Below are 225,742 nucleotides of genomic sequence, written 5' to 3'. Positions count from 1 at the left end.
AACACGTTGCAGAGACGAGTCCTTCGGGGCATGGGTTGTCCCAGGGTCAACACCTGTCTAAACAGATGGTGATGAAATACAAAACAATCACTCACTCCTAGATTATCGTGAAACTCTGTCTTATCAGATCCGTCAAGAGCATATTCATGTTTACATTGATGGACCATGACCCCCCACCCCCCTCATCATCAAGCATTGGAATAAGTGGGTATAGAAAATGGGTGGATGGATGGATGGATGGATGGATGGAGCTTAAAGTGGGGAACACATCTGGGAAACAATGTAGGATGCAACATGCATCCTGTTTAATAATAAGCTGTTTACTGGCCCTTCAGTCTGTTTCAGTCTTACAGTACCTTACAATCATTGTTGACAAACCCTTTTCTTTGGGGTCTGTATGTGCAAAATACAGCGTAATGCATCGGAATCAACTGGTGCTACTCATCTGTTGTGATCAGAGAGCAAATTCTGCTGTTTTTTTTTTAAACTTACAACCAGACTGTGGTCAGTTTGGATGTTTCCAACTCAGTTTCGTTTTCTGTTGATGAAACAGAGCACCAAACAGAAGTTCATAAACCAAATGGTGACATCACAAGGGATTCAAGTGAGAAAATACTACAAAAGCAATTTCCCCAAGATTTTTAAACAATTATAAAAAAATCATAAGTAAATAAACACATTTATAAATATATGAATAACTAAATATTTTCTAAAGCAACTTTCATTTGCACCAATAACACTAGTTTCCTGGAGTATGTCTCCATCTCTGTGAGCTTGGCATATGTAGCTAAGGTTTTTGCACATTCTTCAAAACAAAACTGACTTGTTTCTAGTTGGATGGGTTCTACTTGTGTACAGCAGTCTTTAAATCCTGCCACAGATTCCTAGGTGGATCAAAGCCTGGGCTATGACTTTGTTATTTTAAATTCTGATAGCGGAGCTACTGCAAACTGGTGTGTATATATATATATATATATATATATATATATATACATAAATATATATAAATTAATTAATATATATAAATTTCCCTGAGGACTCTCCAAAGGGATTAATAAAGTATTTTCTATTCTATTATATACATATATATATATATATATATATATATCCCTCTTTGTGTGTATGTGCTTGTCAAAAACAAATAAGTATTATAAAAAAAGAAATTTGTCATTGATTTAGGAAGTTTGATATTGTATGTTTTAAAATGTGTTCGCCGATATCTAAAACGATTAAAATAGTAATAACAAAATTGAAGCTTGGCGTTTAATACAGTGTGATGAATAGATCTAATAGGTTAAATAATTACATTAGTCTATTTTACAGAAAAACAATAATACGCGTACTCTAAGTGGCGGTGATTTAAAGGCTGTGATCGCAAGTTTTAAACTCGAAAACAAGAAACCACTACGACGTTCAGCCCTGCGGAACTATCTATCCGCAACCATGTCTACACGGACAACAACAAGGAAAGGCATTACCCGCACTTCCGTTGCCCATGACACCGGAGCGAAGTTCTGACAGCTGATTCCAAAATCAGTTCCCATCCACTTTCGGCGTCAACTTCCAAATTCTTCGGGTTGTTTAGAGCCGGGTCTACCTGTGAAGATCCCGGGCTGGACTTACCGACGGCACTTTGAACGGAGGACAGCTGATTATGATTATAGCAGGAAGCGCTAGCTCTGAGACAGCAGGTAATAACGTACAGATAACAAGAAAGCTAATACCAGCTAGCACTGGCACTTCACACAACTTAAACTTAAATTTTCGCCCGTTAAAACAAGGCCTTTCAGTCAAGTGTAAAAAGAGTAACGGCAAGCTGAGAGGGAGGTTAAGTTTGTCTGTTGTATCAAGCTAGCTGTAATTAGCAATGTTAGCGAGTTATTACGAAAACTTAATGAAGCAGTTCAGTGACGAGGCGGTCAGTTCTTGTTTATTTATATATAAGTTTTTACATTATCCTTAAATCTGCTGCTTTCAACCCCCTTTAAAGGAATGTCTTCTGTGCAGTTTTATTTACCTTTGAATAAAGGAACTTATCATTTAGTTTAGACCAACTGGCATTCACGGAAATCAAAGTAGCAGACAGGCCACACGAATCGGATAACAAAGTTTATGATATTTATTGTAGTAATTAGGCTCAAGTTAAAAATGTAGCATACAGTAGGTTAAATTAATTTAATATCTGTACTGATTTTCATGCCAACTGTGACGTTCAATGACAGTGTTGTTGCATGAACTCCTTGGTTCCCCTACCGACATTTGACCAATAAACCAGCTACTCTTCATGAGTCAATGAACCCGGGGCTCAGTGACTGACAGTTGAGGCAGCTGGACGTTCAGTGACACACACTCCATGGGCCTCGGTGATAGCTGATACCCTCACTTTGCTGGATACGGTACCCTTATGGGGGGTGACTCTGCTGCACTGCCTGTGAAACTGTACCACTGTCACATGGAAATAGTTAAATTGCATTCACTAAATCGCACAAAGGGGGTCAGCAAAGACTTATTTTGCTAAACGAATGCTTGAAGCAGTGTATTAAGGCTTTATTACCAACACTGGCATGACTTGCTGAAACAATTGAAACAACTCCTACAATATCTTTGTCATAGCTATAATCACAGCAAACTGTACAGAGGTTTAGGGGAGTCAGACGTATTGTATTACACACTGGTCTGTAACATGTCTTTTTTTTATACATGGGTGAAGCTGTGATGGTGGCATTTTTGGCCAATACCAGTGTTAAAGATGATATTGTGGTTGATAAAACAATACTGTTTATTTTCCCTTTTATGTAGCACAATGTATCTCTCGTAACTTAAAAATATGTGTTTCTATGTTATGGCTAAGTTCATCCTTCGTACATGCCAGCAACTGGATATCAACACACTGGCCAGTTTGAATGTGCGCTGTGTCTGAGTCATGAAAGAATTGCTAGAGGACATTATTGGAGGAAGAGAGAAAGGAACAGAGCAAGAGATAAGACAAGAGTCAACATCGGACTGACTTACTGACTGGAGAGAGTTCAGAGTACATGCAGGATGCAAATTAGCTGTTGCTGTAGTCCAGGAGTGCTTCTTTAATATCAGTGTAACAATAAAATGAATTATCTAAAAAATTTATTTCAGTTTTGGAAGTGTTTCAAACCTCCATCACATTGTCTTTGAATGAGCACAAATGCCCTGTGTATTATCTCATAGAAAATTTGCCTAAATAAATACTTTTCAGTGCTTACATGACCCCAGCAATTTTGGTTTAGTGTCCAAGAAAGTGAAATATACGTCGGTTGTGCCAGTTTTAAAACAGTACGACCAGGATACACCAGATAAATATCAGTCACAGCCTTTGGCTGATCTCATCCTTTTTGCCAAGAGGCGGTTAAGCCAATAACTGAACGGATATACACTACTCACACAAAGCTTTTTTGTGTGATGTCAGAATGTATCCAAACACATTATAACCTATGCAGATGAACTTTATTAGACTTTCTCTAAACTTTTGAATGCAACTGTTCAGTGTTTAAGTACTTATTTCACCACATGCTATTTTCTAACAAGGTGAAAAAAAACGAAGTGTTTGAATGCTGAATTGACCACTAAATGTCCTGGTTCAATTACAACGTGTATTTTAACAGTCTTTTTCATCATACTGTTTGTATTTTGACATCACCAGACCAAGATGACAGCTTCCACATGACAAGTTATTGAGATATTTTATGTTGTGGTTTACCCTTAGTGTATCATTAATTTTCGATGAATTTGCTCCTTGAATATCCCTAACTTTTATGAGCATTGTACATCTGCATTAATGTTTTCTTCCTGAAAAGCCATTATTGCTATAGTTGTTTGTGGAATTTGTAGTTGTGGAAGTGGATTCATGGACCACGTTTTTCTGATGGTATAATCATGTAAAAATGGCAAAATATGAATGGTATGTTGTGTCTCCTCCAAGTTAGAGAAAGAATGTATGACTTTATTTAGAATTTAGGCCTTTCAGGACCTGAAATTCAGCTCAAGATTGTGGGTATTGCATGCAGTTTCACTGAATCCCATAAATTCAGCACTTGTGAGAAATTCCAGTACAATTCAAAGTACATCCAGAAACACAGTAAAGCTATTGTGTTGTAAAAAAAAAAAAAAGTCTGGAGGACTGTAGGCTAAGTCTAAGTGTTCACTATGTTTTGGAAACACGGTTTTATGGTGCATTTAAAGTTACACTTTGTAAATTTTTAAATCTACATCGTTTTGTGCATGCAAAGCCACTGAGACTTAATGGTGCATTCAAGTACAACTTTTGCTTTAAAAAAAAAAAAAAACAAATTTAATTTAATGCCAGATTGTGTGCTGCTGTTAATTGTATTTTCCAGTTAAAAGTCAGCAAAGGGAATTCTGTGTCCAGTTTGTAAAGAGCTGCATCTTTAGACTCCATACTTGTCTGATACATCTAGTCAGATAAAGAGCTCGACAGGGCTGCTTCTTGTAAAATCTGGTTTTCATCAAATTTCTCTAAAATGGAAAGTGAGGTCCAACACACCTCCCCATTGCTTTTGTCCTTTCACTCGTTCATCGGACATTTCTGAATTGATTGTAAGGTTTTGTTGTTGCCTTATAAATCACTTAATAGGTCAGTCCCTTTGTATCTTTCTGACCTTGTGTAATCTCATGCACTTTAAATGTCATCGGGGTCTGTTGATATTTAGTTTTCTTTGTGGAGAGGTCGAGGCTGAAGCAGAGAAGAAAGCTTGGCTTTGCAGTTGTAGTCACTAAATGTAGGAAGCAACTGTGTGTATGTTAGGAAGACTGCAAAAATCTTCTTTTTAAGTCTCAAAACACATTTGATAATTTTTTTTCCTTTAAACTTACTGCATTCTTTTTGGTTTTTGAATCTCACACACCTTAGTCATGAATGCGTGGGATATTTATCACCTCTCAAATTCATTAAATTGTGACGATTGAGTTTTTCAGCTGCCTTTGTCTTGTCATTCATGTGTGGGATATGTTGATGCATTTTCATTGTCATTATTGTGTATGCTGTCTTTTTCTCAGGGTTATAGTTTCATCAAGAACATAATTTTCTTTGCTATTACCTTGGAAGGCAACTTTCCCTCCAGTTTCATAAGTTCACAGTTCCAAGAGCATTCATCTTGCCAGATTATAAACTACGTTGCTAAAGCAGATTTTGAGTCTTCTGCTGGCAGCTTTTTGATGTGATGACTGTAAACAGTGGCATCTCTTATAGAGTTTAGAGTACATGTTGCTATAATTAATCCGAACTGGAGAGCATTTCCTCATTGAAAGATGGGCCACGAATTCTGATGGATGTTCTATGAGAAAAGTCACGTGTCAGAGCTTTGAAGCACCGGCTGGGTGTGATCATCATGAATAGAAATGTTTTCTTTTTGTTGTCATGGCAATATGACTTGATAGATAAATGTCTCTGACCTGATCTGGTAATCTTTGCAGTAGGGATATGCGCTATTAATTGATTAGTGGTGCTTGTATCTGAGTTATGTTTCACCACAGAGAGATGTGGAACTGATACTTTTACAGCACTGTTTCTAACAGAGTTTGCACCTATAGCAGAGTGAACAGACTGGAGCAACACTGCAGTATTTTACTCAACTGGACAACTAAGTTAGATGCACATGATGTGGGATGAAGCTAGCTTACCATGGTTCTCCCAGCATGATAAAGACTCACTTACTAGACTGTGACAAAAATGTTGCATTTCAGGAGCCAAAAGAAAAAGAGAAGCCAATGAAAAATGACTGGTTTAGTTGTAGCTAAATGATGGTGTGTAGGTGGTGTTTACCTACTAGACGGAGGCTGTTTTTAATGCAGCTGAGGTTTGAATCCCAGCCTGGAGCCCTTAGCTCCATGTCAGCCCTTCTCTCTCTGACCCTCTTGTCTTGATACTAACGGATTAGATTTCTATAGCACTTTACGACTAATCAACAAGTTGATTTCAAAAGGCTTGACTACTCTTCTTCAGAAATCCTTTCCTAATGTTAATAGTTCTCGCTGACTAACAGCATGTGCTGTTTTCTTCACCTAAACAACTGTGGAAATGTTTCATTGATTAATTTTTTAAATAACTGACTCTGCTGGTAATTGTTAATCTGACTGGTTGAAGGAAGCCTGTGATACCTGTTGATTAAGGGAGTAAATTAGGATTCACGATATATTAGCATCAATATCGGTATCGGATGATGTTAGTCATTTTTTAACATATCTGTATAGGTCCGATGAGCAAAACTGGGCTGATATTAACAGCCAGTATTTATTTCTGTCTAATTGCTGTTTTTGTACGTGTGTCAGGAGGAGGAGGGGGGTTTGGCCATGCGGCCATGTTTGGACATGTGGCAGCGATGCAGCACTACATTGTGGGATGTAACTGAAGCTAGAAGCAGTGTCAGCTGTGTAGTAATTTTTCACGGTGTCATAGGAAGATACTGGAAAAGCAGTATGCAATCGAGGTGATGCGAGGAGGATGCCGTTTCAAATCATTTAACACCACAAATTTGATATGTCATCTGAAAAACTACCATCCAGAAGTCTGGCTTAATTCAAGTCTGTTGGCAATAGATCCTGCTCACAATAACAGTGAGATTTCTGTGTGAATGTATAGCCAACAACCATGTTCTGGGTATATAAAAATTCCATCAGGGCTCTTCATTGAAAACCTTCTCAGTCTCACAAATTCAACATCATACAATCTAAAAGTAGCAATTTATTATTTATCTTCTTGAATTTGTATTTGCCAATTTTATTTAAATTTGACTTTTTTCTTTTTTCTTTTATCTTCAGCTTTAAATGTCACACTGACATTGTCAGAACACTGCATTTGTTATGAGTTTAAAAATGTTCAGTTTCTTCTGTTATTTCATCATGATGAACATTAACGCTGCTGTTGGATGTGTGTGATCGGCAGACATTTGAGCAGCAGTGCAGCGTGGGGCAGACAGAGGCGTATCACAGCGGCGTAGCCATGCTAACACTGGCCAGCAAGTTGAAGAAGGATGATGGAGGAAAGACAGGCCGTGCCTCTGGAGCCTCAGACTCCACCCACAGGGTCTCCATCAGGGACCGCCTCCTTACCAAAGGTACCTGGATCTCTTCATTTTGAAGTAACAAAGATATTACAGGAGCATATCAAGCCATGAGTGTGTCAGCACGGCAGGAATTGTTTCCTTTTCTTTTGTTTATTCGTGTACTTTCACACTCCCAAATTACTAAGGGATATTAGTTTGTTTTACTGGGACAAAACTAAACCAAAATATTTATTCTTCTAATTTGTAAAATCTCCATAAAGCAGGAGTAAATAACTTTATTAGAGCAGGTGATCATGGTAGGAATCAATGCTGACCACAGTTCACTAACCGAAGGAGGAAGCATGCTTGACCACTTCGACTTAGATTCTGGTTTCGCTGACACATTTCTACATACATAGTGTAGTTTTCCTTTTCTTTTTTATGCCACTGTCAACATTGCTGCTGCCTTCTCTGTGTCTCCATGCTGATTGAAGCTGGCATGGATAAGTGTCTTTGTTTGAACATTGTGTTTGCAATCATTTTGCTGCATGTATTTGTGTGGTGAAACCTAAAGTTGAAGTTTCTCTGGTCAAAAGCAGCTTTAGTTGTAAACAAATAAGAACCCCTAGAATAATTTGTCAATGCATCTTAGGTGAAGTCTGACATTTGACCAAATATTAATGTCAGGAGTCAAGCTGAAAACCCAGAGAGGGACGGGGGATTTAGAAAAACAAAAAGACATAAATTTTCATGATGATAACTTTGGGCCTGTAAAAGAGGTCAACAAAACCAAACATCGACTCCAAAACAGGAAACTGAAGCACCAACTGACACAAGAGAAAGGTAGATACTGGCTGATTAGGCCATATGGACACAAAATGAACAGAATAAAATATCTACTCCAACAAACTACAACAAAGTCAAACTAATGAGTACAGTGCTAAGTTTTAACCTACAAGGAAAAAAGGAAATAAATACAAAAAAAAAAAAAAAAGAACAAATGAAAACATCAGACAAACCTCAGCCCTTCCCAGTCCAATTAGGCTTCAACCATATTTAAGGAGATGCAAGGCAGTCGGGGCTCTCCAACACGGTCACCTCCCAGGAACTGGTAACTGACAGGATAATACATAAATATATTGTAGATGCACTGATACCACAGTTTTTCAAACCAAGTACAAGTACTTGCATTTGAGTACTTGCTGATACAGAGTACCGATACAAGTACTAATGAATCCCATTACAGTTCACTGTAGGGCTGCACGATTATGACCAAAATAATAATCATAAATATTTTGATCAATATTGCAATCATGATTATTAATCACGATCATTCACCGTGTTTGGAAAAACATGTACTTTTATTGCACCAATTATAAATGAACTATGTATACAAACAATAATTTTTAGTGAAAAATTAAACTTTAAATTAGGATAGATTATAAATAATGCAAAAAAAAAAATACAGTTACCATTAATTTTTGAGAAGTTAATGTAAATTATGGGGCTACAAATGAGCTGAAAGGAGCCGAACATCCCATCACTAGTATAAATAGTTGTAATGGATGCTTCCATGGAGAGGGATGCCGTGAGAAAGGCAAAAATGGATGAAAAGACAACATAAAAATGTTTAGAACAGCAAAAAATAATAAAATTAAATTCTTCAGTCAATATGTTTTTTAAGTTTAATTTTATTAAGTGCAACATGTCACAACACTTAACTTTTTAAATATTTATGTCCACACACTTCATTAATAAACATTAATATCTGACGGTAAGCCAGTGCAGGAACAGCCAGCAGCAGTTATGTACGTTTCATTTTCAGCTTGGTCATGAAACAGAGACGATCATCTCCTGCTCTGAATGCAGCTCTGCCGCATGAAGAAGCCTCTTCTGTGTGCTTTGGACGGGGAAGGGGTCGGTGCAGCACCCAGTCCTCATTGAAGAGTAAACTATACGCTCTTTCATGTCAGTCTCCAAAAGTCTCCAATATCACCAGAAAAAGTTGCTAGATTTGTCGCTAGTCGCTCTTTTGAAAATAGGTCGTTAGAGGCGATTGAAAACTCGCTAAATATTTGTTGCTAAGTTGGCAACACAACTAGCTGCCGACTGTAAAAGGGGTGCACCCTTGTTCTTTAGGCAGCTTAACGAAGCCTTGGCCTTGCATTTGCCCCCTGATGGTTGGCAGACTACTGGTTGAAAATGTGTGTGATCAGAGATGCATGCTGCAGAGCCGCATTTTGAATGTAAATATCGTTGACGATCAGGTTCATTTAATTGTGGCCACCAAAATCGTGATCACGATCAAAATCCGATTAATTGTGCAGCCCTAGTTCACTGGTAAGGAGTTTGGACCAGATGCAACGACTGAGTGGAGAGTACTAATAAAGATTGTGATTACCACTTAAATTTAAAGTAGTTATAAATATGCATAATAAACACGAATCCTCTCCAGGTCCGATTTTTTTTTTGAACCCAGAACTAATCAAGTAAACAATCATAGAGTTTACTAAATGCTTGGATGAACTGCTCTGCCTCAGTTACGGATAAAGGACTTGTCCTGCAAAGTGATGCGAAGTCTGGCAGGTACAGGTGAGATGGCTTCAATACCATTTTGTTAAGGGAGGACATCACTTTCTTAAATTCCTTCCTCCTCTGAGGTAAAGTCTTCATAAACTCTGAATGAATGACCCTGGTTAAGCGGCATACCCATCCTCCGAGCCTCCAGGACCAGCCATTCCCTTCTCTTGAAGTGGTGGAGGTAAGAAGATAACAAGTCGGGTTTGGTTTGAGGGTTGCGCTGCGTTGAGCCCGGTCAAGCTTGGGTGCGGAAAACAAGATTTCCTCACGGCCTCTTGGAGAAGTTTCGAAAAGAACTACAAAGGTTGTGGACCTTCATTACTCTGAGGGAGCCCACTCAGCTGACCGTTGCAACGTCTGCTTCTCCCCTCCAGGTCGGTTAGCTTAGCCTTTAGCTTCCTTTGAAGCTGAGTGCATAAAGTTTCTACCTCCTCCAGCCGCTGGTAAACAGTGTCAGCATTTTCTTCTAGTGCTGACAGTGTCTAATTTCTTGTTAAGTTCTTGGAAGGACACCTTGAGCTTGATGACATGTTTGCATAGACGTCAGCCTCAGATATTAGTGGCTTTTAGTGGTTTATGTGTTAACACATTTAAAAAAAGTGCATTAATTTCACAGATCAATCTCTTTGCATCAGTGTGTTAAGTTTGACAGCACTAGTTTTTTCACATTGGTATTGGTTTTGTAGTATCGGAGCACTTTAATGAATATGAGTATGAGTACACACACACGATATTGAACTGATACACGATACTGGTATCGGTATTGGTGTAGCCCTAATATATTGGAAACAAAGGTGACTGCAAAAAGGTGACAAAATAAACTTACAAAATGCGTGTAACCAACCAGTCAACCTTTTTGTCTAATGTTGCTAATAAACATGTGAAATGTTAAGACAAATAGTCACACCTCTATGTATTTAAAGTGTATTTAACTATAAAACAGAACAAAATATGGTTACCAGTCCTCAGTTCAGTGTGTGGCTCATGCTGCCATCTCAGGTACAGTAGAGAGGAGTACCTCTTCTTACAAAAGCCTGTTATTTGCCTAATTCAGCAAAGCTATTACTTAATTTATGGAGCTGGTAAATACCTGAAATTATGGACAAATCTCTGTGGGGAGGGAAAAGTGAAAAAAAAGCCTGCTCTGAGGATCCTTTGGGTTCCAAATTTTGTTGATAAAATGAAAATGTTTTCATTTGAATAACAATAGAAAGTCCCCAGTTAGTCACATTAGAACAAGAGCAGAGGCTGCCCAGAGAAAGCAGGCATTTTTTCTACATTTTATTTATGAGGAAAAGGTGTTGGACAAGTGAGAAATAAAAACAGTTCCTAAATGCTGGTGACAACATCAGCAAAACAACTCTCTACTTCTTATTTTCATCCTCTGTTACTTTTACCACTCCTTTCATCTCACGTCTCACTGCGCCAACATTTTCCTACTTTCTTCTATATGCAAAATATTTCATTTTATTATTCCCTATTAGACGTTATGCTGAGGAACTTTTCCTGACAGAACAGCTGCCATTACTTTTGCCTTATTTTAAAAGTAGAAGTGTGGGAGTGTTGGCCCTTGTGCTTGGAGCTTAGTTTGCATATAAGCTCTGCAGAGATATTTCCAGGTAGAGGTTTTAAAAAACTGTCTTTTCAGCCCTCATCTGACTCATTCCTCTTATTTTCTCTCGACAGAAGTTGCAGATTTAGAAGCCAATCTACCTAGTAAGTATGACATATACTTCCATACATACAGAATATATATTTTTCATTCTCAGTGTCCTTTAAATTCTTCAGTTACCACAACTAAGGAATACACTGGGGCAGGGCGAAGATAAGCTCACAGATGTGTGTGTTCAACCAGAAATAATTTTTTAAGAGTTAATTTAATCAGATTGACCAGAAATGATGTTTTTGTTAAATAATAAAAAATATTTGTTTAGTAACTGCATTACTTAACTGACTAATGCTTTCATTTGTAGAAAGGTCCTGTAAAATCAGTTCATCAAAGCTTGTCATTTGTTAGATGTGACACTAAAGTACCCGGCTCTGGAAACCAGTTCTGGTACAAAATACAAGCACATGTGCTGTTGGTCTACAGGGGTTAGATGCTTGTTTTATTTCTGGCCCCTGGAGGTCTTTGTTCAAACAGAATCTAGCCCAGCTATTAAAGAGCACAGGATTTTATATGAGAATTTCCCCAAGTGTACCAGATCTTTATTAGGGAGTTTGGTGGTTATTAGCGTGTGCAGCGGCAGAGTTCATTATGATTGCCTTTGGTGAACTCTGCATTCTCACCTTTTTTGTGTATAGTCTGATGAGTTTGTCCTCGCAGTCAAGGACCATGAAAGGCTGATAAAGGCCAACCTGTGTAGGACACAGTGGTAACAAGAAAGTAACAAAGAGGGCAAACGGTTTTTGTGTCCTTCATGTTGAAAATGAAGATGAAACAGTTAAGTGATAATTCAGCAGCAGGAATACAAGTCAACACAAAGTCTTGGTGTTTAGGTGTTGTGGGGAATATGCACTGGGATATTGTTAGTGGGGGGACGAATTTCTACTGGCTGGATGCAAAGTGTAAGATATGCACTCGACGGGGGATTGAGGGACTATGATGGTTGTTGGAACATAGATGGGTTGGTCTGAGTATTTCAGAAGCTGCTGATCTATATATATATATATAGTATATATATATATATATATATAGATATGTAAATGTGTATATATATGGCTGGTGAGTGTACCTCTGGCTGGGTAATTTGCTAAAATTCTTGTAGAATATTTGTGAACACTTAGATGAGCTTAAATCAATAGTTACATGATCTCCTGTGTACAGTATTCCTTTGGATGTCATAAAACATCCGTTTTTTTTGCTGTTAATCCTGACTTTCCATATCAGTCTATTGAAGATCATGATTGTGTGTAGACAGAAATGAGAGTTCATGTAAAAGACAAAGAGAGGATTTATGCTTTTATGTTGTAAATGAGTCATGCTGTTGAAGAAACACCATTACAGACTCTGATCTTTTGCTACAATTATGAGACAAACGTATACATCCAGTGTTGGCACAGCTAGAACCACCTGATTCCAAGTTTTTTGCTGTTAATGGAGGGTGACTGGATACAACGCCTCAGCAGCCACAGTGTGTAAAAACCATTGTGTCATTTAAAATTTATTCTGTTTGCTTAGCTTACATGATGAGGAAGGCAGTACTGTCAAAAGGGATGATGTAATTTAACATGAGAGCCAAATGAAGGCAAATCCTCTTCATTAACCTCAGGATTCATTCAAAACAGCAAGTCCTACAGTGTTTGTTGTGCAAGCAAAAGTGTTGACACATAACACACAGCTAGTTGTTTTAGCTGTCAGCTTGTACTTTTATATAACATTTTTTTCCCTTTTTATAGTTCAAAATTTGAGCATATAAAGACATGCTTCTCAGTTTCTATGACTGGTGTTTAAGTTTTAAAAAGAAGAATTCATCAGCTATCTAAGTCCTGAGCTTACCATGTAGTATGTGCTCTGATTCTGAAGGAAATGTTGACTTTCCTGGATGACAGGTTACCTGAAACTCTGGCTCAGTTACCAGGGTTACTAAATAAATGAAATTGTGCTGTCCACATTTTAGCAAATACAGTTTAGAGTGGTAGTATTGATGTAGGGACTTGACTTTATGAGCATTTACATTCTTGTGTATGATTCTACTACATTACAACAGGCGCTGTGCTCTGTATTTACCTGTTGCCATGGTGAATCATAGTTGCTGAACCCTGACAACAGCGTCAACTCAGATAAAGGACACTGAGTTAATTGAATTATCTCTTATCTAGTGTGCCTAAACCAAAGACTCAAGAGTTTCCCTTCCTCAGGTCCCATAAACTCAAGAGTTAAATAAAGCTTGTAGTTTAAAGAGATTACTGCAGCACTGTTTAATTAGATTAAAAACTTAATACTCATGAATATGATTAAAGAAAAAAAAGGGGAAAAGATATTTTTTTTTCATGCAGTACCTCTCCTTGAACACCAGGGGGGAATATGTTGCCATGGGGACAGCTAAAGACAAAGCATAAACCCCAACATACTGCGAGAGAAAACACTTTGAACAAACTGTGTCTTAATAGGGATAAATTGAAAATATAGAATGTGATTGATTTTGATAAAACAAAGTCAAATAGTAAAGTTTAAAACAACTTCTTCTGGCTTAAATTTACTGTTGTTCTCTCTCCCATCACAACTTGTTTTTGTGTGCAGGTACATGCAAAGCCAGTTTCCCAGATGAGAATAAGCTGCATCATTTTCAGCTGGCAGTGTCTCCTGGTAAGAGAAAGAAAGCTCCTACTTGCACCTCCATTCCCTACATGTTTTAATAGTGTCTCCATATTTTTTTTGGTTCCTTATGTTTCTCTTCTTTTATATGATGTTAAACTCTTTTTTTACAATGTGGAAGTTTAAAGTCGAATGAACAAGATGAAAATGATCCTGCACAGGATTCTGTTTTAAGGTTTCTTTTGTCAGAACGGAGGTAATTTTTCTGTGACGGAGAGCGAGGCTGAAAGTGTTAGAATCGAAGTTTTAGTTTCTTTGTATGTTACTGCTGGAATTTCATTAATCCCAAAGTTTGTGCTGCTTGCTCAGCAGTGTTCCAAACAAAGAGGTTTCCTCTCAAGTATTGTAGAATAGAAAATATTGATGTGGAATTACACAAGTGGAGGAGGTTCTCATATGTTTCACTTCCTGTTTTCTACCTGTCATACACCTGCTTCCACCCATGCACTAAGCTAGACTTGAAATCAAAGCTTTTGTTTGTGTATGCTTACTACTGATAGAAAAATAGGGGAAAAATTCTTATTTGAATAATAATAACACATGTAGAATATTTTTACATCTTTATTAAATTGAACCAGTTATAGACTGAGATACCAGACAGCAAATATATATACATATATATATATATATATATATATATATATATATATATATATATATATGTATATATTTGAATCAAAATGTGATTTCTTCTCTTCCAGCTGCGTTTAACAGGGTTTTTGGATATGTTACTGTTGCTGTTTGTTGAGAATATTTTACTCAAAGTAATTACTGAGTTCTAAAATGTATTAAAATGGTTTCAGGCAGGGCAAGACATGCAAGTGCTCAAATGATTTAGAAGGTCTAAACAAACAGTTTAGTCAGATTATCTGGATCATTTAATAACATGGTAACCTTGTTATTAATCCGCTCTATCACAGACCACTACAGGCACAAACAACCAGGTCACAGCTGGCCTGTGAAGTCTTTGAAATGTGATAGTTCATACAAGGACGGATGTAATGGAGGTTCTCTTCAGATTTGATCATGTGTCAGAATTTTTTTTCTTTTTGAATAATTTAGTTTCCCAGTGAACTTATTATGTCATTCAAACATTAAAAGGAGCCATGAATGATTAGGTATAGAGGCCTTAATATAATTAACCTCTTATACTAAATGACATAAACACATGGAGTACACTGGTTCCCTCAGGTTTACAGCTTTGAGGGGGCGGGCTGTTGGATGGGGTATGGGACTACCAGGAAGATATCCCCCTCATTGTGCTGAAGTGCTGACACTGTAAAACTGTGTTCTCTGTATAATAATTATTACTATACCACTAAATGTTACTTTTGTTTCTGCTCCACTGCTTGGCTTGGCAAATGTAGACCAGCAGGTTAAGTATTTATGTAAGCTATAGTATTCATACATTACTAGTATTAGTATTACAAACGCATTTTGAAAATTTGTGGGCTTACTTTTCCTCATGTTTTGGCAATAAAGTTTCCACGAATCTCGTTAAAGAAAACATTTATTTACAACAGCAGTTAAAGTTCCTCTCTACTTGAAGTTAAATAAAAGCCTTGTTAATGTGACCATGAGATCATGTGTTACCTGACATATTTGCTAAATAAGCTATTAATGCCTTGCATGAGGATTTGAGCTTTGAATCTGCAGAGCTGCACCTAAAGTCTCAGAAAGGTGGCATCAGTGCATTGCATGCAGAAGACTGGAGGAAATCATGCTTACTTGTAGAGTGGGACTGTACAGTTTTGTGAGAAAGCGATGAAATGAGAATGTAGTACAAGCTCTGAGGAGAAGTAATTTAGTAATTTAAAGACCTCTCCCCTAGTTGACTGAGTTAAGTGCTACATACTAGTACCTGGGACTAGTTCCAGTCTGTTCAGGGAAAACTAACTTAATCTCCATAAACCCATAAGGGGTCCAGCTCAAGATAAGAGGGTTTGGTGCAGTAAACCCTACTCTAGTGTTTCCACAACTCTTGCCTGATTGGCGGCATGTATATTTATATATATAAATGTATATATATATTTATATATATATACTTCAGCTACGTAGCAGCATGGGATCATAGCAGCATGACAGCTCCCTTAAATTATAATAAAGAAGAACTCAACGTAGAAACACGGTGAACATCCAGCAGTTTGTGTTCTTTTCTTCTTGGCATGTGGCTTCAAACAACAAAAATGCACAGTATATTTGATGTTTTATTATGTTAGTGTTTTATTTACCTTTACTAAATAAATAAATTAAAAAAAAATATTTTAATAATATATTTTAACTGTTTTGAACATTGATCCAAATAATTTTTATAATAATAATTTTGCCAATAATTTGTATAGCCAATATTTTGGCCCTGTTTTTGACTGTGATATGTACAGTTATTTGGAGGTTTGGTGGACTATATGTTAAAGTGTCCTTGGCTGAGATGCTGCACCCTATGTTGCCTCCAGCATATGAATGTATATGATAGAGAAAGTACAACATAGGTTCAAATTGTATTCCTGTAAGTGTAAGTGTGTGAGCAAACTGGTGAAGGTGGCTTGTGGTTTAAAAACACTTTGGTGGTCAATAAAAGTGGAAAAGCACCAAATAAATGCAGTTCATTTAATATTTACTTGACTCTTGGAGCAACCACTAGCCCTTGCTAGCTTCTGGCTAATATCTTGTGCTAACTTTTCATTTCATGGTGGATTAGGATGCAGGCTGATGCCAAATTAGCATATTCATAAGCCACTGTTCAATGAAGGAGGTTAAAGGTCCATGAGTAATATCCAAGCCATTTTTAAGACTACTCATTTTTTAAAAAGAAAACATCTTCAAAATTTTGAGGATCACAGATTAGTTTTATGACACTCATAACTGTTGAAATTAGACATTAAATCAGATGTTATTTATATTAGTTAAAAAAATTATATTTTATTTGTTTGCTTTTTATTTAATTTTAAAAAAATTAATTTGAACCTAGTCAATATTTCTGCTCTATCATACTGAGCTACTTTTACGATTAAGTAATGAATTCATTTGACCCGTGTAAGCTGTTCTCAGCTTTGTGTATCAAAAATTAATGACTCTTTCTTTGCAATGCATTCGTCTCCCTGCCACCCAAACAGCCACCGTAACTCCAGATTAGCTTTCACAAAGGGCTTTGTAAACAACATCTGCAGAGAAAAGCAAAGACCTGCTATTAGAGAAAAGGATTGGTGTCATGTTCTTTTAGGAGGAGTTGTTATGGAGATTGAGTTCTCAGAGAAAGACTTGCTCAATTATTCAAAACGTCTGTCTCTCCTGACACACCCCTGTCACCTCTAGCACACACACCCATCTCAGGCTCTCTTTTTTTTCCATTTCTTTTTTCTTTGTTACTTATGTAAGCCCTCACCCTTCTCTCCCATTATCTATCCACATAGTCTTAATTTTTTTTTAATCGGTATTTGTTTTTATCTTTTAACATTGTTGAATTGATGATATTTATTAGTTTAGTCTACATGTTAGGGCTCTCACAAACAATTATTTTGATAATCGACCAGTCATTAATTATTTTGGCAAATAGCCAACTAATTGGATTATATAATTATATAAATTGGCAACAAAGTCGTCCATTGAAGAGGAAAACATTATTTTATCACTATAACATACCATTATAAAAAAACAAAACATTAGCGTTGTTACATTTCCTATTGAAAATTAACATAGATGCTATAACGTTACTACAAACACATAACATATGTGTGCTATCGCCATCAGACTTCCATGGAAAGGAAGTTCTACCTTTCAGTCGTCTTGAATTTTTCAAAAAATGCTCCCAAACTCTCGAGCTCCGTTGCCGACATAACTTTTCCGTCACAGCTGACCCCGACTGCCTCTGCTGCGCGTGTGCGTCAGGGACAGAAAGGCAGACAAGACAGCGGAAGGTACAGCAGCTGTTTTGAGAAAAAAATGACATCGATTATTAAATTAATCGCCCACTATTTTATAGTCGACATATTCATAACGAATCGACTAATCTTGGCAGCCCTATTATTTATAGTCTGACAGCTGATGCAAATGTATTTTGTTTCGAGCATCCATTCTTTTGACTTGCACACTGAACAGGGGGTCTTGGTCATGAGGAAAATTTTATACCATGCTGAATAATACCTGTCATGTTCTACTGTTGCAATTTACCTATTTGAATGTCAGTTTTGTCTTGTTTTATCTGCAAAATGTGAGAGTATTGCCTCAGAGTCCAGGCTGCCTAATATGGCTTTTGCAGTGTAAGGTAAAATCATGTCGACTTGTGTGGAGAATTTATAGCTCAGAGCTATGTGAGTTCTTTTCATCTGCTTCCTCTTTCCCTTTTGTTCTGTTTTGTTTTCTTCTGTTCTTATCATTTGCATAGCTGATGAAATGATGAGTTGTTTATCTTAGATCAGCATTATTCATGCAACAAGCAGAGCAGACATTGTATAACTGCCTGATGGCATTTATTTATCCCTGTTACAGTCAATGTTTGCATGGATGAAACTAAAACACACAGACAACAGGACAAATTTGTGTCAGGAGAAAAAAAAAACTGTTATGTTAGAACTATTCACTCCAGTGGAACTTTTTCAGCCTTCAGATCATCTGTTTCTTTCTGCCGTCACAGCTGTTATACATGTCTTCCAGAGCTCCCTCAGAAATAAAATCTTTCAGTACCAATCATCCTCTGGATGCATCACTCAGCTTCAGTTTCGCTTCTCAAAGGGAAAATTCACAACTGTGTGCCAATGAATTAAGTTAATTGATGTTTATCTGAGCAGGAGTTGTCTGTGCTGCAGGTATCAGAACCTATGATGAATATGTGGGGCATCAATTTAAACCTCAATTTATTCATTAAACTGCTTTTAACATGTGAAATGTCAAGAAGGCAACATTTTTATTCTTGTAAATAAATAATTTAATAACTATGACAACAAAAACAAAGGACTAAGCTGTACATATTTGTGGGGGGGTCATTTTATTTATTTTGAGTATTTGGAATGAAATTGTAGGAATGTGTCTGAGCACGAGTGTGTGTGCAAGACTGACTGCTGATTGAAGACGGTTGGGAATTATTTATGACTTCTGACTGCAGTATTTATACAGTAAATGCTCCTGATGTCTGTCTGTCTTCTGCTTCTCCTTTCTATTGCCCTCTTTGCAACCATCCATCCATTCATCCATCTTTTGGCTTTGATGCTGTCTCTTTATCTTTCTGCAATGTTCTATGCAACATATGCTGGTTTTTATCCCACACACAGTTTCTTTCCCCTGTGTCTCGTCCCATTTCTGCTACATCAGAGTCTGTGCAATCTCATTCAATTGTACCTTTGTATTCATTATAGTAAAAAGATTGGAGTGATGTTTCTGTACTCTTTCTTATGAAGTCTTTTTTTAATCAATTACACAACATAAAGAAAGTGTCATTCATAACTTTTATTTTTTCAAATGTGTAATTGAAGTCAGATGTACTTGTGATTTGTGCCAAGATTCAAACAACAGAACCAGTATTTTGCTTATTTTAACTTTAGTGTCACACATCCTAAGTCTACGTATAGTCTGACAGCTGAACAAGCATTTTGACACTGAAGGTGCAAAGCTGATTGATTCTGACTGCTCGGGCAGCAGAGCATATATTCATGAGCCCAAACTCTGTAAGGTCATTACATGGCCAATTACCAAGTTCTTTTCCCTGCTCCTAGTCTCCCAAACTGCTCAGGTTCACTCTGAAGTTGTCAGAGTGACAGTCTACCTGCTAGAGTTCAAACAAGCTGAGCAGGCATTTCATCTCTTTCTGTCCAGATCCCCCCCACCAACTTCACCTCCTCTGATCCCTGACAGTGCTAGAGCTTTTTAATGCCTTTTCAATCCATAAGATGTCCTCATAAGATGACAGAAGCACTTTAAATGACATCCGTCTCATTAAAGACACTTTTCAAACAGATCACGTGTCCTTAAGAAAGCCTTTCAATGGCTTTCAGGGCTACATGTAAGAAAAAAGGGCTGCTGTAAATGCTTGTGCGAAAGGACAGCTGGACCAAAACAAGTCACCACGGGGTGCTGCAAATAATTTGCAGCCCTGCTACATGTCTGTTGGACTCCCCACCATCCTCCTTCAGGCCATTTATTCTATCATTTTGCCAGCATTCAAACACTTTACTGGATTTAGGCCCATTTCTAACTGCATTCAAAGAGATTTGGAGCAATTTCCCCACTTCATTTCCTAGCAAAAGTCATATGAAGGGCACAATTCAAACAAGTCTTACACAAAACAACCTCCTTGATCCAGATCAGTCAGGTTTTAGAGGGACCTCGCCTCTGAGGCAGCTCTGCTGTCTCTGACAGAGGCTCTAGAGAAAATGAAAGCTGCAGCACAGTCCTCGGTTCTCATCTCATTAGACCTCTCCCAATCTTTTGAAATGGTAAATCATGGGGTATCCTCTTTCTGTCAAACTTCGGGTTGTAACTGTACCACACTGTACCCTGTGTAGGTACTGGTACCACTTCTTGATAATATACACTAATTAATACACTTTAATGATTATGTTTTTTTTGTAGAAACAAAACACACACACCCACAAACTACAGCAACATTGCAATTTCCCTCTGGGATTAAATTAATAAAGTATTTTTTATTTAATTTTATTATCATCTTTATTTATCCAAATAGAAAGAGTTGATTCAACAGGACATAAAAGTCACATTTCTGTCTTTTGAGTGACTGAGTCTTCATCCAACTATCTAAACTCAGTCATACAGGTTGATGTACCTATTAATGTGGTCCCCTCAGAAATATTATCTGTTAGTCTCAACCCAGACTGTTTACATTTGTTTAGCCTCTTTCTGTCTCTCTCTCTCTCTGTCTCTCTGTCTCTGTCTCTTTCTCCGTCTCTTTTTGTCTCTCTGTGTCTCTGTTGAATGCTTTCAGAGTTATAGTAAAAGGGAACATGTTTGAGATTTGTTAAGATGTGTAAATATAACTAAAAATGTTACTGGTGAAGAATTGATAAAGATGGCACATACCACATATAAAAACAAGTTTCCACTTGCCTAAAATCCCCAAAGCCGTGAGTCTTAGAGGGGGCCATCTAAGTGGCCTCGTTGGCTACACCCTGTGGCACCCCTCAGTTTTAATTACACTGAGACATCAAAACACAATAAACACAACACACTCTTGGGGCTTAGGGCACTTTGCTCTGACTGCCCTGGATGGCCAGGGCCCAGTGGGGTCTGCTGAGGCCTGTGCCCTTTGACTGCAGGGAGCTCTGGCTGGGGCCTTCCTCTGGGTTGGTCCGGGGTCGTCTTTGTGGTGGGGTGGTTTGGGTTCGTGCTCTGGGATTGCTGCGTATTGTTGGGGTTTCTGGGCCGCCCTAGTCTGCCTCTAGCCTCCACAGAGGCATGGCCGCATTTGCACAATCACTCTCCTTTTTGCTCGCTCCTCATTGCTCATGCTCTGCACGCTGACACAGTCACCGAGTTGTCCAGTGGGCTTACACACAAGCTACATTTGTTAAGGTTGTTAAGGTTTTTGTTTTGTTTGTTTGTTTTTATGTGTGTGTGTTTCTGGTACTTTGATTGGTGTTGTGATACATGTAGTTGTTTATACTTGTTGTCTTTGTTATGGTTCTTTAAGGAACTCCTGATGATTGTCAGCTTAGTTTACCTGTAAAAGTTGTAGGAAACTCTCTGTTATGTTTCTGTACAGGTGTAGTAGTTGGTTGTCTGTTGTTAGGCTGGATTGAAGGGTCGTTCTATCTACTGTTTCTGTGTCTCCTCTTTCTTTTTTTCTACTTTCCTTTTTACTTCGCTTCATTATTCCCCTTTTTCTGTTCCCTCCAATCAGGCCCAGTAAGATTATATAAATTCCATAATTCAAAATAAATACATAAGATAATAAGAAAATAAATTAAAAAAAAGGCAGATAAAAAAATATTGTACAAAAAATATCATAATATTTGTATCAGGTATGTCAGGTAAGGATTGTTGAGTTAAATGTGCTTAATTAGACAGATTTAAATAAATATACCACTTGATGAGGCCAAGGTTTCTTATTGTACTGAATTTAGTTCGCTGTTCTAAATTTTTAAAATGTTATTTTCAGTCTGGGAGCTAAAATTTAATTTTTTATATGTGCATATGACACTCTAATGTGCTGGTTTTGCATGTGCATTGATTGTAAGTAAGAAAGTTGATTTTACAATACTAATATAGTAGTACCCCCAAGTCTGAGCTCCTGCAGCTTGGTATTGTTGTAGACTGATATGTTGTATGTAATATGGCTACTAATGAGTAGGAAGGAACATCTGCCTTCTCACCACAGTTTCTGCACTACTCAGATTCTTATAGAAAAACGGATAATGGTTTCTCTGTGATTTTCTTTTCTTTGTTAAAATCAGTTATGAGAACTTTGAAGAAATAAAAAAGAAAAAAGCTTGCACACAAAGCACACACTTTTGTTGTAACTTTTGTAATTGTTGTTATTGTTTTGACAGTCTCAGTTTAGTTTGCATAAAACAAAAAATTTCCGGGCTCCTGGTGCTCATGATACATTTTTAATCTCTGATCATTGATGGTGACCATGATAATGCTGATTAGCATGGCTGAAGGCTCTCTCTTCACAAGAAACGTTTTATTGTTGTTTATCCTGAAGCACATATTCCTAACTATCTTCTTTTTATCACTCTTGTCTCCTCAGATGAGGGCTACTACCAAAGTGGAAGGTTTCAGTTTGAAATAGATGTCCCTGAAGCTTACAACATGGTGGTGAGTAGTTCAGTTATCTATAAAGAGTTGGCCTCAAAAGTCAGTTCATGTCTGCTTTTATGTATGTGTATGTGGGACTTTCTCCCCATGCCATTGCAATTCCTATGACACAATAATAATGCTCTTAGTCAGATTAAAATAATTTACGGTGAGGGAAAAGGTGAAGCTTTAGCCAACCCTTTTAGAGATGAAACTTGAATTTTAACCTCTTCGACGATACTAACGTGCCTGAGATGGATTTCCAATCAGTAGCCCTGCTTTATAGATTTAATGAGGGTTGGCTGCTCACTCTATCGGTGTGACCATGAAAAGGCTTGTTTGGTTCCACTTTCCTTTTTTTTAATTTACCTCAGATCGGGTGTGGAAGTGCTTTTAGTTATGAAGGATGTTATTTAGGGAAATTGCTGCACCTTGGATTCTACTTGCCGATCGACCTGTCAACATGATTACCTTCTGTAATGGTAGTAACTCAGAGGCTAATTCTGTGAATATTCTCCAGTTTCCATGAAGAAGTAGCTTATATGTTCTTAAATCTACCATCTATTTACAACATGATGCTAACTGGAGACTTGGCAGATCCGACATATGCCTGCTGGATTCTGCTGTAGCTGATCCCACTGAGGATCCTACATAAAACCAGTTCGGGCACCCTGTTCACATGTATCTGTTGCCTGTCATGATAAACATTAGTGAGAGTTGTAGTGATACAGTTGTATTCTGGGAGGAAAGGCACGTCCTTTACCTGGAGCTGCTATCCATCTGTTATTACTATTTTGGTCCATTTTGTGAGATGTTGCAGATGCATAACCAGATGCAGCAATTGGAGTAGTACCACTGTAAACCGTGGGGGTAATGTTGCAATGTAGCACAGTGCAGCTGATGTGCGATCAGCGAAAGGAACAAAGAAGGAGCTGCGATGTACTTAATAGCCACTCAGATTCCCCCAAATCTTTTGCTCTGTCTCTTTTTATGTCTCTTTCTGAGGATGTACATTATCATGATCTCATAACAAACGGACAGAACCAGACAATACATAAATACAGTTATTTTATTTTGTTTTAACGTTTTATATTAAGTATCATGGATCTCTTTGATGAACAGAAAATGGTGGGTCATCTTTTTATGATTTCCAGAGATCCTGATGATCTTTTAATATTCACTCTTCATTTGAAGCCTTAATGGATGCAGAAGAACTTAGACAGGGAGCTGGTTTGATTTCTTATTTCTAAACTTATCTAAACTTATTTGAGACGTAACAGCAATGCAGACAAAAAGAAAATAAAAAGTAATGACATCATATAAATATTTGTGAATATTTTAAGTGATCTTTTTGAATTAGCTTTGAGCACCGAGGCTTTAGTGAAGCAGAGAAACAGAAAATTCACGTTTGCTACAAAGCGAAAATTTAGGTGTAGAAGTAGGTGTAGAAAGGGGGAAAAAAAGAGGTGGTTGTTGGTAGGGATGGGCATTTGATTAAATTGTCTTATCTGATCATTGTGAGAATTAACGATCGATTAATCATTAATATTTATATTAAAATTCAGTATTTATGGGGTATATTAAAATGCAGTGAAAATTGAAAAAAAATTGTGCATTTCCACATTGAGATCTTTATTACAAGATGAACAACTCTTGTGGCAGTTAAACGGGATTAATTTAATGGTTACACTTGAAAATATGCGTTCTTAAGCAGCAGAGCCTACAGCTAGCAGCCGGTTCTCATAAACACAACTGACCCTCTTTTTGGCCAAAATAATAATATATGAAAAACCATCATGTTAATCAATAACCAAAAAACATAAGAGTTAGGTCTGACAGGTTTTGCCAAATGTAACACAAAACTTAAAAAACAGGCACAGAGTTGAGAAAGAGGGTGAGCGAGAGCTTAGCGTACCTAACAATGAAATAGGCTCATTAATAAATTTAATAGAAAAATAACCAGTAACTCACATATAACTTCAGCACCAGTCTACTGATTTTTGTTGAGAAAGATGAGCATGTTAACATGCTCTGGGGTCAGATGCGAACGCAACCTGGTGACCGTCAGTCCAGCCATCGAAAACACCCGCTCTAAGGGGACTGGCAGCGCTGTGATACACAGGTACCTTTGTGCTAACTTGGCAAGCCTGGGGAACCTTATTTAATTCATTTTCCACCAGTCTGTAGGGTGCAATCCAGGGGTGGGGGAGCCTCCCTCAGGAAGTTCTGAAATTCTGCTTCAATGCCAAACTCACATTGAGTGGTATAGTACTCCCCAAGGAGTTGTGTCATAGCAGAGACCTGGGACTGGCAGGCCGTGACTCCAGTGTTTGCGCTCTCCTCGTCTGTGATAGACAAGCCAGGGTCCTTGTGTCCACCAGGCTCTGGGACAGCTGCCCTACCGATCTTCACTTCCTTTCCCAGTTCAACAAGTTTCACATTAGCAGCCATTTTCTGTACTGGTGTAAGAAAGCCCAGGTGCTTGTGACAAGGGTCCAGCATTGAGGCGATCATGGGGGTGGATAACACAAACTCATCAGACTGAACCTGTAAATGATGGGGGAAATCAATAAGAAAGATCTAAATAGGCAACACAACGCAGATAAGAGACGAGTATGCATATAATCAGGCCTCCTCCAATTAGCTATTTATTGTGGAAATAATTTAAATGAACATAAAAAGTTTAACTTACATTCATTCGCTTGATGAGGGAGGACCGTACTTCAGCTTTGAACTCGATTACTCTGGGCCCGTCTTCTTCACGGCGCAGGAGGTGGATATTGATGAGACCAAAGGTGACGGGATAACAGTTCGAGATGGAGACGTCTTTCTCAGCAGTCATAACCGTGGTGGCACATTTAAGTGCTGACAGCACAGGCTGTGTCTCCTCCATCATCTGCCAGTACTCATCCTTCAACTCCAGAATCCTGGCATCTTGAATTTTGGTCACAGTTTGGTCCGACAGCATGGCACCAACAGCCCACCACTGCTCCACCAGCTGATCAAACATCTCACACATGGAGTTCCATCCTTGCACGATAAGCCATGAACCAGGAGCCCCATTTGCTCCTGTTTCCTTTGTAGTTCTTTGGTTGCTGCAGTGCTGTGATTGAAGTGGCTAACAAGTTTACTAGCCGCTGATATTACCCCATGTAGATACAGTGAAAATCCGTCATTTATAGCCAACTGGAGTGTACGCAAAGCAGGCAACTGAAGTCCAGTTAACTCTGCTGGGATTGTTGGCAGCGACAATATTGGCTGCGATGTCATGAACGCATGCAATAACTCGGTCTTCAAGTCTTCATTGCTCTACAGCTGCATGCATTTTCTCAGCGAGGTGATCAGCTGTATGTCGGCCTGGCAGGCTTTCTGTGAGGAGGACTGCTGAGTTCATTTGCCAGTCATCACTGATGTAGTGGCAGGTGATAGTGACGTAGCTCTCAGCTGTTAAAGCGGTCCAGCAGTCGGTGGTTAGAGCAACTCTCTCAGCGGTGCTCAATTCTTCTAACAGCTTGTGCTTACGTTCTTCGTAGTGCGTTTCTACCAGTCTGGTGATGGGACGTCGTGACAGAATGTGATATGCCGGTTCCAATAAGTTTATCAGTTGACAAAAACCTTCGCCCTCAACAATACTTAAGGGTAGCATATCCATCTCAATGAACTTGCAGATGCCTTGGGTAATTTTCTCTGCCCGTTGTACATCGCAGCTCCTCCGTGTTAACACAGAGTTAATGCTAGGTTGAGACCGAGAGCAGGATGCACCGCCACTATCCAGAGTTGTACTTAAACATAGCTTTGCAGTGTTGGCAGTGAACTGAGTCATTTTTTAATTTAAAGTTGTCCCATGCCACACTTTGCCAGGACGTCTGCATTATTAGACTACTTTTGAGATACACGGAAACTCGCAGGTAACTGAGTAGGCTTTTGGATTTTTTTTTTTTAAAAACATTGCCCTCATGTGGTAAAGTGTTGAATTACTGCCACATAACAAAATTCATTGCGTTCCATCAAGACTTGCATCACGCAACAGGACTTGCATTAGTTTGACTGATTTTAAAAAATGTCATCGATGAACATATTAATGATCTATGAATCGATCATCAATTAATTATGCCCATCCCTAGTTGTTGGACAGTGTGAAGAACAAGGCAGGGTTTCAGAAAGGAAAGGAGGTGGGTGAGAATGTCGACAATTAGGGGTGAGACAAGTAATGTGGTAAAAAATATACTAAGCTAAAATATAAAGTAGATCATTTCAATTGTGTAAAGTTTGTTCCTTGCTTGAAAAGAGGTTGAGGGGATGTTGCGGTTTGCTATTGTCATGAAAAAATATCAATAAAAACTATTTAAAGAAGTGTGTATGATTAAATGCATTCAGTTGTCATTTTAATCTGGCCCTTCCCCCCAGTGCAGATTTATTATCCACATTGGCTGGTGATCAGAAAGGTTAACTTAGAGACCTGGTTTTGTAACTTCACTCAATGAAAGTTGATGTAATGAAGATGTCCTAACTCCGTATTTCCCAAAGTCAAAACAAGTTATTGTATTCCTTAGAACAGTGACTAGAATAGATATTACTTGTCAAAGGTCAGCGATTAATGGAGCAGCACCAATTCAGTTTGTCACCAGAATAACTTCATTTATTTATTTATTTTCATAAACCATCCAATAAATGGTTGGCTTAGACTTTTAGCTGTAAACTTTATTTGAAATAACAAACCGACATTTCCAGTTCACATGGGATCTTTTAGAGGGTAAAATTAAATTTTCACTGTGGAAAAAAATCATGTGATCTTTTGAACTCACTTAATATTTAACTTTTTATTCTGTTTTAGCACATTGATTTATTTTATTCTATTAAATTAAGCAAAAGTCAAACTTTGTATTTAGACTTTGTAGTTTTAAAATATGAAAAAAAGAACTGTAGTATGCTCTGTCACACTTTAAAATAGATAAGTTGGTAAAGAGAAAACACTTTTACAAATCTTAAATTAAAATGTCCTCTGCATGCTTTAAGCACCATTAGGTCAGATGTTTAGTCTAAACTATGTCATTTAAAATGCATCTGAGAGTGTGTAGAGAAGATGTTTTGCCCATCAGTTGTTTTTCTTCCTTCTCAGTAGCACATTATTTAAGTGCTGACCTTCCTTGCAGGCAAGAAAATAAAGATGAGCTGGGCAAGTTAAAGATGTGACACAATTTCTAAAATGCTCAGCATTTCACTTTTGAATAAATAACCAATTGTGTTAATACCTTTGGGAAGGGTCTCGGTTTATATTCCAAAGGTCTATGTCCAATTATAATGTTCATGTCATGCTGCAGGGGAGTGCTGAGGTTCCAGTTTAGATTTTCAGCTTTAGCAATTTTCTTATTTCTTACATCTCCATTTTTTTTTTTTTTTTCTGTGGGATACTTAAATAGCTCTGCCACACATTCTAGACTAATTTTATTAATCATTCACACAATGCTTGATTTCAAAATACAAAGACAAATGCACAGTCTTTTAGTTACAGTTAAACACATCAGCTGGATAGCATAATCTGACTGGCATGAGCGAGGATGTAGAGGAGCTTTGTAGCTGGCAGGAATGTCAAGGGCAGTTCTTTCCCTTGTGGTAATGTCAGCATCCTGCTGGTAGTTAAACATTTCTTAGATGTGTTTGTTCAAAAACACAAGCTAAAATAAAAATGTCATCTGGTTACTTTATCTTTTGGCTTCAAACAATGTCACACAACACTGGAAAGAAGATGTTGACACCTGTCCATCACTAGGGTTGTGCTTTGTTTTTTGTTTTTTTTTTTTGTTTTTAGTTTTTTCCCCCAAAACTGGAGCTGAAACAACACTGACACACTTAAACTCCTCTTTCAATCTTGTTACATTTTTGGGGGACTATAATCTGATATAGAAATAAAAACATATTTAGCTCACTTGGTCTGTATAGACTGATGGAGGTCTGGACAGAGCAATAATTAGCTGAATTTGTTCTTCAGTAGGTTCAGTTCAGCACAACTGACGGATAGCTAAGCTCCCTGAAAATGGGCCGAATTGCAGAAGATGAACGGCGATGTCTTCTGCATTGAGTATAAATTGGACTGTAGTCTGTTGTGGAAAGTGCAAACAGCTTTGGCAGCCATCTGCTGGGACAGCAGCATGAGATCCTGCAATTACCAGGATTTGCAGCTTGCTTCTAGAATCACCCTTCCCTCAACCATAATAGGTCAGGTAGTGGTAACCCTCCACTAACTGACCTATTGTTTTTCAAATCAAAAATGTTTGTAACTCTGGGAACTGTAGGGACTAAACAAACTGATGAAGAAGGCAGATTCTGTGCTGGAGCTGCACAAACTGATGAAAATAATGGACAGATCTTCTACACAACACAGTGAAGAAATAACAGTGTGTTCAGTCAGGGGCTTTGACAAGTTCATTGCAATACGGCAGCCATCACCTTCAGAACAAGAACCTATATGTTAATTATCATTATTTACTTAGAGAGAAAAAAAATCTTACTATACCATCATAATTTCCCCCTGTTGTAAATATTTCCCCCTGGAGTAAATAATGTATTTTTTTTATTCATCATTTTTTATAAATCCTACACTGCTTCTGACTAATTGCATGTTTTGCTCTGGAGAAAATCTCTGCAGATTATTTCAGTGAAGCCCGTAAATATATATTTGTTTGAAACGTGGATTATAATCATCAACCATGCATCACTAACCTGAGGGAAAGGCTACTGTCCTCATCCTTGGACCCAGGAGGCATCTCTACACATTTCAATGTCCGTTGCTCTTCACTGTGTTGTAATCTTTTCTAGAGGAATACCACCTGGACTTTGAAAACTTGGCACTGGACTTTTTTTTTTTAATACCGTTTTTTCAGTGATATTTGTCTTCACCCTAAAGGGAAAAAGTGACAGTCTAATTACTCTCAGAATTGCCACTTGGTTATAAAAGAGTTCATTTTTTTTTCTTTTCTGTTTTTTAATATGTTTCTAGTGGTTAGCACCTGAGATCTCTGGTGTAGGAACCAGTGCCATGTTCACACACAGTCTCATTAACCGTCCCTAATTATCTGACTGCACCTGAGCAGCAAGCAGCTCCAATGACGCACACACATTTGTCTTTCCTTTGTCTTGCCTGAGGTGCAGACCATTAACATTCATGAGGGGGGTAAAATATTAAGAGGAATCCTAAATATACTGCAGTGAAGCACTACAGCATCCAGTGCTTTTCTGGATCTTGTTTCTACAGTACCAGGGAAGCTTGAACATAACTACTCCATTCATTTTGATTGAGGAGTTTTAATTTTTATTCTTTGCAGGATAGTCTTATAAGTCACACAAATCATGCTCAGCGACTGTTCTAGAGCCCAAGGATTTTCACTAAGCGCTGTCTGTTTTTAATGCAGTCCTCTGTGAGGCCATTACATATTGGATTTAAGCCTTTTCCCCTGAAGTGCGGATTGAAACCCACACTTCACTTTCCCCCTGTTAGATGTAACAGCTGTGGTAGTACTGCTAATACTTATAAGCCTTTGTTCTGGTTTCTCAGAAATCTCAATTTTCTAACTGTATAATCACTGATTGTCATGAATGCAGGTATATGCTCAACAGGAGTCATAATTTTTTGGGAGTAACTGGATCATTTATTTTTCTTTCCATCACTGGCAAAAGCATGAAACTCAAAATCTGTCAGAACTCGGAGGTCGGCTTAGTGCACATTTGACTCATTTCTTTGTTCCTCTCTGTGTATGCATTTAGCTAAAAGGCCATTTAAACCTTGCAAAAAGAGAATTTCTAATTAAGAATTTAGTTTTAAGTTCTTAAAAGTTCTTAAAATGAATTAAAATGAGGACATATGTAACTGTGCAGCAAGATACTGAAATGAAGGTTTTTAAACTTCCTTAATTTGTTGCCAACAGTGGCCATACTTGATGGAGAGTATAAAGTGATCAAGTTATACTTCAAGTCTTGTTAAACAAACATGTACATCAATGAAATCTGCTTATGGAACTCTTTTAATGTTTTCATTATTCATTTATTACTTTCTTTTTACTTACGTTTTGTTCTTATGAAATTATTTGTTTGCATGCTTAGTATTTGATACCTTTTAGATTCATGAAATATTTTGTCATTTAATATAAATTACACCTTCAACACAGATTGTCTGGCTACAACTAATTACTTATTTAACCTTGTATTTACTAAATGCCTAATACATTTTCCCTTTTTTTGCTTTTTCTGCATCCATTTCCAGCCTCCGAAAGTCAGGTGTATGACCAGAATATGGCATCCTAATATCACAGAGAATGGAGAGATCTGTTTGAGGTACTTTGGTCTACTTATTCCATGACTTGTCCTGTCTGTGTCTCAGTGTGTTATTTGGTTGTTCATCCCGCCAAGACACTGACAGAACTGCTCCAGTTGTGTTTATGTAACTGCTCTGTTTATTGTAGCTGATCATGAGCTAAAAAGAAGCAGGCTATGTTACATAAATGACCCTAACCACATTTCCTTATTTTCTACAGCTTATTGCGGGAACATTCAATTGATGGCACAGGATGGGCCCCGACCAGAACGTTAAAGGTAATTCAGTTAGTTTTACTAGATAAAATGGGCTTTTATGTAAGTGGTTGTAATTCTTCAGAACAGCCTCACACGTACTGATACTCCCCTACATGCTTTGAAAGCAAAGCAGGGGATCCCTTCTATTTAGACCATGATGTGTCTGACTGGTAAGGACCATTTATACTCCCTTATGTCGCTGTCCTCATACTTCCATGTGTCTTTAACATTGCCATGGTTGTTAAGTCAACTCCTTCACTAGCGGACGGTGCTGAGTTCAGACTTCCGGTGGTATTGCTCCGTCTTCTGCATCAAGTGACGGATAGCTAAGCTTCCTGAAAACGGACCAAATTAGGCGTATAACCAGTGCAGAAGAAAAAACTCTCCGTCCAACTGCGTATCCGTCTTCCTCGTTGAGCATAAATGGTTCTTTAGACTGCATCTTATCTGCAGGAACAGAAACATTTGAGATAATTCTGAGAGCCCAATCTGGCTACATTGTGCTATAAAACTTTAAAGAGTTGATGGTTATTGTAATTATGTTTTGATGATTTTGATGACTCTTAAATATTAAAGACATAAGTGTAATTCCCCATGACTGGAGATTTCTTTCAACTCCAGACTTTTTTTTTAACTGAACTTACAAAATGAAGGTCCACAAAACACAGCTGCAGGTGTTTGAAAACACAGGATTTCGTCAGGATAAAATAAGGTAACCCTAAAGGTGTTAGGTAACCCTAAAAGAATTACTTTCTATAGTCGTACATACAAGTGCATTGACTCATGCCTTAAGATGCACTCTACGGTCTTTTACTAGCTGTTCAGGAATTGCAACCAAAGTCTTAAAGAAGACGCTCTCGACTGTCCTCATTGAAGATTTGACCAGAAATATTTCTGATAGAATCTGTGGTGTTGAACATAATGTTGTCACAGAATGGGGGTCTGCCCTCGTTAAAGCAGACTGTTCTTCCTTGTAGAGACCCAAAACTACATTAGCATTCTTTAGTAACAGCTCTGTTGTGATTATATATAAAAACATATTTTTATAAACTTGTATAATGAATAAGAAATATTTTAATACTTTTTAAGTTATGCAACCTTGTTGCTTTGAATGATTGTCTTTGGCCTTGATTCTAAGGGGACACTGCAAGAAATGCAGCTTTGCAGACAATACGAGGGAATGTGTTTCCAGGGGTCAGCTGTTGTCATAGATACACATAGATGCGCTGTTCAGTGTGAAGTGAGGCTTAAGGAACACATTCTCTGATTGGGAACTTCTTAATGGATTTGTATGAATGTATTTACAAAACCTTTAAATGAGCAGATGAATAAAAAATGCAATGCAAATGTCTTTTCATGGGTCAGTGGTCTCCATAGTTACCTCACAATAACATTTATCAAGCACGTTTGTTTAAGCGATCAGAAATGGGTGAACTAAATTCTTCAGCTGCTGTGGAGATTTTACATTTTCCTCCAGTTTTCAGGTATCTGAAGTTTACCAGCACTCATTTGGAGGACCTCTTGTTGAAGATTGGTGGCAGCTATGGAAACCAGCTGCTAATGTACTGTGTTTGTCTGTCTTAAATGAGCTCAAAGGTTGTTAAATACTGTCAGCTAGTTAGGGATTTCAGCATAATCTCAATGCTGAAAGGCTGTCACAAAAGCGTGTCATAGACTTCCAACTCACGAGTTGGCATCCATTCACTTTGCCTGATGCGAAAACGTCATCTACTTTCATCTTTCAGCTGATTATATGGTAATTGAGCTCCCTCAATTTGCTTTTGGTGTGAAAGCAGTATAAAGGTAGCTGCTTAGGATAAAATTGTCTCCATATTTGATAGGAAATCAGTGTAAATCTGAGGCTAAAGTTGTCCTTTGTGTCTTTTAAGGCATTTTTATACACTCATAGTGCAGCTAGAGCACCCATGATGGTTAAAAATGTAGAAAAATATGAACCTTTTTTAATCATAAGGCCAGTTTTATCTCTTTCCTGTTGGAAACGACATACCCAAAACAATAATTATGAGACTACATTTATAAACTTGTTCTCTAGAACATGTGAGATTACTACAAAAGTATCATATCATAACATTTAATGCAAACGCATCTACCAATTAGTAAAGTAACATTAGATAGGTGTGCAAAAGTAGAAGCTAAAAATGTGAACCTGAGCAGTTTTGAAGATGTTTTAACAGATATATCCACCTAAACGTGTACAAATGTGACATTTGACCTTCACCATAGAAACATCAATTATGTTCCAGAGAGAAGTAAACCCAAAGCTTGTATATTTGAAACCCCCTTTGCTCCCACCCCCCACCCCCCCACCACCAAACAATACCTTTATGATTAATTTCATTTAATGCAGAGTCATAGGAGAACACATGTGTAGCGTTTTATTCAAACTGGAATATAACGTTTGACTACAAAACAGCAGCGGTAAGACATACCTTATTCTTTTGTGCCACTTTTGAGCTGCTAGCTCACTGAGATTTTATTGCACAGTGAAAGGACAGATGTCAATTTTTGTAATCAGCAGTCTCTCCTTTCACATGATGCCTTGTTTATTCAAGTGAAGAAATTAGCAGAAGCATAAAGTGAACGTGGGCTGTTTTAATGTTTTTGTTACACACCCATATAATTGCTTGAGGTTTGAATTGTGTTTTCTTTGGATGGCAATGGTTGGTAGAGTCTTTTATCTGAATTTCTCTGGGACATTCTGCATGTTAGGATTGGTGCTTCCTAGCATGTGCAAAAATCATTTGTGCTGCATGGATCTCACTCACCCCCCTGTAGAGGTGGTACTCATGAGGAAAAGTGCTTGTGATCTTTTGTTTCTACAAGGAGTCTATACATACCATGATACGAAACTTACAAGTCAATACAGCTCTAATGTTGGTAGTTGATAACATCAAGTTTAACATAGCAGCTGCATGAAGCTGAGGTCTGGGGGGAATCTGAAGATTTTGTCGCATTCAGCCTGTTTTCTGTCTGATAGTTGTCTCTGTCTGTGTCTAATTTAAAATGCTTTTTGTTTACATACAGGTAGGTGTGGATATGGTCTTTTGCGTAAGAGTGGCGGAACTCAGGGTCATGTGCGTCACCAAGTGTCGCTGTGAGTGCACAGAAATATGTTAGAAAAACAAAGTGCAAACGCCGCAAATCGCAAAGGACTGTGTTGAGTGGGTGATGCTGTCACTGGTCACCACTTTTATCTGCTTCATTCCAACCCACACATGAAATACCTTTACAGTTACCACTTACATTAGAAACCTGGAGCTCCTCTAGCAGAATTGTTGTGATTATGCAATTTAACCTTGACTAATTCAGTGTTTGTTTAAGCAGCTCTTTTACAGTCTTTAAACAGGCAAGGCCAGACCTTGTTTACAACATAATAGACTGTAATTATAGCAAGTGCATTCTTTGGATTTTTTGGGTGTCGTTCCTTGGTATTATTTGAAAAGTTGACAGAAATAGGAGGGAATTGGATTATTGATATAAATAAAGCATGTTATGGACAGTGGCTAAAAGTGTAGAGAGGAAATGTGGCTGGAATTAAATGGGGAATTAAAATGATGATTAGGCTACCAGGGAGCTCGTGTGATACAATCAGGATGTGTTCACACTGCAGGTCTTGAAGATCAATTTAGAATTTTTGGTTGATTACATATAAGTTAAATGCAACCACCATCAGACTCCACTATGAACAGTCTACGGCCCTGAAGTGATCCGCTTAGGCAAAGAAAGGTGTGACATCACCCACAGCATGCTATAATTACGGAGGTAACATTTATTTTGATGCATCGCCTCTCTGGCACAGAATTGTGATTTCTGTCTCACTTCAGTGCTGTAAAAATTGGATGAAACGCAATGTGACTGTTCAGACTTTTGATTCAGATTTTTGATATTTTTTTTTTTCAAGGTTTCAAGAACAATAACATGTTCTTGATAATGTCATAATTCTCAAGAAACGTTGTCTATGGTGGGACAGGGGTTTCTGGAGGAGTGTGTGTCTATATATGCCTTATATGTGTTGTATAGAGTTTCTTTTACTTCCTCCGTGCCTCCGCCAACTATGGCCTCATAACTATGCATTTAACCTTGTTGAGTGTTTTGCATTTGTGGAAAAGCAGAAATTACAACTTTTTCTTTCTGCTTGCCTACATTAACCACACCTACTTCATATTTCTGATTAAGCACACAAAAGCTGTCAGACACCACACAAGAAAGTGTCGAGAACAAGCTGCAAGAACTCCCAAGCTGGGACTGCGAGAAAAAAATTACACCATTTTTTCTTCGTAACAATTTATTTTCTTGCAGCTCTGGGAGAGCAAACAGATTTTTCTTTCTTTGCCAATTACGTTTAAGTCCTAGTACCAGATAAGGAAAATGTGCATTTCAGTCAGATATTGGTCAGATTGTCATGGGTGGCAGAGGTGAGGACCCAAAATGCAGGCAGATCAGGCAGGAGGCAGAGTGATGCAGGCAGGTAAAAGATTTATTTCCAAAAAAACCCAGGAACAGAAAAATCCACACATAACAGGGAGTTAACCATAAGGATCCAACAAGGAATAACTGAAAACCCAGGACTTAAATACACAGACTGACAAATTAACCACAGGTGGCATGAATGGGCAATCAGACATGGTGCACTAACGAACAGAAACCGAAGAAACACAAATATAAGCCCAGAGCACAAAATTCCAAAAACAAAACTGGAAACATGACCAAACTAAACATGAAATCAGAACAGAACAAAATGAGACAAAACCAAAACCATGATCTTAAACTATGAACTATAAACTGAAATAATAAATGATAAGCATGATTATGACAGAACTACAAAACAGAAACACAGTCGATCATGACACACATATTGGCAAAAGGTCAGATTTTAGCCCACTTTTGCCTTTAGTGTTAATTTATCTTCAATTTTCAATGTCTTTGATTGTTTCCCGCACATTTGTGATCAATGGACTACTTTTTTGAGTCCATTTGAAACTTGGCAAGAACAAGTTTTCCCAGCTAAATGAAGCGACTCCCCCTGGGTTAGGTTATATCTGTCATCCTCTGTCACTGGCCGCGGGGGTGGTCTGATGATGATCTATCACGAAAATTGGAAAGTCTCCTGGTGTCAGTGTCTGCATACCAGTCATTTGAGTTTATAGCCATTAAACTGAGTGGGCCGACTGAATTTTCTGCTTTCCATACTCACATTTCCTCCCTCTCACTTCTCTTAGGTGATTTCCATGTTCGCATTGACAATACTCATATATTCATAGTTATCTTTGAAAAGACTTCATCCTGCCTAGAGTGCTTCGCGTTGCAGCAGTTTATTTAACTTAAAGCCAAAGGTTATCAGCGCGAACGCCTTTCCAGGAAAACTGGTCCCACTGTTCAGAAGGACATGTTCATGAATCAAATTCAACTTTATAAAGAATCAATCCACTGCCAAATCCAATTACTAGGCAGATTTAATCAGACTTGGTCCTAATTCAAGACCATTTTCTGTGGTTAACAAAACATTGTGCGCAATTGACTGTTTTCAACTTGCCCCTCATTTTCAGCTACTTCATCCCTCCAAAGGTTCCATAGCTTTTTCTCCCATCCATTACCTAGATTCAAACTTCCCTGTGTTCCTGATATACCTAAACTCATCCAAAATGTAAGCTAAATGGTAAAATGGTAAATGAACTATACTTAAATTGGACTTTTCTAGTTACATTGACCATTTAAAACCTTGTACAATGCATGTCACATTCACCCAATCACACACACATTTCTATTGTTATGAACTAAGTGTTTTCTCCCGTCACACACATTCATACCGTGATAGACACATAGGAAGGCAACATAGGGTTCAGTGTCTTGCACAAGGACACTTTGGCAAGCCTGGAATTGATCCACCGACTTTACATCCCAAGTTCATGATCACCTTTCTCTTGAAATTCTTTATCTTGTACAAAGAGTTCCAGACTGGCTTTTTTGACAGATTAGCTGCCTTTGGACTATCTAACACACCCCTGGACTGGTTAATATGTCAAATTATTTACAAGTCCAACTATCCCCCCCTCCTCTCTGGTTTACCCCAAGTTTCAGTGCTTGGACCTCTCCTATTTATTATACACCTCACCCCCCTTGGCAATATTTTCCATAGATACAACATTTAATTTCATTGCAATGTGGATGAGCAGTCCCTCTATTTCCCCCTTCCTCCAGGTTAAGAGTCTGTGTATTATCTTTAACAGCACTCTGCCTTTCCAGTCCTGTATAAATAATGTCACATCACATCACATTTACATCACATCTTACATCTGTGTCCATCTCTCACACCAAGCGGTGTTGCTTTTCTGATCCACGCCCTGACCAGTCAATACTGTCTTGATTACTGCAACTATTTTCTTTTTGGTTTACCTGACAAGTCCCTCTATAAACTGCAACTGGTTCAAATTCTGCTGCCCATATTATTTCCAGAGCCCCACCACTTAAGTCATATTACACCTGTTGAGCAGCAACTCCACTGGCTTCCTATCAAATACCATATAATTTGCATAAATCTTACCAATACCCTTTAGTTCTATTTCTGGAATTACCTCACTGTTACATTTTATGACCGTGAATACTCATACCTGTTTTTCCTTTTGTTTCCCATTTAAATGAAATTTTCTGCAACAATAGATCAATACCGGTTTTAGATATTATTCTTTTTAATCATAGGTATTCTATTTTAATGCAGGTCGTATTTGTATACACCTGTTTATCAGAACGGTAAACATTTGAAAATATTTCTCCATTTGCTGTTTATCGGCCATGACACAGACATGCAGGGCACAAGGAAAAAAAAAAGCAAGCTGCACAAATAAATATCCAGGTCACTGCGTCCAGCTTGACTAGTCCTCTTCATAGAACTGATTGGCTTATTGTTCATGCTCCTGTAACTGCAATGATTAGTTTTTCGACCAGGAATCTGCCGTTTAATCTCATAGCGCCACAATAATCAGTGAAGTAAATCTGATGGTTGGATCCACAAGACTGTACCAAAGCAAAGCTTTTCACCATGTTTGTTGTGAATGTTATCATAATAAATATTTTTGTATATATTGTTTTTATCTTTAGCTTCAGCATAGCTGAAAAAGTATGTGAAAACCTAAATTATGCACAATGTATTTTAACCTTTAGAAATGTTTAATAACTACAAACCCACCTATAAACGAAAATAGAAATAATCATTTGTTCTAGCTGGAAAATAATTAAAAAAAAAATCATAGTTTTGGGGGATCACTATACATTTCATGTGTAACTAGAAGCACTCAGAGTGCAGACCTCCGTCAAGCCTTAGGGTTACTCACCTGAGAAAAACCCCAAAAGGCCAGAATCCAGAATATCAACATGATCCGGCTCTAACAATTTCAGTTTATAACATCTAGTATGATGTCATCTTGTAAACTTTATTTTATTTATTTATTTATTTATTTTTTTTGCCTATGATTCTGGGCATTATCTGATGGGTTAGAAGATGTAATGACAAAATTACCCCTATATCCCAATAGTAAATAAAAGTATTGTAAACATATTCTCAAATCCAGAATATGATCCGGATCACCCCGAAAATGAATTCGCCTGTTGCTTTATTCTACTGCTGATATTTCCTGAAAATTGTATCAAAATCCATCCATAACCTTTGAGTTATGTCGCTAACAGACAGACATAGTAATGCTGCAGAAAACATAAAATAAAAAAAGATGAACAGAAGAGGAAGAATGAATGCAGAACAAACTTTGGCTCTGCTCCAACAAATAAAGACTCAGATGAGGGAGAAAACTCCTAACTTGGTTCTTACTACAATAGGACCAAGTTAGGAGTAGCGATCCTTGACAAGCTATTGAGTCAGTATTCATCTGGAGCTGCAACTAGAAGACGGCCCGTTGTGGTGTTTTATAACGTTTTGGACATCGTTGCAGTGAATGCATGGGTCCTCTAGCGGAGCTGCATTGATGCCAGAATGACACAGCGTGCGTTCATTGTTGAGTTGCCTGTATGATACAATAAATCGATATTCAGTGCTCTGTTGTGTTACTTTAGCATTATATGATGTTTTTTAAAAAAATATTCCCAATCAAATAACTGATAAAAAAAAAAAAATCAACTTATAAATAATTATATTTTGTTATGTTAGCTGGTAAGTGAATGTTGTAAGCTATTAAGCATGTGACATTTTAATTTAAAATACAAGCCCAAAGTAATCCCACATGCTAATCAATTAATTATTTTAGTAATTATTTATTTTATTGATTATTTATAGACGCAATGTCTACTTGTTAATGATAGAAATGAATCAAATGGGGAAAAAATAGTCAAAATGACCCCCTCTGACAGTTCTAGCAGGTATTGGCAGTTCTAGTATTAAAAAGGCGGTGATCACCCTCAAAATATATTCAGGTGTTCCTTTTTCTATTTCGTGTGTTTTCCTGAAAATTTTATCAAAATTTATCCATTACTGTTTGAGTTATATTACTAATAGACTGACAAACAGACAAACGTATGCCACCAAGAACATAACCTCCATGTTGGCGAAGGTAATAAATTCTTTTCTTTAGAAATGGGATTTTCAGGATATCTCAGTGTGTGATGGTCACATGGGAAACTTTTATTCTTCCTTTATTTCAGCAATACATTTTCTGCTGTGCAACTTTTGTTGGCTTTTGTCTCATCACACATGCCACATTTGCAGCGTTTCAAAACATTGTCATTGTATAGCATCATCTAATTATGTAAATTAAATTGGTACATGTGGAGTGTATAAAAGATAACTGAATAAAGCCCTCAAAGTATTAATTTGCAGTTCTCAATCAGCAGTCCTGCTGCGCACTGGAACAAAGTTTTTTCAACCTTTCATGATGTCATACTTTATTTTTCTATTTGGTGGTTTTGTTTTTAAACTGGATCTCAACTGACTGAACCATTCCTCTAGGTTGCTATCGGAAGACAATAAAGCCAAACGCAGCTGAAATAGAACATACTTACAATGCAACATGTATTGTTCTCTATGTACACTCACTGGCCGCTTTATTAGATATACCCTTCTTGCACCTAGTTGGACCCCTTTTTCCTTTAGAATTACCTTAAGTGTTCATGCTATAGATTATTATCGTGATCTATGGCAGTGTATCATTAGAAGACAGTACACTGTGGTCATAAATGGATGGACATTGTCAGCAACTATACTCAGACAGGCTGTGTTGTTTAATTGATCATTTGGTATTAAGGGACCCAAAGTGTGACAAAGGAAAAAAAAAAAATCCCACAACACCATTACACCAGCTGCAGCCTGAACTGTTGATACAAGGCAGGATGGATGCATGTTTTCATGTTGTTTCTGACAAATTCTGACTCTACCATCTGAATGTTGCTGCTGAAACGGAGTCTCGTTACACCAGACAATGTGGTGGTTATTCAAGTTCCTGTTGTCCTTCTATCATCTCCAACCAGTCTGCCCATTCTCCACTGACATTTGACATCAGCAATACATTGTGGTCCAGACAACTGCTGCTCACTGGATATTTTCTCTTTTTCAGACCATTCTTTGTAAACCCTGGAGATGGTTGTGTGTGAAAATCCCTGTTGATCAGCAGTTTCTGAAATTCTCACAGCACCATGTCACATTCAGTCTCTTACATCCCCTTTCTTCTTAGTTCTGAATTAACTGAGTTGCTGCCATGTGTTTGGCTGGTTAGTTAAATGATTGTACAGGTGTACCTAATAAGGTGATCAACTACTGTAAAATCCTAAAGCTTGATCTGCTACCCAGCCAAAAAAAATCACCTTAAAGAACTGTGATTAATTTAAGAAGAGATAGTAGGGAAAACCTCAGAGATTTGATGTGTAGATGTTTATATTGCACTTCTGTGCTCTTGTTATGTTTAGGGAATTATAGCCATATTCATGACAGATATTGTATAAATTAGAGCAACACCATAAGGAAGATTATCTTTTTAAAACCAGGTATTTTTATGGAAACTTCCTACCTGTCTAAAACGGTCTCAGCCAGTTTTGACCACTCTTCTTTGCAAAGACTACTTATTTTAAGCCTAGATTTTAATCTGGGCTTTGGCTAATCCATTCCACCTCCATTCTTCTCTCTGAGTTACTACAAAGTGAATTGGCAAGTAAACTGAGAATTATCCTGTCTAAAGAAGGTACATTTCAACTTTTGGACAGATGGTTTCATATCTAATGACATAGGGTCAACTAGCGTTACTAGTTTTAATCAGTGACTGAAAACTCTTCTGTCCCCCAGATAATACATAGCCACTGTCATTCTTCACTTCTAGCATGAGGTTATTCTCTTGATGAGATGTTTCTGGAAATTAATCATTTCTAGTTTTCTTTAATGATTGAGATCTTTAGGTCACAGGACAGTCTGTTTCTTTCAATAAAAAACAACCATTAAAAGGGTTATCGGAAAATGAAAATAGTATGGCATCACAGGATATTTGCCAAGATGCAAACTGCTAAAAAAATCAAATCTCATTACCTAGACAAAACAAACATTGAACAGAGTGGTAACACAGAGGGTAATAGTAACCCTAAAGGAACTTCGGAGCTTCCTCAGCAGACTGAAGTCTTTCCAAGCAACCACTTGAGTTGTTGCATAATTGGGCCTCATGGAGGAAGAAAGGAAATAAAGACATTGCTTTAATGGCCGGAAATGAACCAAGAAACGGAACAGTACAAAACAAAGACAGCACAGTTGGAGTTTACAAAAAGACATCTGGGAGAAGAACCTAAGATGAGACCAAAATTAAAGTTATTTTTAAACCATTGAACTAAATGCTACATGCACCCAACACCTCTCATCCTCCTGAGAAGACCATGTCCACAGTGAAGCATGGTGGTGGCAGCATTATGCTGTGGGGATGGTTTTCCTCAGTGACTGAAACTGATCAGAATTGAAGGAATGAAGCAAAACATTATGTGTGTGTGTTGAATATGATGAAAACTCACATTTATTACTATTTTGTCTCATTTCTTGTTTGACAAATGCAGACATTTAGCAACAAAATGGGGAAGGATGCCAAACGGGACAAATGCTTTCGAAAGGCACTATGTGTTGTTTGTCATTGGTTCCCTGGTGTCCTGGTCATGTTCTTGTATGAATGACTGATTGGACGGAGCTAAATCAAGTTGATGTAACAGGAAGGGGAATAAAATGTTCTTTCTCCTTTGCACAAACAAATATTAATACACTCCAGCTAATTTATGTCATAATAGTTTATAGTTCTAGTAACATGTGGACTCTGTCATTAATATTTTCTATGTTTTTTTTTCTAGGATGTCGTTTGGGGATTAAACTCTTTGTTTACTGTAAGTTTAACTTTCTTTTACTTGACATACAGAGGTTATTTTTTACACATATAATTAACACTTTAACCATCAATACCCAACCCCTGCCATTGCCTTCATGCTACCTTCAACAGGCCTTCGAAGGAGTGTGGTAAATGTTCCTAAATCTCCAAAGTGTAATTAATCCATGGTATGAAACTCTATAGGGGTGTAACAATATATAAACCTACATTCTTGCATTAATTTCACGACCAATGATCCAACTGAAAATGTTAATCAAACATCATAAGATGTGCTTAAGAAAGAAAATGTGGAATTATTTACATTATGATAAAGTTAGACTGCCTTTGTTATAACCAAGTTCTAAAATATTTTGTTTTAGACTCTAAATATGAGTAAAGTTTACACTATCATTAAGATGGCCATGTTGTATACCACAGCCTCACAAATATCTCCCACTCTTAAAGAATTTAAACAAACAGCATTCCTCTAAACACAGTTCAGATTAAACAAGGTCTTTGTTTATCCCTTTTCATGGCTGTAATTACACCCTAATATCTGTCTAGGGAAAGTGTCTTCCCCATTACGAAGAACACTTTGAGGTAATGGAAAGATTAAAGCAAGAAAATTAGGCTACACATCACATTAGAGCACTGCAAGGTTGATTCTCTGGATATCTACTCTCATAGCGATAGATAGGCAGGTAGTCATTTAATACTTCAAAAAATTAATGAGTAGTTGGATTTAGGTTGAAAATAGTGAAGAAAATACTAATTTACTCCTAAGTAGATGTATTGGACAATCAAGAAAGATGTCCTCAATGAATTTCAATGCAAATATAAAAGAAATCCATATAAAATTAGGCAAATACTTCATTTCTAATGGCTAAAGCAAGCATCAAGTAAGCTGCTTATTTGATTCAGTCGCTGTGTACAAGTTTATGCTAAATGCAAACTTGAATAAATCTGTCATTTCCACTCTGAGTCTGTCTGCACTTAGCCTGAGGTTAGCATGTAGTCCATGATGGGAATCGACACATATACATGCTCATAGTCATGCCCTAAATCTTTCCACTTAATCAGAAAAGAACCCCCCCAGGCCATCCTCTTTTTCATCTCTGTAAAAACACTCGCCTCTCTTGTTGTGCGTGGCATCTCTAAGGCGGCCGTGTAATTAGGCTGCGTTGTTTGTCACAGCAGCAGAAGTTGGGGTGACATTGCAGACAGTAAGTGGTGCCGAATTGGGTTATATTTCCTAAAGCAGCTTTTCTTAATTAACAGCATTTAGCCTGCAGATAGAGGCGCTAAAATCCTGAAAGTTCTTCAGTTTAATGACAGAACATTCAAAAGTTGATGCCTTTGACATTGTGCTTCAATATTGCTGCTTTTGCTTGTTTATTTCTTTTACTTCTCACCATCCTTCTATTCACCTCCTCTGCAGGACCTGTTGAACTTTGATGATCCATTGAACATTGATGCAGCAGAACATCATCTGAGAGACAAGGTGAGGCACATGGAGGATGGTTGTAATTTGATCTTTATTTTACTTTTTTAATCAGATTCAGAGCCGCCACAAACAGCGACTCTAACCTTTGAAATGTGTATGATTGATGTCTCAGAAGCCCTCTAAATCATATTCATATCTTTGCTTCTGTGGATATCTTGTATGGGAAATCCATTCAGACTAAACAATTTACTGCAAAACCCACATTTTGTTCTGCACATTTCAGAGATTTGCTGGGGGATCTACTTGATTTTGTAGGTGGAATTTTGTGACAGTAGAGGGGGCTTTAGTCTGGGATGGTGGGCTGGAGACAGACTGAACAGCAGCAGTTCTGACACAGCATTGGCTATAATGCACTACTCCAAAGCTGTACGCGCAGAAGTTTTTTTTTTTTTTTTTATTTAAGGTACATGGTCGTGCTCTGCCACTAAATTTAGTCCCTCTGCAGCAGATTCTGCAATTAGCATTTAAGCTTATGTTAGCAGAGTTCTAAATCTTTGCACTTGGGTTATATAAGTGCTTTCTGAATGATTAAATCAGGTTTCTGTTGATAGTACTCAGTCAAACCATTAAACCAGTTGAATAGTAAGATAGTTTGGATGAATTACATTAGGTGGTTTGGTTTTGTTTAGTTAAGGGGACATTTACTCTTTTTACAATTTAACACATTTTCCATGTATCTTAATGCTATGCCTTCTCTTAGCAACCGGTTTAAATTTGAGGAGGGAAGTCGACTTTAATTCTTTTTTCCACAGGACAGGCCTTTATTGACTTCTGAGCTACTGTGCAAACATAAATGTACAAACATTAGGTACAAATGCTCAAATTACACTCCATTACTAGGGATGCACTGAATGCATAGATTACATTTAACATTGTTGATCCATGTAAGCACTGAATAATCACTGCTTGACAATGGTTTAACTGAATTCAAATGAACTTTTAAATGAACATCAAACTGTTTAATGTTTAAGTAAATATTGCACAACATGCTGTTTTTAACAAAGTGATTAATCACAAACAAAAAGCCAACAACAAAAAAACCAAAGTGTCTGAACCATGACTTGGCCACTAAATGTTCAGGTTCAAAGACAACTTATATCCAAATAGTCCTTTATATTATACTTTATATTCTGACATCATTGGACCTAGGGCTGCAACGATGAGTCGACGTTGTCGACAATAGTCAACAATAAAAATAGTCAACAACAAATTTAGCCGTCGACTATTGTCGGCAAAAAAAAACAAAACAACAAAAAACAAAGAAAAAGAACTACAGACTGAGACATCTTCTTCTAATCCTATCTCTGCTGAGAGTTGCACAATGCACATGCACAAAGAGGGGAAAAAAAATACAGAGTGAGACATCATCTTTTTTTTTTTTATCTCTGCTGAGAGTTGTACGTGTGTAATAAAGTTCGCCAGGGGAAAATATAGTGGCGGACTAGGGAGCAAAACGGCGGCAGAGAACGTCAAAAGTGTGGGATAACTTCACGTTAAACTTACAAAATAAATTAAATACATGTGAGATTTGTAAAGCGGACCTTGTGTACCACGGAAGTACGTCTGCAATGCTCAAACATTTAAAGAGGAGGCACGCCAGACTTACTTAACAACCTTATGCAAAATTTCAAAGCTGAAAGTGAAATAAGATCCATTTATAATAATCATGAGATACATAATCCGAATGGTCGACTAGTCGTTTTAACAGTCGGTGACTAATCGACCAGAATAGTCGTTAGTTGCAGCCCTAATTGGACCAAGACGACACCTAACACATGACAAGTTATTGAGACATTTGTATGGCTGGCGTATCTTTTGATTTACCAGTGTGTCATGTGCCTATAGTCATTTTAACAAACACCTAACATTATTACTGATGTTTTTGCTACTCTACACCCAGCCAACAAATATTGTACCTGCCAGCATTTCTCTGCCTTCATTCTTTATTTGTGTTGTGAAATTATCAGATTTTCATCACCTTAAGAGCGAGCCAAAAAATGTGTGGCCTCGTTACAATTCTGTTATAAAATCCCAGCGAGCCCCAGGTTGCCGGCAGCGCTGTAGCTGAACATTTAGTCACAGAGGACAGTAGAGCAGGTTGTGCCAGCAGGAGTTTCAAAATTGGTTTGCTGATAACTTCAATGGCACTCGGCAGCAGAGCCGCCACCAGACTTGTGTTGCAGTGTTGTTGTGACATTTCCATTACTTTTATCTGTTTCCATCACAGTTAGACTGAACTGCTGTATGTAATGTACAATCAGTTTATGTTTGCCTTTTGTATCACGGTATAAAAATAAAATAAAAACCATTAAAGGGAAACCTTTTTACTTTTGGGCAGGCGTTACATAAATCAATTTTCTGTAACTTTTAAGTGCTACTTTACCGTCCCGTTGTGCTTCTCTAGAGTCACAACAACTGAAAACACAGTCGTTCAACCCTGACCCTCTCCCACTGAGTCACAGCTTGCCATAATCAACTTCAGCAGCGAGTGGATAGAAAGGTGTGGGAGGGTGTGTGTCGGCACACGGGCGCGATTGTGTGTGTGGATGTGTTTGCGTGTGTGTTGAGGCTTTTGAAGTGGAGCTGCTCTTGTGGCTGTGCTCTGAATACATTTAACTGGCGAAAGTGGCTAAAAGGAAGCATTCTCATGGGGCGATGTAGAACAAGTGAGTGTGAGCAGTATGTGTGTGGTGTGTTGGTAATAGTGGTTTTGTGCTATTGGGAGGTGTGTTTTCTGTGTACATGCAGACACTTGGGTGACAATAAGAGTGTGGGATGGTGCAGCATCTTTAAATATCTGTGATTTTGATTCTGAACATGTACTTTTTTCAGTAATCCTGAAATCTAATATCTGTTTTTGTTCTTTTTTCGTGGTCCTTCATGTTATCATTTCAATGCGACCTTGATCACGCTGAAACGTGAACGGTATGCAGTCCTGAATACAAACGCATGTACAGAGGATAACACTAAGCCACGTTGTATTTATGGATGTACCGGATGCTTCACGTCTTTATCAATTTGGGAGTACTTGTCCACTCTGAACCAATAAAATGATGCCCAACTGATAAATAAAGGAAGGAGACTAAGACAAAGGAGAACACAGATGTTAACAATGGCCTTTTGTGGAGCAGTGACTTCTACTTCTGTACAGAGGCATGTCCAGACAATGCATCCAAGTTCGCCTGTGCAGAGTTTTACCAACCCACACCATCCCGAACCCATTAGGATGAAAACCAAACCTGACCCGTGGATATCTTCCAGTGAAACCTGGACCCGTAGGATATAAAACGCAACCTGACCTGCACTATAACACATTGTAATTGTAAATACACCCCTGCCCCTCCCTTCATTGCATTACTTTTCTTAATTTGCTCATATATTTAAATTGATGGTGTTGTTTAGTCTTCATTTTGATTTACAGTAAAAAAAGAAAAAGACAATAACACAGTGAATATTGTGAAGCAGTAGAACTGTGATGTGATGAAAATGTACAAAAGGTGAAACAGATAACGCAGAATAAAACCAACAACTGACAGGACAGAATGACACAAGCGACAGGATAGAGAAGAGATAAGACAGACAAGATGGATTGACAAGAGAAAATGAAAAGAAAGAATAAAAAATAAGAAAAATAAATAAATAAGTGATTAAAGGGGAAAAAAATATGTAAAGACGTGTAAAAAAAAAAACATTACACAAGCTGCATACAAATAAAGTGTGATGTGTGTATGTTTTTTTTTTTGTTTGTTTGTTTTTCTTTCCCAATGGCACGGCCATATTCCAAGATGAAAATGTCACGATTCATCAGGCTCAAATTGTGAAAGAGTGGTTCAGGGAGCATGAGACATCATTTTCACACATGAATTGGCCACCAGAGTCCAGACCTGAAGTCCGCTGAGAATCTTTGGGATGTGCTGGAGAAGGCTTTGTGGTCGTACTTTCCCGTCTTTAATACAAGATCTTGGTTAAAAATGAATGCAACACTAGATGGAAATAAAACATGTGCCATTGCAGAAGCTTATAGAAACAATGCCACAGCAAATGTTTTGGAAATCAAATCTTAAGGCCAAATATTAGAGTGTATACCCTTGGTTTTTGGTGTCACCTGTGTTTTGGGCAGGCACTTTATTTGCTCACCAGTCACATTATGAGACGTGTCTTGCTGCAACGGGGTTTAGACCCCCTTTTGAATATTTCCAACAAGTTGTTGGAAACAAAAATATATATATTTATTGTGCCTTCAAACTGACAGGTTTCCACTGTAGACTCCCTGTTGCAAAACACTATTTATGCTTTATGAGGAAGCTGAATAATAGTGAGCTTTGAAAGGTATCTGACATTTTAAGTTCTCAGAAACGTGTTATCTGTAAATAGTAATTAACCTTGAATGAGTGAGATTAATTGACTGCCAACTAAGTAAGTTGGATCTGGCTTCTAAGAATGGGATTCTGCACTGTTCTTTTTCCTGGAAAATACTTGCTGTGTGATGGTTTAACTGTAGTACGTGAGTATACAGCTGCAGTTTTTGTAAGTCAAATGTGTTCGTGCTGGATATACTCCAAGGAAAAGATATCAGGAAGATGTTGGAGAATAAAAAAAAAAAAGAAAGTATTTTGCTTTCGTTTGGGATTTTTATTTTGCTGGTGGTTGTCAGGCTTCACTGTTGGATGTCTGACTTGTTATTCCTTAAAGACAAAGGCCTTTCTCTACTCCATTGTTTGGGGTACCTGATCTTCATCATAGACAGGAATATTTATTTTGTAATTCTCACTGTTATTAATCTGTCTGTCTTCTCATATTTTTCTATATCTCCTCATTTTTAATACTTCAAAATAAAATCTGGAACACTTGCATCTCATTTCTACATTGATGCGTTTTCCACTGGTCAGGTATAAATCCGCTCATTCCTGTGGAAACCTTTAATAGATCAACAAAACAGTTTTCTATCGTTTTTACCCTCCAGGATTTGCCTTAAGGCATTTTAATACTTTTTCTTTTTGAAATTTGTGGCTTTCTTCTTGAGACGGCTGATATTCATTAGAAGACCATCAGGCCCGGACTCGAACTACAGCTATCGGCTTCAGCCTAAACTGTAAATGGGATTTCTGCCCATGCACTGCAAAGCCAACCAGCACCCCTTTCTGCCTGCCCATTTAGGAAGAATAGATTGTTTTTGTTTTGTCCACTCTGTGAGTTGTTCATGTGTCAGTGGCAGATCAACCGATTAGAGGTCTCCTAGCAGACAAACAGATGGAGGCTGCAGTGCCAGCAGTGACCTATGGTTAAGGATAATGAATATGTGATTCTTGTGCAGAAAGGCTGAATGAGTGGACAGAACAGAGAGCACTGAGAGTAATTGTCTGGGGTGTTTCAAGTGCTGTTTGTACATTTGTTGCCATCTGAAAGTCCTGCTTTGTGTTTTTACTAATTCAGATGTGTTCTTTATGTTGTAATTAGCACTGGAGCTGTTGTTGATTGATGTGGTTAAGTTTTTTTTTTATTTTTTATTTTCTGTCTGAATGGTCCCAAATGTTATTTTTTGTTTTTATTAGCAGGTTGTGATTTAATTGGATTTTTTTCCCCACCTGGAAAAGCCATTTTCAACATCATGTCAGTGCTACTGTAATGTCAGCAAGGAAAATATATTTTGTCATTCTGTCAGATGTATCTGTAAAGAAGATTTTATGCCAAGACCCACCTGCTTCAGTACACAAAGAAACTGTGTGGCTGAAAATCACTGGAGAAGATTAAATTTCTCCTAAACTTCTTCAGAGAAGCATTAGATGGCATCTTAACTGGAAACATCACAAACTGGCACAGAATGTGCACAGCCTGAGACTGGAAGCCCCCACAGAGGGTGACGGAAAATACCGGAAACATCATCAATGTTCATCTAGTGAGCGCCAGTGATATTGGTGAGGTGAAATGTCTGTTCACAGCCCAGAAGATAATAAAAGATAAAATCCACTCTAGGCACAGCCTGTTCATGCTGCTGCCATCTGGCAAGCAATAAAGGAAGTATCTGCTGCAGCACCAGCAGACTTAGCAGCAGTTTTTACGCTTGGGTTGAGACTACTTGATTCATCCTCCACCTTTCATCATTTTTTTTTCTCACGTGATTATTAATTTATCATTTTATTATTTTATTTTTTTAGTGGCATAAATGCAGGATTTTGTTCCACAATCCTTGCCTGCATAATAATAATAATAATATGTGGCTGCATTAATTTAATAAACTGGGAGGAAATAAATGACTGTGGGCAAGTACATTTCCAGCTTTTTTAAACCTGTTGATTACAACTTCTATTGTAGAGGCTCATTTATAGAGGCTTACAAAACTAATAAGGCCTCTAGGTGTTTTTTTTTTTTTTTTTTTAATTTTGTTGTTACAACCTAGAATTATAATGGAAGTTTTGGTGCTGATAAGTGGATAGAAATTGATTAAAAGTAATTTACAAAAAGCAAGAACTAGTACCTGCATAACTATTTAACCCCCACAAAGCTGGTACTGTCTAGAGCCACCTTTGCAGCAGTTACAGGTGTAAATCTCTTATTTTGCCTCTATGAGCTTGGTACATCTGGCCACTGAGATTTGGAAAGTAAAACTGCTCCAGTTCCTTCAGCCTGGATGGGTTCTTACTGGTGTACAGCAACGTTTAAACTGTCAGTTTGACTGATGTCTGAGCTTCAATGAGGCCTTTCCATTACATTGTAACCTTTCTCCTTAAACCACTTAAGTGTTTAAGGTGTGTGTTTTTGGCAGTATGTTTAGGGTCATTGTCCTGCTTAAAACATACATCCCAGTCTCAAACTTCTGGAGGCCTGAAACAGGTTTTCCTCAATAATTTTCTTGTATTTAGTACCCTCCATCATCCCCCTAATTCTGACCAGTTTCCAATGATGAAAACCATCCTCTCAACATGTTGCTGCCACCACCATGCTTCACTGTGGGGGTGGTCTTTTAGGAGTAATGAAAGGTCTCTTAGCCTTCCAGGAAGGTTGTAAATACACTGATTATAAAAACTTTGACTGCACACTGATGGACCGTTGTTTAACTAATATTTGTGTAGGTAATTGGTAGAACCTCATCTAATTTAGGGGCTTTATAGGAAAATATGGGAAAAAAGGTAGGTAAAAACTTTTTTGTACACCTCTATAGCCCAAACGTCTAATAGCCGATTAACTATCTTCATCAATATGTTTGGATTTACTGCTTTGCAACATCAGTTTCTGGATTAACATCTTTGTTCTTTACTGTTCCGTTTATGCAGACTGTAAAACTCCCATGTTACTAAAATTAAGAATATGTCCTCATTAGGTTATTTGTGTAATGAAACCATTATGATTACATTATTTTAACAAGGACATACTGTAACTGATCAACAAATGAAACCCAGTGTGAGCAGACATGAAAAAGTGATGTCATTTAAGAGCCTGTCCCCTGCAGAGAGCTGTCCTACAGTCTCTAGGCTCAATATGGGCTCTCTACTGCAGTGTTTCACTCAATGTATGTGTGCTTTGGACATCAGTGGAAGACTTTTTAAGAGAATGTCAGGAGCAATAATTTAATAATTTTTCCTCCTCTTTGTAGTCCCTTATACTAGCTTATACTGGCCAGCCACCAGCCTTTGGTCCTTCAGTACAAAATGATGTGCATCACAGGGTATTTAGAAATAGATTTATTTAATGTTGACTAAAATAAGTAGGTACTCTGTGTACCTGCATATATGCTGCAGTATACCACTGATGAACCATGATAGAGGTTACAGCTGTACCACTGACTGCATCAATGCGGCACTACGCTACTGACAAGCCAAATCATTTTGCAATGAGTTTTCAAACAGTTATGTTACATTTACATAACTGCAAGACCCTAAATGGGCCATATGCTGAAACCTCTGTTTTCTTCCAAAATTTAGACATATAAAAATGCATCTACTTTTTGTTTAATCAAAAGCAGCTGAAAATAAGAGGAAAGGTATCAATCACATCTCTTTTCGAGCTGCTTTAACACTGTTGTGCTTTTTTGTATAGTGCATACTTTACTGTATATCCTGGTCGTTTACACATATGAGAGACACATATTATTAAGAAACTTTTTGTCTGTCTGATTATGTAAACACAATGATTCAGTCAAAAACACTGGGTGGATTTTAATAATAAAGCAAGCCTGCTTATCATGGAGTCAGGATTACCTTGCAGCATGAACATATACACCATTATAAAATGCTAAACTTTGATGGAAGCAGCTGGTTCAGAGGTCTGTTGTACCAGACATGCTCAGTACCTTAGCCTGTGCAGGATTTATATCAGTGCTGGCATAATTAGGACTGCAAGAACTCTTTGCCTTTCGCACTAATGTGATATGGGCCATATGTTCTTCTGAAGCACACAGTGTGACAGAATGACATCTTGGAGGGTTTGTGACTGGCTGAGCACTAGAGTTCACACACACATCACAATCCCCTCTTTGCATACCAAACTCTCTACATGTCCACTCACTAGATTGATCACTCCTTTACCTTCCTCAAATATCTCAAGTGGCTTAGCCTATTCAGTCAAGTCATGTCAGGCATGCACATATAGAGCACACTCATCAACCATTTACCATGTTCTGTTTGGATTTCTCTTTCCGTAATCATCTTTGAGCCCATGAAAAGTGATCACAGTGGTTCTTTATGCTCTCGTTAGAGTACAAAAAGTAGACCAAGGTTGTTCTTGTTAAGTGTGAGTGTGTGAAAACAGTGTTTGCTGTTTATGAATGTAGTTATTTAAGCAGTATTTCACTTTGTAACCTGATAATGAATTACTTGTACAGTCTGATCAGGTTTCACAAGTTTATGTAAGACCTATTAAATATAGGTCAAAATATTGTGACCAGCTTATATGCAGCCCTGTATGCTGTTATAAAAAAACAAGGTTATTAGAAAGAAATGATAACATCTAAAGCCTTTAGCTTTATGTATTTAAATATAAGTTTGTCTGATTTGAGTTTACCAAAGCATTTAATTTTTTCACTGCTACAAACTTTTTCTGTGGGTGGCACAGAGATTTCTGGAAAATGGTTTTTCATGACAGAAAATAAGACTGCATATTGAAATGATTGTGTTCAGGGATATAATACAATCCCTGAACATGCTGAGACCAAATTCATTTCATCAAAGCAGCATGATCAGCTGACAGTGTGTTGGTAGGAGAAGGAAAACATGTTCTAACAGACAAAATAATTAGTTGCCAGGAACTCTCAGGATATTTATTTCCATCGTCACAGAATTCAGGTAAACGTTTGTGGAGTCTGTTTGGTTAGCATTAACATAACAGCTGGCTGTGTTGTCAGGTGACTACTGATGACTATGGGATTTGTGGGGGAGGGGGAAACTGTTGTGATGCTCTGACATCAAAAACTTAATATCTGTAACTAGTGGCGGGCAACGACTAAAATTCTTAATCGCGATTAGGCAAGGCAAATTTATTTGTATAGCACATTTCATGTACAAGACAATTCAAAGTGCTTTACATAAAACATTAAAAGCATTACAGCGGGGGTGCAGGATTAATCGCATGAAATGTTGCAATTAATTGCAATTAATCTCATTGTTACACTCAAAATGTCCTTTTCCTTTCAAAGAAGGCCTAATGTTATATTAAAGAAAATGACGTAAATTTTGGTTTACAAAAATCAGGGGTCTGCAACCTGCGGCTCAAGAGCTGCAAGGGGCTCTCTGGACCTTCCACAATGGCTCTTAATACATGGCTAAAAAGCTACAGAACTAACTAATGTTTTTGAATATAGATATAATAACAACTGCAGGGTTTTTACAGTTTTTCCATTTTTTTTTTTTTTTTTTGTTTTTCTTCATTTTAAAACCTAAAGATAGACATAAAAATATGGTTATTCAAAAGTTACAACACATTTCCTATAGTACATATTTATCAAAAAAGATAAGTTGTCTTTATTTCAAAAGGTCTCGTAACACTTGCAGCTCTAAACAAGTTTTTTTTAGCTGGCTGAGGGAAAATGAGGGAAGGGAAGGTTGCTTCCTTTTAAACACAGAAGGAACAATATGTGATGAATATCAGCATCAGGTGAACAGACAGAAAGCAGGATTAGAATCTCACAGCTTCTAGATGGTGAGGAGAGAGAAATATTCACAATATGCAGAATGACTTCCATCGTGCACCTTTAGTGCTTCAATAACCAGATTTCCTGCCTATAAACCTTTCATTCTTAGCTTGACTGTTTAGCTTAACGTCTTGCTGCATGTTGGCATGTCAGTGATTGAAATGCTGTTTAAACAATTATCTATTTTAAGTACAAAAATACAGTAGTGCATGAGTCAAAATGCATAGTAAACTGACCAGTCATTTACCTTACCTATCTTATTAGTTTTAAAGTTGCTAGAATACACTACAGAAAAAGTGTTTCTGAGCCCATTTTTTCAGACATTTTCATGTCTGTTTATAATGCAGTGACACATAACGGCCTGGAAATTACAGATATCTGATTTTGATTTTTAGCCATGTGCCTTGCATACAGAGATGCCTTCAGATTCTTGATTTATTTATTTATTATTATTATTATGATTATTATTATTGTTATTATTATTATTATTATTTTAATATTAAGACATTTGGATAATGAAAATGTCTTTGCTTGTTGCCATATGTTACTGCCATAAAAATTAAAATGAGCTTATATATTTTGTGCAATAGTAAAATGGCCTACTTTTAACATTTAATGTTTTCTGGTTTCTTGTGATTTTTTTAAATTATTCTTTAATTATTATACAAACATAAACAATACAACAAAAACAAACAACAAAACAAACCCCTTTTTTATTGTACATAGAGTCTGCATCTTTTTTAGGTAAAGCTCTTCCTTTGTCATGTCCACACCTGGGCATGACAGAGCTTTACGGGTCTTTACTAAACTTACAAAATTGTCAAGGTGAAACTTCCTAAATGTAAAGAAAACTGGCTTGAACACACTTCTGCTTCCTTTGCCATCTCTTTTGCCAGCTATCATTTTTTCCTTTTCTACTCACATCACTCCTAGCCTCATCAGTTTTTACCGAGCACTTCGTTAACCAGATAAATCCTGTGACTTTTTGTTGCAGTTTTTACATTTTACATGGTCTTAAATCACTCATTTGCATCCACAGGCGTTTATTTGCATACCATTCTCAGTGTTGGCGGTGAATATTTGTGGGCCCGTACAGATCACTGGAGAAGAGGATCTTTTGTTGCTTTATGGTCATGAAATTGTGCCAAAAAGACAAAGCTATTGTCGTGCAAAGTTTTTTAATTAATTCCTTACTTTACTTGGAGTATTCAGTCCAATAAATGTCAAAGTAATCTGCAGTCTCAGCCAGATTTCTACTGCAAGGGAGAAAATAAAAACGAAGCATAAGTGACTGTGTGGTGGATGTGGGTGATATATACTGGTCCTTGACCTTATTAGATATGTTATGGTACCTAATTAAGTTGTCCCTTTCAAAGTTTTATATATATATATATATATATATATATATATATATATATATATACACATATATATATCCTTCTTCAGCTTGACGTCATCTCTTACTGCTGGTGTTCACCAACGAGTTCGGGGGTTACCGCCACAACAGGCACCGACGACCTTGCAGCCACAGCTGCGGCTGACCGCCTCAACAATAGAGGCACAGAACACCGCCCACTCGTACTCAATGTCCCCCGCCTCACCCGGGACATGGTTGAAGCTCTGCCAGAGATGGGATCTTTCTGACAGGGGACTCCACCAGCCGTTCCCAGCAGATCCTCACAACACGCTTGGGTCTACCTGGCTTGACCGGCATCCGCCCCCACCATCTGAGCCAACTCACCACCAGGTGGTGATCAGTTGACAGCTCTGCCCCTGTCTTCACCCGACTATCCAAGACATGCAGCCGCAAGTCCGACGATACGACTACAAAGTCGATCATCGAACTGTGGCCTAGAGTGTCCTGGTGCCAAGTGCACATGTGGGCGCTTATGCCTGAATATGGTGTTCGTTATGAACAATCCATGACAAGCACAGAAGTGCAACAACAAAACACCACTCAGATTCAGATCGGGGGCCATTCCTCCCAGTCATGCCCCTCCAGGTTTCGCTGTCATTGCCCATGTGGGCATTGAAGCAGAACAAGGGAGTCCCTGGAAGGAGTGCTCTCCAACTCTCCCTCCAAGGATTCCAAAAAGGGTGGGTACTCTGAACTACTGTTTGGTGCATAAGCACAAACAACAGTCAGGACCTGTCCCCCCACCTGAAATCGGAGGGAGACTACCCTTTCGTCCACCGGGGTAAACCCCAACACACAGGCGCCAAGTCGGGGGGCAATGAGCATGTCCACATCTGCTTGGCGCCTCTCACCGGGAACAACTCCACAATAGAAGAGGGTCCAGCCCCTCCCAAGGACAGTGGTTCCAGAGCCCAAGCCGTGTGTCGAGGTGAGTTCAACTATATCTAGCCAGAACCGCTCAACCTCGCTCACCAGCTCAGGCTCCTTCCCCGCCAGAGAGGTGACATTCCACGTCCCTAGAGCTAGCTTTTGAGGCCGAGGATCAGACCGCCAGGGTCTCCGCCCCTGGCAGCTGCCCAGCTCACACTGCACCCGACCCCTATGGCCCCTCCTGCAGGTGGTGAGCCCATGGGAGGGAGGGGCCTATGTCACCCTTTCGGGCTGAGCCCGACCAAGTCCCATGGGCAAAGGCCCGGCCAACAGGCGCTCGCTTCCGTGCCCAACCTCCAGGCCTGGCTCCAGAGGGGGGCCCTGGTCACCCACGCCCGGGCAAGGGAAACCCTGGCTTTTGCTTTGTCAACATCATAGGGGTGTTTTGAGCCATGCTTCATCTGGTCCCTCCCCTAGACATCTGTTTGCCATGGGTGACCCTAATAGGGGCATAAAGCCCCCAACAACGTAGCCACTAGGATTATCAGGACATGCAAACTCCTCCACCACGGTAAGGTGGTGGCTCAGGGAGGACATGACAAAGAAAATATTGGCGTAAAGAAAATGTAATTTAACTTTAAAGGACATCAGATGGCTGCATAAATAATGTTTTGCTAATTTCACTCATGGTGGTTAAATAAGGCATACACCTTACATGTATTTTTCTACCTGTACTTAAACCTACTTGTAATTTGCATCAGCAAAAAGTACAAAACAAGATATATTTAATTAATTCATAATTCAATTATACAACTCATTTATAGACTGACTTTTTTAAGGTTATATATTTTAATTTCCCAGTTATTTAATGTTTTGTTGCCTGTTTTTAGGAAATTCTTCTGTTATAAAGTTAAACATAAAAGGACAAAATATTGTGAAAAAGTAAATATTCTTTAACATTTTTGTTGGTGTAAGCGTAAATGAACCAAAAATGAGGTTCATTTATTCTTTATATATATATTTTTTTAAATCGTCTAATTAATCGGTAATCTGATTTTTTCCGGCCAAATATCGGAATCGGTACCGGCCTCAAAAAATCAAAACAGAATTTTAGTGGCAGAGGTTGTGATAGAACTCATTCTAAGAAAGAGACATAAAAAGGCAGCACAGTAGTCTACGTTGGTCTGTCTGGCCATTAAATATATTGTGACTTCTTCTGTTCCTTTCACTGGTTGCATATGATCTATACTGCTAAGCACCACCCATTTTAATATTATAAATATCTTGTATTACTTTTATTAGGAAGAAACAAGAGTAATGTGTTCATGAAATATTATTATGGGAAACTTGCACAAGATGATGTCGTTCATGGATCTATGGACACCATTATTATTAGTTGTCTTTTTACTTGTTAAGCCAGTGTACATGGCAAACAGAGTGACTGGCTGAGTGGGTAATGGTTCATCATCTCACCCTCTCTGATCTATATTGCACTGCACCATTTTACATAGTCTCACACGGTAATGAACCAAAATAGCAGATTCACTTAGAGGTGCACTTGGTCTGTAACAAACCCCATCAGGCTGCACTCAGTGCTGCTTTTTCACTATTAAAATAGCTCTTATAGAAGATCAGTCCCTCAGCAGCATAACTGCTGACTCCCCCATTCCTGTGGACAGTCACTCAAACTGTTGTCATCACAGCTGGTAAGTTTTCTAACATTTACAACTTTTCCCTCATTTCCACACCCCCCCCCCCCCCCCCACCCCCCCCCCACCCCCACACACACACACACCCCATTCGTTTTTTTCACTGTTTATGTCATTCTTAGCCTCTCTCCCGATGTATTTTCTCACGTTCTCTGTTTCTCACACGTACCCCAGTGACCATACAGATGTCTTAGCAACGCATGCATGACTAACTAGCCAGCAGAACTGCTGCATAAATCATTATATAGATGTCAGTGAAGGGTACAGTATAGCACAGCACCACCAGTCTTTAATCATCTCTCATTTCTTCATATTTTTCTTTCTAAGAGCCAGAATTTGTTGTAATCATGTGGTCTTTAATATTGGATTTACCTTCAAAGTTTTTCTTTCGACATTGGCTGCTTGTTCACTCATGTTAGTCAGGGATAAGCCCAATCCTTATCCCGACTTTTTTCAGAGGAATGTCTTTTTATGTTTGTAAAGCCACTTAACACTGACCTATGAATCATTCAAGCCTAAAAAGCCCCTCAATAACTGAAGCAGTGTTGTTTATGTATAACAGACAACAGAAAACTATTTTAAATTGTACCATGACACTTTTGTTACTAGCAGCCTGTTGCAAAGACTCTAGCCATACTCTTTTATGTTTGACAAGCATTTCAAATTTAGAAGGTTATACTGAAAAAGCTATTAGCTGAAAACATGGCATATCATCATGCTGTTCAATAGTTTCTTAAATTGTTTAAAATGGAAAAGTGGAAGACAAAAGCGAAAGATATGTCAGGCCTAAAAGAATATTGCATATGAACAGTATATCTATATTTGTACAAACTCAATGTTTATACAAGGCCTATGGGTCTCTGGAGGCATCTAATGGGTATTGGCAGGCTAAGCGGAGTGTGGCTTCAGCAGTCGCTGTAGCAAAAACTCAGACGTGGGAAGAATTTGGTGAAGCCATAGAGAACGACTTCCAGACAGTTTCAGGGAGAATCTGTTTGACCATCAGGTAACTCAGGAGGGGGGAAGCAGTGTGCCATCAACACAGTGGGAATGGTGGGGCGTCTGACCTCGAGTCAGGACGTTGTGGGTCAGTGAAGGGAATATTTTGAAGATCTGCTCAGTCTCACCGACACCTCTTCCATAAGGTAGTAGAGTACGGGGTCTCAAAGTTCGGCTCTCCTATCTTACCCTACCTTTGTGACTTAGGGCTTAGGTCACAGAGATAGTTAAAAGGCTTCACGGTGGGAAGGCCCTAGGGGAGGACATGATTCACCTGGAGTACCTTAAACTGTGCAGGTCCTGTACAACCGGTGCCAGAACTTGGTCAACATTGCCGGCAGTAAGATGGATTTGTTTCCAGTGAGGGTTGAACTCTGCCAAGGCTGCCCTTTGTCACTGATTCTGTTATCAACTTCTATGGACAGAATTTTTAGGCATGGCCGAGGTACAATGGGGATCTGTTTTGGTGAACGTAGGATTGGTTCTCTGCCTTTTGCAGATGATGTGGTTCTGTTGACGTCATCAAGCCATGATTTCCAACATTTGTTGGAGCGATTTGCACCTGAGTGTGAAGCGGCTGAGATGAGGATCAACACTTTCAAATCTTAGACCATGGTTCTCAGCTTGAAAGGATGATTATCTGCTTGGTCTTGGGAAGGAGGTCCTGCCCCATGTGGAGTTCAAGTATCTCACGGTCTTATTCACAAGTGAAGGAAGAATGGAGAGGGAGACTGAAAGCAGAATTGGTGCAGTGTTGGCAGAAATGTGGATTCTGCATCGGTCTGTCATGGTGCAGAAGGAGCAGAGTCAAAAGGCGATGCTCTTAATTTATTAATGAGTTTCCTTTGCAGGGTGACTGGGCTCTCCTTTAAGGACAGGGTGAGGAGCTCAGTCATCGAGGAAGGACTTGTAGTAGATCTGCTGCTCCTCCACATAGAGAGGAGCCAGATGAGGTGGCTCTCCTGATGGTATTGGAGGTTCTGAAACACCATGCTTTGCAGCTGGCAAACATTTTTAAATTTTGATCTTCCAGTTATCTTTAGAGTTGCATATGGTCGCTCATCTTTGGAAGGACTCGACTGTTTCTGTGTCAAACTAAGGTGTCTGCAATTCACGGCTTTCGAGCCCTTCCTCACTGCAGGTTTTGCAGCAACTCAGGAGATAGTATGAATTACCCAACCCCCTTGTACGAGTTGTGCAGTTTGGTTTATGCTGTGCGGTGGTGCACCAAAATTGCTGGAACATCCTTACAAGCTCTAAACAAACCTGTAAGTGGTCAGGTCTCTAAAAAAAGGCCAGATCCCTTTTAGTTGACCCATGCCATCCACCGAGGTGTGAAATGGTGTAGAGATATATTCTGCTATGTTGAAAAATAGTTAAAGAAGTCATTTATCCTTGCTGTCATCAGTCTTGTAAATGACTGTAGTTGAGTGTAATATGTGTCAGTGTGTGTTATGTGTTATTGTTTTCTTAGGTTTTGATTATTATTATTGGTTTCATGTTATGTACTTTATCATTGCTGGCTGCAAACCACATTGCCCCTAAGGGATAATAAAGATGTCTTTATCCTTGACAAATAGTTCAAATATAAACTAATCCAGTTTGGGTTTAGGGGAACAATCAAACAATTGTACACATGGGTGAAGTACCTCCTTCTCTGTTGACTTGAACTGTATTTTGACCAAAAGTAACCCACATCTCATGTTTTGAAGCACTAAAACATTTCTCTCAGACTGTGGTTGGCTGCATTTGTTAAGTCTTGCACCTCCAAAGCTTTTCTGTGTCAGAGTTGTAGGTCTGTCTGAAGAGCAGATCTCAGTGAGATGAGAACAGATGGTGCAGCAAAGCCACAGTGGGACTTAGGAAGTGCGCTTTAGCTACATCCACATAAGTTCAGGCCAAGTGGTTTCCTCCTATAGGACTGTGCTGAGGTGTTTTTTAATGATTTTTATTTTTATTTAGGCTTAAAAATACAAGTTTTGGGAAACAATCATGAAATAATGTACCACTTCTCTGAATTGCTGCTTTGCTTTAACGATGAAAGCTCTTTTTATCCACTGTGTTTATTTTAACCACAGCTGCCAGTGCAGAGATCCTTCTCACCAATTCAGCTTGAACCAGACATTACAGGCAGTATATGATGTTGTTTATAAAACATTAAGGATATGTGTAGTCTTTCATAATTTGGTGCAGCAAACATCATTTTGAATATGTCAGAAAGAACCACCACCTGACTGGAGGTGTTTAGAGGGTAAAATATCTCCCCCTGGTACATTGTTTAGTGCCTGGGTTTTATGTCAATGGCTGGGACCCTCTGAAGTTTTACAACTTCTTGGGGAAAGTTCATTCAGCATCAATGTTATTTCCACAGATTAATAAACAATGAGAACCTTCCTAAGTGTGTAGAGGTTTATTAAAAATCTTCACCAATTGTGATTGACTTTAGGAATTATGGACTTTTGGAAGTTCCGTTCCTTTGCTTTTTCCATCAAAGTAATTATAGCTGGGATTAAGTTAGATAAAAATATATCAGTGGCTAAATCGGTGAATAAAAACTGCCAATAAATGTTGAAAATACTTTTTTTTTTATTTATAATGAAAGTCTATAAAACTTTTCTATTTAATTTCTTTCATTTCAGCTGATTGTATTTAGTTTTGTGTTAATGCTGTATCTATTTATGTACTTTAAAGGTACAGTGTGTAGGAAATACTAACATCTAGTGGTAAAAATGAGCATAGTAGTTACTTTAAATACACTGGCGTTTACAATTGTGAATGGACAGTGGCCGTCAGTGGCCAAAATTCTTCCAGACATAAGCATGTTTTCATCTGTGATTGGATCCAGTGGCCTGAGGTGCAGCGATGACTGCACTACAGGTAACTAACGTTGTGTACATGTGTACTGTTTTTTCTGGGTGCCTTTTAAGGCATTAATTATTCCAAACGTGCGCTAACAACTATCAAACAAAGCCAGCACTGCAGTTTCAAAGATCAGAGGGTTCTTACTTTACACACACAGTGATTTGTCCACTCAGACACCGTAGTTAAAATGGTGGAACAAATGCACCAGCTAAAATGTATGTGGACCTACAGCAAGTAGATATAAATGGTTAATTCTGAAAGAATTATAATTAAAGTAATTATATACCAATAGAAACAGTTTTAATTACATATAAAATTTCTCTGTCACTGACCTTTGATTTTAATTCTGTTTAACTTATGTAGTTGATAATTATTTATTTTTTTATGTTAATTCTTTTATTTCTGTACTTTTTTCTTTGCATTTTTCTCCATTTATTTCTCAAACCTTATTTGTATGTATTGTTTTCAATTCACTAATTTTTGTATAATTTCATCTGAATTTTCTCTCCATTTATTTCACTAAGAATATTTAGTTCTTTGTCTCCCCTTTCATAGTTCTTTTTATGCTTCATCATGCAAATGAAGGATCCCTTTGTCAGAGGGGGACATGGAAGGACAATATTTGTCACAACATAGCGACAGAGATTGGTAATGGTGCTAGCAGCTAGCTTAACTTGCAAGCACAACAGTGCCCGAAAACCAGTCATGTAGTTTACCTTTTTCTTGTAACTCTACAACAATTATTCTTTGAGCTGGATAATTATTGAATGAGAGCACAAGATATCACGGCCTGTTTCATGCTGTTTGTATCATAGCTATGATATTAAAGCTATAATTATGTAGAGGTAGTATTTTTTCTTTAGATTTCCCAGAACTTACATGCTGGGTCTTACAGAGTTAAACATTTCTGATTGAGTATTTTTATAATTTTATTTCCTTTTCTATCCCAGCTATTCACAGTAAAATTTCTAAAGGGTCGTTTAGTCTTTCAACTTTAAGTTGTGTCAAAGGAATACTTTTTATTGTTTGTAATATCAAATCAGCACTCATAAAGCTGTAAAGAGCGATGCTGTTTTTCACACATCAACAGATTCAATTTGCCTAATCTCCCCTGTAGTGTAGACACCAGCAGAAATTGATGAGATCCAGGACAGAAAGAATCTCTGAACTCCTTGTAAAAAGCCCCAGGAGTGTTTTATTACTGGGTTATTATGGTTAAACCTCACCCCATGTGAACTCGCCCCAGTTCTTTCATGGTCATAGTGGTTTATACAGTTTTGAACATCACTAAGGGTACCTTGCTATGTTGAAACCATATCCACAGTGCGTGTGCTCATTAAATCTAGAAAAAAAAGTCTGTGCTGTGTTGTTTGACCTGCTCCAATTACAGCAGTTTGTAGGATTTACAAAGCGTTTTGCTCACAGTATTGTTTAGCTTGATCTCGGTTTTCCTAGTAGAAGCAGAACTGAGAAAGGTCTATAACAAGAGGTCTGTTGTAGGTCAGATTAACAGCACACAGCCTTTGAACTAAATTCATGATGGTGTCCATGTGCTGTATATTGCCTGACATACAAGCAAGTCAAACCAATATAATATCCCCAAAACATATCCAGCTGTAGCTGTTCAGGAGAAAGAGATGAGACGGTTAGAAAAGCGGACATAGCGGAGGAATGTTACAATAGGACAGAGAAGAGAGGTTGAACAGAGCTCACTTGGGGAAGATGTCACCAAGAGGTATGGGATGAGAGAACTGACAGGCTAGATGGATGGTGGGCAGATGAAGAGATGCCAAGCACCAGAAGGGCGTGATCTAAGATCATGAGCTATGAGGGGGAGATGGTACAGACAACTTGAGGGGATTTAACAAAATAATGTCAAGTCAAGGAGACATGAGGCAGTCCAACCTTCCTACTGGAAACTTCCCTACTGATTACAATGTTAACTCTATGGTTTTTAGTTTTCATCTATCAGATATAAACCGCATAATACAAGAGTACAGGTGTCAAACGCAGATCCCCAAGGGCCTCTATCCTCCAGGTTTGTTCTGTTTCCGTGATCCAACACATCTGACTTAAATCAGTGGGTCATTGTGAAGAAGTTGACAAGAAGCCGTTGGATCTGTTTGATTAGAATGGATTGTTGGAGCAGGGAAACAACCAAAAAAATTTGCAGGATAGCGGCTCTTGAGGACCAGAGTTTGACACTCCTGTATTAGAAGTAACTTTCAAGCAAACACCATACCATACAAGTAAATCAGCTCTATTCTCAGTTGCAGATAATGTCCAAAAATCCATGTACAGTGGAAGGACTTTAAGGAGTTACAATTGCTTTTTTATATATATATATATATATATTTTTCTGTTTTGACCAACGAGTGCAGGTTTATAACATTGCATCCCGTGACGCAGTTCATTTCAAAGACTGCCCTCTTACCCCCTCTTGGGGATTACTTACTTAGTTTTGTTCAATTTCTGCATGCCAATGGGATCATGAGTGTGTTATTTCATCCCAAAGATGCTTAGTAATTCAACCAAAATGCCTAAATATGTCATAAATTATCTAAAAATCAGTTTATACCTTTAGCTTTTATTCATTTCTTATTCTGAGAATGTTGGAAAAACCAGAAATACTGCATCAAAACAAACATGAGCTGTTATTTCAGCCACATCCTCTGCATTCACAAATTCAATAATTAATGTGGTATTTATTCACAAGCCTCCCTTGAAAGTGTTTGGAGCTCCCCCTGGGGAGTTACATCCCCCACTTAGAAAACCTGTTTTCTACTTATCACTTCGATATTGATGTCTGGATAGAAAGTAACCTGATTTACTAGAAAAATGTCTTTATTTCATTGTGTTGGTAGTGAGGAGAAGGCATCATTTACATTTGATTAGTCTGTGACCTCAATATGAGTCACATCACTTCAGAGTAGCCTGGCCCCGGTGCATTTGGCCACACTCACTTTAGTTTTGACTTTACAGTAGCTTAAGCATAATCATGTTAAATATGGAGCTGCAGCATATTTGATTAATTCTTTGCTGATTTTCCTTATAACTAGGTCTTTTTTACATATACTTTTACAGTAGTTTTGCTACCACTGGCTTGTCTTCTAACACTTTGCCTCTCTTTTTACCTTCCCCTCTTTCCCACCCAGGAGGACTTCCGGAATAAGGTTCAGGATTACATCAAGCACTACGCCAGATGATTAGCAGCACTGGCCACTGACATCAGCCTGCACCAACCAAACTGCTCTACCTAGCCTCTGCTTATCTGGCCCACTCCTCCACATGTGTGAATCAGCAGCAGACTCTTTGACTCTTTCCACTCCCCCCTTCCTCTCTGACACCACAACCCTGCCTCCTTTTCCTGTTCACCAAGTTGCAATAAACTACACATTGCAGGAATGAAATTTAATAAAAAAAAATGCGATGAAGGAAGGACTCGTACAAGAAAATCATGCTTTAGTTCTCCTTATCAGCTGAGTGTCTGTCCGTTGTGGCGAGATTATTAAACGTCGCCTCACCCAGGTGGCTATGAGGTTGTCGGGAAGGAGCCATGGCAACGAACGACAAGAAGTCTGATGCGATGTTTCATTAAAGACAAGAAGCCGCTCATACATAAGAGATATCTGTTATTATCAGTTCTCTGTTCCAGTGCCTGCATTGTTGGTGTCGATGAGAGAAAGTGCATGGGAGTTCACAAACTTAAACTCACTGGAAGCACGCTGTTGCACTCTGTAGTTAAAGGTGTGCACGCACACATGACGCGCACACAAGATGGAAAAGCCTGCAGCCCCATTACACAGCATGTGAATGACCACATCACCTTGTTTTGTTTTTCATTTTACTTGCATGTGCACACAAAAACACTCACCCAAAATTCGTTTTCAGCTCCAGTGACTAAATATTGTCATGAAAAACAACAGCCAAATGACCTGTTCTCAGCCTCATCTCTTCTCTTTATCACTTCACTTGTCTAAATGTTTTTATTCATACACACAAACACACACTTAACCTTCTTTATGTTGATGATGAAGAGTTTTGTTCAAGCAGTGCAACCAAGAAGTGCTCCCTCATCTTATTGGCACGTTGGTTCTGCACTTAGGTGCAGTGAGGTCTGACCGATAAAGGTTTAATTTTGTATCCATAACATAAAAATAGTAATGGGATTTTACCTTTTTCTATTTAACCACTTCAACCTCCAGGTTTAATTGATAAAAAAATTAAAGTGTGATCTTAATTGATCAAATTTTTAAGTTCTGTTAACTGCTTGTTGGTGGATGTAGTGAATTATTTAGCAACTCACAAGATTGATGTCATTAGAGACCAGCTGACAGAAAATCAACTCTAAATTAGTGTTAATGTTGCTTTAGAACGACTGGATGTGTTAATCATCTTTGGCTCTTAGATGTACGTCTGCATACCTCTACACGCATCTTTGGTTACCTGATCACAAGTCAACAGCTCTTATCAGTGCGTATATATACACCTGGCATTAAAAGGTCTACATGACAGCGACCAATGGTGAGTGAATCTTACTCTCCTGACTGAGTTTCTTTCCTTCTCTCTTCCTCAAAAAAATCATGTTTATGTGCCACAGTTTACAAAAGAATCTGTCCATGTAATAACATAAATATATTTTTTATTTTTGACAGGATTTACTTGATCCTGCCCTATAATATTCAGGTAACCGCTGTGTCCTGGATATCAGAAAATTTTCTTGCTGTTCTTATCCTGTGACGGCATCAGGTTCTGTGTCGTTGGACTGATGTTTTGTCTAAACGTGCAGTGAAGGTGTCAAAGTGCATTCAGACACTTCTTTCATTAATATAGTTGGCAAGTAGCTGTACATTTATGTGAAGTTTAAGTCATTACCATGTAAAATAAGGGGGAACTGGTGCTTAATTGTGACGTAAACCAAGAAGATAACATCCCAAGCTTTAAACTGCAGTTTTCCAATCTTATCGTAAATGTTCAAAGCCTCAAAGCTGTTTGCATGTGGACAATAGATGCAATCACATAAAAAATGTGCAACTGTCTTAATACCTGTGTTCATGTGTACAAAGGCCTCAGTCTAAAGATTTCTGCCAAATCAAGAAGTAAATTCAGTCACCAGAGTAATGTCATCAGTATAACATCTCCCATCTGGTTGGGATACATTCATTTAGTCAGTTTCAGTAGGTTATGTTATGTAAGCACATTATGAGAGAAGACTAAACAAACCAAAATGTCTACAAAGACATATTTGTGATATTTGACCTCACTTCTTCTGATTGAATACTGAGGTGCTGGGAGCCGTTCTCGGTTGGCACTAAACATTTGATGCAAGAAATATCAGGCAACTTGTAGTTTCCATAGGATGAACCCAAACTCACACTCACAACTGCAGTGTTCACTGTTGCTGCAGAACCTATAAACAGGACACCAGAGGTTTCCTGTGAGTTATACAACCAGTGCATTTGGTTTTTGTTGTACAAACACACAGGCTGAACTCACAAGACAAAAAAATCCTAATCAAACCCCTGGATTATGTGTACTGCGTCACCTGAGTAGGTGGTCTTTTGTCATGACCTAGGAAACACGTTTTCTTTGTTAAAAAGAAAAGTGAACATGTGTCCCAGACATCTATGAATGTAGTCAAAGTAATGGAATCCTAGGGTGTCATCAATATGTCTTTCACACCTGTACTTAGAGACTTTTACTTGTGACCGGATCACCAAAGACATAAGTGAATGCAAGGTGTAAAGGGCCATAGATATCAATGGACATGTCAGAGCAGTTGCACAGCAGCTGATGACTCCTGAACTTAGTTGTTCTCATTTGCACAGACCAGGTAAATAGAGTAAAATATATAAGGCATACACCACTGGTGGGGTTCTAGCACTTTAAGCATATGCTAAAATAATTTATTGTCATATCTGCAGTGACTTACATCTTCTGGTGATGCTGTCATGACATATTTGGGAAGTTTCTTCACATGTGCAGTGTTTTGTTGTGTGTTGAATTCAGTATCTGAATGGGGGTATGTCGAAAATTAAATCTGAGACTCACAAAGACAGTTAAAAACCAAGCTAACCAGTTAGTAAGGCCTGGTGCTTGCAGACAAGCTAGCTAGCTAGTTAATTAGCAAGCAGCTTTCATCTTTTACCAGGTATGTGAAATTCTTGAGTTGCATACACTGTTAAGGTGACCTACAGTAGTTTAGGCTAGTGGCTTTTTTTTTTGCTTTGGACAAGATTTGTGGAAAATAAGTCACCATGTTTGCTACTGGAATAACTTGCTAACTTCAGTGCATTTTAGCTAGTCAACTCATTTAGCAGCTGCACGGTTGATAACCAAATAATGTCGAACTGACTTCCCTAAAGTCTGCCACTTCAAATTTTGTCTACTGATTGTTTATTTTCTCTGTGTGTGTCAGAGTGTTGCAAGCTTAAGCCATCTGGCTTCTTCACAGCCTGTTGCTTTGCTTTGTGTTACCCAGAAAAAAAGATGAGGGGAGTTCAAAGTTGCTAGCGCTGTGCTTGAGTGAGTTCAAGTTGCATCTCACTCCAATTTCAATTTCACATGACTGTATGAGGCAAAAGCGGTGCGTTTAACTGAGGTTGCCGTTTATCAAGATTGTGTTGGAAGTGTGTGTGTATGAATGTAAAAACTGACATTCTGTTCTTATGGAGTGTGTGAGTAAGTGTGCACACATGTGGGTAGTTACAGTATGAAATGGAGACTGTATGATTTTAGCATGTTCTGGTTTCTTCATGTCATTTTTTTTTTTTTATTCTGGCCCATGACTTTTTTTTTTTTCCCTGATGAAAAATAATCAAACAACCAATACCACCGGTCCCTGCCAAAATGAAGGACCCAACAGTATGTTAAACAAAGAAAGCGAACGTGAATACAGATGTTTTAAAGCTTTTCATTGTGTAACTAAAGCTAATTTAACTGTCTATTAAAATGAATCCATGCTGCATGATTGCCACGACAGTTAACCGTCATGGTAATGTTCGCCCCACTGATGTTATGCCTGACTCAATGTACTTGATCATAGCCTTACTTACTCTCTAAACTAAACTTGTTGTTGGAGAAGCCATCATTTGTCCTTTAGTTTGGCAGCTACCGGTGTTCTTTCCTCCAAGGGTGTTTTTGAGAAACGTCTTTGCTTTTGTTTAACTTAATCTTTTGGCCAGAGGAAGAAGATCAACAGCCTGTTCTCTAGCTCCTCAACCTTTTCTTTCTGAGATTGTATATCCATTTTTTTAAGATATATTAAAAGAGAATATCCAAAAAATGTTGTTTTTTTTTCACCTAAACACTACTTTCTAAGTATTTGAAAAGTACAGTGTAATTTAAAGGTGTAATATCACTTATTATGAATGAATATAACAGCTTTCATATGGCTGTTTAGCATACTGAGCACATAAATAATTTGCACATGAATACATGGACATGGGCTTGTCACACACTATTTCTTAACCTTTTGTTACAATCATGACATTTAAACTAAATGAACTCTTGTTTAATTGCTGAACATGCACTGCATTTTTATTCCTCCACCCTTTACCAATCTGGAATTGAAGGTAAGGTATATATGAGAATGGCTGTCTTTGCTCACACTCTTCCCCATGCATTACCTAGAATATTTGACTGTGTCTCACAATTGTCAGCCATTCACACATTTAACTTGGCTTAAAGAGATTTGCAGACAGTGCACATGTCTTTCAGCACACACAAACACACACACACACCAACAGTCACTGCACTTGATTTTGGAGGATACACAATCTTACCATTCACTTGCCCTGTGGCTACAGCATACTGCATTATCCTGGGTCTGCTGTGACAGCTGACAACGTCAAGCGGGTAATAAGATGGGTGAGTGCTATAAATCATATTTCTCCACTCTTCTGGATTTTTTTCTGGTCCCATCACGCCTACAGTGCTTGTGGAGTCTGAATACAATCCAAAGCAAGTCATCTCAAAGCATCTTCAATTATATTAAAGCACATGTTTTCAGTCCCTTGTGCAGCTTTGGCGAGGAAGTGTAAAAATAATGAGAAGTGCAGAAATGGTGTCTCTGTAGAGTTCACACTTGCCAGCCAAGTTAAAGAAGAGATTAATCAGCTTAAAGGATGGGTCGTTTATCACATAAATTGGCTGCAGACAGGACCTTTGTAAGTCTGGAGATTATTTTGAATTTGGTAGAAGATTATTTAAAGAGGGATTATACAAAAAAAATAAATAAAACTACTCGATGTAAAAGCTAGCAGCTGTGAACCTGAACATATATTTTTGGAGTGTTGGAGTTTGGAGCAAAAAGTCTTTAAAAAAAAAAATCACACAAACTGAATAAATGGAGATTTTATTTTTGTACTCCACACTTACAAAAGCTAAAATAGTGGAGATAAATGCCTTCTGTTTCACTAACTCTTTAGGCTCACCTGTCAGGATGGCTGGCCCACTCCTTTTTTAAATCATATGACTCATCTTCTTAGTCATTTCCTCATTCAATCTTTTGAGGAAATGAAATGGAAACAGTGTGGCAAATTTATTCTTTATGTACAAAAATAGAGACATGTTATCCCCCATGTGAATGGATGATTGCAGCATTGGAGTACAGGGAAAATTCATTTTCTTTTAAGGTGAATTCAGACAGTCAATGTCTATATAAATGTACAAATTTTGTACAAGTGTGTTATAAAAGCTTGAGTTTATTTTTTTTCTTAACTTAGGGGTTTGTTTTGTGCAAAGCTTATCATTATTACATCAGCATTTCCTAATTTGTACAATATATACATAAAATAAATCACCTGGAAGATAAGTGCAACATTACAAATCCCCTCATAAGCTTTTGGCCCTGGATATAGATTTGAATTTATTTTATGGCTGTTATTGTATAACTTAGTCTTTTACTTATGTTTTAGTCGAATTTCATTGTTTTATTATTTGCTTTATGCATTGTTTTTACATTTCATTTATCACTGATATAAAGCCCTTTTTTCAGTTATAATTATGTGGAAGTGCTTTTACAGAAACTCTGTAACCCTGGGGATGGTTGTGTGTGAAAGCAGTTTCTGAAATACTCAGACTAACAACCGTGCCATGTTCAAAGTCGCTTAAATCCCCTTTCCCTCCTCATTTTGAACTTCAGGTGAAAAGTTACCTTCAAGCTGTTCCCTCTGGGTTTTCTATCAAGCAGAAAACTAATTGGAAACGTCTAAATGGAGTCATCTTTAACAAACGTTAACCTTTTTATTTTCTCCTAGCATACCACTCAGGTGATTATTATTTTTAAAATAACAGACCTTAATACCAACTGTCTTTCAATGACAGCAGCATTTGGCCTCTTACCTTCTCTAAAGCCCTACTAGTGTTTTTTGTCCACAACCCTGCATTGGAATAAGCGGGCATAGAAATTGGATGGATAAATGAATGTATGGATGGACAGAGTGTTTGCTGAGAATTTTGCTCTTTGGCTCTTCCCATGGACAGCCATACATTAAAATTCTTTGGTCTTCCAGACACCAAAATGTGGACAAGAAAGCATAGTAATGTTATGGGACCAATACCTAACAAGCAAGCACACAAAAAGAATTTCCATGCGTGGTATAGTATCCAGGAAGTGCCTCACAGCTAAAGTGTGAATGTTATCCACCACAACCATTTTAAAAGCAGCTGTTCTCACACTGCAAGGAAAATGTGATCCGTCACTACTTCTCTAAGCATGGCAATTTTTGTTTTAAGACACAGGATCTGTGTTTTATTTATTTTTTTTTTATTTGCAAGGCTAGTTGTTCTACTTCTTTAAAGAGGTAGTGCACCCAAAAATGTCTTCTTTTTTTTTACCTGTAAACAACACAGTATTACTTAACTGTGATAAAAATCACAAATACCTTTGATAAAATCTGTATTTTTCTTTAGTTTATTTTCAAAACGGGATTTTGTGGGTAAAAAAAAAATGGCTCATAACGCCCTCTACTGGGTAAAACTAGGTTATGTTTTTTGTGACAGAGACGTTATCTACATCATGGAAAATTATAAATACCTCACAGTCCCTCCCTCCAGATGCAGATAGACGGGTCCTCGCCTTGACAGTAGCTCGAACTCGTAGCAGCGGCAACTGCTGAACTTTGGCAGATTTTATCAGTAACATGCCCCCAACAACGATTAATTTGGCCTCAATATTGCATTCCACCTGTACTATTTTCTATTTCTGTTTGTCTCTTCCTCTGATAATGTCTTGTAACTTTTTATTTCTGATGGTGCACATTTAAAACAGCCAGTGCATTGATAACAAGTTACATGCAATTGATATGGTGCCATGAAGCAAAAAGCAGCTGTCACAAGATGCTCTGGGGCAGAAGAAAAGTTGTGAACTGATGGATCTGTGCATAATAAAAAAAGATTTGCATAATAAATGTCACTGTGCTATCAAAACAAGACAAAAAAAAACAACAACAACAAAACAAAACAAAAAACCAACAAAAAAAACAAACAAACATATTTTTAAGGTCAGAAAGTCATATAATGCAACTTAAATTCTTTGATGCATAGTGTCCACTACATGGGCACCTATGTAAAGTCTGTTTTCTAGTATATGCATGGGAGAGGATGGCATATTTGCAAATTATGCAAAGTCATCCAATACAGTGCCATTCACTACAGAATAAATAAACATATCATAAAATTTAATTACACATTCATTGTAATTACTAAGTTGTCTTTGTGATAAACAGAAAGAAACTGATACAGCTGTATCAGTTTTAATGGTAAAGATATATAAATATGACAGGATTTAATTTTATAAATACTTTTATAGAACAGCTAAATAGCTAAAATTAAAAAAAAGCCAAATTAGAAAAAAGCATAACTGTATATGTCTGTAGAAGTAAAAAAAAATAAATAAAAATGCATGTGAAAAAATTGTTGCAGTGTTTTTTTTAATAATTCATGCATCAGAGGGTTAAGATAAGCTGAGATTAAGACATGCATGTTAAGTCAGGTAAACTGGTCTCTGCTGTAATTGAGACTGCATGTCTCAGTGGGACTACCTGTGTAAATAAAGGTTAATAAATTGAATGCATAGATGAAACAATGCACTGTGGAGGAAACAAGTTCCTTTATCTTCCTTTTTTATCTTTTAAACAAGTTCTGTTATGTCTGAGAAGCAAAAACTATCCCAACTTACAAGAATGCTGTCAATACAGATTTTACAGAGTTTGACCTTTTGCTTCTCTCAGTGGAGTTTGACCATTTACTAAACTGACAGAAAATCCATGAAAGCCAGGAAAGGTTTGGTAAAATCCATTTAGACTTTTCTTTTTGTTGCTCTACATAATTTCAAGCTGTCATCTTCTGATCTGATGTTGTTTCTTCTCCCCAAAACACAAAAGAACGTGGCCTGCAGTCATTGTTTTTAACACTTCAGTTACACACACACACACTACATAAAAAGAGACAGCATGCACAGTTTTCTTTCCTTTGCTGAGAGACTTTATAAAGAAATAGCTGAAGTTGTTCTACCTGTGTTAATTGATGTGCATGTCCTGGTGTGTCTGTGTGTATGAGTGAGCAGATGCAGGTACAATCACATGTTTCTATGTATGGCTCACAGTGTTTGTCTAAGGGTAAGTGCCTCTCCATTTCTTTTGTTCTGTTTCAAAAGCTGCCCACACACAGTTTCCAGCTGTGGGAGGCATTTCATTGTGCCACGAGATTAACTTGGCCGACTGCAAACAAAAACATATTTAGTCATGCCAGCTTAAAGAGAAACAATGAATGCATGCCTGTAATTAAATAAGCCTACATCTCTTTTGCCTTTTTGAAAGGGAGAAACATTCATATCAGATGGACGTGCATTTTGCACAATGTTTTCCTGCAGTTTTGCAGTGGGAGTCTCACTTGTTGATGTGGATGACAGCACTTTCAGCAAAGAGTCCAGCTGTGTAGTACATTTTCATGCAAATGAATGTCCTTTGCATGAAGACCAAAAATTAAGTCATCAAAACGATTCATTTGTGATGTGTAGAGAAAACTCAAACTCTGTGCAGCACTTGTTGTATGTGATAGAGCATGTGTGATGGCCGTACCTACAGCCACACATTTAAAGGCAGTAACCCCCACTACACCAACACATTTCAGTTATGTTAGTTTGAGTTAACACTATTTTGTTTATATTTGGTTTAAATTAGGTTGAAATGCTTTAGTTCTCTTTTGTTAGTGTGCACATTAGAGCACCATTGTATTTTCAGTCTGTTTAAGTTCTGTGTATTTAACATATATTCTTTTCTCTTAATGGTGCTGAGGGAATCTTACGAACGCTTGGGGGCAGAAGTGAGCACAACCGGTAGAAGCCAAGGAGCAGGAAGTGCCATGGGCCTAGACCAAGCCAGCTCCTTCCAGAGGGGAGATCAATTGCCTCCATATCTTTAAATATTTAGATTTGTTGTTTGGATTTTGATTTCTTGTTTGATTTTTGGTAATTCCTTTTGATAAGTAATAAGTGAACTAACTGTTTAGGCTTCTTCCTTATTGTTTAATGTATTTGTTAGTATTTGTTAACCCCTCATGTGTTAGATTGGTCTGATCAGCCAGTATTTAAGTTCCCCTGTTTCATGTTTGTTAGGTCAGTTTGGTTCTTGTGTTAGTTTGGTTTTCTTTGAGTTTCATGTTAAACAGTTAGTTTAAAGTTTTCTGAGTTATTGTTATACTTTTGTTTTGTTCATTTGACCTCTTTTAAGGACCCTAAAATGGTTCGTGAGTATTTTTTTTGGGGTAAATAAAACCTGTTCCTTTTTAAAACCAACTGTGTCCTTGTCCTTCACCAGCTCGGTCCCTCACAGCGTGACACACCAAACATCACGGTATACATCCAGCTTTATGCAGCTTTATGTGCATCGACTTGGCTTCGCTTCCTGATGAAAAGTAATCTCAAGATTACCAGACTGATGCCTTACCAGAGTGGTAAGACACGGCCAAATCAAGATCTTTTGTCTCATTTTTAAGAAATAATGTTGAATGTTTCCACAAGTTACTTGTTCTTTGTGTGAAACCTTACATAAGGTGGATTTCCGTTACCCCTAGAATTAAAAAAACCTAAATATCGCAATAAAGAACAAGTAATGGAAACACCTACATTTCTAAAAATCGCTAAAATGTTTTTATGTTCTCATGAGGTGGTTTTTCAGATGTGTCGATATAGAAGTATATCACAAAAATGTAATGCAAACACTTTTCCCGCATTTACACATACTGGCGAGATGAAGGGGGTAATGTGACCAGTGTATTTTAAGTAAAGATGGCACAGTATGCGTAGACACTGGAGGAGACGGAAATCTTTTCACAAATAATTAAAGAAAAAATATATAACTGCCATGCAGTTTAACAAAGAATTAGAAATCTCCATCCTGTTTGAAGTGGAGTCTTGCGAGGTGAGATTTTAAAGAATAACAGTTAATGCGCTAACAACCATTCAATAGAAACAGCTGCAAATTGCAATTTCACTTTGTCGAAATTTTAGAAATATCCATTTTATTTTGCGAAAAACTGTAAAGGAAACACAGCTATTAACATCTGTTTTAGAAGGATTGTTACTAGCCACAGAAGTTCCAGTCAAATTTTTGTTCAGCAACAACCAATCAGCAAAATTCACTTAAATTCTTGGATTTTCTGTATTCCTGCCCATCCAGACACCTACAGCCATTGAGGATTGATTTTAAGTTTGATTTTAAGTTTGAAAGGATCGCTTCAGTAAACACCATTTTTTCTTTTGTTTTTTTTACTTCCTGCTGTCTCTGCCCCTTCCTGGGTCTGACCTTTCATACAACTAAGCCTGTTTAAAATCTGATAACTGGCAGTAATCAGATGATTATCAGATAAGGCGTTTACATGCAATTCCTTATATTCCAGTCTTTAATCAGATTTCTTTCAGAGCACATAGTGACATTGTTTGTTGTTATTTTTAAAACTTCAGGGCTTTGTTGAATGTGGAGGCGCCCACAGTCTTAGCGTTAGCTGCTAATGTGGGGGGCTAAATGTTTTTACACTCTAGTTTCCTGCTGCTAAACAGCATCATGTTTTTCATTTGTGTCCTAATTTGGGATTCCATCTTTGTAGCAGATATCGGAAAGATGGGAGTGACATGTTTTTGCACATGTGCAAATAGAGAAATTCTATAAAAATAGAAAAAAAAATAGAAAGCGTTTTAATTTGATTTCTAAAAATTAGATGACTGACATTATCTGATAAAGGATATCAGATCATGATCACTTGAGTTGACTGATAACTCCAGACAACAGCTCATTAAAACATGATTTAGTTCTGATAATGTAAATTAAGTTTTTTATTAATTATTAATTTTCTGTGGGTATATTCCCTGAATTATGAGAGAAAGTTTTCTAATGTGTCAGATGGAACACTATTAAACAAAAGTAATTAAAGTCAGTCAGCATTACTGGAAATCTGTAGGTAAACCTTTTGCCATTCAGGCTTATGTCACATAAAGGGTTTTTATTGTTTAGTGATTTTGAGTCACCTTGTTTGAACGTGCAGACATCTTTTGATGCAGTTAGGTGAGTTTGAAAAGTTACACCCTCAGGAGGAAATGGTGTTTCAAATGAATAAAATAATGTTTGCTTCAGATCTTTAAGAAAGCATCAGGAAAAATATTATATACAAATCAGTCTGTTTTTTAGTTCTCTCTACTGTAGATGATGAAGAACCTGACAACAGGCTGCTGAGGAGATCAATTTTATTTAATTTTGTTTATATCAGCAAAGAAACATCTAAAGGCCCCTGAGGAGCAGAATTGGACATCCTTGTTTTAAGTTAGAATAGTGTAGTTATTATATATAAAAACGAATAGACAGACTTTCAGTGTCCACACACTGATTTTTTTGTTATTTTCTTCATTCTCTAAGACAGTTGATTAGTCAGACATGAAGTGGTACATTTATCAAACTTCTTGAGATAAGTTGCCATGGTGATACAACTTGGTAAGAAGTGAACCAACTTCATGATACCTCACTACTCCACCAGTCCTGCTTTGTTGTGCAGGTCCATGACAGGCCAGCACATCCATCTGTCTGCTCTAATGCTGTCAAATATTTTAATATTTATTTCAGGTTCTGCTGCAGTTTTTGCAAGCAGGATATAAGTCAACATGTTTTTCATAGCAAGCACCTCAAATCAGAGGACATGAATGTAAGGAAAGCTGCTGTCAGCTCATAAAAGATTTGTGAGTTTATTCAGAAGATGCCATCATGTACTAGCTAAGAGCATGTTTTCTCTATGGATAGTAAACACTGCTGTTGATTCTGCATTACAGGATACAGTGACAATATACCTATCATTTCCCAGGTAATTCATGGTAAAATGTATCCTAAAAAAACATTGCATTTACTTTATGAACTTAATTGCCGTGTAGACATAAAATGTTTGTTTTGAGATCTTTTTCTGAGTTTGTTTATTATTCCTTGTTTATGTATATGATATATTCTTATTTGACTGTTGATATAAATATTTGCTATCAATAGAGACCTGCTAATGAGACTTATGGAAGTAAATGAACATTTAGAAATCTTTCCGATTTGATTCCGAAGACAATGTATGCTGCAGAGGATCTTGTCTTCTTTTCTTTGCTCTGATGCTAATTTTTAGAGCAAAGCTGCTGAACTTTTGCAGATTTTCACACTGTGGCGCTCCCTAATGAGCCTATTTATGCTCCCTTACATACGTAAAAAGCGGTGTCCGTTTCAAATGTTTTAATACGTTGCCGTCCACATACTGCCTTGTGTCTTTTGCTTTGCCACAGTTGTTAAGTCAAATCATCTACTACTGGGTACTGCTAACTTTTTTCTCCCTTTCTGATCCTCTTCTTCTTCTTTGGTTTGTTTCTTTTAATAGTCGCATGTCAGCTGTTCTGCTCAGCACTACCCTATGATTTCTGGTGGTATGGCTCCGTCTTCTGCGTCAAGCGATGGATAGCTAAGCTCCGTGAAAACTGACCAAATTACACATGTAAATGATGCAGGAGATGAACGAAACTGTCCGTCCATCTGCGTATCCTTCTTCTACATTGAGCATAAATCTTGCATCCTTGACATTTAAAGTCATTTCTTTGCCCATCTTTACCACTAGAAGTCAGTGCTTTCTACACACTATACCTTTTAGGGTGTCATTTTTTATCAAGAGATCAAAAGTCTAATTTCATATAATTTTATTTTAAACATGTGGTGCTTTTAATATGAAACATGTCTAGACATTAAGATTTTCTGTCTACACTTTAGGCCCATTTTAGTTGTTTTTGTGGCAAAATATTATGCTAATTCTAAGAAATCCTATCAAACAAAGTTGTCTTACCCTATTGTCAGATTCTTTTGCTTGGTACAAGATGATTTTAATTTAGGAATATTTGACATCTTTCTAGTTGGGATTTTCTCACAGAAAAAAAAATCTTTATTGTTTTGTGACATGTTTTTGTCTTTTAGTGGCAACAAGTCTATTCTGATGCCATGACTTTTTCCAGATTGACTTTAGCAGAACTGATTGAGTGGTGCCCTCATGCAACGGCTACATATCTCCATAATGCTCCTGGATCCAGGTTCTGGCCTGGGGCCCTTTGCTGCATGTCACCCAGTCGCTCTCTAACACTCTTTCTGTATATCAAATTCAAGTAATATTTACTGTAGCTCCTTTCTAGTTGGGACTTTTTTTGTAGTGTAACTGGATAATTTTACAAACAAGCAGGTCCACTAATGTTCTCATAAAGCAGTCAGAGATTTTATGCAATTCTTTCTTGAAAATAATGACTGTTTAATATAAGGATGCTGAAGTTGAAACGTATCAGGCTGGAGGCTTAAAAGAAGACCAAAGAGGAGATTTATGGAAACAGAGAAAGAGGACATGAAGTCATTTGGTGTAAGGGAGGAGGATCGGGAGGATAGGGTTAGATAGTGGCAGATGATTCACTGTGATGGTTCCTGCAGGCAACATCTGAAAAGGAAAAGGTGACTCTGAGGTTTTCAAATACTTATCAGACTTTTCTTCAGCTTTGTCTATATTACACATATAATCTAATTTAAACAAAGACTGCTTTTTCCAAGTAATATTACTGGCTTTCAGTAGACTTTTATCTAATGCATCCTTTGCCTGTATAGCCGTCCACCCATCATTGCTCTTTCTTCTGTGTCCCCAGTCTTTCCCTCCTCCTCTGTCTCTAGAGACAGACATCTGCGAGGCAGCAGAGTACAGAGCGTGAGACTGAGCTGATGAAACTGCTTAATGTAATGAGAAGATAAACTGGAACTGCATGCTTTACAGATGCATATATCAAGATCTGTGCAGCCTTAAATACAAAGGACTGGCAATTTATGTTTTATGCAACTGTTTCAAAGTAAACAAAGTATATACATATATCAAACAAGTATCATGAACACAAACTTTCATTTCTATTTATTTATCCATTGATTACTTTTTTTTTTTTTTACTTTTATAGAACTTGGACCAGTAGTTAACTTACTTTTTTTTAGCATTGCTTGTTGGGATTTGTCTCCCAGTCGGTCTGATTGCAGTTTGAAATGTTTGCACAAGTTTCCGCTGGGAGACTGAGAGGAAGACAGAAATACACCACAATCACATGGGAGCAAGAGGGGCTGCCTTCTGAGCATTTAAAATGGTGTGTACGAACATGAGTCAGACATCTGTGAATGGCATTATGTCCATTATCAGTATGAGGGGACATCAGGGGGAGGAGGGTGGGAGCAGTCTCTGATGTCAGGAACTCAGATATTGCACCTCTACCTTTTATTTTCTACATCTCATTTGTCTTTGCACAGCTATTGATCGGATGAAATGTGGCTGCAGGAGCCTTTCAAATGAAATGATACTCCCCACTATCATTAAATGCTGTTACTTATCTTTGTATTTCAGCATCCCAGGATAGTCACTAATCAGACATTTTATTAGGTACATCTGTTCGATTGATTTTTAACATAAGTATCTAATCAGCCAATCACATGGCAGCAACTCTGTACATTTAAGCATGTAGTCATGGACAAGACAACATGCTGAAGTTCAAACTAAGCCTCAAAATCAGAGGATTTAGGTGACTTTAAATGTAACATGGATGTTGGTGTAAGAGGGTCTGGTCTGAGTACGTCAGAAACGGCTGATGTATGGGATCCCAACATGTCCAGCCTTGAAACAGATGGGTTAGAGCAGCAGAAGATCACACCAGGTGCCCTTTCTGTCAGCTAGGAACCGGAAACTTAGGCTATTATTCACACTGACTCACCAACAACAGAAGATGGAAAATCTTTGTTTTCATATAAGCTGCTGCCTGCAGATGATAAGGTCAGAATTTGGTGAAAACAACATGAAAACATGAATCCATCCTGCTTTAAAATAACAATTCAGGCTGCTTGTGGTGTAATAATGTGGGGGATATTTTCTGGGAACATTTTTGGCCCCTTAGTACCAACTGAGCATCATTTAAACACCACAGCCTGAGTATTGTTGCTGACTGTATCCATCCCTTTATGACCACAGTGTAGCATCTTCTGATGGCTGCTTTAATGAGGATAATGCACCATGTGACAAAGCTCAGATCATCTCCAACTGCTTTCTCGGACATGACATGAGTTCACTGTACTCCAATGGCCTCCACAGTCACCAGATCTCAGTCCAACAGACCATCTTCTGGATGTGGTGAAATGGGAGATTCTCATCATGGATGTGCTGCTGAGAAACCTGCAACAACTGTGTGATGCTGTCATTTCAATATGGAGCAAAATCTTTGAGGATGGTTTCCAGGTCCTTGTCCAATCTATGCCACCAAGAATTAAGATGGTTCTGTAGGTAAAAGGGGGGTCTGAAGTAAGGTGTACCTAATAAAGTGACCAGCGTGAATTTCTTTGTTTAATGTGAGAGCCTATTGGTTGATTTCTGTCTGTTGTTCTGTCTCATCATTTGGGCTGTTAGGATTTCCTCCTCTGCAAAGGGGGTCCAACTTGGTACTAGTGAGGTGGACCTCATTAAGTGACCAGTAAGATTATAATTATTATAGTTATTTTATTCACATTTTTAAATTTAATATAACCACTGAGTCAACATAGATTTTCCCATTTGACATCTTTTTTAGGTTTTGTTAGTTTAAATCTACAGTTGCTATGCATGTAGTGCACGTTAATCTAATCAGTACATTATAATATTAAGAAATCTGTCTTTCTGTTTTTATCCCACTTCAACAACCATTTTTCCGATTTAAGGGTTCATTGCAGGAGAAAAGAGTAAATGTAGTGCTGACTTTGAAGGTGTATCGATTAAAGGTCATCGTTATATAGATGCCGTCTCCTGTTCTGAGGTTCAAGGAGAGGTTAATTTGCCCTTGCAGCCAGGTAATATATCATTCTGTAACATCACAAAACAATAAATCCAGTTCAGAAAACATATCTCTGCTAGGTAAGTGAGTTCATGTTTCAGAAGAACTAATTCAAAGTTCATTTCACACACGCTGAAATGAAACTAGCTCAAATCCCATCTGTCGTTATAGTTCTTCTGAATTCTCATCATTGTATGTAATGTCATAGACTACACTGCAAAATCTGAAGTCTAAGAAATCAAATTATGGAAATATTTTAAAATAAAAGATGCTTCAGTTTTTTTCTAAAGGTTTTTTTTTTTAAATGAAAGAATCATTCCACTAGAATTGAGAAAAAGTACTTTGTAAAAGGAATCTGTTCATCTTATTTATTTTGCAAACTGTATGAATAAGATATTTCTTTAAATAAATAAAATAATCTTCCAACAGAACAGAATGTGCAAGGGTGATTTTAAAAAGAAAGGATATTTTGCCCTGTTTTGAGATGTTCAGTGTTATTTAGATCTTTTAGATTCCAGATGTTGCTCAAGGACTAGAAGATGGACCCAAAGGCCACCTGAACAGATTCTATTTATTTATTTATTTAATTAATGACCATCAAGATACCTTTAAAATGTCAAGAAAAAATTAACAAACACACTTCAGTTTCACAGTTAATGTCACACTAACGTATAACTTTAGCATCAGGTGAAAAAAAGAATGCATATTGGGAACAGCATGACATACAGAAATGATAAATGCAGTGCTTGACATGATTATATTTATTATAGTCCATGAGCGCCCACCTGTCTGCATCAAGACAGAAGCTAAAGTTTAACCTACAGACATCTTCCTCTGGCTTTCTGTTGAGCAAAGTAATCTATTATATCCTTCAGGTTCAGTTTGTAGGCATTACTTACGTTTTTTTTCTTTGTAGCTGTTAGCTTGGTAGCCTACATTATTATAATGCTATTTCATTTAGCTAGCTGCTTGTCACAAGCTAGTAGAATTGTGCAGTTAGCAAAATATGAGAACTCACAATACACTATGCTTCAGCAACCTTAGCTAGCTTGATCTTTTCCTAGTGATATCATCAGCCTGCTTATAATTCTGTAAGTTGATGCTAAAGAGGCTAATGATTAAAAAAAAATTGGTCCATGCATATTAAGTCAGTCATAATAATTTTTTCTCCTTTCTTTATGGAAGACTGCTTGATACTCTTACAGAGATTAGAGTTATTACAGTTACAATTTATCGCTTGTTTTAAACACAACCACACTCAGAGCAGAGAGTTAATGAACAGTATAATATATTCGCTCAATGGTTCCAGATGAGCTTAATATAAAATTGGTTGTGCAGTGTTATAAAGACCTAAAATGGGGAGCCACAACATCCACTGCAGGTGAAACAGATAAATAGTCCAGTGGCAATGCATGTATTTTGATGCACAGATTTATGCGCCTATTTACTCTGCACTTTATGCTTCCAGAGGAAATTAAGTTTTATTTCACCAAGGTAGGTTGGCACATTGGACCCTCCGCATTTCCAGTCTTAAAGAACTTTTTTATTGATACAAGTGGGGAGGGTTTCAAGAAGAATGGTTAGTAACCACTCCAGATAAAGGGTGCCCCATGCCTAATTAGGAAGTCTCTATGCTCTTTCCCACTATCAGCTTGTTATGTGACACCAGAGGTCAGCCCTTTGAACACGGTCTGTTGCAAGGCAGTTGTGTATTGATGCCCTGTGTGGGTTGAAACTGATGTGTCAGTGATCATACAGCTGAACTGGCTCGTGTGTAAGAAGTGAAATACAGAGCAGTAACCAGCGATGGCGTTGTCACTCAGCTGATTCTACAGCGCTGAATTGCTTTGTGTAACGAACCACTGATGAGGCATTGAATCGCCTCTTGATTGTTCTGTATAAGCTATTAAAGGGAAAGAGTGAGTGCTTAACCAGGATTCAACTGTAAAGAGTTAGTTGTTTTTACTGAGCCATCCCAAATAGCAGAAAAAGTTTGGCCGATGTTTGGCCCTGACTTATAGTGTTGACTCCATGTGAGTGAGGCTGTCAAGACTCAGCCGCATGTGGTCCACAGGGAACTTGCCATAATCTATGTCCAGGTTGACTCTGTCATCACTCCTGGGGGGGTATTCCACGAAAGTAGCTAAAGAAAGCCCGGCTGTATTGGGAAAGCCTCGCTTAAACTAACACCATCTCTGAATTACGACTCAAGCCGTTCCACTAACACATTTCAGCTGCATCTACTTGAGGCTAATTCAATCGAGGCTTACATAGCCTGGGTATGTGGGAGGTGCTGAGGGACGTAGAAAGCCCTGACAAGTGGATGGTGGAAAAGAGGAGCTGGCAGAAAAAGAGAGCAAGCTGAGAGCTGTCATTTCCTCAGCAGCTGAACAAAGAATGCTGATGGAGATCAGTAACGTGCGGTGTGGTTCATGGCTGGTGAGGCACTGACTCCTCTGGAGTCAGATTTACTATTGTAAGAACCGAAAAGAGCATCTTATTACCATGGTTATTCAGCGGGCATTCAAATAAGCTACGTTGACGGAATGTAACTCTGGCTTAAATAGGCCAGACTTGTCAAGATATCCCGGCTTTCCCTTAATCCAGCTTCATGGAATACCCCTCTGGTCTGAGTAGCTCACTGACCTCACCAGTGCCTTGTTAATCCCCCAGTGTATTTAAGCTATTGGCTTTCAGTTCCTCCTTAGCCAGTCCACTGTTTATTGCTTCTTTTTGTTGCTGTTAGATGTGTTCATGCCACGTTTAGTTTATAGTCTGTTTTCCATATTTCATAGTCTTTTGTTTTGTAAGTTAGTAGTTTATTAAAACTTTGTCCCTGCACCGGTCAGCTTCTCACCTCTTAAACCTGCTCTTGGGTCCTCACATCCACGGGACCCTGACAGACTCCTCATGTTTGAACTAACTGCTGGCTCACACAGCACTTGTTGTAATCCACATCCAGGCCGGCAACTACCATCTGGACCACATCAGGCCCAGAACACTTGTCAGTACCATAATTAAGCCATTGGGTGCCAAAAGTTGCCTGAATTAGGCCCAAATGTGTTTGCTATCTGGGATGAACCATCCCATATTGACATTAATTAAACAGTATGACTGACACCTCCAGGAAAGGTTATATTTCTTCTGAAGCTGCTGTACTTTAAAAAAAATGAATTTAGCTGATTTTCACCAAACCTAATGCAGTCAAAACACTGCTGTCCCGCAATCAGACCAAAAAAAGTTTATTACATCTCATTACTTCAGTCCACTTAAGACCATTTTTTATCTTATGAAAGATGTATGTGTTTCCAAAGTGGTGACTTTATCCTGATTATAAACAAGCCTGCTGTTACGAAATAGCACAAACATTTGGTTCACCAAAAGAGGAAAACACACAGCACAGGTGGATGGAGGTCTTTGAATTATACTGTACCACTAAGACAAAACAATCAGTCTAGCAGATGAAAGTTATAGCCACATGCTACCCTCTGCGTGTGTTTTCTGTCTGATATCTGTTGCTTGGCTGAGCCTAAGCGTGCGTCTACCATTGCATATAATTGCATGTTAAAGTGAAATGGAAGCAATACTGTTTTGATTAACCTGTGTATTTTTTAAATCTTTCTTCCTTCAGCAAAGAGCTGAAAATTTTAGCTCCTGCCCATTGATTCATGAACCCCCACGGTGACTGTGTGCTGCTGTTTTCATCATCATTGTTTTAGACTCTGCTGACAGAAGCAAAAAGTTTGTGTTTTCTGTGTCTTCCAACACCACCTATTTATTGTCTGCAAGTGTATTTGTGGTTTATGGTCGTGTCACTGCAGTGCAGCGAGGAAGAAAAGTCTTGCACGGTTTTCATCCTAGAAATCTGATTGCAATAAAGAAAAACAGGCAACAAAGGCACCATCGAGACTAGTAATTAAGTGTTGGTATGACCCAGATTGAGGAGACAGATAAGATGTATGCCTTTGTGTGACAAAATGAGAAAATAGTGAGACCCAGTACCAACATGTCAGATTCCTTTAAAGCATTCTTTGACGGCAATTAAATACTTTGAGTCACTTTAAGTGTCACTTATACAACATACCTGGTTCTGAGTGATCCAACGTTTTATTTAAAAATTATCATGTATAACAAGTTCTCTTAAAAAAAATCAAGGAATCTGCCTTATGTGTGTCTTGTGCTCCAGGCCTTTGCAAGCCTTTAAAGTGGGCTTTGCTATCGGATGGATGGATTCATTAATGAGTCTCTGTGGCTTTAAAAACAGAAACACTGCACAATTCAGTAAACTTGTGCTGTATGGCACTACACTCACAGGTCTCTTTATTAAACATACCGCAATTCCTTGTTCACAAATATCTAATCAGCCAAAACAGATGTTAGCAACTTAATACATTATGTCATGTAGACATGGTCAAGACAAAAAGCTGAGGTTCAAACTCGGCATCAGAATGAGGGAATAAAAAGAGGATTTAAGTGACTGAACGCAGCATGGTTGTTGGTCTGAGCATTTCAGAAACTGCTGATCTAATAGGATTTTCACACACAACCATCTCTAGGGTTACAGGAAATTATCTGAAAAGAGAAGAAATCCAGCGGACAGCAGTTGTTTGGACCAAAATGCCTTCTTAATGTAAGGGTTAGAGAAGACTGCAGACTGGCTGTAAATGATAGAAGGGCTACAGTTACTCAAATAACCAATGGTTCCAACCAAGATATGCAGAATAACATCTCTGAATACACAACATATCCAACCTTGAAGCAGATGGACTACAGCAGCACAAGACCACACCTGGCTCCACTCCTGTCAGCTGAGAACAGGAAACTGAGGCTACAATTCACACAGACTCACCAAAACCGGACAATAGAAGATGGAAAAATGTTGCCCGGTCTGATTCTGGTTCTTGGCACACTTTGAGCCCCTTAGTAGCAAAGTGGCCTGGTTTAACCACCACAGCCTACCTGAGCATTGTTGCTGACCATGTCCACCCCTTTATGAACACAGTGTAGCATCTTCTGATGGCTGCTTTCAGCAGGATAATGCACCATGTCACAAAGCTCAGATCATCTCCAACTGGTTTCTGAAACATGACAATGGGTTCACTGTATGGTCTCCACAGTCACCAGAACTCAATCCAGTAGAGCAGCTTTGGGATGTGGTGGAATGGGAGAGTCTCATCATGGATGTACAGCAACTGTGTCATGCTGCAATGTCAATATGGATCTTTGAGGAATGTTTCCAGCACCTTGTTGACTCTATGACACCAAGAATTAAAGCAGTTCTGATGGCAGAAAAGGGTCCAACACAGTACTAGCAAGATGGACATAACACAACCATGTGGACTGTTGCAACTGAGTATGATGTATTACCTATACTAAACACATTTGGTAATAATATTAGTGGATTAGATTTATATAGCGCTTTTCAAGGCACTTAAAATGCTTTACATTGTATCCATTATTCATTCACCCCTCATTCCTACCTGCCCTGACTGACGGGAACGTGGCACTAATACATGGTGTAAGAATGTTTGACCACCACGAACATTCATACACCGGTAATGTCTTCCCCAAGGACTGGAGGAGTAGGAATCAAACCGCCAACCTTCTGATTATTGATCTACCACCTGAGCTCTCACAGCCAGAGAGTCCTTGGCTGTCTTAAATGCAGTTGACCAGCCGAGTTTTTATTTCTGCATCTTTTTTTACCATTGGGTGTGATTAACCTTTGCCATTTGTGTCGATGAAAAGCTGTGATGGTCAAGGAATGTCATCAATCCCAAAGCTGCGAGGTAATGTGCAGAACGCCTGTGAAATCAAATGAATTGTAAGGCAGTGTTATCATCAAGACTTTTTTCTTTTTTTTTAAAAAAAATTGAACCATGATTTCAAACAGCAAATAAAACCATACATTTGATATTGTGACATTTTCATATTATTGTAAGATACCTTAATAATTTTTTCTAACATATGACAAAAAATTTAAATTAAAAATATTTCTTTAATCCCAATAGAAAAATATAAATATCAAAATAGAGGTGTTATGTAAGAAGAAAATATCACTTATTTAAACAAGCAAATCTAAAATATTGTGACTGTTTTTCAATAAGGTTGGATACATTAACATTTAAATCATACACTGTGTCAATGCCACTTATCATGCTGATGATTTCAGGGCTCAGAACTGTTCAAGCCCTGAGAAATTCACCACTGTTACAACGCTGATGCAGACAGACAATCATAAAACTTTATAAAGCAATTTGTGTGGGAAAACAAGAACATCATATCTTCAGTAGAGGACATTCCCTGCTGGGTGGATTTGGGCTGCGATTCAGTTTGCCTGAAAAACCCCTTATATAGTGAAGAATAGAATAAGTCAGTCCATTTCTTTCCACTGGCTTCATTCCTTGTTTGGTTTTGTTTTGCTAGTATCTAATCTAACTCCTTTAAAGAAATCTTTTTTTAAATTTTTTTTTTTTAGTAACAGCTTGTGTGTTCTCTATCCCGTCCAGGTTGGGACAAATGTGATATGAAAGAAGAACAGTTAGCCAGTTATCTGTCAGACGTTAAATGTTAAATGCAACGGTTGTCCAGACGAAGGCTAATGCTTCGTAGTAGTTTTATTTATATCAGGAGTTTAGGGTTGGGGTTGGCTTTGCTTGATTCGAATCAAGAATCTTCTGCACCATGAGCTCTGTTTTTAGATCGGCCCTAAAAATAGTCAGATTACATGATGGTTTGCAGTCTTTTAACAAATTTCAGTATTTTTTTGTCTCACATATGTAGTATGTTTCTTTATGAATTTTCTGAATTTGCTTTATTTTATGTGAAATTCTATGCATTTTTCTTTTGGACAACTTTTTAACAAATGTTTGTGATGACTGTTAATAATGTAGAAATGATAGTAAAATGGTCAAAATGGGATAACAAACATTTAATTTTAGTTTTACATACCCAAAATGGTAGAGATTGCAGTTTTTTCCATAATAGTTGAATAAAATTTATTATAGTGACTGAAAACTTTGCTCTATTCTGGGTTTGATTAGACTTAATGTGGATTTTCGCTCTAAGCCAGTGTTTTTCAGTCCAGGTCCTCAGGACCCACTGCCCTGCATGTTTTAGATGTGTTCCTACTCCAACACAGCTGATTCAGATTATTAAGCCATACATTTCATTCAGGTGTGTTAAAGCAAGGTTACCCCTCAAACACACAGGGTAGTTTTAGGATCAGGATTGAGAAACGCGTCTCTAAGCTTAAGACGGATATGGAGCCTTCCATAGATCTCCTGTGTCTTTTATGTCCATAATTTGGTCCATTTTCAGGGCTCTTATGGATGCGTAACTCAATGCAGTAATTGGAGCAGTACCACTGCAAACTGTGGGGGCAGTGTTGAGCAGTATAGCTGATGTGCAACCACTGAAAGAAGCAAAGAAGAAACTGCACTGTTTCTAATGGGCTCTGTGCTTCTTCTTTTATTTCTCTTTCTGAGAATGTACATTATCATGATCTCTTCCACTGTCACCACGTTTGCCGTTGTCTGAAACTGACATCAGAATTCTGACGTGAACTCTGCACTGTTACATAAAACATGCTCAAAGTAAGAACAGTAAAACAGACCTACCTATTTATGCATCTAAAAGAGGCATAAATGGGTCTCAAGACTTTGGCTTGTGTCAAATGACTTGCTTAATTTTGTGTTGTATGACTTCATCATAAAGACAACTTATCTGAAATGTCATAAGCCATGAGCTAAATTAACTTTTTTACAGGATACTTTTAACTTATTTTCATTAACCAAACAGGTTTTTGAGGATTCAGTGTCCTTTCCTCTGAGAATGCCAAGATGTGTGTGGCACAAAATGCATCTTCAGCTCCTTTCTTTTCACTTAACATTGTTATTGAACTGCATTCATTATGACCCTACATAAAATACATGCAATTATCAATGCAGGATTCATCATAATAAATAATTAGTTCACTGAAAAGACTTGCATTATCATCTCATTAGTAACGAAGATGTCAGTGCTGACTGCATTCAACACATTATTCAGCCATTTTATTTAACTTTCTATTATAATCATATATTTGAAAAATAAATCATTAATAGTCACTCTGACAGAATAGTAGACATTCCATTACAAAGATTACCCTCTTGTTTTCCATGAGATTTTGGCACAAAGTACAAAGTGTGGGTGTATTTTAAAGAGTATTTTGCTGACAGGCAGGTTACAGGTCAATGAATCTATAAAGGAAAAAAAAAAACACTAAAAATATCAATGACGAAACAGTTCACACAGCACACTTTACTGTATCGGAAGATCGTAAATCAATAAAATCCCCAAGTTCCATGATACACAAGCTGTGCTTTGGGCTATGGTAATACTCAGCAGGGTGGTGCATTGGCTAAATTAGCCCCTTACTTTCTGCTTTCTCTTAAGTTTGAACAGTATTATTTTTTTCACTGTGAATTCTATATATTGCAGTTATCATGCTTATGAAGAATGTAATTTCTCAGAACACATCACCATCATGAACTGGGCCTCCACCCCTGCAGAATGACCATCCTCTGTTGTGCCATTTAATCACCTGAAATCAGCATCGGCTTCATGCTTCTGTAGGTTATCCATCTGCATGAATGTACTTTGTAGTTGAAATTAATTAAACATTTACTAAATCAGCACATGAAATCACAAAACTGTACACACTTACAGTATATTTCCAACATACTGTATGTACACACATAAAAATTCATATCCCTGGGTTCCTTAACAGAAGTCTGAGAGTCTGCCTTGTTATATTTTCATCATTTTTAGCATAGCATTTTGCTCCTACTGAGCTGTCTGCTGCAGAACATTATTATTGTTGTTGTCAAAAGCAATTGTTAAATTCTTGTTTATGTAACAGCATCATCATCACATCGAAATTTCTTTGCAAACAGTCTCTCCCAGTTTATATTTACAATATCCTTTCCCCAGTCACTCTTCTGGTCCAGATTGGATGCAGGTGAGCTTGTAAGCACATCTGTGCTCTGTAAACCAAATGAACTTCCATTAGTGTAGACAATCAATAAATGTTATTTGTGATGGGTTGATTGTAGGATCTGGTTTTGAGTCTTTTTCAGCTCCTCTTCTGGGTCAACAATATTATAATCCCAGTCTCACTTTCCCAAACACTGACACTCAGGAGAAGAGATCAATTGGTCGCTGAGGGTAGGAAAAGTGTAACCCTAAAGGGACAAAAAGCACCTCTTGTCTCGAGTCTTGTGAATCTAGTCCCCCTCTTTTTCCTCCATTACACAATCCCCTCACTGCGCTTGCTCCGCCACACTACCAGGGCTGTCATGAGAAGGGTGACCAGGATTGGGACAACAATAAAAGGGCCCAGGATGCGGTTCGGAGGGTCCCTAAGAAGTCGTCCAGACATCGAGCAGTCGTGAAAGTAGTGCTTGTGGATTCTGATGAAGAACTCGTCCACCATTCGGTTGGGCCAGTAGCACCCCATGTTCAGTGCCACCAAGTATGTGCAGTTTGTCAGCTCACCGTAGAGTCTGCATGTTAAATGACAAAAGAAACACAAGAGTGTCACACATTGCAGTAAACAGCTCATTTAGATTGAATTAATAAGTAATCAGTCCCTCCAGGATTCGGCAACATGTTTTTATTTCACAAATGACATTGTGGGATGTTGCGGAAGCTTTTGTGAAAAGTTGCAATTTTTTTTTTCTTGCAAAAGCACCTAAAATTGATTTAAACTATTTTCAAATATTCTGTGTTTGATGAGAAGCAGCAAGTGGCTCCAGGCTGCAATTTTAACTTGAACAAATTGCTTTAAGAAACTGTTGCTTCTGTATGTAAGGCAGGCGCTCAACAAGTTGAGCTAAAACAGTGGAGGCTTAAGACAGTGGGCAAGAGATGGCAGGTTCAACACATTTCTTTCCCACAGGTCTATATATTAATAATCAGAGAAATAAAGTTGAGGACGTATGTAATCCAGTAACATGGACAAGCACTGAGATTAGTTAAAGTTGCATTAAAGTTGTGGTAATTGGAATAAAAAAAAAAAAAAAAAAAAAAAAAAAAAAACAGAAAACTAGAAGGACATGTGGAATTCGTGAGGATTGGCTGTTGCTATTACAACACTGAACACCTGGAGGGACTGAGTAACTGTTGTCTCACATTAAAGGTTGTAAGTTGACCATTGAAAAGTTAAACACTCAGGCAGATAAAAATTAATCTTAGTCATTTTCGACTAGCTTGTAGTCAGTTTTGCTAGCATTATTACACTGTATCATATTAGCTTCCTGAACTAGTTGGAAAAGTTATGTTAGCCATGTTTATACCCAACATTTACTTCCCAAATCTGAATCCAATATCAAATTCTATAGAGCTGCTACTAATTTTAGTATCAGTCCCCCTATAAATGTTGTTCTGTTCCATGTACTGGTCATTTATTCATTCTATGAGCTAATGTAGCTAGCTAATATTATGCTAACCTTTTCATTAGGAAGTGGCAGCGTACCCCTGTGAGCTAGTTACATTAACATGTAGGCCTACATGTTTACAATCACAGCTGACAAACTTATTTACTATTTCCCTTTTCTATGCATATTTTAGTTTTGGGGTGGCTCAAAATTGGTTGGAAGAGGTAGTCCTGAGTAACTTTTGAGAAAAAAAAAGTCATAGCTTTTCATAACACATACTTCTCAAATCTGAAATCAATACCACACAAAACAGAACTGTGTCATGTTTTGGTGTGTGTCTGAGTTTGCAGGTCAGGGTGAGCAGGTTACCATGGGGACTGAGGGCGGAGTCTGGAGCCACAATTGCTGCCACCTGCAGCTCATCAGCAGGCTCGTTATCTGGCTCTACTCCCTGCTATTTAGGAGCAAGCAGGAGCTCCAGCCTTCGCCAGATTGTCACACTTTACTGCGTGGTAACCAGGCCTCTTTCCAAGTCTTATCTTGTGTCTTGTTCTCAGTAGAACTCACCTTGTTATCTTTATTCCTCAGCCTTAGACCTTGATCCCTCGGATAACCACAGCACCCAGGAAAAGGACTGTCCCTCATGCCAAGCTGGCTGCCTGCCTGTTGCCCTGCCTGCAACCAAACTCTTTTCACCACCACCAGAAACCAACTCCTGGCTTACTCCTCCATCACTAGTCTTCCTTTGGAATTCAGTAAGCCGCAGCCGTAACAGATGTCACCAAGCACTTTCTCAGACCCACACTAATCCTCTGTCCCCTCCCAAGAAAAGCTACCGGACCTGGACCAATTCACTCACATTCATTGTAATAAACATTGTTTGCATCTCCCACCTTGTCTCCCTGAGTGTTTCTGCATTTGGGTCCGGTTCCTTGTACTACGGTCTCCGACCGTGTCAAACCGCTCATATTAGACTCATTTTTAGCATCTATGATTTCTTAACTACTGCGTTGTAGAGAAATAGTGCAGAGTTTGTTCTGGTCTGTGTACTGGTATTTTTTTCATTCTATAATCTAATGTAGTAAGTTAATGCAATGCTAACTCTTTGATTAGGAAATGACAGTGGGCTCCTGTAAGCTAGCTGAACATGTAAACATTTACAATGTGTATCAAAGATGATAAACACACTATTTAGTTTTTTATGCATATTTGATGTCAGGGTGGCTAAACCCCCCACCACATTCAAGTCTTTGAAGGTTGAAAGTCTTATTTTCATTGCTTCAGTATGGGGAGAAATCCAAAGCTTTTGCTGGCATTTTTGCTGAAAACATCTGTGTGCTGCTGCTGAAAATTTGGTTAATGAGGCCTCTGGGATTTAACTGAGAGAATACAGCTCCAAACCATGAAATCAGAAACTTACAACAAGCTCTGGGGGACTGGCAGATTTGGATGATAATTCTCGATGGATTCAACCCTGCAAGTGACTTCAGTCACATTACCTGTAATCCACTGGATCATCACCATTGCACCTGGTAAATATCTGCTCTGGCAGTTGTCTCTAGTCTGCTTAGCTCAGATGTGATATGTTAGTTTAATTTCTAGCCGCTTTCAAGGATGCACCTCAGCACAAGGTCTTTCTTTGTGGAAGGTTTTTAGTTGTAAACATCTCAGGGCTGTTTGGCATGGCACCAGCATAACAGAGCATTGTGTTCTGCTTCAGGTGGCAAGTTCACTCAGTCTGATTGTGTACCTCGTTCCTCTTCTGTTCCCTTGAAGTTTTACAAATCATTTGTGGAAGAGAGAAAAAAAAAAGAACTCTAGTCCCAGAGCTGGTCTAATGAGTGCTTGGGTTTTGGGGGTATCTCTGAGTCACTGAATAAAAGAAGAAAGAAGGAACATCAGTGTCCAGGAAAGGGCGGTGCACACAAAGAGATGCCATTGGTTACCAGTTTACCCCATGTAGCTAAGATTAGAAGCAAATTCAACCTGACAGAGCAAAGCTTTGCAAGTGTGTATGCATTTTTGTTCAAATTCACTCCTGTATTTTGTGATACTTCATGTATTCCTCTAAAAAATTTGCATTTGTCTACTGTTAATTATTAACCCTAATCAAACAGAAAACAGTGAATGAACTCGTATGACAGGAGATTATAGTTGACTGCTATACAACGGACTTTTCAAAAGAAAATAAAGTAGTTTCAGCTCCATCTGAATGTCCAACAGCTCTCCTATAATGCCTTTTATTCTACAATAACAAGCAAATAATGAGGTGGAAATTTAGCATTTTTTAATACTGTATTTTACAGGAACTTAGTAGGCAAAACAGTGAAACAAATATGATTTGTCAAGATTTACAGTTGAATCATTTATAATTTTTCCTCCCATATCAATAAAACTGCCATCTCGAAGGCAAAATTCCCATTACTTAATCCACCACAACTCCTCTTACATCCTTCTGTGGAATCTTTTTGCTTATTCTTAAAGCTACGCTAAAGAACTCTAGCAGATTTTCACATTCTGGCACCCCCTAGTGAAGGCTAAATCAACATCCATCTAGCATCCTATCTTTTCCCTGACCTCTCTGCAGCCAGTTAAATACTGGTCGATGTTGACTCTTGTCCCAGGTCTTGCTCTGTCACGCTCTCTGTCCTCTTTCTTTGCTAAATCAGTCATGGTGCATGTTCAAAATGGACAATGTGTTGATATTCAGTTACTGTCGTGTGATGTGATGTGTAAAAAGCGAAACTCGGTTGTCATATAAACTCTCAATTAATTTTTTTCTTTTTTTTCTTCATCACTTTTATTAAAAACTTTTGCAGGAACATTCTAGATTGATAAACATATAAAATAAAATGTACCAGAGTTAGCCAAATGGCTATTTTTCATCTGCAGTCCATGGACAAAGAAAAACAACAAAACAAAACATGAGCCACAGGATGCCGCAGGGAAACAACAACTCCAGGAATGTGCATAATGAATGTCACTGTGCCATCAAAACAGGTCACAAGCACAATTTTAAGCTTGGACACTCAGACACTATTTACACAAAAGAAACTGGTCGACTCACAATTAGCTGTCTTGACAGCTATATATATAAAAATAGTCATTATTTTAATGAAACAATATTTATGATTCTGATGTCTTTGGATTATAATACTGATCTCTAAGTGATGATCTCTCTATCAAGTATTAAAAAAATATATCAATTTAAATTTTTTTTATGTCAAACTCAGCAACCTGGATGGAAAGCGAAAGATTTGGAAACAGACAAAGAATAAGGACAGCTTAATGTAAGGTTTGTTAATCTAAACAGCAACAAACAGGTTCTTGTACTCAGTCTGTGAATCATTTAAATCTCCACTGGCCCTCTATGGCAGGCATTTCTGCTTAAAGGTCTCAGACCAACAAGGAAAGTGAGGCCAGTGAGGAGATGGATAGAAGTAGAGATGGTCATGTTATGCTGCTAAACCAAACAACAGAGCTTGTGAAGATATTTCTGAGGTAATAAAAGGGCAGAATTTACTCCATTAGCACTTAAAAAGTATAGTTTGTGCTTCTGAATTTGGTGTGGATAAGTTTTTGTTTCATAAATAATGAAATGGTTTAAAATGTCATGTGTTATTGTATTTGCCTAATTTTAAGCTCATATAAGTTTTTTATTTTAGAGAATGCGCACGGACTTCTTTAACATACAGAACTGTGGGATTAATTTGCTATTTGCAGAACCAATTTTCTTCACAATATTGTTTCTGTTTGTTGTTTTCTGATAAACTTCAGTTCCAGTGTTGCATTCAGTCAAAACATTAAGGTTGTTCACTGTAACAGCTGCTCACTCCATATCAATAAAAATGATGTGGCCATCCTTGCCCTTGATCCTAAGTGTGTAACAATACATCGGTCTACATCAATACATTGATCATATGGTTAATGAGCCAATGACATGAATTTAAAATGCTAACACCGTTCAAAATAATAAACAATAATCATTTATCAAACACACTTTTATTTTGAAAATGGATGTATTTTGAGTTCCCCAGGAACATTTTCTGTTAATTTTTAGTTTCTAGTCTGTATTTGTTATAAAAGTAGATGGTTTCTTTTATTTAAATTGATTTTTTATAACTGAGCTGAGAAAAAAAATGTTAAATGATATTCTAGTTGCCTTTTGTAATTTTTAACATGAATTAAAATGACTGTGTTTCACAGCAATTGGTGGATTCTAAATCAAATCAAATCGAAATTGTCTTGTTACTGAATTTAAAATAATAGCAAACACTGAATCACTATCGATTAAATCAATATAATATTGGTGATTTAAAACCCCATTGGATACTTTTGATGCTTACTGTTAAAAAATTTATCCCACATGTACAATAAAAATGGCAAAGGCAGCTGAATCAGGCGGGGACATGGTGTTCTTGGTAGTTTGATATGTTAACCGAAGAGCACAATGTGAATAAGTAAAACCTGCATAATGAATAAATAAAACCAACACACAGAAAACACACTCTCTGTCTGAAGAATTGTTCATTTAATCTGCTGGGTGACACACAGCAAACTAAGGAAAGAGGAAAGTGACTGCTGCACTTCATGAACTGTATATATTACACAGCAAGATGACTTTAAACCCAAACAGTAAACCTCACTCATAAAGACTGAGAATATAACTATTAAATTATAAGTATGAATGGCTCAGAATTTGCAAATAAACACTGCTTCTTTAAAGAAGCCCTATGAGACTTTGGGTGGACTTTCTCAGTGAGGCGCCCCCTAATGAGCTAATTCAGTATCCATTTTGCATCCTCCCTGTACTCTGAGCTCTCTCTAGCCAGTAAAAGTCAGTCCAGTGTTGACATTTATCTCTAGCTTTGTCCCATTCTCTTATTTTACTTACTTCCCCAATAATGTCTCTGGTATTTCTTTAATGAATCAGCCATGAGGTACGGTCAAAATTGACCAGTGTGTTGATATCCAGTTTCTGGTGTGACATTGTGTGTTAAACCTGTAAATAAGAAAAAGTTGTGAAGTGCAGTATCTCAGGGATGCTGGTGGGCAACAACAGTTACAAGAATGTACATAAAAAATATGAAAGTGCCATCAAAATGAATCAGAAATGCATATTACTGAGGTGAGAAAGTCGCATATTGCTACTTTAATGATAATTTTTAAGTATGCTAGTTTTTCTCAAGGTATATTTGCATACATAAGGATGTTGCCGTTCAACCCCTAACAAACTGACAGTCCACCATGGCTGCCTCTCTCAAGTGAACAATTTCAGAAAAATGTTCCCTGATGTAAAAAGATGTGTACATCTGCAATGTAAAATAAAAAAGGATTTAGAAAATCAGGAGGAATCTCTGTGTGCAGGGACAAGGCCAATGGTTAAATTTCACGATCTTCTGGCTCTCATGTCACCCCACTTCCCAGATGTTTACAATTAAAAGAAAAAAGGTTGCTATACATCATCCTATTTAAACTTTTGTACCATGTTATTAGTAATTACAAAGAACTCCAAACGATAACTGAATAAATAAATAAAGAAGTTAAAGACAAATAACACAAATAATACAAATAATAATAAGAGAGAGAAAAGGAATAGAGGAAATAAAAATAGGAAAAATAAATAAAAAAAATAAATAAAAATTTTGTCTGCCTCTGATCGTATGGTTAAACCCAATATTAGGCATATTCATGCAAGAGTATATGGTGTCAAGAGAAAGGTAGTTGGGTTTAGACAAATACATACAAGCATATGAAGATCTTCACATACATGCATTGTATTCAACTAAACACATTCATATGCACATACATATACATATCAATACCTACATAGAAATGTTTCCAGATATAATAATAGGATATGAACTGTGCTCAATTTAGGTTAGCAAAATAGCTTTAAAAGGTTTTTTAAAAGAAGACTTGTCCTTCTGATTCTGAGTAGAGTAGCAGATCTTTTCAAGATTTAGACATGAGATGATATCCAAAAGCTACTGGATATGATGGGTCAGAGCACCATTTTTCCACCTTAATAATGTTTCTTGTCTGGCCAGAAGAGAGGTCAAGGACAGGATGTGACGCTTTGATAGGTTGAGGTGTTCATTTTCCTCTCCGATGATCCCAAACAGAGTATTTCAAAATCAGTGATTGTGAACAGGCTTTGGAAAATCTCTGTCCATAGCTAAACTAGGACATGTCAGGGTTATCACATCTATACGAGCAGGCATCTAGACCTGAATATATCTGTGACAACCTGGCCTTGGACATATGGGCCCTGTGGACAACCTTAAATTCTAATGGGAACTGACAAGCACTGAATGATGAAGATATCTGAATCCCATATGTCATTAAAAATGTTGAGACCAAAGTCCCATTAAAATTTTTTTAGATGTGTTGCTGCCATTTGGTTGAAACTGAATAGCTGGTTTGATGTGAAGAAGTTAAGATTAAATTTAAATAATACAATGTATATAATATTTGGGAATAGACCTATCAACATTAATAAGAAACTTGTGATAAATAATATAGAACTTGAAAGAGTGTCAGAAATAAAAATTTCTTGGTGTATTGATAGATGAAAGACTAAGTTGGAAAAAAACATATAAACTATATTAATTTAAAAATATGTAAAACGATTTCTGTTCTTTATAAAGTTAAATAGTTTTTTAAATCAGTCATCATTTTTTCACCTTGCATTGTTCCTTCATATTACCATACATGACTTATTGTGTTGAAGTGCGGGGAAACACATACAACACAACATTTAATTCTGTCTTTCTTCTTATTAAAAAAAACAAAACAAACAAACTTAAGAATAATTACTACCACCACCCATACAGAACCAACTAATTCTCTGTTCATCAAATTGAAAATATTGAAATTTGAAGACCTGGTGAAATCCAAGATTCTTCAAATATGAGTTAAAAATGATCAATTGTCTAAAAGTTTTCAATAGCTTTTCCAATTAAAGAAGGGTAAATTCAGCCTGAGAGGAACATGTATGTTCAAAAAACCAGCTGTGAGAAGAAATGCTAAACTTCATTGTATTTCTACGAGAGGAGTTCAACTCTGGAACAGCTGTAGTGAAGATATAAAAACATGTCAGTCAATAGGAAAATTTAAACAAAATAAAGGATATGAAGCTAATAATGATACATGCTGTAAGCTATGCATATTGTATATAATGATTTATTGTGAGTAGTACCATTGTATGATGTTTAATTGATATTGTAATATGACATAATACTATTCAGAGATGCTGTGAAAGTGTCAGTATTTAAGTTGTTATTGACAAAAGGGTTTTGGACTAGATAAGTGCTCAACTTCTTCCAAAACCCTTTTTGAACTTTGAAAGCTTGTTTTTTTTTTTTTTTTTGTTGTTGTTGTTTTTGTTTTTTTTAATTAAACAAATATTTACTTTGTTTTTAAGTTTTAGTTTGAAATAAAAAAGGAAAAAAGTGATCTGCAATTTTCAGTGAAATGGTAAAGTGTTTCAGTTTCAGCATCTAATGTTTTTTTTTATTTTATTTTTTTTTCTACAGGGAATAAAAAAAATTTGCTTTGCACTTTAGTGTCCCAACTTTTTTGGAATTAGGGCTGTGAATTTATTTATTTTATTTTTTTTTGCTAAGAACAAGAAACTTAAATATAGGCAAACTGAATGTCTTCTGTTCCAATTATTTATTTTTTATTTAGATTGTTTCAGATGATTCTATAGATCAGAAGAATAAGTTGCTTGTTCAAGAGTTAGCCCCTTGCCATGTCATTTAGTGCACTGGAAATAAATCTGCCACATGTTCACAATGTTCCATGTAAAATCTGTGCTTGTCAACAAGCACAAGCAGTACTTGGATTTTTTATCTGTCACTTATGTAAATGTACTGTAAACAACCCATCTTTGAAATGGCATTGTTCAGTCATCTACAGCAGCACTATAAAAACCATGAGCCCATATAAATACTGTAGCTAACAAACAAATGTCTATTTATCATTTAACAAACACAAAAGTAGGGCACATGCACATAGCTAAGATATTTGTGATGCTATTGTGTCAACAGAAAATGACAGTGGCCCAATTATAAGCACTGGTGACCTTGAGGATCGCACTCATTATGAGCAAGTGGAAACATTAGCTTTTCCTGAGGCTGTTCTTCATGTTTCTGAAATGGCATCTCAGGACGTAGTAAACACTCTGATTCATACCTTTCATAGTCTAAACTTGTTCTTACTCTCAAATGTAAGTCACTTTGGATAAAAGCGTCTGCTAAATGACTGTAGAATAGAATAGAATAGAATAGAATAATAGAATAGAATATTACACAGGCATCAAATTAGTCTTCCTGAAACTGTCCTGAATGATCTATAGAAAGCAGTAAGAGACACAAATACTTGCACCACAGCTAAGGATGAGGTCTTTAAGTAAATGAAGGGAAATATTCTTGGGAAGAATTCCCCTGTGATCATCCACCTGGAAACCAGGATTTCACATAAGGGGTCTGTACGTGAGCCAAAAAATTGACTTACTGTTTTCATCACAGGTTTCAATAACACATGATTTTGAACATTGCTGACCTTGAAATTGTCAATCCAGTGAGCACTACAAGAGAAATACACGATAAATCTCTGAATACTGAATGTTTGCTGATCTGCCAAGTAAATACTGTTCAGCTCTGCATGTGACTCAACTAGCAGTACTGTGCAAAATGTCTGATCTTAAGAGGCTATCAAAGCACCTTTGATCCATTGATGCTAGAAATAAGCACTCTTGAACAAGATGGTATACTCACTGAGTTCTTTGGTCAGTTCATGTGGGTGCTGTTTTGTGTGTTGTGTCTCATAATCTGATTACCCATGCATGATTTTCAGATCAGGATTTGGTTGCAGAATCTGATATGCTACATGAGACCAAATTCAGTTTCATTTTGTTTGTTTCAAAAAACCCAGTCATGACTGTGCAAGATGTTGCACAGAGACACTGATCAAAGTCAGTTTAATGTTCAAGGGGACTTCTCTTTGACAGAATTTAATGTATTTACATTAGTGCTGGGCAACGATTAAAATTTTTAATCGCGATTAATCGCATGACATGCTGCGATTAATCACGATTGATTGTATCGTTACGCGCAAAATGTCTCTTTCCTTTAAAAAAAGGCCTACAGCTATAAAAAGAAAATGCGGTAAGTTTTGGTTTACTAACACGGCATCAGGAGTCTCCAACCTGCAACTCTGGAGTCACAAGTTGCTTTCTGGACCTTCCACAATGCCTCTAAATACGTGGCTAAAACATTTTTTTTTAAATCTATCTTTCTTGTTATTAGGTTGGAAACCATAGACTTTTTTTCCTTTCTTTTACATGATTTTCCACAAATATCTACATTCCTTAGCAGAAAGTCTGTCTATCCTCTTTTTTTTATAAAGGTTTTATGTTTTTCTTTATTTTGAAACCTTAAAAATGGAAATAAAAATGTGGTTCTTCAAAAATAACAAACATCCTATGGTGGCTCTTCATTAAAAATATATATTAACTTGCCTTTTTGAAAAATCTGGTAACATTTGCGTCTCTAAAGTAGTTTTATTTAGCTGGCTGAGGTAAAAATGGCTCTTTGTATATGAAAGGTTGCAGACCCCTGCACTAAACACATAAACAGGTTTAGCAGCAATTTTCAGATAAAATATTTCTTCATATATATTTATAAAATCAAATATTTATGAGAAAGAAGGATGAAATGTTCAGGATTTACTAACTAAATGGTAAAAAGTCAGAAGGATGAATGTAAAGCTGTGAAGCTGCTTCCTTCTAAACACAGAAGGAACAATATGTGATGAATATCAGCATCAGGTGAACAGACAGAAAGCAGGATTAGAATCTCACAGCTTCTAGATGGTGAGGAGAGAGAAATATTCACAATATGCACAATAACTTCCATCCATGCACCTTCAGTGTTTCATTATCCAGGTTTCTGGCCTATAATTTCTCTAAACTTTAATTTTCAGCCTCCACTGCCGGGAGTTAAGGGGTTAACATCTCGTTCTGAGTGTAGCCTCAGGTCTGTAGATGTAACTCTAAACATGTGTGGTATCCACAGAAAGTCCAGAATCTCAGCTACCAGCTCAGTAAAACCATTTCTATCACCAACAAACACAGTTAAGACAACAAATAATTTAAAGAGCAGCTACACAAAGTCCGAAAAATATGTAAACACAAATGATGTCTCCCCGTGTCCACCCCACGGCATGAACACGAACAAACAGCTCCTCTACTGAAAGCTCACATCTCACAGATTCCACAGCTTTAAGTTTCATCTCGCTATGACCAAGATTCACCGAACCAGAGGTAGAAGAAGACCCGATTTATGCTTCACGTTTGTAAAAGTCAGAAAGCATGTCTTACCTTTGCTGTCTTGCATAAATTAAAACCGCATTTATTAAAAAAAAATAATAAAAAAGTTTCCCGTCCAAAAATTACAATGTTCTGTCCATCTGCATGTATTTTGACAAAGAGAAACGTCGTTTCTTTTTTTCTTCTTCCTGTTCCAGACAGAAAACATCTCTTTATTTTAATAAAGCCGCTCTCTCCCGATCACGTCAGACGCACCGCTGCAGCAGGGAAGGGAGACATGGACGCCATGTTTCTGTCATCAAAGCCAGCGGCCAGCAAAAAAAAAAAAAAAAAATTATCGCGCGATTAAAAAAATTAACGTTGTTAATTAAGCGTGGCGTTAATTAAGCGTTGCGTTAACGCGCGATTAACGAGTTAACGTGCCCAGCACTAATTTACATACTACCAATTTCCCTCCTCATGTCCTTCATGACTTTTTTGAGAACATTGTACCTGTGGAATTAGCCCTGTGTATTCAGGAGATGATTTGGCTGAAATGTTTTACCTATGTGCATTTAAACAGAACAAAAGTGTCCTTCCTTACTAACATACAGAGAAGATAAACAAATTAAAGCCAATCTCAAAGAAATTTGTAAAGATGATCATAGTTGGCAATGGCCACAAGAATTACACATAGATTAGACATGGGATTGGGGAAATGTAGCAGCAGAAAATGCAGCAATGAAAGAAGTTTTATTATTACATTCCCCTCACATCAATAAGCCACTCCATTTTTTTTACAATGAAACTGTTAAGATGAAACATGAACCCCTGCTTGGAAACCACAAGCAGACTTATTAGCCCTGAACCAGAGAAGAGTATAAATGACGTTAAACCGGCCCATCTCGGCCACATAGTCCAGTCAGAGGTGACAGCGTTTGCCACCCCCTGACTTTGAGAGCAGACGACATTTCCAACTAAAAGAAATGGGAGAGCCCCGAAGAGTTTACAGCTGAAATCTGAAGAAAATACTCATGAATATTTGAAGAAAGCTGTCAAGATGTGGAGAAAGCACACTGGATCTAGAGGTAATGCATCAGAGACAGTTGTGGCTTTATGGCGAGACCACAATAGACTGCCTCAGCCAGTTCAGGCAGAGTTGGAAAATGTTGTAGGACTGCCTGGGTTTTCATAAAAATTGTGGATAGAACATCTTACTCATCATCTTTGTTCCTACAGAGATCCTGGCTTGTCGCCCGCTGAAACACCTGGTGGCTAAGGACGATTCGGAGGTGAATAAAAATAAGAACAAAGTCAAACAGATGGCGGTTACCATATTTGTGGACACAGACAGACCAGGCTTTGATGCTTCATTTACACGACTTTTAACCCTACTAATTGAGTGTTGTCACGATTACACCCACTTTTTCTAAAAAAAAAAAAAAAAAAAAAAAGATGCCTCGTCCTCATCAGGACAGATGGACCGTATGATAGCTTAGTGTTCCAAAACTGTAGATATAACCCGTTGGGCAAACTTATCTGTGTTACAAGGAGCCAGGGCTCATTTGTTTTGGTATTGCTATGGCTGTTCCTAGAGGAGAACCAGATAAATATATAAGCTGGCCAGCTCTGTTGCAAATGGATTTGAGTCCATTTTATTTTGGCTTACACCTAACAAGAATATTGATAGGATTAACTATATTGATTATAGTTATATCCAGAGGGGGCCAATGATAGAGAGTAGGGTTTTGAACTAATGTTCAAGGCAAAATGAGCTAAACCAAACCAAAAAAAAAAACAAAAAAAAAACAAAGAAATAAAAAAATAAAAACGTTTGAAGGGGTAACAGGTTTTTGCTCTTTCTGGACCTGAGGCCCCTAACCCTATCCCTGATACAGTTACATTGCTTGGTGCAATATTGCCACTTTGGTGTTTAGGGGCTTAGAACTGAAATATATATTAAAAAAATCTAAAGGTCTTTTCTGTTTCTTTATAATCTGTGTTGTCACTGCACCAATAAAAATAAAATAGTGGTATGTGAAGCTGCAATCATCGTTGGGGCACTCTTGCTTTCTAAATTTTTACAATTATGGTGATTAAAAAAAATTCGTCTCAGAATATTAAACACTAAGGCCTGTTTTGTTTTATGCTTTGCTCTTTAAAACTGGAAACGTAAATCCATCACCTTTCGTCTACTTAAGATAATAAATGTATTTCTATTTATTTTGGATGGTCTGAGTTTTATTTGCCATTCTGGGGGAATGTCCTTAAGATTAATTTTTTTTTTTAATGTTTGAAGACATCTGGCACATTTTTTTGCATGAAGTATTTTAATAATCTTGTCTTCAAGTGTTTTTATTACTGTAAGGGGATTTATAAAATATTTTATCATTCGTGTATTTTTTTTTGTTTAGAAAAAACTGAAATAAATACTACCTGCTGTTGAGGTTGTCATTTTGAGTAGATTAAATGTACATAAGCAATTAAAATGAATTGCATGAGTTAAAGTCATTACATACTGTGAAATCAATTATGGATCTATCAATTATGCATGACATAAAAATTAACTACTATAATTCTACTATCTAAACTTTTTTAAATGCAGTGAACCTAAGAAAATAAATACACTTTAAACTTTAATAAACCTTTTTATTGTATATGATTTGTACACTTGAAAATAATTACTTGATTAAATTAAATATTTTGAAGCAATCTGTCTCCACATAATGTTTGAATACTCTGAACTTATTTGGGTTTACAGGGTATTGTCACGTTAAGTTATTAACAAAAGAAATAGCAACAGTCTCCATTATCTCTATAAATCATGCTGCAACTTTACATGTATGTAAAACCCCCTTTAGTCTCGCACAAGCTGCAACTGAAATGAAATACATATGCTACAAAAATGTTAGTTCAACACTTTATATTCTCTGCTAGCATTCAGTATGTTTTTTCCATAAGACTACTTGGTATTTATATTTGTTTCTTCTCCAAGTCGTCAACTTTGCTTTAATATTTCAATATAAAAGGTGTAAAACACTTTACATTTGATTCAGTTTTGTATAAATTAATGGTTGATTTTGAAATTATTTAGTAATCTATGTTTTTATTTCACAATAATTACTCATCAAAATGATGTACTGCTATTTCAAAGACCCTCCTGGTCCTCCATAATATTATACATGGAAGGAGTGTACTGTATGTTTAGTTGTGTATAACTTCAGTTTAGAGTTGTAGTCACCTCTAAGGTCCTGCCATGCTGTTAGTGCTCACACAGGCTCCATCCCTGCGTGAATGAAATGTGCAGCTGCCTCATTCATCTGAATGAAGCTGGGCCAACTTCACAGCAGGTGTGCTGACGTGGCGAGTTCCAGCAACGTGATTAAAGGAAAAAAAAAAAAAAGAAAAGAGTAAACTAGATTTGTTTTTTTTTTTTTTGTTTGTTTTTTTTACTGCCAAGCCACAAAAATAATCTTTGGTCAAGGTGTTTTGGTAGCCTTCAAAATATCTGTAAACTTTGCTTTTGTTGTGTATTGTTTAACATGAATTTTTTAACACACAACACCAGAAGTTGAGTTTACTCCCCCTTACATCCCTTAGTTAACTAAAAAGAAAAAAAAAAAAAAAAAAAACTTTGCTTGGATGCCTTACTTTGTAAAGTTCACTGTTTTAGCATCTTTTTCTTTTTCATTGTTTAGTGTTTAGGACTTAAAAATGTCATTGAGAAGATCAAACAGCTGCTTGAAAACCAAACTGAATTCAATCCAGTTAGTTTAGATTTTGGATTACAACTTCATACCCAGGCTGAAGTGGCAGTGAGCACTGTTGTCCCATAGCAAGAAAGTTCCTGGTTCTTTACTCCCAAGCCCATTATGATGAGCAAACTGTAATGGGTCCTAAAAGATGATCACTTTCTTGTTGAGGTGAGTAAATTTATTTCAAGGACTTTCATGATGTTGAATGTTTGGACATCTGGTCGGTTGAACCAGTTCCCACATGCATGTGATTTCCTGGTAGCAGGACAGAGCAGGACAGGAACTTTATTTCTGACTCAGGCTAGTTTTGCAAAGATAATGTAGAATCCAAGATAGTTGTTCTGTACAGGTCATCAAAACCCTGGGGCTGACATCATCTGGACCTACAAGCCTTGCTCTAGTTCAGTGTCTCTAGCTGCTTATTGACCTGGCTGCAGGAAACAGACATGCTTTTTAATGAATTTCATAAAAAAAAATTGTAAAAATAAACCTGCCTGAGCCATCTTTATGACTTGGTTTGGATGTGTAATGTCAAAAGAAAGTGTTTGTGTTTTCATTATTGGTTCAAATTTTACTTAATTATTGTTACTATATTAAACGTCATCTCAACCATTGTCAGGGATCTCCTCCTCCTGCAGTCCCCTGATCCTTCACACCTGGTCCTGACCAGCTAATCACCGTCAGGACCTATTGGTTACACCTGTTCGACAGGCAATATAAAGAGCCTTCCTGCCCTTAGTCCTTGTCGGATCTTAATCAACGCTCATAATGGACTCACACCTTCTCTGATGCAGATCCTCATTGCCAAACGGACTCATTCAGGTCTGTCTACACCCAGACCTTTCCTTGTATATGTGTGTTCAATAAAGAGGGGTAAAGCTGCCTACGTCTCAGCAGAGTTCTGCGTTACAACCATTTGTTAAAAAACTTAAATTTTCTTATATTGAGCGTGTTCGCAAATTGTAACATAGTTACATCTTTCCTCTTAGACCACTGATACTCACTTCGGTCCTGTACCAACACACCTGAGTCAAATTAATGAGTCATTGTGTGGAACCTGATTGGCTGTTAGAGCCACCTAATTTGACTCAGGTGTGTTGGTGCAGGGATACATGGAAAACCTGCTGGATTGCGGCCCTCGTAGGACCGAAGTGAGTATCAGTGTCTTAGACGGATGAATATCAACTCTGAAAGTTGTAAGGATGTGCCAGCTGGCCCTACTTTGCGATGAGGAAAAATATGCCATAATGTCAATGAAATTAATTAAATAATAATAAAGATGTGCACTGACACCTCCTTGTCCCAATTTTTAAAGTGATACACTTGGTTATAAATATTCGCACATTGAGATACAAATCATATAAACGCAGCTTTATTTACAAATGGGCAATGAATTACTCCTGAACTTGGACACAGGACACTGCTGGAACAAATTTTCTTTTTCTTGCGGTCTTTAATTTTAAGTTGTGTTTGTGTCACGGCCATGGACTGTATATAAAAGATGGACCAAACTCAGAGCTGCCTGTGGCTAAGAGCTAACCGAGAACTAACGGTAGCTAACCAGCTAACGGAAGTAGGCAGGCTAAAGCTAAGGTGCGCTGTTAGCTGGCTAAAAACCACAGTTCTGCTTCACTCTCCTTTCTTGCTGCGGATATTGGATACCTGTCAGTCAAAAGGACACGCCCCTAATTATGCTGAATTTCAAGATTAAATAACATCAAAACGGATGAGTTAGAAAAAAATTCACCCCCTCACAGTTGTCATGGAGGTAAACTTAACCTATTAATCCTAAAATGGATTTTTGTACCAGGCTTTAAACATGTGTATTTCTGCTGTGAAGTTGGTCTCTTTAATATGGGAGTCTATGGGGATTTGCTCGGTTTTGGAGCCGGCCCCTAGCGGATGAGGGGTGAACTGCGAATTTTTGCACTTTCGCACAGGCTTTACATTTTATTGCCGGAGGTTGCCACTTGGTCATGGCCCACAGCCTCTGGGTATGTTAATCCCACTGTGTGATCCCACCTAGATGATTGGACAGCTTTCTGGCTCCACCCCTGTGCCCTGCTACGCTGTTCCCTGTCTGTGGTTGGCTGGCTGTGACATCCTCAAACCAGGACTGGCTGCTTGCTCTTCCTCCCCAGCTGGTCCTGGCTCATCAGCCCTATTTAACGAGCAGGCTACTGATGATTCAGGGTAGCTGTATGCTTTCAGCCCAGTTTGTTTCACTTTGGGTTGAACTTTCTACTCTGTAGACCTTTGAGACTTTTATGCATTTTGAGATTTTGTAGAACCACAAAAGCCAACTTAAAAAAACAAAACTGAATTTATTACTAACAGTATTTTTAGAAGTAACACAGATTAATGGTGACCAAGCTGTTTCTCATCTGCATATCATTCTGTCAAGTCTTGTCTTTCTACAGAAAAAAATATTTGCTCTGAAACAGACAATGCTTGTGTGTATGAACATGTGTGTCCCTGCCATGTTTATTTCTGTCAAGTTGAGCTCTATCCATCACCAACTAGTCATTGCAGTAACAAGGCTTTCAGCACTGATAAAGGCCCGGCCAGATCTACTCTCTTTGGTAATAGCACACAATTAATGTGGATGAAAAAGGTGCAGAACAATGAAATGAGCTGCAGCATTGTGTAGCATGTTATCTACGAAGCCCAGCAGGGAGATAACTGGACGATTATACATGGTGTACATGGCAGCCTCCAAGAAATAAGGACATTTTCTTCTTTCTTGTTCCAATTTGCTAAATCACCAACTCTTTTTGAAGTTTTGACATTATAACAGTGCAATAAGTCAACGTGCTTGAGATGTCAACTAACTGTTCTGGGGCACGCTGCTGGGGGTTCTGGGCTCCGGGGGCCTAAAGATGACTCCCTCTCTTGGGGGTGGAGGGGTCGGTCGATACCATGGGGTGTGGGCGTGCCCGGGCATGCTGCCATGGTATGGGTTGGGGGTTGTAGCCTCAGAACCCAGGGAATGGCCTGGAGACAGGGGGGCATAGGGGTTTGATGGGGGGCTGAGGGGGGTTCAGGGGATCATACAGGGAGGTGGGGTGTGTTTAGGGAGGAGATCGAGAGGTTTGTGTGTATACGTGTGTGTGTGTGTTTGTTTGTTTGTTTGTTTATTTGTGTGTGTGTGTGCCAGGTTGATTGGGAGGGGGCCAGGATATAGGTGTGTATGTGGGGAGGGTGGGTCACATCCACTCTTAAGCTATCTATCTGATCATTCAAAACCTATAACCCGTTAAGGCCCGACCCATGAAAAAATGATAAGAAAAGTAAAATTTTTTAATATATGAGGTCTTTATTTGGCCCTTTAACAAAATGTAACAAAAAAAATTAACACTTTTGGGGGAGCTTTCTACTATTTATTACCATGTGATACATTAAAAATATTTTTATATGGTTTTCTGCTTCTGGGTATCTATTAGGGGACAGAAGATGAGCATCAGATTGTGTTCAACAGGATTTTGAGCAAAGTTTATACCATAAATTGAAGCAAAATGTCTCAGAAACTGTATGTGACAAATATGTCACGTCAGGCTCTTATGGGTTAACGTAGTGTTTCCCAATCCAAGTCTTTAGGATCCCCTGCCCTGCATGTTTTAGATGTAACCCTACTTTAACACCTGAATTAAATGAATGGCTCGTTAACATATGGCAAGAGAACTTGGTGAGGAATTTCATTAATTTGAATCAGGTGTGTTGAAGTAGGAACATGTCAAAGAGGACCTGGTTTGGAAAACACTGCTTTAACAGAAAGTGGCAAACACGTGATAAATGTGATAAATAATAGCACTATCCACTCGTTGTGGATTTACTATATAGAGCCTTAAATAAACCTCATGGATTGGATATAAAATCCATTGCAATTTTCCCCACAGAGTGATAATAATATTTCTTTCAGTACAAATATAAACACTAATGCATATCTGGCAAGTAAAAATAGACTAGAACACATGTGTTGTTTTTCTTTTTTTTATAGACTCTAAACTTTCTAAATGTAATGCAAATAAGACGGGGCCCACGGTCACCCCACCTTCGCTGCATCTAGGTCTCATATCAGCTGTCTGTAGGGTTAGGGTTAGGATTAGAAGGATAAAACAAGGTTTCAACAAGCTGACAATTAAAGACATTATAGCATATAATATATTTTTTAGGAGAACAGCAGGTTTCTGGGGCAATTCTGAAAGCTGGTTTTAACAACACTGATAATTAAACTTGTTCATCATAACTAAGTGGAACATTTGATAAGAGATCCTTTGGAGGAAAAATGGTTCAGGGTGCATCAAAGAATTACAGGGGAGGCTAGCATCAATGGGATTAAAGAGTTTTATTCTTTCACACACAGATGCTTATCAATGCTGATTTTCCAGTTTAAAATTTCTATACATGATTTGATCTCACTTTCCTCTGTCCTCTAATGTCACATTACTTAAGTAAAAGCCTTTCAAGCTAAGTCTTGGCTACTGCTGTGTGCCAGCTGCAGTCTTTTAGCTGAGCTCCAACCTGCAACAAGCTTTAGTTTTAGATCCTGTGTCTGTAAGACATCTCTCCCAGGCTCTGTGAAAGCCTTTCTAGGTGGAATATTCTGAAAACAAACTGGTTAGCAAATAACTGGCTGAATTTGTTGTTCCTGCAAGGAAACATCCAATACCTGCAGGACACCGGTCCTTGATGACCGGAGCTGGTGATCCCTGGTGTAAAATCTTTGAGGTAGACGCAGCACATACATCCACAACTGAGCAAGTTCTGATGTTCAGATTTCATCTCAAAATATAGGTAAGCCTCTTTATATAACTTAGGTTCACTGAGAATCGAAAGTGAAAACGCTTTCTTCAGGGATCACAGGTGCATACACTTTAGTTGGGCCCAATCCAATACACTCTTACTAAAAAGGTTATCGTTGATTGTTTGAAGGAAAACAATCCTCTGTTTGATAACTTAATAAATCAATAACTGAGGACTGACTAAATCCTTTGCATTGAAATGTCGACGGGTTTACTTTGGCTTTTAGCTAAATATAATAAAGTCAAGTACCTTTTTCTATGTATATGCTTACCTAAATTTCTGTAATTCCACTCAAATCCACAGTTTTGTGAATATGCTTACATACTGTGCATTTTTTAAAGAATTTCTTCTGCACGCTGTGCCTTGCCAGATGCAACGCAGCAAAAATAAAACAATTCCGTCTGTCCAAACTACTGTATGCATGACGAAAGTAAGGAACGCTAAATGCTTCCTCTGGGCTAGACTGACTTCATAATGGATTTTTGGGGCTGTCAGCAAGAAATATCTCTTCATTAATTTTATTCATTGTTGAGACTATCTGCCATGGCTGCTTGCAGAGATCTACACAGATAATAAAAGAGAATAAAGAGATTCCTCCATCCTAAACCAAGGAAATCCAAAAACTGTCACTAGCAAGCACATCAAACTAAACTCTTCTTTTTATCTCTGCTTTGTTTTTCTACACACCTCCTGTGACTTTTTCTCTCTGTGCATTGTTTACTTTGCTACATGAGGGCAAAAGCACAAAAAATACTTTGTAAATTTTGAAGGATATGTTCTTTTTACATGGTTCAGAAGATGTTTTTTTTGCTGAGTAAAGGTTTCAGATCAGTAGGAATCATGATAGGAAGCTTGTGTGTGTTTACGTGTAAAAGTTTCCAGCTATACTCTGTCTTTCTGAATGTTATGTGTATGTTTCTTCTGAAGAATAACGTTGCTCTTGTAGCTGTTTGCACATCTTTTTCAGGGCAAACTGACTACTTGGGATTTATCCATGGTTGTGTAAATGTTTGTTCTTTCTAAATGATCCCTGTCAAACCAGGAACTTAAACCTGACAGTAATTTTACAACAAATGACCTGATGTTTCTCTATTCAAATCCAAAGGGTAGAAGCAAAGCACCCAACGTATCCAGGATACCTGCATGCATGAGTTCAGTGGCTCATTTCTAGATAGGCAATGTAAAACAGTCTAGAGGAGGAGTTAGGCTAAAACATGAGAAATATTGTGTATCTTACTGACAGCGTGAGGCTAATTTATTTATGCAATGATGTCCAAAAATCAGGGGGAATTTTATGTTTTTTACATTTTTTTTTCCTAATTTTATTTTGCAAGTTCTCGAGTTTTGAGTTCATCTTGGGAAAATGTCCCCATGTTATGTTTTTTGGTAAATTACAATGTACAGTGATTACATTCCTTATGCTGCTGATTTAAGTTTTTCCTTTTTTCTCTTTTCTTTCTTTTGTTTTTTTAAATGCATACAACCACATCTGTTTCACATCTAAAATGTAAATTGCAATGAGTAATAATTCTTTAAAAGCTAACAACATTAAGTGACTGTATGTAGTATTTACATTGGCTCTATGTTAGCATAGTCTTTATGTAAAGGAAAAAATAACTGACATCACACATGATGATCACATATACTGTACAGATGGAAACAATATTAACAGCATCTGGTAGTCTTGCAGTTTTTTTTATGTCCTTAAAAAGCATATACACTAAAGAAATTTCTTTAGATATGTTTTACTTTAAGGGGATCAAAACATACAATCTGTTTTAATTTAAAAATACATTTTTGAGCTAATAGTTAAGGAGGAAGACGTATTCAAATTTAGACCTGAAGCTGTTTGCACAGCAAAGGAAAAGAAAATGTGTTTATTCCAAAGTTGCACTAAATACAGAGAAGTAATGATTATAATTCAGGATCAAACACTGGATAAATGCCATTTTCTGCCCGAGAGATGTTAGTGACAAGCTGCTTCCTGTTCTGTCATTACTGAGTGTCTCTATCATCATGGGGCTAATGCTTACAAAGAGCCATCCTTACTGAGGCAAATATTCAGATCCTTGTCCTAATTCTATCAAAGATGTGTTGCATAACAGCTCCTGGCACGCAGCAATCCAGGCAATGCTGAGTGTTATCCAGCCATTAGAGTTGTAAAAACAAGTGCCAATCCATTTTTAATCACCAAGTAATCAGACGTTTAATCACACTGCTCCACAGAGGTGGAACTCAAGTTAGCTTTCAACACAACTTAGCTCACTGGATTCATCAGGCCCCACTTTGCAAGTAACCTGATGTGTGCACAGCCACCACAGGGTTTTTAAATTATTACAGATGGCTGGCAGCATGCATGACTGACCAAAATACCCTTAAACAATCCCACTGGCAGAAAACTTTGCACAACAAAGAAGTAGGGTTATTTTTAAACGAAAAGCCTACAGCAATGAAAATTTCAAACAGGGCCGAAGGAGACAATTAGTATTACTGAAAAATAATATATTTCTCTTTGAAATTTGGACTTAGTATTAATCTGATTCTGTATTTATGTCACCTGCCTGGGTGCAGGCTTCTGAAGAATTACTGGACAGCTAACAAAAGTTTACAAGATCACAAAACTCATTAAAACTCTCTTTGGCCAAGTTTGATCAAATCTACAAAGAACACTGAGTCTTAGTTCACTTTCTTGCCTGTTTTTTTTATTATTTTGCATTTTAAATGATCACTTCAGTTCTACCACACTGCCAGCAGACCGACAGATCTCAACTTATCCCACAACCCACCTTATGGTGAGAAGTGAGACGCTACTCCCCACCATTTCTTTAAAATGTAAATCCCACAAAATCTTAACAATTTTTTAACTTTTGTTAAGTTTCATCTGAAACAAAAGAGAGCGATAAAAGTCTCTCATAAGAACTGCCCCAAGAAGCAAAGACATGTAGTTTTCATCTCTATAGAAGTTTATACAAGATACCCAGTTAACCCCTTAATGCCTGAATTTATTTATGAATTAATTAAAACAAAATAAATACAGGAAAATCTGGGAAAAATACTACAAGAAAAATCACAAGAAAATCAAATACATTTGAATATTAAATACATAGACTATGTTTAGCATACACATGTGGAAACTGATTGATTTGAACTAATTGATTTTGTTTTCCCCTGACCCTAGAAACTGAAATGGGGCACTCCTTAAAAAAAACAATACTTTAACAGTTTTATCTGACTCCTTACACATATTTTTTTTTTTTTTTTTTGCCATGGTCCCACTTTGCCGCCCAAACTTGTTCTGATATGGGACACAGTCATGCCTTTGTGGTTGACAACAGTAAGTTGGAGAGTGGTTTAATGCATTTATGTTGGAATAACTGCAGTGATCTTGCTTACCGTGAAATTTAATCTAAGAGCCAGACAGCTTCAAGACTTAAACCCAGCATCTCTGTTCCATTTCAGCAAAAACTGAAATAGGCCCCAATGTGTTGAAACCTTTATCATAATAAAACAAACATACAGTCTAATAATGTATCATGCTGTATAAATGACTACTTGATTTGTAATGAAGACATTTAAAGGCATGCCTCCAAAGCACAGTGATAAAAAGCACTTTTTTAACTTTTAAAAAAATCCTTCTGGATGATTGTTTTGTTTACAGCAAATGAAAAGTAAACATTACAAGAGGTTCGGTGATTAATGTAGTGTTTATGAAGTCTGCTTAATGCTAGTTAAGTTGTTTATGTGTCGCAGGCCACACAGAGCCCAGTCGTGTAATAATGAATCACAATTTGCCGACCAACATACAGACGGGGCGGATGGATGAGCAAATACAGCCTAAAGTCACGCGTGGCACTGAGGTTAGCAGATGGATTGACTGCAGCAGAAGAGGATTTAGTATATTTATTACATGTTTATAGACAACAGATTACAAAAAGTAGAGTTGAGACGAAAATACTGAGGCTGGCGGTGCTTTCCTTCAACTTTTCTTTAACACTAACAACCTCAATTTTTGTAATGAGTTCTGCATGCTTTGTTTTTATGTAGGAAAAAAATGAAAATTATGAGACAAATTATGAGAAAAAAATACTTTCTGTTTATTTGTGAATTTCACCCAATCCTAACTAAGATGTTGGACAAATAAGAATGTAGAAATGTGTCAACGTAAGCAAAATGCCTCCAAGACGCCACTTCACTACATCTGCCTTAAGATTCTTATAGCAAATTCTAACACTCGAGAGCAGTGGAGAATTTTACTGATTATTTATCATGATAAAATAAGCATTTAATGATGTTTCATGTAGAAATCAGAAGTTGACTTTTCTCAAGGGTACAGGGATTAATAATATAACAAAGTGGGAGAATGTTCTAGTTATTCCTTTTGATGTTACATTAAAGACACCATGATACATGCAAAACGTAAAGGTTCATTAAGGAACCTTAAACAGACACTGGGCGTTAAAGTGAAGCAACAGTTATAATAGTGCTAAGGTGCTAAAGAACCAACATCAACACTAACACAATCAAGACAATCCTGTACCTCAGATATTTCTGAGACTTCCCCCAAGTGTCAACAAAATGCTACAACATGTTGACATGTGCTGGTGAAGCCTCAACGCGCCTACATAAAATATGTATCTATGTATTAATACCATTAATCAGGCTTGCATACACAGGCTATGAGGACACAGATGACTGTTAGAAAACCTTTAGAAAGTGAATTTTGGATAATGTGGGACTTTTAATAGAGCACTATTTTTCTGAATAAAATATATTCTGCAGTATTTTGCGTGTCCTTTTCTTGTTTTGTCTTGGCCGACCACGTGGCAGTGTGTGCCCGTGTTGGTGGTTTGGAGCGCCGCTTGTCCTTTGTTCTCTGCGTGTGATGTGAGTGTTTGTTTGATCTTGGTGTGTGGGGAAGGGTCTTTGGTTGATGCTTCTGGTGGTGTTGTTGGTCTGCTGTGGTTTTGTGTGGTGTTTGTGTTGTCTGTTGCAGGTGCGACGGGGAGATATGGGGGTATACTGTGGCAGTATTTTGCATGTCCTTTCCCCATTGTAATGGCCCACCACACAGGTCGTGACAGCTCGCCCTCTTAGATCATTCTTGTTGCACCATCAACAACCCACAATGGCTACAACAAAGACTGGCTCTACAGCAGTCTTTTGTTCGTGTGGGAGATGCTGGGATATATTCTCACTGGTTGCAATTAACATTTTTCTTTACATTACATGTCATTTAATCAACACTGGAGATTTAAGTCTGATATAATGATGACAGCAGGGGTCTGTTTTGGTTTATTAACAAGAATAACTGGCCCCAAGCCAGTTGAGCAGATACATAATTAATTGCTAGTTAGCAACAAAGTTCAAGAGCATTCAGAGTTTTCTAAAAACCAAAACACTGTCTTCATGATAGTTTATTTAACAAGGCCTGGAGGCATGGCAGTGATTCATAGATGTTAGCTTGAAGTTTTAACGGTACCCAGGAAGTATGTTACAACTCTGGATGTACTCACAGAGTTGGAGTTGAAATAAAAATGTCTCAAATCAGAGTCTTTAACATGTTAATCTTTATAAAAATGGCCCATAGCAAACAGCACATTTCAAAAATGATTTCCTCTGACAGAGTCTGCAGAAGATGGAAGTCTAACATACTTATGTACAGGAATGGACACACATCCTGTGTTCCACCTTAGTAAAGATGATAAACTAACAAAAAGGTGTGGGTTGTGTCTCATTAACCCAACTAAGTCATCCGTCAGTCAGACATGTTTACACGCCTGCCTACGCTGAGGCTCACAGGATAAAGACACATTTTCTCCAAAGGCCTTTTGGGGGAACAGTGGTTTCATTGTGTGCTGGTCTGAGTTTGAGCTGCTAATCCAGGTTTTGACGAGTCATTTGGTAGATATGGCGCTAGTGTTTTTCTAACAAGTAATGGCTTAAGTTTATATTTTAGTCACTGTTTTAAAACAGAGTCATGCTTTTTTTGACAGGTGCAGACAAGAGAATTTAAAAAATGACAAATGAAAACCATAACGTTTTAAGAGATGTATATTTGTACATGACACTTAAGTAAACACATTGCTCTCATGTAATAATCCAGCAAAGACAACTTATTCTGCACTAGATGGATTGCTTCAGCTTGAGATGATCACAATGTACTCTGTAGTTTATAGTCCATCATCTGTGCAGATGCAGAGTTAATATCTACACTTCCACCTCTGTGTAGGCAGTGACCTACACTATAGTGGATGTCATGTGTATTATGAAGGAGTTTAAGATGGCCTGACCTCACATAAGGCTCTGGAGCACCAAGAGCTATAAAATCTTTGAGAGGACAAACAGCTGAATGATAAAAAGTCATGATGGATGTGAAGTATACCCAGGGAATTTAAGAGAAGGACAAGAGTGTGAACTGTTAAGCACCTCAGTCTTCAGCTTTGGGAGTTAGAGATCATTCAGCATCAGTTGGGGTGTGACTTGATTAATCAATAAGTACTCTCATCTCTATGTGAAGATGTTGAATTGTGGAATAATCAAATAATTTTAAAAGAAAAAAAAATAACAGATTGATGCGTTTTCCTTTTATTAATTGCATATTTGTTTGCATGATATACAACCCAGATTCCCCAAAAAGTTGGGATGTTGTGTAAAATGCAAATAAAAACAGAATTCTGTCATTGGCAAATCTCATAAAAATGTTTCTGTACTTTCCAGCACTGATGGAGCTTCATAAATGTGGAAGCTGCCCACACGATAGGCACTAATGCAACCCCATACCACCAGAGATGCAGGCTTTTCAACTGCCCTCTGATAACAAGTCCTCTCCTCTTTAGTCTGCAGGATGTTGTGTCCATGTTTTAAAACTGTTTTACATTTTCATCCACCTGACCACAGAACAGTTTCCCACTTTGTCTCAGATCATTTTAAATAAGCTTTGGTTCCTTGGATCGCATCCACATATGACAGAGCTTTAACCCACATTTGTGGATAGTATGAAGAACCTTGTTCACAGACTGATTTCTGGAAATGTTCCTGAACCCAAACTCTTTGCAATTTTACATTAAGGAACATGTTACTTAAAATTGCTCCACAATTATTAGACACGGTAGACTGTGAACCTCTGCCCACCTCTACATGTGAGAGTCTCTGCCTTTCTAAAATTCTCTTTCTATACCCAGCCATGTAACTAACCTGGTGCCAATTAATCTAATTAGTTCTCAAATTTTCCTCCAGTTGTTCTTGTTGCCCCTGTTCCATCTTTTTGGGGATGTGCTGCTCCCATCAAATTCAAAATAAGTTCACATTTTCCATAAAATGGTAAAATGTCTCATTTTCGACATCTGATGTGTTGTTTATGTTGTAGTGGTAATAAAATATGAGTTGATGAGATTTGCAAACCATCGCATTCTGTTATTTACATTTTACACAGCACTCCAACATTTACACCTAAATATTTAAGTGACATGAAGAAAAACACAAGATGATGATTCAGCATGTCAACCCTGAGTGCTTAAATTCGTAAAGAAGTACCAGCATCATGTTGAAAACTATTCAGACAAAAACCTAGATGGTGATGTGCTATCATTTATATCTCCAGCTGGAGGTCTATGTCTTTCCATCTGCCTCCTATCTGCACCAGCAGAGTTGTTACATTTTCCATCTGCTATGTGTCCTGGTCGGTGCTAATAGACCAAAATGACTCATTTTACTGAGTTCATTTGATTTACAACATAAATAAACTCAATGGATATATGAAACCAGCAGGTTTCTGTGTGCAATTACTCACAGCAGAGCCTGTACCACATCTTTGATTAATCACCATGTCAGCATTTAATCATTGTTTCTCTCATTTCTCATTTTCCAGTATAACTATATCAGATTATTTTCTTTGGCTAATGATAAGGCATGCCTATGTCTGTCAGGAAAAAGAAGAGATTTTTTTTCCAGTCCTGATGAAGTGACGTTATCATTTGTATTGCAGCCCCTTTATAATGTTGCTGACATTAACAACAGAAGTCCAACAGAGCACATCAAATTGATTTACAAAGCTACGGCTAGCACGTAAACATCCATTAGCATGCAGCGAATACTTATTTTTGACCCTGTGAATCTCAGTCATGCATACTACATAAAGCAATCATTTGCTATGTGATCTCCCATCTGGCTTAGGGTGTTAATACCAGCCAATTAACAGTGGGTGGCACAGGTATTTACTAACTGTTACTGGGACATTTCCATTGAAAAAATAAGCCCATCTTCTGGGCTGAGTCGGTGGTCATTTACAGTAATCCTGAGACTCGAGATGACATCGACCACGAACTACAGGTTTTCTCTGGGGTTTAGTTTTATGGTTTTTTACCCTTCGTGTTGACTCACTTTCATGCTGTCAGGGGTGAAACTCAGTGGTACACAATAAACCCTTCCACTGTTTCAGCTTGTTGATTTCCTATCAGTGCATCCAAAATAGCTGCAGAGGAAAAAAAAAAAAAGCCCACTTGTGTTGCCTCGCCTCAGAGCTGACATGCCGCTAGCTTTCTTTCCTTTTGAGGTTGTTTGATTTACAGATAGCTCATGATTAAAACATAATTCATGCTAACAGCTGCCATTAGGACATTTGCAGCTTGCTTGCATCTCAAATAGACTGATTAGAAATGCAAAGATGAGACTCAGGGACTTTGGGCTGATGAGCTTTACAGCAGCTTGGTGATTAGTGCTGTCACCAAGTTACACAGACTCTTTCATTTATTGATCCTGCCATTTTGGGTAATCCTGTTTGACCTATCAGTCTCAAAACCTTTAATTTACATTTTAATCCCTGTATTTTGTGTATTTTATTTTTTTTTTCTCTGCTATTCTAATTGCATACTGAGTAAATGGGACACATGAGAATATTGATAAGAGAACACACAATATACTGACTGTTTGCTGTAACAATAATATGGCTTCGTTGGGGATTTGTGGAGGGCAGAAATATTAAAGATGCCATTAAACTAAAGGAGGAGGGCATGTGATATCTTAACATTAACATCTATGAGACACGAGGGGGATATAATTAGGCAGAAGCAAAAGGAAATGAGAGGAAGCAGATGAAAGACAAAGTAGTGAAGAGACTTGAGAAAGAGGGATGGGGAAAAAGGAAAGTAACAGTGTTACAGTTTCAGTTGGAATCATGGTTTCCTTTTTTAGGAGAAGAAAAAAGATTTAATTCAATTCATGTATTATGCAGAAAATAAGTGGTCATGCAAAGCTTGGTAGTGCAGTCTGTGAAAACCTGTACAGAACAATAAAGTATAAGAATACAGAAAGAAAAAGAGCATTTAATAATGCAGGCCACGGTGTCTGAGGCTGATAAGTGTTTTATGAGGTGGGAGCAGAATATAAACTTTGGTTGATGTGACTGATGTGACAGCTGAAGACAGACAAGAAGGCTGAGGAAGCTAACCATTTGACAGCTGGGACTCGCTGAGAGCTGGAAAGATGCTACGTACAAAAATCCAAATGTCATTTGATGTGAATTAGAGATCTCTAGAGACATCTTTGCCAGAACGCAGTGCGTCCTCAAAAGGGGTCAAGCAGTACCGATGCTTGACCTTCTTTACTCAGCTGAACCGTTTTTGCCATTTCAATCCTTCACTAATTAGCTTTTTCTTGTTCTTTTCTTGCTTTTTCTATTTACTGGGAAAAGGTTTAGGACAAACAATATATACACATAAAGTTACTGTTGATCATTATGTTACACTTTCCCATTTGGTTTACAAATGTAATTTCAATCCATCAGATGCAAACCAAAGTGTGTTTTTCAAGTTTCTTGTGAAGCTAACTTTATTTTCCTGGACTGGGATTACCATACCATACCATACATATTCATTTGCCTCCAAAACTGCATACAAAACATTAAAGGTGGTATCTGTGCAGAAAGTATTCTGTTCCAAAGTTAAGTTGCTGTGAACCACTTGGCCCTTTCATGTGGCTCGTCACTGCTGTGGCTGTCCTTCATGTCATTCTTTGGTTCTCCAGTTCTCCTTTCTTAAAACAAACTCCAGCTTTACTGTGCTGCTGTGAGTAGTTGTAGCTCACTGAATTAAAACTAATTTCCCAAAAAACACAGCAAGCTCTAAGGTCATGTCCACATGGAAACAAGCTTTGTAACTGGACATAAATAGAAAATGGTCTGTACCTATATAGCGCTTTTAACCAAAGCGCTTTACATATACATCACATTCACCCATTCACACACTGATGGCGGAAGCTGGTGCTTAACCATGACCCATCAGGAGCAATTATGGGATTCGGTGTCTTGCTCAGGGACACCTCGACATGAGCTCGAAGGGCCGAGATCGAACAAGCAACCCTTGGGCTACAGGATGACCACTCTACCTACTGAGCCATGCCGCCCATAATGACATCCTTGCAGGGGGGGACTAAGACTCGTACCCCTGTCAATAGAATGATCCAAAACCACCTGTATGGGGGTATCTGTTATCTTACAGACTATATCATCTGCAAACACAAGATTTCCACATACTTTCCACACTTTACATGCCTGTGTTCATCCAGGTTAAAAACATTTCTTTTCTCATGTGCCTTAAATCTGCATTGTATCTTTCAATCTACTGTTGCTCAGTTTTAATAATTTTGATTGAATTTAGTTATTTTACGTGTTATAATATGATTTTGTTTCTCTATGTCTTTATGTGCCTCTTAATGGACTGATGACCTGTCCAGAGTGTACCCTTCCTCTCACCTGCTAAATGCTGGGTTAGGCTCTAGCTGTCCCACAACCCTTCATTGGAAGAAGCGGTATAGATAATGGATGGATGGATAGATGTTTTTATGTACTTTTTAATGCTACTTCTGCATCTTGCTGTAATGCATTTAATATTTTATGGAAAGCACTTTGAATTGTACATGAAATGTGTTATGCAAATAAATTTGCCTTGCCTTGCTTATATGATTTATCACTGCTGACAATTCATCATTTGTTGAAAATAAGTGTATACTGTTTGTCAAGTTTGCATTTTAAGGTGCTATACAGTGGTTTTTGTACAGTCTACCTAGTACAGATGAATAAAATCCCAGTATGGGTCCAGAAGCACTGTTTCTTTTTTTTTACAACTTTATGTGCTTAAACTTGGTGTTGCATTACATTCATATCAAAACCAGAGAGAGCAAAATAAACTTACTCGCACACACATTAAACTACCGATGAGCATGTTTCATTAATCCCCCGGCACAAAAAATGCTCATCCCTGAGAGATGGGCTACTTTGTGCATGAGAGCAGCTCTGGTGGCACAACTGATCCTGCTATGCACACTCGAGTTCTCATCATGCACGTACTTCCACGTGCAAATGAGTTTCTGTCAGGCACCCCCACTCGAGGTCATTTACGGTGTGGCTTAAGTTATTTTTACATGCTTGGTGAAAGTGACTTCTGACAAATGGAGGTGGACACAAAGGACTGCCCCAGCCTTGTCAAAACTGGTCCATTTATGGCGCCACCATATCAATACGTATGTTCATGGAGAACGGAGCCACCTGAAATGGTGCAACTGTCCTCAACAGTTCCGATGAGTTGCTCTAGTGCACGAAGTAGGCCATCCCTTGAACATGAGGTTTGTTTGTGCAGGGGGTTGATGAATTAATCTGTATCGGTAGTTTTGCTCTACCGAGTTTTGACTGTAACGCAATACCTACAGAGACATATTTGGCTCAGGCTCAAAACCACTGGTGTAGTCTATGTGATACGCAGGTATATGCCGTATACCCACTAGAAAAGGTCACAAATTTCCGTATAACCACTAAAAAATGCTCAAAGATGCGTATCAACCTGTTTCGTGACATAACTTTCACTTTCCCGGTCATAAATTAGCCACGAAGCCGGCCCGTTTAGACCACGAGGAATTCCGTCAAAAGTGACGTTGAGCCGCCGCACAGAGAAAGCAGCTTGACCGTCTGTCCTGATCTGCGTTCCTTAACAGCTGGTGGCTGGTTGCTAGACAACCGTGAATTCAAAAATGGTGGATGAGAGGAAGAAGAAAATGCAGCAACAGAAGAAAAATAAGAGGAAGAAGATTCTTTGGGCGGTATGAGTAGTTAATGGAGAGGGAACGCAGAGAAAAAACATCGAAAGAAAACAAAGTCAAATCACACTGTTTCAGTGTGTCAGTGAGCGTGTTGCTACTGGAGCTATCTCCACTGTTACACACCACAGTTACACAATTTACGGGCGGGGAGGAGAGCCTGACGCTGTCGTACAACCTGGGCCGCGTTTCAGAAAGCGGGTTTAGTGAAAACTCAGAGTTGTTCAAGCCAGAGTTGCGCTTTAAACTCAGTTTGTTTAACCCGCTTTCTGAAACGGAGCCCCGGTGAGTGGAATTCGTGTGTTAAACAGCAGGTAATTGGCATATTAAATGATATAGAACTAGCTAACTAAAGTGGTGGTTTCATACTGCTGTTCTCTCTCTCTCTCTCTCTCTCTGTGTGTCTGTGTGTGTGTTTATGTACTCGTAGAAGAGACTTCGACCTGGCCAGTCTTGTGGAGTGAGAGTCAGGTAGGGGAATTTAAAAACAGGCATCTCTGGTTAGAGTGGAGAAACGGAAAGTTAGGTAAAAGTTGGACATTTAAAGCTGGTAGAAACTATTTAAATGTACAAAGTTAACGCTATATTAGCATGTTATTATAGTTAAATAAAAATGAAGACAATTCATAGTCATCTTAAATGTCCGTTAATTAGGACACCTTGTACAGCATCAAATAAATAACTTAACGTGTGTTATGTGTAGTTGTCTCATTATTCAAGCTATTCCAAGAGTGAAATGTTTGCATCTATATTTTTTCATGAATTTATATTTATTGAAAATTGATTTGTCTTGTTCTGTCAGTGGCTGTTCAGTGGTTAATTAAAGTGCAGCTGTTAATCAATTCACATCAAACTTCATTTATAAAGCGTTTTTCTTGCCAAAGGCAACACAAAGTGCTTTACATGATGAAAAAAATGTATGCAAATTAAAGTAAAACAAGCCTTCACACAGTATATGACATTGAGCAATGACATGAGCAATTTAAAAACACACTCATCATTGTCTCTCAGAGGTCCACATACATGCACAAACAGAGCCGTCCCCCCCTCCCTCCATTATACACAAACATGAACTCCACAGTTTCTGTTTCTTAGTACAAAAATAATAAAAGTAATAAACATCTGGCTTGACACCGCTGTGAGGAAACAATATCTTGGGGATCCGATCACACCAAGAGCCAGCCCACCCATTTCCACAGAGGCCAGCACAGCAACCACCCAGATTGGGGCAGGATCAGAGTATACCCACTAGAATAAACTAGACTACATCACTGCTCAAAACTAATTGAAAGAGTTTCAGAACCAGTAGTTGCTCACTTTCATGAAAGAAGAGACAATGCTGCCCATGAAACCAGAACATCGCAGCTATAGGTCAAACCGGTCAGAGAAACATATAACTGCGTTGTCCATTCATAGCTGAGGGGGAGTTCCCAGTGTTCCCAGTGATAAAACAGACAGGGGGCACAATATAACAAGCAAACATATCAGAATTAATTTTTTTTGTTTAGATACTTGAGGCTTAAAATCAGCCACATTTTTAACTTTTCAGTCAGACATGATGCAATTATTATGCAGTAGATTACTTATTCGGACAGTAAGAACAATTTAGAAACCTCTGGTGCCATGCATCTGTTACAGTCAGTACAAAGATGTGCACATACAAACAATCTTGTTTTATGCCAAAGGCATGCAGCCTTTGTTCGGACTGTCTGTGCATACACCCCTCCTCCAACCTCCCCACCCTTTTGTCACCATCCATTAATCGTACATTGATTTTCTTTCTCTGTTGTTTCACTCAAATTTTAATCAGCTGTTGGAAGGTGACCAAAAACTTGGACAGTTGCAAAGAGAACCAGCTACATATAGCACGAAGCCACCAACCACTTTATTTGTCCGTTATTGCTACTACTGGTTTGGACCTATTTTTGCCTTCAGAACTATCTTAATTCTTGGTATCATAGAATCAACAAGGTATTGGAAACATTGCTCAGAGGCACTGATACGATAGCATCACATAGTTGCTGCAGATTTGTCAGCTGCACCCATGATGAGAATCTCCCGTTCCACCACATCCCAAAGCTCTACTGGACTGAGATCTGGTGACTGTGGAGGCCGTTGGAGTCCAATGAACTCATGTTCACCTTCAAGAAAGAAGTTCGAGATGATCTGAGCTTTGTGATATGGTGCATTATCCTGCTGGAAGCAGCCACCAGAAGATGCTACACTGTGTTCATAAAGGGATGGACATGGTCAGTTACAATACTCAGGTAGGCTGTGGTAGGTAAACCATGCTACGTTGGTATTAGGTGGCCCAAAGTGTGCCAAGAAAATATCCCCCAGATTATTATACCACCAGCAGCAGCCTGAACTGAGCAAGGTAGGATAGATCACCCTCTTTTTTTCTCTTGACTGTTCTCTTTTGTCTGTCCTGGGGCACGTTTGTGAACTGGTATGTGGCATGTGGTAGTAGGTTGTTGACCTGTTAAGTTCAGTGTACCTTGTACATGTTCTGCACATAGTTTATTTAGTCTAAACACACTAGGTTAGTGGTCGGTGCCACCCTTTGTATATGTTTTAGCAAATCCTTTTTCTTAGATAAGTTAGTTGGAGGTTTTTGTTTGTTTGCTTTTCAGTGTAGCTTTTGATTTAGGCCTTGTTTAGATATAATGATTTAACTGGTTTGGCACATCCTTATGTCCCTTCCTCCCCCCACAGATGTATGAAATCTTGGCATTTTGCTGTATTAAATAAATGTGCCAAAATATCCCTTTACAACATCTGAACCTCTTTGGGGCCGTAACATGGGGTCTAATGTTTCTTTATCCTGTGACTTTTCTCCACTTCGCCCTGCACCACAGACAGCTGACGGTCACTGTATTTTCTCTCTTTCAGATTATTCTCTCCCAGTATATCAGCATTTTCTGAAATACTCAGACCCTCTTGTCTGGTACCAAGAACTACACGACATTCAAAGTCACTTAAATTTCCTTCCTTTCTCATTCTGATGCTCAGTTTGAACTTCAGCAAATCATCTTGACCACGCCTATTTACCTAAATGTACTGAGCTGCTGCCATGTGACTGACTGATCAGCTATTTGTGTAAACAAGCAGTTGAACAAGTGGACATAATAAAGTCACCAGTGAGTGTAGCGTTAGTAAAAGAATTTCCAAATAGATTGAGGTTACTCTTACAGTGGCTGGTGAGCTTTAACACACTGGCAAAAGCTCAGAGATGATGATAAAAATAAAACTGAATGTCTATAGAGATCATCTGTTTAAAAAGGTTGATAATTTTAAGTGGTTAAGAACTTAAGTTAATTAAAATAACTAACAAGGAGGAAACATACATTTTTAATGTCATGCTAATTTCAAATGTGAAGCTCTTTGTATGTTGTTTTATTTATAAGAGAGTCAGTCTGCTTCCATTTGTACTTGTAAAGCGTTTTCTGTGAGTGAGTGAGTGTCTGTGTGTGGGTGTGTGTGTGAATATAATACTCACTCAACTGTGTCTTCCCAACTACACCACTGTCTCTGATCCAGTTCTTCCATGTCTAGCTTGAATTTGGCCAGGCAGAATTCTTCAATAGCGTATTCGTAATGGGATCCACACCCCTGGGCTGCCATACACTGAGACACTGCTAAAAGAAACAGGAAGCAAGAGAAAGGGTAAGAGAGAATAAAGTGAAAATGAAAAGGAAAATGGAAAAATGGGACAGGGTAAACTGGAGTAACTGATGTAATTAGATTGAAGGACAATATATAAATCAGAGCAGGTCATATAATGTTTCTGTTTACAGGTTTAGTGTGGGCCATGTCATGCAAACTGACCCTAACATCCATGTTAAACTGATGTAGAGAAGTGGACAGATGAGTATGCATTTCTAAATGTTTCCTTCATATTTAAGTTCATTTATAAATAGCAATGTAAACAAATTTACATGCTTATTTTTGTTTTTTTTTTCTCCATTTTTTCAACAAAATTATGTAAAAATGGGGTTGCAGAGCCAATAGGTCCAGAAAGGAAACCTAGGCATTCTTCCCCCCATTCACACTCCAGTTCCTTCTGCGACATCCTGAAGCATTCCCAGGTCAGATGGGATCTATAATCCCTCCAGTGAGCTCTGACTGACCTCAGGGTCGCTTCCTAGTCGGATATGTTCAAAAACCCTAATGAAAGACGTGAACAGGACGCATCTTAACCACCTCAACTGACTTCTTTTGATGCAAAGGGGCCAGGGGCCTCATTTATCAAACTGCGCATAGCAAAGCAAACTACAGGTGGCGTTTGGGGCGCAAAAAGGAAATGCTGCGCACTTCAACTTTCAGATTTATCAAAAGGTGCTCGCACACATCTTACACCTGTTTCCATTTATAAATCAGAATAAACTCTAAGGCGGGCGCATGTGATTGAACGCCTTCCCAGCAGCAGGTGGCAGATGCTGTCATTGCAGTGTCAGAAGGCAAAACACGCCAGAGGCATTGATTGTTGTGGCTGGATATAAGCTTTTACACTGTTTCTGTGTCTGATTTCTGTTAAATGCGTTCTGGATGCATGCTCCCTCAAAAATAGACTCGGCGCCTAGACTGGTCACGGCTCAGACATGTCCTGTGCACCCATTGTGAATCAAACCATTAACTAAAATGACCGTGAATGGCTGTGGAGGCCATGGCACAGCCATAATGCAGCGCACACGCATCTTGTGGAAATTGGCCTGCACACTAAGCCCAACCCCGTCCAAAGGTAGTTCAGCCCCTTGTATCCTCAGTGTCAGTCTTTAAATTACAAGTTGTGTGACTGTAGGTGAGAATTGGAACATAAATAGACCAGTAAATCAAGATCCTTTCAGCTCTGCTCCCTCTTCACCACAAAAGAAGAGCTTTCCAAAAGTAACTGGGCATCAATTACTTCTTGGACTTTTTATGAAATCTGGCCAGATGGTTTCTCAGCTCTTACCGTAGTGGAAAACATAGGTGCACACAGAGAATCTCAAAAATGGCCAATCACTTTGAGAACACAAGTGGGTGATGAGAAAGCCATTTTCATGGTAAAAAGGGAATTTATTGATAGCGTACAGAGTTCTCTCAAGCACATTTACTCATCAGTGGAGCAGACTTTATGACTTGGGCTTTAGGGGATTCACAGCAAGATTCAAACCACACAAACAGAAAGGCTGGGAAGCAGTTTGCATACACATCTGAGTAGAAAGTGTTGGAAAACCAAGACATACAGCATGTAATCATCCACTGAATGAGTCAGCCACCTCACTACAATCCAACTTTACTGCTTTCCAAATCTGGAGCTGGATTAATCTATCTGGTCCATAGAGTCTGTTGTTGTTTTTCTTTTTGTCCTTTTATCTCTTCGTGTCCCCTCATCTTGAACAATTAAGGCAGATGGGAGTCCTCCCTGAGCCTGGTTCTTCCAGGAGATTTTTTAATGTTGAAAGGAAATGCTTTTTCCTTCCCACTGTCTGAAGTGCTTGACCAGAGAGTCACTGTTGAATTTTATGTAATTTATGTAAAAATGGTGGATCAGGCTAAGTTATGAAATGTGATGATTGTGTCATTCTCAAGTTACTTTAGAGTCCATACAGTTTGGATCTGTCAGATTTAGAGGTTGGTGTCTCAAGCAGTCCTTTAATATCGATACCAAATAAAAGATAAAAATATTTCATTCTGTGGTTACATTTATGTTCACGTGTTATGGTGAGAAGTTATGGTGGGAAGATGGGAACATAGTTTATGCACAAAGAGAACGTCATAAATATGAATAACTTGTTTACAGTTATAAAAAATGGACTAAAGGAGTGTTGATAATCTTTTATACGGTCTACAGAACTCCAATCAAAGACTGGAATCAGAAAGCAAAAACAAGTTTGTTTGTGGGATGCAAAAATATGAAGAAATCAAGAAAATAAGGGAGAGAATTCCTGCTGAAAACCCCTCTCTAATACTGAGTCTTCAACAACAACAAACTTCACTTTCTAAGGTGAACTGTTGGAGCTGACACCCCTTTTAGCTGGAGGTATAGTGAGAATTATAAAGCTAAAGCAATTTGTTAAACCTAAAAGATCAAGCAGAAATCTGAGCTGGCATGCAAAAACTCTTGCCTCCCACATGTTGGACTCTGACTTTCCTCTTCATTACATAAAGGGCACACTACTCCCAGTACTGATGATGAACGTTTCCATGGGGGGAACTGTGTGTGTTGGAGAGTTGTCCAAAATAAACACAATTCTTACGCCTGCTTAAACACAATTTAATCAAAGGATCTGCACAAATGGTAGCTAGAACTTTCCTGGTGAGGTAATTGTTCTTCATAATTATCATTTTCTCATTCTGCAGAACAAGTTTATTCCAAGAGCATATACAGTAAATGACCTTTTTTGTTTAAACAAAGTCAACCATGCATCACAAGGCCTGCTTGTTGGAAACCAGACTGTCCTCATCCTTCCACTACATAAAAAGAGAAACTTAGCCCCACTTAGCTAAGTACCCCTAAATAATTCATATATACTTTGATGCACCAGAGAATTCTTGAAGTTTTAATAACTAGGGTGGGAGTAACTAAAAAAAATGAGATAATGTTGGTATTTCATGGCAAGTCCATGCAGGAAAGAGATTCCTGTCTAGATTCCATGCAACACAAGGAGTACACTCATAATCATCCCCAAGCTATGACGTCATGCTCATTATTGTACCCATAGCCAAGGTACAAAGCTCCATGGGATCCACTACATTTCACAAAGTAGCAATTTAAACCAACATCATGATCCGACCCAAACTCAGCCTAACCGAGACAATATGCTTAAGGCTTAAACCATCACACATAATCTGAAAACAAGCTTTTGCAGACATAATGTAATGGAGTTCTTTGTTCTCATTCTGGTCTGTTCTGGGGCCGGATTTCACCTCAGTGGTCGCTGGTAGTTTTTTCTTTTTTTTTTTTTTTTTTGCTTCTGGTGGTGCTGCTCAGCTGGCGACATGGACACTGTGGTAGCTGCTAATTGTCATTGTCTGTTTAAGTGTTTAATGTTTTTAGTTTCGTTGTTAAAGAATGGTTTGTGTTTATAGGGTCAGCAGTAAGTCATTGGTTTGAATAACTGTTTAGTGTACCTTATGTGAAGCCATAGGCTTGAGCTAGACGGATCTAGCAGGAGGGTCAAACACGACAGTTAGCATGACTGACCACTACTACCCTTGACTCACCTCTCCCACACATGAGTGTGATCTAGAATCACAGCAGCACTTTTAGCACTTCTGGTGCTCTCCCTGGTGGTCAGTGAACTCTTAAGCAATAGTTTGCTCCTACCCTCTACACCTACTGTGGATAAGGAGCCATCATGGTCTATTCTGGGGAGGCCTTGCTTACTCTCCAGCACAGAGGGGCAGGCTTGGATGTGTCAGACTGTGGAACCCCATAGGACACCAGAGCTGTAACAGACTCAAAGCCAGCTATGCTGACGCACATGGTTCTATCCTCCAAATAAGACCTGAACCAGTCCAATGCAGTATCTTGGACCCTGCCAAGTTCTGGAGTTGTGACAACAGGATCCTGTGGTCCACTATGTCGGAGGCTGCTGTTAAGTTGAGCAGAACCAGGACTACATAATCTCCAGCATCAGCAGCCAGGAGAATATCATTAACAACCCTCAATTCAGCTGATTTTGTGCTATGCAAGGATCTGAAGCCAGACTGGAAGACCTCAGTGATGTTGTGGTGATCCAAGAATGATTTTAATTGTAAGTGTACCACTTTCTCCAAGATTTTTGATATGAGAGGGATCTTGGAGATGGGCCTGAAATTAGCCAGTAGGGTGCAGTCAAGGCCAGGTTTCTTTTTTGAGCAGAGGTTCCACAACTGTTTAGTTGTACAAAATAAAAGGGGACCACACCAGTTGCCAGACTGCTGTAAATAATGGCAAGGACCACCTGAGCTACAGTGGGAAAGCTCTTCTTAAAAAAGATGAGGAGGAATGGCATCAAGAAGAAGGCCAGATGCCTTAATCTGCTGGACGACCTAAGGATGACATAGCCACAGGCAAGGGGCAAGAGTTGATGGGTTGGAAGGATGAGGAGCGATGGTGGCCCTTATATTTGCCACCTTGTCATTAAGGGCAAGGAGGAGGCTTCTAATGATGCAGCATGTGGATGGAATCTTTTGTTTCCTCAACAGACCCATGTCCACTGAGGACTTAGATTCAGTCTTTAAAAATTAAGTGGTCAGTGGTAAAATTGACACCCTACAGGTTCAGTCTCTTATTTTTTTTTTTTAAAAAGTGCAACAATAGATCTGCCTGCTTGTTTACTAAAAACTGTTTCTCTGAATTGACTGAGGTTTGGTGTCCATCTAAGCAGTTAGATCTCTTGACCCTGTAGTGATTGGAAATAGTCAAATTAAGCAGGTTAGCTCAGGCATCTAGATTGATAACTCTGGATTCCATCACTAAGATGGAATGTACATGTAATTTTCTTTTGTGTGTGTGTGTGTGTGTGAGTGGCAAGGTTGCAATGATTTTCTAAAATTTTGTCATTGAAAGTCTGGTTAGATATGGAATGGCAGCCTGATTTGGCTTTCTCATGTTTCAAATTGATGGAAACATGGTTAAATCTGCCACAAAGGTGATGGGTGAAAAAAATTATCCATCCCTTCCATCCATATTTGATAATATTACTGTCAACCTGGTTCAAATAATTTTGAAGAAACCCTGTCATTCACTCCACTCTGAATATAAAGTGTTACCTTCAGGAAGATGGTTCACAGCTTGCAGATATAAGAGGAATCGCTACAAGTACATTAATCAAATTTTAGGATTTGATTTTAGGAGTTAGTGTACTGTTTTAATAGTATTTGGTTTTATGTTGGATTAACTTGTTTATTCTTGTGAAATGGTTTATTATTAGGGGGAGTGGTAGCCTAGTGGCTACACAGGTGGGCCTGGGTCTGAAAAACCTTGATTCAAATCCCCGCGCTGACAACCAAGGTAAAAACCACTGTGGGTCCCGAAGCAAGGCCCCCAAACCCTAACTGCTCCCCAGATGCCGGAATTTGGCAGCCCACTGCTCCTAGCAACTAGGATGGGTTAAATGCAGAGAAAGAATTTCCCCACTGTGGCACTAATAAAGGATTATTATTATTATTATTATTATTATTATTATACTGCATGTTGTTATTATTATTATTATACTGCATGTAGGGTTCACCAGTTGGAGGATTTAGAGAACAGGTGGTTCCAAATTGTGCCAAAATAGCCATTTTGGAGACATTACTTAAGCTGTCTGTACTAAAACCTCTTTAATTTTGTTCTGATACTTTATCGGAGTTGGCTTTTGCAGAGATAATTGTCATATAATGTACTATTTGATCTACATTTAGAGCTACAGCTGTATCATTCCAAAGAGATATTCATATTCATCCTAAATGTCCATCCATCTATCCATTTTCTGCCGCTTATCTGGAGTCGGGTCGCAGGGGCAGCTGCCTAAGCAGGGAAACCCAGACTTCCCTCTCCCCAGCCACATTCACCAGCTCATCCGGAGGGATCCCGAGGCGTGCCCAGGCCAGCCGAGAGATATAGTCCGTCCAGCACGTCCTAGGTCTTCCCCGGGGCCTCTTTCCGGTAGGAAAGAAATAGGAGAGCCAGCAACTCTGCTTCCTCATCGGAAGTCGTGTTGGTGGGATTGAGAAGGTCTTCGAAGTATTCCTTCCACTGCCTCACAACGTCCCGAGTCGAGGTCAGCAGCCCCCCATCCCCACTGTACACAGTGTTGACGGAGCACTGCTTTCCCCTCCTGAGCCGCCGGATGGTGGACCAGAATCTCCTCTAAGCAGTCCGGAAGTCATTCTCCATGGCCTCTCCAAACTCTTCCCATGCCCGAATTTTTGCCTCAGCGACTGCCGAAGCTGCGCTCCGCTTAGCTCGCCAATACCCATCAGCTGCCTCTGGTGTCCCACAAGCCAAAAAGGCCCGATAGGACTCCTCCTTCAGCAGCCAAAGATCAGACCGCCACGGTCCCCGCCTCTGGCAGCCGCCCAGCTCACACTGCACCCGACCCCTATGGCCCGTCCTGCAGGTGGTGAGCCCACGGGAGGAGAGGCCCATGTCACCCTTTCGGGCTGAGCCCGACCGGGCCGCATGGGCAAAGACCCAGCCACCAGGCGTTCGCCTCCGTGCCCCACCTCCAGGCCTGGCTCCTAAATGTGTTGTTTTTATCAGGCGTGCCTTTTTTTTTCATTTGTGATATGTGCCATCTTAATTTATTCCTCCCCAGAAACACATACACTGATTTTTACACATCATAAATCTCCAAGTGTTCCCTTTCCTGTGACCCTAAAAGTAAAGTAAGATAGTTTTGGGTATGCAATTTTCTAACAGAGGCCTAAAAACATAGACACAAGGCTCAAAGGGTTAAACTGCTCAAGAGAAGGTTTAATCTCATTTTGCAGTGACAAACAATCCGGCATCTAAAAAATCTAAAATTTCTGATAAATTTCAACAAGTCAATATTTATGTACAGAATGGATTTCATGCATAAACTACTTATTTTAGTAGCATATTGTACACACGCAGAAAAAACAAACAAAAAAAAAACTGTCCTGTATGTTAAAATGCATGTTGAGATTTACAAGAAATCTTCAATAAATGCAGGGCCCTTAGGCTTACTGCATATTCTTATTGAAAATCCATTTCACATGAGTGGGCAAATTGAACGCTGCTAATGATGGCTCAGTTTATGCATACTGACGTGAGAAAGCCTCAAGGCTGCAAGGCATTATATAAATGATGAAAGTCTGTGTATACAATCTGGATGGAAAGACAAACTGTTGAAAGTAATTGTGTAGTTTAGACAACTTTAAACATGTTCTGCAAGAACAAAACAGTTTACAGACTCATAACCGACAATGTGGTAAAAATATGTTAACAAGAAACAACACATGTCCTCCAAATCATCCCAAACAGTTTGTTACAAATTTCCTTCTTCCTCGACCTGACTCACTTTTCCCTGTTGCTTAAACGTATATTTCTCCCTGTCAAATCAATGTTATGTTCCAGTCACTAGTATGTGATGAACCTGAAGTAAAGGTCATGATTGACTGAACATTTTCCATTTCCTCCTGGAACTGTATATTGATTTTGGAACTCAGACTAGAAATAAGGTCACTTTTAAACCTGCAAATGACTCAGGGTTGCACATCTGCTTTGTGCACCACTGCCTCCTCTTCCATCATGGAATGAGTGAAAGCTAGAGGTGGGCGAGGCCTCCTACCCTGTATGGGTTGCATTCATTTCAGTTCCATTCGTACGTTTTGATTTTCAGACCCTTTTCAATAAACTGTTAAAACCTCTTGTTCTATGGGATGATCTCTTTGGTCTCACAAAAAAGGCCCCCTATCTGTGTGTAATGTATACTGTAAATTCTTTTCATTTTACAGTTTCCCTCCATCTATCCATCCTCTGCTATAGGTCATCCAGCACTTTGATTGGGCATGTTTATATAAACTGGAACTGAGGTATCTGTCAGTGCATGTTTTTTTCTCTTTCATCATCATCATCATCATCCAAGATGTACAATATATGAAGTACAAAAAGAAACTACTGCGCAACTAATATATTGTACCTTTAGTCAGGATCTACTTATAAAAAATTTGCTTGGATATTCACATATCTAATGTATATCTTAGATTTAGGTTCTGTTTTTTGGTTGCCATTACCTTCTTTTTTATTCTAATGCAGCTTTTTGTTTGTGCGCTGCATTTGCTTTCTTCTTTTGTATCACCTGATTTAACTTCGTGTTTAGCTTGTTTTTACTCTTCCCTGTGAATATATGCTCACCAGCCACTTTATTAGGTCCACCTGTTCAGTTGCTTGTTAACACAAATATCTAATAAGCCAATCACATGTCAGCAACTTCATGTATATAGTCATGTAGACATGGTGAAGATGACTTGATGAAGTTCAAACTGAGCATCAGAATGAAGAAGAAAGGGGATTTAGGAGACTTGGCATGTTTGTTAATCTGAGTATTTCAAAAACTGCTGATCTACTGGGATTTTCACACACAACCTTTTCTAGGGTTTACAGAGAATGGTCAGAAGAACAGAAAATATCCATTCAGCAGCAGTTGTCTGGACCAGAATGTTTTGTTGATGTCAGAGGTCAGAGGATGGAGATGATAGAAAGACAACAGGAACTTCAGTAACCAGTGGTTCCAACCAAGGTATACTATGCAGAATACCATCTGAACAAAGAACACATCCAAACTTGAAGCAGATGGGCTACAGCAGCAGAAGACCACACCGGGTGCCACTCAGGGAACAGAGGCTACAATTCACACAGACCAAAGCTGGACAATAGAAGATGAAAAACCATTGCTGGTCTGATGAGTCTCTACTTTAGCTCCACAATCAGATGGTAGGGTCAGAATTTGGTGTAAACAACATGAAAGCATGAATCCATCCTGGCTTGTATCAAAAGATTAGGTTGCTGGTGGTGGTGGTGTAGTGGTGTGGGGAATATTTTACAGTTACAGTCCCTTAGTACCAATGTGGTATGGTTTAAACTCCACAGCCTACCTGAGTATTGCTGCTGACCATGTCTATCCCTTTATGACCACAGTGTATCATCTTCTGATAACTACTTCCAGCAGAATCTCAATCATAGAGCAGCTTTGGGATGTGGTGAAACAGGAGATTTTGATCATGAGTGTGCTGATAAGAAATCTGCAGCAGCTGTGTGATGCTGTCAAGTCCATATGGAGCAAAATCTCTGAGGAATGTTTCCAACACCTTGATTATATAGGTGAAAGGGGTTCAACGCAGTACTAGCAAGGTGTAGCTATAAAAAGGCCAGTAGGTGTGCAGTGTTTGAATATATGTCTATTATTGAAATGAAGTTCTTGTCTCTGAGTTGTTTATGGATCACCATTTGGCCACTTCTGTGGTGTCTCTGATTGTGACGTTGTGTTAATTTACTCAGTTCAAGTTTGTGTCACCTCCGAGCCTGTTTTAACAGCCGTTGATCGACTGATGTCTCATCACGCTGCAAGATGCTGCTTGTAATCACGGCTTTATGCAGTGGCTGAGTACATGCATGACTGAAAAGATATTGAGATGATATGAAATAAACAGACAAGTGCAAGATGTTAAAAGCTCAAATGTGAAATTATAGCAGAGGCTGAAATGAAACATCAGTGAAAGATGCAACATAATATTCACTCTTAAACTAAATACTAAGAGATGAGTCACATGAAATAAAGCTCTAAATAAAAATGAGGCAGGGGAAATAGATGATACTTCATAGTGTGGTTTTACTCCCTGGAATTGGGCTCAAACATTTATCTATTAATACATTTTCCCTTTTCATTGCCAACTTCATATCAGAAAGTTCTGATAGTATGTGTGGAAACTGTGCAAGTTTGTTGAATTGGAAAAAAAAAAAAAAAAAAAAAAAAATTCCTTAAGGATCTTCCTATGATTATTTCTTAAACTTCACACTAGAAAAAAGTGATAAATCTGACAATCTGTGATAAACATTAACAAACAACAAATGAACTTGAATACAATTGTGTCACATCTTGTTAGGTTTTGTTAAGTGTAAAGATGTTTTTTTTCCTCATGAATTTCTTGCCTGTTCCTCAGCAGGCATTCGACAGAAATAAATACAGCAGCAGGGGGTCGGCAGAGGAAGCAAGCTCCTGAGAGAAAAATGCAAATTTCAGCGTACTACTTGATGATGCTATGATGAAACAGTTTGGGGGCATTGAAAAAGTTTTATTCATGACCTCTGCAGCAGACGGTTTGTGCCTATAGAGGAAATCCTACTGACAAAGTAATGTTTGAAAAGGGGGCATGATTTTGATATATATATATATATATATATATATATATATATATATATATATATATATATATATATATAGGCGCTAATCATGGCAGCCCAGGAGCAAGCCTTGAGTACCAGGGCAATCGAGGCCCAAATCTACCACACCAGGCAGGACCCCAGATGCAGGCTGTGCAAAGAGGCCCCTGAATTAATCTAGCACCTCACAGCAGGATGCATGATACTGGCAGGCTAAGAATACATGGAACTACATAACCAAGTAGCCGGCACAGTATACAAATATCTGTGCAGAATATGGACTGGAGATCGCTAGGTCACAATGGGAAACAACTCCCAAGGTGGTGGAGAATTAGAGGGCTAAAGCGGGATTTATGGTCGCACTGCGTCTGCCTCTGTGTAATGGCCGTAGGCTCAGCGTACCTTCGCAGAGGCTCGACGCGCACCTCTTCCAGACCCGACGTGCACTCCTGCTACACAGACAGTTATTTCATCGTTAAGACACTGAACCATACTGGACACCATTGTTGTTTCAAAACAGAAAATACCTATTATTTTTTTTTTTTTTTTTTTTTTTTTTCTTTTTAACCTGTCTTGTCCAGCATCGTTGCAAACAGAATGATTGTCTGGCTGCTGTCTGGTGCTGGGCAATTTTACTCTATCAAGCAGGGATTTATACTACATGTATAAAGTCCCTCTTGATGAAAAACTTTATTAAATCAGACTCTTAATGCTGGACTCGACCGGAGGGGACAGAGAGAGAGAGAGAGAAAAGAAAGTAGAGAGAAGAGGGAGGGGAGAGAGAGGGACAGAAAGGGTGTGGGGAGTGCGGGTGGGGACTTGAAACATCATACAGAAGACCATGTAATCCATACTACTTACAACATATATAGCTACGATCATCCTAGCCAGTAGGTCATTACACAACTAGTTGATAATAGTAACAATAATAATAATAAGAGTAAGAGTAATAATAATAATAAGAACAGAAATAATAAAAAAAAAGAAAAAAAATATGATAATAGATATAAGTGAAACTGCTGTATTCAAGAACACGCGCAGAGAAACCTGTGTGGATGTGTTGGAGAACTCGGCCACACGGCGACGCAAAGACTGTGTGGAGACGTTCAGGAAGGAGTGACCATGCAGAGTGATCATGCAGATGCCACCTCACTTGAACAGAGGCCAGAGTCAGGCCAGCGGTCCCGAGACCCAGGCCACCAGCCCCCCCGCAGGCAACAGATCCCGACCGGTCCACAAAGATGACCACTCGCCCGCCCAGGAAGGCAGCAGCAGGAGACCCCAGCAGGAGCCGCCCCGCGGACCCAGGGCACCGGCCCCGGCGGGCCGAGGCCAGCAGTCCCCGACCCCCCCGGGCACCGGCCGCCCGGGACAGACGGGGCAGAGGGCCCGGGCCCAGGAGCGCAGGGACACCCCCCCCCCCCACAGGCCGAGGGCCAGCACGCCACCCGGGGGGACCCGGCCCGCCCAGACGGCCACCACCAGAGGCCAGCCCCACACCCCAGCGCCCAGCGCACACCCCGAGAACCAGTCCTGCCCCCCCCCCAGACCACACACACACACTCTCCTTCCACTCCTCCATTTATCCTCCCACGCATACACCATTCAACCCTCACATACTCTGTCCTCCCACACACACACACCATCCTTCCACCATCCATCCTTCCACACACACACCATCCTTCCTCCCACACACTCACCATCCTTCCACCATACACTCTCCCACACCTATCCCATCCTCCCACACACACATCATCCCTCCACCACTCATCCTCCCACACATACACCATCCTCCCTCTCACACACCATTCATCCACCTTCACACCTCCCATACACACACACACACCTTCCTTCCACTACCCATCTTCCCACACATACATCATTCTCCTACACCAAACATCCACCTTCACGTACCCCATCCTCCCACACACACACACCACCCCTCCATCACCCACTCTCCCAAACATACACCACTCCCCCACACACACACCATCCTCCCTCCCATACACCATCCATCCTCCCGCACACACACTATCCTTCCACTATCCATCCTCCCACACACTCCACCATCCCTGCACCATACATTCTCCCACACATACCCCATCCTCCCACACATACATCATCCCTCCACCATTCATCCTCCCACACCCACACCACCCCCCCTCCCACACACCACGCATCCACCTCCACACACCCCACCCTCCCACACACCATCCCTCCACCACCCATCCCCCCACACCCACACCACTCTCCCACCCACACACCACCCCCCCCCCCCCCAAACACACACACACACACAAACACCATCCCCCCACCACCATCCTCCCGCCACCCCACGCCACGGGGGGACAGCCCCAGCCAGGAGGCGAGGAGACACGAGCCAGGCCCCCAACCCCCCACCCCGCCCCCGCCCCCCCACTCCCCACCCCCAAAACAGCACCTTCCCCCCAGGGCCAGCAGCCAAAACCCCCCGGGACAGCCCGCCTACGCCCCGGGCCAACGCGACAGGCCACCCGGCCCGCCCCGCCCCTGGGCCATCCATGGAGACAGGGGCGCTTGAAGACCCCATCCCCCCTCCCTCCCCCACTAGTGATGGAATATATTATGTGCTGTTTGCAATTAAAAAAAGAGGGTTAAAATTGGGGGGCAGTAACTGCATTGAGGAGGGGGTGGGGCCACCTGAGCAGTCCCACCCACCTGACCTCGCATGTTCCACCCCCCAAAACGTGTTTGTATGTTGCAAATGTTATTTGTGCTCAGTGACTAAGTGGAATTAAAAGCTGGGAGGCATGCTGCCGCTCGGCGAAGCAACAGGGCCACTATGATGACCCCCCTGCCCCGCCCAGCGCAACAAGCACACCTCCCACAGCCCTACCTGTGTATGTAGTGAAGAGTGGGGGAGGGGAGGGGTCAGGAGATGTAGGTCCAGAGGGGAGTAAGCCTCTCCCCTGGAAGACGACCCGCCAGTGGCTTAGGGCGCCCCCGTCCCCCGCCGGCCCCGAAGGGCGTCACAGGCCCGGAGCAGGCACCCCAACCCAGGCACGCCACGAACCCCCCCAGGGGCCAGCCACCAGCCCAAGGGGCCACTTTCCTCTTTCTGAGTGGGAGGGGGGCGAGGCAAAGGAAGGGAACCCCAGGCCCACGCCCCCAACACCCGGCCAGGGCGCCCCCCAGAGGACACGTCCTAACCCCCTGCAAACGCACACACTTTTTTTTTTTTTACCCCAGCCACTCACACACCCTCTCACACACCTCTATACACCAACACCTCAATACGTGCACATACCTCCACACACACACTTCACGCACATACCTATAAACACACACACCGGTGCCCACATACACACACACTCTCATACCCCTCCATACACATACACCACTACACACGCACTCACATACATACCTGCATATACACACAAGCACCTCCATACATACTCACGCCTCCACCCACTCCTTCACTCCTCCACACACACCTCAACCTCCACGTGCACACACTCATATATACACACCTTCACACACACCCACACACACATCCCACATAGACCTCCACACACACACCCGCACACCACTCACACACACATACACGCACACACCTAGACCTTCATACACACCCACACACACATACAGCACACACATCCCTCTACACCCACCCACACACCCGCATACCTACAGACACACACACACACACACACCCACCTATATACAAACACACCCCCACCCAGGTTCCGGGGCTGCGACCAAGCACCAGGGCACGGACCAACCCCCGGCACGGCACATCCGGACGGGCCCAGCCCCCCCAGCAGCGGCAGACCCCCCACCCCCAGGAGAGGGGGGAGACCCGACACCCCAGAGCCCGGGGCCCCCACCCGGCCCACCCCGGGCCCGACCGGCCACCCGGCCAGGGGCCGACGGACACCGACCCAGGCACCCCGGCAGCCACCCCCCACCGCCACGAGGCAGTCCCACCCCGGGGCCCACCCAATGCCGCCCGCCCAGACCGGAACCCCCAGCCGACCCAGCAGCGGAGCAGCCGAGATCCCCACCCAGGAGACAACCGGAGACCCGAAGCCACCAGGGACCCCCCACCCATATCCACCCCCATCCCAGCGAAGCCGCAATCCTCCACCTACATTAGGTGATGTAGCCAGTCACAGGGGACCAGAGGGAATGAAAGTCATCTGATTGGTTCCTGGAGGAGGCAGACATTGTCTCAATGCTGATGTGATCTAACAGGAGATTTCTAAACTGCTGGATAGACAAATTATTCTTATCTTTCCAGTTCACAAGGATAGTTTTCTTTGCGATGCATAAGACTGCGAGGACCAAGTTTATGGAGTGTATTCCTATGTTAGTGTCACCCAGGTCGCCCAGTAGGCAAAGTGTGGGGTTTGCAGAAAAACTGGTTTTAAACCATTTTGAGAGATCTTCACACACCTTAATCCAGAACCTTTGGACAGGTGTGCAGGACCACAGCGCATGGATGTAGCTATCAGAAGTGTTCTCAGAGCAGTGTGGGCAGATATCTGATGGTGAAAGGCCCATCCTGAACATCCTGTGTCCTGTATAATGAGTTCTATGGAGAATTTTGAATTGTATTAGTTGTATATTTGAATTCTGAGTCATTTTAAACGTGTTTAAACATATTTGTGACCATCTTTTCTGATCAAAGTTATTAGATAAATCATCTTCCCATTTTGAAGTTGGGAGAGATATCCTGTCTTCTAGCTTTGCAAGTAATCTATATATTTTTGATAATAATTTTGGAGTATTAAGATTCAAGAATTCTGCTATTCTGACAGGAAGCTGCAAGTCTAACTGTACAGGGGTATACTTCTTACATATAATTGATTTTAGTTGGTGGTACTCTAAGAATTTATTGCTGTTGATTCCATACTGTGAGACAATTGTGTTGAAAGATACAAAGTTTCCATTTTCTATTATCTGTCCTAACTGTTGTATTCCTTTAGTCTTCCATTGAGTGAAGTTTATCATCTTTTTGTTCTGCAGGATGTCAGGGTTGTTCCAGATGGGTGTAAGTCTACAGGGAAAGAGGGAAGATCTGGTTATCTTACAGAATTCCCACCAAGCCATTAAGGAAAAACGGATGTTAAGGCTTTTAAAGCACTTATATGGTTTAATGGTTGAGCTGATGAACGGCAGGTCAGAGATGACTAAGTCCTCACACAAAGCCTGCTCCCCATCTAGCCACGGCTCATCCAGATAACTGGGTTTGAGCCACATTGAGATGTACTGCAGCCTGTTAGCTATAAAGTAGTGATTAAAGTTTGGTAGATCCAGTCCTCCTCTATCTTTAGTCTGCTGTAAGGTTTTAAGACTGATACGTGACGGCTTGTTTTTCCAAAGAAACTTGGATATGAAAGAGTCCAGAGATTTAAACCAACTGGTGGAGGGTTTAGTGGGTATCATTGAAAACAAATAATTAACTTTAGGTAGAATCATCATCTTAATGGTGGCAACTCTCCCCATTAGTGAGATGGGTAAGCGCCTCCACCGTAAGAGATCATCTTCTATTGTTTTTAGTAGCTGAACATAGTTTAATTTTGTTAAATCTGATAATCTGGGGGAAATATTTATACCTAAATATCTAATGTTTCCTGTCTGTATTTTGATATTAGGGATGTTTTGTAGGTCACAGTTGATGGACATGGCTGTAGTCTTAGACCAGTTAATAGAATAATCAGATATTGATGAGAACTTAATAACTGTGATTGTCTCAGAGAGTGATGTTTGTGAGTTCTGAAGGAAAAGTAATATATCATCTGCATAAAGACTTATTTTATGTTCTATGTTTTTGCCCTGGATTCCTTTAATTTCTATATTTTGTCTAATAGCAGCTGCTAACGGCTCTATGAAAATGGCAAAAAGTGAGGGGGAGAGTGGACAGCCCTGTCTGGTGCCTCTCTGTAAGCGAAAGCTTGGAGAAGTTTGATCGTTGGTTTTCACACATGCATTTGGGTTATTATATAATATTTTAATCCACTCTATGAAAGCAGGTCCAAACCCAAATTTGTCTAGTGTTGCAAATAGAAACTTCCAGTTTACCCTGTCGAAGGCTTTTTCTGCATCTAGAGAAATGATTGTGGATTCTAGATTATGTAAAGTAGAGTAATCTATGAGGTTAATTAGTCTACGCGTGTTAGTAGATGAATGTCGACCTTTTATAAAACCTGTCTGGTCCGGATGTATTATAAGAGGGGTTATTTTTTCTATCCTTCTGGCAAGAGCTTTACTAATTATTTTCAGGTCTACATTTATTAAAGATATGGGACGGTAACTGGATGGAAGTGTGGGGTCTTTGCCTGGTTTTAGCAATAGTGTTATATTAGCTAAGTTCATATTTTGCGGTGTTTTTTGTTTTTCCTGTATTTCTAACAACATATTATAAAATGTAGGAGCTAGCGTTGTCCAGAATTCCTTGTAAAATTCTGCTGAGTAACCATCTGGACCCGGGGCTTTATTGTTGGGCATATGTTGGAGAGCTTCGTGGAGTTCATCTACAGTAATAGGTGCATCTAAAGTTATTTTATTTTCATTTTTTAGTTTTGGTAGATTAATGTTGTTTAAAAATTGTTCAATATGTTCATCTGTTGGATTAATCTGTGATTCATATAATGTTTTATAGAAGCTTCTAAACGTGTCATTTATCTTGTCTGGGTCATGGCTGATGTTTCCGTCTTGGTCTTTAACAGAGGAGATTGTTGTTTTCTCCTTGTTTGTTTTTAGTTGATTTGCTAAAAACTTTCCAGATTTGTTACTATGTTCAAAGTTCTCCAAGCGAAGTCTTTGCACTAAAAACTGTGTTTTTTTATCTATAATTTCTTTAAGCTGCAATTTAGTTTTCCTTATATTATTCATTGTGTGCTCTTCGGGGGAAATGCGGTAAGCCTCCTCCAATGATTTAATCCTGAGTTCTAATTCTAAAACTCTTGCTGTTTCCTTCTTCTTCTTATGTGAGGAGAAGGAAATTATTTTCCCTCGCATTACTGCTTTTCCTGCTTCCCAAAGGAGACACGCTGAAGTTTCAGGCATGTCATTTTTTTCTATATAAATTGACCATTCTTTTTTAAAATAATCAATAAACTCAGGATCTTTCAATAAAGAGGTGTTAAATCTCCAGCTTTTACCAATCGGTTTATTATTTTTGATTCTCAGACTGAATGGAACTGGTGCGTGATCGCTGATGCTGATTGGATGTATCTGAGTCTCTGAAATGTCGCCCATTAGTGAATTACTATTTAAAATATAATCTAGTCTAGAGAAGGAGTGGTGAACTGAAGAGAAGAAGGTGTATTCTCTTAGTTTAGGATGGTGAGAGCGCCAAGCATCGCAAAGACCAAAATCCTTCATGTACTGTCTGATAGTTTCTGACGACTGCCAGACTCGATGACTACCTGATGTGCTGCAGCGATCTTGTTCAGTCAAGACTACATTAAAATCACCAGCTAGCACTATTCTGTTATCTGAATAATTCTGGAGTGTAGCAAACAGGGAGTGGAAAAAGGAGGGATCATCTGCATTGGGGCCGTACACATTGGTAATACATAATTTGATATTACAAATAGATAATAAAGTTATCAGAAATCTGCCTTCCGGATCCACTACTGTGCTATCTATGTCAAAATTTAGTCTCTTATTAATAAGAGTAGCTACTCCTCTCTGCCTAGAATTATAACAAGCTGAGTAAACATGAGGAAACTGAGCTGTTTTAAGAAGATCTATGGTTGAGTTTGTTAAATGAGTCTCTTGTAGTAAGACAATGTCAGCCTGCAGCTCCTGTAATTTATTAAAGATCTTCAACCTCTTCTCCCTGGAACCGGCTCCATGTACATTCCAACAGACGATTTTTAACATGGTTATTGTGAACGGTTTAATGCTTCATGCGTGTTACTGACGCGTGTGTCTTTGTGCGCCCCTCTTGCGTGTTCGCGCGTGTTTGCATGCAGCCTGATTGCGCGCGTTTGTCCGTATGTTAAATGTCCGTATATGTAGTCTACCTTAATGCGTGTTCTCTCATACATAAAACGCGAGTGTTTATATGTATCATGTATGGTGCGGCTGTGCGTCCTGACGGTGTTGCGTGCGCTGCTGATATTACGAGCTGGATTACAATTAACAGTGAAGACGTGAAATAGAAAGATAGTGAAAAGTGAAAAGTGAGAAGAATGGTGAAACAGAAAAAAATACATCGATCTAGATGTAGAGGCTGTGGTGAGACGAGCAGTGTGTTCTACTGTCAGTGATCTATAATGGCGAGTTAAGAGTGATCATTTGGAGAGATTGACTTACAGCACCTGGGATCAGAAGAGCCACGGAGTGACGTCCGGGTCGCGGTACAGTTGTCCATTAATAAACAGTTTATCCACCGCGATGACAGCGCGAGCGCCATTAGCCATAGATTTCCTTCTGATGGGAAACAGGACTCTCCGTCGGTCCAGAATCTCTCTCGGATATTGGTCGTTTACTCCGAAGTTGGTCCCCTTCAGTTCGCGGCCCTGGTTCTTCACCTGCTCCTTCTGTTTGAAGCTGACGAACTTCGCTACGATGGGTCTTGGTCTGCTGGACCCGGGTTTCCTCCCGCCGAGCCGATGGACTCTGTGAAAGGAGATGTTTTTCACCGTTTCCTCCGGGAGCTTCAGGTGGGTTTTGATGACGTTTTTCACCGTGGGCTCGGGGTCCTCCTCCGTCTGCTCTGGAATCCCTGCAAATACCAGGTTCTCTCTCATGCTCCGCGCCTGCAGATCGATCACCGTTTCCTTGATCTTCTTATTTTCATCTGAGAGACGGGTCAAGCCCTCGGTGAGGGATTTTACCGTCTCTCTGAGACCGGCATTTTCTGCAGCCAGACTTTCCACCTGCTTCTGGCTGAATTCTAATGATTCACGTAGCGCCTGGAACTCCTTGTGGAGAATTTCTACCAGACTCAAACGCGCATCAAAACTACTGAGTTTCTTATCTATGGAGATCAGAACATCTGTTGAGTCGTTCCCCGTTGGTGAAATAGCTCCAGGTGAATCCTCATTTCGCTGTCTCTTGGACTTAGATGCGGTGGAGGGGGTTGACGTGTTGTTTGGTTTCCCCATGACGATTCTGTCGTAACAACGATCTATAAAATCTGTCAGGCTGGCCAAATCCTCCCCGCTGTGCTCCAGAGTGTACCTTTTAAAGACACTATAGTCCTACTTTAAAGAATATTTTGATTAAGTTGGCAAAAAATACAATCGAATGAAAGTAGAAATGTTTGGGCGCGCCTAGTTTGAATCTGCCGTCTCCCCCGGAACTACGTCACCTACAGCATTAGCGTCACTTACCTGCCACCAGCCCTTACCTGCCACCAGGTAATTGAATTATTTTTAATTTTAAAAAAATACCTATTAAACTGAAGTGAACCATCAAAAGAAAGCCGTAGCCATCCTCAGCGATGAAAATATCAGGAAAAAGGAACACGGGAAACTAGAGAAATACCGAGGACTCAAGGATGAACTGGAGAAAGCCTGGAAGGTGAAGGCAACAGTAGTACTAGTGGTCAGAGTACTGGGGGTCATGTCCCCCACACAGGAGAAATGGTTCCAACAGAGACCTGGAGAAACATCAGACATCTCCATCCAGAAGAGTGCAGTCCTAGGAACAGTTGAGATACTGTGTAGGACCCTCAAGCTCCCAGGACACTGGTAGAGGTCCCAAAATTGAGATGAATAGCCACCCAGCCTATTAAGATAATTATTATCTAAACAGACACAAGAAACAACACAAGCTACATCTTCCACAGAAAATAAAAGTCCAAATATTGAATTAACTGAAATCCTACATGCAGAATAGTCTGGAAAACAGTACATTAAAGTAGCAGACATATTGTGTTTACAGTTACAGAGTTCCAGATGCTTAAAACTAAGTAGTTTCATGAGTAAAAATGTGACTACAAACAAAGCAGGAAATGTGAGTGCTCATTCGTTCCACCTGCTTTAGAAAACGGTGTAAATATGGTTCTCTTTTCTGACTCATGATCATAATTAAATTATAAGCACAAAAACCAATTTACATTTCCATATTGAGCCATGAATGGATGTAGACATTCCCTTAGATGAAAACATGCTTTGCAAAATACAGATGACAGTGAAAGCAGCAAAGACAGCAGTTTCACCGAACGTGAAATTATAAACAAAAGTCAGTGAAGCAGAGAAAAGGAAATCCGTTTTATTTGATAGTCTTAAATCACAAGCAGAACAAAAATTGCTGAAGGGAACACAGTAACAGAAAAATCAACTCTATAAGCTTAGAAATTAAGGACCCTTTATAGATAAGCTAAAAATGCTCATCAGCTCACACACACTGAGCCAGAGCAACAGCAGAGGCAGTTTCTGCACAGCTTAAGAAGAACATCCCTATGAAACTCAGACTGGTGCATGAACCAGTTATCATCTTGTGCCAGAAAACCAGCAATCTCCTGATGCTTTTTTTTTTTCTTCTCTCTAGCAGGGACACATTAATGAAATCTTCCAACAATTCCAGCGCAGCATACTCATGCAAGACCATGGTCACAATTATTAACCATAAGAATGCCGTAAAAAAACTCTATAAACTTATGTCAATGTCCCTTTTTCTGCTTCCACCTTATTACCAAGTTAAACTACATGCATACAAACATATATGTGTTCAAATGGTTTGAAAAAGGAATGAGATTAGCAAGTATTAACCTCCCCACCCCTTTTTCTGCATCAGGTGATCTGTCAAAACTGTTCACATGTCTGATTGTCTAACTAACCCACTTCATGTTTTCTTGGATTTTAGTTATAGCCTTATCTACATTTCATAACCCATAAATTAATTATCTCTGCATACATTGTTCAGCCAGAGAAGTGTTTTATTTTCATGAATATTTGTGTTTATGCTATTCTGTATCTGGCAGGGTTATGAGTGAAGAAAGTTCTAAACACAGACTGCAGGCAGATTAAGAGCAGAGCTTTAATGTAACAAAGACGTTGCAGGGGAGGAAATCCCAACAGCCTACATTTTATGCAAAACTAATACAAACCATGAGACAGAACAACAGATAGAAATCCACCAATAGGGACGACAAGGCTCTCACAATAAACAAATAAATTCATGCTGGTCACTTTATTAGGTACACCTTCCTTCAGACCCTCTTTACCTTCAGAAAAATCTTAATTCTTGGTGTCATAGAATCAACAAGGTGTTGGAAACATTCCTCAGAGGTTTTGCTCCATATTGACATGACAGCATCAAACAGTTGCTGCACATTTATCGACTACATCCATGATGAGAATCTCCCGTTCCACCACTTCTCAAAGCTGCTCTATTGGATTGAGATCTGGTGACTGTGGAGGCCGTTGAAGTACAGTGGAGTCATTGTCATGTTCAAGAAAGCCGCTGGAGATGATCTGAGCTTTGTGACATGGTGCATTATCCTGCTGGAAGTAGCCACCAGAAGATGCTACACTAGTTATAAAGGGAGGGACATGATCCGCAACAATACTCAGGTAGGCTGTGGTATTTAAACGATGCTCAGTTAGTACTAGGGGGGTTTAAGTGTGCCAAGCAAATATTCGCCACACTCTTACACCACTGGCAACCATTGTTACAAGTCAGGATGGATCCATGTTTTCATGTTGCTTCTACCGAATTCTGACCCTACCATCTGAATTTTGCAGCTAAAATGAAGACTTATTATACCAGGCAACATTTTTCCATCTTCTATTGTCCAGTTTTGATTAGTCTATGTGAACTGTAGCCTCAGTCTCCTGTTCTTAGCTGACAGGAGTGACACCTGATGTGATCTTCTGCTGCTATAGCCCATCTGCTTTAACCCATAAGATCCCGACGTGAATATGTTACATACAGTTTCTGAGACATTTGGCTTCAATTTATGGTATAAACTTTGCTCAAAATCCTGTTGAACACAATCTGATACTTGTCTTCTTTCCCCTAATAGATACCCAGAAGCAGAAAACCACATTATAATATTTTTAATGTATCACATGGTAATAAATGGTAGATATCCCTCCCAAAAAATGTTAATTTATTTGCTACATTTTGTTAAAGGGCAAAAAAAGACCTTGTATTAAAAGAAATTGACTTTTCTTACCATTTTTTCATGGGTCGGGCCTTTTTGGGTTAAGGCTGGATCTGCTGTGATCCCATACATCTGTAGTTTCTGATGTACTCAGACCAGCCCCTCTGACACCAACAACTATGCATTTAATGTCACCTAAATTCCCTTTCTTCCTCCCTCATTGGCTCCCTGTTCATTATAGAGAGCATTTTAAAATGATGTTTTTAACATATTGAGTTTTAAATGAGCGAGCACCTGTTTATATCAGTAATCTGTTGCAGCCGTATCTTCCCAGTAGGTCCCTGAGATCACACGATCACGGTCTGCTGGTTGTATAGCAAACATGGCTGAAAACCAACGATGCCATAGCCTTTGCAGAAGCAACTCCCCTCCTCTGGATCTCCCTTCCACTCAGTCTGAGATCTGCAGACTCAATAATCTCTTTTAAAAAAGCAACTAAAAATGCATCTTTTTAAACTTGCTTTTGCTTAGTTTTTTTTGTTTTAATGTCTTCTTTGTTGTTTTGTGTTTTATTGTGAATTTTATCTTAAAAGGTGCTATATAAAAATATATATATAATCCTCAGTTTGTGTTAATGTGCACAAGTAGTTAAAAGTAACAATTAACTAAATGAAGCAAATGGAAATCAGGTAAAACAAGGAGGGGAAAAAGCCAAAACTACTGTAACACACAAAAGAAATTATGTCTCTGAACAAAAATAAAGGTAATGGCAACCGAACACAAACTCTAAATGACAAAGTACATAGAAAATGGAAAAAAAAAATGATGAAATGGGAAAAGAAGACTGTAGAGTAACCAGAGTGATATAGTCTCTTCAGACTACAGTGTATCACTTCTCCCACTGACAAAATGACAAACAGCCAGGCGGTTTTATTCAGACTAATTAGATGCCAAATCTGTTCACAAATGACCCAGCATCCCACTCTTTTCTGTCTTGCCACCATTCTCTCCCCAGTGTTTCACAGAGTAGGAAACCCTTAGCTTTTGGCTCTTGATCTGCAATATTTTTGACCAGTACTGCCCTCTCACCTGATCCAGCATCCAAACACCCACTACCTTCACTTTTCACTACATTTTAGTTGTGAATCATTTCAACTTGTGTGGTAGCAGAGTAAAGAAAAAAAAAAAGAAAAAAACTAAAACATCTCATCATATAGTCAAAAAAAAAAAAAAAAAAAACGCAGTCTGTTTCTCTACCCACATATCTGACAACCCAATTTAGATTCTGTGAAGTTACACAGAATCCATACATATTTAAAAAAAATCCACCCATTTAAATTCTTCCTGTACGAAAAAGTTTGGGCCTCTCTGTCACCACACATGAATCAACTTTACATCTTTCCATTTGGTACACGAGGAAATCAGAATGTGTTCCATTTTTATGCACTGAAAGCATCACCGTCAAATGTGGTCGACCACTTGAAGCTTAAGCAGTCAGCAGGAAAATAAGGTTCAGTTCGCACTGAGTTTAATACGAAGCGACAAGTTGAGCTTGTCAAATATTAAATATAGAATTATTTTGCTCTCAATCTGCAGCTTTGCTCTAAAGTCAAGTTAAAGTGTTAAGACAAGAAACTTACAACCAGGACAGAATTATGATCCAGGAAAGTTGGCTGCAATAACAAAAGATTGGTGTGTGTGTGTGTGTGTGTGTGTGTGTGTGTGTGTGTGTGCTGTCTTTCAGCTGAAGGTCTTAACCCATAAGAACCCAACGTGACATTTTGCTTCAATTTATGGTATAAACTTTGCTCAAAATCCTGTTGAACACAATCTGATACTCATCTTCTGTCCCCTAATAGATACCCTGAAGCAGAACTATAAACTATCACATGGTAATAAATGGTAGATACAACCCCCCCCCCCCCCCCCCCCAAAAAAAAAAAAAAAAATTATTATTTGTTATTGTTAAAAAAATTGGACTTTTTCTTACCATTTTTTTCATGGGTCGGGCCTTTATGGATTAACATCAATGTTCATCTCAGAGGAATTTATCTAAGCTTTATCTAACTTGATATGGCTGATGGTTTTCATCACTTCATCTTGTCCTCCCTCACTTATGACTTATATACAGTCACTTTGAAAGTGATCAGACAATAAATTTCACGCTGTGGTTGTTGCTTTTGGATTGGTATATAAAAGTTTCATAAATCCCAATATCCATGATTCTTTTTAACTACAGTTACATCCTAAAGTTTTATGCTTTAGAACAGGGGTTCCTAACCTGGGGTCAAAGAGCACAGGGGGGCCCTGAGGCTTTGAACATTACAGCCATTGTGATTAATGTCCACAAATTGTCCCTATTTTAAGAAAAAAAGTAAGGCTGTATGATGAACATTTAACTTTGGCTCTATCAAAAGACAGGACTCAACCAGGATACATTATTTATGGAAGAATCTCACTTTTTAAAAACCAAGCATGGTTTCAGCATAGGGTGGATCAGGGGGTCCATGGCATTTTAGTATATGCATGAAGGTGGTCTCCCAGGAAAAAAGGTTGGAAACCACTGATTTCGAACATGAAGAAAAAAAATCATCTGATCCTTTTTAAGTCTTAACGTAATTTCCGACCTTAAATCTCTGTGTTTTGGACTGATTTGATGGCACAGTGATATCTTTTATGCATTTCTGGAGCCGTTGGTGCCCAGCAGCACCCTGAGGCTGAGAAACAGCACTATACAACTTTTTTTTCCCTCTAGGATGCTGCTCGATGCTGCAGCCAAGTCTCTCTTTATGCACCGCATCATATGCTAGCAAGTGAATATAAACACAGCAGCCATTTTGAATATGCACTATGGCTGATTCAGCAAAGAAACAAAAGAAAATACGATCAGAGGAAGAGAGGAAAAGAAAGAGAAAAAGGGACAGAGCAAGAGATAAGACAAGAGTAGAGGCTGCCATTTTGTGATTTAGACGGTACAGGATAAAAAGTTAACGGGAGCAGACGGGACCGGGAACCAAACAAAAGAAAAAAATAAAAACAAAACAAAAAAAAAAGACAGCCGCTGCCATTTTGTAGTTTTTGCTCAATAAACCTTCACTGTAACCAACTATAAAAAGAACTACACTACCCAGAAGCCAACATTGTTTTCCGAACGCTGCTTCTCTGCCGGAATTAGAAATAAGAATAAGAAAAGGAAGAGTTAGCAAACACCCGCGGAGAAACCGATATGGCAAAAATTATTTACAACGCAAAGTTAGAAGTAATGATGTGTCTGTTAGGTTGGCAGAACTGGTTGGAAAAGGCGGACATATTAATGAACTTCACGAGAGTCAAGTGCGACAGTTTTTAACACACTGTATGCCGTTTGTAAAACATGTTTAGTTAATGACATTTAGAAATGAATGAAATACAACTTTATATGTTCTTTTTGGGTTTATTTAACTTTGGTAGACATGCTGTGAACCACGTACTGTTTTATTGTTAGAAACACTTAGCAGCTGGTCTAAAAAAGAAGGGTGCAAACATTTAATCAAATTCAATGTATTGTCTAAAGACTAAATAAATTTTAAAAATTGGGAGCGGGAGTCATTCTAAATGGGAGTGAGATGGGATCGGGAGTAATTTAATCGGGATTGGGACGGGACAAAATTTTTTTCTGTGGGATGGGACAGGAGTAATAATGCACTCCCGTGTCATCCTCTAGAAAACAGTCAAGATAAAACATGTACCAGCTAGAGAGAGGATGCAAGATGGTTCTGTAGTGCATCTTCAAACTGAGGTAAACACAGCCTCAAATGAAAAACAAAACATATATTGTACTGTTTCTTTATTTTATTGAACAAAAAAGTAACAAAATGATAAAATACAGAAAAAATGTCAAACAAAGAAAAAAGTGTATCTTTACTACATCCATAGGAATTAAGCAGCTAAGTGCCTGTGCTCCTAATCAGATGTAGTAGATTAACTGATCATCAGCAGGTGTGAGGACCTATTAATAAGCCAACGTTTCATCAGTTTACTGGTTTGAAGAACTGAGGTGTGTGTTAACCATAGACTGTATATAAAAGATGGACGGAGCCTCCTTGATGTCACCCGTAGGTTTCTGAAGAGCAAAAGTGAACCTCGTTGGGCGTTCTCACCGTTGCCATCTTGGTAGCGTCACGCGTGTCATTAGTCCCGGAAAATCCAAAAATGGGCAAAGAGGTTGAGCTGAGAGGTGGACTGTGAAGGTGTGGGTAGATTATTGACAACCATCAAACTCTGAGCTGCTTGTAGCTAAGAGCTAACCGAGCTAACCCAGAGCAATGGTAGCTAACCAGCTAACGGAAGTAGGCGGGCTAAAGCTAAGGCATGCTGCTAGCCGGCTAAAAACCGCGGTTCTGCTGCATTCTCCCTTCTTTCCGTGGATATTGGATACCTGTCAATCAAAAGGACACGTCATTAATTATGCCGAATTTCAAGATTAAAAAACATCCAAACGGATGAGTTTGAAAAAAATTCACCCCCCCTTCACAGCTGTCATGAAGGTAAACTTGACTGATTAATCCTAAAATGGATGTTTGTACCAGGCTTTAAACATATTTATTTCTGCTGTGAAGCTGGTCTTTTTAACATGGGAGTTTATGGGGATTTGCTCTGTTTTGGAGCCAGCCCCTAGCGGATGAGGGGTGACCTGCAATTTTTTTGCACTTCCGCATAGGCTTCACATTTTACAACAATGATCTTAGAGAAGAAGATATTGCTGCCCTTCAAGCTGTTGAAGGTGATACATGAAAGAAACATGACACCAAAGCAGATGTTTGTGATTGCTTAGCTATGAAAAACCTCTTATATGGCCGTTTAGATCTGGAATGTGACGTATCACCTGCTGACAAGGGATCCTTGTTTAGATGATACCATGTTCTCAAGAGACAAATGTGTGTTGAAGGATGTTCTCCTTTTTTGCAGCCAAGAATTAAACAGATCTAAACATGAAAGGGATCCAACTCTAGCAAGGAACTAGCAAGGTGTACCTAATATAGTGAGAGTAAAAGAGACATTAGGAAAGGAGCAAAGCAAAGGAGTCACCACACATCAACTCTGTTATCTAATACTGTTGAAGTGCTCTCACATCAGATTTTGACTAGCAAACCCAGAAAAATGAGGTTATGAAGCATTTCATGATCAGCAACCAGATCAAACCTATTTCATTTCTATGAACGCTACCTTCCTTTTACAGAATATTAAATCCCATTGAGCTGTACCTCTTCCACTAACACTGCATTTGCTCATCAGGGTTTGTTCAAGTGAGTCAGATGTAGCCGTTTTTCATCTATTGCAAGTACAGCTATCCATCACATTTCCAGCAGATCAGTGGTAATTCTACAGTGAAAAAGAAAGCCCAGAGGTCAACTGTTGTTCAAAGAGATGGAAGCACTTACACCATCAACTCATAGCTGGACCTAAGGTTTGCATGCATTAATCTCTATTGTCATGCACAGGCCCCGTGGACACTGTCTGGGCAAGCAAATCAGTTTGATTCAGAGGTCAGTAGGCTGTAAAACACTTCAGCATTTGCTGTGTTTTTGTGCTAAATCATTTTGAAATAGTTGCATTGTGTTTTTATTTATATTTTATAATGTGTTCCTACTATTTGGGCATCAGGGTTATGGTGAAGGATTTTTTCTTTCATTTTAGAAAATAAGCTTTTCTGCATCATGATTAACTTAAGGAAATGATCGCATTAGTTGTGACTTATGAGCAGTGGAGCAACATGGGGCAGCATAAACACAAAAATGCTGTTTGTATTGTGTGTTGAGCTACTTTCTTTAACACTTTATACATTGCGCTCTTCTGATATAAATTATAGGGTTCTTAGAGCGGTGATGAAATGTCAAAGTCATTTTTTCATCTGACTACAATAGTGCTGTGTAAATTCAAAATGCCAACCCCTGCTGGATGTCTATGCATACTCTGATATCAGTGATTTTATTATCTGATTCACATTTTTTCAGCTGATTATCAAACGCTATTTAAGAACAAACATGTGACAAACTGAGAATTTATTTATTTATTTATTTTTTTCCCCATTTTAGATGCCATGCAATGGAAGATGTACGTGATGATTTAGCACAGAGCGACGCCAGTGCCCAGCAGTAGCAGCAGAAGCAACTGCTGTCATTAAATCATATCACAGTTTCACCTCTGGCCATGTCACTTACACTCAAACACAAATGAAAGATTCCTCCACCTCTGCAGTCTGTCCTGATCAGACAGCTGGAAACCCAAGAGGCTCATGCAGAACTGAACATCCCTAAAAGCATTTCCATAACAGAATGGAATGAAATATAGAGCGCACCAGAGGAAAGAGTGCCTTCACAGATACATTTAAATGAGCAATGGACATAGTAAAGCTCTGCACTGGCGACATATTTTAACATCACATTGTACATGCTGGTCTTTCATCCAGTAGACTGGAATTTATGTTGCATGTAAGATTATTGTTATAGTTTTGTTTTTCAGTTTCAGTCAAGGGTGTAGTGCAAGGCAAATGGTGCATACTCATTTACTTTTCAGTTACTGTGCAGAGCTTGTTGTGGGAGTCTGTCAGGAACACAGGAGACAGAGTACAATAAAAAATGATGTAGTTATACTACTGGGCTTTATTTACTGCATATCAACAATGGCACTTGAGTGAAGACTGATCACTTTAGTCAGTATGCTGTTGCATTTTTTATTATTTAAAAGAGGAAAGATTGTTGCTCAACTTTTTTTTCTTTTCTCTAAGGCCAGGAAAGGCCACCAGAGCCCACAGAAACAATTTAAAAAGATTAAACTAGGAAATACAAAAACACCACAATACACCTTGTCATTGTTAGCAGTTTGCTTTGCTTTTTTCTTTTCCTACTATATTTAAGATTTGGGCAGCTTGGGTTTAAAACTTTTATTAAGGGTGGCTTTTCATCCATACCTTTATTTTTCATTTCTTTTTTTTTTTTTCTTTATTTATTACATTGTTATAAATTAAGAAAAAAATATATACTTACTATTCTTAATTTATTATACTGTTGGCCTGCGATGGAGCTGTGCGGGGTGTACCCTGCCTCTCGCCTGATAAGTGCTGGGATGGGCTCCAGCTTCCCCGCGACCCAGAATTTGACGAAGCGGTACAGAAATGAATGAATAAATTATTACACTGTATATTGCTGTGTCTTTCTTTTTTGCCTGAATGTTTAGCTATTTTAATCTGTTATTTATATGTATTTATAATAAAAAATCTGATTCTGATTTTGATTTTCCAAGCACATGGTAGTTGGTAGAGTTTAAAAAATGTGAATAAGCAGCTGCTTCTGGTCTGAGCGGACAAATGGCTTTCCGGTTTCTTCTCAAATAATAGAATATTCCTGATGTTTCCCAAGATGAATTCCTGTTTTCCTCTTGTGTATGTCTACTGCAGTATTTGTCTTTTTTTTTTCTTTCTCATGATCGTAAATCTTGCTTAAAATAGATTTCTTTTTTTCTGTGGTGACGGCAGTCAGAACTTCAACCCCATCACACTTTAATACGTTTTTTATTTTTCAGAAATTCTGCCATGTTAAATTAAACATTATTACATCTTAATATTTATTTATTGTGCAGTTTATGAATGTTTATTCTACTTCAAATAAAATTATATAATTTTAAAACTGATGCCAATGATTATAATACTCCTACATATAATGTATAATAATCCAATATTTTGTGTTTGTGTCCATCTGCACACTGTACACTCTGCCTGTCGCTTCCCATCCGCTGGCATATCATTGGTCTAACAGTTCAAGTGATTCTCCTTCAAAATCTCTCAAACCAAACATTCCTGTTCTTCCTCTGCTATCCATGTGCCTTGTGTAGCCTTCACATTATTGCTTTTGTTTTGGTGTAAAGCACTTTGGTTACTGTGTTGTTTTTAAAGTACCAAATAAATAAAGTGGAGATGGAGATCCAGTCAGTTCTGTGACAAATATTTGGCTGACATACCTGTGTGGTCTGCTGAGGATGACAAAAGCCTTCCATATAAAACATGAATTCTCTCAGATATAAAGCAACTTCAGCAGCAGGGGAAATTATTAATTGAAAAAATAAAAATTAGAACAACAAACAAATGTTTTGAATGTCATTTACCAGAGAGAATTGATCACCAAGAAAACAGACTGACAGGTTTGCAACCTGATGTGCGTTCAGAGATGGTACTCTGCATACTTTAGTTTTAACCAGTGGTTATTGAACTTCCTGTTGCCTTTCTATGTCCAGTCTTTTCTGAGTTCTGACATCAAAATATTTTTTCCAGACCATTCTCTGTAAACCCTGGAGATGGTTGTGTGTGAAAATAACAATAGATCAGCAGTCTCTGAAAAAGACCAACAGCCATGCCTCATTTAACATCTCAATTTAGATCCTGCTCGATAGGGTAGTCCTTCTGGTCTGAGATCGATAATAGTTTTCTTTCACACACACACACACACACACACACACACACACACACACACACACACACACACACACACATATATATATATATATATATATATATATATATATATATTGTGAACTTTTTATAACCTGTAATTTTCCTTGTTTTATTTGAAATTAGCTTTGCTATCATTTTGCATGTTTACATTTTATGTTTATTAATATGCAATTTTTAAAAATACCATAAAAACTGAAACTCAAAGTTACTTAAATCTCTGCTACTATGTGATTGGCTGAGTGGCTTTTAGTGAAAATAAGAAAAGAAACTGGTGTACCTAATAAAGTGGCTATGAGTGTGTATTTCTAATTTGAAAGCCATTTTTGGTTTTTAAACAGATTTTGTCTTCCTGTCTGCTGTTATTTTAATCGGTAATTTCACGCACATCCATAATTAAAATGTACCAACATTTAAAGCATCCTAATTTTCAACTTTAAAACATCAATCAATTCTCTTTATAACGTGATTGTAACTGTGGTTCTGTTGGAGCGTAAGAGAGTTGAAAGAAGAAAAAATGACTTCTGTTTATGAATGTGCTCATGTGAATGCTTTTGTGCACAACACGGTGTGAAATAAAAGAAGAAGAAGCACCCCCCTCCCCCCCTCCCTCCCCCTCCAAGTACTAAATACTACAGATTAGTATTTTGCACTGCCTTTAGGTGGCTTCATCTTTTGGCTTCTCTACTGTCCCTCTGTAGCTATAACTCATTGTCAAGCCTAGACAATATATGAAACACTCTCTTGTAAGGTGTATGCTCAAAAAACACATAAAAACAAATGTTGGATTTCATTGACACTCATGTCTGTCTGAATTGTTGTTTACAGACAATCTTATCAGATAATATCTGACCAAACATCTTCACATGTCATCATTTGGTTGTGAAATGGGATTCATCGCATCACACACATTATTCAGTCCTCTATCCTTGACACAGCACATTGGGATGGTCATGAATCAAAACAAACCCCTCTCTATTTTCAATATCCTCTTAGAGTTATCATTAAGCCCCAGCGCTTGCTATGCTGTAGGGTTTCAATGCTTCCTGAAAGGCAGCTGCAGAGAACGCCTCAGAATTTCAATAAAACTTGAAGTAACCTAGTGGGGCTCGACATCAGAGGAGGCATGCACAGACACACAGAATAAGGCCTCGTGCAGTGGGCGCATCATCATCTGCTATAGTTGAGATGTTTTTCACTTTATATCAGACACTGCTGGCTCTTCATAAAATGCATTTTATTTGGACACTTTAATAAAAGGGGTTGTTTTGCTAATTATTCTCATTCAGCCAACCATTGTTTAGCCACTTTTATCATAACAGCTTGTTTGCAGCATAATCAAAGATCAAATTTAGCCTTGACTGGGAAAAGTCTCATCAATGACCTGACTAACATTTATCTGTGGTTTGGTCTTTGCAAGCTTCAGAAGAAATAATCTGTCTCAGTGTATTCAGCACATGCTGGTGAGCAAGTTGTGTACATAGTAAAACACATAAAACAATTCAACTCAGGTAATATGAAAAGCTATTTTATACTATTTTCAAATTTCCCTATTTGGTGTCATTCAGAAAGCCAGCATAATGCTCAAAAAAGATGCAGGAAAAAATAGAAATGTCACAGTGGTGTGAAGCAGATTATGAATACAGGTTAACTGATGGCAGGCTGGCAGGTGTAGAAAAATAAGGGCCCATGATGATAGATAAATCCAAAATAACAGAGCAGAGTATGGCATTTGACTTGGCATAGGGGAAAAACAACAGAACAATGGAGAGCAAGATAAGTAAATGCAGCATCTATAAAACAAATCAAATTTTAAGGATAGAGCACAATTAAATCACTATTTGACCTGTAGTGTATAATAACAAAAAAACATGAACAAAAAGGTGCAAAAACAAAACAACAACAAAAAAGAAAAAAGAAAAAAACACATAACTGCCAAACTAATATGGATTTGTTTTAATTGGATCACAGTGAACTGGCTTAAATTCATTATTAAGGTGACTTTATTGGCGCCATGCAAATAACGCTGAACTAAACTAGATTAGGGAAAAAACAATAAAATATTTAAAGCTTTAAAAACAGTTAAAACCCAACTTACCGAGAAATTACTAAATGAACAACCAGTTTGGTTGCAACTGAAACTTGGTGTACTACTAAAGGAAAACTAAGCCAGTTCTGCAAAGCTAAACCGGATGAAACTAGATTACAAGGGCAAATATTAAAAAGGAGCAAAAAGAAACGAGAAACTTAACTAAACCAAAGCCTGTGGCAATTAGAAAAGATAGCAGATCAAGCTAGGAGCTAGATGTCCAGGCTGAACTTTGATTCGGTCTCACAACAACAGTAACACATCGGTTACCATGGAGATTTATCCTGTGCAGCTATCCTGCTACAAACCAGGCTAACAGCCAGGCCACCCTGTAGTCTTGTAGTTTTAAAAACAACTTAATCCATATTTCTTACCCAGTCTAATGTTCTTTGCTCTTTATTGATTAAATAGCAATAAAACTAAATAACTAGGCTCACAGAGTACTATTCAATTACATTATTTAATTCTGATCATAAGAGGTTGCCACCACTGCTCTAAAACATTGAAAAAGTTCAGAAGAAATTAGATTTATTTTTTCCCTTTTTTCTTTGCTGGAACTAATTGACCATTCCTGGATTTATTAAAATGAATAAATAAAACAAATAAAACAATTTAAATACCCAGCATGCAGCCATCAATATCTGCTGATAAAAACACCTGCATGGTGTCTCTCACAGAATGATCTATGAAGGTAAATGAGATTTTTATCACACGGATTACACTCGGGGGGGATTATTATCTATCCATATAAAACCACTTTAATTGCACATATAATTGATTTCGTGTTTAATAAGGACAGAGATGACTCTGTAAAGTAATTGGTTTTTTATCTCATTCAAGTGGGTCATTTCTTTAAAAAGTCATATATGAGAAAACTGGCTCAAACCAGCCATTTGACCCTTCACAGCATAGTTCATTTCCAATATGTGCAAGGAAAAGGGCACTGCTACCAAATTTTAAAAATATATGTTCAAACATTAATGTCAGTTCTTGAAAAGCAAAGGAAATACAGCCAAGACACTAAGTGGAGAATGATAACTTACAAGATGTGGGCTGGGGTGTTGAGCATGGCTCCTTTTCCCCCTTCTATTAAAGATGGATGAATATTTTTTTTTTCCTTTTTTCATTTTAATTTACTATCCACCTGAGCCCCAGGACTTAAAGATAATGCTGCCAATTTGGCCCCATTTTTTCTTCTGTCTCCAATCAGATTGGAATCCTGATTTGATAAAGCAGACGTTTTATTTTTGTTTGTTTGTTTTTTTGTTTTTTTTAACTCATCTGTGATTACATGGAAAGCTTACTGATGCAACAGTATCAGTTCACATTGATATGTGAACAGATGCAATATGTGGGGTGCCACCACCTGGACAGGCTGTCAGTCAGTCACAGAGCTTTCACAGAGACAGACAACAACACACTCACACTTACCTTTGATTTAGAACAAGCCTTTACCCCAGCATGCAGGTCTTAGATTTGTAGGAGAAAACTAGAGGAGTAGGAAGAAAACCCATGTAGGCACAGAGAGAACATGTAACAAGGAACTGTACTCCTGTACAGCCTGCAGAAGACTCTGATTTTGACATGTTGGAAATCCACATACAATAGTCTAGAAATGAGAAGATCTCTAAACCAGTTTGTTACATACTGGCACTTGATCAAGAGCTCTTTGCAGCAATTTTCAGTGCACAGGGATTTATAGTTACTATTGGATGCACAGGGAACCGCCCTCTATTGTTCACATTGCTTATAAAATTAGATTTTCATTATTTGTGCATCAACCGAGCTTATTGTAGATCAGAATAGGTCCTTGATTGCTGGCAAATGCTTTATGTATGGGTTTTACTTCACTGTTTGAGTCACTGAAATCACAAAACTAATAGGAGTTACTTCATGGTTCCTGTGAAGTCATAAAAAGTAGAGAATAACCCAAAGAGTTTACACAAAGATGTTAAGAAAAGTGTTTCTTTCGACCCTATCATTGAGACAAAAAAGGAGGTGAGTTCAAGCATTCCAGAGTTTGTATCAAGGAACTGAACTGATGAGTAATTTTTCATATTTAAAGTTTAAATACTTCTTTCTTAAAGAGTGAACCACTTTACAGCTGCCACAGCCATACACACACATATATACACTATATTGCCAAAAGTATTCTCTCACCCATCCAAATAATTGAAATCAGGTGTTCCAATCACTTCATATATATATATATATATATATATATATATATATATATATATATATATATGCATAAGCATCATTGCAGAAAGTCTGGACATTTTCCACACTGCTATGGCAACATGTCATTTGACCCTGTGCATATGCAGCTGATTCAGAACAGACACACTGGGAGATAAAAAGATGTATTACAAATTTCTGCCTGCTCTCAGAGTATATTCTTAAGAATTTTTTTATTTATTTTTTTTCCACAAGTGGCGAATTAAACAAGTTAACAGGGTCAACATGAGTTTTTCTCACTGTAACCACAGCTAATGCCAAGAAGGACTGTTAAAAATAAACTGACTGTGCCTCTTCCCTTAGACTGGATCTGTTACCATTGCTAAATGCAGCATTAGATTTACCCCTTTTCTATATTTTTCTAATTTCTAACCAAAATATTTGCTTAACTATTCATTTATTGGTTAAGGTTTCCTTAACAAGGCACCTGGGGACCTCTACTGTAGTATTAATTGGACAGACAGACGCATACAATTGTACGCCCTTGCAGCTCCTCACACTTCTTAATAAACAGAATAGTGATGCCACACAAGGTAAACAGACACACCTTCATCAAAGCACGCCCAGCATGACACATCCAGAGAATAAAACACTGTGCATTGTTACAATTACTAAAAATAGGATGCCTGTGTGTATGAACATGTGTGTACCCGCCACATTTATTTCTGTCAAGTTGAGCTCCATCCATCACCTGCTAATCATTACAGTAAGTAGGGCTTTCAGCACTGATAAAGGCCCGGCCGGATCTACTCTCTTTGGTAATAGCACACAATTAATGTGGATAACAAGGCGCAGAACAATGAAATAAGCTGCAGCATTGTGTAGCATGTTATCTACGAAGCCCAGCAGGGAGATAACAGGATGATTATACATGGTGTACATGGCAACCTCCAAGAAATAAGGATGTACCCTTCCTCCTTGTTCCATTTTATTAAATTACCTGTGCTTTTTGGAAATTTGACATTATAACTTGAGATATCAACTAAACTGGAGGAAATAGTGACAGGAAACTGAGTGCACAGAAACCTTTATTTAGTGATTTACACACTAATTAAGTCTTAACCCTTATAACACCAAGCTAGTTTTTGCTGTTTTTGATCCGCCTGTTTTTTAAATGTAAGAATTTATAACTAACAGTATTTTGTACCAATAACAAACACATTAAGCCTTTTCTCATCTGCTTATCATTCTCTCATGTCTTTATTTTCAGGAGGAAAAAAAAATGACATTAAAACAAACAAAAAAAACTTTTCCCAGCTGTTATTTATTTATTTATTTTTGCTAATTACAGTTACTTGTGCTCCTATTTACTTACGTTTCTTACAAAACCAACTCAGATTGCTTTTGGTGCAATCGTGCATCAAAAATGTCTTCTTGGTTTTTTCACAGCCAAAGAGGACTATTAATTTTGTTCTTTTCAGACAGACATATAACTTTCTTGTCACACGTTGATCTTTAATTGCCCGTGATTGGACATTACCGCCAATTTATGTCATCTAATTGCTCAAATGATTGACAGAAAGTGGCTTCATTATAGTTCCAGATCAAAATAGAGGCACAGTAGTGATAGTAATCTTTAATTTATTATGGAAATGTAATAATCATGTCATCTTGAATCACTCACTGTGGATTTACTATACATAGTCTCTGAATAAACATTATATTTTGTGGCTGGATTGTAAACCTCCTGGATGATATAAAGCCTGGAAAACTTCTGTAGATCACCTAAAGGGCAAGCTATTGATCACAATTTACCCCACATGTTACCGTTCCTGAAAAATTGCTGACAATTTAAGCAATAGCGTTCGGGGGCGTCAGTGTTTTGGTGGTGTAGGATGTTCATATGTAGCTGCATTTATAAAGCATGTGTCTGCACAAAAGAAGCTGTCATTTTAAGTGAGGCAAAAGGAAACAACAAGAGACAGAGAGTTTGTAACCATTACAATAACAAAGCAGAGTGGGCTTTGCTCATGAGCACAAGAACATACAGTGATGACTTCAGATAGTGGGAAAGGGCATGCGCTGCCTAAATATACACACAAACAGGCTACAGTTAGATAGGCTGTTATGAGTGGGCGCATCCACACACGCAGTGAAACTGCACATAGAGCATGTGAGAGGTTTGATAAGAGGTGAGCAGAGAGCTTGTGAACCTACAGAGATGCAGAGAGATTCTGTCGGAAAAATGTACAGACAGAAGAAGAAGAAACACAGGAAAGAAATAAGCTTCCTGCTCTGAAGTAGACACACGAGGATACTCTATGAATCAACTAGAAGTCCTCAGAGAGACCAAACCACCACCAAGCCATTGTATTTCTTTCTTTTGTTAATAATTGTGGGCATTATTTTTTAGTTAGTAGCCCTGATGGTAAAATTGTCCCTATCCCACTGTAAAAAATCCTTTAAAAAGTTCCAGGGTCCAGTGGTCTGGATCATCCCAATATCGAATCACTTTTCCTTTATTCAATTTCTGCGATTTCCTGAAAGTTTTATCAAAATCTGTCCAAAACTTTTTGAGTTATGTTGAGTTATGACCTCCACCTTTTTTGTTTCTAACTCAAATTTATAAAAGGGTACCCTGTTTGTGGAAAAAGTTCATTTGCTTTTTAACTGAAATGTTTTGCAAAGTGGCATCTGAATCAACAAAAACACTTCTGGAAATATGTTACTTGGACAGATGAACCCAAAGTGAAGACGCTCGAGCCAACTGTCAAGCATGGAGGCGGAGAGGTGATGGTTCGGCACACCGAAAGTCAGCTATTCATCATTAAGCCAAAGTAGTCTTGAGTCAAAGGTCAGACCATCTGACTGACAGCTAAAGCTCGACAGAAACTGGGTCATCCAACAGAATGATCCAAAGCACAGCAGCAAATCTACAAGAGAATGACTAAAGAAAAGAATCAAGGTGCTGCGATGGTGCAGCCGCCACAGCATTTCAGTCACGTTGAGGCCTGATTGAAATGCTGTGGTGGGAACTTAGGAGTGCTGTGCATAAATGAATGCTGCAAACCTCAATGAAGTGAAACAACCTTGGCAAGAAGAATGGGCCTATAAAACTCCACAGCAACGTGACCGACAATGTCACACAAAAGACATACTTAAAGTTACTGCTAAGTGTGGTCCTACAGTTAAATCATGGGCTGGATTCACTTTATAACACATTTCCTAAGCTCAGTTTCTATTAATGGACCATGGCACAGTATATCATGTGTTGCTCATTTAAGGTTGAATTGACCTAGTTTAACACCTGGTTGGTATCATGCATTTTTTTAATCATCACTTATCATGAATCACGAATAAAGGGAAATTATAAATCATATTAACCCTTTAACTGCCTGCTCTGTCATTTGGTAAAGCAACATTATCAGTGACTATAATGAACCTTATTAAGAATTTGCAGCAAGGTAAGATTTACAATGCTATAGTTTAAGTTCTGTTTAAAAAGTGACAACACAATGTGCATCAATAGATTTTACTGACTACATGTGTGGACACCTGCAGAAATTGTGCTCAGTTTGAGAACCACTTGAATTGAGATTGCTTGCTTGGCTTTCCTGCTATAATTGCATAAACAGGCAGGCATATAACAGCCAGTTAAACAGATCTTAAGGTGAGCCAACTGGCCGGCATCAAGTTTAGTTTACTTTTCCGTACTGATAAACACCACAAGGACACACTGCGTGCATGATTACGCCTACTTGTGCACTGTGTCAGTGTGTGTGGTTTAGAAATATAAAAAAAACACAACAAAGGGTAGAAATAGTCATAAATATGCCTAAAGGCAGCAAGCATGCTCCTGTCTATTTACATCCTTTGGGGCTTTATGGAAAGCTCTGAAGCTCTGAATTACACTGCTAAACCTGCTAATGGACAACTGCCAACTCATGACTGTTTTAAGTTTTTCCATCGGAGGGAAGGGTCATCCACTGTAATGCTGCCATGCAAGACTTATCACCTGGCCTAAAGCATTAGTGCAATCACCAAACAGCTGTTGCATACAGTTCATCATCATCCGCATCACTAATGTTTCAGGTATTATATCTCCTACAAAAATAGATTCTGGCCATAAGAACCAATGAGCTCTTCAGTATTAGTTTAATTTGTCCTATTACAAAGTAACTACTATATATATGTGTGTGTGTGTGTGTGTGTGTGTGTGTGTGTGTGTGTGTGTGTGTGTGTGTGTGTGTGTGTGTGTGTGTGTTAGATCTGTGTGATTTTAAAGAATAAACAATGTGCCTGCAAAGGCAGAAAAATGTACAACAGTGGATTATTTTGAACTGAGAAGGATGCAGATACGTCTTCTCCGATTTCTTTCTTCTCCTGTTCCGCCCCAAAACAAACAGGCATAATCTTCTGTCTTCTTTTGTTCTGTCCTCGTATCTGGTTAAACACTGGAGACAGAGGAGAGGTAATACATCACATGAGATCACACTCCAGCTGAGGTAGAAGCCTCTGTGTCAGCCTCCGTTTCTCTGTTTTTCCTCGTTTGTTGTTTGCTTTCAGCTGTGTGAACGTTTAAAGTCAAACTATTCAACCCTGATCGCATTAACTTGTCAAAACAAATTACATCAGGATTGCAGAGACTGATGAACTTGTGTTTGGACACTAACTTGCATTTTATACTTTATACTATACTACATGTTATTAAAGGTAAAAGTTAATAGCAGGTTAATGTTAACTAGCCATCAGCTATTACATGAGCATGCCTGTGACTGTGTGACATGTTCAGCTTAGATTATGTTAAACAGATCACGTCATGTGATGTTGTTTAACTAAGGTTGCATTTTCCTTAAATGTGAAGGTTAAAGTTACCTTGCGAGTGCTGGGTTGGAACCTATTTTACCTTTAGAACTACCTGGTGGTGTAGATTCAACAAGGTGATTTGTCTCCATATTGAGATGATAGCGTCACAGTCGCTGCAGATTTGTTGGCTCTGTCCATGTTTAAAATTCCTGTTTCTCATTTGCTGATAAAACTGAAATGTGATCTTGCTGGTAATTTTTGCATTACTTGAAAATAAGAATAATTATTTTCGTATTACCTTTTGAATTAGACGTTTTATCTGCAGAAAAATCTCTATCAGCTAGTATAATGAAGTTACACAGTCTTGAAAGCTTGATATCAGCTGGGCAATGTGTGCCTTGCTCAAAGGCCCTGCTACAACCTGGAAAAGTATATCTGATTCATTTAATAGTGTTCACACGCATGTGTGACACTGGACACTTATTCATTAGTGTGTCATGGTTAAACATGGTTGTTTGTATGGTGTGTGTGTCTGGGTGTTAAACTGTCTTCTATTGCCTAACAGTGGTTGTCAAATGTGACAGCATATGATAGTGCACAAAATGAAAGTGCATGTGTTTGTGTGTGTGTGTGTGGAGGGGTGCGCACGTGTGCGTTTAGGACATATTGTACAACCTAACACTACCACGAGGCTGAAATGCACATCGGCTCCATGGGGCCTGGATAATTGCTAATGGCTACAGACAGGGCACACACATACACACATGCACACCCACACCTAAAGATACACACACATACACACCTACACACACCCACATGCACACACACACACACACAATGATGCACAGGCTGATTCACACATGCTTCATTAACTAGCAGTGCCTGGGCGCTGCTCATTAGCTGCTGAGGCGGAACAGTGAAAACTGGGTTACTGCTTAGCAAAAGCACACTTCTATACATCACACAAACATAAATACTCACGCAAATCTAAGCGCAAACACACCAGTCATGACCTGCAATTAAACAGATAAATGTGAAAATAAAAGGAGGGAGTTTCATCCATATTTATTTACTGTCAAATGTTGCATCTTGCTCTTTTCTTCAACATCTTACGGGTGTGTTTTTCCACCATTTCCTCATGATTTATGTCATGAGCTAATATTTGTCTCTTTTATCAACCACTGGCTTTTGTTTTCTCACTGATGAAACTAAATGCAAGTTGAATTATGTTTTCCACAATGATGTGGTGAGGTTGGACAGAATATTCCACAGCTCCACCAACATTTAGTAGTACAAATGTAGAACTGCTTCCTCTTTCTTTTTCTTCCCCACAGCTGATTTGTTTGCATATCATAAAAAAGTTATTCTGGTTATGTAGGAAACCTAAAACAGTATTCATCACATGTGGTTTAAGGCAATGCATCAGTATGCGGTCAAAAGTTAAACAAAAGGGCAAGTAATATAAAATACTCTACACAGACTGCACTAGTAACACTCAACCAAATCACACACCGAAGAGAGAGAGTTCATTAGCAAAGTTAAACAGTCATTACCTATTCTTAGCATAAAGTTTCACTCTTTTGATTAAGTATTTCTGAATCCTATAGCCTCAAACTACAGTCAAGAGTACACAGATATATTTCCCTTGGCTTGTACTGTAGCTGATAAAAGTTAATAGGTTGCAAGATTAGTTGCAAGAAACTGTGGTGACATTCATTGTGCTATTCCCTGAGCATATCTAGACACTTCTACATAGTTATTATAACTAATTGTGGCTGTAGCTTGTACTTTTCTTTGGCTGCATGGAATATTTTGCATGCACTTCTCTCAAACACATTTAAGGGAAATGTTCTTTCCACAACACTGGATAAGCTTTCCCTCACCCACACAGGTAACCCACAAGGTTGATTTACTTTTTCTATATGAAGATTTTATTGTCTACTTGTGCAAATAAAATAAATCATTCCCACCAGCCTTTTCTTGGCACTGGAAGGAGTTCTTCAGTTTGTCTATGGTTTATGTTATGCAGGAGCTTCCATGATGGTTCCTCCTCTTTCACCTCTTTCATATTGGGTTCTTTTGCTTTTGTTGTAGAAGGGATCACTTTTCTGATGTAACCCTTGGATCTTTGTTTTGTTTTAGATAGAGGCAACGATGTTCACAAGTGCCCAGCCTCCCTCCCTGTGTGTCGTGTAGAGTATCAGATTATGGACTTGGGGTGAAATCCTCCATGCATTGTGAGGCTTCTATGTCCTACTTTTGACTATTCACTTTTCTATTAACCATAAGGGAAAAAAGGACTTCGATAGAGACTGAGCATAAAAAGTAAGAAGGAAGAAGAACTTGCTGGGAAAAAATAACATTACATAATGGCTTAAGATGAATTTAATAGCAGCAAATTGTCAGAGAGGAGAACATGGAAGCTACTGTATTATTAATCTTTTAATCTGCATGTGAGGGAAACAGTAAAAAGATTTTCACCCAACCGTGCAAAGCCCCTGCAAGTGATGAAGGCGCCTGGATTACCTGAGGTCAAAGCGATATATGAAGCTGGGCGGTCACAGACTGATGAGCTGTTAAATCAGGTGATCACTGTAGAGCGGAGGGCCATTTGTCCAGATTTACCAGCAGCTACAGGGTTCAGATTAACCTCCTCCCATGATATCAGAGGAGAGGCTGAGTGTTGCTAAAACTACTGTTCAGATCTTTCTTAACATGAACACCGACAGAATCCAAATTTAAACCCAATAGATTGTTTTGTTCTTGTTGCACAAGCTGGTTCAGTGATGTGTGGCACAAAGAATGAATGAGCCATATGAGTAACAGTGGCATTAAAATATATTTGCTTCTTTACTTAAGTTTGTGCTAAATTTTATGGCATCATACCTGACATATTGGCTGCTGTTACAATTCCAACGTCATGTACTAAACAATCACTTTTATTTGGTCGATTTGGGGATTTTCTGCACTGACTCGCTCAATTTCACACTAAATCCCCTCCAGTAAATTGGTAAGTTACGCCACACAAGCAGTGGAAAGAGGAATAATCAAAGCCACTCTGGTGGAAGGCTATTCATTGGCGCTTCAGTGTATTATTCAACTCATTATTGCCCTTCTTCTTTTACAAAATCTTCTACTTACATTTCCAACATGGGTCATTTTCAATGTAACCTATGACAGAGGATTTCCACAGATAGGCTGCAAACATCTAATATCCAGTAGTGTTCACTGAAACCCTGGATGGCACACTTTGTCTAGGAAATCTGAAGCCTTGGTACAAACAGAAAGGAAGAACTGAAGGTCACAAGTTCAAATCCATGACCTCAATGTGATCCGTGCAGAGAGTGAATGCCATCGGGATTCCTTCTCCTAAAATGCCAAATGCATTATTTAAAACCTATTAAGCTGGAAAAAGACTGACCCAGAAGGTTCCTTTCTGTATCACACATATACATCCCTAACCTCTGCAATAGATCTAATATTAACACAGATGACTGCAGATGTGAGAACTTTAGATTAAATGTGCTTAGAATAAAATCAGGTACCTCTTGCTTTGTAAACATTTGCCGTTCAGTCCATAGGTGGGTGATTGCAAATATACTGTACTTTTCAAATTTAAGCACGGTTAAATAATACTGCTAACTTGTTTTAAAACATTGTTATTTATATGTTAACCAGACCAAGGCTCCACAGGCCTGCTGTAGTGGCTCTGAAAACCGTTACTAAAAGAGAAGTTCTTTAAGCTAAAGGCTAGTGTTAGCTTACAAATATACTCAGAAACAGCATGTTTACAAGCACAGTTACACTGAGGTACTGTAGCTCAATTAGGCAATTTAATTGGATTTCTCTCCTTGTGCCAGCTTAGAAGGACTGGTGAAGAATCACATTTTACTGACTGATGTACGTCTGAATCCACTAGGAAAGGTTTTGTCCTTTTTTTTTAGCTTGTTGTATTGGACCTTTTCCAGTTGATCACTGAAAACTGTGACTATGACAAGTGGTAAAGTGAATAGGCCTGTAAATTTGGTTTTTCAAACAGCTTTCCTTTGCAACAATTCTTCGTAATAATATCTTCTGTGCACGAGCTTTATCTGTTGCTTTCGCCTCAAAGTCGAGGAAATTCAACTATGTTTAGAGTACCTGGGCCAGTTTGAATACATGGGTGTGTAGTCTGGGCCAGCTAACATATATATGTATTTTACAAGTTCAGTTTCAGTCAAATTAACAATAATTCTATTTTTCATGTAAATATAGTGAGCTGTCGTCTTGTTAAGCAGACACAAGATTAACCGCATTCTCCATTGTAGCTCAGCATGTTAGCGTTTGCTTGCAAAGGCTAAACACAAAGTTCAGCCAAATCAGGTGGGCTTTTTTCTTTGATCAGAGAGATTTAAAGATCATTAGAGTTATTATGATTCCTACTGACAGTTTGTGAGTGTCTAAAACCAAATTAATTCAGAAATCAGTTGTGGCATTTGATGCAAAAGGGCACATAAATCTTGTGATGATGTAGAATAAGTCAGGGAGATCACCAGTGTTAACAGGATTCATCCTCAGGGGATGGAGACTGTCATGGCAATTAATCAAGCAGTTGTGAAAATATTTCAGTTCAAACTGAAATATTTAGCACAAGCTCTTAATATGACTTCCTCTTGTCTGTACGGTCTCCAGCAGCTCAAAAAGATCATTTCAGCAAAAAGATGCAAAAGAGCATAAAAAATACAGCTCCTGCACTACAGTGTATCTGGTCGCCTCAAATACTCCTCCCTCAGGTCACTGCTATTAACATGTTATTTAAGCAGCCTAGTTCTAGATATATTTTCCAAGAAATCCGTTTCCGAATGACTGCTTGGACCCTTTATTAAACCACTCTGACATGTGGTCACATGAAACCGAGTAAACACTAGAAATAAAAATCCTCAAAAGAAAATTCCAGCTTGATGCACTGGTTGAGTGAACCGCTGTGACATGCTCACTATGTTGCTGTTATGTAAGGTTAAATGTAGAGCAGCTGCCTGAAGTGAGCAGTTTAACCAGATTTTCTTTCTCTTTGAAGCTGACTTCTTGGATTTCAAGAACAAACTGGGCACTGAATTACAATTTTGGCCTGCAAAGATCATGAAAACAAGACTAATTCAAACTGTTCTTACACTACATTTTGTTTTCCTCTTGTTTTGTCCTGTACACCTTGCTGTCGCTTAGCTTAGTGCTTATTGCATTTTCTTTAAGGCTGAACTTCTTGTTTGGTTCATGGTAAACCCATCTGGTAAAGGTTGATCTAAAGAAATCAATTAATTCCTAAACTAAAAAGAAAGTAAGTCTTTTTAGTTTAGGAATTGATATGAAATACTCACTAACCACACAGAGTCAAGGGCTACTTCTAAGCTGGGTTTCATTCACACTGCCAATGAAGAAGCTGAAGTGATGTATAGTTGTTTTCTAACCCTATACAGTTTTCTTGATTTCTGCATTGAAATGGCATGAACAATATCTGATGTTGTAAAATAGATATTACCAAATTAAATGTGACAAAAAATAATGGCTGATGATGATGAGAGGATTATAAACTTTCTGTATCTAATGACTTGGTTGTGTAGCCAAAACTGTGGTCTGAGGTTTCTGCTAACGGGTGATCAGTTTGGAGGAGTTTTAACTTATTTATTCAAAAAAGAGAGCTTTAGTTCTGGGATGCTGGTTATTCGACAGTAGTTAACCTCTCACTTTAGATCCCACCATAACAGTTCTTTTGGCCTGACTTCTAGACAATGTCTTGGCCTTCCCAAAATAATACATTTTGTTAGCCTCATAGCATAATTGTCTAAGCCATATTTTAAGGCTTTATGGGCAATGATGCACAGTCACTCAACAATATTAGGGGAGTACAGTTAGACAGATATCACAATTTAGCCAAAATATGCCTTATTCTATTAGGCTAATGATTTAATCTTTTAACATTTTTATTGGAAAAACGTGTGTCTTCCACTAGTCCCACTACACAACCCACTTCCTGTTGAGATTCAGCAAATTAACAAATGACCTGACATTTTTTTTTTTTTATAAATAAGAGGTAGAATTCAGACTTAATGTTCCATTAATGATGGTTCATCACTGTGGTCAAAATTCAGCTACTTCTAGAAGAAAACTATCATGTTTTACAGAAAAGCTGAGACCTTTTGCTGGACTAAAATGTTTTGGGGTTTTTTTCTGACTCTCACTTAAACCGAAAACTTCCATCTGGTTTGTTACTCACGGTGCTTCCAGAGGTAGACTGGTAAACATTAACATTAGCCAGTGGGAAAAGCTGCTTTCACACATGCTGGAATAGTGGAACACAAATGTCTGCATTATTCACTCTGGACTTCCTGCTGAGATTTTCCAACCCGCCCCCCAGTAAAATGTCCAGATCATTAACGGGTGAGACAATGTTGAGACAACCCCTCGGTTGAGACAATGAGTGTGTGCTGATGGGGGTTTGTCCTTTCCGCTGACCCGAATGCTGCTTTCCACTCGCACCCCATTGTGGCTACAGATACGTGCAGTTCACATATCGACACGGTTAGTATCCTCAGAAAACCTCTTGCAGAAAAAGCTAGACTTACTTGCCGACAGTTTCTCCTAAAAATCTGCACAAATAGTTTTACAATTGTTTCCAGCCCATGAGCATAAACAGCTCATTTTTTTCTGAGCTTCTCAGGAATCTCATTTGTGGGTACCACGATGCATATCCACACACAAGTTTATACTAACCCAACAAGTTCACATAACTGTGTAAACTGTTGTAGCAGTAAATGCAGTAATAATGGTTTATTTTCTTCAGTGAATAAAAACTAAATATTTGTTTATCTTATTTACTTAACTTGGTTTTATTTTTCTTTCTTTAAGACAATGAAAGAATTTTAGGTAAAAATTTGCACAGAAATACAGAAAATTCTCAAAGGTTTGCAGACTCTCAAGCATCATTGTAGCTATAGTCATTTTATTCAGTTTCATAATGTAAATATCTTAAAACAGCAATAGTTTGCAGTGATGCTTTCAGCATCTTTTTCCCCCAAAACATTTGACCCACTTGACCTTAACTGTAATTGAACTTAAACTGTAATACAATACTTAAGTAATGCACCGTTGGTGCATATGAGGGGCCGTACAGGACAGAAGCATTTTTAACTCACACACATCTCTGAAATTATGCATACACTATAATCACTTGAACATACACACAAAATCAAATTTCATATACACACAAGCAACATATTGCATAGAAAAGTCACATAGACACTCACTCACACATATACACAATACACCCTATACACATTTGAATCACTGTATGAGCTCATCATATTGTGACTGAGGGGTTATAAATGTGTATGTGTGAGCACAAAGCAGTATAAATGAGAGGTTATATGTGTATGTGTAACCTGATGGCAGTTTAAATGAGACCTTATCAATAGTGTGAGTGAGAGGTAATTTTGTCACGGAAGAGGCGGAGCTACCTATACGGCCCCTCATAGGTGCAAGTGTTGACTTTGACCAGTTTTAGGTAATGTCACCTAAACAAAACATAAACTAAAAAAAATGATTACAGACTTACTGCTTTATTTAAAAAATTATTAGTTATGTAGTTGTGTTTCTTACTAAGCAAAGTAATTTGTTAAGAGTATTTTTGAGTTACCAAATATAATCACTTCAGTCAGTCATTTAGGTCAGCCAGCATGTACCTTTGAATGTACTGCGTCTCTATTATTAGTCTGTTCCATGGTGTATAGTCTGAAAATATGCAGGATATTAACAGGAACGGCTCTTTTTCAGTGATGATGTGAATAAATAAGCAAAATCAAGTATGCAAATCTCAGTTCATTCAGCTTGAAGGTTTAATAGTAAATTAGGAATATGTAGTGCTTTGCATTGAGACATTACTTATTCACACACTGGTGGTAGGCTTGGCACATGAGGCACAAAAGTGGCAGCCAATCCACACAACAACTGCCTAACCACCACCAAACATCTTCATACAATTAACACAAGAAATGCCAAAACTGGAAGCAAGGGAGATGAAGTGGCTTTCCAAGGACAGATTGGATGAAGTAGGATTCAAACCTTCCACTTGTCTCTGCTGTCTGTGCCTCTGGTCATCTTCTAGCAGTATGGTTTTAAAGCAACACTACACAACTTACCAGCATTAAAACTCCATGCTTCTAACTGTTTTTGATGGTACATTAAAGTTATATGATGTACATCCCTGAAGCCGTCACTGCCCTTCAGTGTCCTGAGGCTGAGAAACCACAATTTAGAACTTTGTGTTCCAGCCTAGAGCATCACGTTTCACTTTACTCACCACGACACACACCAGCAACTTGATATCAGCACAGTGGCCACTTTGAATGTGTAATATGACTAATTCAGCAAAGAAACAAAGGACATTATCAGAGGAAGCAAATAAAAAAAAAACACAACACTGGACTTTTATTGGCTGGCGAGAGCTCAGAGAAGAGACAGGACACAAGACAGATGCCAAACAAGCTTTTGTTAGGAGACACCAAAGTTCATTAGTGCTGCTTTCAAACTGATCTTATGTTAAGATACCATCTCCACAGTTGCTTATGCTTCCCTTAGTACAGCTCAGTCCACAGAGCTTCACTGGTACGGGTCTATCAGTTGTTCATGCTGCCTCTGATGCTGCAAAAATATTCTCACCACCCCATAAATATTTTCTAGATCCACCCCTGAGCTTCACTTATTCTGCAGATACTTCTTTAAATATAAAGTAAAGGTTGTTGCTGACTGACATTTATTACAATAATTTGCATTTCACTGTGATTCCTTTCACTCACAAATTCTAAATAATGTGAATATCTTTCTATTCACCATTGTTCAGACGCAGATTGACTGGAAATTAAGATGGAAAGATGCAAATCCAGATAACAAGAACCCATTTTGTGACAAACAAGATCAGAAATGTCACTCTAATGGACATTGTTCCAGTTCCCTGACACTAAAACGTCCCATGTAATACATTTTCTGGTGAGATCCATACTTTTAAATACACTAATTTAAAATGTGCACTTTCTCTGCAAAAGCTTACGCTGATGAAGGCTTTCTTTTTCTAAGCAAATATCAACAGTAAAAAACAAAACCAAGAGGCACTTAGAGTTCAAGCTGTTTTTCCTATTACACCCAACACTAACAGTGAGATGCTATTTTTTACAGTCCACAATTACAACAACTGTAGGATATATTAACAAGAATATCGTTTTGTTTTTTAACCATAACCATCAGAAAGCCATCACCACAATTCTTTCACATCTGATCTGTTGTTAAGGGACGGCCCAATGTCGCAAAGTTAAAGTGCATGCTTTGATAATGATGCCATCCACAGAAATCTAATTACTGAACATTATGGAGACTGATGCAAAATACGTCAGCATTTTGTTTGGAGAGTAGGTTGGAATAACTGAGCTAAGTGGACAGTGAAAGACACAGAAAAATGAATGGTTTGGTTCATTAAAAATGCACTTGTGGCCATAAAGCCGGTTGTCCTCCAACGTAACCATTGATGTACAACAAATTATAAAGAGTTGATCATTGCCTGTGTCAGCAAGAGTGATGCCACTCCCGGTCTGATTCCTCTCTTCTCTAAGCTAAAGGCAGACAGGAAACTGTTAATATTGCTCACAAAATATAAGCACACCTTTAGACTAATCAATCATATTGAACATGTATGAAAGAGAGTGTAAAGGCAAAAGTTAGAAATAATACCCACATTATTAATCTATGTAAAGTCTATTAATCGTAGGGTAGTATAGGTTTTCTGTTTTTGTCACAGCTAACCATGCACTACATAAGGAATAGCTACAGTCATTATTAGATTTTTTGGGATTCGCCCTTTACAAAAATCCTCCAACAGGACAAAACCATGGTGTTAGTTTGCCATGAGCTCAGCATCTTGTCTCAACAAGAGTAAGAAATAACAGAGGCAGAGAAACACTCAGGAAAGGAAAAGATTCAAAGGATTAAAAAAAAAAAGCTAAATATTCTAAAACATTACAAAAATTGTATTAAACTAGAGCATGGCTATTTTTGTTAGCTTCCCTGTCCTCCAAAACCCCTCCCTCAACATCTATCTAATCAGCCAAAGTCCAGAGGGCGGATCCGTTGCACAGGTTGCACACAAACACACACAGGACACACGGCGTACAAAGCAAACACAGTTATATATCAGCGCTATTAAAACTTTCACTACCCAGCCCCGCCCACATCATTTATCTCTTTCTGTCTTCTTAAAGCAATTCTACCTGTCACTGGCTCCCATCCACCCCCTCTGATTTATAAAGCTGCTTAATAATGTCCCCTTGAGTCTTTTACACCAGAATTATGTGCTCTATCCAAGCAGAACAGACACAGAAAAAGCCCGACACTTTATCAGAATCCTGTGTCCTCTAGATTGCTGTGAGCTTAACTTGGACCTGAGGCAAAACTCTATATAAATATTAACAGTATTGTGTCTGGTGGCAACATCACAGACTCTTGAGAATGCATCTGCAGGAGTAGGATTAGTCTCTCTGTGTCCACAGCTCTGTTCTCATTCTTGCCTTCAAGAAGATCTGTGTCCACTAAGGTAGAAGAACATTAGCCAACCAACTGCTGCATCTAACAGGAAGTGTATCAGTCAAGCGATCCCATACTGTTGCAACAAACACATATCCATTAACAAGCCATTTTGGTCCAGATAGCTGCTGCTCAGTGGAAGTTTTCTCTCTTTCGAACCATTCTTAGTAAACCCTAGAGACGGCTGTGCTTGAAAATCCCAGTAGATCAGACGTTTCTAATTTCAGCAAGTGGTTTTGAGCATGTCTACATGCCAAAAGGCATCAAGCTGCTGCCATGTGATTGGCTGATTAGCTGTTTGTGCTAACAAATGACTCAACACCTAATAAAGTGGCTGATTTGTGTAGTTTTATACACCAGCAAGCAGAAAAGTAGAAAACGATGTGAAATGTTAGCAATAGCATGTAACATTAGCATCTCCAGTGTCAGTTACTTCCTCAAGGTTGGTGCAGTCTAAGATTAGACTTTAAAAAAGAGAAAATATTAGAACTGCATTGACTAAATAACCAGTTTTATATATACTAGTTTAAAAAAAAAACAGTCATAGTCACATTTGGTTTCTTACGTCTCTCAAGATTGCACGCTGTGCTGTTGGTGTTTCTTGCCAGATGCTCACTCCTACCCTGAGATGCTTCAGGGCTCAATTTCCTACAACTTCAATTTGTTTTAATAGGGACTGATGAACAACCAAATCATTACAGGTGATTGTTATGGCCTTTTTCAGCTTCAAGCATCTCTGCTTTTTGTAAGGTCCTGAAAGAGCAGACCAGGTCAGTAATGATAGTTTTATACTGTATATTTTTCAGGGAAGTCTCTACAGCAAACATCACCAGTCTCTTCTCCTGTCAGTGGTTGTTAATACAAAAGTTTACATATATTTTTAATTACTGTACACTAAATTGAAAATGCTTTTAATTTACTAAGTTTTTATAATAGCATCATTTAAATATGCATCCACTGCATGTAAATTTATTGGTAATGCTGGTATCAGATAATATGGAGATAACTTCAATGAATCAGCATAAGCAATCATTTCTGACAGAGGCCCCACTCTGTCGCATTTACTGACACCGTGGTTCTAATTGTTGGACTGATGGCAATCCTTTAACACACAGATTAGTAATGCAGACTCCATGCATGGACTGTACGTAAATCTTGATTCACTGGATTATGAACTGCTGTTTTCAAACCTCCAGTTCTGCATTCAGTCGTTGCCATTTTGGACTTTTTTGAAATAAAAATTTGGCCAAGAAGGTGACGCTAGAAAGAGCTAACTGAAGCTTTGGACAAAAGTACTTTAAGGAAAATATCTTGAAATAAAGCACATAAGAGAACTGAGCTAATGCCATTTTGGTGAATTGTGTCAAAAAGTATTGACTAAATAATTTAAAGACTAAGTGACATTTTTTGAAATGGAAGTCTATTGAAAGCAGAGATTTTGGGGTGTCTGTCTGAAGACTAAAAACAATATTATATTTCACAGCCTCTATGTATTAGCTTCCCATCTGATATGAGATGAATGCATCCAATTTTTTCCTAAATATTTATTACTTTAAAAGTAATGTTAGAGATTACAGTTCATTTTAGTGTGATCATATTTATAAAATGCCGTCTGTATAAGAAACCCAGCAGATAGCGTCATATGTTTACTATAATTCATTCCCTTAATGCAGCTAGATACTGTAGATTTACAGCAAAGCTGAATTTAAGCCACGTTTCAAACTGGGATCTAAACAATAAAAATCTACTTCAGTAGATGCACTTTAAAAAAAAAAACAGTAAAAAGAAAGACTTGTTATTTTACTGTTATGTGCAATCCAGTTTCAAATAAAACACTTTTTTTTTTGGCTGTGCTGTTTCTTGTTAAGTCAGGCGGTGTTTGCCTATCACCCCGACTTTGAAGGGGATAAGACCACATGCTACGAGCTTTCAGTTCACAAAGCCGCCTAATTCCAAAGGTAAACAAACTTTTTTTTTTTTTTTAACTAAATCATGTAACGCTTGTGAGCTTAAACGGTCATTCATACAGCTGGATTATGAAAGTATGCTTGATCCACCAGAACAAAATTAATATAAACAGGCTTCTTTTTTTTTTTTTTCGAAGGGGACCCAACAGAAACGGGCCCATGATCCAGTCTGAACCTCATACTGTAGTTGGCGCATACATTGTGCCAACCATTGACATGGCTTGCATTCAGTATGGTCATAACGTCAGATTTTCCAGATGTTTTCCTGTGAGTTCCTCCACTGTGTTTCCTTTTTGTCATTTCACCACCGTATACTAAGTTGCTCCTGTGAAATATGGAGAATGAATACAAATTGAACCCCAAGCTGTCACTTGAAAGATGATCACCTCAGAGAAAGAGGATTAAAGCAACTCTCTGAGGCAACCCCTTCATTTGGATTGAGAAAGAGTGATTGCTCCTTTCCTTCTCATTAAAACGGTATTCCCTGAACCAAAACGTTCCACAGGAAATTAAAATAATGAAAGGGACAAATGATGCTTCGATGACAGAGGGAATTTAATTTTTGTTTAGTTACATGTTCTGTTTATTAAAGTATGCTATCAATCTTGGTCAGACAGAGTAAAAAATATATAAATGATCAGAAAGGGGAGGCTGTTCTTTGCTATCTTTATGGGACTTTAAACTGCACTTGAGGCTAGAACAGAGTAGAAGAGAAATGAGGCAACCAGGTTGTGGTGATGACTCTTAACTGGTTGAATCCAGAACACCTACATTTTGCTTTCGTGACAGGAAACAGAGGGCAAAGAACAGAGGAAGCTTACCTGAATGCTTAGTTGAAGCATCACATAGAATGTGTGTGTGTTTGTACTACAGTTCAGTGTGCTGCTCTACAAGTTTGTGTTCATCAGGTTGGGGGAAGCAAGCCCGTTATTGTTGTTCACCACAATTCCACATATTTTATCTTGGGGTTAGCAGTCGGGGTTCGAGTTACAGTTCAGCGATGGGCAAAGCGTTCCTTGTGGTTAGCATCAAGGAAGCAGAGCCAAGCCAGGAGAATTTGTTCACAAGTCACAGAATCGCCATCTGAACAGCGATGCTCTTCATTAACATAATACAAGGTGAGGTTGATTTGTGCAGTGATGTACTTAGTTTGTGATTGGCATGATGAAGACTGTTGACTGCTTATCTAGGGGGAAATAAAAAGTATTAATCTGAACCTTTCAGTCTTTGACAGGAGCTTAATAAAATCAGATCAGCTTAAACGCCTCACTGATTCTTTAACCTTTAATAGAGTTGAGTTTATGCCAAATGCATGATCACAAAATAAACAGCAGCAGCGCTCCAGCGCAAGAAAAGCCGTTTGATCTTTTTCCTCAGTCCCAACTGTCTGATCTTCATTTTTTTTTGTATATCCCACTTTCCCGTCCTTGGCGGATGTATTATGGACATTTCTTTCGAAGGAATATTTTTCCTCTTGTTTCCTCTTGTAAGAAAAAAACTTCCTTCATGTGGTTTGGCTTTGTTTTGTTTTTTAAAGGTCCCATATTATACACTTTATTCCCAATCTGAGACCATTCATTAATATCTAAATGAAATATTTCCGCCATGGTATGGACAAATCGACCCTCAGTTTGAGTGCAGCGGCTTCTCTTCACCTCCCTCTTTTTAGCAGCTTCAGAAATGTGCCATTTATGGTGGGCGGAACCCTGGTGGAGCAGCTCAGCTGTTGGCTCCGCCCATCGCATCGCCCGTCATGAGGTGATTGACAGGTTAATATATTTTCAAGCTATCAGACTAATAAGGCCGAAACGATAAAATAACTGCCAGCTCTTACCTCTCCAGCTGTGTCACGGACAGTTGGTATTGAACCTGGCTTCAGCTTCAAACGGTTGGCGAAGCCTGCTTTCCATGCCCCCATGTTGTGGAAACAGTCCTCTTTGAAATGCTGGCCACAGACATGCAAAACCTTTGGAAGTTTTCCGGGTACATTTCCTCCAAAAATAAAATTAATCCACTCAGTCCTCGTGGGTTCAGTGGATGGAAGTAAAAAAACGTTTTCGTGTTCATTTATGCAGCCACAAACAGAACAGTGCTTCTGTCGCTTAGCCATGTCCGCTAACGAGGGTTGCCGAAGAGGGAAAAACACTGGGCGCTAGGTGATTTTTAGAGGGCGGGCTTTGAGAGCCGGTAGACGGGTCCATCGCTCTGTGGGGAGTGGTTATTGTCCCTTATGACGTCATAACGTACACGCTTTCAAACAAGCTCATTTCAGCGCTTACTTCCCTAGAGGTGGAGCAGGGGGGAGAGAGAGCGCCTGAAAGAGTTTCACACTTACGGGTCTCCTACACATGCGGGGGGACCAGTATGACTGTTCCAAAACCATTAAAAAGTGAATTTTGCATAATATGGGACCTTTAAAACATCTCTATATAAGCACAAACACTGGCTTCCTTAACTAGGCAAGTTTCTGTGATTTACACAAACACACTTATTATGAAATAAACTAATGTGGACTGTTTCAGCTGGTTTATAAATGGGCTGTATTACCTTGAGATGATTTAAAAAATCAAGTTGAATTGAAAAGATGCAGATGCATAGAAAAGCTTTGCAGAATGTCTGTTAATGTGGAAGGGGCCTCCAATTAGTAGTGCAACACAAGATCTCATCATGCCAGGCAGATCACAAATGTTTACCTTCCCTTTCATTTTAATGCTGTGCTTCTTGTTCTTCTGCAGCTTCGTGTCGGAAACTGTTCACTTATTCACCTCTCAACTCCCTCTTTTAAAAGCCAGCTCTTCACTTCGCCCTCAACTGTCGCTGTTTCATTAAAAATAAAAAATAAAACACTTCTGGTTTTGACCAGCCAGATGTCTCATGAATACGTTCTGACAGACCATAAAGTGGCTGTTCTGTGGTTGCTGGTGAAGTTCTAAGCAGGATAAAAAGTAAAAAGAAGGAAATATTAACCCTACCCTTTACTTGTTGCACCGGGATTTCTGTTACACTGATTGGCTGTCTGTATTTATCACCTTCTCTTTTCTTCCTGTAGTTCTGTGTTTGTGTCTCTGTGTGTGGGTGTGTTCATTTGTGTTTACCTGTGTTTGTGGTAATGGCCGCTTCCTCCTGATCTGAGGGAGTCGCTGTTTATAATGCCAGCATTCTGCAGCAACATTTTCTGGCTGGAATTAATTTGTAGCTCTTCACCTTCTTCCAAACCCTAATCACATCATCTTTTCCAAACATATAGTACAGTTAATGCAGAAATGGTCTCCATGGGAGCATAGCTGACAAGCAGCCATTTTTAAAAAGTAGCTCTAATTGAAGGAGAGATGAATCCTCACCACACATCTCATCAAACCATCAACCTTGCGCCATAACATCAGGGAAAGTTTTTTTTTTTTTTTTTTTAAGGAAAAGCTGAAATACAAAAAGTGATACTTAAGTATTCAACTCAGGTGTTTTTATTTCCCCTGATCATGTTTGAGATGGTTATACAGCTTGACTGGCATTCAGATGTGTTAAATAAATTTCATTGGACATGATTTGGAAAGGCACACACCTGTTTATATAAGGCTGCACAGCCCACACTGCACATCCAACAGCCACCTTAGAAGCCCTGCTAATACTAGGCTGACCCCGTTTAGCCTTCAGAACTGCCTTAATTCTACTTGACACAGACTCAACAAAGTGTTGGAAACATTCCTCGGAGATTTTGCTCTGTATTGACATGACAGCATCACACAGTTCCACCACATCCCAAAACTGCTCTACTGGACTGAGATCCAGTGACTATGGAGGCCATTGGAGTACAGTATTTGGAGATTAAGTCATTTTGGCCCAGACGACTGCTCTTCTCTGGATATTTCCTCTTTTTCAGACCATTTTCTGTAAACTCTGGAGATGGTTGTGTGTGACAATATCAGTAGTGATGCAATTTCTAATGATTATGGATCTTTTTATAGCACAGTTGAATTGTTTGGTGTAACGCCAGTTTCAACAGACATTAACTTTCCCACTCAGGGTCAGCTCCTTCTCTTCTCTGAAGGCCAGAAAACTGATTCTATTAAAATGGAAGGATGCAACCCTCCATTGCACAACCAACAGATAAAAGATATGATGCAGAACGGAAAACAGGAAAAAGAAATCTGATATATCACTAAAGGCTTCAGGAAGACGATTAAGAAGACCTGGAACCTGCTGATAAGCTGTGTGACGAATTTATCTGGACCTTAGTAGAGATTTCATGACTTTATTCAGGTCTGCTCTGTGTTAGTTAATATACTGTGATGCAAGAAAAGAAAAAAAGAGACCAGAGTTTCCCAACCTGAATTGTTCCTTTTTTAAATATATGAATGAAACGAAATGAATGCTTTTTAAATTTAAATAAGGTAAACATTACAAATGCAATAAATGCACATATACCATTTCTTATTAACTTATTTCCTTTCTCTCACATTGAGCACCTCCTTCATCATCTTCCCACTGCTGCTGTTTCTGATGATTTCAGGCATTCCCCACTCATTTAACCAGCCTCTACATCCCTACTAGAATTACAGATTTTATTAAAACCACACAAAAGAATAACAGCCAGTCCAACAGGAGAGCCTATAGAGGCGCCCACACCCACATGTCCAACTGATTTATATACAGTAATCACACAGAAAACTGCAGGATCTGGTTACCTAAATGTCAGATCATCATTGATCGTATGAAGCAATCAGATGTTTTCATCTTGCCTGAGTTGTAGGTACACTGAGAGAAATAAAGCCATAAGGTGAGTCTCACCATTCTGCCTCAACTGGTGTTGTTTTATTTATTTTTTTTATGTAAATAAGGCATTTCTGCTTGACTGTAAGGTTAGTGATGTAGTGGGTGGGTGTTTTTCTTTTGCCTTACTTTAATGTTTGTCAGGGATTTTTTTTAAGTGCTGTGCTCTGTAAGGTAATCATATAAACATAAATGTGCACATAAAAATCCAAACTTCTTCTTCTTCCCTTTGTCTGTTCTAAACTTTGATGCCACACTCAGAAATACGTCACTATGTGTATCCATATGTAAAATAAAGAGAAGTCATGTCCATCTGATTTTTGACTTATATGTTTAAAGTCTTTATATATAAATATATAAGAAACTAGCCTAAATGATGTTTACCCTGAACATTTCATCGCCTACCTAGCAGTACTGCTATACTCCAGTTTAAACAAAGATAATTGTGTTTACTAGGCAAACAGGGTGCTGGATACCTCATGTAACCATTTAATAAATTTTATATGATCTTATAATAAAGGTGTTGGGCATACTGAATTGAATAAACAGGGTTAAGTATTTTGTGGGTTACCTAGAACACAGTTATTAAATGCAGCTTGATTAGATATAAGTCACTAACTGCAATAAACTTCTCACTCCTCTTTACTGCTGTTGAAAATTACTCATGTTAAAATAAATGCTCGTCTCTGTCCCTCAACGCCCAGAACAGTGACTAATATCTTATTATTGTTGTCTATCAAGCTCTAAATCCATTTGTTTTACTCTCATTTCCATCGGTTAAGTCAAATGTTTTCATTTGTCCCGTGGTATTTTTCCACACAAGAACATCTAATACATTTTTGCGCACGTAACAGCGGCTGGAGAGTGTGAGACTCACCTATGATGAACCACAGGAGCGTGTGTTTCTGCAGAGCCGAGCCGGTGTGTGAAACCATCCTGTCGCTCCCAAAACGATCCGGTAACTGAAGTTTTGAGGTGGAAGAGAAGATATCCGAGCACAGCTCAAAGATGAACTGCAAACATCATTAAGTGACTGCTAGTTGATAAATCCATGAAACGTGGTTAATCAGCCGCGACACGAGCCATCCGCCGCAGTATCACCTTGCGCAAACTGCTCGGGGGAGAGCCGAGACTCGTTCCTTGTTCCCGCTGTGAGTCAACTCCCCCGAGGCTTCCTGTCACCGATCGTGTGTCATCCCAACGTGAAACATTAAGTCGTGAAGTTGGAGCTGCTCTTTTTTCTTTCTTTTTTCCTTCCAGCGAGTCCCGTACAGAGGTTTAGAGGTTTAGAGGTTTAGGAAGCGCAGGTGTGTGGAAAGTATGCGGTGTATGAAAGTGTGCTGTGCGCAACGGGACGCGCCAGCTTGGGACCTGCGGAGCGGGGAAAGAGAGGAGGGGGGGTGTTAGGGACAGGCTGGACAAGATGTGTGTGTGTGTGTTTGTGTGTGTGTTGGTGTGTGTGTGTGTGTGTGTGTGTGTGTGTGTGTGTGTGTGTGTGTGTGTGTGTGTGTGTGTGTGTGCGGGCGTGTGTGTGTGTTTTGGCAAGGGGGTTGCACTGAGCTGCTGCTAATACTTTTCCACTACTTTGTAGATACATGAAGACGCACGAATCAGAATTGTATATATATATATAAATATACACACACACACACACATATATTTATATATATATATATATATATATATAAATACAAAATAAATATATTCTAAGACTTAATATCTATCTATCTATCTATCTATGGTAGTTATGGTAGGTGCAGTGCAGCTAGTCAGGTTTACAGTTTTTGCTTCAGGATTAAATTCTCTGAAAAACGGTCCAACATCGCCATCTAGTGTTCATATGGCGCAACGCCCTTTCATTTAATTAATTATTTCCATTGTAAAATAAATTAAACTAAAACTTTTTAACTTGAAGAACCATGATTTCATGTATATCCAGAAGGTGTAGGGGTGATTTTGCAGATAAATGATTAAATAAATAAACAAAAAGACTTTTTATTGTAATTGCTGCACTCTTTCTTACTATGGTAAATTAGCGCTTGAATCCACCACTGGAAATGTTTCAAACTCTCTTATAATTATCAAGACAATTACTCTTCAGTTAGTATTTAAAGTTTTGTTGTTTCTGCACATAAACAGACAAACAAATGCACACTTTCTTTTATCCTAGTGGATTAATGTCTTTAATGTGTCACTGGATTCTCTTCAAACTGGTTTCTAGGCCTATTAGAAATTACAAAAATAAATTCCTCTATTAAAGGTCACATTATGAGGCCCTGTGGAAATTAATATAGTGTGTCACACAAGGCTGTATTGAACAACCTTTTTTTCTTTATAAGCCGCCAGATAAATGCAGGAAAATGTTCAGTTGTAGGAACAATTCAAACTTTAAAGACAGTATTTGGTCTTTGCAGCTTTATCCTTCACCACTGCCTGAACCCTCTTAGACAAGCTGTCTTCAACTTTCTTCAAGTAGTCTTAAAAAAAGTGTTCCAGTGTTCAATTTTCTGTTGAGATGATCCAGCACAACTTCAGTAATGTTGAACTCTGTCCTGTGAGGAGGATTCATGCCTCCATCAGACCCGTTGCCACTCTTGTGTCATTTGGCCTACCTCAGTCTTTCCTCAGTTTCCTTTCTTCAAGAATGGCTTTTTGTCAGCCGCCCTTCCATGGAGACCATTTCTGATGAGGCTTCAGTGAACGATAGATGGTTCAGTTATAGGGTTAGATGCATCTCTCAGGACCTTTCAAATCATTCTTGGAACAGAACAATTCATTCACATACTGTTTAGTGGCTACAGATGTTGTCTTTAAGGCTGCAGATTTTGTTTGTCCTCTGCTTGTCCAGTTTTCTCAACTTTCTAAGGCCACATTGCATACTGTACAGTTATGGGATAATTGTAGCTCATTATTACTTTAAAAGACAAGAAGGTCTAGCTCCTGAGATGCAAGATATAAATAAATGGCACGTGGATCAACACTTTTGAATACTTCTGTATCATTGCAGTGCATAAAACTACTCATGTTTGCAGCCGCACTGCCTGTGTCGAGTTCTTTTGTTTTCCACTGGTAATTTCTTAAGGTTCAGTTTGCCAATTGTTCTACTTGATTCTTTATTTAACTGCAAAATAACTAATTTAATGCACTGAAAGATCACCCAGAAAAGCACAGCTTTTAATGTGCACAATGTAAACTTTACCACATTTTGTTTTTCCAGTTTAAGCATATTTTTCGCCCTTTAAAATAGTGTTTCTCCCCTAATGAAGGGGAAACTGACTTTGCTGTGCCTTTTGAAGCATATAAAAGCTGCATCTCTGTGACCAGCTTACTTTGAGCTCAGTCAAAATGAATTTTCATTTGAATAAAAAAGTCTAAAGATGACTCATCTGCAAAGGCTTTAATGTTTTTCTCACCTTTGTGTGGCTTCATGTGATGTCATGATTTTTGTTTTCAAAAGCATAAAAAGCTTAGAAACAATAAAAGCAGACTGAATAGGCACAAAACTCAGCGTGTCAAATCATTTCCCTCTGACAGAGAGATGAGATATTCTCCCACTCCAGGCCTCACAGAAGTTCAGTCAGGAAAAGGGCTGTACACAGAGTCAACAACACTTCATACTCAAAGACCTTACAAAGGAAGCTAAATTAATCTTGGCAATGTGAAAGATTCTATTCTGCTGGACTAGAGGGAAAGGAACAGGAGAGTGGGCGGATTAAAGCAAATCTTTGCGTTGAACATCCCTGTATTTGATACAGTTCACTCTAAATTCCCCCGACAACATTGCCTCTGGCTCGGTTACCGCCATCAAACACTTGACTGTTTATTAAATGTAGACAAAGGGTCAAGTGTTGTGAAGGGATAGACAGCTGAAGAACCTCCTATAACATACATGAGCTCCTCTTTTTGATCTCTTTACTCTCCACATATAAAACTGAAACTCGTGGTCGCCTGCTCCTCTCCTTCGGTGCCGACCATCTTGAGCATTCACAGGATTGGAGATTAAATCCAAATGAATATTCAAAGGAATCTAATGTTTTGTGTTGGCTTGGATAATTTTCATAAACTGGGATTATATAAATGCAGTTGTAAAACACCAGAGTGAAACACACTGGGAGGGAATAAGATTTTAACTGGATTAAACTGGATTTTGAATGGATTAAATTAGTTTCACTTGGAAAATATGTTAGATTGAATAGAATTATTTTAAAGTGAAATAGAGTATAAGAAATTAGATCAAACTGGAATATAACTCTGCTGAAACAAATTAAAAATTTAGAAATGAACTGAAATTGATTTAATTGGATTCTAAAAGGCACAATTAGTTTAATTTGGAAAGTATGCTGAAGTGAATAGGATTATAATGAATTGGACTGAATTGAACTATGGTTGTACTGAACTGGATTAAATTGAGTAATAATAGTTTGAAATGGATCGAACTGGATTAAATGAACTGAATTTGTTTGAATTAGAAAATATGTTGGATTGAATAGAATTATAATGAACTGGACTGGTATAACAACTGATAACGTTGGAACATAACTACATTGAACCGGATGGTATTTAAAGTTTAAAAGTGAACTGAAATTGTTTTAGTTAAAATTTAAATAGACAGAGTTAGTTTGTATTGAATAGGATTAAAATAAAATGGATTGAATTGGATTGTAGTTGTACTGAACTGGATTTCATTGAGTAACAATGGATTGAACTGGATTTTGAATAGATTGAATTTGGCTTGAATAATTTGTTGGATTGAATAAGATTTTAATAAATTGGATTGGATTATAATGAACTGAATTAAATTGGGATTTTAATAGATTTTATTTATTTGACTTGGATGACATGTTTTATTGAACAGGATCATAATAAATCAGACTGAATTCAAATGAAATTGACTGAACTGAATTAAAAGCAATTGGACTGAAACTGATTATAATAAACTTAGATTGAACTGGACTGTTTGTAAAAAGACTTGTACTGAACTTGTTTACTTCCTGTGCCTCTAGATGACTTTTGATGTTAATTGAGGCTATAGATAAACTGCATTTAATTTTATTTATGTAGCCCTTTTAGTCCTTTTACAAACTGTTCCATAAGAACAGCAATGCAACGTTAAATGCCCTCACAACTAGCTGTACAAACAACTCACACCAGAACTCTCAGCTTCATACACACCACCTCTTTTTTTAATTCTTACTCCCTACAAGTGTGAAACATCAAAATCCCACCATGTCTATTTACTTGTCCCATACAAAGCAAAAATTAGACTGTCCTTTAAACTAGTTTGACATTTAAATGTTGAAAATAAGCAAGTTAAGCCCGTAAAGCTCACCCTGCACTTGAGTAAACGATATTACCTGAAAAAAAGAAGACACAAAAAGATATTTGAAGTCTCATTCAGCCTTAATATGCCAGGCAACAAAAATAACAAATACAACAAATAGCCTGCAGCATTTAAAGGCATTGCTTGTCTGTCTGACTGTCTCCAAGGAAACCAAGTGTAAACGTACGGCAAGAAGCATGCAGGACCAAAAGAAAAGAAAGGAAACACTCAACTGTGTAGTCTTTAGAAAAGGATCAAAGGTTTGCTTGTGCCCACAGAAGTTTCAACAAGATCTATTGGCTGGAGCGTCTTGAAATAAATAAAAGAGTAAGTAAAAAAATGATTTTCTATTGCAAATTATGTCTTTTTTTGCATTTGTTTTAAAGCTTCTGACAATCACCAGTGAAGAGTAACAACTGTTACTATTTAATAACCAAAGAGCTCTTTTTACATGCTGGTCTAATCATATGTTTAATTCTTTTTACATGTCCATTTGTAGCCATTTGAACAGTTGCTTTGTCAGTTTATGTTTATGTTTATGCATGAGACAATATTTTTATCATGGCCTCTGTGTAGTCCCTTTAGGGACCAGAGGGTCATTAGCGAGTTACATCACTGGGCTAACATCACAGCATTAATCACACAAACATACAGACTGCCAAACACAGAGCTAACCAAACTAACCTGCAGGAAAATACAGCAAAGGGTGTGGGGAAATGACCCTTTCTTTCTTTGTCTTCAAGATCAGATGTTGCTTCTTTCTTTGGCCTCTGCTCACACAGGTGTGACTGGGACCCAGAGATGAGTAAGAAGAGAGAGAATGGGGATGATGATGATGATGAGAGACAGAAAAGAGAGCATGAGGAAAAAAAGATTGAAGTGGTTTTTGTAATGAGCCCTGGACTTCAGGTGGAGAGCCAGGAGGAGCTGGAGGCCTTCGACACTGAAGATGAAGAGGGACGAGGATGCACTGCCCTTATCATTGCCTGTCGTTACAACATGTCTGAGGTTAGTTAGGTATGTGTGTGTGTGTGTGTGTGTGTGCACTTTAAGAAGTAGAATCGGGCATGAGGTTGTGTATTGTTTCCCTGGTTAAGCATTAGTATCCTAGCTATTAGAGATCAGCACACTGTTCACTAACTGCTGGCACGACAAAACAATCCAGTCATGTGACATGGGTGTTTTCCCCTTCAGTTACAATAAGGTGTGTTATGTGCATGTGAAAACCACTGAGCTCATTTAGCACCTCCCTCTGCATCCTCCTTGGGGAGCCATGTTCAAAATAAGCCCATGACTTCTTAAAAACACAGAAGAGAGACTTCTCTTGTGAATAGAAATAAATAGTTGAAGTCCTAAACCCAACATGTTTTGAAAAAAAGATGGCCTTATGAGGTAGAAGTGTTCAGTTCTTTTGCTTTTTAAAAGGTGGTGAAGGAGCTTCTGAGGACTGAAGCTGATCTTACGTTGTGTAACCACAACCAGCAGACAGCTCTCCACATAAGCCCACCTGGGCTCCAGGAAAAACTGGTGGGGTGGATGTCAAGACCTCATCTGCACCCTCAAGCACAGTTGCTGCAGGCTGCCTGGCAGGGAGACTTACACTCCTTACAGTACCTGTTGGTAAGCCTGCCTCACACACACCCCCACTAACAGTCCGACTATTTGAGGATTTCCCCAATCACAAGACACAGCAGCAGCAACAACAATGCTCTCCTGTAACTGCTGCTTATAATGAAGGTGTGTTGTCCAACTTTGAACAGATCCATAAATGATTATCTGTTGCTCTGATTCATCCAAATAAACATACCAGGAGAATCTGAATTCTTAGCAAAGAAAAGAAAAAAAGGGAGAAAACTAGATTTGGAACATTTAGATGTGGAAAATGCTCACCTGATTTAAAATGCTCTTAAGCCAACACACATGCTATTATTAAGGTTTCCCTGTAGGGTGTGTGTCTAGAAATATGATCTTTAGTCCCCAGGTACCTTTGATAGCCTTAAACAAGTCAACAACAGCTGTTAACAGTTTATATAATGTGTTTTATTCTGCTAACTGAATGTATTTCTGGAGCATATGATTTTATTAGGAGGTAAAATATGGTGATGACCCACATTAATTTGATTTGGAGTATTTCAAGCCAGTTAATTCACTGGAGCTGTGTTCTTACCAGTAGAATCTTAACTCCAGTCTTACCTTCATCACAATTCGCTGCACATGCTCACTCCCCTGTGTTTCTCCAACAGGAGTGTTAATTATGTTTGTGTATTGTGTGTGTTTCTGTGTGTTAGACGAAGATGGAGGGAGTAGATGTAAATGTTCCAAACAGTGATGGTGTGATGGCTGTTATGCTCGCTATCAGAGACATTGACCTGTTTGAGGGCATAGCAATGCGGTTGCCGTGGGAACACAGACCTGTAGAGGTGATAAAGGAGCTACTGGGACATTCAGCGTAAGGATGTTAATATTTTTGTAACACAGAAGGTGTAAGAAAGATGAGAGATTCTTTGGATGTAAAGGAAATACACTTTATAATGTGTGAACTTCTCCTGGGCCAAAAGATATAATCCCAACGCTTGTTCTATCTGCTTTTTCATTTGTCAATCAGCGAACTGCGGACTCGAGATCACAGTGGCTGTTTCGCTCTGCACTATGCAGCGAATGTTGACAGCTCCATGAGGGAAGACTCCAATCAGATTTTGAGTCAGACTCTGAGTCGCATAGGTACAAACACACACATACACACAAATCTTTTTCTTCTTTCTCTATAACAGTGTTTCCCAATCCAGGTCCTCGGGAACCCCTGCCCTGCACATCTTAGACGTACTCCTACTCCAACACACCTGATTCAAATTATTGAACTTCCTCATCAAGTTCTTTGTAGCCTGTTAATGAGCCATTCATTTAATTCAGGTGTTAAAATAGGGTTACATCTAAAACATGCAGGGCAGGGGGTCCCAAGGACATGGATTGGGAAACACTGCTCTATGAGATCCCATCATTAACATACTGCTTTCTTTGACCCCCCCCCCACCTTAAACTCAAAGTAGCACTATGCAACTTTCTGACCTTAGAAATATGCATTTCCAAATCGCTTTGGCGACACAGTGAGATTTATTTATTATGTACATCCCTGGAGCCATGGCAGCCCAGCAGCTTCCCAAGGCTGAGACAGTTTGCAACGTTGGGTTCAAGCTTGAAACCACACGTTGAATTTTGTTTTATGCCGAGTTTCTCATTTGCATGTGTCAAACAGCAGCAGCATGCTTCTTTTATTATCACAACTGAATGCCTGACCCTTCCTCTAAACCCGACCACAACAAATTCTGACCTCTAAACCTAAAACCAAGACTTTACACTCAAAAGCCATTTTGGACTCATGACAACTGGAGTTTGGTCCCTATCTAGTTTTAGTCCCCAAAATGAGGTAAAGACTAACAAACATCACATGTTCTAGTTTTTTAATCTTAATGTTTTATGTCAATGACATAACATCCTTAACCTTAATATTAGAAATAATAAGCTTTTACCTAATTATAATTTGTACCATTAGATAAAGGATTGACTATTCAGGAATTAAATTAAATTAAATTTATGGGATTCTCCATTTTGGTTAACTTAAAGCTATGAGACACCATTAATATAATGGGCTTCCAGGTTTTAGAACCCACAAATGCACAAAAATTAGACCACAAACCCTTTAAGCCCATGGGAATGTGAAGCTGTGGTCATGTTTTGAGGAAGAAGTGTACCCAAATGCAGGATGAAAAGGCAGGAGGCAGAGATGTAGAAATGAAGTTTTATTAAAGATCTTACTGAAGACAAACAGCTTGCAAACACAACAGGAAAACACAACAAATGATCTAACAATGGACAACTGAAACCAAGGGGTATAAATACTGAGGAACTAATAGGAAACATGTGAAGTAAATGAAGTAAAATCACATCAGGTGAACTAATGAACACAAAATAAAACAGAAAGCAACACACAAGGGGAAAGAAATGCAAAACAGGAAAGATGAGTCTATAAATATGAACTCAACCCAACACTGCTGGAACTTAACCCCTAAAATCCAAATGTAGTTTCAGCTCATTATCAGTATTATTTTCAGAAGAAGCCATCAGCTGTTTCTGCAGTAAAAATCCTGTATCTTCGAAGTTCAGCCTCCTCAACTTCACCTGTTTCCGAAACACAGGATGAGATGTAAGCCATCCTTTAAGTGTGAGCACATAATGGAGAATGTACTTGACTATGTTGACACAATTCTAGTTCTTGATGGGCACTCTCATGTGGAAGGTGATTTAGGGTACATATCTTCAGTAGTAAACCCCAGCTGTCATTAGGTATTTTGACTATTACAACTATACATCCTCAGCTGAAGAAGGCTCTATTGGGGTGATCAAGTCCCATCAGTGTGTCCCCAAATCACCCTCTCAACCAGGACCCCGGTAGGAGTCTTGCTTTTTAATCCAGAGCCATTGACTACCTCTTTCAGCTGCCTCTGACATTGCTTTGATGGTTTGATGCAGTCTCTGGTCTGTAATTTCCAGTGCTCTCAGTAGCCTGATGATGGAAGCTGCGAACCCTCAGGGCAGACTTTAGTGTACCAGCCACGCTGTTGTGCTTCGGCAGGCTGCTTAGCTGCTTTTGCTCATAAGCTTCGTCCACTAAGTCCTCCCAGATTACAGTGAGTTTGACAATAAACACCGTCTTCAGCAAAGGAGACCAGAGTACAATCTCAGGTCTGAGGGTAGTGGTTGCAATCTCAGGGGGGAAAGTAAGTTGCCGGCCTATATCCACAAGCATTTTCCAGTCTCTGGCTATTCGAAGCTGATCATGCTTCAGAGCTGTGGAGCAGCATCTGCTTTTACCCCTTCATGGACAAATGTAACCTGCAAGAGCTTAACTGCTGCTGGTGGCAATGAATTGGTGTTGGCTCGTTTATTCTCCTGGTTGGCAGCAAGGCTCTTCAGGACTTAAATATGATGCCACGCTAACTTTACACCCTGTTAATATGTGTTTGGGAGAAGCTCGTCTGGAGCAGAGGGCACATCCTGGATCTTCACCATACCACTAATAAAGATTGCTGTGTGTTGGAAGGACATCATATGTGGCTCTGATGCAGAAGCTGATTCGCTTTGCCTCTATACCCCATAGATCCTTCCAGGTGATCCTCGTCTTCTCCACACTGTCCCATTGCGTCCACTGTCCCTATTTGCTGACTTCGTTACTCCTTCCTGGCAGTGTATCTCATTTTCTACCGTTTTCCTCCGTTCTTGTGCCTTTGCATTGCTCCAGGTTGGCTGCCTAGGTGTTAAGCCAAGGCCTTTTTTGCCTTGCTGGGCATGTCCCACTATGTCTACATGCTTGAGAGCCATAATTGCCTCTTCCACTGCACTGGCTGGTCTCCATTAGTGGCCTGTACGTTGCTACTGACTGCTACATTTTCAGATTTGTTCAGTGTCATTTGTTGCCAAACTTTGGCACACTTGAACTCCTCTAAGACTCTTGAAAGGCAAAGGGTGCAGTCTCTATAAAGGGCTATGGTATTGAGGCAACGTGGAACTCCAAGCCCTCTTTCGATATATCCAGTCATTCCTCGGTCCAGACTTTCCACCGTTGAGGTTGGGACCTCAAGGATAGTCAGGGGCCACAGTATTCACGGCACAAGGCCAAACTGTAAGCACCAGGCCTTCAATCGTCTAGGCAATTGAGTGTTTGAAATGTCTGGAAGCCTGTCACTGGTCACCTTTCGCAGCTGTTGCACCTGGTCCTTGTCTTTCAGGCTTGCATCATACCATCTTCCAAGGCTTTTAACAGGCTGCTCAGATACTGTTGCAATAGGATTGCCTCCAACGAAGAATCTACAGTTAGAGAGCACCCCTTTGGTGATAGAAATGCTTTGTGACTTTGATGGATTTATCTTAACATGAGTCCAGCTGATGTTTTCCTCCAGTTTTCTCAGCAGCTCAGATGATGACTTCCATTGCCTTTAAAACAGCGAAGAATGAGATGGTGCATCCTGCCATGATACCAATCTCCAGAACTTACCAGGAGGTGATAAAGTCAGGAGTGGTAAAGCAGAACTGCAGGTCTTGGAAATAGGACTTTATAGGACTTAATCTGAATGCAGCCAACAAGAGTTCATGTTCATGATCCATAGGTGTTAACGAGGTCCATGAAGACTAGGTGGACATCCTTTTTCCTCAACTTTGCTGGTTAAATTTGGTGCCAAATCACGCTAGAATGCTCCAGGCAACCAGCGAACCCTGTGATTCCTGCCATCTGTACAGATGGGCCACTGTACTTATTTCTTTTGAGGTATTCTAAGAGAAGTCAGCAATGAGTCAGTGGGCACTAAAAACAAAGCTTTTAAAAAAAAAAAAACAAAGTAAGTTATTACTAATAATGCTTAATGATTAATAATAGGAAATAATATGAAACTGTTAAAATGATATAATTTACCACCCAAATATGGCTACATGGATTACTCATTCAAAAAGAGATTTTATTAGATGAAAAGGGTGTTGTTGTTAAGTCTATAACACCATTTCCCGTCACCATGATGCTTTCTGGTTTCACTGTTTTCCACAGAAAAAACACACCAAATGAAACCTGGAAATACCTGGATTAGTAAGAAACAAGTGCTCACCCTTTCATTGTCTAAAATTAAGAAACTGGTAACAACAAACAGGTTCACTCACTTCTGCCAGTTCTTGGCTTTACTTTGGTTACTGATTAGTTGATCAGTTACTTATTAAATCTAATGTTTTAATGCAATGCTTACTTGCAGCAAACAAGGATTACAAGAAAACTTATATATAGCCTGCTCATAACACACACACACACACTCACACACACACACACATTGCATTCCACTCATAATCCTGGTTTTTAGCCTAAAACCTCTGCTGTTGCACTCAAAGCCTACATCGGCTTGGTTGTGAATGTGTGTGGGACCACTCCACTAAGAACATTCATGAGTTTGTGGGTCAGCGTCTGTGTCAAGAATGGCAATACAGAAACACAATGACACAGAGAGGAGGGACAACTTTTTACTTCTAACCCTCCACCAAGTGTAAACAGCACATGGTGCTGGCTGAAGACCAAATGTGGGTTTGGAGTTTTCTTCAGGCAGGAAATGCTAATGTATTACCATGACAGAAAACCAGACAGGATTCATTTGATTAACCAAATTTCCTTTTTTCTTTTTTTTTCCAATTTTGTGCAGATGCTGACTGCATGTCACTCTTTACTTTTGGCAAACACTCATACCAGGATCTGGATTCTGAAGTTGCAGATTCAGACATAGAACAGGACGTTGAGTGTCTTTATCCTGATTGGCCGACAGCAGTGTTGTACACACACACACCAACTCGTTATAACACTGGGGTAAGTTGGTTAAAGTTACTTCCGTCTAGAACTATCAAAGCTTTTGTCATTTGTTATCACAGCTAATGTGATAATCACAACAAATCCTCTGTTCACAGCATTAAATCTACAGTGTGATCAGTGTCGTTGGTGTGACAGGGTTGTGTAACCTGTGCATGCATGTGTGTGTCTGTGTATGGGTGGAAGCTTGTGTATGATGTCCACTAATGTCTTCAGTGTATATGTATGTGTGAGGGATGGTGTGTGTGTGGAAGTGGGGTATTGTGTGTATATAACACTCTGCTGCTATATCACTGTGGGTTTCCTTAAATAAAGGATCCACAAACCAGCAGCTGGTTAGCTGAGAGACAGAGCAGATGGTTAACAGGGAAAAGCTTCAGTGTATATCGACTCTAATGAGTGTGCACTGTATTTACAGAAATAATTGTGAAGAGTTCTCTTTAGGTGACAATATCAAACTCTGAAGGCACCCATGAAAAGCAACAATTCCTTCTGGTTTTTATAATTTCCCTTCTAGGGTTAAAAAAGCATTTTTCCATTTCATTTAATTATTCTGCATTAAGCTTTGAGGAATTATTCATACTGTAAAAACACTAGGAATTCAAATATGTATGACTAAATAAGAGCATTAGTTATTCTAGTTGCATCATTTACTTTAGGCAGTGTGGTGAGTGACCAAATTTGTGGTCTTTTCAGAAAGATTTACAACCTGCAGGGTGCCTGACAATATCTGACCATCAGAAGGACCTGAGCAAAGGTAAGGCTAAAGGTAGCAATGACCTTGTGTGCTTTACAGTTTTAAAGAAATTGATCATTTTGCTGAAACTGAAGAGGCTTTGTTTACTCACTCAGATTACTCCATGAGGACAAGTTTAAAGCATGAATGTTTAATGCAGATTGTAGATGCCAACCAATTATAGCCCAGTCCATAAAAACTATTGTACTTTCAGACATACTCGTCTGTTATGAGCTTCTTTCTTTATTCCTTCCCTCCAAATCCTAGCACAGATGTTAGCATCCCTCCATTCTTCATGACTGCTAGTCTGCAGACTGTTTTTTTTGTTTGTTTGTTTTTCTCCAAACAAGATATGAGCTTCTCTAGGATCTGAAGCGTGAAAAAATCAGATTCTAACTCTAAGGCTCTTCTGATTTTTACAGCAATTACAAGAATTTCTTCATGGAAAGTCAACTTGGGGGGGGGGTGTTCGGAATTTACGTCTTTATTTTAAGTGAAATACATAAAACAGTCATAATCACTGCTGCACACTTGTACTTCACTGTTAATGAAAAAAAACTTTAATTTTTTTATCGTTTTATCAGTGATTTGTCAGAACCTGCTTTATTTAGCTTTTTATTTTATTATTTACTATGGTAATTTGTTAATTTGAATTTTAAAGTGTTCTGAAAGGTGCTGTAAATAAAATGTATTACTACTAATATTATTATAATACATACTGGATTATGATCAAGAACACTCGTTTTGATTAAGTACGTCATTTGGTGCATTCACTTGCCTTTGGGTATCTGAGGTTTACTGAGGTAAAGGTCAGTTTACACTAAATATTTGTTAGAATTTGATTGTCTATTCTTTCACCCTCACATCTTAGCACTGGCTGCCGCTCCATCTTGAAGCTCTTCATGTTGTTCTACTTCACATTCTTGTTATTTTTCTTTGTCTTCATGTTCTTCTCCTGTTGTCTCCAGAGAAAAAATTCTAATTATTCTTTTTCTTAGTTTCAACAGCCAAACCTTTTACTGTACACTGAAAATAAATATAATGGTCTATGAGATCAAATCACCTTGTTAGAGGGTGTGTGTGTGCGTGTGTGTGTGTGTGTGTTTGGGGGGTGAGGGGGGTCTAGGGAGGCATGACTGGATGGGAGGTGTCTTCCACACAATACAAACCTCTCAGCTGAGAAATCTACCTCAACATCTATTACCTCAGCCACAGCAGTCTGGTTTAGCGGATTATTCCAGAAAGGCATTTCAGCAACAATGAAGAATGATGATGAAGAGTGCAAAAGCAGAATAAAAGTGTAGTATTTCGGTCATGCTCATGAGTGGAGAGATTAATCGTTATTTAAAGGAATCTCAGTATGTGAACAAAGAGGAGCAGCAGGCTTACAAACAGGTAATGAAAGTTAATTTCTCTTTAGCTGCTTTGTTGAATTGGCGTGGTGCTCTTATACAGTACATGTTGCATATTCTAATAAAACAAAACGACAGGCGCAGTCTCTGTTATGGGAGTTTGAGCAAAATACTTACAAGGCCATCATGAACTTTTGTTTTCATACACCTTTAACATAAATAAATACAAAAAATTGTTGCCTGTGAATTAATACATGTCTGACAACTTAAAAATGATGCAAATGGTTTTTCCTTCTTTCCCTTTTTTTCATTTTAAGTTAATTTAATGTAGTTTTTGGTCACTGGTTATTTTTGACTTGTATCAAGCCAGACAAACTGTAAATGTAACTGAAGTTAGGGTTACTGGGACTGCTGAATATATGTTTGTGTGTCTAATGCAGAAAAGGGAATCCCCACCTGCTTTCAGGACACCATGGAAACACTGAAAGACAGGCGATCCAATCAGGAAGTGAAGAGGGGCAGCAGGTGGGCATGAATAATTCTTGGTCTTCCTCGCAAACTCACATTTTTATTTCAAGTCTTTAATAAAATGCATGAATCGCTGAGTCCTGTTTACACCTGTTAACACATCTGTTCATGATTAACATCAATCTGTTGCGTACATGCCAACATTTTATGTATGTACACTTCATCCTTGTCAACACACAGCGCATTGTATACACTGTAAACTGCCTCCGGGCTAGTTAGCATATGCCTTTTACTTTAACACCAGCAGTAGAAAAGTGGCCTATCTGGTTACACTCACAGGCCGGTACACAGGCACCTGTCACCATGTCCAGAGGACAATCTGTTCTACCCAAACAGGTTGGAAACACAGACACGGGGGGAAAGGGCTTTGGTGAATCAGCCCATTGTCTGTTATGAACAGCTCTCACAACTGAATCAAGTTCAAGCTCTCGGAGGAGAATAAAGGTCTTTGAGCTGGTCTCTAATTTCATAGAATCAGCTTCCAGAAATTGGGAAAGATGTGAATGAATCAGTCCTTATACTGAGACAAAATTTAGTGATATTTTTCATTTTTCAAAATCAGTATTCAGTCCTGCAAAACACCCTAAAATAAACACTGTGGTGACCGTATGTCCTTTTTCCCCTCATTTCTTCAGCACAGGTTTGTCTCTGCCCAGTTTGTGCAATAACAGCAGACACTGGGGCCGTGAAGATCCTGCTCTGTCCTCAGGCTCGCTAAGTACCAGGACCACCTGCCAGCCAGCACCCCCCAGAGAAAGGTACACAAAAACACAGCACTCATCATTTCAGCACTTTATAAATTGTGTCTAATTTAATTGGAATAAAACTTTGACGTTTAATAAACATATTAAAAAGGAATAAATTAGATAAAAATGTTGCCAGTTCATCACAAGGCCAGCCAACAGAGACAAACAACCATTCACACTCACACTCACTCCTAGGGAGAATACATAAATGAAATTACCCCGTGGTTAATTTGTTCATGCAGGTAAAAATGACCTATAACAACATTTAAGAAAAATACAACCTCCAATGGCTTTAAGAGCAACTGCATGTGATGTGTAAAAATGACATCCATTAAGGCAGCTTTTCTCAATCCTAGTCCTTAAGACCCACTGTTCTACATGTTATAGATGTTTTCCTACTCCAACACATCACGAAACACTGAATTAAAGTGTCAGTGATGTAGTAGAGAGAATGCATTTTTGCCCTATTGTATTTTTTAAGCCAAAACCAAGTTGACTTCTAACCCAACCAGTAAGCGATTGCCACTTCTAAAACCTTCCAGTCTAAAAGGATTTTTTAGGAAAATGACATCCGCATTTACCTCCTGCTACTTGTTGGGGCTTCTTGTTAAGACTTCTCGGTAAAACTTCGGATGACTTGTTGGTAAACAAATAAAAATGAAAAATCATTAACTTGAATGTTTTCTCAGCAGACAGAGAACAAGAAGTGTGGTCGATACCTCCTCACCTTCCCATGGTTTGATGTCTGTGGCTCAGTCCAGCCAGCTCAGCCAATCAGCCCCCAGCATCATGGAGCCACTACTAAGTCCCAACACTATGATGCAGGCCAGAGCACACGTTCAGACCCGTTTGTATATTTGGAGATTATGTGTTTCTAACTTTGTTTGGTTTCTCTGTTGATAATACTTGTAATACATATAACCCTTACTCAATCTTCCTGTCTCTAGGACTGGGCTCTCAAAAAGCTGCCGCTGAACAAAAAGTGAGTTTCAACCAAAAACATCACATATTGTTTATATGTTTATCAGCTTTACCTTGGAATTGCACACATGGATATTTAAAAAGAGAAAAACAAAGAACTGCAAAACACTGAGCAGACTTTTTACACCTGGGAAAGACGAAACAAGTCAGTATATTAATAAAAATGTACATTCATCTTTAATATAAAGATACTGTCTTCAAAAAGCACATAGTTTTTAAAAAGTCCACTGTGTTCACTCTGCTTCCTGCTGCAGTTATTAGTTAGACAAATAGTCACTTAATTATTGCTTCTCTTCCATTTTCACAGGGTCCTTTGCCAGCTTTGAACTCCCGAACCCCTAAGCTTCTGGCACCTCTGGATAGCCGGCCCAGAGACAGCACAGCTTTACCAGTGCTCAAGCAACGAGTGCCCCTGAAACCCATCAGCCAAAGCTCCCTTTGGACCAGGACCCAGCTAAGGAGAGAGAGGCTGTCCTGGGGCAGCCCAAGCAACAGTCCTCCTACCAGTAAGGCTGGCAGTGAGGAAAGTGGATCCAGTAGCAGCAGCCAGAGTTCCACCGACCTGGAGGAAGCGGACGATCACAAAGACGACCATGACAGCACTCACGGAGACAGAAACCAGATGTTTTCTGGTGATGGATCTTTACAAAATTCAAAATATGTGAAGCCCTCTGCAGTAGATCTGGCTGGACAGACAAGCCTGCATTTTAAAGTTCAGCCAAGGACCAGTCAAATTCCACTGGTCCACAGATCAAAGCATCACAAGGAGGGCGACATAATTTATCATAAGCATCATCAAAGCAATGAAAAACCTAAGAGTTCTCACTGTGAAGCAAACATTATGAGTTATACAAAAGGTTCTGTTGAGAGTGAGTCCTCCAAAGGGAACAATAAAACTCCTGTCATGTCAGTTATTGTCAGTGGAATCAATAATAAGGTGAACTTCACTACAGATCCTGAGACTGGAATCACATATGACCTAAATGATGTTCAAGATGATGCAGCTACATGCTCTGAAATATGTCACAGAAATAAACAGCAGCATGCAAAACAGACAGAGACAACAAGAAACACTTTGTGTACTGCTGAAACAAAGGTGGACAAGTTAACTGGCCAGGCTGCTGTGGGAAAACCTGATTTTTTTGCTGTGGATCCAAAGCAATACGAAAATACATTTAAGACCTTTAAGCCTGTGCAAAACAAGGAGAGAAGAACCATGCCAAAAGCTGACCCAATAACAAAAATTCAAATAAACCAGTCCTTCAATGTACCTTCACACAAAGATCAGAATATCTGCAACAAACCCAAAAGCAACCTGAAGTACTCTGTATTTTCCACCCAAGCCAAAGATAAAATGAGGAAAAGCCCTGAGCTACATTTCAGCAGGCAAGGAGCTGTAACTAAAATCAAGTTCAAGATGAAATCTGTCAGTGCTGCTCCTTTCAACAACACCACCCCTACGCCTCGTAAGAAGGTTTGTGATCTCCCACAGAGCAAAGGAGCACCACATCCTGACAAGCTGAGCAGCAACAGAACCCAACATACAGCAGCAAGGGAGCTAAAAAGCGCCCAACACTGGAAGAAACCATTTTCAGGCGGGAAAACTCCAAGATCTAAGTCAGCTGTGGATCTCATCACCTACAAAGACATGTTTCAGCAGATACAGAGTGGTGATGAAGGACCAGCCATCTATGAGATGTTTGCTGGTCCTATATTTGAAAACCTTCGTGTTTCTAGCTCTTGTGAGACACTTAAAGAGGTGGAGGGTACTCCACCTTGGAAGCCACAACAGGGCCACAAAATCAGACGTAGGCCACTGAGGCCAGCACAGAATAACCTTAAGAGAAACTCTGGGGAAAGTGAAGTCATTTCAGCTAAAAGCAAAGCAAAACCTGTGCCATCGAGAATTAAACCAACCCCAAACACTCTGCCAAGGGGGGACATCTGCACAACAGATAGTCCTAAACTAGAGACTGAGATAGTTTTCCCTAAGGATGCTAACCACAATTACAAAAGTACTCAGGATGAGAAAAAAGAACAAATATTATCAACTCCCGAGGAGGATAATTCATCGTATGGATCTCAAACTTTAAAGTCAGATGACAAACCTCTACAAGAACCAACATCTTCCTCAGACAGTGAAGGCTGTAATCATCCAAACCAGCGGGAAACAACTGAGTCGGTGTTACTGCCAAACCCTCTGCAACCACAGATCAACATGCAGACATCTTCTAGCAGCAGCAGCCACACTTCCATGTCACCAGTTTACCAGAAGTTTCTAGATGAGCTGGGAGATGGGCCACTTACAGAGGACTTGTTGCAGTGTTTAGCAGAAGAGCTGATCTCACTGGATGAGAGGGATGTATCCGAAGACCACGAGCAGAGCATAAAAGAGTCCAGCAGTGAAAATGAACCCACACCAAGGGAGAATTTTTCTGAGGTAAACCTCTTTTTTTTTTTTTTAGATCTTAAGACCCATTTCCATAATGGTAAAAAAGTTTTTTTTTATCAGTTCATCTGATGGGTGGGTGGTCTACGGAGCCGTGAAGCTGTCACCCAAATAAAAAAAAAAGAATTGGGACCTCATCACATAGGTGATAGTTTATTGTAAAAACGTGAAACTTATCCCGTTATAACGTGATATGTTTTGTGGTGAAAATGTAGACTATAAACCATATTTGTCATTATATAGGGAAACTGTGCATGCTATGTTCAGAGAAATGCCTAATTTACCAAATGGGATTAAGTTGTATTTCATTGGAGAGATTTGGTGAAGCTTGGAGGACACTGTGTAGACGTTACACCCTCAAAGCAGACAGGACCACGTCTTTGTGTTGGCAACTTATTTCTCCCGGTCCCAGCAGTATATATAAGCTTTATAATTTTCATTTTTATGTTTAGAAGACAGCCATATGCGTAATCACTGGTACGTGTTATTAACTAAAAGCAGCACACGCACTCTATGGGAGGGATCACCAACTCGCCAGTGTTCTGCAGGTTTTCACTGCAGCCCTGCTGCAACACACCTGGTTCAAATGAAATAGCTTGTCCAGGTCTGCACCAGCCTCTGAATGACCCATTATTTGAGTCAGGTGTGCTTCATTGTGGACATGTGGAAAACCTGTAGGACACTGGCTCACCGACTCTGGATGCCTGCTCTGTGACAATTCAGACACACACACCGTCTCACTGTGCGCAGGCAGGTGACGTACCGTGTTGCTCATAACTATCCCACATTTCTGTGTGTACAACCTGAGTAGAAAAATTAATCATTGGCAAAAAGAACTGAAATGTTTCTGCTTGATGAGTATATTTTCCATAAAATGTATTTTGCTCCATTATAGGTCACAACATACGTTCTTACAACTTATCACGTTATAACTTGATACATTTCACATTATTACAATAAACTAATCACGTTATAACATGATAGTTTATTGTAAAAATGTGAAACGTGATACGTTTCAAGTTTTTACAATAAACTATCAAGTTATAATGTGATAAGGTCCCAGTTTTTTTATTTGGGTGACAGCTCCACACTTCTGTAGTAGTCAGATGTTTTATTTCATTAATTTTTTAATTTAAAAGTTAATTGTAAAATCAAAATGACAACCAAAAAAAATATTCAGATAGAAATCCTGCCATATAATGGAGGGGCTTATCCACATGTACGCTGTGTTTTTATGTGTTTTATATCAAGAGGATTCCACTAACCTTACTCATTAAAGACTTATTGTAGGGTGTAAATTAACTCAACTTTATTGGGTCCACCATGCTCGTACTGGTTTTTGTCCTATTTTTGCCTTCAGAACTGATTTAAATCTGTCATAGATTCAGTAAGGTGATGGAAACATTCCTCAGGGCTTTTGCTTCATATTGACATGATAGCATTACACAGTTGATGCAGATTGTTGCATCCATGATGACAATCTTCCGTTCCACCACATCCCAAAGCTGCTGTATGGACCATTTTCACTGACGTCACACTGTTCGTTTATGCCGCCACGTTGGATGGCAAAAAGCTAGCTGGGACCCACTTCTGCTGTAGTGATTATTAACTGTTTCTCATGAGGGATGGTGCTAGCGGACTTCACACTTTCCAAACCAGTTCAGCACTTATGCGATTAGGTCAGACAGCGATTATTTGACAAAAAATGTGCGCTTGTTGGTGCTCAAAATCCATATGATTTTCCAAATTCCTGGTTAAAAAAACTCCAAAACCTCCAACTGACAGAGATACTGCTACCCAGTTTACCTTACCTTGACATACTACCTGGTCAATCGACAATTACACTTCACAGGACCAGCTGAAAGCATACAAGTCAGACTACAGGTTTATAGGCACTTTGTGGTAGGATGCTCATCAGACCATCAGCTGTTCCCCAAAGAAAGTAGGCTAATGCGTTACCTTAATTTTTCATTTATAAAAATATTAAATGAGAGCAGCCCACCATAAGTAGACTTGAAAAGCATACAAAACAAAATTTTCGATAAACTTACCACAGACAAAGTGCTCGATACTCAGCTGGGAGCTCTGACAGTTTCCAGTTACCCTGTTTGACAGCAACAACTCATTAAGCCTGTCGTTCATGGTCAGCAGTCTGTAAAATAAAATCCCATCCTTGGGATGCTGACGGGAACATCCAAAGGCACAACACAGATGTACAATTTATTTTATTTTTTCTTGTGTGAAAAGCTAACTGTAGACCTGAGCCCCATAGCATTAAGCCTGCTTTGTTTATCTTTTAGCCACCCAAGAACGTTGCCGACGTGCAAGTCACGTGATCAATGACGAAACGTGAGAATGGTCCATTGAATTGAGTTCTGGTGACTTTGGAGGCCATTATACAGTGAACTCATTGTCAACCAGTTTTAGATGATTTGAGCTTTGTGACATGATGTGTGCAGAGATGGTATTCTGCATACCTTGGTTGGAACGAGTAGTTATAAAAGTTACTATTGCCTTTCTGTCAACTCCAACCAGTCTGCCCATTCTCCTCTGACCTCTGACATCAAAAACCATTCTGGCCCAGACAACTGCAGCTCACTTTTCTCTTCTTCAGACCATTCTCTGTAAACCCTAGAGATGGCTGTGTGTGAAAATCCCACAAATCACTGATCACTGGCTAAATGTAAGGCTGGAAAATTGTGGGATCTTCCTACATAAGGAGAATCAAGTGGTTTTTTGGTGGTTTATCACTGTGACAAGGCACTTACATGCTAAAATCAGCTTCTTCTGCAGAGATAATGTCAATTTCAGATTTTTAATATGTTATGTGTACTAACTTTGTTGTTTGTGTGTTGTTTGTGTTATTGTGTTAAAAAAAATAATGTACTAATTTCAGAGATTTACCTCTTCATTAATGGTTTAATTTTAACAGCCCCCAAACTATTTGATAAATGTAGGCTATATATTTTTTAACTCCCTGAAATTATCTCATGCCCCCCATGGGGATCCCGACCCCCAGCTTGACAACCACTGGCCTAGACCATGTCTACATCAGTCAATGCACAGGTAGGTGGAGAACCTGCTGGGCATCTCTGCCTGTAGCACATCCTCCAGTGCGCATGGGGTTAGCCGCAGGGTCATCAGCTGCAGGATCGTCCTCCAGGAACCACCATTCTTTAGTGTTTCACCCCTTTAATCCTGGAATGTCTCCTGGTGGCGGAGCAGTGACCCATGCAGCTAATAGGTGATACTCCCTATGGCTGTTGGTGGGGTTAGTTGTTCTTTAACCAGCACTTGTCTTCCCTCCTCAGCCAAAGCCAAAAGCTGCCTTTTTTTGCCAGTTCTTTCACAGCCTTAATCAGTTTCCTTCCTGCACCCCTGCATTCCTCAAGAAGCGCATGGTTGACAGCCCCACAAAGCCTTGACATCCCACCTCAACAGGGTAGATGGTGGTCTTCCAGCCAGCCTCCCAACATTCAGCAACCAGCTCGGTATATTTGGTCTTCTTGTGCTCAAACGCGGCCTCCATCTCTTCTTTGTGTGGGATCGTGAGTTCAGTGAGCTGCACAGACCTTACGCTGGTGGACCAGACAACAATGCTAGGACGGAGGGATGTGGTGGTGATCCATGTAGGGAACTGGAGTTGCCTCTCAAGGTCAACCCTCATGTCCCACTCCTGGTCAGGGGAAAAGGGGCGAGGTGTTTCTCTTAGCCTGGTGTATGTTTGCTCCTCACCTTCTGTGACCACCATGGGATTGGCTGATTAGATATTTGTGTTAAACAGTTGAGCAGGTGGACCAAATAAAGCGGCCAGTGAGTGTTTGTTTTGCTGGGGACTGTAAGTTTTGTATAAATCAATCACATGTAAATGAGCTTCAAAGGTACATATTAAAGAAATTCATAAATAATTCAGTTCACTGCATGACTGCTATTATTGGTCTCGCATTATTAAACCTTTTTATAGCCAGTTACCACTTTGTATTCTATTTCAGGATCTTCCAATAGACAGTGGTGCTCTTATAGGCTCTGGGTTGGTTGTAGATGGCACCATCACATGGACAAAAGGTGAAATACTCGGCAGGGGTGCCTATGGGACAGTAAGTATAACAATTAGCTGCCAAGAAAAATGGTAGCAGTAATATTTTAACTAAAATAAAAAATTAAGCATAAAATCCTTAATTTTACAGGTCTTTTCACTAACAGAAGTCACCTCATTTGTTCTTCCATTAGAAGTTATCTATTTATAACATGCACTGCTGGTTAATGTGTGCCTCTCACAATTATGGATTAACTACACTTGCAGCATGCCCATTCTACTTCTTTTAGTCACAAAATATATTTAAAAAAAAAAAAGAAGCTATATTTAACCCCTTGATGTCTATTGTCGCAAATTTGCTTCTGGTCTTTTTAATTTTTTTGTCTAAATAATTTATTTTATTTAATGTATTTATGATAATTTATTTTAATATTATTTATCAATTTCAATTTTTTTAATTACTTTATTGACTGTGATATCCAATCTATATTTATTTCATATTAAAGTTATTTTTTTGTATCATGTTTAACAAAAAGAAAAGAAAGCTGAATGAACATCCTCCGAGCATGGGGATTATTTAGTTCTTGACAGAGGCTGTAGGTGTCCACATGACACTGACTGAACCTGCTCTGACCAGGTGTACTGTGGCCTGACCAGCCAGGGTCAGCTGATTGCTGTGAAGCAGGTGAGTCTGGACTCCTCTGACCCTCATGCTGCAAAGAAGGAGTACAATCGTCTTCAGGAAGAAGTGGAGCTGCTGAAAACCCTTCGACACATCAACATTGTTGGCTTCCTGGGGACTTTGCTTTGTCAGCATGTGGTTTCTATCTTCATGGAGTATATCCCAGGAGGGTCTATCGCCAGCATTCTTCATAGGTTAAAACAATTTGACAGCTCAGAATGAGGTTTTTCTACATGCTTGATGAATAGATACTTTCAGTTCCCATTGTCCTCTACTGCCCTTAGATTTGGTCCACTTCCCGAGCGAGTCCTGACTCTGTACACCCATCAGATCCTTGAAGGGGTTGCCTTCCTTCATTTGAACAGGGTGATTCATCGGGATTTAAAGGGGAACAATGTCATGCTGATGCCAACTGGTGTCATCAAGCTTATAGACTTTGGATGTGCACGACGTCTCAGCTGCTTAAACCACACAGCCTCTAACAGTGGAGAGTTGCTCAAGTCTGTCCACGGCACGCCTTACTGGATGGCACCAGAGGTAACTCTGCTCTTTTCAACTGACTTTTAATGTCTCATTTGCATTACTTTCACTTTCCCCAAATTTACCCCCTAACGTATTCACTCTAAAGGTTATAAACGAGTCTGGGTACGGCAGGAAGTCAGATATATGGAGCGTCGGCTGTACAGTGTTTGAAATGGCCACGGGGAAACCACCACTAGCACACATGGACAAGATGGCTGCTTTGTTCTACATCGGGGCTCAGAAAGGGTTGATGCCATCTTTGCCAGAAGGATTCTCAGAGAACGCCAAGGACTTTGTAAAAATCTGCTTGACGAGGTAAGCATTTAATATTAAAATATTTATATATTAAACACCAAGTTACAGGCCTTTATTTGCATTTAGTTAATGTTTTATTATTTCCTCTCAACCTTAGTGACCAGAGACTACGGCCGTCAGCGGACCAGCTGCTCAAACATTCGTTCATCTCAAGGAATGAAAAAACAAATGTGAAAACATGGAGAAGGGAGCGTTGTGGTCGCCAAATGGGACGAAGTAAAGTTTGAGTGGGCAGATATTGAGAATCAGGAGGACATTGTATGAATTGTAATGCTGGTTAAAAATGGCAGCCTTTGTGACTGGGAAGAAACTGGTCACTGCATCAAAACAAATTTTAATAGTAAATACTCAAAAAGCACTTTTTTGGGGGGGACATTTTAAATGGTTTAAGAATAAATCCTTTAAAATATGAGTAGTGAGGATTATTGATACTGAATTTAGACTTTTAAAAAAATGCTCACAAAGTCTCATATGTGTTCATTTACATAAACATGTGTTGTAAATCAGTTCAGTGTAAATGAGTGTGTCCGAATAATGTGGCTCATTAAGGATGAGGTAAAACGGTTACTACCATTTTAGGTGAATCCTCAATTAGCTTTTGAAAGTCAGATTGTTTCTATAAAGTTTCCTTGTTGGAAGCTACAGCAAAGAAATGTTTATTAGTCACCTCAACAACTCAGTATCATATAGTGGGTCTTTGCTGCAGGTTTAGAACATGGATAAACTTCGCAGTTCATGTAATAAAATGACAACCAGACTTTAGGGTCAGGATAGTGTCAATTCTTTTGTTTATTCATAACGTTGAAATGAAAATGGGAAAAGACTGTAAGGAGTGGGCTTATGCTCATCTGTCTACAATTATCATTGTTCTGTGTCCAACTTTAAATGAATAATCAGGTTACAAACAGTCCAGCATCAGGCTCTTTATGCATTTTGCACACTAAAATAAACATGCAACCCAGTACAGAACAGAGGACTGGGTCATTCCTGAACTTTAGAATGATTTATAATAAGTCATAGTAATGTCATGTCCAAACAGGAGCATGGGGATTGAGGGCTTGCATGAACCAAATTGCTCTGAAAGCATTTGTAAAAGGTGGAAGATTTTTTTTCTCTTAACAAATAGTTAATGATCCAATGAATAACATTTAAATGTGTCCACTTTATAGGCTGACATATACATGGCTACAGCTTGATGCACTGTGAGGTCTAATGAACATCAAAGGGGTTATGTAAACTTATCCTTGCCTTTTTAATTTCGTCTTTGTAGAGGCACAACCTTTGGCATTCAGCTTAAGGTCTACATGTTTTTTGGTACGAACTGCATCCCTCTGATCGCTGTTATAAGTGGGTGTCGCGTGTGTCAGCTGGTGTGGGCAAATCACGTTACTTCCTGTGGCGGCTGTAAGAAGCACAAACTACTGGAATGCTGCAATCATTCATGCGATGCTGCCAAATCCACTCAAGAACAAAATAAAACTCTTATAGGTATCAGTTATCTATTACATACAAGCAGCTCCAAACCTGAGTAGTCCCGGTATAGCTTTTTTTTTTTAAACATACAAAAATGTATGTACATTTATCTCCATAGTCTGTAAACAGCAAGAAGCGCTCTCCTCCTAAATCCCTTTGATGATTGAAACATGCAAATCAAATGCACAGTATTGACATAGAAAAAGAAACCAAGAAAAGAAATTGGGAGATGAGACTTTACACTTAAAAAAGAAATGCGCATCCCTCAGTATTAAATGGAATGCCAGCAAACAAACATAAAATCATCTCCAGCTGGCCACTAACTTCTGCCATACAACCACAGAGAAGTGATTCACTTAAATTAAAAAAGGAAGAAAAAAGAAAGAAAGTGCACCTTCCATGCTTTTAACGAACTTCTAATACTTGTTTTCCCATATGGAGATCGGACATAAGGAAGGGACTTTAACCCTTGATTTAAACACAACCACACACACACACAATCCTTACCTATCTCACACGCATTCACATTTCACTTTCCTAGACCCATATGAACGGGGGAAGAAAAAAAGAGAACCTAGCAGCATTTAATACTAACAAAGACGAGACTGAGTATCACAGCCCACGTGTGTGACAGTCAGGAAGCATAATTATTCATCTTTCTTGTCTGAGAAACTGAGAAGTCCATCAATACTTTTATTTTCTTTCCTTTTCTTTTTGTAGACAAGTTTTTCTGCCTTTCAGTAAAGGGTTTATCATCACATAGAGTTATTTTTCTAGGGCACTTGACAAAGAGGTGAGCATAGTCTTCAAAGTCAGAGCTGTGGGTAGTTTTTTGCCATTTCCATGTGCTGGCCATGGCTGCAGAGTGGCGGACTCAGTGTCTCTGCTCTCCAACTTCATGTGGCGATTCATTAGGAGGACGGAACTGCTGAGAGGTCCGAAGCCCACCTGGGGGTGACAGGAAGGGAGGAGGAGAAACAAGAATAAGGAGGAGGAGGAGGGTGGGGAGGGAGGTTAGCCACAGAGCTGCAAGCCAGATGAGACACACTGCAGTACAGGAGAGGAGCAAGGAGGAAAAGAGGGGGAAGACAAGGATGAAGTACCTGCAGCACCAGTGCCACCCTTGGAGATTTTGCTCATTTTGGAGCAAGAACTGGAGGAGGCGGATGAAGGGTGGTGGTTGTGGCTGGCCTCAGGGTACACTCTCTTGCGTGATGAAGATGAAGTCATAGAGGTGGATGCAGGATGAACGAGTGTTGTTCCTTCCATGGCAACCAGTCCTGGTGGTCCCCGCAGAAGGCCTAGCCCTCCCCCTGGGACCTCTGTGCCTCCTCGCCCATTGCCACTGTGTAGATAAGGATGACTGTGCTTATGGGAACGGTGAAGGTCTGCTCCACGGTGAAGTTTCTCCTTGCTCACCAGTGGACTGGAATGTTTACTCTTGTTGTTGGCAGCCATTCCTTCATCCGATGAGCTGTGGCGCTCTGATGATGAAACTTTTATCTTCATCTTGAGCTCATCTTTGCTCGGTTGTCCGCTTCTCTCGAGCAGTGAACTGCTGCTGGACCCAGGAACCGCCAGACGAAGTTTAAGTGAGCTTTTGTCCCGCTTGTCACCATGGTGACGTCTCTCTTGGCCTGAAGTTAAGGAAGAAGGGCCTTTCATTTTCATTGGGGAGGCGGAGGTGCTGCCACCACCGCTGTGGGAGGTTTGGTGGGGCTGTGCATGTTTTCTATGATCTACTTGGCTAATAGTGGATGGTGCATAGCTAGAAGAGGCTGTCAAATCCCCCCGGATGTCGCAGTCCAATACTACTCCATGGTGTTCCTGTCTACGTTTCTGCACAGTGACAGCCAGCTCTGCAGAATGTTTCTCTCTATATTTATCTAGAGACAGCTTCTGAGCTGGTGAAGGTTGTGGAGGAGGATGACCTGGTGGAAGGTAAGCAGAGTGAGGTGGTGGTGGATGCTTCACCGTTCCACTTCCGCCAGCTCCTTTATGTTCTTGTTTGACAAGGCTGAGATCTACTGTTTTTTCAGTCCTGTAAGTTGGGGGATGCTGAAGCAAAGATGAAGCAGAGGTCTGCAAAGACAGTGTTGATTCTTGGAGGGGGATGCTGACAGGCTCCTGCTTAATACAGGCGGAAGGGAACTGTTCCTGGCTCTGGCTGCCTTGGGACCAATCACTCTGGGTAGCTGGATTGAATGTGGCTGCCATGGTGTCCAGAGACAGGGTTCCTCCTCTGGACTGGCCAGGCAGAGACATAGTGAAAGCAGCGCCTGCCTTGGAAAAACTTGGGTTGGATGATGAAACTCCAGGGAGTGTCACTTCATGATCACCTTGATCATTGAGCATCGAAGACCCAGCAAATGAGTTGTCCATCAACTGGGTGTTTTCAGTCTTGGGCTTTTTAGCAGCTTGTGTGGCCTAGAGGGCAGAAAGATGTGTGAGGCTATGATTAATTTTTTATTTCAATTAGATGTCAGTTTTTTTTAAAGGGAGCTCACTCAAGCATGAAGTAGTACAACTTAAAAAAATATTGAATGGTGTGCAATGACTTGGTACAATTACAGGTACATACACCAACAGGATTAAGCTGAGAAAAGCCAGCTGTATATAGCTCAGGTGAACTCTTACTGAATGGGTAAATGTTTGTATTCTTTATGGTTTTTACCCAAGCACAAGTTGTTATTCTTTAAGTGTTCTCACTACTTTTTTCTTTTGTTCTGAAAGACCCCACAAAATTGGAGGGCTTCTTTAACCTGCCATAAAAAAACAACTTTATATCCAGTAGATCCATTTAAAAAAAGACATATATCCTTAACAAGATTAGTTTTTTGTGTTGAAAAATGCACATCATTCTTAATAAGATTTTAAAGTGATAAAAACCAAATGTGTACAGCGCTGTTTCTGGTCTGCCTGTCTGCTTAACAGAATAAACCATTTCCAAAGACAAAAAATAAAATTAAAAGATGGAATAACCATAACAACCACAGACTCATTAGACCCCTCGTTTTTAATTAAATATTATATATTTTCTTCTATCCCAGTGTGCCCTGGGACTTAAATAGTAACAGACACGCTGTGCTTTGATCAAAACAGGAGTACTAAGTAGGATGTTCTGCTGAAAGTGGGATTAAAAGCCCAAAATGACTTAAAGAAAAATATCTTCATTGGCAAGTAAAGTTTTTATAGAGATCCACCTGACATTGGCAGGAAGTTACTAGAATCACTACAATGAAAATAATTAAAGATAGTCAAGAACTGAAAGAAAGTTCAAGGACTCGGAACAGTATGAACAGTAGAGGAATCAGCATCCTTCAAAATTTCTGCAGAAAATTCATAGTTGTCATTAGGGCTGGCCAATATATACAGATATACTCGATGTATTCCGAGTTTTTTACTTGCAATATATAAAATATCACGAACACTGAGTACAAACTGACACACAGTTTTTAAAGCGTCTACGTGATTTTCTTAGTTTATCTTCTCTTACTCATAGCAGACAGACAAATCACTTCCCTTGCCCATCCAGAAAACTTTCTTGGACAAGTTCACGTTGTTTCAGAGGAGACAGAAAAGAAGCATGAAGTATGCCGCTGGCTAGCTAGCTAGTATATGATCGTTAAAGAGAAGCTGAATGCAATATGTTTATTTTAAGCAGTAATGCGCCTCAGAAATGATGGCTATGATGAGGAGACTGATTGTTCAGCTGTGCGTGTTTCCCAATGGACATTAAGTTCTTATTACACCGGCGCAGGAAACTCCTCCAGCTGCTTCTCCTCTTTCAGCCGTTATTATTAAATAAGAGCTGATCTTAAACCAGATATTTCTGTCTTGTTTTCAGGGGTTAGAGGAAAACATTATCCTAAGCCTAAACTTTACAAACAGGGGTTTAATTACACAAACAATACATAAATAAATGGGCCTTCTGAAAAAGAAAAAAAAAAGGCTTCTAAGTGAACAATTGGTCCTCCAGGGAGAAGCTGTAGGGGCGGGGGCTGCCTGCTGCAGTGCCTATTTAAAAAGGCAGCTGGTTTGTTCCTTGAACCAGCACTAGATCATTTTAGAATCGATTAGTATCAGACGAGATTTTTTGACAGTACTAGATGACGGCATGTCATTTCAGACCGAGCTTACAATTCTCCTCCGCCCCAATGTGCAAAGACTGGTCCACCAGCGGAAAGGCAGAGAGCATGTATCCGAAAATATGTGGGCTAAACAACATTTAATAACTAGACTCCACAAGCTTACCCGCCACCCCCCCCAAAAAAACGCTGAACCTCTGATTGGTTAGTAATGCATCGGAGAGCTAAACAGTGTTCCTCTCACACCAATGATAGATTAGCTCCATGTGACAACATTAGCACAAACATTGTTATTAACAATAAAAGATAAATTTCATGGCACTTACTTAATCCTAGTGTTGTCTTTTTATGCATGATATGGTTGAATTCAATATTTACAGTCTTTTAGAGGAGACTTTAAAACATCCGGATGTTCATCTTGTATCAGAATAAAGCCCAAAAATATCAGGATATTAGTTTAAGGGCATATCGCCCAGCCCTAGTTGTCATTTACTTCAAGCATTTCAGCTGTTTACATAATAAACAGCATTAGGAAAACATCTGAGTTGATTTAAAAAAAAAAAAAAAAGAGTAGCGCGTCTCCTACCCTCCAGTTGCGAATCCTCTTTAACCGACTAGGAGTCTTCTCCAGAATCTGCAAAAACTCATGGGTCAGCTCTGCAAATTTAAAGTAGAAATGCTGTTAACCATCTCTGCTTCAAAAACCACACAAAACAGCAACATTTGACTCATTCACACACGTATACAGTCTACAAACGTATCCTTGATAAATATGGCAAAGCATTAAAAAGTTTAGAAGACTACATTATGTGCAAAATGTTCAGAGCAAGTAAATGTACAAAGCACAATACACCACATGGCAAAATACAACAGAATCTCACCATCAAGAAGCTCCAGAGTCACAGAGTTGTCCACGTACTCCCACCAGTGTTTACCGTCAGTAGAAACTGGGATCTCCCAATTGGACCACTTACAGGCCAAATGTATGCACACACAGGCAATCACTGTGGGCTTGTACTGGAGGCAGAAGGTAGTGAGGTGTAGACTGCAGAGTGTGAGGAAATCCAGTCAAGGGAAGTCAAGATCCATCCCACATGTGCAGAAAAAAGAAGAAAAAAAAACACACACACACAAGAGGGAGCAGAAAGTTTAATCATGCTGCTGACATGTAAAAGTTTTGCATAACTGATAGAGATTTGATTATGTTAATACAATGAAATAGTTTAATAATGTTCCTGCTATGTCTTCTAACTCAGATTACATTTATGGTAAAGAAAAAAAAAAAAAAATAACACACAAAAAAAAATATCTGGTTTGACTGCTGAGACCTAAAAAGTGAGGGAAGCAGTGAGGGGGCTGTGTGTGAGAGCTAGATGAGTTCACCCCATTGTAAATCACAGAGCGTGAGGCCAGCCATGTGACTGTTACATCACTGTTATCTGACAAAGGGCCACTCCAACAACAACCTCTGTGCAGGTCTCCCTTTCTGGCCATGTTGCATTTTGTTCTGACGGATTTAGAAAAAATACCAAATCTGGGTGTGGATGTTGCCAGTGTTGAGTTTACTTAGGTGCATTATAGACTTGTAAAGTGGTGCTATGTCATAGTTATATAACTCAGGTAAAAACCAAGTTTAATGGGTAACACTGCTCAACAAAGAATGAAACTGAGGGTCAAGAGTTGGTTCACAAACAACTAGTGCAGGATATAGAGAGACAGCAATGGCTGCCACCAAAGTGCTGACAGTCAAGATACATACATACAACTTTTACTCAAAGTAAGGAAAAAACTTCAACATTAGTAAACTTTACTTTTCATAAAACAAAGATCAACTGATATATTAACTTTAAATAGGCACTAAGATTTTATTCTTAAGCATAATTTTTTTATCTAGATCATCTTTAGGCCACAGATATACATGACCTGAATTTCACTGTTTCCACTTATAGTGTCCAGAACTTTGTGTTTAAGGAACTTCTTATAGAAACTTAAAATTAAGTTGACTACATCTCCTGCTCCTGTTTCTGGAATACTATTATTTACAACTATGTGTACTACTTAAAGACATTTTCCAGGGGAAAGACCTACTAACAGTTTGTGCAAACAGTTTGTGAAAAAGTATGTAACCCATAACTTAAAACTGCATTATTAAAACATATTTGGTAAAGTTGGCTGGTTATTTTATACAGAGATGAGCACAAAGTCTGGAATCTGGAAGTCTGGTTATGGCGCCTTGTTACGAAGTTGGCAGATTTGCTCTGAGATTTCAAAATTAATTTCAGAATCATATAAATGGCAAAAAAAAAAAAAAATCAGCCAGATTGACAATTTAAATCTATGTCTGTATCGATTTCACCACATGAAACTGTCATATGGTACAACTTCACTATTTATAAACGCCTGGCACCATTCAGGCAGCATCCAGACAATGTCAAATAACACAAAATGTTGAGGACTGCAAATGACAGATTTTAATTAGCATCTACAACAAACCCTTTAAGGACCAAGTTCTTCAACTAAAAAAATATTTTTTTTTGCTTCACAACTGAAAACCACCAAACACACTGATCTGCAGACATGATTCGCAATGGCCTAGGTATAAATATATTTTAGAATTACCTATAGCAGGGGGTACAGTTGTGCCATGCCAATAACAGATAGCACTGTAAGCGCCTTTCATTAGTAAGAGTAAAGCCAAGAAATGTTTTTAGTTGTGATATTTACAAGTGATTTTGTGTGATAAATGTTTTCAGAGCTGTGTTTATATGGCACCAGACACCTGTAACATGGGACACTTCCTTCATCCTAAGCATCTACTCTGACACACAAGCTCACAAACCCCCTAAAACGATGAGACTTCCTTTGATGCAGCAATATGAGAGAACTATGAAGAAGCCACCTATTAAAACGAGTAGCTGTAACAGTGGAAAATGTTTGGTACGCTTGGGCACAGACTTAACAGCAATAAATCTTTAACATTATTGGCTTTAACACTCAACGGCCAGTCATTCAGACCTGGATAACCTTTGTGGTCACATTCCTCATGGATGGTGATAGAGCCACAATGACTCTGTGATATTTGTTATTCACAAAAGATCAGACAGTACATTAAACCAGGTACTGTGTAATATTAAAATGACCATAAAGTCATAGTTTTCATAGTGTCACCACTGCCATAACACCACCGACAACTTGCCAAGAGCCATTTATATAAAACATGCTGAATTAGCTGAAAATTGAACTTTTCTACACATCTAAAGTGACTAATTGCACTACAGTGACACATGGTTATCTTAAGCTTATATCACAAAAGAAGAAGACAGCCAAGTAGAATCAATGTAAAATGATCATAAACTAACAGTATTGCATCAATAGAAAATATTTTGGCATCGCCCAACCCTAGTTCAAACTTTGACTGGTATCAACTTCCCAAGCACAATGTGTTAACAGTGGATGGAAACAAAATACTGATTAGAACAGAAGTTGCAACTCAAATATTTTGTAGACATTTTACTCTTGTTCACCTGGCTCAGATACAGCAGGGTAAAAAAAATAAAACATAAACAAAAGAGCTAATGTATCTGGTTACATGTAAAGTTGCTGTGTTTGAATGGTGGAGCTGCACTTTTACTAGAGAACACAAACGGATTCCTTTGAACACTTTGTCATATTTAAAGAGTTGCCTCAAACATTTGTCTCTCCCTTAATGTGGCCAAAAATAACTCCTGCTAGGTGTTGCAGAAAAGCACCAGGACTTCTTCCAAATAGGACACTGGTATGTTTATTAGCAAATAAACTGAAAAGAGCTCATGATTGATACCGGAGAATTCCAATTGAAACATGAATTAAACTAAAATTAATTTTACAAAGTGTAAGTTAGAAGCTCTAAAAGTTCTGAGAACCAAACATAAAACTAATCTGTCTTGGCTTGGCTAAAGTGGACCAACCCCTGCTAAAGGTAAAACCCTTTTATTCTGCAGGTCCTTAATGGGTTAAAACTGAGCTTTTCTTGAGCTTCTAGGAGCTAAACATATGACAAAATATTGTTGAGCTAGGGAAGGAAAGCAAATATTACAAAAGCTGAAAATTATTTGCAGAAAGAAAATCAAAATAATATGAAAAAGCTTTAAAAATTCATCTGCAGTACTTACCGGAGGAACCTCTACGAGAAATGTTTACATCTGTGAAATCTTTAGCTGCTACTCAGGCTACCAGAGTGTCTTTCTTTTAGAATTATGCACTTTTTCGCAACCGAACAAACACGTGGGTTTCAAGCGCACCACTACACTTCACATCTTGCATTCAACCCATCTGTGCCAACACGTGGTCCCTTGTACAATACACCGCACTGCGACTGGGGCCGGTAACGCCACGAGCCACCATATCCCGCTGCCTCTGACAAAGGGAGGGGAGCTGAGGGGAGGAGGCAAGCGTCCCAACAACCACCAGCGCAAGTAGGGCCCGTTGGACACTGAGAGGGTACCCTGCATTACAGGAAGCTATGGTGTGCAGTCAAAGTGCAACAAAGGAGGGGCAGGATAACAACCTGTTGGTAGCCATGAAATAGGAAGTCTGTGCCAGATCCTTGCTTGCTGTAAGAGAGAAAAAAAGGGAAAAAGGAAAAGGAAAAAAAGAAAATAGTAAAATCTCTGCAAAGCAAAATATTTTCACTAAACATTTACCATTCTTTAACTGACTTTACTGCACTGATTAGGCCAAGACCAAGACTAAAGATGGGGCTCTAAGCTAACTTAAATTTACCAGAAAACTAAAAGGCTACACTAAAGGCTATATAATATTTAAATCACAAATACATGATAAATCTGTAGCCAAAATATTTTTGACTGTAAGAATGTGGAGTATTGTTCTGGTAATAAAATAACAGTTAAAATAATAAAACTTAATTAAAGACAAATTGTGGAAAATGGAAAAAATTAAGATTACAAATGCAATTTTGTCCATTTAGGTTTTATTTTAACCTCTATATTTGCTATAAAAAGGATCTAACATTTGGTACTCCTTCTACTTATTTTAATTAAACAGACATTAGACGTTTATTTTATTTGCATGTCATGTGGACCAAAAGTTATAGTTGTGGTACGTTGTATGATTACAATGCCATTTGTTGGCAATGTTAGCTTTAGAATAAGATCGAGGCTGTAATGATTACAAATTCCTTCATAGTAAATCAGTGGCAGCTAAGGCCAGTTCATCTGACAAGAGATTTTATATCAACATCAGCTAAGCCAAGCTGACAACCGTCTGATATTGTCAGGGTTAAAAACTAAGGAAATTTAAATCAAAATGCTAAATTGCTCATTTGGCCATGCCAAACACAACCAAGATTACTAAGCCGTAATGGGGAAATCTTCAAAAACAAACAATTCAGTCATGGTCTTGGCCCAATTAGCATTGGCAAATGTTGTAATTTATGTTACTATATATATATATATATATATATATATATATATATATATATATATATATATATATATATATATACACACACACACACACTACCATTCAAAAGTTTGGGGTCACTTTGCCATGGGATTCAATAGGGAAGTGACCCCAAACTTTTGAACGGTAGTGTGTGTGTGTGTATGTATATATATATATATATATATATATATATATAAACAACACTCAGTAGGAGGTCAAAAGGACAAGGCATTTGTGGCCAGGTAACCATTACATCAGCAAGGTTTTCACCCCCTTCCCACCCACATCTGAGGTGGGACAAACAAGAGCAGAGGGCACAAAGAGCAAAGAAGGAAGCCTCTACCTCGCACTAGCTGGGAACATTTCACCACATCAGTGTGTGGGTGATCAATAGTAATTTCAAAGCCTGGAACAAAATACATAACAGGTGAGTTCAACACAGACACAGTTGGGAGGTGACATGTCATTTTGTGAGTAATCAAATGGGGGTAACCCTATTGTACTTGAAGAAGAGGAAGAAGAAAAAAAAAAAAAGAAAAAAAAAAGAAAACAACGCATCTTATTAATTTACATTTTGTATATTCATTTCAGCCGACTCAACAACTTTTACATCAGAAGATGAAAATGTTTCAAAATCAAATGTGGCCGATTAGTTTCCAAAAAGTTTTTAGCCTTGTAACAAGCCTTATGAGTACTATACTGCGTGACTAATGTCAGCTTTTAAAGAATGACATGTCACCTTTACATGACTCATTTTAAAATATGACAAGACTGACAAAGTAGCCATAGATGATTTAAAACATTTCTCATATTAGGTTGTGATAAATAGATTCAACAACAACCTATGAAACTAAGCCCTAACTAATAACCATTAACCAATTATTATTATTGTTAATCATCATCATTATTAACAAAGTTTTTTCAAGTCATCCACTCCAGTTGCCACTACTTACCCAGGTTCTGCAGAACTATGGATTCAAGTATCACCAGCTCTTGAGCTTGCTGGAGGTATGCCTGAAGTTTGATAGACAGTCATTACAACACAATTGTAATGAGTCTATTAATCTATATCCCTAACAACTGATTTAAAATGGCCAAAACTCCAAACAGAGAGGCTCATTAATGCCAGCTTTAGTAAGTGCAGGTGTTTGGTACACACCGACTGCAAGCCAGGCAGGGAAATAAAAGTCCCTTGAACAAGGCAGCACAATGTGGCACAGCCAGTTATACATAGGAACCATGACCACTGAGACAACTGGATAGATAGAGGAGGAAAAAACAAAACAAAAAACACAACTTCACACTATGCATGGGTACCCGCACTTACATTACTTTTTGTGTCTAGAGGAGCCTCTTGTGGGTTTAGACAAGCATGTGCAACTTTGATCACATGCTCCAGTTTCCGGGGTTGCTCTTCCACTTTTGCAGCCAAAAACAAGGTGGCTGGAGATATTGTCTGCATAAAAGCACCAATATGTGAATTACCCAGCCGACACTGCGAGGCATATACAAAAAAATAAATAACTAAAAGATGTTGAAAATCAATAGCATAACATTTTTTCAGAATACTTACATTCCTATGGAATTTGGTGAAAGAATGGTGCATATAAAATCTATGCATGTAAACAATTGCTGTATTTATTGTTAATTGAGAGCTGAAGGGATGGTCAAGGGAAATAGTTATTTTGTCTGAAGCTAGTGCATTACCCAACAGAAGAAAAAATAAAATTTATGTAAGTGGTAATCTATTACATAATGCCAAGACACGTGCCACTGAGCGCTGAACAGCATTAAGATAGTGAAAGAGGGCCTGAGTAAAGAAAAGTTAACAGCTGAGCCAACGGCACCAAGCTACGTGCCTTGCGTATGCACCATGTACATGTAATGACTGGTTTTACTACGTTTAAATGAGGTCAAACTACACGCAAACATTTCAACAGAGTATTACGTAATAAATTATACTGTTTTTGAAGATCAGTGCAACATAACCAGCAAACCAGGGTAATGGCCTTTCACAAGCTAACAGTTAGTTAGCATGCTATGCCCGCGCATCGTTACGACAAATCTATGACACTGAGATTCCAGCTCCAGATTTGTTAACATAACCGAATGTTAACCACTACAAAAATCAAATGTTCAGATAAAAAAACAACCCTGTCTTGCTCCCTAAGCTCGTTTATTTGTTTAGAATTAGCTAACAGGCTAAATGTTAGCTAGCGCCGGTTCTGCCTACAACCCGCTCGAGATAAGCTTGTTTACAAAGGATACACGTTGAGTCTCTGACCCATATCTTGGATCAGATTTGCCGCTTGTTGTCGGTAGGACAGTTCCCGGTCTGGTTCTACTCCACATCGGCGGGACGGCGTGTTTTCCAGTTGCTCCCGGGTGTAATACCATTTCGACGAAGACCCCCGGCACGCCGCCATTACTCTGTAATGTTCACCTCGGCATCACAAAGCGGATGTGATGCAAAGTCGCACAGGAAACTGACACTTCTTCGACGGTGCGTCAAATAGACCATTCTTAGTGACGTCGTATAGTTCGTTTACGTCTCCACGTTGCGTGGCAAAAAAGCTAGATGGGATCCCGTCTTATAAACCTTTATAGATTATCCTTTTGCCTTCTTTTCCCAGGATTGCAGACAAACACAAAGATGGACGGGACATAGGCTGGGGACAACAGGTTGTCTCTACGGAAGGACAAAATTAGCTTCAATTACATGTTCGTTAACAACGTCAAGTGTCTGGTCTCGGGGCGCAATAACGTTAAATCACTGCAATTTGCTGCATTTTAATAATGCATTGTCTTTCCTTTTATATATATATATATATATATATATATATATATATATATATATATATATATATATATTAATATTGTAGCGGTTCCATAGTGGTCCCGCTAATGTTAAGAGTTGTGTTAAGAGTAGTGTTATTTCCCCCTGGTTCTAGCTAATGTTATGGGTGTTAGAATGTTTGAGGGGCGGGGAAAAGGAGGGGGAGTAGTTTTTCTTTTTTTCTCGCTACCTAGACAAGCTACCTAGACAAGCAGAGAGAGACTATGGCGACACGGCGCGACTGGCCCGGCACTCATCTGGAGATCAAGGAGGAGGAGCTGGGCAGTGATTATGATGGCGGCTCTGAGCGTGAGTGGGATATGGACCGTACTGCGGAGCACAAAGCTCGGCTGAGACAGACGGCGAGGAGGCTAGCTGCAGAAGCCGGGTTCAGCTCGTCGAGCGCCGGGAAACACGCGGGCATCGCTGGAAGTGGCTCGAGATTGGCCGAGATTCACGCGGCGCAGGATGTAAACAAAGATGGCGGTGCCCATGGCACACAGATCCCAGTGAAAACGCCCAAGTACAACGGCAAAGCGGATTGGGAAGCTTTCCATGCTCAATTTGAACTGTTGGCTCGAGCGGCCGGATGGTCAGATGGCTTTAAAGCACTCCAACTGGCCCTGTGTCTTACAGATGAGGCATTGACATGCTTGCTACTGCTTAGCCCGGCTGAGCGTGATGACTATGGAGCCTTAGTTGGGGCTCTCCAACGTCGTTTTGGACAATGCAGCCAACCGAGTGTCCTGCGCTCTGAGTTGTCGAGCAGACAGAGGCGGGTCGGAGAACCGCTCCGCGTGTTGGCTAACGACATTGAAACCCTGACCAGGCGAGCGTACGCCCACATGCCAGCAGAGGTGCAGAGTGAGCTGGCCCGAGACCAATTCATCCGAGCCATAACTCCTAGAGAGCTGCGCATACAGACACAACTGGCTCACCCTCATACGCTGAATGATGCACTGGAGCTGGCCGTGGAACGTGAGGTGGTAGGAGCTGGAAACACAGTCAGCACTCACGTGGATGACGGCCCTGTTGTGAGGGCTGTGACACAGGAACACATGGGCCACGATAGGCCTGCATGGGCTGCAGAATTAACCGAACTGATTCGTGCTGTTTCACTGCAGCCTTCGCGCGGCAACACACGTCCTCGGCGAGGCCCCCCAGTGTGCTGGGCGTGTGGGCAGGTTGGCCATATTAGCGTTCGGTGCCCCGAGCGTGCTAACATGCAGGGAAACGCCCCGGGGTCTGTGTAAATGGAACAACGCAGGCCCCTGCTCCAGTGTCCCACACTGCAGCAGTTTCAGTAGACGGGGTTCAGCCTTGCAATAAGAGACTCAGTGCCCCGCTTTCATCAGAGACGGAGACAATGAGAGTAGTTGGTTGGACTCATGTGGAAGATTTCTGTCATGTGCCTATCACCCTGGAGGGGGCTTCCTGCACCGCACTTGTTGACACTGGCTCCACCGCCACCCTGATGAGGCCGGATGTAGTCCCGGCAGGGACTCAGTTGGAACCGACTGAGGTAAAACTACGAACTGTGACTGGGGAGTTAGCCCCTATGCTTGGTAGGGGAGAGGTGACCATTGGGGGGGGGGGTTGTTGATAAACTTCAAAGTGTGGGTTGCAGCAGTGCAGGACCCCAGTATACTAGGACTGGACTGCCTGCGGGCTGCCCAGTGTGTACTGGACCTGGGGAGGAACACGTTGGTCCCGCGTTGTGGTCAAACAGTCAAAATGGTGCACCCTTCACAGGACTCAAGTTTACTAATCTTGAGGACCGCAGTCACTAAACATGGAATTGACTCCCCACTCCAAGCGCTGGCCCCTCCCACTTTACCCCCCATGCTGCAGGCTACGGTGGATGTGCAGCCGCCGGCACCAGTCCAGCAGCCCACGACAACAAGGGTGGACAGGCTGGTGCCAATCAGAGAGATGTGGAAACGTAGCTGTGATAACCTGGAACCTGCACAACAAGAGGCGCTGTGGCGGTTGTTGGTGGAATTTAAAGGCGTTTTTGCTCTCACAGAAGGTGAAGTGGGTCTGAAGCACCTGGTGCAGCATGAAATCGACACGGGAGATGCGCAGCCCATTAAGTCACGCCCCCGGCGTCTCCCCCTGGCACATCAGGCAGCTGCTGACAACGCAATTGAGGAGATGTTGGACTGTGGCATCATCGAGCCCTCTGACAGCCCCTGGGCATCCGGGGTGGTGATGGTCAACAAGAAAAACAGCCAAAAGATGAGATTTTGTGTGGATTACAGACCGCTGAACAGCGTGACCAGGAAAGATGCGTACCCCCTACCCCGCATCGACGAGTCCCTGGACTTGGTGTCTGGGTCGTCCTGGTTCTCCTCCTTGGATCTGCTCAGCGGGTATTGGCAGGTGCCCCTTAGCCGAGAAGCTAGACCGAAGACTGCATTTTGCACTGGCAGGGGGCTGTGGCAGTTTCGTGTCCTCTGTTTTGGACTGTGCAATGCCCTGGTGACGTTTGAACGGCTGATGGAAAAAGTGCTAGCTGACATCCCCCGACAGGAATGTCTGGTATACTTGGACGACATCCTGGTCCATGGGGACTCTTTTGAGGTAGCGTTGGGGGCCCTGCGGAGGGTCCTGCAGAGAATCGCAGCAGCTGGCCTCAAGCTCCACCCTGACAAGTGCTGTTTCTTGAGAAAACAACTAGACTTTCTGGGGCACAGGGTGGGGGGAGAGGGCAACAGCACGTTGAAGGAAAAGGTGCGGGCCGTGAGGGACTGGCCTGTCCCCGCCAATCTACGGGAGCTAAAGAGCTTCATTGGGCTGGCCTCCTACTACAGGCGGTTCGTGCGTGGCTTTTCTTGTATAGCTGCGCCATTGTTCCACCTTCAGCGCAGAGACAGTGCTTTTGTGTGGACACCTGAGTGCGAGCGGGCCTTTGACGCTTTAAAGGCGGCTCTGACAGAGTCCCCGGTTCTTGCCCCGCCGGACCCCAAGCTGCCGTTCATCTTGGACACGGATGCGAGCGACGTTGGCATGGGAGCAGTGCTCAGCCAGGTCGGTCCGGAAGGGGAAAAAGTGGTGGCGTATTTCAGTAAGACCCTCAATAAGGCTGAGCGCCGTTATTGTGTGACACGCAGGGAGCTGTTAGCGATAGTGAGAGCTATAAGCCACTTTAAATACCACCTGTGCGGTTTACCCTTCACTGTCCGAAAGGACCACTCAGCCCTCCAGTGGCTGATGTCATTCAAGGAACCAGA

At 39.0% G+C, this 225,742-nt stretch overlaps 4 protein-coding genes and 1 pseudogene across 8 annotated transcripts; 2 read left to right on the top strand and 3 right to left on the bottom strand.

Moving 5' to 3' along the window:
- The first annotated feature begins 1,464 nt into the window (after positions 1-1,464).
- ube2f (ubiquitin-conjugating enzyme E2F (putative)) lies at positions 1,465-69,344 on the top strand. Of its 2 annotated transcripts, XM_042002316.1 has the most exons (10): positions 1,467-1,691; positions 6,932-7,103; positions 11,298-11,327; positions 13,855-13,920; positions 22,628-22,695; positions 30,932-31,002; positions 31,203-31,260; positions 42,571-42,603; positions 44,023-44,085; positions 65,224-69,344. In XM_042002316.1, exons 2-10 carry the CDS (start codon positions 6,989-6,991, stop codon positions 65,272-65,274), a joined length of 555 nt encoding a protein of 184 aa, XP_041858250.1. In that variant the 5' UTR covers positions 1,467-1,691; positions 6,932-6,988; the 3' UTR covers positions 65,275-69,344. The 2 variants fall into 2 exon arrangements, with proteins under 2 accessions (XP_041858251.1, XP_041858250.1); XM_042002317.1 differs by lacking the exon at positions 42,571-42,603 and having other exon boundaries at positions 1,465-1,691.
- Positions 69,345-89,479: 20,135 nt separating this feature from the next.
- On the bottom strand, positions 89,480-185,001 carry ramp1 (receptor activity modifying protein 1). Of its 3 annotated transcripts, none has more exons than XM_042002701.1 (3): positions 184,491-185,001; positions 126,315-126,453; positions 89,480-90,985 (listed from the first exon to the last, which is right to left on the bottom strand). In XM_042002701.1, the coding sequence occupies exons 1-3, from the start codon at positions 184,546-184,548 to the stop codon at positions 90,730-90,732; spliced, it is 453 nt and encodes a 150-aa protein (XP_041858635.1). In that variant the 5' UTR covers positions 184,549-185,001; the 3' UTR covers positions 89,480-90,729. The 3 variants fall into 3 exon arrangements, with proteins under 3 accessions (XP_041858635.1, XP_041858637.1, XP_041858638.1); XM_042002703.1 differs by having other exon boundaries at positions 126,315-126,450; XM_042002704.1 differs by lacking the exon at positions 184,491-185,001 and adding an exon at positions 153,966-154,060.
- A 13,268-nt stretch (positions 185,002-198,269) lies between these two features.
- map3k19 (mitogen-activated protein kinase kinase kinase 19) lies at positions 198,270-209,346 on the top strand. Of its 2 annotated transcripts, none has more exons than XM_042001077.1 (11): positions 198,270-198,454; positions 198,852-198,936; positions 199,575-199,697; positions 200,378-200,532; positions 200,633-200,667; positions 200,974-203,106; positions 207,108-207,212; positions 207,789-208,027; positions 208,118-208,370; positions 208,462-208,670; positions 208,768-209,346. In XM_042001077.1, the coding sequence occupies exons 2-11, from the start codon at positions 198,884-198,886 to the stop codon at positions 208,895-208,897; spliced, it is 3,435 nt and encodes a 1,144-aa protein (XP_041857011.1). In that variant the 5' UTR covers positions 198,270-198,454; positions 198,852-198,883; the 3' UTR covers positions 208,898-209,346. The 2 variants fall into 2 exon arrangements, with proteins under 2 accessions (XP_041857011.1, XP_041857010.1); XM_042001076.1 differs by having other exon boundaries at positions 200,375-200,532.
- A 95-nt stretch (positions 209,347-209,441) lies between these two features.
- On the bottom strand, positions 209,442-215,248 carry LOC121649939 (annotated as a pseudogene).
- On the bottom strand, positions 215,140-222,181 carry LOC121649940 (cyclin-T2-like). The gene is made up of 7 exons (XM_042001079.1): positions 221,942-222,181; positions 221,247-221,328; positions 221,001-221,129; positions 220,627-220,687; positions 220,017-220,079; positions 218,383-218,823; positions 215,140-215,276 (listed from the first exon to the last, which is right to left on the bottom strand). Exons 1-6 carry the CDS (start codon positions 222,097-222,099, stop codon positions 218,744-218,746), a joined length of 573 nt encoding a protein of 190 aa, XP_041857013.1. The 5' UTR covers positions 222,100-222,181; the 3' UTR covers positions 215,140-215,276; positions 218,383-218,743.
- Between the last annotated feature and the right edge of the window lie 3,561 nt (positions 222,182-225,742).

This window comes from Melanotaenia boesemani, chromosome 12 (assembly GCF_017639745.1).
Source record: "Melanotaenia boesemani isolate fMelBoe1 chromosome 12, fMelBoe1.pri, whole genome shotgun sequence".
Taxonomy (NCBI): Eukaryota; Metazoa; Chordata; class Actinopteri; order Atheriniformes; family Melanotaeniidae; genus Melanotaenia; species Melanotaenia boesemani.
This window is presented reverse-complemented; position numbering and strand designations above follow the sequence as displayed.

What these genes read in the sequence shown, in the direction of transcription:
- ube2f (XM_042002316.1), top strand. Translation starts at nt 6,989, where the DNA reads ATGCTAACACTGGCCAGCAAGTTGAAGAAGGATGATGGAGGAAAGACA. An exon ending in GGACCGCCTCCTTACCAAAG is followed by an intron (nt 7,104 to 11,297) that starts GTACCTGGATCT and finishes TTCTCTCGACAG; the next exon opens with AAGTTGCAGATTTAGAAGCC. An exon ending in AATGGAGAGATCTGTTTGAG is followed by an intron (nt 31,003 to 31,202) that starts GTACTTTGGTCT and finishes TATTTTCTACAG; the next exon opens with CTTATTGCGGGAACATTCAA.
- ramp1 (XM_042002701.1), bottom strand. Translation starts at nt 184,548, where the DNA reads ATGGTTTCACACACCGGCTCGGCTCTGCAGAAACACACGCTCCTGTGG. An exon ending in GCTCCTGTGGTTCATCATAG is followed by an intron (nt 126,454 to 184,490) that starts GTGAGTCTCACA and finishes TGTTTCTTTTAG; the next exon opens with CAGTGTCTCAGTGTATGGCA. An exon ending in AGTTGGGAAGACACAGTTGA is followed by an intron (nt 90,986 to 126,314) that starts GTGAGTATTATA and finishes TTTAACATGCAG; the next exon opens with ACTCTACGGTGAGCTGACAA.
- map3k19 (XM_042001076.1), top strand. Translation starts at nt 198,884, where the DNA reads ATGGAAACACTGAAAGACAGGCGATCCAATCAGGAAGTGAAGAGGGGC. An exon ending in AAGCTGCCGCTGAACAAAAA is followed by an intron (nt 200,668 to 200,973) that starts GTGAGTTTCAAC and finishes CCATTTTCACAG; the next exon opens with GGTCCTTTGCCAGCTTTGAA. An exon ending in CAAGGGAGAATTTTTCTGAG is followed by an intron (nt 203,107 to 207,107) that starts GTAAACCTCTTT and finishes ATTCTATTTCAG; the next exon opens with GATCTTCCAATAGACAGTGG.
- LOC121649940 (XM_042001079.1), bottom strand. Translation starts at nt 222,099, where the DNA reads ATGGCGGCGTGCCGGGGGTCTTCGTCGAAATGGTATTACACCCGGGAG. An exon ending in ATGGGTCAGAGACTCAACGT is followed by an intron (nt 221,329 to 221,941) that starts GTATCCTTTGTA and finishes CCATCCCTTCAG; the next exon opens with CTCTCAATTAACAATAAATA. An exon ending in CATAGTTCTGCAGAACCTGG is followed by an intron (nt 220,080 to 220,626) that starts GTAAGTAGTGGC and finishes ATTTTGTTCCAG; the next exon opens with GCTTTGAAATTACTATTGAT.